We start from the raw sequence: 271,527 nt of genomic DNA, 5'->3' as shown, positions 1-271,527 counted from the left end.
AGCAGTCAGAGGGCCAGAGACAACCATAGGCCTTGCCCAAGTTTTACTAACTGTGAAGCTGGACACTGGTTACAGACAATAGCAATTAAGAATAGCAATATAGACAGAATGTCTTTTATCTACTTGATGTTAGCATCAAGCAATGTTGCAAAATAGATCTGAAAGTTTTGCTAGATGTATGTGCTCATTCTCTTTTAAAGATGAGCAAAAAGCGGGGTGCCAGTGGCTCCTGCTTGTAATCCTAGATACTCAGGAAGCTGAGCTCTGAGCATCAAAGCAAGCCTGGGCAAGAAAGTCCATGAGTCTCTTTTCTCCAATTAACCATCAAAAGGCTGGAAGTAGAGGTGTGGCTCAAGTGATAGAGTAGCAGCCTTAAGTAGAAAAAGCTAAGGGACAGTGTCCAGGCCCTAAGTTCAAGCACCAGTACCAGCACAAGAGAGACATGACAGACAGACAGAGAAGACCAATCTCTTCCAGTATTACTGGGTCCTCTTAATAAAGAGTAACTGGACTTAATAAAGAATAATCCTACTGTATGTGAGAGGTAGACTGGGCACAAGGGAGGCTATAGATATGAATACCCTGCTCCTTGGTCCTTAGGGAAGCCAGAGGTGTAGACAAATCGAGGAGAAATGAATGCAGTAACAAAAGCACAAGGTGTTTCTAAGACTTCTGGCCCTAAAGAGCAACAGAACACAAGGAAAAAAATGTCTGACCTTAAGCTGGTTTTCCTCTCTGGATCTTGCCTTCCCTTTTGCAAGACACCGTGGATGTCAGAAGGGAGAAGCAAAGGCCACACTTTGACAACCCTCCTGGGCCCTAGCTGGGATTGCTTTGACGAATAGGACGGTAGCCCTGGTTCTTAGCCTTTTACACCCACCCCACATTCCTGCTCCCAAGTCTTGGCTTGCTCTGAGAATTCAGATGGCATAAACCCTGAAAGAAATCCTTCACAGAAGGTTTTTCCACAAAGCTTCCTTTTAAAAAAGAAAAGTCAATGATTAAAGAGTTCATGATGAATTTTTTTTTCTCTGAGGTCATTCTTCTACTTTGCAGGTGAGAAAATAAGACCTGAAAATAGGTGGAACTTTCCCCACATTCCTACAAGTAAGGAAAAACAGATCGGATTTCTCAGAAAGACCTTTCCTTCCTTCTTGATTGTTGTCTCTCAGGCTGGGTCCTCAGGATACTGTAAGGGAGGAGCACCGGGCTGAATCCCTCCTCAACCAGATGTTGACCTGTTGATTTAGAGTGCATGTCATTCTCCTGCACTAGCCAACTGCCAGGATAATGCATAGGTAAGTGTAATAGGAGAGTGGTTTTTCTGAGACTCAGCAAAAGGCCCAGACGGGTATATTCACTCTGAAGATAATCTTTGTTTTCAGAGACCATGAAAGAATGGATTGATCCATGACAAAACCTGTCCTAGAGCAAGACTTGTGGGTGGCCAGAGAAGGCAAAGAGAACAGTTGATAGGCTAGGATCAAAGTATCCTAGAGCTAGGCCGGGCGCTGGTGGCTCACACCTGTAATCCTAGCTACTCAGGACGCTGAGATCTGAGGATTGTGACTCAAAGCCAGGCAGGAAAGTCCGTGAGACTCTTATCTCCAATAAACCACTCAATAAGCTGCAAGTGGCATTGTAGCTCAAGTAGTAAAGTGCTAGCCTTGATCTGAAGATCTGAGGGACAGTGCCCAGACCCCAGAGTTCAAGCCCCACTGCCGACCAAAAAAAAAAGTATCCTAGAGCTTATGGGTATCTTAAAGCTTGTCCTTATCTTCCCCTGGACCATATCATTCACACATAATAGTTCTCCTATCAGAAGATGAAATCTCCCTTTGTCTTCAAAAAGCCAGTCCCATACATTATTGGGGGGAAAAAACCCAGGGACAGCTTGGGACCTATTCCAAGAACTTCAGAAATGTTTCTTTTGGGTTTTCTTTTTTTCCTTAAAGTCTGGAAATACCTTGAGATAGGGGAAAAAATCATCAGATATAGAGACTCCCTTCACCAAACAATCCAGGCTTCTTTTTATTTTTTTTCCTTTTTATAAAATTTAATTGATAAAATAGCATTAAAAATGTCAAACAACTACAACAACCAAAACTTTGACACCTAGTATATTTGTGTATAAATCTATGCAGAATACTAACTAGAAAGAAAAAACGGTATTATTTTTATACTGGTTTCTTTAGTTATTTGAGTAAATGTCCTTTAAAATTTTGCCCATATCCGAATTTCAGAAAGTGGATACTTAAATAAAGTAGGTCTTATGTTTTAAATCAATCTTATTCTTTCTAATTTGAGACAAAGAGTCAAACACAAACATAAAGGTGGTTACAATAAGCAACCTATGAATAATGCATTAGATAATTTAAATTTCCCTTTTTAGAAAATTATTAAATGAACACATCAAAGTAACCACCTAACTATAGATCCTGGTCATATTGTTTTAATGACACATTCAAAATGTATTTTGAACATGATTAGTTTCACACCAAGTGACTGAGTAATACCACAGCCCACCTGCAGAAAGTTCTGGCCACATAAAACTCTCAGCCAGAACTTCCTTCCCATTCACTTTTAGAAGCAATTTAAGCATTGGTTTTACTGTTTAAAAGCAGCTTGAGTTCCAGAAACACAAATCCAGGCTTTTTTTTTTTAATCTAGAAAGCTAGTTTTAACTTCACAACACCCAGGGAAGGCCAAGTCAAAGATAAACAAGAAATATTTCCTGATAGCAGTGAAATCCTTAACTATTGTTATCTAAAAGTTAACAAAGAAATTATGAATAGTGACTTACAGAGTCACTAACTCATGGAAAACAAGCCTACCTAAGCTAAGCCAGGAGAAAACAACGCCGATGTCAGACTTGCAGTTTCCCATTCATGACTTTCCCTCACTTCATGCCTTTATATCTCTAATTTCATGTATTCTATCATTTCATGGGCTCACATATTTTACTGGGACAAAAAGGGAGGAAGGGAACTCATGAACAGGCACATTAAAAAAATTGCCAGTTATATAAAAACAGTAAAAAAAAAAAACCCAGAAGGAAATGCACAGAAAGAAACAGGACATTTTTTAAATCATTAACTCTAAGGAAAAAAAATACATATGCTGCAATTTTGTTTTTGTAAGATCTTTTGGTGTTTTGTTGTGTGGTTGATGTCAGTTAGGTTAAGGTCTCTTCCTTAGGGAAGATACTGAATTTGGGTCACAGAACCTAGTACCATTTGGTGTCCTAATTTAATTGGTTGTTGATAGCCTGTGATCATCTGCTTAATTAAATTTCCCGGTTTAGGAATCAGATATGGTGAGAAGAGGTCAAGATGTCGCAACAGGAAAGCTGTTCTCTGAATGTGTTTACTAAACACAAGCTATGGGCATGACAGAAATGGGGCACATAGCTGGGAATGATAATGAAGAGAAGGGAACATTTGGCTTTGTTAGGTTTCAGCAGTAATAGCCCACTCTGGACTAATGACAAACAGGTAGTATGCCAAGATGGCTGCGATTGACTTACTGCAATCCATTTGCTTTTCCATTCACATTGTCCTGCTCTAGGAGGCCTCCATCAAAGGAAGACTTTGTCTGTCTCATAGGCAGCTCTAGGTGGGGCCCTACTTACAACCTAACAGATTATAGGTGTCCCATAAATACACATGGGGCAAAGTCAATGAGAACTCGCCCCTTTTCAGAGCCTTACCTTCCCCTATTGGACTCTTGGTTTCCTTCCTTCGCAACCCACCCACATAGAATGGAAATATGACACTTGGATGAAAATATGAGTCTAGCTGACTCACTGATCATTCTCTTAATGTCCAAAATTAAGAGCCTAGAGAACAGGCTAGTGCTCTGGGCTGGAATAAGGGATGAGGTAGTCCCTCTACTATCTGGAACCTTAAGGGTCAGCATACTAAACATCTTAGAATTGATTCTATCTTTTATCCTGGTCACCTGACAACTAAGGACATCAGAGGCACCAGAGCAGGAGCTCAAGGTGAGAAGTGCCACAGAGGTAACTAGGTAAGAGCCCAGCTTGGTCTAAACAAGTGCAAGTGGAAAAACACACAGCAGGAAGTGAACACCCCAGCACTACCAGTTACTGGCTGCTTGACCTTGACCAAATTACTTAACTCTTTCAGACTTCGTGTGCTCAGCTGAGAAAAATGTTTTCTCACCGCTTCTCAGCACTGTGATAACTCAACAGAGCAATGCACATAATGTCAGAACAGTGTCTGACATTAAGTTAAAGGAAGTCACTATTCTTCTCATTATTACTTTCCCCACAACCACAGGTGACGGTCCTCCAGATGTTTAGGTTCGGGTGGAAGGCAGAGGACCTAGGCCAGTGTAATGTGTCCCTCCTCGAGCGTTTCCATGTGTGGGATCTGAGAAGGTCTAATTAGGTGGATGATTTTCCAATTATGTGGTGCTGTGGGGACCAAGGTCAAAATGGAAAAGGTGAAAAAGCCCTGATTCACAGAGCCTCTTTGCTTCTATTTAGCTTCTAGATCTTGGCTCCATATGCAAATGTATTTGAAGACAAGGCTTTACAACAAATACAAAGTTGGTCAACCCTTAGTTATTCTATAATCTCTAAGATCATCTTCTGCTGTAAGATAAACGTATAGTGAATTTTGAATTACTATAGATTCAAGTATTCATTTATTTATCCCTTCCTCCAAAACAACTAATGAGGGCCCTAAATTAAGAAAAATAAAATAAGCTGGGAGCTGGTGGCTCATGCCTATAATCTTAGCTACTCAGGAGGCTGAGATCTGAGGATCGTGGTTCAAAACCAGCCCAGGCAGGAAATTCCATGAGACTCATCTCCATAAACCACCAGAAAAACCGGAAGTGGCACTGTAATAGAGAGCTCACCTTGAGCTAAAGAGCTGAGGGACAGCGCCCAGGTCCAGAGTTCAAGCCCCATGACTGACAGAAAGAAAGAGAAAACAAAACTGAACACAAGATTCCTGACTTGTAGGCCAGGGCTCATTTCTATATATTTCAACAGGTTTCAGATAGAAGTGGAAAGAAGGGAGGAGATACAGTTCCTTTCATTCAGCACTAAGCTGTCAGTGTGTATGTGTGTGTGTGTGTGAGAGAGAGAGAGACAGAGACAGAGACAGAGAGACAGGGAGACAGAGACAGAGAGAAACAGAGAGAAAGAAACGAGAAAGAGGCAGAGAGATGGGCTGGAACTCAGGGTCTCACTCTTACTTGGCTTTTTCACTCAAGGCTAGCACTCTACCACTCGAACCACAGCAGGTCCACTTCAGCTTTTTGCTGGTTAAGAGTCTCACAGACTTTCCTGCAGGGAATGACTTCAAACTGTTATCCTTAGATCTCAACCCCCTGAATAGCTAGGATTATAGGCATGAGCTACTGGCACTAGACTGTCAGCATCTTATAAGTTTTCACCGTGTTCCTATTTGACATCTTGAAATGGATTATAAATCCCACTCTAGGAAATATGTAGGTCGGGAGGTGACTGGACTTTAATAGACAATTCTGAGGGGACTCACTCATGTTTTGCCTTTCACAATACAGAATGGAATGGCCATCAAATATTTAATGATCCAGAATTCTTCCTTCCATTTGGTCCCTCACTTGTTTTCAACCCACAAGCTCTGAAGGCTGTGAGGCCCGGCATGTCCTTTCAATGACATGAGTCTGACAGCTGGAGGACCAGGACAAAACTGGAGAATGAGCACTTGAACTTGGTGGTTCTGAGACCAAACTGAACTGAAATATAGATTAAAAAAAGAGAGAAGACAGAAGCTCAGACATCACCTACTTCTCTGTGTTATTTACTTTCTTGCTCCTCATTTATGGTCCCATGTTCAGACCACCAGCTCTGATGCCTTAGCCAAATGGACTAGTTCTCTTTTTAATTTTCATTTAAGAAAAAAAAATCTAAGCTGGGTACTGATGACTCATGCTTTTAACCCTAGCTACTCAGAAGGCTAGATTCTAGTCCTGAGCCAGCCTGGACAGAAAAGTTCCTGAGACTCTTCTCTCCAATTAATCAGCAAAAAGCTGGAAGTGGAAGTGTGACTCAAGTAGTAGAGCACCAACCTTGAGTGAAAAACCCAAGCAAAAGTATAAGGCTCGGGCTGGGAAGGTGGCTCAGTGGTAGAGTGCTTGCCTTGCATGCCTGAGGCTCTGGGTTCGATTCCCCAGCACCACATAAGCAAAAAGAAAAAAAAGCTGGAAGTGGCGCTATGGCTCAAGTGGTAGAGCGCTAGCCTTGAGCTGAAGAGCTGAGGGGCAGCGCCCAGGCCCAGAGTGCAGGTCCCATGACCGGACCCAAAAAAAAAAAAGTATAAGGCTCCAAGTTCAAGACCCCACTAACAGTGTATGCATGTGCGTGCGCGCGCGCACACACACACACACACACACACACACACACACACACAAATTCTACTGGGTAGAGAAATGAGTGGTAATGAAGAGGTTTTATTTCCTTTCTGAATCAAGTTTGACTTTCAGTTTCTATAGCTTTGCTGGTACTGGTCATTCACAAGCCCACTGGTGATGCCCCCCCCTTGTATTTAAAGAGCCCCTCAAATTAAAATGAGTGAGTACAGATAAGTTTTTGGTACTTTCCAAAATCAAACTGTCTCCCTTGGTGATTTTCCAGTGAATGAGCTCACTAATCTGAAAACAGGATGTGGCACACAAAGGACATGAGATCAGACTGTCTGCTCTTCTCACTGAAGCTGGCATGGGACACGCAGGAAGGGGGTGGAACCACGCGGGACCAGAAGACAACACGTGAGGGATTAGAGTATGATTCAATGAATTTTAAAATCAGAGGTCCAAGTCGTGAATGGAGATAGACCTCTGTGAACCCAGTACTTGACAGACTGAGGCTGGAAGATTCTGAGTTCAAGTCCAACCTGACCTACTTAACAGGCCCCTGTCTCAAAACAAATAAAAACTAACTGAAAAGCCCCACCGAGGCCACCTCTGGACCCCATGCACAGGTTATGTGAATTTTCTCTTGGTCTTCAAGCAGGCATCCGTTCCCTGTGAGGCTCCAAAATCCTCCTTGTACCAGCCAGAGGCTTTCCTACAACACTGACCACTCCAGAAGCAAGATGGCAACTCAGCCTGCCCTGGGAGAGAGACTTACTAGCATCCCCAAATGAAAAACAGAAGCAGCAGCCCGGGTAGGGCCACCACCTGCCACCCAGCTGCCAGAAGCATAAATAGAAAGACTGTGGTCCAGGGCCACTTGGGGGGGGGGGGGGCGGGGGAGAAAGTCAAGTGCCCAGCTAAAAAAAAAATAACCTTAGCCATAAGAGCTTGGCTCCAGTGGCAGAAGGCTTGCCTAGCAAGCACATGGCTCTGGGTTCAAATCTCAGAACCACCACCAAATCTAGAAAAGTCAAGACACAAGCATACCTAATAGCTAAGGTGAGCTTCAAGAGTGCCTCTGAGAAGTTCAAATAGAACCAGCAAGATGGGGAAGCCTGCTTTCTGGAGGTCGGATCCACATGTCCCTGCCCGACATTCCCCTGCAGACGCACAGGGGATAAGAGGCCCAGAGAGGGTTGGGGTGCACGCAGGCACGGGGTGTGTTTAGACTAAAAAGCAGAAACGGGTCCTTAAAGCACCCGGTTTTGCAAAGCGCCCCTGGCCTGCAGAACAGCTGAGCACCTGCCCCCCCCCCCCCGACTGTGCCAACCCATCAGGCCTGGGAGCCAGGAGGGACGTCGGATCCCAGGAGGGGGGTCAGGCTCTAGCGCCCACTGTGGGCGGGCAGCAGGGGAGACCTCCAAGGCCAGGTGTGCATTGCTTTATTCCTTTACTGAGCACCTAAATAGGTGCAGGCGCGGGGCGCCGAGCACGGCGTGCAGAGGAAGCCACAAGCGGGTTAGCTACCCGGCCTCAGTTTCCCCAGCTGGGGAGCGCTCGCCCCGCCCCAGGGACCGCCCTCCCCCCACCTCCCCACCCCAGCCCGGCCTCCCGTGGCTTCCGCAGCCCGGGCGAGTCCTCCCAGGCCTGCCGGAAGCTCCCGGCAGGGCTGCGAGGACGCGGCGGCGGCCCTGGCGCCCAGGTTGGTTGTCCTGCACCCCTTCCCGCCCCCCCCCGGGGGACGGGGCGGGGGAGGGACAGCGCCCATCCCGCCCCTACTGCACTGCCCCACCGTGTCTGGAGGGGGGGTAGAGCCGGGGATCCCCCGCTGCAGAGCGAGCCCCTGACTGTGCACCCCCATTCCTGCGGAGTCTGGGCACTCCGGGTCCCCTTCATCCCTGAATATGGAGAGGTGCGGGGCTCAGGGGGCTCAGCAGCAGCCGGGGTGGGGGGCCTTGGGGTCAGCCAGGCGCAACTCACTGAGACTTCCAGACAAGGTGCCCAGATGCACCCGAAAAAGCTGCCTAGGAGGCTGGGGGGGTCCCAGGAGCAGATGGAGCCACGGAGATGGGACTGTTGGAGGTTCCAGGTGGAAAGGAAGGGGCTCAAAGATCAGCTGGAGGAGGCTCAAAGAGAGACCCCCACCCCCGCTCCCAGGGGGTGCAGGAAGCCAGAGAAAAACCCGATTCCCACCCCCAAGGGCTAGGAGAAGACAGGGGCTGGCCAGAGGGCTAATAGGGCAGAAATTAGGACGGAGCTGGCCAGGCTTGGGGTGGCACGCTTGTAATACCAGGGCCGCGGAGGCTGAGGAGAGAGGACTGTGAGTTCCAGGCTAGCTGGGACTGTATGTGGGACCTGATCTTTAAATGGGGTTGGAGGAGAAAGAATGAAAGAGAGCTGGGACGGGGCCCAGAGGCATTTGACAATCTGACATCCATTACTTGCTGAGAAGAGGGTTCTGTGGAGATTCAGGCAGGTGAGCACACAGTCCTTTCTAGGATGTTCACCACTGGGTGAGGAGAGACTAGACGGATGTAGGAGAGGAATCTGGTTTGAGGGTGGAGGGCCTTTTAAAGCCTCTGTGGTTAGCGCACAGGCTCTGCGATCAGGCCTCCTTGATTCGCCTGCTCTGGCACCTTGAGGGTGTTTCTTATTCCTTTAACCTGTCTCTATGCCTCAGTTCCTTCAACTATAAGATGGGGGTGGGGGACACCTCAGGAGGGCCAGGAGAAACTCCCATGAGATGGTGTCTATAGAAGTACTTAACACATCAGTAAAAAGAAGTAACTATTGGAGCTGGAAAGGTGGCTTAGTGGTAAAGTGCTTGCCTTGCATGCTTCAGGCCCTGGGTTTGATTCCTCAGCACCACATAAGCAGAAAAGGCTAGAAGTGGCACTGTGGCTCAAGTGGTAGAGTGCTAGCCTTGAGCTGAAGAGCTCAGGGACAGCACCCAGGCCTAGAGCTTAGGCCCCATGACTGACAAAAAAAAAAAAAAAGAAGAAGAAGTAGTAACTATTATTTTTTGTGTGTATTAGAGCAGCCTGGGGGGCGGGGGTGTATTTTGATTGCTGCTGGGAAGGAGCAGGTAAGGGGGAAAATAAAGCTTGGGTGTCTATTCTGTCCCAAACTGGGGAATGGAAGGAGGAGCAAGGGAGGGAGGGAGGGAAGGAGGGAGGGGCTAAGGGAGGAAGGGGGGGGACAAGAGTTTGCAGGTTGGGACATGAAGTGGAAGGCATGTCTTCCTCACAGTCCTAGGGCTCATCAAGCCAGTTTGCAGAGAAGGCCCAGGTGAAGGTGGAAGTCCTGATTTACTCTGTAGCCATAGGATATGGTGAGCTCTTTGCCCTTGGTGCCTGGGCAGCCATCATACCATTCCAGGGAAAGCAGGCAGTTGAAATTCTCTAGGGTCAGATGACAACGTGCAACCTCTCCTGCCTACCTGGGAGACTTGGGCTAAGTTGGTAGGTATGGAACACTATATAAATGTAACTTGTCATTTAAATCCTCTCCTCTGGTTTTGGGGGAGCAACCTGGCTGTGTTGCCAATCAGCTGGGTAAAGTATCGAAGCTTTTCAGGCCTGTCACTTGCTACACATTCTCCCACTATCTTGTTTTATCTTCACAGCAATTGGGTGAAGTAGGTATTATCATCCCCATTTTACAGATGCAGAAACTGAGGTTCAGAGAAATTAAAGCTCTTGTTCCAGAACCCACAGCTAGTCAGTGGTAGACCCAGAATCTCAACTCCGATCTGTCTGAACTCAAAGGGCCAGGATTTGCAAAGCCCTCATTGCAGCCCTGGAGGGTGTTCAGGGATCTTTGCCTTTGCTTGATGAGATGAGCTGGATGCTCTGACCTTCATCCTGGTCTCCAAGGCTTCACCAAGCTGCCTGGCTCTCATCCCCTGTGTAGTGGAAACACATTGAATCTGGAAATCCACAACCCTGCTTTGAATCTCCCACCACCACCAGAGACTGTGTGATGTCCAAACACACATCTTGCATCTCTGGGCTGTTCATGAGTACAGAAGAATTCCCAACAGAATGTTGCAAGGATTGGAAGGGGGAAAAAACCCCACTGGCCAGAACACAGCAGTCTGGTTAGCATGCTTATTCCCCCCATATATGTGAAGCTACAGCCCACTTAATTCTGGCCTCGTTTAATGCTTTGTTTTTGGGGGTGGGGGGCAGGGAAGTGGTGACCTCCAAAGCTGAGCAGGGAGCTGCCTATGACTTCCTGAGTAGGGTTGTAGCTAGAAGGCTCTGCAGAGTCTGAGGTCCCAGAGCTTTGGACTTCAAAGGAGGGGAGGACCTTGTTTGTCACTGTCATGCTGATGCAGAATGCCACAAGGCCTGGTTAAATCATTGAGCCCTATCTTCATGCCTCTGGCTACTTCCGGTCCTGAGTTCCTAAGGTCATATAGCCCAGACACCATTGACTTGTTTCTTTGCAGATGAGGTAACCGAGACCCACCATGAGAAAGTGACTCCCCCCCCCCCCCCCCAGGTCAACCAGACACTCTGAAGAGGATAGAACTGAAAGGTCTAGAACTTGGGTTTTTTTGGACCTGCCTCCAGAGCGCTGGGGATTTCTGCCTAGGTGAGTGCCCCCACTGAGAGCCCTCCAGGGGCTCAGACAGCAAGCCAGCCCCACGAGGTGGAGGAAGCCAGCAGCCATCTGCCCTGTGGTTCTTAGACAGGGAAACTCAGCATCTATGACATGCTTCTCTTTCTCCTTTTTCACTCTGAAAAATAACTGGACACTCCCAAAGCCTTCAGTCACCGTCCAGGGGATTTTTTTTTTTCTTTTTTTTTTTCTGCACCACAAAGGGTAATTCCTACCCCATCCTTGTTGTGACTCAGCTTGTGACGTGGAACTACACAAGCCAGAGAGGGGAAGATAAAGTCACCAGAGACCTCCTGCTCACCAGAGAGGGTGGCCCAGCCAAAGGCCCACCTCTGCTTTCCTCCACGGATTTCACAGGGTTGGCCCTCCATCCCTGGCCAGCCTGAGGTTTGGAGATGGCCTCCAGCTCAGCCAGCAGCCCTCACCCAGCCCCTGGGGAGAATGAGTTTCCCTTTGGCTGTCCCCTCACCGTGTGCCAGGATCCATCAGAACCCAGGGTGCTCTGCTGTGCAACCTGTCTCTCTGAGAATCTGAGGTGAGAGGCCCATGAATGATGGGTGGGTGGGAAGATGGTACAAGGGAGGGATTCCTGACAGGTGACTGGGATCGAAAGAGCCACTGACTTTGGACAAGTGACTTCACTTTTCTGAGCCGCAGTTTCCCTACCTTTCTCTCCTGACACTGCCCCTCTGGCTGTGGGTAAGAAGTAGTCACGGAAAGACGGTCTGAAGCAGAGCCTTGAGGCCCACTCAGTTACTGACTTCCTGTGTGGGCCATTGCAAAATGTTGATGGCTCTTAGTTTCAGCTTTCTGACCTAGAGCTATTTTCTCCCTCACCAAGTTGTTACAAGGCCCAGTCAATAATATTCAAAATGTTAGCTGGGTGCCTATAGCTCATGCCTGTTATCCTAGCTAATCAGGAGTCTGAGAGCCAAGGATCATGGTTTGAAGCCAGCCTAGGCAGCAAAGTCCATGAGACTCTTATCTCTAATTAACTACCAAAAAGCCAGAAGTAGAGCTGTGGCTCAAGTGGTAAAGAGCTAGCCTTGGGTGAAAAAGCTAAATGACAGTGCCTAGGCTCTGTCATTTAGATGATGATAATAATAATAATATTCAAAAAATATAATGAATGAAAACCTCCTTGGTAAATAACAAATGTACAAATATATTTAATCTTGTTTCCAAAGAAGTCTATAAAAGGCACAGATATAGACATAAAGTATATGTTTATGCATACATTTATGGTTAAAGTAAAAGTCACTCAGAAATGTGTGTGACTTTGAGAGTAACATTAGCATTGCACCTTAAGCAACTATTATGCACCTGCTATATACAAAAATGCTCTTGCATCCTCAGGAAGGCTTGGAGAGGTGGGTGTTATTATTCTACTTTATAGATGAAGACAGTGAAGCCTCATAGAGAGATTAAGTCAGTGGTTCCTCTTCCCCCCCCCCCCCCCCCCCCCCCCCCGTCAGTTCCTGGCAGAGATTCCCTTAAAAGGCCATGCATCACCAGCATGACCTTTTGTTGGGGGGTTTTTGCAGCTTAGGACTATGGAGAACTGAATCAGGCAAGTGAGAAGTTCAAATAGGGGGAACCAAGGGGGCAGCTGCAGGAAATAAGTGCGATGTCAGGTGGTGGAAAGGCCAGGTTGGGGGAGGGGGTGGAAAGATACAGCCTGACCTCTTCCCATCAAGCTGATTTCTGTTCAATCTGTGCTTCCCTCTCCATTCTCTGAAAGCCTGGCAGAGGAAAGGAAGGAGCTGGCCAGAGAATGAAGGGCCCCAGCCTGAGGCTTGAGGAGCCTGACAGCCAGCTCTCACTGTCCTTTGGCCCATCCACTGGCCTCCAGGCCCTCATTTTCCTCATTTAGAAAATGGCCTAGGCCAGCAGTCCTCACTGTAGGTCAGAATTACTTGGGGGCTTTGTAAAACACAGGTATCTACACAATACCTAATCAGAATCCCACAGCCATCTCCCAGCTAGATGGTCCTTTCTGGTTCTGATAGGCCATGATCACTTATAATTAACAAAAACCAAACAACAGTAACAACAACAGCAACAAAACCGTATTAAATATAGGCCACTGAAAGGAGAAAATAGAATTATATGTCCAGAGTCCCCCAGGGTTGGACATGTTTTGGAATTCAGAATTTTTTCAGGTTTAAAGAAAGCAAATTAGAGCATGGCATACTCCTTTCATGAGAACTGGGTTAGTACCCAGTAACCAAGCACTTCTACCGAAGTGTCAATGTTCCCATGAGGTACTTACTGCCAAAGAAGCTCTGCAAACGGCAGAAAGCAGTGATGTCCAGGGCTTTCAGATTTTATGAATGAAGGCTCCGTGTGATCCATGGTACCCACCAGGCTGGGACTCACTCAGGGGATTTGCTCATTTCCCTAGGAACATCCAAGATGCAATCTGTCCCAAGTGCGGAGGGAACAACCTACAACCTGGAACCTCAGACAGTCTGACTCAGGAGAAGGTACGTGGGCACAGCCAGAGCTTTCATATACTTTTCCTGATTTGTCCAGATGGAGTCCAAGAAGGCACTGTCTAGATGAACACCCCCCATCCCCATCCTAGTCCCTACTTTGTCTTGAGCCTGGACTAAGTTCACTTCATAAGCATGGAGGACCCTGATGTTCACAATGGGGAAGCATTTTGCCCAGAGCCACCTGGCAGCTCCATGATAGATTTAAGATAAAAACTACTATTTTAAATCAAGGGACCACAAACTGACTTATGGGCTAAATCTAGCCTACCACCTACTTCTGTATAACCCACAAGCTAAGAATGCCTTTTATTTTTTTAAATGCTTGGAAAAAATAATCAAAAGAATCCAGGCACCAGTGGCTCATGCCTGTAATCAAAGCCAGCTCAGGCAGGAAAATCTGTGAGACTCTTATCTCCAATAAGCTACTCAGAAAAAAAGCTAGAAGTGGCTCTATGGCTCAAGTGGTAAAGTGCTTGCCTTGAGCAAAAGCAGCTCACGGATAGCGCCTAGGCCCAAGAGTTCAAGCCCCAGAACTGGCACAAAAAAAAAAAAAAAAAGAATAGTATTTTGGAACACATGAAAATTTTATTTGAAGTACAGACATCTATGTCTGTAAGTAAAGTTTTTTTGTTATATAAACTACTCGACTCAATTATGTATTTTTTTTCTTTTTTTTTTTTTTTTTTTGGTCCGGTCGTGGGGCCTGAACTCTGGGCCTGAGTGCTTTCCCTCAGCTCTTCAGCTCAATGCTAGCACTCTACCACTTGAGCCACAGCGCCACTTCCGGCTTTTTTCTTTTTGCTTATGTGGTGCTGAGGAATCAAACCCAGGGCCTCATGCATGAAAGACAAGGGCTCTACCACTGAGCCACCTTCCCAGCTCCCCTCAATTATGTATTATCTGCCTCACAGGGACAAAAATGAATATTTACAACAAATTTCAAAGCCAAAAATATCTACTCTCTGCCTTTTTACAAATAAACAACAACAGCAACAAAACAGTCAGCCAGCCTCTGATGCAAGGAGAAGCCATTATCAGTTCAGCCATGAGTTCTACCACAAATGAGCTTCTAGGAGTAAGATATGCCTTAGGGGCTGGGATGTAGCGTAGTGGCAAAGCACTTGCTTTGCAAGTACAGTGCCCTGGGTTCGATTCCCAGTACCAAAAAAGAAAAGACAAAAAAATACAGTTCAAACAAACAAGATAGACCTTGGAAGTATGAGGGGTTAAAGAAAATAGAGTTTGCATCTCTGGCCCATTCAAGCTGGAAGGGAGGTATCTGTCCAACGCAGAGTTCATCTATGAACTGTCAGTTCATGACAAAAATGATTTTTAAAGATATAGAAACTGTATCAAATTTCTATAAAGCTCTATTATATCTATATTATCTCATTTTGGAGAATCAACCTCTGAGATTATGTGCTTCTTCCACGTATCTTTGTAGACATGACATGATGCAATAGTAGATGATAGTTTTGGATAAAGCCTTTACGAGGTACAATAAAACGATGGCAATTTTATGTTAATCTTCGAGTTAAAAACAAAAACAAAAGTTTATGAGTCCATGAGTCCAAACACGTTGGAATCACTGTGCAAACCTGAACCTCCTAATTTACATATGGAGCCTCCTTATTTACGTTGGGGGATCTCAATACTGCAATGTCCAAGTGGCTTGAGTCTTTCAGCACAACCTTCCATGTTACCACCACAGTGGTAACACAGTGGACCACATATACAGAGCCTGGTGTCCTGAGGTGGTTTTTGTATGATCCTCTGCATGGCTCGAGGCAAATCCAGGCCTTGCTTCTCCCTCTGTAATGAAGGTTAAGTTGGTTCTCCAAGTTCTTCTCTGGATCTGTGATGTCCAGGTTATAGGTCACTAACTGCCAGGCCCCATCTCCTTCCCATCTGGCGAATCCGAAGAAAGAAAGTTTGTAGGTCTCCTCCCCTTTCTCTTGTCATTCAGAAGGTTTAGGATAATTCCTGCCCCTCTCAGAGCTGGCTAGAAGGGTTTTCCCTTCCTTCTCATCAGGCCTTCAGAAAAGAATAATAAGGATCAAGTGTATTTTTTTCTGGAACTTTATACTCTCTGGGGAAGAGAGTTATTAATGTCCTGACAAGCACTGGTGACTCATGCTTATAATCCTAGCTACTCAGGGTGCTGAGATCTGAGGATCACAGTTCAAAGCCAGTCAGAAAAATCAAGAGACTCTTATCCCCAATTAACCACCCAGAAATCCAGAAATAGGACTGTGGCTCAAGTGGCAGAAAAAAAAAGAAAGAAAGAAAAAGAAAGCTCAAGAACAGCACCCAGGTCCTGAGTTCAAGCTCCAGGACCCTGAGTTCAAACCCCAGGAGTGGCACAAAGATGATCCACTGATCTTTGGAACAATTTTCTCTGCTCCCTGCTTGTCTCCATGGACTACCTATGACTCAGAAGCAGACCACTAACTGTAAACTACCATATCTCATAAGCAGAGAGAAGAGTATGGGCTGTGTGCTTTCTGAGAGGCTGCTGCTTGCATACTCAAGGGCTACTGCTTTATAATATTGTTCTTAATTCTTGGCAAAAATAATACTTAATCATAAATGTCAGACAATATAGGTTAGATAGGTTTTAGTATCACTTAATCCAATGGCTTTAATTTTTGTATGCTTGTCAAGTAAAATCCTATATAATAGAAGAAATAGAAGCACTTTCATGGAGGGGGAGTTTGGCTCCCCGTTTGTGTTACCCTGTTTCTTTCTCCTATTCCAGCCCCACCTCCCGCTGTGAGGCCTCTAGTGACTTTGGGCTCTGCAGAGCACAGTTTGAAGTTTGCTGTCTTAATCCAAATGAAGTAGTTTCCGTGGTGGAACTGTAAACATTTATAAGGCTGAGGAGTAGTAGGAAGTGGCACTGCCTGCACTTGGGAACAAAATCACACACACACACACACACACACACACGCACACACGCACACACGTGCATGCATGCACACACCAGCCCTGGAGCTTGAACTCAGAGCCTGGGTGCTGTCCCTTAGCTTTTTCTGCTCTTCCTCTATCACATGAGCCGCAAGCCCACTTCCTGCTTTTTGGTGGTCAATCTGAGAGCTAAGAGTCTCATGGACTTTCTTATCTGGGCTTCATTCAAACTGGGATCCTCAGATCTCAGCCTCCTGATTGCTTGGATTAAAGGAGTGAGCCATCAGTGCCCAGTGCAAAGGCCCCTTTGAGGCAAGACAGTCCACAGAGAGGTGCCAGCCCTCCCCCTCCCTGCTGACTTCCCCATTCAATGCAGTCACCAGGGGGAAGAGGCTGGAGCAACTCAATGGCCTGAACACCTGCAGAAAGCCACATAGTAGAAACATCAAGAACTTCTCTGGCCCCTGGCCCTATGAGAACTTTGGAAGCCTTTTGACCAAAGGAAAGTAACTGGTCATACGTCGATACATGGCAATTGCTAAAACAATCATCTGAGGGAAGCTGAGACATGGAGGCAGGGAAGCAGGGAAATGATGTAATCAGTAGATGGCAGAGTTTATGGTAAAGCCTTTACTGCCTGGATAGCAGCTGAACTAAGCCCAAAGATGCCCATCTTGCCAACACTTTCCATGCCATCTGCTTATCAGTTTGCCCTCATCCTCTGACTTTATTAAATTAATAGCTCCCAGAGAAGGGCCCAAACCCACTAGCCAGTTATATAATGTAAGAAGCAGCTGTTAAAGGATTAATGTCGACCTAATTAGAGATCTGATTCTTGTCTGGATGATGATGAAGTAATAGTGAAGTAGGGGACAAACAAGTGGCTGGAAAATAACATTTAATTCTGTTTTTTTTTTTGAGACCTTCATGAGAGAGACTGTTTCCCTCACTCTTCCCTCTGGAAACACCAAGAATATGAGTAGTCAGGTGCAGATGGCTCATGACTGAAATCCTCATGACTCAGGAGTCTGAGATCTGAGGATCCCAGTTCCAAGCCAACCCAGGCAGACAAATCCAAGAGACCAGAAAATCCAGTTAACCAGAAAAATGCTGAAAGTAGAGATATGTTTCAAGTGGTAGAGCCACTAGCCTTGAATGAAAAAGCCAACTGAGAGCATGAAGCTGTGAGTTCAAACCCCAGTAGTCACACACACACACACACACACACACACACACACACACACACACACACACACACACACACACACACAAAACAAAAGGTCAAAAGCAAGTTGGAGTTCTGAGCGAAGTAGTCCAATTTTCATCCCATATGAGTTCCTGTCACACAGTTTTATGCCCTTCCAAAGCCAGGGAGCTCATTAATTCCCTGGAATGCCAGTGACCTCATTGGTCATACAGCTATTTCTTATTCATCTGCACCAAGCTAAAGTCTGGTTCCTTTGAGGGCCACAAAAGGCCGAGTGATTCTGACCCCAGGGGTCACTCTGATCCGTGCATCCCTACTCTGTGCCTGTGGCACACCTCTCTCCCAATTGCTTTATGCATGATTAAACAACAGTCTGCCAGAAGTGCTAGATCCCAGCAAGTGCTATGGGAAAACAGGAATGGGCAAGGCTACTTTCAATGAGAAGACTCTTACCAGGTCTTCCTAGAGGAGGTGGGAGAGGTCAGCAGACCGGAACAGTACAGAAGAGGGAGGTAACTGGTGGATAGTACCTCCTGGGACTACAGAGTGCCTTCCCTTGGCACCAGCTGAGGCTCTTATAGAAACCAGCCTTCCCTCTGCCTCCAGAACCTCAGTGGACCTCTGCCCCACATATTGGTGATTGTGGTATTCAGAACCTCTTGATTTCATTGCAGGATTGTACAGGGGCAGGCCTCCTGCTGCCTCCCATTGGGACCGGCTGTCACTGAGGTCCTAGGGGGACCACAAAGAGCCCTGGTGGCTGATGTGGCCAGAATACTACATACCAGAGGCTCTGCAGACCCGGCCCTGGAACAAGCACTCCTTCAGGCCTGGGATTCTGTTTGCCTTTTTTGGTTTTCTCCTCGGAGGAAATTCCACTTTCAGCTATGTTTAGCCTTTGTAAGCAGAGAAATCATTCGCATAGGGGCCACTTACCACACAGGGCAGAGGTCCCCATTCTTTTTCTGTTTTCTTTTCTTCTTCTTTTTTTTTTTTTTTAATTCCTTTTCCTTGCCTAAAACTTTGTATCTCTGGTCTGGGAATGTGGCTTAGTGGTAAAGTGTTTGCCCAGCATGCATCAAGCCCTGGGTTCAATTCCTCAGTACCACATACCAGAAAAAGCCAGAAGTGGCGCTGTGGCTCAAGTGGTAGTTAAGCAAAAAGAAGCTCAGGGAGAGTGCCCAGACCCTGAGTTCAAGTCCCAGGACTGGCCAAAAAAAAAAAAAAAAAAAAACGTTGTATCTCACACTTTTGCTCGTTGGCACTTGGGCCACACCTCCAACCCCAAAGGGTTGGTTATTTCTTTTCTTAACATCCCTGTTCTCTGCACCCTGAGTCTGATCTCTTTCTGCCTCTGCAGTTCCTGGCCTTCAAGAAGGGCCACTCTTTGATCAAGGTGAGGACTGTGGTGGGTAGAAACCACACTGGACTCCAGGCTTCTTGGCTTTCCTTTGCCTCTGTTGCCTCCTACAAGTCTCCAGCCATCTCAACTCTGACTTCTCTTCTATGAGAGAGCAGGACCTCAGAGCCCTGCCCCTCCTCATGGTGATGTGCAGATCTGATGGGCTAGCACCTGCCCAATGCAGTGGAAGCAACAGGCCCTGCCAAGGCTAGACCCCAGGGACAAGAAGACCCAGACTCAGCTCACAAGGATGATATGACCTTGAGTAGGCCATAGTGTCATCTCTATTAAGAAGCTAATCACATCCCGTCTACTGCAAAGATTTTTGCTGGGATCCTAGGAGAGAGCATATAAAGATGTTGGGACTTCTAGAATTAGAAAATATTATTGGAACTTACACAGTTAAGAGGATGTCCCCTTCCCAAAGGAAATCCAAAGGGAAAGTAGAGTTTTGTAGAATTGGTTATTAAGAGTTTGACGTGTGAAGACTAAATGAGATATATGTACATGCCAGCAGCTGCTGGAGTAGAGCCAAAGGTAGTGTTTAATCCATGGGTATGCTGCTAATAATTGGTAATGCTGCTACTAACACAGATTGAACTCTATTAGGTAGAAAAATGTCCCTCCACAGTGTCCACATCCTAATCCCCAGAACCCGTGAACACGTGACCTCAATGGCTACGTACATTTACTGGAACCGCCATAACTAAGTACCCTAGATGGTTATTTATTCAGTTCTAGAAGCTGTAAGTCCAAGACAAGGAGTCAGCAGGTTGGTTTCTTTCAAGACCTCTCGTTTTGCAGATGGCTATTTTTTTCCTCTCTGTTTTCACATGGTCTCCGATGTCCACGTTTCTTCTTGTAAGTTCTATTAGATTAGGAATCATCCCCATGTTAACTTAATGAGCTTCTTTAGAGGCTTTGTCTCTAGATTCTTAGAAATTAGGGGCTCAAACTTGAACATAAGAATGAGAGATTGGGGATTGGGGGCGTGACTGTTGGTAGAGCGCTAGCCAATGGGAGAAAAGCGGCAAACACCAAGTTGGAGTCCCAATCTCAGACCTAAAAAAAAGTTAAAGAATGAGAGAGTATATTCAGCCCCTAATGACGGCATGAAAGACTCTGCAGGTGTAATTAAAGGAAGGCTTTGGAGATGGGGAGGTTTCCCTGGACACCTGAGTAAGTAGTCACAAGCAGCCTCCAAAAAGAGAGACAGGAGAGTCAGCAAGAGGCTGAAAGATGCTGTGCTTCTGGCTTTCAACTTAGAGGAAGAGACCCTGAGCCAAGGAATGTAGGCAGCTCATAGAAGCTGAGAAAAGCAAGGAAACAGATTCTCTCCCCTGCAGCCTTCAGAGGGAACATGGTGTACCAACACCTTGATGTGAGAACTTGTGGCCTCTAGAACTGTGTGATACTAAATTTGTGTTGTGTTATACCAGCAAGTTCATGGTGTTTTATTACAGCTATGATAGGTAACTAATACTAACAACTTGTATGCATTGCCTCACTTAATCATTACAATAACTCCAAAGGGGGTACTATTATCCCCATTTCCGTAGAGGAGATAATGACCTTCCCGAGGCTACTTGGCTACTATGTATCATGACAGAAACTGGCTCTGAACTTGGCAGGCTGACTCCACAGAGACAGGGTGGCCTAGATGGTCATCGGGACTTGAGAAAACATTTGAGGCTTGCCTCAGCCCACCTGGCCATGCACTGTAATAAAGAGGAGCCAGACACCCAGGTGATATTCCCCCCTGTAGACTGTCACTGCAGTTCCTGCCTTACAGGTGACACCTGGGATTCCCGTGTGAGCTTGCTGCTTTGTCCTCCTTCTTCTGAAGACCCACTGCAAGCTCCATGCCTTGGACTATGCAAAGGATTACAACCATGGACGAGGAGGAGTTGGAGGACCTGAGATGGTTTCAGGTCCATCCACCCAGGCCTCGGATCCACACGTGACATCAGACTCTCTTGTTCTCATAAATCATCACGAGCGATAACCAGAGGCTTCACCACTCCAGACTTCCCAAAGCCAGTGTATCTTCTGCCAAGACCGCCATCAGTCCACTCCCATGGCACATCTGTTTTCTATTCTATGTTGAGAACAGCATGTTCCTGAGGCTTAGGGCACTGGGGCGAGGCGGGGTTGGCCTTTGTTGGGCTGGGCTCTGTGTCCCAACCAACTCTATTCATTAGCCCTGCAGCCTTCTGCTTATTTTACTTTTAGACAGGAATCACTTGTGTGGCTTTTCTGTTTGCTCCGCTCCAGACACCTCTCTTCCCATACTCCCTGCCTTTCATCCAAGTCTCATTTTTAGTTCATTCCGCCACATTATTCTTTCAAATTGTTGGTTTTTTTAAAAAAAACAAAAAAAAGCTCTTATGAAATCAAGTGTTTATTCACATGAGAGCAAATTCTCTCATTAAGTATCCACTTTGAGGAATCCCGGTTAATGTACACACTACAGTCAAGATGGCAGATGTTTCTGCCTTTAAAAAAAGAAAAGAGAGAAAGAAAAAGCTGTTTGGAGTTAGAGGCATGGTTCCAGTGGTCAAACTCCAGCCAATGAGCAAAAGTGTCCGATACCAAGTTCAAGTCCTAGTCTCAGACAAAAAAAAAGCCTCTGTGTCCCTGTAAAGCAAGCCTCTCCCTTCCCATTCAGGAACTTCTCACCGGCCTTCTGTCTCCATGGGGGTCACTGGTTTTGCTTCTTCTCAAACCTCTTCAGCATGGCATCATGGAGTATGTAGCCTTTGGTGTTTGGCTTCTTGCTTTTAGTATAACGTTTTTGAGGTTCATCCATGCCATAACTAAATACATTAGTATTTAGTTACATTTATTGCCAAGTAGGACTGTGGTACGGGACATTGACAGTGAGTCTATTCATTCACCCTTCGATTATGCCCAGATGCCTTCCATTGGGGTGATCTTGTATAAAGCTGCTGTGAACTATCATATCCACATCTTGGTGGAGACAGGTTTTAATTTCTCTTGGACATTCCACCAAGTGATGGAATGGTGTGGGTTGTAGGATGGTTTATGAGTGAGTTGTTTAGAAGTACGGTTTGGCTTTATGAGACGCTTGTGTAGATGGTCCCACAGTGTCTGTACCATTTTCATCCCCACCCCCTCCAGCGACACAGGAGTTCTCACTGCTTCACGTCGTTGCCATGGCCTGCTGTCATCATTGCTTTTATTATCATCGTCTATGTTAGCACATGGGGAATGATCGTTCATTGTAGTTGTAATTTACATTTCTCTGGTAACTCCTGATGTGACTTACCTTCTCAGAGGCTTAATTGCCGTTCTTAAGTCTCCTTCGGAGAAATACCTGTTCAGTGTTTTGCCTGCAAACCAGTAGAAGCAACTGAAGAGTGAATGCTGGCTATGTTCACTGCTGTATGAAGGGTGTCCAGACAGGACAAAGAGTAGCATTGCTGTGATGACACCAGTTGTGCTAGTCCTGTTCAGGAGGATGGTCACACAGGATTAAACTCCTAGGGATGGTGTGGGTGGGTTGTAGGATAGGAATCAGGCAGAAAGGAATCAGCTAGACAGAGGGAACAGTGTGTGTGAAGTCATAAGCCAGCCCAGCTCCTGCCTAGGTGGATCCTGGTGCTTTGCAGAGATCCTGAGGGGAAGCCATCACAATCAGCCACATGTTTGTTATTTCCAGGTGGCCCCAGAGGTATCTGAGGATGGCGTCGTATGTCCCTTTGCAAGTGTGGGCTGCTCCTTCAAGGTAAGCATGTGAGAAAGGAAATCTGTCCACAACGTTCCTGACATCTGGATCTTCCTTCTAGCCCCTTCAGCATTTTCCTATGACATCAACTTCACAGTCCACTCTAAAGTCCTTGTAGTATTTAGGAAAGGTCTCCTTAATGTCTACCTAAGCCTTGGTGTAGCTGCCTCACAAGAATGAGCCTCCATGTCCCTCTCCATGGTCCTGAATCATCACTGTGTTCAAGAGCAGGACTGGACTATTGCACTCACTTGAGCCTGGGCCACATGCACGTGCTCTCCATGGGCACAGCCAATGCCAAGTTTGCCTGAACCCCTCCACTGTGCACAGAGCCAGTTCTCCTGTACTGGGGGAATGTACTTGACTTCTTCTGGCACTCGATGCCAGGGCTTCCTATGGCTCCCCTGTCCTTTCTCTATTCCATTTTCTACTGATGATCCTCTTCTCTTGGTAGGGGAGCACCCAGTCCACACAGGATCATACAGCCACCTCCCAGGCCTCCCATCTCAACCTGCTGCTGGGTTTCATGATACAGTGGAAAGCCCAGCACAGCTCCAGCCCAGGCTCCGGACCCACAGCCCTGGAGCAGAACCTGTCACACCTGCAGCTGCAGACGGCTGTGGAGGTGACGGGGGATGTAGAGGTGGACTGCTACCAGGCCCCCAGCTCTGAGAGCCAGGAGGAGCTGGTCCTGCAGCGCTTCCTGAAGGAGAAGCTGCTGGCTGAGCTGGAGGAGAAGCTGCGTGTGTTTGAGAACATCGTCGCAGTCCTCAACAAGGAGGTAGAGGCCTCTCACCTGGCCCTGGCTGCCTCCACCCACCAGAGCCAGCTAGATCGGGAGCACATCGAGAGCTTGGAACACAGGGTGAGTGGGAGAGGTGTGCATGTCCCCCCAGCCTGCCTTGTCTCATCCTATCCCCAAAGTAGCAACCGGCCTTCACACTAGCCATCCATCCTGTACCACTTCCTGTGTCTCAGGACAACCGAGGATGAGTGTTGAGCCATTCCATACTCCAGTTCCTCTGCTTGAACTTCTAGAATAGGATACTGCTGGGCTGTGTGTGTGTGTGTGTGTGTGTGTGTGTGTACTTATACCCACATATGTTCTGGTCCTGTGGCTTAAAACTCAGGCTTGAGCACTGTCCCTTAGCTTTTTTAATCAAGGCTAGCACTCTCCCACTTGAGCCACAGCTCCACTTTCAGTTTTTTTGGTGGCTAATTGGAAATAAAGAGTCTCACAGACTTTCCTGCTCGGGCTGGCTTTGAACCATGATCCTCAGATCTCAGCCTCCTGAGTAGCTAGGATTGTAGATATGAACCACCAGCATTCAGATTAAATTCCTTAAAAGATATTCGTTTCTAGTCCTGAATCACTTTATCTGATCACACACCCAGTATTAAATGTTTTAAATGTTGTTGAGGAACCTTCTAGAAGGGCACCAAGTTCAATTGGCCAAGTAATGCCTGTCTTTGTGTAACTTGCCCTTGAAAGGCAGGCACCATCAGGGCAGCAACGGTGTCTTCATTCACCAGTGAACTCCCTGGCTCTCTTCTTACAGCCTAGCACTGTGCAAGGCCCAGATGGAAATCAAATGAACAGGGGCACAGCTCACAAGGGGAGACCACCTAGAAGGAGAGACAGAAAATATACCGTATCAACCCATTGTGAGAACTCAGGTTAGAGTGACCAGCTGAGCTAGGATTGAAACTGAAGGTTTACACAGGCAGGGCCACAGGACTCCGGATGGATCATAAGGAATTGACTAGTGGAAAGGGAGGGGAGAGAAATGCCCTACAGAGCAGCCATGTGAATGTACATGGGACAAAAAGTTGTATCTAGGGCAGACTTATCCCCATACCTCACCATTCCCCTCTGACCCTGAAACGGCTCTGATCTCCTTAGCTGACTTAGTTTCCCCACAGGTGGTGGAATTGCAGCAGACACTGGCCCAGAAAGACCAGGCCTTGGGCAAGCTAGAGCAGAGCCTGCGCCTCATGGAGGAGGCCTGCTTTGATGGTACCTTCCTGTGGAAGATCACCAACGTCACCAGACGCTGCCATGAGTCAGCTTGTGGCAGGACCATGAGCCTCTTCTCCCCAGGTAACACCCCAAGGGCACAGAGACCCACTAGATGAACAGACTCCTCCCCCCCCCCTTTCCCCCAGCATCCAGGAAATAGGAAGTAAGAACAGCCAACATAGGAGCAGTGCTCCAGTTAAGTCCGTCTCCATCCAGGAACTGTGGGGGTAGTGTGTGGATGATGCTACAACCTGCAGATATTGGAGCTTGGGCGGGCATTTCTCTTCCCTGAATCCTATTTACAGAATGCAAATAGGAATAAAAATCCTTATCTACTTTCTGCATATGGCTATCAGATTATAAAAGAAAGGAGCCCATACGAGCTTGTGCAAGTTAGAGGGGCTCAGATAGGATGTCCACAGGTGATACTGTAGGATGCCACCTCCAGGCAGCAAGCCATCTACAGTAAGAAATACAGAATGGAGTCAGACTTACCTACATTTGCATATGACTGTGGACTCCTTGTGAATGTCCATTGTGGTCACTGGTCACTGGTTCTTAGTCATTTCTGCGTGGCTGGGCTTGGCATGGTGACTTGCATGAAACAGTTACTTCATCAGTGTGGGGTTTTTTTGCATATAATTGGGCATGAAATATTCTTATATATTTATATATGTGTATGTATATATGGATATACATATATGGATATATGGATTGTATATGTATATGTTTATAACTCACATCATACTCTAGTATTGGACACAGGATCTCAAACCCTCACCAAGTACCTGTTGTCTCAACATCATTTACAGATAAGTAAACTAAGGCTTAGGAGGGCAGACTCTCTACCTAGATCTGCACAGAAGCCAGGTGCAGAGCCAGGACTCAGGCCCACCCTAGCATCACTCCCTTGTGTCTGAGTGTATGGGGTGGGGGTAAAGAAGGAGCTGGCAAATCTGTTGAGCTTTTGCACTTTTCGTGCTCACTGGCTCTTCCAGGGCATTAAGATCAACAGAGATGGGATGATGGTGAGAGGCAGAATTTGCACTCATCCCAGAGCAGGCCTGGGTTTCTGTGCCTCAAGTGGCCTTGAGTTCTACCAGCAGACTTTTGTCCTTAGTCTTTTCTAAAGAGAGGAAATGCAAGCACTTACTCCCGTTTCTACAAACCATGCTCTGGTTTCCTGTTCTGCCAACATGTAGTGGGCAGAGATGAGTCAGACTGTTGGCCTCCCCCTCCTCTGCCCCCTTTCTGCCCCTCCCCCATGCCCTCATACACCCTGTCTCTACCTAGGGACTTGTCACCGGAGGTTACAGCTGCAGGAACTTCTGTTCTGATTGGACGGACTTTTTGGCTTGTCAGAGAGAAAACCCCAGGGATTTCTGCACTTAATCTTCAGGGCTGACTCACCCCCTCAGGGGCCTCTGCCTAGGGTGATTGTAAGACCCATGAGCTCCCCTCACCCCAGCTTCCTGGGTGTTCCAACCATGGACCCAGAGCAACTGAGAGAACTGGTATTGGAGCCCCTAATCCTGGCTCTGCCCTCAGCACACTGTAATGGTGGCTAGCCACTTCCTCTTACTGGCTTCTTTCCATACCGTAGGCCATAGCTCAAATGTGCTTCCCAGGTCAGGGGTACTGGTGTCCCTGAAAGCTTGAAGTTACTTAGTATTCATCTAGCACTGCTGAGCCAGAATCTCAGCCTGGGGCCCCCTGTCTGTGATCAAGCCAATTACAACCACCAAGCAAGATGACCCCAAGAAAGCATCTCTCCTTGGCATTCTCACTGAGAAGGCTGGCTGCCAAACCCAGCTTTCCTTATGCTGAGCCTCTGTCCTTGCCACATCTGACCACTTCATCCAGGTATCCTCAACTGCAAAGCCCAGTGCTGCTTAGCTCTCCCTCTTGGGCTAACTCTGGCTCCACCTTTCAGCTTTCTACACGGCCAAGTACGGCTACAAGTTGTGCCTGCGGCTGTACCTGAACGGGGATGGCACGGGCAAGAGGACCCACTTGTCCCTCTTCATCGTGATCATGAGAGGGGAGTATGATGCCCTGCTGCCATGGCCTTTCAGGAACAAGGTGAGAGCCCTGGGGAAATGATAAGATGGTTTTTATATGTCCGGGTTTTGTCACACACTGGACCTGTGAGCTAGCAAGGCCTCTGCCCGCCTGTGTCAACAGTTTCCTTTTACATTACAAAACAGGAAGTCAACCTCAGATCCAAGCCCAAGAGGAGAGGGCTCCCCAAGGGCATACAAAAATGTAGTTCAGAATGTGGAGGGGGCAAGGAGAGCTTGCATGGAGGAAGGTCTGTGTGTGAGGCTGGCCACCAACACCACATCCTCCCAGCCTGTGGGGTAGGAGCACCTCTCACGGACAGCCAGGGCCGTACAATATCATAAGCCACACTTCTCACGGACAGCCATAGCCTCTTTGGAAGATAAATTAGTTAGTTTTGTTTTTGTTTTTGTTTTTTTATAAAACTAAACGAACGTATTTTTACTTTTCTACTCAGCCATCAACTGCCCCCTGATATTTACCTAAAGGACTTTAAAACTCATGTCTACACACAAGCCAGGTGCTGACAGCTTGTGAATATAATCCTAGCTACTCAGGAGGCTGAGATCTGGAGGATCAATTTTCAAAGACAACCCAGACTGAAAACTCCATGAGATCCCATCTCCAGTTAACTAGCAAAATGGCACACTGGAGGCATGGCTCAAGTGGTTGAGTGCCAGCCATTCATGTGAGTTAGCCAAGTAAAAGTACAAGACTGACCCTGAGTTCAAACGCTGGTACCAATACAAAAATCAAAAAGCCAAAATTTATAAATACCAGGATGACCTTTAATAACTGAGTGGATAAACTGTGGTATATGTAAGCAATGACAAATTATTCAGTGCTAAAAAGAAATGCATTATCAAAGCCTTAAAAGAAAATTGGAAAGCCGGCGCTGGCGGCTCATGCCTGTAATCTTAGCTACTCAAGAGACTGAGATCTGAGGATCACGGTTCAAAGCCAGCCCTGGCAGGAAACTCCGTGAGACTCTTATCTCCAATAAACCACCAGAAAACTGGAAGTGGCGCTGTGGCTCAAGTGGTAGGGCGCTTGCCTTGAGCTGAAGAACTGAGGGACAGCACTCAGGCCCAGAGTTCAAGCCCCACTACAGACCAAAAAAAAAAAAAAAAATCCATGTAAATAGGCTGGCACAGTAGTGTACACCTGTAATCCAAGCTACTTCAGAGGCAATAATAGGAGGATCACAATCTGAAGCCAGATTAGGTAAAAGTGCAAGACACTATCTTAAAAACAGACTAAAAGTAGAAAGATTAATGATATGGCTTCAGTGATAGAACATTTGCCTAGCAAGTAAAACACCCTCAGATCAATCCCCAGTACCACCAAAGAGAAAAAACAGAGAGAGAGCTAGAAAAAAGAAAGAATGAAAAAGAAAGGAAAAAAAAAAGAAAGAAGGAAAGAAAAGAAAAACAAAAACAAAAGGGTTGTAGTTCCTGGAGAAGTTTCTGGGTTCAGTTTCCAGTACAGAAAATAAAAAGGCTTTTTAAAATATAATTTTATTGTTATTATTAAAGTATAGAGAGGTTACCATTGCTGGGATTACAGGTATGTGCAACAAAAGTCTTTTTATAAACAGACCTCCACAGCTGTCAATCAACCCCTTGGCCTCACGCTAAGTAAGAGCTATGCTGCCATGCTACTTTCCCAGGCCTATTCGGTTGTTCTCAAAGAGGGCTGATGGAGGCTGGGCACTGGAGGCTCACACCTGTCATCCTAGCTTCTCAGGAGGCAGAGATCTGAGGATGGCGGTTCAAAGCCAGCCCCCGGCAGGAAAAGTCCGTGAGACTCTTATTCCCAATTAAACACCTAAAAACCAGGCATGGACCTATGGCTCAAAGTGGTAGAGTGCTAACCTTGAGCAAAAATGCTCAGGGACAGTACCCAGGCCTCAGTGAGTTCAAGCTCCAAGACTGACAAAAAGAATAAAAATTTTACAAAATAAAAAGAAGGCTAATGGGAGGACTCTAGACAATTCTTACTGGTGCCCGCAGCATTGAGGAGAGAGAGCATCAAGACCCAGACCTTGCCAGGTGCTGGTGGCTCACACCTGGAATCCTAGCTACTCAGGAGGCTGAGATCTGAGGATCATGGTTCAAAATCAGCCCAGGCAGGAAAGTCCATGAGACTCTTATCTCCAGAAAACCAGAAGTGGCACTGTGGCTAAAGTGGTAGAGTGCTCAACTTGAGCTGAAGAGCTCAGGGATAGTGCCCAGGCCTAGTCCAAGCCCCACGACTAACCAAAAAAAGAAGAAGAAGACCACAGACCTTGGTTGGCTTGGAAACTAGGTGGGTGAGCCAGGTGGCTCTGTCTATGAGTCATTAGGCAATAGTTGCTAAAGATGCTAGGGACATTTAAAAAATACCAGCAGTGGAGGCTCAACCCTAGTCCATGGTGCAGCCTGAGCCTCCCCTGGGGATTCTAACGTGGGGACAAGTGGCTTCCTGACAGGTGAGGGAAGAAGGCTGGTGTCGGGCTCAGATGAGCAGCGTCTTAGGAGCACCTCCATGTGCTCTTGTGTGTACCATGCATGCACCAGCTGTCTCCAGGCCTGGTTGATGGCCCCTCAGTGAAAGGCCTTTTCTTGCCCCTCTTCTGGAGCCCAGGACTGCCAGCTTGTAGTTGATGAATCCAGACTTTCCAAGTCTAGATTTTCTGGGTCTAGTTTCCCTGTCAGTACCCCATCAGACTTGACCAGGGCATCAGAATCCCCACACTTCCTGCTAGATGGGTCAGCTGATCCTAATCAGAGAATACCCCAGGCTTCCTTTTTCCGGGTCCTGATGTAACTCTGCTCCAGTCCTACTGTTGCTCCTCTGATTCCTGAGCATTCTGAACTAAGCGTCAGCGGGTTCCACAGGCAGCAGGCCCAGGGCTCTCGGAGCCAGTACATCCCACCCTCCAAGTCTCAGTGTTGTCACCCTGAGCCTCATCATCTCCATCTGCCCCTGCCCCACAGGTCACCTTCATGCTACTCGACCAGAACAACCGCGAGCATGCCATCGATGCCTTCAGGCCCGACCTCAGCTCAGCCTCCTTCCAGAGGCCTCAGACCGAAACCAATGTGGCCAGCGGCTGCCCATTGTTCTTCCCCCTGAACAAGCTGCAGTCACCCAAGCATGCCTACGTGAAGGACGACACGATGTTCCTCAAGTGCATTGTGGACACCAGTTCTTAAAGCCACTGGGGTTCCTGAGAAAAGACTCCGACTCAGGGCTTAGCAAAGTGATTGGCAGATAGCCCTTCATGCCTGCAGTTCTGGGACATAGCCTGGACAGACAAGTTGACTATGGCTGCTATCAAGATGCAGGGACTTTGGGCTGTGCCCACAAAGACAGAGGGCTCTGAAGCAGACAGCACAATTGCTCCCCTCCTCACAGACCACTCATCGCGGAGAGGCAGCCCTGAATGTTGAGGCCATTTTCCATCAAGATTGGGAAAAGCTAGACCCAGCCTGAGGCATCACAGTGAGCCAGAGCAATGGGGCCTGGGCAGGGACGTTCTCAGGATAGGAGGGTCTCATAGGGCCCATGGAGAAATAGAAACTTGCTCATTCTCCCTGCTCAGACTCAGACCCGGCCCAGGGGGTGGAAAGGGATGGGACTACTGTGAATTCAAACTGAACTGAGTTCTCCATCATTAGAGGTGAACAGGTAAAGCCAAAGAGCTAAGCTTGGGGAAGGGCACCGAGCTAGAGGTTGGATTTGACCATCTTTAATGTTTCTTACAACCAAGAGATTCATAATTTTGGCCTCCTGGCCCAGGCAAGGCCTAGACCCATTGGGGCTCCTGGGAACACTGGAGCCTCGTGCCTTCTGGCTCCTCACCTACCCACAGCATCTCCAGGTGGACTAGGTGGCCCACATGCACCTGTTCCCTGGGCCTAGCAGCCCAGCTTCCCAGCACGCAGGAGCACACACAGACTCTGGCATCTGTGCCTCCAGTGAGCTCCCAGGAATAGCCAGAAGGAATATGCAGGTGTGGTGGCACTGGGGAAGTCATCAACTTTCCACTTTTCTGCCTCAAGCCCCCTGTCTTGGTGCTTTCTAGAATCCCAATCACCTCAGTGTTCACTTCCCTCCATTGACTGACCAGGGCATCTGAGCTGCTTGGCGAAGGTTGTCCTTTTAAGTATGTATGAAACCAAAGAAACAACTCTTTAAAAAATCTCTTTTGAAGTTTTCTGTGTGTGTATGTGTGTGTGTGCGTGTGCATGTGTGCATGCATGAGTGTGTGTGTGTATGTGTGTGTGTATGCCAGTCCTGGGGCTTGAATTCACAGCTTGAGTGTTGTCCCTGAGCTTTTTTTGTGCTCAAGGCTAGTGCTCTACCACTTGAGTCACAGCTCCACTTCTGGCTTTTGGTGGTTAATTGGAGATAAGATCTCATGGACTTTCCTGCCCAGGCCAACTTTGAACTTGTGATCCTCAGATCTCAGCTTCCTGGGTAGCTGGGATTACAGGCATGAGCCACTGGTACCTAGCTCTTTTTAAGTTTTCATGATGTGTGGTGGTGTGAGTTGGTTGTCTTGAGCCATGACTGAGAATGAAAGCCATTGTTGGGTTCAAGGCAGTGCCACAGTTTTGCAAGGGACATGAGAGGTCACCCTACTGGCAAGAGCATCCCCTCTGATCGCAAGATCAAAACATTTCTTCTTCGTCTCTGTTTCCTCTTCTCTATAATGGGGCAATCCACATCTGCCTCCCACATTGGGTTCTATGACCACACAAGACACAGGAGAGTCACGGGGAGGGGGGGGGGGGGGGGGGAGGGAGGGTGAGGGAGGGAGAGAGAAAGGGAGCACAGCACTGCCGCCTACCTGCCATGGCAGGATTTGTCTCTCATCCAAGAATCAGGCACTAGTGGCTCATGTCAGCAGTCATTCTAGCTACTCCAGAGGCTAAGATTCGGAGTTTTGCAGGTCCATGCCAGTCTAGGCAAAAAGTTCAAGAGACTCTTTTTCAGCCAATAGCTGAGCATGGTGGTACATACCTGTCATCTGTGCCACAGCAGGAAATGGAACTAAGATTGTAGCCTGGGCTAGCCTAGACAAAAGACACTATTTCAAAAAGAACCAGAGGCAAAGGGACTAGAAATGTGGCTCAAATGGTACAACACCTGCCCAAGAAGCACAAAGACCTGAGTTCAAGCTCAGTACCTCCAAGGAAAAAAACAATCACTTATCCAAGCTTACATATGGGCCAAGAGACAGGAATTAAGTAAGATCAGCCTAGGCTAGGTTCCAACCAAGTCAAGGTCTGGTGAGTGATGAGCCAGCACATGCGAGGAAAGTACAAGAGGCATAGCCATGATGTATAAGATCCACTTTGAGGGCTGGGAAGGTGGCTCAGTGGTAGAGCACTTGCCTTGCATGCATGAGGCCCTGGGTTTGATTCCTCAGCACCACATAAGCAGAAAAGGCCGGAAGTGCCACTGTGGCTCAAGTGGTAGAGTGCTAGCCTTGAGCTGAAGAGCTGAGGGACAGCGCCCAGGCCCAGAGTTTCAGGCCCCATGACCAGACCCCCCCCCCAAAAAAAAAGATCTACTTTGAGTTCTGCACAGACAAAAATTAATTTTTAAAAAGCCATCACAAAATGATAACAGCTCTCACTTATTGGTGTCATTTATTAGCATCATTTAACATACTTCTCTTAAGTATCACACTGAGTATCTGTTTTCCTTATTTGATAGATGAAGAAACCAATTCAGAGAGGTCAGGTAATTTTCCCCAGGTCACATAGCCAATAGGCAGGTTTCTGCTTCCATAACCAGAAGCTCTACAGTTGTACCCGAGAGAGACAGAGAGAGACAGAGGGAGACAGAGAGAGAGAGAGAGACAGAGACAGAGACAGAGGCAGAGAGAGGCAGAGAAAAAGAGACAGAGATCCATGAAAGTGACGTGACATGTGTCCTGGGCCAGCTGCCAGCCCTCCGTCTTCCCTCTCCAGGGGAGGCACCTTCCGTCTGCAGTGCTTTGCCCCCAGGAGCAACTTGGGTGGGAGTGATGACAACCCAGAAAAGGGGCAGGATGGATGAAGTCAGGGGAGCTGCTGCTGGGCCAGCAACGCTTTGCCAGGACCTGGATCTCATTTGCTACCTCAGCATCTGGGATGCATGTGTGTTGACACAAAGCACGTTCGTGTGGCACAGATGGGGCTTGGGGATGACTCCAGAGAAATAAATCTGAATGTCACAAATCACCAGAACCAATGGCAGACTCCTCTGTTGGGTCCTTTCCTTGACTCCCACTCATTTCAAGGCATTTTTCTCCTTGGAGAATCTAGGCTCTGCAATGGTACTATCATTAGAATTGTCCCAACTAACCACTGCACAGGCAGTGACCTGTCACCATCCAGAGCTGGGCAGACCCTGGGAAAGGTCACCAGGTAGGATCCATAGTTTGGCCTCTCAGATGAAGATGACATCAGCTGAGCCACTCTCTTTCCCTACCATCTGCTCTCAACTTCCCAGGGCAGTGAGATCAATTCCTCCAGCAACAGGAACTCTAATCTTTTGCACAGGTAAAAAAAAGAAGAAGAAGAAGAGCTCAGAGGAGATACAAGTTCTATACAGGGCCACTGGCTGCATAAAAGTCTGCGACTTTGGGGAAACAGCTTCTGTCAGTGGGGATGCTAAGGTCACCCCCAAGGTCATCGATTGCCAGAGATCCCATCCTCTTCTGTATGACATTAGCCAGTGGCTTGCTGTTTCTTGATCTCTACACAGTGAACAAGGTGTTGGTGCTAGTTACAGGCCTCAAGCACTGATCGTGTCAGATTCTGGATACAAAGAGCCTTGACTGGGGGTGGCTCTTCCAGTGGGAACTGTGGTAGTGTCTTTGCTCAAGCTGGGCCCCTGCTTCTTGGGAAGCAAAGAGTCTGGCCTGACAAACCCTCACAGTCCCACATGACAGCCTCCTTGATCACAATCCATGATCTGTGTTCCTCAGGTCAGGAGGCAGGTCATTTGAGATCATGACCTCAAGCCTTACCCTGGCATTTATCATGAATGTGTGTTAGAGACCAATAATCTAGTCCCAGCTCTTGTTCTGTCAGAATCAGAAGAGCCCAATGCAGAAAAGGCAAAGAAGCAACAGAAACAGAGTGAGGTAGCAATCAAAGCTGCATTTGAAGATGGAGGAAGAGTCCATGAGCCACAGACCGCAGGCTGGAAAGGACAAGGAACAAGCTCTCGGTTAGACCTTCCAGAAGGAACACAGGCTGGAAAACACCCAAATTTTACCCCGTCCATGTCATTTCAGCCTCCAGAATTGGAGGCTGTTTTGAGCCACTAAGCTTGTGGTCATGTGATAGAACAGCCGCATGAAGCTGACTCAACTCCTAAACTGTGCCTGGACCAAATTAAGATTGTGCTGTCAATCTAAAACATATTGCAGGTTTGGAAGAGGATAGATAGATAGATAGATAATATTGTATATGTACGTAATAAAGGATAATTTATTTCATGAAACAATAAAATTGTAGATAGATTCAATAATGCATATTGAATACATATTTAACGTGGCTTCCTAGAGAATTTCAACCTCATCTGTAACTCACATTATATTGCCACTGGACAGCACTAGAGGGCTTTTCCATGCACTTGGCTGGAGGAAGCAGGCCCTGCCTTCCCCACAGAGTCTGCAGCCAAAGTCTGTTGGAGTTTGGGGATGGGAGAATTCCCCTCCACCTGCAGGCACACATGTTAAAGGTGGGGAGTCCTGGTGGTGGATGAGGAACCCGCCTTTTCTTTCCCTACTCCCATCTGCCTCCGCTGCCTGTATCCCTGCAAGACACGGTGGTTATTTTTAGCACATGCTGCCTCAGCACAGCTGGCTCTGAGGCTTGCTGGGTGTGAGCCAGCCTCAACTGCCATCTCCCTGCAAATGAGGGTCTCAGGAGAGCCTGATTCCACAGCTCTGGTGCCTCTCAGGGCCTGTGAGCAAGCTTCTAACCAGTCTTTAACAAGTAAACGATCATAATCCGCATGTTTGGGGATGATGAGATCAACGTGCAAGCTAGAAGGAGGCTGAGCTGGGTCTGGAAAGCAAGACAGCTAGCCTGAGTCATCCTCCAAAGGCCTCACACCTCACAGCCTGGAGCTAGGAGTCCTGCCCTCCACTTTGGGTGGTTGCCAGGTCTCCTGTAGGCCTTCGCTGGGGGTGTTTATATTTGGAAAGTATTCTCTCTCTTTTTTTTTTCTTGCTGTGTCGAGGATTGAACCTAGGACCTCACACATGCTAGGCAAGGGTTCTACCCCTAAGCTATATCTCCAGTCCTAGGAAAGAATTCTAAACAAGATGAGAGCAAGCAAGCAATTTGGAAGGAGGTAGATAGAAGAAGGAGCAGTGTGTGTGCAGCCCCTGAATCTCCAAATCCCTTATAAACACACAGAAATGGAGGCACAAAGGGTGAACAAATGCAGCAGTAGCACTCACCAGACACTATGCTGAAAATGAACTATACAACTTGTGGGTAGAGACAGGAGGGAAAACTGTGAGAGAACAAGGGAAGGAATGATATTGTCCAAAAGGAAATGTACTCTTTCAAAAGAAACCAAAAAAATCACATAGTACGTTAAACAACAACAACAACGAAGAAAAACTTCTTGTGTCCATATCTTGTGGTTCATTTTGCTTAGCATCATCTTATATGGTCATACGTACATAGTTTTTGAGCTTTTCTGCTCATCTGATAAGAGTATCCTAAACGTATACTAGTTATTGCAAATAAAGGACACCATAGGACCTAATTTCTTTGGGTCTGGCTTACGTTCACTTAATATGATTTTTTCCAAGTCTTTCCATTTCCTAACAAATGGGGCGATGTTCTTCCTCCTATGGTATATCTCCCGTTGTGACTGTATTTGATTTTGGTACCCTGAATCTTGTATATACTTTTATCTAATTTGGGGAGGGGAAGGGGAATAACAAAATGTCCAAACAAGGACACAGGATGACCCACTGCAACAATGATACTCACAAGACACTATGTTGGAAATGATCTTTACAACTTTGGCGGGGGGCGGGGGGGGGGGGGGGAGGGGATAGGGAAGAGACAGTAGGAAAAAACCAAAGGAGAGCATAACAATGTTCATTCGACAAGAAATGTACTCATTACCTTACTTATATAACTGTAACTCCTCTGTACAGCATCCTTACAATAAAATAAAATTTAAAAAAGGAAACGAAGTACATGTTACCATAATTAAAACACACACACAAAAGAAATGTACTCTTTCATATATCAGCTTTCTAAGAACTATTTTAAAATTTTTAAAAAGAAGTCATAAACTGTTGCTATGAAAAATAAATGGATTTTTTTAAAAGATCCATATGAACATAAAGACAAAACTATTCTAATGGGGTTGGGAGGAAGAAATGTACTCATTAATTGACTTATGTAACTGTCACCTCTCTATACATCCCTTTATAACAATAAAAAATAAAAATTATAACAACAACAACAAAAAAGGAAACTACAGTTGTTGTTGCATATACATGCCAAAATAGTAGAATGGCTAAGTCCATTAACAATGCTAGCCTTCAAGTCCTGGTAGATCTTAGCACAATAATAGATAGATAATCCAAACAGAAAATATAATCTCAGAACTAAATGACACTATAGACCAAATGCCATTAACAGACATCTACTGAGCATTTCACCCAGCTGCTGCACAACACACATTCTTCTCAGCAGCTCATAGAACTTTCTCCAAAAAAGATCGTATTTTAGGACATAAAACAAGTCTTAGCAAATATAAGAAAATTTGAAGTAACTCCCTGTGTTCTATCAGTTCATAGTAGTATTAAACTAGCACTCAACAGCAAAAGATACTACAGAGAATATTCGGACACATGGAGACAAACCAATCCATTATTAAATGACTAGCTAGTCATTGAGGAAATAAGGGGAAGAGATTTAGAAGTCCCTAGGAGCGAATGAAAAGGAGAACACAACCTCAAGACCTTTGGGGATACAACAAAGTAATGATAGAAATTTTATAGCTATGAATGCTTAGATAAGAGAGATACCAAATAAATAGCTTTATGAACTCCTCAAGCTTTTAGAAAAAAAAACAAGCCAAACCCAAAATTAGAAGACTGAAATAAACAATAAAGACTTGTCATAAATCAACGAAATAGAGATTTTAAAACTATACAAAAAATATACAAAAAAATTGGTTTAAAAGTATAGCCTGGCGCTGGTAGCTCACACTTATAATCCTAGATACTCAGGAGGCTGAGATCTGAGAATTGCAGTTCAAAGCCAGCCAGAAAACTCCATGAGATTCTTTTCTCCAATAAACCAGAGAAAACTGGAAGTGGTACTGTGGCTCAAGTGGTAGAATGCTAGCCTTGAGCTGAAGAGCTGAGGGACAGCTCCCAGGCCCAGAGTTCAAGTCCCATCATAGAAAAAAACAAAAACAAACAAAAAAGTACAAGCTGGGTGCCAGTGGCTCATGCCTGTAATCCTAGCTACTCAGGAGGCTGAGATCTGAGGATCACGGCTCAAAGCCAGCCTGGGCAGGAAAGTCCGTGAGACTCTTACCTCCAATAAACCTCTAGAAAACCAGAAGTGGCACTGTGGCTCAAGTGGTAGAGTGCTCACCTTAGCTGAAGAGTGCAGGGACAGCACCCAGGCTAAGAGTTCAAGCCCCACAACCGACCAAAAAAAAAAAAAAAGTACATAAATCACAGGCAGCTAACTTAACCAAAAGAAGAGACTCGAATCAATAAAATTAGAGATGTAAAAGGGATTATCACAATAAATACTAATAAAATCCAAATGATCCTAAGAAAATACTTTGGAAACTCATATACAAATGAACTGGAAAATCTAGAAGAAACAGATTAACTTTTAGACACAGTTGACCTACTAAAATGGAACCAAGAGGTTATAATCACCTAAACAGATTTATACCAAGAAATGAGATTGAAGCAGTAATAAAGAGTCTCCAAAGAGGAGAGATGCTTGCTGAGTTCCAACAGATCTTTCTGAAGAACTAACACCAATATTCCTCAAACTCCTCTATGAACTAGAAAGAGATGGAATCCTGCCAAACTTAGGAAGTAAAACAGGCTCTATTTGAGAGGCAAAACCAGTGGAAGGACAATGGAGAAGATGAATGTAGATGAATATAATCAAAGAATATCACCAAAGAAGAGAGCTAAAGATGGACAGAGGAGGCTATAATGTTCAGGATGCTTTGTATGCCTGTATGGAAATACCATAGTGAAACTCTCCATTGTACTAGTAATGAGTTCAGTTCACCCAGAAAAAGTAATAATAAACTAAAAAATAAAAAAACACAAAAAACATATAATTCAAAATAAGGTAAAAATTAGCTTATTTGTATGGTACTTCAACAAAGCCACTCAAATAATTACATTAAGCTAAATTTTGGTGGCTCACACCTGTAATCCCAGTTTCTCAGGAGGTTGAGAACTGAGGATTATAGTTTGAAGCCAGCCTGTGCAGAAATATTTGTGAGATCCTTATCTCCAATTAATCAGCAGAAAGCCAGATATGGAGCTGTTACTCAAGTAGGTAGAGCACCAGCTTTGAGTGAAAAAGCTAAGCAATTATTTTTGTGTACTAGCACACACACACAAAAAAATCACTACATCAAAGTGCCATTGTAGTTATTATAGGAATACAACATGAAAATCAGGACGCCCCTTTACAGCGATCCATCACATTCCTTTAAAAATTAAAAATCCTCAGCAAGGGAAGCAGAGTATGACTTACTGGGAGTTTCCATGCTATCTTTCCTTGGGACAGTTCTTTGATATTTTCAGTAACTGTGGCATTCCCGGGAGGTAAATTCCCCAGGAGACCAGAGTAGATGTCCATTTTGGTTGCTCTCTGAGCTTGAATAGAAAGGACACAGTCCTTGAGTGCTTTATCCTGGATTCAAATTCTGACATGCTTCTTGCTCTGTGACCCTGGTGAGCCACACCGGCAACTCTGAGCTCACATTCACACACAAACTTGGAGAACGAAGTCTTTGACCAGTGAGTGGTGCAATGAGGGTTGGCTGAGGATTCACCATGGCAGGTTCTCAGTTAGTTGAAGCTGAGTCTGAGGGATGGAGGAACAGAGGAGAGGAGGGGTATTAGATGTATCTAAGTAGAGTCTCGAAAGCCTCTCACCATCAGTCATATATTTAATAGTAGTCATTCATCAAATGGTCTGGATGCCTCCTACGTGTTCAGTGCTACGCTTGTCTGGGTCACCAGCAGCAAACATCCCCGCCGTGCAGCCTGGTGAGAGAGACAACATTCAAATGAATACAAATAAATGTACCTTACCGTAGCCAAGGGCTAAGGGGCTGGGCTGGTGCCCAGATTCATTGGTCCCCTCCTGTCCAGCCCGGGCCTCCTCAGGCTGCTGCAGCCATATGGAAGGCATTGAACAGTGCTCTCATTCCAAATGTGTGGTTCTGCTCTCCAGACGCCTGTTCCTGGAAAGAGCGGGCCACTGCTGGCAGCCTGGGCCTCGGTGCAGATAAGGAGGTTTCCTTCCACCCAGTCAGGATGGGACAAGCTTCAGTAATGACCCTGTAAAGGGTGATTGCTGAGCCTGTAGCTCTACCACTGACCCACCAGGATCTGACAGGTGGCCTAGAGAAAAGGGACTAGGGAAGCCCCAAGCACCAGAAGTCCAAGGATACCATTTGCTTGTTGAAAAAAAATGTAAACATTTAAATCTACATCTTAAGGCAATATAAAGTTGGCATGGGGGAGAGTCTCAAGCTAATTTTCAGACCTGGAGTTCTTCTCTGTGCTGTGTCTCCTCCCTGCTGGGGCAGGGGGGGAGGAGGAGGGGGGGGGGTCTTTTCCTGAGGTCACTGACTATGCTAACAGTTGTTCTGAGGAATTATGGGAAGTGACTGCTCAGCACCTGCCATGAGCATTTAACTTCGTTTCCCTTGCACAGGGCCCACTGTACAAGCACAGACCCTGTTCACAGAGGAGGTAGCCAAGACAAAAATGAAATCCACAGGAGTGTCCAGCGGCCCCTAAATAGGCCATAGATTTGTTAAGAGCGCACAGTAGGTGGTCCTGCCCTAAATTCGCATCGGTCAACACTGATGCTCTCAATTTACTAGAAAACACCCTCCGCCACAAAGATCACTGGTGAACTTCCTTCACCTTTACCATGTCACAGGGTTGCTTTCCTATCTGCAATGCTCATACATGACGCCCTCAGGGGAATGAACCCTCGGATGAGGAGTGGAGGGAATCGAGGCTCCTGTATGGCTTCCTTGTCAAATCATAGCTGCTTGAGCAGAGGAACAGTGTCTTCATCCAGGGCATATACCACACTCATCAGGTTATTGAATTATGATATTCATATACCAGGGCCTAGTTATTATTTTAAAAAAAACAATCACAGCTGTCTCTTATTAGTTGCTTATTCCATACCAGGCACTTTTTTTTAGTCCAATCTATCACCACCTCTTACAAGGGGATGCTGAGATTATTCCCACTGCACAGATGAGAATGCTGAGACTGAGTGGTGAAGCACCATGGCTGAGGCCTAGGAAATGACAGGGTTTTTATCTCCTCATCACTACACTGTTTCCACTGCCCCTCATTTCCTGAACACCTGCTCTCTACAAAGTCCCACGAGGACCACAGAGTGAATCATTCAAGTAGTCATCTGTTTGATCACCGTTTTTTTGCATTTATAAATAAGCTTAAATAGAATACACCTATTTTAGCATTTATGAATAGGTGTTTATTTATAGTATGCCTCAATTTACAAAGCACTCAACTTCCTTAGTGCTATATGAGAAAATAAACTTTTACAGGAGTGACTGTGGAACAATTGAAGCATGGAGAACAGAAGCTGGAAAGATCAGAACCCAGGTGTGAGGCAGATAGGCAAAGGCTGTAAAGACAGGTCACTAACGTCTCTTTTAGTTTTCCAGCAGCCAAATTTGATCCTCCACAATTTACTATGTCCTTAAGACACTGACACGCCATTGTGGAGACAAAATAAAACTCTCAGAAGCCCTGAAATCAGAAGGCTTGATTTTTTTTTCCAGTAAGTTGGCAGGCAGAGAATACTATTGAACATAAGGAACAATGTCCTCAAATAGCCTTCAAATTGCACGTACAGCACAAGTCTCATGGACTGTTTCCTGAGCCCCTCCTTGGACCCCTCCAAGCTGGCCCACATCCCAAAGAGAAAGGCAGCTCTAATGAAAGAGCAGCTAGAGACACACCAGCCATGCGTGCCCATCTCAAGTTTAGTCCACAGGAAATGCTAACTGTAGTCTTCAGAAGAGCTTAGTACATAAACAGTTTAAATTAGTTGTTAACTTTAGTTAGGCATTCTCTCTCTCTCTCTCTCTCCCTCACTCACACACACACACACACACACACACACACACACACACACACACATATTTTGTCAGTTCTTTATAAAATAAAACTGACTGCCAGTGGCTCACTCCTGTAATTCTAGCTATTCAAGAGACTAAGATCTGAGGATTACATTACAGCCAGCCTAGGTAGAAAAGTCTGTGAGACCCTTATCCTCTACTAACCACCAACAAGCCAGATGTGGAGCTGTGGCTCAAGGGATAGAGAGCTAGTTTTGAGAGAAAAAGCTCAGGGACAGTGCCCAAGATCTGAGTTCAAGCCCCATGACTGACCAGAGAGAGAGGAGGGGGAGGGAGGGGGGAGGTAAAGAGGGAGAGGGAGGGGAAGGAGGAAGGAAGGAAGGAAGGAAGGAAGGAAGGAAGGAAGGAAGGAAGGAAGGAAGGAAGGAAGGAAGGAAGGAAGGAAAGACAGACTGATTTTTACAACAGGTGACTTATATTATAAAGGACAAAATTGGTTGGTGCATTCATCTTCTATTCCTCTGTGGGTTCCCCCGAATGCCCTTCTTGGCCTGCAAGTCATAAGAAGCCTTCAGCTCTGTTTTGAGTAGTGGTACATCAGTGCGTTGTTTGCAGGAAAAGGGCAAAAAGGAATTCTTACAGGTGACTGTGACAAAGGGTACAGAGGGCTAGGTAGGTGGGGCTTGCTAGAGGCTACACCTCCACTTAGTACTGTATATCCAGACAACACATAGTTTTCTTTCTTTTGGGCAATGAGGTTATGCTCAAGGTGATACCCTCTGACAAACGGGTGCCCAGAGTCCAGCCCTGTAAGTGCCCAGAACAGCACTGAGTCACATGTTGTTAGTGCCCTCCACCTAGGCTGCACAAGAATGATCTAGAAACCTTTCAGTGCACACTTTCAACCCTATACCTGGGCCGCACCTCCAATCAGTCAGAATCTCCGAGAATGTGAGGAGGTACTGTGTTGCTGTACCTTCTATCAGGGGATACCTGTGTACAGACAAGGGTGATGAGCAGGTCTTAAAAGTGAGCATCTTCTCAGAGCCAGGTCTGCTACTGTATATGCATGGGCAAGAACTCTCCAATGCTCCCAGGGGAGGGGAGAGGAGGACACAAGAGCCCAGAGACTCTTAGGATAAATGTCATGAGCAGAGGTGGAGGCAGCAGGTGTACCTGGCTGTTAGTAGCCTGGAGAACCCTAATTCCTCCTGGCACACATCCACAGCAGTCAAAGAGATGCTCGGGCTGGACTAGGGAATAAATGCAATCCGGCCACATCAAAAATGGGAGGCAAGTTCCAGCCAAAGCAGTTTGTAGTCTAAGGTTCTAAGACCCAAGTGAAGGAAGCAGAGGTAGCTAGAGTTGTTGGGCACAGCTGGGTCAAAGGGAGGGGGGAGTGTAGAAAGAGAACAAAGAGGCAGGAGGGGGTCCATATCACAAAGGACTTTGTATGATAGGCTGAGACTGAATTTGGCCATAAGCTGGGAGGATCCTCTGAAGAGCTTTAAGCCAAAGAGTCATACAAATAAGCAAATTTAGGTTGGGCTGGGGTTACCAGGGAGGGGGCTTCAGAAGGGGATCAGACTTGAGGCAAACGGTCAGGAAAATGAGGGTTCTAACCAGTTGCTTCAGTTAAAACTACTAGAAACTCTTCCTTCCCCATCCAACCCAACACTCTTTGAAACAGTCTGAATCACAGGCTGCCTGCATTTAAGATGTGTTGTCTGTTATTTGAAAGCTGTGGTTTCTCTTTAATAGATTCTGGGCCCCATCCTTTGATTAGGAACCAGGAAAGAATCTTCTTGTGGAGACAGCTAATGACTGAAATAAAGTGAGCTTTACCAGGAGCTTATGGCTGTGTACTCTCTCTCCCTCTCCCTCCTCCCTCCCTCCCTCCCTCTCCCTCCCTTCCTTCTTCCCTCTCTCTCCCTCTCCAGTCTCCCTCCCCTCCCTCTCCCTGACTTCTAACTAGTAAGTTTTCAGTACATTTTTTAATGGGCTGCCCTCAGAGCCAGCTGGAAAGTCTTTTTCCATAAACTTTCTCTGAGACAAGTAGCCTGGTTTCACATATTAAATTGAAAATTTCAAAAGAGTTGCTCAAAAGAAATAAAAGTTACAGGCTCATTTGGAAGGCCTCAGCTCACAAATGCTGGGTCAGGGACCAGTGGCATCTGCCCATTTTGTTGGTTTTGAGGGTTGTTTATTTGCAAAAGCTTGTGATCAGTGATAACAACTACTTGCTTATTGATTCACTCAGCAAACACATACCAAGCACTTCCTGGTTGCCAGGACTTAAGTGAGGCACTAAACTGAGAAGCCATGCTATGTTATAAACTGCATGTACTTTTGTTACTTCATTTCTCAGAAGAGGAAGTGGAGGCCCGACCTTAGAGATCAGATGACTTGCTCTGAGTCATGATTTTAAGAAATGAAGAAAACCTGACCTTAGCTCATCCAAGTCTACAAACTTGGGTTCCTTCTTTTGCTCCTGAATTTGAACTCAGGACCTTGTACTTGCTAAGCAGGTGGTCTTCTTGAGCCATGCCCCTAGCCTTTTATTTGCAGTGATTATTTTTCAGAGAGAATCTCAGATTTCTTGCCCAGGCTGGCCCAGACTTCTATCCTTCTATTCCCCAATCCAGCCCGAGCATCTCTTTGACTGCTGTGGGTATGTGCCAGGTTGTTAACAGTCAGGTACACCTGCTGCATAGCTGGAATTACAAGCAGGAGCTACTTCACCTAGTCCAAATAGTCCACGTTTTGAAAAAGGGAAAGCCACCAGCTCTCTCTCCAGTGGGCTGGGAAGGGTCTGACTATGCTCTTTATTTTCCCTGTCACTTGACAGTCTAAGCCACTTGCTGCAAAGCCTGTGCCTTATAGTATCCATCCCCTTGCTATTTTTTATCTCCCTGTCTTACTATCTCTCTTTTTTTTTCATTCAAATTATATCTGCCCTCTCCAACTCTGGCTTCAACTCCTTCCAAGACTTCCTCCTGCAGTCCTGCTGCTTTGGATTGCATGCCCTTTATCTTCTAATTGTTCTCCACTCCAATCAACACAGAGCCCTGGGTTTGTTAAAGTCTCACAGGTGTGATCCAGATGCCAGTGGTCTGAACCACATCTGGAGTGAAGGGCTCCCTGCTCATAGGCTCTTCCCACCAAGCATCCCACACACAGGGAACTCCCTGAATTGGAGGCCCATGGGACCTGAACTGTAACCTTAGAGGGAACAACTCTAAGACATTTATCTAAAGATTCTGGCTAACTGCTTGGAGCTACTGTACCTAACAGAGACCCAAGACTGGAAGCAGAACAGAGAAGACAGGTGAGCCCTGAGAGTTTCTTCTGAGAGCAGCAAGAATGAAGTTTTTAAAGAGCCTGGAGATTCTGGTGAGAGAATCACCACAGCCCCTCTAAGCAAAAAGCTCCTGCAAGTAACTTAAAGATTCTCCCTCACCCAGCAAGGGATTTCTTCATATTGGTGTTACCTGTCACAAAAAAAAAAAAAAAAAAAAAACCAACCATGAAGGCTTTCAAACAAATTGTGGCAGTAGAAACCTTCCAGAGGACTCTGCGCTCTGAGGAGTATCTGAGATCTCATGAATCAATATGACATTCATCTCTGGGGAAAGACACTTTGATCAAATTATGGTTCATATATTGGTTTACCTCTTGACATTGAACAAGACTCTCCTGCTGTCTAGACACGTGTTTCCCATCTGAAAACAATGAGCTGGGTGATGACTTGGAAGATCCGCTCCAGCTGACCCTGAGTCATATGTCTAACACTTCCTACTTGCTGGACCTCAGGCACACTAAACCTCGATGTCATCCATGTCATCAGCTATAGAATGAGGGAGTCCTATCCCTTGCCTTGCTCACCTTGCACAACTGCCCAGAGGGAGGGATGAGCAAAGTAAAGTGCCTAGAGCTGTTCCTATCTGAGGCTTTATTGCAGGATGAAAGTTGTGTGACAGCAAGGCTATCTTATGCTACGAACCCAATGATGGGCATAAGGATGTGGTGGCTAAAGGCTGTGGGACCAGACTTGACTTGGCTCACCCATTTACCATTATTATTATTATTGTCAGTCGTGGGGCTTGAACTCAGGCCCTGGGTACTGTCTCTGAGCTCTTTTACTCAAGGCTAGTGCTCTCCCACTTTGAGCCACAGCTCCACTTCTAGTTTTCTGGTGGTTAGTTGGAGATGAGAATTTCACAGACTTCCTTGCCTGGGCTGGCTTCTAACCTTGATCCTTAGATCTCAGCCTCCTGAGTAGCTAGGATGACAGAAATGAGCCATCAGTGCCTATTTCTTCGTAAGTAAAATGAGATGTGAGACTCAGGATAGAGCCTAGCATGTGGTGTGCTCTCTAGCCACACTGAGGACAACCACTGGCCTCCAATGAAGACACGCAAGGGCGAAGGATGGGCATTCCTAATCTGGATTCCAACCTGTGCCACCAGTACTAACTGAACCCTATGAAGAACCATGTCATATCCATTCTTGTTTGCTTTCCTCTAATTATTACTTGAGCAATCTCTTTTGCAAAATGCCCAGCCAGGAACCTGGGGGCCAGTTCTCATATATGTTCTTTTCCTTTATGTCCAGCTTGAGGCTGGGAGCTCAGCCACCTTCCTGATTGATTCATTTGATTGGCTTAATCCCAGAGAAAACGTCTTGTAAATATTGGAGCTCACCAAAGACATAGACCCTCTGTATATTAATGTAGGAATAGTTTGAAAGACATTTCAATCTGCCTTGGAAGTATATACTGTAAAATGAACAAAACAAACAAGTTACCCAGAATACTAGGCTAAAAATCTGCCTGTGTATCTGTATCCATCCATCCACCTATCTGTGCAAAATAAAAAGCGTGATAAACATCTAATAAACATAAAAATATTGAATAGGAACATTGATTTTAACTCAATATTTTTAATATAAAAAGTTAATAATAACTTAATGAACTATACAACTTGTAGGTAGGGACAGGAGGGAAAAATTAGGAGAGAGCTACATTGCCCCAAAAGAAATGTACTCATTACCTGACTTATGAAATGGTAACCCGTTGGTACATCACCATAATAATATCAATAAAAAAACTAATTAAGCCAGCCGCCAATGGCTCACACCTGTAATCCTAGCTACTCAAGAGGCTGAGATCTGAGGATCGTGGTTCAAAGCCAGCCTGGGCAGGAAAGTCCGTGAAACTCTTATCTCCAATAAAAACCCACCAGAAAACCGGAAGTGGCGCTGTAGCTCAAATGGTAGAGTGCTCGCCTTGTGCTGAAGAGCCGAGGGACTGCACTCAGGCCCAGAGTTCAAGCCCCACGACTGATGACAAAAAAAATAAAAATAAAAATAAACTAATTAATAAAAACAAAAATCTTTCAGGTGATTGTTTCTAACATATTTATAAGATTATTTCTTTGTTGATTTGTATGTCCCTCCCCCATGGTATAACCCCTGCTTTCACTGTATTTGAGGCTGGTATAATTTGTGGAGGGGAAGGAAAAAAACAAATCATTTAAATAGGGATACAGGTGGATCCATTGCAACAATGAGATGTACAAGTCGTTATGTGGAAAAACGAACTTTACAACTTTGGTGGGAGGGGGAGGAGGATTGGATGGGGGGGGCAGAGGGGGAGGATAGGAAGGGATGGGAAGGGGAAACAAAGGAGGAGGCTACAATGCTTGATAAGAAATGTACTCATTATCTTGCCCATGTAATTGTAACCCCTCTGTACAGTATTTTCACAATAAAAAATAAAAAAACAAAAAGATAAAATAAAACAAGCATACAAAAGACTTCAGTGTTTTGACAAGTCAAATCTTTGTAGAAAATTTTTTATGAAGAATGACATAGATTTGTTCTGCACCTTATAGTTTCACCAGCGATCTGATGAGAGACAGGATGACTTCATGGTTACCAGTGAGAGAAAAGCAAACTGAGTTCAAAGAAATAAATGTAATCATAAGAGAGACCTTAGAATTTACCAGTGTGTGCTCAGAGTTGACTGACCCCATCTCTTGGATATATCTGTCCCTAAACATCCTACCAGCTCATGGCCAGGGGCATCTTGAGGTTGGAGGCTGGGTCTTCCTCACCTTTACAGCATGCCCAATTCCCAGCAGAGTATCTGTCCACTATACTGTTCTCTACATGGTCACCATGCTGGAAGTGTGAATAAGGGACCAACTTATTGCTAAGGCTCAGAAAAGAAAAGAGACCTTCCCTGGTCCCACTGCCAGCTGGGGGTAGGGGAGCACAGGATGTCCTGGGACGTGATTAAAAATTCTATTCTGCATCCACTGGGCTCAGAGAGGCACATACTTGACTTTGATCCCCCACAAAAGCCACTGGTGAAGGTGTTCATGGCTTGGTGGCTAGTCAAGATCATGGGAAGTTCAGTAGGTCATGGTATGACCATGTCAATCCATAGTGCTTATGACTATGATTTCTACTGTAATTTGAAACTCAGCACCTCTATGTTAAGACTATTCTAAATCAACCCTGAAATTCAGGCAATGAAACCCAACCTGTCTAACTGATCACCTGCATAGTAATTATTTCCAAAAGCCTTAGAACAATAATAATTATTTGTACTGGTGAAAAATATGTTTGCTTCAAAAAACATTTGCATAGATGCTGAGTTGCTTAGACCTGGAACAAGTATTTACAAAACAAAATGCTGTTCTCTCAAAATAAGTCAGTGAGTGTACATTTCAAATAGGTGGCTTTCTTTATGTGAATTATACTTCAATAAAGCTTATTTTAAAAATGAGTCAGTGAACATCACAAGTCACTTACATTTGCTTACCTGTTCATTTCTATATTTTCCATCACTGAAAGAAAACAGGCAATTGTAGTAGCAGGGGAAAATGAGTGATCACAGATCTTCTGTCCAGATTTGTTTGGGTTATTTGTTCTGTTTTGTTTTGCTGATATTGGGACTTGACTCTGGACCTTATCCTTTTGCTTGGCTTTTTTGCTCAAGGATGATAACTCTACCAGGAGCCAATTCCTCCACTTCTGGCTTTTTACTGGTTAATTGAAGTCTCATGGACTTTTCTTGCTGGGTTGGCTTTGAACTTCAATCCTCAAATCTCAGCTTCATCAGAAGCTCAGATGACAGGCATGAGCCACCAGCACCTGGCTCTCTCTAGGTTCTTTAGCCTCTGAGTAGTCTCCTCTGACAGCCAGATGTTGGGATACAGTTGAGGAGAGGGGCTAAGTCCTGACTTTGTATATTTTAGGTGTGATGTTTATCCCATTTTCTCCTTAATACCTGCTGGGTCTTGCTCACCAAGCTGTGATCATTTGATGTCAGGTGAGGAATAATTAGTGATTTCTAAAGTTTTAGAGTTATATACTGTATGACATTAAATTTTAGGCATGACCATCTTCAGTTTTATTGGATGTTGCTAAACTGTTCTCCAAAGTCATACCACTTTGTACCTCCATTAGTGGATTTCAGGGCACAGTGGAACCATGTCCTCACCCACTTCCCCAAATTGACAAACACTTACTCCCTGCCAATCAAGTGTGAACACCCTTTCATATTTGTAGTCATTTGGTCATTTGTGAATGACTTATTGATATCTTTCACCTATTTCTTTGACCTTAGATATCTGTCAGCCCATTCCACCTGCTTCACCTGGAATCTCACCTGGAATCTCACATCTCTGTTTCTATAACCTTCCTAATGGCTACCTCCTCCATGAAACGTAACCTCTAAACAACCGCAAATAACACTTCACCTTTCTTGTGGGATTGTCATTTCCTGCCTTTATAATCTTGTAGCAACTTCTCATTTGTCACACCACTTTGTAGCTTCCCAAAGCACCTGCTCCTTCATTTATGCTTTATAAATGGTAACCCTTTACCTAAGCAGTGGTGCTCGTTTTGAATAGACACAAAACATGGCATATATGAGGAATTGCTCACTCAGTAGCTCACACTGGCCCAAAGGCAGAATTGGACTTGGATTCTCCAGTTCCAAATCCAGAACACCACACAAGACCCTCTGATTTATAGTCATGTGTTTACTAATACTTATCCCACCGCTGACTCCCCCACAAGACAGTGGACCCCTTGTCTCGTAGTCACCTGTATACCCAAACCCTCAGTTCTAGCCTCACACAGAGATACCTGACCACAGAATTCTTGACAAGCTACAATACTCACCTGCACATCCACATGAAGCCATCCTGAGAACCTCAGCAAGACAGCCCTTCTCCTCCAACTTGGCTGCTCTCAAAGGTGAACCCAGCTATGTTATGGCCTTATAGGTAATTACCACACATGTAGTTTGGCCCAGGCTGGGCAGGTGTTCTCTCTGCAAACTGTAAGGCCCTTTGGGTCTTGCAAATGTGTTCTTCCAAGTGTACACTCTGACTGATGGGGTTTCTCCCAGCTTTCTTTCCAGAGTAGGTAGAAGGGAGGTGGGTATTCAGAAGTGATCGTTTGGGCTGGGGTTCTAGGACCTAGAATGTAAGGAACAGTTAGGCAGACCCAGGAGAGGAGGAGCATGAGGAAGGGAGGGAGAAGACTCTTGGATCTGGGGTTGGGGAAGTGGGGTATAAGACAGACAGGGGCTGCAGAGTGGATTGACCACACCCCAAGGAGGCAGATGACCAAGGGCCTATACCCTAGGCCCTTTCTCCTGTGGAAGGAAGGTGCTGCTCACTCACCAAACCCATGAATGCACACAGTCCCCTGGCCTCCTGGTGGTGTCTGCAGAGCCTGGAAGCAGGTGAGAGGGGACTGAGAAGTGTTGGCCAAGGGTTCTCTCAGACCTTACCCCCAAGAGTCTGGGGCTGCCTTTTCTCAGAGGGCAGGAGGGGCCTTGTTTGATTGGAGCCCTGCATGGCCATACAATCTGCTGTTTCACGATTGTTCTTTCAATGCATGCTGGGTGGGTACATATATGTTGTGTGTTTGTGCATGTGATGTGTGCAATGGTAGCTTTGTTGTGTTTCTGTATTCTGGGTCTGTGTGCAGTTAGTGGTGCATTTTCCTTCTTTCTTTTCTTTCCTTTTTTCCCCCTTCCCCCCCCCCCCCCCCCCCCCCCCCCCGTCCCGTGCATGAGCACTGTTTCTTAGTTTTGTTTTTGTTTTTTCCATTCAAGTGGAGCCATACTATCACTTCTGGCTTTTGGGTGGTTAACTGGAGATTAGAGTCTCACAGACTTTCCTGCCCTGGGCTAGCTTCTAATTGCGGTCCTCAGATCTCAGCCTCTGGAGTAGTGGCTCAGGCGTGAGCCACCGGCGGCAGCCACGGGCTTCCGGGGTGTACTTCGTTGGAAGCGTAACTTTATTGCAGCCCTCTACCTACCTATGCGGAGGGCACCCCTGTCTCCTGGTGTGCCTCCGTGTCTCCCTCCGTGTGGCTAGCGATGGTTCAGGGACCCAGAATGTAAGAGAGACCAGGCAGAAGGGCGTGCAAAACCAGGAGAGGAAGAGCCATGCAGGAGGGAGAAGACTTGGATCTGGGGTTAAGAGGGGACTCCACTCCGCCGTGTCGCGCGCACGGCGCGGTGCGCGGGGACTCGTGGAGTCCGGCTGTTTTTCTCGCGCACGATCGAAGCTGTGCGGTCCGGGCGCTGGCCGTGCGGTTCGGTTTCTCGGTGCCTAGGCTGCGGGGGTGGCGCCCGGGCGTGCAGCCGCGAGCCCGCGCCGGGCGCACAGGCGATGTTTCCGCGTGTGCCCGGCGGGGTGTGCCCGGAGCGTGTGTCCGTGCTCGCCCGCGGCGAGCGGGGGAGGGGGGAACCCCGGGCGCACGGGGAGGGGGGCCCCCAGGGCTGGCGCGCGGGAGGCGCCGCGGGCCTCCCCTCCCCTCCCCACCGCGGTCGCCGCCGCCGGCTCCAAGGCTGAGGCCGGCGCGGCCCCTGTTAATTACATAAGCGGGGACGTCAATAATTCGCGGGAAAACGCGAAAAAGATGGCGCCCCGCGCCCGGGGGGCCCCTGCTTGAGCGCCCCGGCCCCTCCCTCCCCACGCCTCTCCTCCTCCTCCTCTTCCCGGTGGCGCCCCCCGCCCCGCCCCGCCCCCGCCGAGACCCCGACCCCGGCCCCACGGGCGGACACTCGGACGGGCTGCAGCCGCGCGCGCGCGCGGGCCGAGCGCACCGCCTCCGCCTCCGATGCGCTCGGTGGCCAGACTCCAAGGGGGACCGGCGGACACGCAGCCTCGCGGTAAGCCCCGCGCGGTGTGGCCAGGGTGCTCCCCGCCACGCGCGTTGCTCTCCCCGGCACACATCCAACTCTCTTCTTTTTTCCAACCCTCTCTGAACTTTAGCGGGTCGAACGCCTCTCCCCCCGCCCCCCCGCGCCTCCACCCGGGGCGGGGGAGGGGTGCGGGCCGTGCACTTGGAAATGAGGACGGGAGGGCGCGGGGTACCTGCAAGACACCCCAAGCAGGGCCCCAGGTCTTGAGGCGGGACGCGATCGACAGGTCGCTGTACCTGTCCCCCAAATCTTTCCCTTTCCTGCAGAGGGGATGGAGCCGGGGGCATTGGAGATTTTGTTCACGTCCGAAGTCAGGCTGCGGCGGGGTGGGGTGGGGGAGAGTTGGGGCGTCAGGGGTGACTGGAGAGGAGCCCCTAAGGGGGCACTGCTGCAAGCTTCTCTCCTCCTGAACAACCTGAATGGGGGTGCGGGGGGAGCCAACGGCCGCCCCGGGAGGGCCGGCGGCGCATGAATCACCCGCGCTTCCTGCCCCCGCCCGGCCCCGCGCGCCGCGCCGGGGGCCGCGGATTTGAACTGGACGCGGACGGGAACCCGCAAACAGTCCTGTCGGTGCGGATGGGTTTGAATCAGCCAATCACAGCCCTCCACCACCACCACCCCCGTTCTGGCAGGATGGGGGCGGGGTGGGTGGGGGCCCGCCGGGCCAGGGGGGCGCGGCGCGGCGGGGCTGGAGGTGTCAGCTTGTGAACCTGCCACGGCCAGCCGGGCGGGGTCCTCACCGCGCCCACGGAGCCAGGTGGCAGGAAGAGGGCAGGGGCTCCAGACTGCACCCCTGCCCAGTGCCTGGGCCTCTGCCCTGGAGAAAGCGAATTAGCCGGGGGTGGGGGGCGGGCAGAGCTCTGCCCACTCACTATCAGGGAAGCCAAGACCCTGTCAGTTCCATGCGCCCCGTGCCCACAGCGTGTCGCGCACGCGCACAGGCACACGCTTGGAATCTTAGGTTCCCTACTCAGTGCTGGGTAGACATGAGGATGTTACGGGGGCTACACCCACACGGAAACACAGCATTCTCCCTGATGATGCCAGGTGCCCAGGGCCATGGCAGAGGGAGAGGACCAGAGGAGGAGGCGCAGGGAACAGAGCAAGGCACTGTTTGGCCACAGTGGAGAGTGTATGGAAAGACACGGTGCCAGAGGAGCCCAGAGAGGGGGAGAGCGGGCGGGGAGCGCCAATAAAGGTTTGGGGGAGCCACAAGGTTTCTGAAAGAGTCCGGTGGACATTCAGGAAAGCAGGAGTGTGGCCCTGAATCCGGGGGGGGGGGGGGAGGCCTTCCTCACCTCAGGTGCCTAGTAGAGCTGAGCACCCGTTTCAGGATACAAGTATTGAAGTTGTGAATGAATGGATGGATGAATGAAATGGCACAAGCAAAAGATGAGGCCTGACCCTGGTCCAGGACAGGATGTTTTAAAAGAGGGCAGGGATGCTAGAAGTCAGTGTTTGAAGAGGCCGGCTCACTATTGGAGCAGTCTGAGATGTCGGGTGTTCTGGGGACCATGGTAGTGCCATTAGCAAGGAAAGAGAAGGTAAGTGGGGATCAGCACTGTCCATTAGGATGGGGAGAGGAGGCATGGAGAGACTGGCATGGGTCTAACTGCTCAGAGCAAAAGTGCCTCTGGTCAAAGCTTAAGCAGGTATAAATGTCCCAGGGTTGAGTTCCATTAAATCATCCCATAATTGAGAACAAGAAAGAGGATTGCAAAAGACACAACTGAGTACCAACTCATGAAGCCACCCTGGAGCTTTCGTTCCTAGGTGAGTTTTCTCTGGATGGGTGTCAGCACCGGATGAGAGAGAGAAAAATTGTCCATGTGCCCTGTTGGAGAAGACCTCTGCTCCACCTGAGAACATGGATACACAGGATAAAAACTCAGCCTGCTGAGGCAAGGAATGGGATTTAGCCCCCTCCTCCACCACCCTCCTGGGCAGAGCCTTAGCTCTGCATTGGTTGGGATTGCTACTCTTCGAAACACCTTGACGTGGTTGGGTGGGTAGAGTCAGAGTAAAATTAGAATCAAAGCTCTGCCTCTGGCCCATCAGCCACATCTCAGTTTCCCTATCCTCCCTTAGGGTCACTGTGAAGACTCAGCCAGATAATGAACTTGTCTGTCACACATATTGCTGGCGTCAGAAATGGCAGTTTTCTTCCTTCCCTTGATGGACTTTCAGAAATGGGGAAGCTGGAAGTAAAAATGATTTTCTTTCTCTCCCAGTGTCAGCAGAAGCGGATGGAGACTCGAGCTCTTGATTCAGGGACTCGGGATTCCTATGGTGTCACCAGCCACCTGCCCAACAATGGAGCCCTGGCCAAGCACAAGAACAACTTCAAAGACCTGATGTCCAAGCTGACAGAGGGCCAGTATGTGCTGTGCCGGTGGACAGATGGGCTGTATTACCTCGGGAAGATCAAGAGGGTAAAAGTCTCTCCACTCTGGTCCCCAGTCCTCAGTTCAGCCATCTCTGTGTGCATCCTCTGGCCTGGCATTCAGACCAGTGATGGGGAAGGAAGCTGAAATTATCTAAGGAGATGACAAATTAGGGTCATTCTTGCTGTCATTCTCCCTTCCGTGCCCATGATGGGTGTCAGTAATCTGTCACAATACCCATAAGGAGTTCCCTTCTTGTCATGAATCATGCCCAGAAGCTAGAAGTAGAAGCAGACACCATTCCTAAGACATACTCTAACCAGTTCTTTAGAAAAGTGCTCTGAGAGCCTTCTAGAGCAAAGAGACCCAGGCTGGAGAAGGGAACAGGTGACCATCTGGCTTCAATATTTCCGGCAAGCGACCCAAGCTCCAGGGCAAGTGAGGAGCTCAGTGCCTCCCTCCTCATCTAGCCTGACTGCTCTCTATAGCTTCCCCCGCCCCTGCCCCCCCCCCCCCAGCTGAAGACCCAACTCAGGGCTTTGCACTTGCCAGACAGGTGCTCTTCTGCTGAGCTAAATCCCCAGCCCCTTAACTTTGCTCTCTAAAGCACAAAACAACAACATGAGGAAGACCAGGGTCCAATTTGGCTCTTTTTTTCTCAGTCACTTTCTCATGTTGCTTCTCTGTGCCCCAGGTCAGCAGTTCTAAGCAAAGCTGCCTTGTGACTTTTGAAGACAACTCCAAATACTGGGTTCTCTGGAAGGACATACAGCATGGTGAGTGATCCTAACATTTCAGGGACCCTCTCCGCTCCCCTTTTCAGTCTCCTCTCTGCCTTCAGTTTTTCCTTCTCTCTGTCCATCTCTTATTCCTGGCACGTGCCCTGGTTTGCCAATCCTAAACCCACCAGGGATTCTCAGATGTCCAGTTGTGTGACATCTGTCCCCCTCCTCTCCTTGGGAACTCATACCTCAGGAGGGAGGCAGGAAAGGTAGGAGTGTCACATAGGCAAGTGCTGGGAGTTAGGGGTCTGGGTTTCAGGCCAGTGTTGGTCTTCTTGCTGTACTTCTACTGAAAAGGAGGCCTGGCAATCAGAATTGTCACCTATAGATTTGAACCATGTCCCCTGTTGGTATGGGGAAGTAGTTCTATTCCTGGGAGATAAGGAGGTGGGAATTAGAGAAAGACCATGAAAGCTGAGAGGGACCAGCCAAGCAGTGTGATAGGTCTGAATGGAGCTGGATCAGCTGTTAGGACAGAAAGGAAGCTGGGCCCAATACCATCCCTGTCCTCAGATAGCTAAAATTATCTAAGGAGATGACAAATTAGGGACATTCCTGCTGTCATTCTCCCTTCCCTGCCCATGATGGGTGTCTGTAGTCTGTCACAACACCCATAGATTTTTTTCTTCTTTTTTTTTTTTTTTTTTTGCTGGTCTTGGAATTTGAACTCAGAGCCTAGGCATTGTCCCTGAGCTTTTTTGCTTCAGGTTTGTGCTCTACCATTTGAACCACAGCTTCACTTGTGGCTTTTTGGTGGTTAATTGGAATTAAGAGGCACATGGACTTTCCTGCACGGCCTGGCTTTGAACCACAATCCTCAGATCTCAGCCTTCTGAGTTAGGTAGGATTAAAGGTGCAAGCCACCAATGCTTAACTAACACCCATATATTTTTGACATAGAGCCTTAAATAGCCCCTATCAGTCAGAGAGCTGGCATAAGAGAAGCAACCTCTTTGCCATTTATAAACAAGAAAAGATGTGGCCCTGTGGAGTGGGGCACGAGGCAAGTTCTAGGGTCAGATAGACCTTGGACCTAGCTCTGCCGGTTACTAGCTGCATAGTCTTTTGTAAGTAACATCCAATCTTTGAGTCTGTTTCTTCATCTGAAAGATGGAAATATTGAAAGTCTTGGCTCTGTAGGATGGCAGAGAGAAAATCCATGCAAAATGCTTAAACTAGTGCTGCAGTTAAAGGGAAGTAGTGTCTTCTTTTTTTTTTAAAAAGGATATTAGTGGTACAAGGGGACATTTCATTTCTACATGCAGTGTACCTAGATCAAACTCATTCTCCCTCCGTCTCTCGCCCTCATCCTCCCAACCTCCTTCTTAAAAGAATTCCAGTAAGTTGTATTGTTCTGGTTTTGTGCATGCATATGAAGTACTTCAACCGTATTCAGCTTTATTCACTGTCTTTGTTCACCCTCCCACTGGCACGTGCTCACCAATATAGCCTGTTTTACTTTTAAGGAAGCAGCTTCTAAATAACATGTTACCATAAAAAAAATAATTCCAAGAAGTCATGAGGCTGCAGAACCAAGCCAGTTTCTAGATCTTTCAAACAGCCCCTTTCTTCAAGAAGCTGTGTTGACAGAAACTAGTTCCTTCTCCAAGACCCTTTTACCCTAAATATACTATGTAAGGCTCCAAAGCCATGAACATGGCCTCTTCTGGTTACCCCTTCACTAAAAGGAGTCAGCTGGAGATAAAAGACAGTTCACTTTTGCAAGGCTTGTATAGAAGGCCCAGCTTGACCCGGTAGCAGGCTGCTTCTTCCTGGCAGAATGGAGGCCCTCTGACACTTCCTAACATGAAAACACAAGACTGGGCATGCTGTAGTTATGACCATCACTTAATTAAGCCATGAAGACGTACTGAAATCCACTGTGGACACTACCTTCCTGGGGTCTATTCAGGAATAAAAGGCAAGGTCCCTGCCTGGGCTCTGAACACCTGTTACCGGCCATATTCCATGAGAGGTCCTGGTGATGGAGAGATGAATGCCATTTGATGTATCCATATGAACAACATATTAAGTCCACATAAAATTCCATTTAAATACATATAAAAACATTTATTCTTCCACAAAAAATGCAAAATGAAAAGAAAGAAGAGGGAACCAGCAGATGAAAAGCAACTCTAAAAGTCCATCAGTTGGGCACTGTGTGGGGATTTTTTTGAATCTTCTTTCGGAAAAATAAATTTAAAATCATGATGATATTTCTATTTGAGAGACAGTTGGAATTGTGGACTAAATGTGTTCATATTAATAAAAGTCGGTTTTAGGTTAAATAAAATGCGTGGTGATGTTTTCTAAAAAGAAAATTTTAACTTTTCCAGAGATATAATGGATATAGTTATGGGGAAAATGATTGGGTATTTGGAACTTGATTCAAAATAATTCCAGGAGGGTGAAGTGGGTGAGAATATAATCAAAACATGATTGGCTCTGCATTCACAATCATTGACTAAATAATGGAGTTTTATTATAACAGACTATCATAATATCCCATTAGTGTTATTTAACAACAAAAAAAAAGGGAGAGGGAACATCGAACAAAGGTCTTGATGTCTATCAGCTATGAGCTTGAATCTACCTCTCCTGTTTTCTAGCTCAGCAAGTAATTTAGCCTCTGGCCTCAATTTCCTCATCTTTAGAATGTGTATGATGATTAGGTTGGGATAGAAGGGAGAGGAGGAAGTATGATTGTAGGGATGACACTGATCAAGATGCATTGTACACATATATTGACATGTTGGATTGAAACATCTTTGTACGTCTATTTTAAAATACTTTGTTTAAAAGGAATAACAATAAGAGGTACTTCAGAAGGGTTTGGGGGCAGATTCAGCCTGGTGCTAGGCCCGTTGCACAGTCAAGGCTCAGCTCCTGGACAGTGATTTTCTTAACTCTTCCTGTGAGCAGGATGTGACCTGAGAAGACCCTCTTTTTCAGCTGGTGTCCCAGGGGAGGAGCCCAAATGCAATATCTGCCTGGGGAAGACATCAGGGCCGCTAAATGAGATCCTCATCTGTGGGAAGTGTGGCCTAGGTGAGTGGGACAAGCAGGACACTGAGAAGGTCTGGATCTGTGCATCTCCCCTCTACCCTGGTCACTGCTCCTCACTGCTGGGCTTTCCTGTTTGTCTTTATGTTTCTGTGGTCAAGGGTCCAGGGAGATGACCTTGAGGAAACCTGAGGAAGTACAGTGGAACATGCAGCTTGGGGCTCTTACACAAAGAGGATGGGTGGGTCAGAATGGGGTCAGGTGCTGAAGGTATTCCTAGGTACCTCTTACACTAGTCAATGCCACCTTTTGGTCCCCAGCCTGGATACCAATTTGGTATCCTGCCTGGGTGGGCATCAGCAGCCAGTGCCCTGGCAGCTAGCAGGCAGAACTATCCTCACTGAAGCCCTCCCAGCCTTGCCATCTTTGGGCCCACTGGCCCTGAGCCACTGGCATTCACTACCCTCTCCTCTGCCATAGGTTACCACCAGCAGTGCCACATCCCCATAGCAGGTAGTACGGATGGGCCCCGGCTCACTCCTTGGTTCTGTCGACGCTGCATCTTCGCATTGGCTGTGCGGGTGAGCACTCTGACCTTCCTAGCTCCTGCCTTCTCACCTGGCACCACTTGGGCTGTGGGACTACCCCCCTCTCCCATCATAGATCTTGAGCTCCAAAGCAGAATGGGCCTTGGACTTTAGAGAGAGGTTCTACTTGCCAGCTATTTGACCATTGGCCAGATTCCTCAGTATCTGAGCTTCAGTTTCCTCAGCTGTAAAATGGAGTCAAGTTTGGTGTCAGGAGCAGAAAGGGTGCTTCACTATTAAAAGAGAAGATCCATGTAAATACCCACATCAGTACATATGGGGACTTGTTACCTGGATCATACTAGTTGAGTACCACAATAATTGGAGATCCTGGTTGGATAGAGTGGATGTTTTCGTAATTGGTGAGGTTACATGAATTATCTGTGGGTCTCCTCTAAGCCCCAACTAGCATTCCCACCTTGATAGCTCTCTGCAAGTGTGGCTGATTCTGAGCCCTCCTCTCCTCCCTAGAAAGGCGGGGCGCTGAAGAAGGGCGCCATCGCCAGGACGCTGCAGGCCGTGAAGATGGTGCTGTCCTACCAGCCCGAAGAGCTCGAGTGGGACTCGCCCCACCGCACCAACCAGCAGCAATGCTACTGCTACTGCGGAGGCCCGGGAGAGTAAGGCCGCGGGGGCGGGGCTCCGGGAGCTTCCGGATGCAGGGCTGGGCGGGACAGGCGGCCACCCTTGGAGTGACAGCCCCGGGGGCGGGACCTGGGGATGGGGGAGCGGGAACGCGCTCGGAATGACAACCGAGTTGGCAATGCCAAGCAGGGGCGGGTCTGGAGTGACAGCCTCGGGGGCGGGGCCAGGCGTAGGCGGGGCCCGGTAGGTCTGGAGTGACAGTTCTGGGGCGGGGCCTGACAGAGTGACAGCCTCAAGGGGCCAGGCGCAGGCGGGACCTGATTAGAGCGAGACCGCTCTAGAGGGGCAGGCCCAGAATGACAGCCTGGGGAGGGGGCGGGGCGGGACCCAGGGGAGGCCTCGCTCCGAACGGCAGCCTCAGTGGCAGTGACAGCTTTGGGGACAGGGCAGGCGCAGGAGGGGCGGGGTGACAATCGCGGGCCCGACCAGGGGGGAATGGAGTGACAGCCAAGGGGGCGTGGCCTGGAGGGGCGGGCCAGTGGGCCCGTAGGCTGGATCGCTAGTGTAGGACTCCCAGGGAGGCAGGACAGGTTGGGACACATCCGGCGAGCCGGGACGCCATGGACCCTCAAGGAGCCAGGCCCTGAAGGCAAGGCTTCAGGGAACGGCCCGTGGGGCAGGACCTGAAGATTGAGAACCTGAAGATTAAGGACCTGGGCTCCAGCCAACATCCAGGTGGCACTGGGAGTAGAGACAGATATTTTCTTGGATCCTCTGGAAAAAGAGGAAGTATTGAAGCATAGCTAAGTGTCTAGGCCTGTACTAGGCCACATCCTTGTAAGGATGCCCAGGTCCTCTCCTAGTTCTGGCTTTTGCTAGATGTACGACCCCTGAGTCTCGGTTTTAGTTCCCCTTGTGTGGTGGCTGTGCACAGAACTTACATTTGATGAGTCAAAGATTCACACAATGCTGGATCTTGGTAAACACCTTAAAAATGTGAGTTGCTGCTTGGGAGTGTGGGGGTGTTTATGGTTCTCCTTTCATTGTCAGTGCCAATGAAACAGATGGAATATGAAGATCCTAAGCCCAGAGAGGTACAACAGGGTTGAGGCTCTCTGCTGGACATGTTGTAGAAGGCATTCTTGCCCTGCTGTGGGACCAGACTCTGATTCTTCCTTGCTGGCCTGGGCCTTCCTGTAGCCAGGAGCAATCCAGTCTGTACCCTAGGGCTGATTGCACCAGGCATTCTGAGAGGACCCTGAAGGTAGACATAAGCAGGTAGTGTCTCTGATCTCAGCAGACTGGCTTCAGGACCCACTGGCTTACAGGCCACCTGGGTAACTCAGGCAAACAACTTGAACAACTTGATCCCTCAAATGGGCTTATTTACCTTCATTACCCATGAACTTCCCCAGAGGTTGGGAGTCTTAATGGGCAACAAATTGAGAAATGCTTACAGAAATGTTTACAGCATTGATAAGACAGTGCTTCTCAATGCTTAATGAGTGATTGTTATGAATGAGCCTTCCAAAGTCCTCACCAAAGATTAGCCAAGTCTGAAGTGGACCAAGGAATCTGCATATTAACCTGGACCACATCTCCGTTAACTGTTAAGGAAGTACCTTTGTGTTACTTTCATGGTCAAGGACTAGTTGTTGGAATGGCTGTGCTAGGATAGATACAGTCCTAAATGAAAAAAGCAGATGTAGGCCTATCCCCACGTAGCTTACAGGAGACCTTATTCTTCCATGAGATTTCTCAGGCAAACCATCCTTGCCATTGATGTTTGGGAGACAAAGGAGGAGGCTTCAATGTGGCATGGTAGGAAGAACATGGGCTTTGAAGTTGGGGTGATGGGGATCAGAATCATCCTCCTCCACCTGCTTTCTGATCTTGAGCAAGCCAAAAGTCCTCTGACTCATCTGTACTTTGGAGTTGGCGGTGCACCGTACATTAGATGGTAAGACCCATTGAGTTGGCATATGCTAACCCTCGAGGCCTTTCCCTTGTACAGCCCAGGCACTTGGTGACTGGGAGTCCTCTTTCCTTTCTTCCAATGGAGAGGAAGTCTGTGTTTGGAAAGGTTGTTGCGCCTCCTGCCTGTGATGTAGCTGACCTGGTTTCCCTGTCTCTCCAGATGGTACCTGCGGATGTTACAATGCTACCGGTGCAGACAGTGGTTCCATGAGGCCTGCACACAGTGCCTCAGTGAGCCCATGGTGTTTGGAGATCGGTAGGTGTGATTTGGTCTAGCTAGACCTTGAGGTGGGGGTAAAAGGATGAGGAGATGGCGTATAACGTAAGGAGTCTGTGATAGTCTAAACCTGTCTGCGAGAGGCAGCTGTAAGGAAAGAGGACCCCAACTGTAATTGGCCAGGAGGCAATAAAGGGTCATGCTGGGCTTCATCCCTATTTACCACTAATTCTGAGGGTACTGTAGGCAAATTCTTCTCTAACCCCCTCCCCCATTTCTTCAAGTGTCTTGGGAAGGAGAGATGGTATATCCCCTGTCCCAGTTTGGCTGCCTGGAGTTGTCCTAGGAGCCACTAGGGAATGGATACTTCTGACCAATGAGGTAAAGCTCAGGGAAGGCACTTTATTTGTCCATTATGTGGTTTGGTTTTGTTTTTTGGTGCATGTCTCAATCATTTGTGATTGTGTGCATGTCTCAGAAGGGATGAGGGTGACACTATAGGCCATCTTGGTTCAGCTCATCTCTATGAACTCAGCTGCTCTTTTTAGGGCTATGATATTTGAGGACAGGCTAGAGGTAGGGTTTATTCTTTGATCCCCAGCTGGCAGCCTAGGAGTGAATACTGACTATGAGAAGACAGCCGTCTTGTGGGAGTTATCAGAGCCCATCTCAGCACAAGCCCCCTCTCCGCTCATCCTCAGGTTCTACCTATTCCTCTGCTCCGTGTGTAACCAAGGCCCAGAGTACATCGAGAGGCTGCCCTTGCGATGGTGAGAGTGGAGGGTGGCTGACTTCAACTCATTCCTACCCATCCCTGCTCCTCCTCTTTCTCCTCTCTTGTGGTCACCCTACCCCTCACCTGGCCCTTGCCCTCTTGCCCAGGGTGGACGTGGTTCACCTGGCTCTCTACAACCTGGGGGTGCAGAGCAAGAAGAAGTACTTTGACTTTGAGGAGATTCTGGCCTTTGTCAACCACCACTGGGAGCTCCTGCAGCTTGGCAAGGTATGAAGAGCTGGGGTACCCGAGGGACAATAGTCAGATGTCTACATGGTTGCTAGGTGTCTGAGCTGTTATCCTTGGACTGTAACACCCTGACTCCAGACCTCCAAGCCGGTGCCCTGGAAGGGGTTTTAAGATCTCACATTTTGGCTGGTGGAGGAAGAGGCTCACTAACTCAGCACTAGGCAAGCTGGGGCTAGGGAAAGCTCTCTGCTAAGGCGTTTGGCCTATCCAAGATCTTGGGTAGGGTGGAGAGTGGAGGAGAACTCACCCCTGTGGATCCCATACCAGGTAGGAGGTAACAACAGGGACTTTGTGAGGATGTCAGAGGTGAAGAGCCAAAACTGAGCTAGAATAGGGCCTTTCCAAATACTCACACAGTGGATATGTGCCTAGGCCCCCAATGGCACCCTCAGAATTCTACAACATGCAGAGGGAGGCATCCTCCCTACTGACTGCCTCAAACCCTTGATTTAAAACAAAAACAAAAGGTAGCTCATATGCTTGCAAAAGTTGTTTTGTTTTGTTTATTTTTGTTGGTCATGGGCTTGAACTCTGGGCCTGGCTCTGTCCCTGATCTCTGTCACTTGAGCCACAGCACCACTTCCAGCTTTCTGGTGGTTAACTGGAGATAAGAGACTCATGTACTTTCCTACCCAGGCTAGCTTTGAACAGTGATCCTCAGATCTCAGCCTCCTGAGTAGCTAGGATTACAGTCGTGAACCACTGGCGCCCGGCCGGCAAAAGCTTTATATAACATCTTATTTACAGTGTTTGGTCATTTAAACATTTATAAAACATGTTTTATAGAGATATATTTGATACATATTTTATCAAATATACATTTACAAAATACATGTTTATACATTTATAAACACTATGTCTTATATATCTACATATGTATATATGCATACATATTTACCCACACACATGCATACATGTATACCATGGACAGTTGAGGCTTTGGTTTGATTTGATTTTTTTGTTGTTTTGTTTTGTTTTGGGTTCTAGAGATAAAACCTAGTGACTTAGATGTGCTAGGCAAGTGCTTTTATCACTGAGTTCAGCCCCAGCCATTGATATCTTTAAAATAACTTCTTTTTCCTGGTTTATAATGAAAGCATACGTGGTCCTTTTGGACAATTTTTTAATTGCTAAAAAGTATGCTTGCAAAAATCCATATTCCCACATCGTGCTACCCAGATTAACAAGAAATAATGCATAGATAAGTACATTTCCTTCTGATCTTGCTTCTGTGCAGCCTTTTCTGTTTACATAGTTTAGATGACAAAGTATATAAAATTTTAAATCATCTTTTTTAGGTTACATTATGTTGTAAATACTTTTCCATATTATTAGTGTTTTTTTTCCATAAACATCTTATTGTTTTGAGACAGACAAGATCTGCTGTGTTTCCCAGGCTGGGCCTCAAACTCATGGTCTCCTGCCTTAGGTCTCAAGGGCTAGACTTACAGGCATATGCTAACACACCCAGATTCCTAAACAGGAAATGGTTGTATTGATTTCTGCCATAGTTTGCTAGTGTCCTTCCTGTTTCTTTCCTATTTGTCCACCATTAGAAACAAAGTCACAGTGCACATTTTGTAAGTAAAGTTATATATATGTATATATGTATATATACAAAATGGCATATATTATATGATATATATGTATTATGTCCCTATCATTAAGCCTATTACTGAACCAAGGGTGTCGACATTTTTTTTGGAAGTGTTGGAGATTAAACCCAGGGCTTTGGACTTGCCAAGCAAGTTCTACCACTGAGCTACATCCCTGGTCCTATAGAGCTCTTGATATATTTAGGGCAGGAGTCTTCCTCACCCTTTGCAGAGGGAGAATGAACTCAGAGGTGAAAGACTTGTCTGAGACGATGATGTAATTCAGTGGTCATCACGTGGAGGATAAGGAGCATCAGGAGATGGAGGGGGAGGGGCGAGAAGGGGCCTTTGCAGACACTACTTGTGCCTAGGTCTGACTGTCCTGCTGGCCTGCTCCCTTAGCTCACCAGCACCCCTGTGACAGACCGAGGACCACATCTCCTCAACGCTCTGAACAGTTACAAAAGCCGGTGCGTACAGGGAGGGTGGTAGTGCTGTGAGATTTCAGCTTCTGCCTGCTTCATAGCCCTTGCTCAAGCTGTGCTCCCCACCTGGTCCTCCTCCCCCTCTCTTTCGCTGGGGAAATCCTTCCCATTCTTGGTAATCCAAAGCCAAAGGGATCCAGGGTCTGCTGCAAAGCCTCCCCAGGCCCCAGCAGCCTGACTTACTTGGATGCTGGGCCCAGTTCCATGGGCCAACACCCCTGCTCATTGGCCTTCTATTCCAGCCTGCTACGGGTCTTAGGGCTCTCAGTCGGGCCATAGTCTCACAACCCATGCCCTAGCGAGTGTCTTTCCATTTTGAGCTCTTAGCACACATAGCTGGTACATCCCTCATGACCATGGAAGAGAATGTCCAGACTCCCATGTCTATTACCCAAGGCTTTTATTTGTTATTGTTGTTGTTGTTGGTAGTGGGGCTTGAACTCTGGGCCTGAGTGCTGTCCCTCAGCTCTTCAGCTCAAGGCTAGCTCTCTGCCACTTGAGCCACAGTGCCACTTCCAGTTTTCTGAGTGGTTTATTGGAGATAAGAGTCTCATGGACTTTCCTGCCCAGACTGGCTTTGAGCCACTATCCTCAGATCTCAGCCCCCTGAGTAGCTAGGATGACAGGTCTGAGCCACTGGCTCCCCGCTGAATCCAGCTCTTGAGTCCAGATTCTCCCACTTGACCTTCCCCAGTGCTGGGATACAGGTTCAGTTCACCCAGTTCTTGCTCGTGTTTATCCCTTTACCCAGGATGCTCTTCCATCACTTGTGTTCATTTGTTCTATCAGCAAGTATTTTTTGAGTGCATCTGTATGCCAGGTACTGAGGCCACAGAGGCCCCTGCTCTATTAGAGTTTCTAGGCCCCTCTGTCAGAGTGACTTGCTTCTACTTCCTCATAGTTTATGGCCCAGATCTGTCCTATTGTTCAGTATGAGACTTCTTGCCTCTTGGTGGTCATGGCACTCCGTAAGCACTCTGTAGCCTTGGGGTCATTCCTGTAGGATAGTGGCTGGTTGAAGCCAGGAAGAAAGCAAGAACCACACACATGCCAGAGCGGGGAGGAGGGAACTGTCTGAGAGACCCCAGAGGTCACTGACGGAGCTCTGGGTGAAAGGAGGCACTTGCCAGTACTCCCACGACCGACTGACCAACTTTTCTGTCTACCCAGGTTCCTCTGCGGCAAGGAGATCAAGAAGAAGAAGTGCATCTTCCGCCTGCGTATCCGCGTCCCACCCAACCCTCCTGGGAAGCTGCTGCCTGAAAAGGGGCTGGTGCCAAGTGAGAGCGGCACCTCCCTGGAGCTGCTGCGTAAGAGAGGAAGGAGCAAGGCCAGGTCAGTGCTGGGCATCTGGGGATGGGGCTGCAGCAGCTCAGGCTCTTGCCTGGAGCTCCTAAGCCCAGCACATAGCAGACTATGCAGTAGAACCAGGCAGTGTGGGGCATCCCTGTAAGTCAAGAGTCCCTACACCAACCGGGCTTACTGTAGGCATCCCCAAGAGGGCTAGGGAGTAGCACCCAGATCCTGGGACCCAGCCCTGCTGCATTAGGACTGGGAAAAGGGCACCCTCCTAGCAGGGCCAGGCCCCCATTTCTGGGGCTTAGGGGCAGGGTGTCTGGACATACAAGTGGCCCCTTTGGTTTTCTCCCTCTATAGCCCCCCCATACCACTGCTCCAGAGGAAGGGCCTGCTCCCCAGGATCCCTCTCCCTTGGCCAAGCCAATCTAGCCCCCTTATTGGCCCCAGTGCTCCCAAGGCTCCTTTGTTTGGCCCATTCTCTGGCCCTCAGCCTCTGACTGGGCCACCCTCTCCCTTTTCTGTCTCCACAGTTTGTCGCCTCACGAATTCCAGCAGCAGAAAAGGCGAGTTTATAGAAGAAAAAGATCAAAGTTTTTGCTGGAAGATGCTATTCCCAGTGTTAGTTCCTGATTTTCTTATTCTCCAGTTTCACGCACAGGGCCAACACCTCTTAGGGGTTTCTGTGCAGAAAACCGTGTCCCCTCAGGCCTAGGGGACTCTCCCCATGTCCCATTTCTTCTTACAGGAAAGCATGGAAAAGCCAGGCACCTCAAAACCATTCCTTATCTCCTCAAATTCTTCTGAGAACCTAGAGCCAGGGATAAGCAGTATCCTTGCCTCTACTGTTGAAGTGGAGAAACTGAGGCAGTGACTTTTACTGGGACCACACACATCAATGCAGCAGCAGTTTGCAGTCTAGAGCAGCACTGAAGAGCGCCTTTCCCTCTATGTGCCCCTGGAACTGAATCCTTCCCTGGGAGGCAGTAATATTAGCCAAGCCTCGTCTCCCCAAAACTTTTAGTGTTCAAGGTCCATGGACAACTATTATCGAATCTTCTTGTGCTTCCTGACATCTCTTAAGAGTGAAGCCAGGCAAGGGTTATTGACCCTCCCCCCCATTGTTCCACTGAGATAGCTCAGGCCCAAAGAGGTGAAGGTGATGTCCCTCTCTGCCCAAAAGAGGAATGCAGAGGAAGTGACAGGTGTTTCCCTGGGGAGGGCCCAGCCCTCAGCAGCTGAGGCTGGACAGCAGGAAGTCTGTGTAGCCTCCATGGGAGAGAGAAGTGCATGGGAAGGTAAATGTGATGTTTGCTGACTGACATGTACGGTCTCTGTCCACAGAGTGACTTTACCTCAGCCTGGAGCACCAACCACCACCTGGCCAGCATATTTGACTTCACGCTGGATGAAATGCAGAGTTTGAAAAGGTATTTAGTAAGGGACCCAGCAGAGAGAGGTCAGGTTGGGATGGAAGCCAAGTGTCCATTAGCCACCAGTGCAGGAAAGGGGCTAGACAAGGAAGCGCCAAGACAGTGGTACTATCTCATGTCCTACGTGCTTGTGACAACGTTTCATGAGCCACAAGATCTCTGTACATCAGAGCTTTCAGCACAGTATCCTTCACTCTGCAGGAGCCCAGGATGCTTTGCTTAAGAAAGACCCCTTCTTTCCAGCCCTTCCCCCTGCCTCTTCTTACCTCATCATAGCTGCCATGGACCAAAGCCCCAGTGGTTACCCCACCCTTTTACAGTTTAATGCCGCCTCATCTGTGCTCAGTTGCTCCCTTCTGCCCAGACTGCCCTTTGTCCTTCCCTCACGTCCAAAAACCCGGATGCTACTTCCTCCAGGAAGCCCTCACTGACCTGTCCTAGGCTGTGTCAGACAGAAGCCTTCCTGTATCTGCCTGGGGGGCATCCTGTGCTTGAGGTTACTGAAGATCATTCAGTGCCTCCTGGAGTCATTGAGGAAGAGGTAGAGGATTTAGAGTTTAACAAATCTGAGCTCCAGACCTACCTTCCCATTCTGGCTGTGTAGCTTTAGCTAAATTCCCTAATCTCTCTGAACCTCTTTCATGTCTATAATAGAAATAATAGAAACACTTCGGATCTGGGAGGTGTGGTGTGGCTTGTAAAACACCAGCCCCAGCACATCACCACCACCAGCGGAGTGATGAGGGAAGGCTTTGATTCCCAGACTTTGAAGGTTGGATGTATAGAAAACAGACAGGCGGACGTGGGGGTAATGGGAAGATGGGCCTCCACTGGGCTAAAGGATGGATCCTTTATCCCAGAGAGGGAGGAAGGGAAGGAGAAAGGCTGCAGAAGGTCCCAAGGGACCCCTAGGGTGACAGGACCTGACCAGTCCACACTCACCTGCTCCCTGTCTCAGTGCCAGCTCAGGCCAGACCTTCTTCTCTGATTTGGACTCCACCGATGCTGCCAGCACCTCAGGCTCTGCCTCCACCAGCCTCTCCTATAACTCCAGGTGAGCTGCCTGGAGTCCAAGCTTGCCCTCAAGCTTGGCCAGGTCATCAGTTCCTCAGCTCCTCTGCCTGCCCTGTGTGCAGGCTCATTCTGTGCATTTGAATCTTAGGCTTGGAACCTTGTGCAATTGAGTCTGTCTGGCTCTGGTCCAGGCTCCTGACTGTCCAAGCCAGATCTATCTCCCAGGGTCCCTAAGGGAAAGAACCAAGAGCAAGCAGGGGGCATATGGCATCTTAAAGAGTACATGGCCTGGGAGAGGAACAGAAATCCCTGGAGGCCTGGCTGGGGGTACAGTCTGTCAAAAGTGGGATGGGGTCAATAGCACAGGGGTAAGGGTGCTGTAGGGCACAGAATTTCTTCTGCATTTCAGTTCCTCTAACTATAGTTTAAGGTATGTATGACCCCTGTAGAAGTAGAAGTGTAAAGCTGGGCACCAGTGGCTCACACCTTAATCCTAGCTACTCAGGAACCTGAGATCTGAGGATCATGATTTGAACCCTGCCCAGGCAGAAAAGTCAGTGAGATTATCTCCAATTAACCACCAAAAAGTCAGAAATAGAGCTGTGACTGAAGTGATAGAACACTAGCCTTGAGTAAAAAAGGTCAGGGACAGTGGCCAAGCTCTGAATTCAAGCCTAGGATACACGCAAAAAAGTGTAATGCCCATAAAAGGGTCTTGAAACCTTTCCATCTCCATCTTTGTCTAGGTGTCTTTCTCTGCAGTTGCCTCTATTGTTGTTGTTGTTATTACTATTGTGCTGTGGTGCTGAGATTGAACAGAACCTCACCCATGCTAAGCAAGTGCTCCACTGCTGAGCCATGCCCCCTAGCTCTGTATTTTTTTATTTTGGGGGGAGGGTGGTCTGGTCGTGGGGCCTGAATTCTGGGCCTGAGCGCTGTCCCTCAGCTCTTCAACTCAAGGTTAGCACTCTACCACTTGAGCCACAGCGCCACTTCCGGCTTTTTTCTTTTTGCTTATGTGGTGCTGAGGAATCGAACCCCATGCCTCATGCATGCAAGGCAAGCGCTCTACCACTGAGCCAACTTCCTAGCCCTAGCTCTGTATTTTAATGTACTTCTTCCTATCTCGTTGTTCTCACCAGTATTTTGGGTCCTGGCTTCTGTTTCTACGCATCTGTGAATATGCATCTTGTCCTGTGTGTCCATTTTGCTAATACCTCTACCTGTGTGGAACAAGTTTTGTTGTTGTTTTTTTAGTCCTTATCCATGGAGGGTTCATCTAGCTCCAAGGCAACCTAAGCTGAGCACTGCACAACTGCAAGAGGTGCAGACAATGTCACCTCCCACTGTGCCATCCTAGGTCCCAGACACAAAGCATCAACTTCAGAGTTGGTGACTATTGGCCTTTCCTCTCCACAGGTGTTTCTTTCTCTAGATCCTCAGCTTTCCTCCTCACAGGGTTACTGTGGGGCTCTGCTAAAATAGCCCACTCTCAAGGTCTGGCACAGTGCCTGACCCCCAGGAGACTGCTCAGGGTGAGCAGTCTGTTTCCATTGTTCCATCTCATTCCTCACATCTCCCTCTTCCCCTCCTGATGCAGGCGGACAGTGGGCAGCCGCAAGAGGAAGCTGGCAGCCAAAGCGTACTTGCCCCTGCGGGCAAAGCGACGAGCAACAGAGCTGGGTGGGCGCTGCCCCTCTGACAGCAGTGCCGAAGGCGCTTCGGGCCCTGAGCGACCAGACGAAGCTATCGACAGCCATACATTTGAGAGCATCAGTGAAGATGACTCCTCCCTGTCCCACCTCAAGTCATCTATCACCAACTACTTTGGTGCAGCTGGGCGGTTGGCCTGTGGGGAGAAGTACCAGGTGTTGGCTCGGAGGGTCACGCCAGACGGCAAGGTTCAGTACCTGGTGGAATGGGAAGGGACTACCCCTTACTGACCACTCCTCGGGGGCCACCCAGAGCCCTGAAAACCCAAAGGAGTTACAGCAGAAGCCATATGCTCCCCTACTTTCTTCGGGCTTGGGCAGGGGAGGCAACCTGGACAGAGCTGCAGAAGGCCCTGCCTTGTGTGCCCACCAGGCCAAAGGCAAGGCCTGTGTTGCCTTGACTGTGCCAGTGCTCTTATGGAGCCTCCTTGGGCCTGTCTCCCTTGCTGTATCTCTGAGACCAGATCGGCTCTTTTTCAGTGTCTGCACACTCACACCCCTCCAGCTGTTTATTGGTTCCTCCAAATCTGTGTTCCCCTGGCTCGTGACCCTTTCAGGGTGTGTTTGTGTGTTTACACATTCTCCATGTGCACATCTGTTCCTCCACTGGGTAACCTTCATGTCTGGCCATGGGCGCTGTCCTCCTTGGGACTACATTATGAGGATAGGAGAAGAGGGGACTGAAGGACCTCTCTGCCCCTTCCTGCCATTCCCCTTGCCTCTGGAAATGCCCCTGTGGCAGAGATCGGGGAGCCAGAGCCTGAGGAGTGAAGAGCCAGGTTTCTGCCCAGAGAGCAGTGGGGCCCCTTAGTAAGGCTGGGAGGGAGGCCTGCTGGCTTCAGTTCTATAAGCTCCAGAAATTTGCCTGTCACCAGACCACAGCTCTTTGTAGACCACAGCCATGGAGCTGGGCCTGGTCTGGCTGGAATGGAGGAGTCCTCAGTCATCTAGGGGACTGGGAATCTCTGGGGGACCTGCTAAATCCAAGACCTACTACACACTGCCACACCATGCATGCCACATGTATACACACAGCCACACAAGACTTCATGCCACCATGCACATAGACACACATCACACACAATACACATGCCCTGGTGCCACCATGTACACAGACACTGCCACATAACACATGCCCTCATGCCACACGAATACACACACACCATGCATGCACAGCCACAATAACACACATGTCCTCATGGCACCATGTGTACACACAGCCACAACACAATGCCCTCATGCTACCACATGCACCCACCTACACTGCCACACATTCCCTCTGGGGCAGCCTGGCTCTTGCTCTTGGCTGTCCTTTGGCCTCCTGTAAGGCCATGTGCTTTAACTGAATGTGAAAGTCCTGTCTCCCTTCCTTTGGCCTTGAGCCAGCTTGGTTCCCCCACAGGGAAGTGTGGGGCCTCACTCTCCTATCCCTTCCCTGCCTGAAACTGACAGTCACTTTGGGGGTTTTTCAAGGGTCCAAGCCTGTTACTGGAGGTATAAATAGAATTCCTAGAACAGACATTCATTCAGCTCCGTTGGGAGGGAAAACAAAATTGGGAGGGAGTGAACACCCCTCTTTTTTTTTTTTGCTGCTTCCAGATACATTAGAAACTGACTCACTTGGTGGGAAAATGGAAAGAAGTGCCTTGACTAGAGAACAGGGGGGCAGGAGTACCAGACTGGGACCAGCCTTGCCAACCGCTACTGTGGTCTCTGGCTTGGCCGGGTTGTACAGGCTGCCAGCTGGTGGGCAGAGGTGGAGGAAACAGAACAGCATTCCTGAGGAGCAAGGTCTCCTGCCACTAGGCCTGGCCCCTCCCCCCCCTCACAAACACTCCCGATGACCCACGGATAGGCTAGATGGCCTTGCCTTAAACCTCAGCTACTACAGTGCCTTTCAAGGGAACATCACCTCCTCCCCTGCACACAGCCCGCCCACTTCCCTCTGCTTCCCATTTAGCCCAGATGGACACTGGGCCTAGTTCTCAGCCCCACAGCTGCTGCCACTGAGGCCCTCCTGACGGCCCAAGTGGAAGGGGAGCTGAGATGCCAGCTCCCAGCCAGCAAGGAGGTGGGACCAGGGATCCAATCTGTGGCTTCCTACTGATTTCAGCTAGCACAGCCATCTCCCAGTGCTTTCCAGGCTTCTGAGAAGCTGGCTAATCAAGGCCTGTAACAGTACATCTGTACCTTCCCCACTGGGCTCCACGGAAGCTCTAGGTCTGCAGAGGGAAGGGCAGGGGGTGCCTTGCCTTCTTGGGAAGACAGTAGGGGCCTAACTCTTACTCCAGCATTTCATTCTGACGGGGTAACAGCTGCATTACTGCCAACTGAACTTATAACCCTGTGCACCTTCTAAAAGATACGTTGTTTTGAATTGCTGCTTTTTAATAACGTTTGTTATATTAAAGTTATAATTAATGTGTTTGGTTTACAACATACAAGTTCCCTTTGAAAACTCATCTATCTTTCCCTTTTCAATTTCTCATCAACCATTTGTTGGATAACAGAAGGAACTGGCTCTGACTTCCGCTGCTGGAGATTAGGCTGAACATGACAGGATCCCTACTTCTGCCACTGCCTAGAACATTCTCTCAGCCATGCTCGTGCCCTTTTTGAAGAGTGTGTGCCCTTTTGAAGAGTGTGTGCAACATTTTTTTTATCTACTGGACCTGATCTGTTGGGACATAAACATTTAGCTAAAGGGCACAGAGATGGAAGGAAATGAACTTAGAAAATGACTCTATTAAAATACCAAAGTACAGGCACACATGGGCCTGCAATTCCAGAAACCTGAACTGAGTTGCATAATGTGACTGCATGTTATAACCGGTAGGTCAGGTTCCTCTGTTTTCCCATCTTCATACACCAACAATAGATGGTGCCTGATTAAAACAAATCTCTTGGTTTAGGCAGCTTACAGAAAAAAGATGTGAAGGGGTAGGAGGTTCTTACATGGAGCTGAAGGCCAGTTTTTTTTTGAACCAAATTAAGTGTAGCCTGGAAGGCTTAGTTGTGTTAATGTCTGCCCTTCAACATCTTCAGGCTTTCATGTCAACCTTTCAGCTACCCTTGTTAGAAAGCCACAATGGAAGGGGAGGGGAGCGGGGGGGGGGGGGGGGGGCGGAATTTTTATTATGTGGGTTAAAGTTGATGGGTTGAAATGGGAAGTGAATGTCACCAAGTGTCAAAACGCTTGGGTTTTTCATCCAAGCTCTAAAGCTAGCAGCTCTCTAAACCCTCCTGACTGAGCTCTGCAGGCCTCTTGGGCAGGAGAGTCTCTGTGGTCCCGGTTAGTGTTTCCTAAATTCACAACAAAATTTATCGTTGGGGGCTGTGAAGTTGGCTCAGTGGTAGAATGCTTGCCTTGCATGCATGAGGTACTGGGTTCAATTCCTCAGCACCACATAAGCAGGAAAAAAAAGCCAGAAGTGGCACTGTGGCTCAAGTGGTAGAGTGCTAGCCTTGAGCTGAAGAGCTGAGGGACAGCACCCAGGCCCAGAGTTCAGGCCCACGACTGGACCCAAAACAAAATTTACCGTTGGAAATTAAAAATAAGAAACTAGGATTCTTCCCAGGGGTTGGAAAATACATTGGCCAAATGGTAGAAAATCTCAGTTATACAAAATGAACAGTCTGAAGAGCTAACGGTCAACTTAGTGACTATAGTTAACAATACTGTACAGTACGTTTTGAAAGTTTCTAAGGGAGTAAATTTTTTAAGTATTTTAACCAAGAACAAGAAAAAGGTGACAGGTGGTTATATTAATTGCTTGTGGTGACTTAGTGTATATACCTATCAGAACATCAAGTTCTCCATACTTTAATACATATTTTTTTTATCAGTTATACCTCAATAGCTAAAGAAGGAACAACCAAAAAAATACAATTCTCAGAAATTTCTAAAAAAATTCATTCTTCATATGCTTTTATTTTTCTAGGTATCTGAAATAAAAAGCTAGGCACTAATAGCTCATGCCTATAATCCAAGCTACTCAGCAGGCTGAGTAGCTTGAACCTAGCCTGGGCAAGAAAGGATATTGGAGACTCATCTCCAATTAACTACCCAAGAAGCCAGAACTGAAGCTATGGCTCAAGTGGTAGAGCACAAAAGCTCAGTGACAGGCTCTAAGTTCAGGCCCCAGAACTGGTACAAATACACATTATTTAATAAGTAGGCTTATTAAGCTTAGTAGTATTTACAAAGGACCACAATCTATAAAGTTTAAAGACTTGAAAATACTAGGGAGCATCTACTGGATACCAGTCAAACAACATTAACATTTGAGTATCTTAGGTTAACAGCACATAAAAATCAGTCCTGTGTCCAAATTGCCAACTTAAAATTTATTATGCTTCCTAAGTTTTATTTCTTGGAACATTACTCAGGATTTATGTAAAGCATACAAATCCATGTGTATAAAATTTTATTTAGAAAAGAAATTCATGGAGAGCAGCAGATAGCTAACCACATACTTCTGACACAGCAACGATCAAAAGCAAGATGGACACCATTTCTCCCATTCTTAGCTCTCTCAAGTCAGCAGGTAGCTGAGAACTGAGGATTTTGGTTTAAAGTCAGCCTGAGAGGAAAGTGTGGGATGTTTATCTTCAATCATCTACCAAAAGGCTGGAAGTTGAACTATGGCTCAAGTACGAGTGGTAGCTTTGAACAAAAAAGGTAAGGGACAGTGCCCCACTCCACCCCCCAAAAAAAAGATCATTTAGAATGTCCCCTTCTGCTGTGATTCAAGTGTGTTTTGGAATTCCTGTATTGGAAATGTACTCCTGAGAGGCTCATGTTAATGGTAATTGGAGCTGGAGTCCTTGGGAAGTAATTAGTAGATTGGACCTTTGGGATCAGAGCTGCTGCAGAGTCCTCACTAGGATAACATCCAATAGAGCTCCAGCAACTGACTGCCACCAAGATCCAGAACTGCTGAGTTACCAGCATGCAACATCAAACTGGTGACTAATTCATAGACTCATAGACACTGTCTTAACCAAACAGACTTCTATATCATGCCAATTAAAATTTTTTTATTATTATAACGGTGATGTACAGAGGGGTTGCAGTTACATAAGTCAGCTAAAGAGTACATTTCCTTTTGCACAGTGTCACCCTTTTCCCCCCTCTCCCAGTTTTTCCTTCATATTCTACCCACAAGTTGTATAGTTCATTTTCAACAGTGCCAGTGAGTACCACTGCTGCATTTGTTCACTCTTTGACCTTCTATTTCTGTGCCTCCCCTTACACTCCCAATGACATATAAACAAGCATGCAGAACAAAATGAAAACAAAAACCACACACAAAAAAATCTCGTTTTCATACCAACTTTTAAATACAGATAAAGTAGTCAAATAGTTAAAGGAGTATGAAAAAATAAAAAAAAAAAGCAGACTCCAAGGCTCATTCAGTTTTGCTTCATGTAACACCTCAAGCAGGGAGCTGTAGTTTATCACTGGAAAAAGCTGTCAGAATCAAGGGAAAGGCCCCAAAGTAGCCCCTGGTAATTCCTGGAGCCTTTTGAGACTGTTCCTTAGTCCTGCACTGTACCTGGCAATATGTCTGGCAATTTGTTTGTCAGGACAGCTGACAAAGATGATGGAATAAGTACCAGGCATAGCTGCTGGTGATGGCTGAGTAGAACTGCAGGCTAAGGGTCCTGAGCAGAGGGTATATGTCAGAAAAGAAGCTGTCTGATCTGCATGGTGGAAAAGTGCAGGTCAGTAGTGCACAGGCCAAGCAGACTGGAATCAAAACTGGTGTTTTTTTTTGGGGGGGGTGGTCTTGTTTTTGTTTTGTTTTATATCCTTACTCTTACCCCCCCACACACAAAATACTTAGTGAAATCTGCATTGAGTTTTAGTACTTAGTGTTTGTTGTTGTTCCTCTGTATTTTATAGATAGGGGGAGATGGAATAGAGCTTCTGAAATTTTGAAAAATTGCTCAAAACCACAAAATTTTTTTTTCTTTTCGTCAGTCATGGAGCTTGAACTCAGGGCCAGGGCCCTGTCCCTGAACTCTTTCACTCAAGGCTAGCGCTCTACCATTTTGAGCCACAGCTCCATTTCTGGGATTTTTGTTTTTTGAGTGGTTAACTGAAGATAAGAGCCTTACGGGGACTTTGCTGCCCAGGAATCCTCAAATCTCAGCCTCCAAGTAGCTAGAATTACAGGCATGAGCCCCGGGTGCCCAGCTTAGAACCAAATACTTGTAATTGATTAAAAGTGAGAATCTGAACTCAAGTTTAGATGAGTTCAAATCCATTGTTACTGTACGATACTACTATAGTATTCTTACTTTCTCCTGAACAGCTACCACCTGATGATTTAAGGGGGTAATTTCACCTGCAGTCATTCGTGTATGTTTAAGGTGCTGTGCAGTTTAGTGCAAAAGATTGGAAACAGACCAGTTCTAAAACAATGCAACATGTGACCATGAACTGAGGCTCTCCTGGAGAGACTTGAAGAGAAGATGCCAGCTCAATAGGATCTGAAATAGGATTTGTAAGAGGAGAATGAGGCACCCTCTAAGCAGATGAGCCATACATAAACTCAAGAGGTAGGAAATACACAGCCTGCATGGGCCTTGATATATGGGCACCAGATCAGGAGGAAATAGGGCAGAGTAATGTCTGGGAAGCAGGTGTGAATCCTAGTGTCAGTACTGCGTACTGACTGGTCTGACAAGTTTTCTCTTAGTCCTTGTATAAGCCTCATCTGAAAAATGCAGGGTAAGGTACTTGTGTTGCTTAAGAGTTGCCAAAAGCTCTGATTGCAGGAAAAACAATCCCAGTTTCCAGGGCATTTAGCAGCCCTTCATCCTCTACCTGCCTAACCCCAAGTCAAAACCACAAGAGCAGTGAAGAGAAGTACACCTTCCCCCATCCTCTGGGCATGAGGTTTGAGACTGAGGACAGTGATGCAGACTAGGGCACTCACCAGGAGGCATATAAGGACAGAGGACAGAGAGTAGGCTAGCAGGGAACACTGAGGCCAGCCTGTCCGAGGAGCTGGTAATTCACCACAAGGTGGTAGCAGTAATTATAGCCTTAGGCAGAGTGCTGACCGGTGGACAGGCAACTAAGGGCCTTAACTGCTGGTCCTCTTCCCACACAGCTCTCATCTACATACATCCAGTCCCACCCCACCTCAGCAGCCAGGCCAAAAGACAGTGCAGATAGCTGCGAAAGAAAGAGAGGTAATTTTTTTTTTCTAGCAAAGGAAAAGAATTTATGGCTAAGTAACACTTTGTTGACTATATATGATATTGTATATATTATACATAGCACAATACATACAATTAGAATATTAATTATAAGTATATTAATATATCTAATATATTTATATTAACTTATATTATGATGTTTGATTTATCTTCTGATGATGGGCTCTGAGATTGAAGTTATGATTTGACTGTTGTGCACAGTGCTACAATAAATGTGAGCACAAGGGTAACTCTGTGGTAGGTTTTTATTCTCTTGAGTATGTAGCACTAGTGGTACGTATTATATGGAAATTTTCATTTTGTGAGAAACTTCCTTGCTGATTTCCATAGTGCTGGACAAGTACATTTCCTACCAGCATCCATTCTACATTTGTTCTCTCTTTTCTGGAGATAGAATGTCTGTACTTCAGGGGCTGGGAAGTTGGCTCAGTGGTAGAGTGCTTACCTTGCATGCCTGAGGCCCTGGGTTCGATTCCTCAAGCACCACATAAGCATGAAATAAAAGCCGAAAGTGGCGCTGTGGCTCAAGTGGTAGAGTGCTAGCCTTGAGCTCAGCTCTTCAGCTGAGCGACAGCACCCAGACCCAGAGTTCAGACCCCACGACCAGACCCAAAACAAACAAACAAAAATGTCTGTACTTCATACATCCATTCCTTATTTTTGTTACTGTAAAAACTGATGGGGTTTATTATGACATTCCTACACACACACACACACACACACACACACACACACACACACACACACACACACACATGTATCTTGGTCCTATTGCCCCTCATCACCTTCTCTTGACTCCATTTCCTCCTTATCTGGCTCTTCCTCCTCAAAATGGTCCCAAAGAGAGGTAATTTCTTTCACCAGGCATGCATGAAACTTATAACCTACGCACCATTCTTAGATCCACAACTCTTGCAAAATAAATCCTATTTTCTCTTTCCATTAAAACAAATAAAAAACAAAAAAATGAAATCTTCAGACGTATATATATACAAATACATAAAATTTCCTTAGACTACATTAACTTTCAGAAATTATGGCACACACAAACACTAAAATACATTAAAGCCTTTCCTTAGAGACCTAAGCCACAAACAGAAACAAACAAGTAAGGTACATATGGTTGTCTCTCTCCCTATCTCCTTTCCTCCCAGGACCTCCCAATTCTACTTAGCTTAGAACACTTAGAACTACTTCTCTCCTTAGTAAACCCATTCCTCTTTCAGGCCAGCTGCTCCGAAGAGCCTTTCCCTGAGGTAATCCCACAGTCCTCTTCTCCTTAAGTATATGGCACACACTTAGATTGAAACATAGAAAAAGAAGCTGCAGGGCTGGGAAGGTGGCTCAGTGGTAGAGCGCTTGCCTTGTATGCATGAGGCCCTGGGTTCGATTCCTCAGTATCACATAAGCAGAAAAAACCAGAAGTGGCGCTATGGCTCAAGTGGTAGAGTGCTCACCTTGAGCTGAAGAGCTGAGGTACAGCACCCAGGCCCAGAGTTCAGGCCCCACAACTGACAAAAAAAAAAAAAAGAGAAAAAGAAAAAGAAGCTGCAAAGTGGTGAGCCAATGGCTGATGTCCTTTGGAAATGCAGAGTACCCCACTGCCAAGCGTTCCGAAGTTTTAACCCAGCTTTGCAATGAAATATCCCAATTTAAAAGCAAAGCCAACACCAAATGTGTTAACTACCAACCATTTTTGTGAATGAAAACCATTAACTTTTTTGTACTTCTTTATAGGTATACAGCAATGTATTCAAATTTTTTTCTAAACTTCTGTCCAGGAAATGATCCTTATCAATTGTAAGACCAATAAATTTGGAAAATATATGGTTAGAGAAAGTAAGACTGAATGGTCCTAAGAAAATCTTTATATTTTAAGTCCACTAAGATAAATCAGAACCATTATCTTCTGTGCCTATTGCATAAATAAGAAAGGAAACTATTAATGACCATTTACCTCAGAACCTCAGATGACTTCCTGAGATGATGTCCCCAAGTTTAGTACAGGACCCTACAGTTTACCCTCCATGTTTGTTGAATGACTACATTTTGAGAAGGATGATTGTAGTGATGATGCAGGTGATGCTGAACTGAGAGGATGACAGGAGATAAACTGTTATCTGGAATAAGCAACCTCTGGACCCTCTTCTTCCTTCAACTCAGTTCTGTTTTCTTCACATTTAATTTCAAAGTTAGATTCCAGGAGTTCTATTTTGCCTTTATGGCATTGGCAGTTTTTCAGACATACAGTCTTAGAGCCATTGCCTGAGAGTCCAGGAGTTTTTTCTTCCTTTTCTCCTACCTTCTTTTCCTCATCGGATTCGGATAGCGCTGAGCACCCACTTCATTTGTTTCTTTCAACTCCTTTGCCTGATATTGAAGGGATTTTGTTTTGTTTTTGGCACTTCTTTATAGGTAAACAAAAATGTACTGAAAGTTTTTTCCAAACCTCAGCCCAGAAAATGATCCATATCAATTATAGGACCAATGAAATCTTTAGCCTGGCAGCATAACAGCTTTCAATTTCCTTAGATTTGTCTCTGGTTGTGGGAACTGGTCTTCAATTTCATTTGTGTATAGTAGACATTACTGGTTATTGCCAAAGACTGAAATTTGAGTAGCTCATTATTTTCATTGTTGGTATTAATGGTTCTATAATCAACCATTTTTTTCAGACTCTAAAACTTTGTCAACTTCATCAGCTCTAGGGAAACATGAAGAAACATTTACAGCATTGTCCCTACATTTCCACAAGCATTGTTAGGAATGGGTTATATTACCTATCACCTCTTTAGTCAATAAAGCATCAGCAATGTTTTAATTTACTATTTTTCTTTTAAAATAAAGTGAGGGCTTCTACGTGTGAAGTCACCAAAGTAGTCTTGGTGTAATTTTTTTTTTGGGGGGGGGGGGATCCAGTCGTGGGGCCTGAACTCTGGACCTGGGCGCTGTCCCTCAGCTCTTCAGCTCAAGGCTAGCGCTCTACTACTTGAGCCACAGCGCCATTTCCGGCTTTTTTGGTTTTGCTTATGTGGTGCTGAGGAATTGAACCCAGGGCCTCATGCACGCAAGGCAAGCGCTCTACCACTGAGCCACCTTCCCAGCTGCTTAGTGTAATACTTCTTGAATACTTCAATTATATATAGTATGATCCAAGGACTGGAGAAAGCTGGTGCCTTCCAAGGGAAGAAACACAATATTAGAATAAGCATAGACTCATAATTGAGGGTGGTCTTTTGTCCAAAATTAGCAAGGTTTTTTTTCCCAAGATTCAAAAAATTTTTTCTCTGTTAACTTTAAGCCCCGAGGGACAAAACAATTCTAAAACCAATCCAAAGGAGGGTAGGGGATTACAGATACTTCGGGGTGTGATCAGCAGAACACAGAAATGTAATTTTATTCTTTTTCAAAAAGTCAAGTGGGATTAGGGTCTTTGTAAAGCCATAACGATTATCATTTTGTCCCGAGACATTGGCGTGTGCACACGTGGACGGATGGGGAGACACACACACACTCGACCGAAATGTTTAGTTTCTTCTAAGCTTTCAGGATTTTTGTCTATTTCTTTCAAAGTATGTGAGAAGGCAGTCATTCATTCATTTCCAAAACAGGCTCAACTCCTTGGCCTTGTGTACCTGTAAAGACTCCTAACTTTCCACTTGCTTGCGATGCTTGGGTGTCAACTTGGCATTTAAAGGTTCTTCATTCCCTACCGACCTCGTCATTTGGCAGACAGCCTCGATTTCTAAACTTCTCAACCCCTATCTGGCTCGCGCAGACCACACTGGTTCCCTTCGGACGCCTATGGGTCGATGAGTTTTGCACAGTGGCGAAGCGACAGGCCTTTGGAGCGGCAGGCTCCGTCCGCTCCAGGACCGCAGGGCTTCCTCCGTGAGGGCGAAGCTCTCTCCCCGCCGGCCCAAAGGGGACTCTGGCTTTTCTTCACCAAGCGTATCGCTGGCTCGGCGACACCCACGGGGCATCCCCGCAGCCTGTTCCTCACGCCCTTCATCCAGCTTCTGTCTTCCAGGGGCAGAAGCCGGTGCCTGCTCTGAACAGGCGTCCGGTTGGGGATTCGATCTCGCGGCCGCGGGATCCCAGGCCCCAGGGCTCCGCTCCCCGCGGCCTCGACGGAGGCCGCTTCCTCCCCAGCTGAGATCCTCGGCAAGGGCAGCCGTTTCACTCCCGATAAGCCCTCGCACCCTCCGCCTGCAGGCCCCCCGGAGAGGGCTCGCCCGCCACGCGCCCACCACGTGGACGCCAAAGCTGGTGGCGGAAGCTTCGGAGCACGGCCTCCCTGAGACCCGCCATCACGAAGGACCTTTGACTCCCCGCCGAAGGAACCCGGTATCGCGAGACTTGGCGGCGGTGGCGCCGTCCGCAGATCTCGCGAGTCCTGAGGGTTCCCCTCCCTTCGCTCCTCCCCTCCCCGCCCCGTCAGCCCGGGAACCCCAGTGTGTGGGCGTGCCAGCAGGCAAGATGGCCGCGCAGGCGCTCGCTCTGCTGCGGGAGGTGGCGCGGCTGGAGGCGCCGCTGGAGGAGCTGCGGGCTCTGCAGTCGGTGATTCAGGCCGTGCCGCTGGGCGAGCTGCGGGAGCATTCGGCAGACCTGCGCCTGGGGCCCCTCTTCTCCCTGCTAAACCAGAACCTTCGGTGAGAGAACCCTGGGGGGCCTGAGCAGGGGGGACTCCCCGCACCCCCCAAGTGTGGAGGTGTGCGGGGTGGGTCGGGGCGCCGGGAGGGACCCACGCCGGGCCGAGAGGCCGCAGCTGCGGTTCGAGCCCAGCCTCAGCAGTGCCTCCGGGCACGTTTTTCCCCTGTTTCCCGGCCCCGCCGCCTTATCCGTGAACTGGAGGAGGAATGCGAGGCTTGCCCACCTGCAAAACCTCCAGGGTCACGGGCGACAAGCTCTGGGCTTTTCTCCTCTTTGAAAGGGATTCTGGCCTAGTAGTGTGGCAGAATTCATCAACATGGTGGGGGTGGGGCGTGGGGGTGTGGATGTGTTCGTGCGTGTATCAGCGCCAACCCTGGGACTTGAACCCAGGGCCTGGGTTCTGTCCCCTTTTTTAGCTTACAACTGGCCCTCTACCACTTGAGCTAAAACTCCACTTCCAAGACCCATCAACATGACATTGACATACCTTTAGATTCCAACCAAGAACGTGGGTATACTCGTATAAAATGTGCTATGTGCAGAGGCATGTTCGTAACAGGTGGCATGTGACAGCAAGAAATTGGTAAGCTAAGTACCATTAAGAGGGGATTGCAAATGATTAAATAATACTATGCAGATATTTAAAATATTGGGATTGATTTCTATATGTCGACATGGAAATATTTCTAATAGATGTTCAGGAAGAAAGGAAAATTGCAAAGATGTTCCCATTATCTGTAAATTAAAAAAAAAACACACACACACCAGGCTTGCAGGTCTTGACACTCTTTACCTCTCAAGTTTTTTTTTTAACTTGCGTATCCCACCCTACAACCACAGCAGACTTCTTAGGCCACTTGTTCCAGATCTTTTCCTTTGCCTACATACAGTGTGAAATGTTGACTTCTTTATCCAGTAGGCCCTTTCCAGTATATTTCCATCCTACTTTTCCAGCCTCATCTTTTGCTTTACCCAGCTTAATTTCATCTGTTCCACCCACCATGACACACCATTAAAGTTGCCTAAGCATGACTTTGCACTTTCTTAACATTCTTCACACCAGTCCTTATAACAGAAACGCCCTCTCCACTCCATATTCTGTCTTTTAAAACCCAGCGCCCCCCCCCCCCCCATTCCTACTAATAGGCTATAACTCCATTTGCAAATGACTGGTCTTCAGAGTTCCTAAAGGACCTTGTCATTATCTGTTAATGAATGATACTTAACTCTATTGTCTTATAATAGTTCTCTGTTTATAATCTCTATCTTTCTAGTTTGTTAACTTCTTTGAAGGCAGGGGCATTGTTTTGTTCAGCTTTTCTAGGATACAGTATATAATACCATATGTGCCAGGTGTTAGATTAGGATCAGTGTGGAGAAAGTAGCTAGTCCAACTTCTTCATATTATAGATTAAGAGACTTTCAAAGGTCATGCTGAAAATTGGCAACAGAAATACAACAGGAAGTGAAGTGACAGGAAGTATGAGAAATATGGCAAAAATAAGATTGCTAAATGATAGAAGCAATTTTAATGGAAATTTTAAAATAGGACAATTTAAAGCAATTTATAGCATGCTGATTTCAATTTGTGGGAATTATTTTTTAGATAGTTTCAAAGTCTCCACATAGATTGCTACTATCCTAGCTAAACCATAAAGGTTACTATATTATAGACTCAAGTTCTGATCTTGTACATAAAAATCCCTCTGGTGTGGGACTTGAACTCTGTGCCTATGCTGTTTCACAGCTTGTTTGTTCATAGTTGGCACACTACCACTTGAGTCATGCCCATCCACAGCCTGATATTTTTGCTAGTAAATTAAAGATGGAGTCTCACAAACCTTTGCTGAGGCTGACTTTGAACCTCAATCCTCTGATGTCAGTCTCTTGAGTAATTAGGATTACAAGCATGAGCCACTTGTGCCCAGTAAAAATCTAGAGAGAAATTAAGCTCTAAAATTACTTACAAAAAAGAAACAAACAAGACTTCTTATTAATGCTTTGGCTTATTGGTAATAAAGTCCCACTTACTTATTGGTAATAAAGGACCACTTATGACCTGAAAGTTATACATTGTGTAGTTCAGCAAACTTTTACCACATTTTTCTTTTTTTTTCTTTTTATTTTTTTTTTTCAGTTGTGGGGCTTGAACTCTGGGTCTGGGTACTGTCCCTCAGCTCTTCAGCTCAAGGCAAGCCATCTACCTCTTGAGCCACAGCACTACTTACAGTTTTCTGGTGATTAATTGGAGATAAGAGTCTCATGGCTTTCCTGCCCAGGCTGGCTTTGAACTGCGCTCTTCAGATCTCAGCCTCCTGAGTAGCTAGGATTACAGGTGTGAACCACCAGCACCCAACACCACTTTTTTTTTTCTTAAAAAAAGCATTATATACAATGCAGTACGCATAATAAAATGTATAATCTGACAGGTTTTCATATTTGTGTTAAACCATCACCACAATCAAGATAGTGAACATACATTTCAGAAGTTTCTTCAGGTGCCTTCCCACTTTCCATCAATACAGATGAACATGTTGGGGTTTGCTGATGTGAGTGAAGGGGCATTATGTATATAGAGTCATGGAGTATGCTGTCTTGCTTGTTTTAATTTTATTTCACAAAAATAATTATTTTGAGATTTATTGATGCAGTGTAAAGGAATAGTTCATTCCTTTTCCGTGCTAAGTTGTAGTTCATTGTATGGATGTACCCAAATTTATTGATGTTCATCAGTGGGAAAAGTTTTCTGCTTAGGAGTTTTATAAATACACTACTGTGAACATTTATATATACCAGTCTTTTTTAAATATTTATTTATTTATATTGTGAAAATACCCTATAGAGGGGTTACAATTACATGGGCAAGATAATGAGTACATTTCTTATCAAGCATTGTTGCCTCCTCCTTTGTTTCCCCTTCCCATCCCTTCCCATCTCCCACTCCCCCACCCCCTACTTCCCCCCTAAATTTTTATTTATTGTTATTGTAAAGGTGATATACAGAGGGGTTACAGTTATATAAGTCAGTAAAGAGTACATTTCTTTTTGGACAATGTTACCCCTTCCCTCCCTCTCTCCCAGTTTTTCCCTTCTGTCCCCATCCACAAGTTGTATAGCTCATTTTCAACATAGTGTCCAGTGAGTATCACTGCTGCATTTATACAAGCCTTTGTATAGCAGTATTCTTTTCTTTGAGTAAATGTCTAAAGATAGAAGGGCTGAATAGTTGGATAGGTTTTTGTTTCCCATAGTTTGTATACCATTTTACATTCCCAATTCCCATGAGCAGTATATGAGATTGGATTTATGGACTTAATGTAACACCTAAAACTAAAACTTTTAGAAAAAAAAAGGAATTTTTTTAACCTTAGCTTTTACAGATTAAAAATTATAAATTGGAGTTCATTAAAATTAAACTTTCTAATCTTCAAAGGTCATAGTTAAGAGAAAGAAAAAACAAGTCACAATGGAGAAAAATCTTTTCAAAGGCTCTGTCTGATAAAGGACTTGTATTCAGAATATATAAAAAAACCCTCACTATTCATACAAGATGATATTACCCAATTAAAAATTGAGCAAGATGGGCAATGGTGGCTCGCACCTATAATCTTAGCTACTCAGCAGGCTGAGATCTGAGGATCACAGTTGGAAACCAACCTCAGGCAGGAAAGGCAGGGAGACACTTATCTCTAGTTACCCACTAGAAAGCCAGACGTGGTGCTATAGCCTACAGTAGAGAGTGCTAGCCTTAAGTGAAAAAGCTCAGGGACAGTGTCCAGGCCCTCAGTTCAAGCCCCATGACCCCCCCCCCCAAAAAAAAAAAAAATTGGTCAGTGTCGGACACCAGTGACTCTCACCTGTAAACCTAGGTACTTAGGAAGCTAAGATCTGAGAATCACAGTTTGAAGCCAGCTGGGCAGGAAAGTCTGTGGGTAGGACTCTTGTCTCTAGTTAACCACCAGAAAACCACAGCAATGGAGCTGTGGCTCAAAATGGTAGAGCACTAGCCTTGAGCAAAAGAGTTCAGGGACAGCACCCAGACCTTAAGTTCAAGCCCCATGACTGACCAAAAAAGGGTTGGCTTAAGTGGCACCAGCTTTGGGCCAAAGGAGAGCTCAAGGCCCTGAGTTAAGACCCAGTACCAGCAAGCAAACACACACACAAAATAGGACTGGGATGTAGCCTATTGGCAAAGTGTTTGCCTAGCAAATGCAATGTCCTGGGTTTGATCCCCGATACCAAAACAACAACAAAATAGTTTTAAAAAACCACACAAGCCCAGCACTAGTGGCTCACGCCTGTAAATCTAGCTACTCAGGAGGCTGAGATCTAAGGATCCCGATTCAAAACCAGCTTGGGCAAGGAAAGTCCAATAAACCACCAGAAAACCCGAAGTGACTCTGTGTCTCAAGTGGTAGAGGGCTTGCCTTCGGCTGAAGAGCTCAGGGACAGGGCCTAGGTCTGGAGTTCAAGCCCCACATCTGACAAACACACACAGCACACACACACAAAATAAATGGAAAATGAATGATCCCAATTTTTCTTTTTCTTTGAAACAGGATCTCACTTATGTTGTCTGGACTAGTCTTTAATCACTGGAATTGAGCAATTTTCCTGCCTCAATCTTCTAAGTAGCTAGGACTACAAGCAAGCATACGCCATTTCACCTGGCTTTAATAACATTTTTTTAAAGAAAAAAAACCCATATCAGAAACAGTGATTCCACATTTCCCTTTGTTCTTCTCACCAGCTCCTTCATCCAGGAGTTTATTATCTCTATGTTTTTGTCTATTCTGGACATTCCATATAAGTGGAAGCATTACAAAAAAACCTTTTGGCCAGTGCCAGGGGCTTACACCTCTGTACTAACCATAGCAACATAAATATTACATGTTATATTTATCTGTTCCTCAGTTGGTGGACATTTGGGTTATCTTGGGCATGAAAACATTCTTCATTACCCCTTAGGCTCAGTGATTCAAGGTACAATCCCTGGGTCAAGTTTCCTTTGTGGATCCATGCAGAGATGTCTCAAATACTCAAATGTTCCAGATGTCTAAAAAGGTAGATTGGGAGGATCATGATTTAAGGCTAGCCTTGACAAAAGTTAGCTCTACCCTCTTCTCAATTAGTAAGCCAGCGTAGTGGCACTCACCTGTGATCCCAGCTACCTGGGACTTGTAAGTAGGAACATCATGGTCTGAGATTGACGTTGAACAACAACAACAACAACAAAAAAAAAAAAACACTAGGCCCTCCTGAAAAAATAACAAAAAAGGAGTGTCTGCCTAGCAAGCTGATTTCTTTCTTTATTCCTTGCTATTCATCTCTCCCTTCTCCTCCCCTATACTAACCCCAGTCATACCAAGCTCCATGAGGTTTATTTAAAATATTAATGACATGTCTTATTCTCCAATACTATTTCATATGCTAGGATTAGTTTTTTCCTAGATTACTTGTACTTTTAAAAACTTAGAATCAGATGTTACTTCTGTAAGAAGCCTTCCCTATACCTTGTGTTCTTTTTTAAGCTCCTGTAGCTTGTAGCCCTAGCTTGTACCATTTTTGTACCTGGGTTGTATTTGCCTTCCATTTTTCTGTATCTTCCATTAGACTGAACTTGAGACATAGAAAATAGTATATCTTATGTCTTCATAGTCCCAACCCCTGCATAGTGGATAATAGGTATGTAGCAAATGTTTAATGAGTGAGCAGAGCTGCTGTCTTGAAGAGAAGTCTTTCTGGAAGAATCCTCTTGTGCTAAGTTGTAGCAGTTGCTTCCAGTGTAATGGGACATGAACTAATGCGATCTATGGTGACTCCTTTAGGGAACAGACGGATTTATGTGTATCCATTCTGGAGAGATTCCTCCAAGCTATGGAGCCAGTTCACGTGGCCAGGAACCTCAGGGTTGACCTACAAAGGGGACTGACTCATCCTGATGATTCTGTCAAAATCCTTACTCTGTCCCAGGTATGAAATTTTACTAGCACAAATAGGAACTGACTTGGGTCATCTGTTCTCTGCCAGGTTCTATGCTGGGTGTTAGTTTCACTGTCTCTAGGGTATATCAAGGCTATTCTATTATACATAACTATAATCTGGAAATATATGCTAAAATAAAAAGTTCCACTAAGTAAAATGTTAATCAGTGTTATATCAAATACTGGTTGAACTCCTTGGACATGCCAGGTATCATATTATCTATTATTGGAGTTACCAAGATAAATCTGGGTATTTTTTTTTCTTCAAGATGCTGCTAGTCTAGAGAAAAAGATTCTTACTCTGCTGTGTTAGGTCTAGTTATTGTAATCATCACTGAGGGAGGCTGGGCACTGGTTCATACCTGCAGTCCTAGCTGCTCAAGAGACAGAGATATGAGGACTGAAGTTCAAAGCCAGCCTAGGCAGAAAAGTACATGAGACTCATACATCTAACTAACCAGCAAAAAGACAGAAGTGGGGATGTGGCTCAAGTGGTAGAGCCCCAGACTTGAGAAAAAAGCCAAGTGAGAATACAAGGCTCTGAGCTCAAGCTCTAGTACCCGCACATACACACAAAAATTTGCGAGCAAACAATTAAGAATGTAGATCCTACACTGTTTTATATTTTCTTCTCTAAAGTGGTTATTCGGCACAAAGGGCAAAGATAAAAATTTTTTCGTTGATTCTGTGTGTACCACATACTATTGTAGATGCTTTGTGGCTATGTAATCTCACTTAATCTTTGTAACAACCCTAAATTAAGTACCACTTTTCCCACTTTACATATGACAATCTGGGCTCAAAGAAGTTAACTTGCCCAAAGTTAACACTGCTAAAAAGTTACATGACTTAGGATTTATATTTACTGCTTGATCTATATGCACTTTACTTTTTTTTTTCTTCCCCATTTAAAGGTGTGACAATATGTATGTGCTTCTGGCCTTAATGTCAATTGTGACTTTTTAACAAATTAGATAAGCGCCACTGGTGGCTCATACCTGTAATCCTAGCTACTCAGGAGGCTGAGACCTGAGGATCACAGTTCAGGGTTAGCCCAGGCAGGAGCTTCTGTGACACTCTATCTCCAATTAACCACCAGAAAACCAGAAGTGGCGCTGTGGCTCAAGTGGTGTAGCGTTTGCCTTTAGCGAATAGCTGAGGCACCGCACCCAGGCCCAGAGTTCAAGCCCCAGGACCGAAAAAAAAAAACTTGGGTGGTAGTTGTGATCACTAACTTCTAAAATAATTGCATACTATGGAAATGGGAACATCATATATGTAAATGTTGTTCTAACTTGGAAGAGTATTTCTCATTTTTTTTTTCTTTCAGGTTGGAAGAATTGTTGAACATTCAGATGCTGTCACTGAGATTCTGAATAATGCTGACCTATTAAAACAAATTGTTTATTGCATTGGTGGAGAGAATCTATCTGTAGCTAAAGCGGTGAGTTTGTTAGAGACATTGTGTCCTAAAGTCAAGAAAAGACCTTTTCATCTACTCAGAACATAATAGGCTAGGATACTGTAAAGACATTTACATATGTTGATTGCTGCACCTTTCACAGTAGCCAAGTTATGGCTATCATAATAGACGAGTGGATCAACAAATGTGGTACAAATACAGAATGGAACCTTACTCATCTATTAGAAAGGATAATATTATGTCATTTTCAAGGAAATGGATGGACCTAGAACAAATCATGTTAAGTGAGATAAGCTAAGCTCAGAGAGACAAATGGCATATGTTTTCTTTAATATATGAAAGCTAGATCTAAAAGAAAAGTGGCTATGATAACTTACAAGGGACTCTGTATTCACACACAAGCAGACTTGGGGAGGAACCCAAAAGCATAACTCCCTGAACATTTAAAATACTATCAAAATGAATTCCAGGAAATAGAGACATGGGGTTTGTTGTTGTTGATGATGATGATGGTGGTGTTGGTATTTGGTTTTGCTTTCGAGTTTCTTTTCTTTTTAGGAGGGCAAGAAGGGGACGCATAAAGGGAGGGAGGGTGAGCAAATGCAATCATGGTATTCAGTATGCGTTATGTGGAAAATGAACTATGCAATTTGTGGGCAGGGACGGGAGGAAGAAACTGAGGGAAAACAAAGAGGTGACAGTGTCCAAAAAAAGAAATGTACTCTTTACCTGACTTATGAAATAACTAACCCCTCTGTACAACTCCTTAATAATAATAAAATTATATTAAAAGAAAAATAAAAGCCCTTCTGAATTGAGAGGTAAAAACTTGGAATTAACTTTGTATCCTCATGTAGATGATAGCAAGTAATAAATGGATAAGTAAATAGTAGTTAACCCCTCTTTTCTAGGACACAGATAACGGTATTGTCATTTGGGCTTACATTGTGTTGCTAATCTTTTCTAGTTATAAATATCAGTAGCTAAAATAGAGTGAATGCTCATTGAATGAGTGCATTTTTTGCACTAATTTTCACATCAACCTTAGGAAGTCGATATATATTTTTGTTAACTTAAAATACTGTTTTTCTTATAAGGCTATCAAATCCCTGTCAAGGATATCATTAACCCAAGCTGGGCTGGAGGCCTTGTTTGAAAGCAACCTGCTGGATGATTTAAAAACTGTAATGAAGATAAGTGACATTGTTCGGTACAGGGTCTATGAGGTAAGACTAAGAGCCCACACTTTCTTGATGCTTACAGAGTAGAATCCAGTCAGTTACAATGGAAAGCAAGGGGGATCATTTAGTTTGCACGTAAACTGTGCCAGCCGTTATCTGAGGTACAGGGAGCATGCTGATGTGATCCCATGTTGCTGTATAGGACAGTCACAAAAAACAAAGTGTAATGTGAATCCTATATTAGAAGAGTGTAGGGTAAGTACTGTATTAGAGGAGTAGGATACCTTTGATAACAGACCAAACAAAATTATTATGGCAGTAGGAAGAAAAAGTGGCCTCACTATTGGAGGAGTAATTGACCCAAACTAAATATTTAGTAGGGCCATATATCTGAAATGGAACCTTGTACAATCTTAATTCCTTTCATGTTCATGGATAGGTAGAATCAATATTGTGAAAATGGCAATACTGCCAAAAATGACAGACAAATTCAATGCAATCCCCATCAAAATCCCAATGATGTTCTTTATTGAAATAGAGAAAACAATCCAAAAATCCATATAGAACAACAAAAGGCCTAGAATAGTCAAATCAATTCTAGGCAAAGGAGCTAAGGACGTACAGTGGAAAAAAAGCCTATTCAACAATTGGTGTTAGGAAAATTGGGCAGCCATATGCAGAAAAGTAAAAGTGGATCCTTGCCTGTCACCATGTACCAACATCAATCCAAAGTGGATCAAAGACCCCAACGTCAGAACTGAAACTCAAAAACTACTGCAAGAGAGAGTAGGGGAGACATTAGAACTTACAGGTACAGGCAGGAACTTCCTGAATAGAGTCCCAGATTGTCAGCCACAAGCAAAAAAGCCTAGTGAGATAGAGACCTGGAACTCAAGCCCCAGTACTAGCTCAGATTAAAAAATCTGTTTCTGAATCACATCTGCTTAAAACCCCTTCATTTTTTTTTTTTTTATTAAGCCTTCAGGACATGCTTGTCAAATGAACTGACTAAATGATTGACAGACTACATGAACAAGTTTGTTTTTTCAGTGCTGGTATTAATACATGCTAAGCAAGAACTCTACCACTGAGCTACATATTCTGCCTAAGAATGAATGGTTATATATCTGTTGTTGCTAATTAAAACTTTCATACACCATGACTGATATATTTTTGGGGGGTAAGCGTGGATTTATCCATATGTAAAGGAATATTTATGTACCAAAGCAATTTCTTGTGAGTTCAGTGAAGATGTCTTAGAGACAAATAAGAAGTAATAGATACTAAAGAATTTAATTATATAAAGTACCTAGTTAGATGTGTAACTTAAAATGAAATTTAAGAGGTTTAAGAATGTTTTGACCTTTTTCTAATTTTTCTTTCAGCTAATTGTGGAGATTTCTTCTGTGTCCCCTGAGTCTTTAAACTACTGTACCACAAGTGGATTAGTGACCCAGCTCCTGAGAGAGCTGACTGGCGAGGATGTACTGGTCAGGTATGTTGATTTAAGGAGAGTTTATAAAGTGAGATGTCCTTTTTGGAACATCAGAAAACAGCCTTGTTACTTAGCATGATTTTCCACTTTTGTCCATGCTGCCATCTTATGGCTTTCAGAAAATAGTTCAGGTCATGTTAGACAAGTTAGAGGTTTTGGAGTGACTGTGTCCTTTATCCCTAGGCAAGTGTGCTCTTACTGAAATCAGATGGCATCTGCCATTTCGGATGGTATAACATTTTATCAGGTGGTTCTTTGACATCATCTTTCTTTCCTTTCAGAGCCACTTGTATAGAGATGGTGACATCACTGGCATATACCCATCATGGACGACAATACCTTGCTCAAGAAGGAGTAATTGACCAGATTTCTAATATAATTGTTGGTGCAGATTCAGACCCTTTCTCTAGTTTCTATTTGCCAGGTAAGAAACATTGATTCTTGTGGAAATGATAGTACATTTTTTGTTGTTGTTTCTGAGTTACATAATTGGAGGAGGCCAAAGATTATTCTCCTTAAAGCTCTTTCACTTTAGAAAATACCCATAGCCACCAAATTCATAGCCTAGTGTCTTCAATCAGTTAAATCACAGTTGATTTACATGTACAAATAATAAATGTGGTATACCAGATTAACAGGCCAAAGATACATGATCTTCTCAATATATGCAAAAAGGTCATTTAATAAAATCCAGTATCTCATCATAAAAAAATCAATTAAAGGGGGCTGGGAAGATGGCTCAGTGGTAGAGTGCTTGCCTTGCATGCCTGAGGCCCTGGGTTCAATTCCTCAGCACCACATAAGCAAAAAGAAAAAAGCCAGAAGTGGTACTGTGGCTCAAGTGGTAGAGCGCTAGCCTTGAGCTGAAGAGCTGAGGGACAGCGCCCAGGCCCAGAGTTCAGGCCCCATGACCGGACCAAAAAAAAAAAAATCAATTAAGGAACCGGCACCAGTGGCATGCACCTGTATTCCTAGCTACTTATGAGCCTGAGATCTGAGGATTTTGATTTGAAACCAGCCTGGGCAAGAAAGTTTGTGAGACTTGTCTCCAATAACCAGCAGAAAGCCAGAAGTATAGCTGAGGCTTATGTGATAGAATGCAATTTTTGAGCACAGGAACATCACCCAGGATCTGAGTTCAGGCCCAAGGTCCAGCACAAAAAAAACAAAACACTTCAATTAGGTATGACTGGACTTCAACACAGCAAAGGCCTGTAGGACAGTTCCATGGCTAATATGTACTCAATGGTGAATAGTTGAAAGCTTTCCTCTTAAGATCAGAAACAAGATGAGGCTGCTCTCTCATTTACCACTTAGAAGTAAAAGTTAGGTAAGAGAGTCAGCAGTTAGGTAAGAGAAAAAAATAAATGAATAAAGGCATCCAAATATATATAATGTATAACATATAATAAGTTACTTGCAGATGACACAATCTCATGTATAGAATACCTTACAGCATCTACCAAAAATTGTTAGGCTTAAGAAATTAATTCAATAAATTTGTAAGATACAACAGCAACATAGAAAATTCAGTAGCATTTCTATACACTGACAACTATCAAAATAAGAAATGAAGGAAAGCATACCTAAGAAGGAAAAAGATCTCTATACTGAAAACTGTAGGATATTGATAAAGAAAATTAAAGATACAATTGGAAAGCTATCTCAGGTTTATAGTTTGGAAGGATTAATAGGGTTAATTGTCTATACTCAAAGCCATTTACAGATTGCATACAATCTGTAAAAGTTCTGTCAAAGTTCCAATGACATTTGCTACAAAAATAGAAAAAAAAGTCTTAAAATATATCTGAAAGTACAAAATAGCAAAAGCAATATTAAACAAAAGAATAAAGCTAGAGAACTTATGGTACTTAAGCTGTAATCCTAGCTACTCAGGAAACCGAGATCTGAGGATCACTTAGAGCCAGCCCTAGCAGGAATCTGAGACTCTTATTTCCAGTTAACTACCAAGAAGCTGGAAGTAGACCTGTTGCTCAAGTGGTAAGAGGGCCTTGAGTGGAAAAAGCTAAAGGACAGCTCCCAGTCCTGAAGTTCAAGTTCAAACACTGGAACAACATAAAAACAAAACAAAAACATTGCCATTTCTTTAAAAGCTTCATGAAAAGAAATGCACATAAAAATACTAATACTGACTGACACAATGTATGTCACAAGTTTATCAAATCTGATATGGAATCTTTAGTAACAGAAAATGTATTCCAGCTATTCTATTGCAGTATATTATTGATTAATGTTTCTTTTTCTTTTCTTTTTTTTCTTAGAGCTTGAACTCAGAGTTAGGGCACTGTCCCTGAGCAGTTTTTTGCCCAAGGCTGGCACTCTACCACTTGAGCTACAGCTCACTTCTGGCTTTTTAATGCTTAAAGATAAGAGTCTCACAGACTTTTCCTGCCGGGGCTGGCTTCAAGCCACAATCCTCAGATCTAAACCTCCTGAGTAGCTAGGATCACAGGCATGAGCCACCATCACCCAGCTTGGTTGATCTTTCTTAAATACTTCCAGGAGTTGGAGATTTATTCCTTCCTGAGGTGGCCTATCTTTATTTGTTGGTGACCATTTCTGTTTAAAAGTTTCTTTCCAATAATGACTAAACTTACTGCCCTATAATTCGTATCCACTGGTCTTTGTACTCTGTTCTCTCTCTTACATAGGACAGTACTTCAGCATCTAGACCTAGCTCCATTGATAACCTGGGGTTTCTGTTCTCTCAGGACTACCCATCACAAGTCCTTTGGTCTTTATGGTCTCTGGTTTCCAAACAATACACTATTCTAGCCTTTCTTTTCTTTCTAACCTGTAGGTTTATCTCTGTTCTGTAAAAACATTGAATCTACCATTTCTGCTGTCTATGGCTTTTAAAATGCATTTTTGTAAATACCTTTAGGATTCGTGAAGTTTTTTGGAAACCTGGCTGTCATGGATAGCCCTCAGCAGATTTGTGAACGTTATCCTGTCTTTGTGGAAAAAGTGTTTGAAATGACAGAGAGTCAGGATCCCACCATGATTGGTGTAGCTGTAGACACAATCGGAATCCTGGGGTCCAATGTTGAAGGGAAACAGGTTTTACAGAAAACAGGTTGGTATGACTAGTCTTGACTTTTATTAGGTGTATATTAATTTTTGATCAGGATTCAGTACTCATGTTCATTTGCTGGTGGACTAACTACATTGTAGAAACAACTTTTATGAGTAGCACTCTCTGTCTATGATGACTCATCTTTACATATTGCATAGTTACTGCTGAACACCTTTATATCTTTGTACTTCTCACTGTTTATGGTTTTACCAATCACTTATGACCAAATACCGTCTCCCCTCCACATCTTCCTTGACTGGTGTTTGTGTTCGAAGATCAAGTTGGGGCTCAGTTCTGACACTGAGGACATGGGTGTTAGTTAGCTTTTTGGACTTCATTTACTTCATGTCACTTTTCTAGGCCTCACTTTCCTCATTTGTAAAAAGGGAATAACAATTATCAGGGTTATTTTGAATATTCCACAAATTTTTTTGTATTTATAATGACAGGAAGGAAACAAAATTTGTTATAAGACTTAACAAAAATACTTTCATGGTGCATCCATGAGAATGTTCATAGCTTAACAGATTCTCCATAAAAGTAATATGCAAGCTGGGCGCCTGTGACTCAGACCTGTAATCCTAGCTACTCTGGAGGCTGAGATCTGAGGATCGTGGTTTAAAGCCAGCCCTGGCAGGAAAGTCCATGAAACTCTTTATTTCCAATAAACTATCAGAAAACCTGAAGTGGTGCTGTGGCTCAAGTGGTTGAGTGCTAGTCTTGAGTTGAATTACTGAGGGAGCGCACCCAGACCCAGAGTCCAAGCCCCACGACCAAAAATAAAAAAGTAATTTGCAGCAATAATTTGAAAACCCTTGCGCTGGGAAGCTCAGTGATACAGTGCTTGCCTTGCATGCATAAAGCCCTAGTTTTGATTCCTCAGCACCACATAAGCAGAAAAAGCTGGAAGTGGTGCTGTGGCTCAAGTGGTAGAGCACTAGCCTTGAGCTAAAGAGCTCAGGAACAGCACCCAGGTCCAGAGTTCAGACCCTATGACCGACAAAAAACAAAACAAAAAAAAAACACTTAGGAAGCATATGTTGAAAATTTATAAGCCATTGTATATTACAGCTAATACCCTGCTATGTGTACTTATCTAAGTGCTTTTACAAACTATGACATATCCTTTTTCAGTCCTGCAGAGAACATACTATTGTCATTCTCATTTTACAGATCAGGTAGCTGAAACTCAGAGAAGTTAAGAAAAGTTTCTAAGATCATTCAGACTGGGGCAGCTGCTACTCAATCCAGGTCCTTTGATTCCAATCCTATCCACTTTGCCTTATGTATGCTGCCGTGCATATCAATGTGTGGTTTAGGTGTGTCACTTGGTCTCTGACTACATGCTTATTTTTGTGTTGCTTTAGGTCTTTATGGGGTATAATACATGAAAGTATGATTTCTCTTATGTTTTTAAAAATATAAAGTGTTAAGATGTGGAGAAATTATAATCCTGTGTTTTGGAATGGAAATATGAAATGATACAAACACTATGAAAAACAATATGGAGGGGCCACAAAAAAGTAAATATAGAATTACTATATTGGCCCGGCAATTCCATTTCTAAGTATGTACTCAGAGATATTGAAAGCAAGGATCAAATAGCTGTTTGTACACTGGTGCTCATGGCCACATTATTATAGCTAAAACAATAATCAGTGACGGAAAATGGACCAACAAAATGTGACAAAAACATACAATGAATCTTGCTCTATAAGAGTATTGTGACAAGAATTACAACATAAAATTTGAGGATATTAAATCAAAAGAAGCTAGACATGGAAGACGTGCTCCATGATTCCATTTAGATGAGGCACATACAACAGCCAAATTCCTAGAAACAGAAAATAGATAGTGGTTACCTGGGAAACAGGGAGGGCTGGGAACCTTGTTTAAGGATTACAGAATTTCACTTGGGGATTGGTGAAAAAACTCTGGAGGTGTAGATAGTGGTGACAGTTGTACAACGGTGTGAATGTATTTAATGGTGCTGAACTGTGTACTTATAATGGCACTCTTATGCTATATGTATTTTACACATACCAAAAAAAGAATCATACTGTTCTCCTTCAAAGGAACTCGCTTTGAACGATTGCTCATGAGAATAGGATATCAAGCAAAGAATGCTTCTGCGGAGCTGAAAATACGATGTTTGGATGCAGTCTCCTCTCTTCTGTATTTAGCAGTGAGTAGATCATGAAGTTAATGCAAAGTAGTGGAATAAATAGATCAGAATAAATCTGACCTATGTAATGCAACATAATACTAGTTAGCTTAATGTAAACGTTGACCAAGTAAATGTCATCTTTCTTACTTTTTTTTTTTTTGGTCGGTCGTGGGGCTTGAATTCTGGGCCTGGGCGTTGTCCCTCAACTCTTCAGCTCAAGGCCAGTGCTCTACCACTTGAGCTACAGCGCCACTTCCATCTTTCTTACTTTTAATAAAAGAAGATAATCTTCATTATTAGATAGTGACCGTTTCAGTTAGAGTGAACTATAGGGTATTAGAATTGAGCCAGGTACCAATAGCTCACACCTGTAATCCTAGCTGCTTGGAAAATAGGGATGATGAGGATCACAATTTGAGGACAGCCTCAGCAAAGCCTTTTTGAGCAAAAGCATGTTGATGTACGCCTGTCATGCCAACTACAGTTGTAAATATAAGTAATAGGATCTTGGTGCACAATGGCCCAGGAAAAAAGGATGACCCTATTTCAAAAATACTTAAAGCCAAAAGGCCTGGGGACATGGCTCAAGTGGTAGAACACCTATCTAGCAAGCATAAAACCTTGAGTTCAAACTCCAGTACTTTAAAAATGAAACAAAAAGAACCATTAGATATTGCTAAACCTCCCACAAAAACTGGGGAAGTTCTGGGCTGGGCCTGAGTATGAGTGTTTTAGACTTAAGTAAGACCACATAACCCAAGTTTTCTGATTTAAATACATCCTTTTCTCCTTGTACATTAATTTTGTCCTGAGAGCTTTCCTTTTCTTTCCTGTAGCCTGAGCAGCAGACTGATGACCTCCTGAGAATGACAGAGTCATGGTTTTCCTCTTTGTCAAGGGACTCGCTGGACCTCTTCCGTGGGATCAGTAATCAGCCCTTCCCTGAACTACACTGTGCTGCCTTAAAAGTGTTCACAGTAGGTATTCTCCTCCATTGGCCTTGCTGGGGTTCAGCCAAGTCAACACAAGTGCTTACAGTGAGCCAGTGCCCATGCTGTGCTCTTGTAAGAACACCACATAGTTTCTGCCGCCTGCCCTCATCTTCCTGAGCCTTATTTCCTGCCACTCCCTTCTGGCACTTAATGCTCTTGCTTGTCTTGTCTCTGGACTTTGCTGTACCTTCTGCATCCAGTACTCTCTCCTAACTTTCTTTCTTTTTTTTTTTCTCTCTCCTAACTTTCTTCATTCTTCAGGTACTTTTTCAGTACATTTTTACCCCAATGGGTTAAATGATTTTGGCTTTCATATCACTTTTATTCATTCGTTCATGAAATGTTTCAAGTTTAAAGTCATATCTTGCTAACTTCCATTCCCTTTCCCTCCTCCCTGAGTATAATCATTACAAACTCAGGATTTACAGACCCATAGGTGATGTCATATTTCTCATATAAGTTGTGTGTATGTTTAAAGCACAGTATTTCATACGTTGTTGGTTTTTTTTGGTTGGTTTTTTTTTTGGTCCGGTCGTGGGTCCTAAACTCTGCACCTGGGCGCTGTCCCTCAGCTCTTCAGCTCAAGGCTAACGCTCTACCACTTGAGCCACAGCGCCACTTCCGGCTTTTTTCTTTTTGCTTATGGGGTGCTGAGGAATCGAACCCAGGGCCTACATGCATGTAAGGCAAGCACTCTACCACTGAGCCAGCTTCCCAGCACCGCTATTTCATACATTCTTAAATTGTGTAACTGGTTATCATCATACTGTTCATGTAATTCTCCTACTTGCTTTATCTCTCCAACATTGTTTTAAAAAGATGCCAGTATTAAAAGAGGTAGTTAAGAAATCAGTATTTCGTTGAATAGCTACAATGTGTGACATTCTGCAAATGAAGATTTAGATAGTGGCTGTAGATAGCTTGTGATCCTAACTATTCAGGAGGCTGAGGTCTGGGGAGCAGAGTTCCAAGCCAACCCCATCAGGAAAGTCCATGAGACTCTTACCTCCAATTAATCACCAAAAAGGCCAGAAGTGGAGCTGTGGCTCAGGTGGGCAGCACACTATCTCTGAGCAAACAAACAAACAAAAAGCTCATGGATGGTGCCTAAGCCCTGAATTCACGCCTCAGTACCTATACTGAAGAAAAAAAAAAAACACTCGCATAAGTATTAACTTATGTCATTATCTTTTTTTTTTTTTGGGGGGTCTGGTAGTGGGGCCTGAACTCTGGGCCTGGGCACTATCCCTCAGCTCTTCAGCTCAAGGCTAGCGCTCTACCACATGAGCCACAGCGCCACTTCCGGCTTTTTTCTTTTTGCTTATGTGGTGCTGAGGAATCGAACCCAGGGCCTCATGGGTGCAAGGCAAGCGCTCTACCACTGAGCCACCTTCCCAGTCCGTCATTATCTTTTTAATTTATGTCGTTTGCTGTTTATTTTTTATTTGTTGTAGTCACACCCTATATATAACTTGGATCTGCTTTTTTCATATAATAGATCTGTCCATGTTAATATGTGTTCTCCCTGTAAATTAGTCTTAATGTTATTTTTACTGTATGTGTGGTTATATTCCATAATTTACATAAATATTTCCTCATTATTTGACATTATGTTGTAACTTGTTTCTTGTTTCTCAGGACAGAATTTAATTAGGTAAAAGGGAATATTTTTAGGGTTTAATGCTACCACATTTCTGAGTATTACGCCATCTCATAACTGAAGCCCAGAGCAATTATGTTCTTTATGCTTTTTGTTTCAGGCCATTGCAAACCAACCCTGGGCTCAGAAACTTATGTTCAACAGTCCAGGTTTTGTGGAATATGTGATGGACCGGTCTGTGGAACATGACAAAGCTTCGAAGGATGCCAAATATGAACTGGTGAAAGCCCTTGCCAATTCCAAAACAATTGCAGAAATCTTTGGGAATCCAAATTATTTGAGGCTTAGAACATACCTAAGTGAAGGTCCATACTATGTGAAACCTGTTTCCACAACGGCAGTAGAAGGAGCTGATTGAGTTTTTCTAGAGTCTGATGTAGGGGACCATGTTTTTACCTGGACTTCTCCTAAGGCATTTGGCTCCATCATATTTTGGAAAACAGAGACTTCCCTCTTCCCCAAGCTATCATGGAGTGTCTGACGTAACTTTTATCACCAACGTTGTTTCTTTCCATGTTGTTGAGATACAACATAGAACCAAGAGCAAGCAGACATGATCAAAAGAGAACTAGTGTTTTTCAGATTCCTCTGACTGCCTTAATCTTTCCAGTAAGGTAAAAGTTTTGTTCTTAGGGAATTTCCATGGACGTATTCATGTTCTTATTTATAAATATGCTTCAAAATAAACCAAAGTATTTCAGAATTCCCTTTACCACCATGTGTGTGTGTGTGTGAGTGTGTATGTGTGTGTGTGTGAGTGTGTATGTGTGTGTGTGTGTGTATACTCTTTTTCTTTGGAGTCTACTTTCAAAGAAAGTCTTAGGTATATTTGAAAGATAAGTAGTTTGGCATCCTCAAGTTATGTTCCCTGTACAAGGAATGAATACCTTTAATAAAGATCTCTCATGTCTTGTTGTTATTCTTCCTTGGGAAAGTAGACATAAAATAAATCTCAACACTGGGCACTAGTGGCTCATACCTATAATCCTAATTACTGGGGAGGCTGAGATCTGAGGATCATGGTTCAAAGCCAGCAAGTGGCACTGTGGCCTAAAGTGGTAGCATGCTAGCCTTGAGTGCAAAAGCTCACAGACAGTGTCCAGGACCTGAGTTCAAGCCCCATGATGGACAAAAATAAATAAAAATATAAATCTCAAAAAAAGTTTGGTGTTTTCTTTCTGTGGTCTTGTTAAGCTGGTGCTCTACTATTTAAGCCATACTATGAGGTCCTTCCTATAATTTTTGCTGTGTATCAATGGATTTTTCCCTGTTATGGTTGGTCCCTGAACTGCCATTTTATGTATGGGTAGATCATCATTGTGAGGATTTTGCTATTTTTGAGACCTATATAGTATCTTGAGTTAATCAGAGAAGGAACTGAGTCCATCTTCTTATTTTACAAAGGGTAATCTTTCTTTACATTCACAAAAACTGTACACACTTCTTTTTCAGTGTCCTCTCTAAACAGGAAAGCAATCTGCTGAGATCACCTGTCCTAAGGTTTCTGCATAAGCATGTTAGAGTGGCAGCTTTCAGCTGAGGCCCTGTTGGTGGCTCAAGTTATAGAGCACTTGCCTAGCATGAACAAAGTACTGAGTACCCCAGTGCCACTTTGTCCTCCCCCTGTACCCCCAAAAGAAGAGGTTTCTTTTAGGCCATTTTAACTTGATAATCTCTGCTCTATAACAAAATGGTTCTCAAGTAACTGGATTCTGCTATCTTGAGTGATAACCCTCATTCTCTAGTGCCTCTTGGTCTCTTTTTACCATGTCTCTTCCATTCTTAAAATTGCTAATTAGGTTATAGCTAGGCAATACCTGGCTAGAAGCTCTTTTTTCTTCTTTTAAAAGAATATGAACACAGATCAGTTGTACAATGGTGAGTGAAAGTTCATTGTGACATGGCAGTAATATGTACATTATACTGTAATCAAACTCACCCCTCCTGGAATACTCTCTTAAAGTGACTGTTAGCTAGATGCTAGTGACTCATGCCTGTAATCCTGGCTACTTAAGAAGTTGAGATCTGAGGATCAGAATTCAGAGCTAACTCAGACAGGAAAAGTCCATGACACTTTAATCTCCAGTTAATCACCAGAAAGCTAGAAGTAGAGCTTTGTGACTCAATATAAAAAGTATATAACAGCAAAAAAGTTTATCATAGCCATTTTTATTAGCTTATACAGAAGGAGTTTTGGTGTTACATTTCCACTGATGTTTACAATATGTTCCGGGCATTCTTACTACCTATCTTAACCATTTTTAAATAGTGATACTAAGTACAAATTTTTGTACAACCATCACCACTGTCCATCTCTAGAATTCTTTTTGTTTTGTGAAACTAAAACTTCAACAACCATACTCCTTATTTTCCTTGTCACCATTTTGATGGTGATCTTACTCATTTAACATCAGGATTCATGGGGCTACCCTCTCTCTTATGTATAGTCTACACACTCATCTGAGTCATTCTGTTTTTATATCTAGCTTGTTTAAGTTCTCAAGTTGTTATTTTGTATTTAATAAGCAAACACAGACACACAAGATTTTTTTTGGGGGGGGGGGGAGTCCAGTCATGGGGCCTGAATTCTGGGCCTGGGTGCAGTCCCTCAGCTCTTCAGCTCAAGGCTAACGCTCTACCACTTGAGCCACAGCACCACTTCCGGCTTTTTTCTTTTTGCTTATGTGGTGCTGAGGAATCAAACCCAGGGCCTCATGCATGCAAGGCAAGCACTCTACCACTGAGCCACCTTCCCAGCCCTACACACGAGATTTTTATGAGCCAAATAGCCCAAGGGCAAAAACTGAGAGGCTAGTAGTGAAGATGGAAGGCATGTGCCATCAACGCACCAAATGGATACATTCAGAACCTTCTAACAAGCAAAATCTACATTTTTCTCAAGCACACAGCATATTCTCTAGAAGAGATCATGTTAACATAGAGATGATTCTGTTAAGCCACAGAACAGATCATAATAAATTTAAGGTTAAAATCTTAAATCATGTCAAATGTCAATAGTGACAATTTTGAAAATTTAACAAATATTTGGAAGTTAAGCATGCTCCTAAAAAACCAGTAGAACAAAGAGATTAAAAGAGAAACTTAATATCTGGAGACAAACAGCAATGCAGACTACATGCCAAAACTCTACAATAAAAACAGTTTCAAGGCAGTTTATAACAATACCTATATTGAAAAAAAATAAACACAAAACTAATTTTTTTAATCTACATTTAGATAGTGAGACAGGAGTCAAATAAAAGGAAAACTTTAGGGGGAAAGAATGTAAGGAAATATGGCCCGGTGCCAGTGTCTCACACCTGTAATCCTAGCTCCTCAGGAAGCTGAGATCTGAGGATTGTGGTTCAAAGCCAGCCCAGGTAGAAAAGTCTGAAACTATCTCCAATTAACTACTAGAAAACCAGAAGTGACACTGTGGCTTGCCTTAAGTGAAAAAGCTCAGGGCCTGGCCCAGACCCTCTGTTCAATCCTAATGACGGACAAAAAGAAAAAACGATTAAGAAAATTTGATACTGCAAGAATACAAAGGATCACAAGAACACTAAACACCCGCAAATTGAATGACCTAGAGGACAAGGGTGCATTAGGAGGCATTCCTAGATAGATAAAAGCTGCCAAAGCTATGTATGTTATCCCAGCCTCTTATAAGGTGGAAATAGGAGGACCATGGTTTGAAGAAAATAAGGTCTCTCAAAAAGAGAAAATGTGGCACACTGATGTAATTGAAGATACAAGGGAAACAATGATCGCAACTCAAAGACAGCCTGGGCAAAAAACTAAGATCCTTTCTGAAAAGTAACTGAAGAAAAAAAAAAAATGAGGAGGCATAGCTTAAAGGGTAGAATATTTGTCTACCAACTATGAGGCCCTGAGTTCAAACCCCAGTACTGCCACAAAAATAGGAAGAAAAGGAAAAGATCGGAATAGATATTTCTCGAGGGAAAACATGAAAAGGGCATGTTTACAGGAGTCACACTCCAGTAGTCGCAGGTACTTGGAGGCAAAAGTAGGAAAATCACTTGAGACAAAAAGTTCCAGACCTGGTTAACCTAGCATGACCCTGTCGGGAAAAGCAAAGAGCAAAAATCAACAAAATAAATTAAAAACAACAACACAAACAGCCAACAGTGATATGAAGGGGGGGGGGAAATCCCAATATTATTACCTATCAACCAGATACCAGTGGCTCATGCTCATAATCCTAGCTCCTGAGGAGTCTGAGTTAACAAAGTTCATGGTTCAAAACCAGCCCTTGTAGAAAACTTTATGAGACTCCATCTCCAAAATTAACAGCAAAAAGTAAAGCTGCAGATGTGATTTAAGGGGTAACATGCCAGTCATGAGCGAGCAAGTTCAAGCCTTTCCTGGTACCAGCACATGCACAAAATATTATCAGAGCCAGGCACTGGTGGATTACACCTGTAATCCTAGCCACTCAGGAGGCTGAGATCTGAGGAGCGCAGTTTAAAGACAAGCCAGGCAGAAAAGTCCATGAGACTCATGTGTCCAATTAATGACCAGAAAACCAAAGTGGAACTATGGCTCAAAGTGATAGAGTGCTAGCCTTGAGCAAAAAAGCTCAGGGATAGTGCCCAAGCCCTGAGTTCAAGCCCCACAGGAAAATATAAATTAGAACCACAATGAGGTATATTGCCTCATAGTTATTAGAATGACCAATATAATAAAGATGAAAGATACTAAGTGTTTAAGAGGATTAGGAGAAAAGGGAACGTTGCATATTATTGGTAGAAATGTAAATCAATACAACTATTGTGGAATATTGTATAGAGGCTCCTGAAAAATATTCAAATTAGAACTAGATTATCATCTGACTGGACAGATGAAGAAAACGTGGCTTATGTCCACAATAGAATACTTTTCAGTCTTATGAAAGTTTTGTCATGTGCAATAACATGGATGAACCTGGAATATACAGATTGAGTGATATAATCCAGACAGTATGACAAATGATTAATTTTGAAGTATAAAAATATCAGGAACAGACAGTAAAATGGTGGTTAATAAATGCCAGGATGTGATAGACCAGGGAGAGGTTGGTTAAGTGATGCCCCCCCCCCCAAATACAATAATTTAGTTTGACACAAGGAATAAGTTCAGAAGATCATCATACTTCATAGTAATGAGAGCTCATAGTAACATATCATAGATATAAAATAAAGATAGATTTTAAGAGTTCTCACCACCAAAAGGTTTGTAAGTATATACTTTGAATAAATGGATTTAGTCATACCAAAATATGTACATGTATCAAACATGTTGTACACCACAAATATATATATTTTATTTTTGCTCATTAAAAGACTTCATTATAATTAGATGTTCTCTATTCTAAATCATTTTGTTTTGTAAAGACTAATACCATACTCGCTTAAAATTTGTTAAAAATAAGATCCCAACAAGATCCAGTACGTCAACCTATTTAAGAACTTTTTTTTTCATTTAAGAACATTTTGTATTTTTGCTAAGAATAAGTAAAGACTCAGAGGAACTACACAAAACATGGGACAGAAGGTTGCTTTCTATAATGGATAGAAGGCAATTCAAAAATATCATACTTAAAAGCAAACAAATACTAATCACCAAAATACATAACATTGTTTTCTACGGTCCCAATGTGAAAACGTTTAAAGCTGTCAAGGTATGTCAGAAGTTTGCAGGAAATGAGCCCATAGTAAGTCTCAAACAGGGAACATTCTTTCCCATCATTGATTTCCTTCCATGCTAGGAGCATTTCTGTTTCTGCAGTTTGTGAAGATGTAAAGATGAACTTATAGCAACATCTATTATATCTGATGTGTCTTTTCCCAGAAAATCTTGAACTATGAATAGGTTTAAGGCCAAGGGACTTTGCACAAATACCTATAAACACATCGGCAGGCACCATAATAGGCATTTCTTTGAAAATGACATACATCATCCGGGCTACATCTTGAGAAATTATAAATGCCTCACCACTACAGTAATCTGGGTAGTATTTTTCTGGATACTCACTAAGAGGCACAAATTCTTGACTCTGAGGGTCTCTGTTGGGTGCATCCTGATGGTTAACCCTTCCTACATAGACATCTTCAAGGTGTTCTTTCAAATTCAGAAGATAGTCCACCAAGCTTGGTAGATTGACAAACATCTCTTCATCGACCTTGAGAATAAACATGGCATTAGGGCAGAAAGTCACAGCCCACTGGGTCATTATGATGATCTTCAGCGTTTGGTTCTCCAAACTGTCCAAGAAGATTCCTTCAACTATATCATTATTCTTATGTGACTCTTTGTCAATCTCTTTCTGTGTAGTGACCAAAACAGGCATTCCTAAAGCAAACAGTGTGAGCACGGAGTGTCCTTGGACACTGCTCACATTTCCCCAGGTTCTCCTGATGAGGTCTCGCCTTGTGCCATTTCCTGGGCTACTGAAGATCAGAGAAAGCAAAAAAATGCTCTTCCCTTTACACACTTCCGACTGGCTCAGGACATAATATTTGGAAGGATGATTTCTTAGAGGTTCCATGTTCAATTTTCTTGCCTTATCCTTAATTTCAAGGACTTTCATATTGACATGAGGCAAAGAATGCAGAAAGTATTCTTCCACAAAGTCACCCCCAAAAAGCAAAGCATGAAATAGGATGACATTAAACAGAATAAAACACCACTGGTGAGTTCGAAGTCTGCAGAATGTCACCTAAATAAGAAAAGAACAAATGTTCATTCAAGCTTAATCTATCTATCTCCTCCTCCTCCTCCTCCTCCTCCTCCTCCTCCTCCTCCTCCTCCTCCTCCTCCCTACAGAACACTATATGAACTTTAATAGTTCTTCTTTATTATTTGTCTCTTCAATAAACGTAGTCTTATAGACACAAGCATGATAATCTCTCTTTTTTCACATTGCCAAGTTTAGTGTGTTTGGACACTAGTTAGTCATTTTTTTCCTTGTTTGAATGAAAGACTATTTTACTATATATAATACACTGTGTTGGACCCTAGAAATACAAAGAACAATCAGACATAGACAGGAAGATAGGATACAAGTAGGCTCATTGTAATAAAACCTGTAGGAAAATATGTGTTCTTTCTCTAATGGAAGCACTTGGATCAGTTTCTTCTCTAATTACAAAGGTCAACAGCTATTTTTCCATGTTGTTTTTGGTGGCCATGTACTAGCTATTTATCATTTACTTCCTGCTAGTGCGACTTCTTCTTTTTCTTTTTTCCTTTTCTTTCTTTCTTTCTTTTTTTTTTTTTCTTTTGTCAGTCGTGGGTCCTGAACTCTGGGCCTGGGCACTGTTCCTCAGCTCTTCAGTTCAAGGCTAGCACTCTATCACTTGAGCCACAGCACCACTTCCGGCTTTTTCTGCTTATGTGGTGCTGAGAAATTGAACCCAGGGCTTCATGCATGCAAGGCAAGAACTCTACCACTAAACCACGTTTCCAGCCCTAGTACGACTTTCTAATTTTATCTAATACTGAATCTGAATCTGTTTTGACATCTCCTAATGATTCTGATGTGTCTGTCAATATGAGCAGATTCGTACTATACACAAAGCACCTCTCCAGATATCTAGAATAGACATGTGCCAAGCTTATTCCACCTTATCAAAAGAGATGGAAAAGTCCCATATGGAAGTAAATATGCAAAAATGTAATAAAATGATGGAATAGTAAAGGAATTAATTATTCATAGGAAGTTTGGTTTTAAAAAGGCCTCATATAATAGTAGTGACCTTTGCCTGGTGTCAGTGACTCATGCCTGTAATCCTAGCCACTCAGGAGGCTGAGATCTAAGGATCGTGGTTTAAGCCCAGCCTATAAAGATACATTTGAGGGACTCTTATTTCCAGTTAACCAGCAAAAAACTAGAAATTGGAGGGTGTGGTTCAAGGGGTAGAGTGTCAGCTTTGAGCAAAAATAGCTAAGCAAAATGACCCTGAGTTTAAACCCAAGTACTAGCACACACAACAAAGAAAAATATTAGTTATTTTTCATGGGTAATTGTTGTGTGCCAGACACAGTGCTAAGAACTTTAGGCCTTAATTCATTGAATTCTAGTAATATCCTTTTCAGATGGGTTATCTTCTAAATTAAACTGAGCACCTGAGTGGTTAAGGGATTGGAGGAGGGTCGTGGTTTGAACTCAAAACTGTCAGATTATAAAGCTTATTCTTAACCACTAGAAAATCCGGAATCCTGTCTTTCCTTGTATGCATTCATTTAGTAGGAAAACAAAACACAACAAAACCACTTCAGACAATTGTAATCTTTACTCTTTTCTATTTTCTCATTACAGGTGATTTACATATAAAAGAAACTTCAGCAGTCTCTATGCCTATTTTAATAAACAGCAAATGCTTCCAAGATTATCAGAATCTTACCTGCATGTTGTCTATGAGCAATTTCAGGTCTTTCAAAGTTGTTAAGTCCAGATGTCAAAATATATCTCAGGGTATCTCCAGTCTATCAGCAATTGCAGTAAAGTATGCTGTGCCACAAACTTTAAGGATAAGGTTTCTTTGCCAATTGACCTGAGCTTTTGTCCCAGAATACTTGCTGCCTGCATAGGAGAGTAAGTACTTATCATGTTACAGTGAGAGCAAATTCAGAGCAAAGAATAGAAAAAGTTCAGAGAATTGTTCACCTGTATCATCTCTCCACAGCATCACTGCCAAAGGAGGAAAACTTTATTTTTAAGTCCGTCTTAAAAAATGCTAAACAGTTGCAGCACTTTGATACAAGTACATTTTTAAACTGTTCTGAATATTGCCAGATACTTGCCATCCTTCATGGATGCATTTTCTATCTTCCAAAGGAAATACCATATAGTGATGTCTTATATATCTCATACATCAGATTCTGGATTCCTGGATAAGTTACGTAAGACCATTGCTATGTCAATTGTTAAGTCACACAAGCTACCTCCTCCAAGTAAGTTTATCCCCAATCGAAAAAAAATTCTTATATTCAAAGTTGACTGTATTTTTTTTAACATAACGTGCAATATTGGAAATCTTCATCAAGTGAGAGAATCTAACCTAAAAATTAAAAAAGTCAAATTTTATTAAGTTATGGACCTTGTAAATATCCAATTGTATTTTACAGTATATTTTTCTTTTCTTTTTGGGTCAATTGTGGGGCTTGAACTCAGGGCCTGGGTACTGTCCTTGAGAAATTTTGTTCAAGGCTGGCACTCTACCACTTTAAGCCATAGTTCTACTTCTGGTTTTCTGGTGGTTAATTGGAGATAGGGTCTCATGGACTTTTCTGTCTGGGCTATGATCCTCAGATGTAAGCCTCCGGACTAGCTAGGATTACAGGTGTGAGCCATCCATGCCTGGGTATTTTTTTTTTTTTTTTCTTTACTAAGGTTGGAACTTACGGCCTTTTACTTGTTCAGCTTGGTTTATTTAGCTGGTATTCTACAACTTGAACCATGCTTCAAAACAGGATTTTGCTGGCTATTTTTGAAGACTGACTTTTTTTTGGACTTTTCTGCCCAGGCTGGAATCAAATTTTGATTCTCTGGGCCTCAGCCTCTTGAATAGGTAGGATTACAGGTGTGAGCCACTGGTGGAGTTATTTTTCTCCTTTTTAAAAGTATTTTGTTTCCCTGTATCTTCTCTGGATTGACATTTAGTTTCTTTATCTAAGAGAGATTCAAAGAATATCTCTATGGGGGAAGATCTATCTGTAATTTTCAATTTGATTCATCAAGCTTCTGACCTCCTGCGGTTGAGACAACTTGTTGCAAAGAGATCTTGGACTTCTTTACTTTCTTCCTTGCCACAGATGTTATCCAATCTCTATGTCTATCTCTTCCTAAATGTGGTCACCAGTTAATCTGTGGTTTAGAAGTCTACAGTAACTTCCTGTTTCCTATCAAATCCAATCTTCTCTCTTTGGACCTGACTTTGGAGACTCTATAATAATTTGTTTTCAGCCCACATAATTTTTACTTCCCATGTTTCAAGTGCCTGAGGTAGGATAGATAAGATGAGGCAACAGGGAAATTGGAAATAATTTAAAATATTTAAAAATACCAATTCAGGAAAGATAAGAAAACCAGGAAAGAAAACTGAAAAATCACTGGGGAGCAGCAAGTATTTCTTCCCTCCTCCTCCTTTCTTTTAGATGAAGCAACAGAAACCCGAGGGGAAAAAAGACTCTGTTGAATATGTTCTTTGAACCAGAGGGGAATGTCCTAAATATTACACTCATTGTTTCCATGTTTTAAGCAATAATAAGACTCATCTGAGGCTCCATGTTTTGCCTAATAAACCCACCTTAAGTTCATTGTCTGTGGGCTTGCAAATTTAACAAAGTGATTATGCGTTATTAGGTGCTTTGGGTAGTTCTATTGGTAAAGGGTCAAGCTGTGTAGTGGGGAGGGGCAGTGAGACAACTCAGTCCGCAGTGAAAATGTAAAAGATTTTATTGAGGGAAAAGTGCTGGCGCACCAGGACAGCACCTGGAGGTGGGATCCCAGGAACAGCCCCCAGTGCCAGCCCACACGGGCTTTTAAGCATTTGGGGCTAGGGCGGGGAAAGGGGGAAGCTGGGTATTGGTTTTAGCCAATGATTGTTACAAGAAATGCAAGAAATACCTTAAGTTTAAATTTCCCTGCCAAGGTTTTGCCGTCAGGAAGCAGAAGAATAGAACAAAGGGTGGTGATGGTCCCCTGGGCTAGGGCTGCCATTGCTCAGAAAACAGCAGAAGCAGTTACAGAGTTACAGGGTTATGGAGTTACAGAGTTACAATTACAGTTACTAGCTAAAGTGATGAGTTACCAGGCAAGTCTTATCCACAGGACACTTACATTTATATCTTAAAAATCATTCATTATCCATTTTACACAATCCAAGTCAAATATCATATTCCATCTTTACATCCTCCACCAAATCAGCTGGAATCCCCCAACCAAATGATACGATTATTGGGACAAGAACCAGCATTTTGAGCCTCTGTTTCCATTTTCTGCATGTGAGGAAATGTTCCCATTTCCTCCATAGTGAGGAAATTTGGAGCCTTGATATGTTGTAGCACTAACTCCCATTGTCCTATTATGTTTGGATTATGATATCCAACACGGTAGTCATTCTCCAAGTGTGCCCATATAAACTTTAACTAAAGCTAACCAGAATTTTTATTTATTTTTTAATGCTGGTACTGAAGTTTGAACTCAAAAGTCCCCAGTGAAGTAAGAAAAAGAACTGTCGCTGCGTTGGGGCAAGAGAAAGTTAGGGGAGAGTCATAAGCATTCTGGGCAAATCTGGACCCAACGCTTGAGAGAAAGTTTGTGCCAAGGTCCACCCGTAATAAAGTTGGAACAGATCTTATTGCGCATGCGCTGACTGACAACCTCAGTAACTTTCCCACTTCCCCCGCTCTGGGCGGGGGCCGGAAGTGCAGCCGCTTCCGCCTGGCGCCGCGGACGGGAGGGGCGCGCGGAGATGACGTACAAATACCGGAAGCCGCTCCCCTGTGTGGCTGAGGATCGGGAGAGCAGCGGCCTCGGGTCCAGGTCTGTGTACGAGGCGGGGCGGGTCGGGGAGGGAGGGGGCTTCTGGGTGCTCGCGCCTCTGCTGACCCGCCGCGCCCGGGTCTGTTTGTCTTTCTCTCCCTGCAGGCGCCATGGCTGCGGAGCGGACCCGGCCGCTGCAAGGCTCTGGCGGCCCGAGCGCGCCTAATCGGTGTGAGCCCGGCGCAAGGTCCCGGGCCCCGGGGCGCTCGCTCAGGTCAGTGCCGCGCGGAACACGACTCCGGGAGATGGGGACCTGGGAGCGACGAACGCGTTCAGGGATCTGGGGTTTATGGTAGAGAGAGCACAGTAGGGGTTCCGAGTTCCCGCCTCCCGGTGCCTTGGTTTCCTCCGCTGCGAAACGAGTTTCACAGTGACGTCCCAGGGCCACCGGGAGTTTGAAAGATGAAGCGTGCAGACGGACAAGGCATTGTAGCGATATCAGGGACTGCGCCGTAATTGGAATGTTATGAAGACAGGTTTGTATGTTGGGTGCTGCTTGGAAAACGACCACAAAAAGCACAAGGAACCACGTTTGTCCTTAAGTAATTAACGGTAACTGACAGCTGTTGCAGGTTTACAGCGTGCCAGGTGCCATGCAAAACGTGTTAATCGTTAGAAAAGCCCTTGTAGGTAAAGCTGTTCATGGATCCATGATTTCGAGTGAGGAAATCTTGAGATAGACGTGTTCAAGGTCACCCAGCTGCAAGTGGAATTGCAAAAATATTTATAAATATTGTTTGTATTCTTATACAGCTCTTAAAACATTTTTCAAGCGAAAGACTTTAGGTCAGGTATGGTGGCGCACACCTGCAGTTCCATCACTGTCGAGGCTGAGGCAGGAGAATGGAAAGTTAAGGGTCAGACTGGGCTACATAGAAAGATCCTCTCAGAAAACAAACAAAAGACCTAAAAGCTTTTTAATAGATAGTATTTTCACATTTTTAAAATAAAAGTCAAGAGGGGCCTTTATTCTTTTTCTTCAGTTCTCTGGTGCTCTCTGGAAGCAACCAGTATTAATGGTTCTTGGATATTGAAAATATATTTTATGTCTGTATAAGTTCATAGGTATGTATACATTTTCAAAACCTCTGCAGGAAAACAGAGACAATGACACCTCAGTAAATTTCATTCTTTTTTTTTTTAAATTTCATTCTTTACTAGACCAAGTTGTTTAAAGTAAGGTGGGCGCACACAAATCCACGCTGTTTGATCTGGAATGTTCTGTTTAGGATTTTTTTCTTTTTTGAGGGGACTAGGGGGTAGGACTATGGACTGGGGAAGGATGTTAAGCTTCTGTTTCCCCTCACAACTCCATCTTGTGGTCCGTGTATTTCCTTAGTTGTTAGTTAATGGCAGTAATACTCCTGAACTTAGTAGTCCCATGAACTTGTAAAGGGCAAATGAGGTCATGTTTGTGAGCGTTACTTTAGTCTTATAGATCAGTATAAATAAATATGAGAATTGTCGAAGAGAACATAAGTGGTTAATAGCAGAACCAGAGCCTAATTTCATCATTGCTTGGCACTAGTGGCTATCATCTGTAATCTTAGCTACTTAAGAGGTTAAGATCTGAGGATCGTGGTTTGAAACCAGCCTGGGCTGTAAGTCCATGAGACACTTATCTCCGATTAAATCCCAGAAAGCAAGAAGTGGAACTGGGGCTCTAGGGGTGGAGTGTCAGCCTTGAGCACAAAAACTCAAGGACAGCATTGAGAGGCTGAGTTAAAGCCTCAGGACCAGCCCAGAAAATAAGATAAAAATAAATAAGTAAATAAAAAGAATATTTTCATTATGCCACATTTCCTCAAGAGCTTTGTGACCAGTAGTGTTAAAGGCAGGAAGGCAAGTATAATGTTTAGTCTTGGAGATTGGGGAAAAAAGGCTAGACAGCAAAGGATATGCGTATGGTAGGTAGAAGGAGGAACATGGTAATAGTGATAGCCTCATGTCAATAACTCCTCTTAATTATAAAGTTAATAAATATGAGACCTTGAGTTTTTGTTCTACATATTAAGAGAAACTGTAAGGTCATAAGATTGAAAAGGATGTTAGTGGGTCATGTCCAGTCCAATCTGGTGCCAAAAATGGGGTTTCTGGCAGATGTTCATAATGGAACTAATACAAAGTACTGGGTACTGTGCTATATGTCCCCCTGCTTTATTTCTGATTTCTTACTCTGCTGAAATTGGGTTATCTCTTCCATTTCTATAGATGATGGAACTGAAACTTAGAAGTAAATTGAACATTGCCATGATCACATAGGAAGTGGCTGAGTCAGTAAAATATTTGCTAGCGCCAGAGCATTTTCATTCATCCCATTCTGTCTTTGTATACAGCTATCCTGACTAGTCACAGAAATGGGAAACTCACCACTCTGGAGGTGGCTATATCATCCTTGGAATGTTGTGATGATTTAAAAGCTCTTTTTATTCTTTTTGGTGGAGGTGGGATAAGGGAGGCGAAAGATGGAGTTTCTGGACTTTTCTGCCCTAGCTGGCTTTGAACCAAGGTCAGCTGGATCTCAGCCTCCTGGATAATTAGGATTATAGTCATGAGCTACTGGCATTAGACTTTATGCTTTTTCTTTTTGTTTGTTGTAATTGGTTCACAGGTTGTTTTTTTTTTTTTGTTCTCTTTAAATCAGTTTAGTCCCTATTGTAAATAGTGAGTTGATACTTGTTGACATTAATGCAGGTTACTTTAAAATTCTTTTGCCCAGTTAGCCCTAGAACAGTTTGTCCTTCTCCCAAAGGGGAAAATGATATAATGAAATAGACTTAGTACACCCAGATCTTACTATCATGTGATGATTCATTTTTATTGTCCTTCACTTCAGAGACACACAGTGCACTTGGGTAGTGATTTTTGAGAGCACTAGCTTCCAGTCTGTTGTATTTTACTAGCCCTGTGACTCTAAGCAATTTCTTACCTGCTTTAACATCTTTTGCAAAGTAAAGATACCCATTTTTAGGTGTTTTTTAAGCATAGGGATTATGAATTTTTGTTTTATTTTTTAATGAGATCTCACTATGCTATAGTCCAAGCTGTCCTTAAACTTGAAATCCTCCTACCTCTGAGCAGCTAGGGTTACACTGCCACTGTTGCTGGCAGCATCAGGATTATTAATTTGCCTATTGCACAGATTTCTGCGCCCCTAATAGCTCCAAGTACATAATTAAGAGTTATCACAAGCTTATATGAAACTTCGAAAAACAGTCTATGTAGGGCCTTACTAATGCATGTTTTGAAGAAGGTACAAGAACCAGAAAAGGACTCGTAACTTAATATGTGTACCTATGTTTTGTGCTGAAAACATCTGTTGTAAAAAAAGAAACAAAAAAAACAAGTAGCTCTGTGATTGTGGTGATAGGTCAGGTTGTACCTTGTATAACTAATATCTTAGGTTACTGCTCTGGAGATTTGCCTTTTGGTTGTCACATCCTGGTGCTTATTTTTGTGATTTTTAACAACCATATTTAGCTTATTAAAGAGGAAGTAGTCTTACATTGGTTTTGCTGGGGTGGGGGCTTGTGTTAAAGAATACATTGACTGTGGATGAATACTTTGTAAATCTTTTATTGTGAAGCTGCATGTAGCATGTGATAGACTTCAAAAGGAACAAGACATGGATACTAGCCTATCTCCATGACACATTTTATAAGTCCTCATTTGTTAGAAGTATGTTTTGCAAAAGTATTTTTCTTTCTGTGCATGAAAAAAAAATTCAGATAATTAAAAAGTGTTAACTGTCAAGTTGTAGTAACTAAGCGTTAAGATGTGATACAGTTTTTTACACTAATTTTAATACTTCATTTATTAGCAGTCTTGCTTGAACGGTCTCTTTGAGCAGAACTAATACAATATTTTGATGTGCCACAGGTAAATATTTCCATAACCTTATGGAGAGAAAGGACTTTGAGACATGGCTTGATAACATTTCTGTTACATTTCTTTCTCTGACGGACTTGCAGAAAAATGAAACTCTGGATCACCTGATTAGTCTGAGTGGGGCAGTCCAGCTCAGGCATCTCTCCAATAACCTGGAGACCCTCCTCAAGCGGGACTTCCTCAAACTCCTTCCTCTGGAGCTCAGTTTTTATTTGTTAAAATGGCTCGATCCTCAGACTTTACTCACATGCTGCCTCGTCTCTAAACAGTGGAATAAGGTGATAAGTGCCTGTACAGAGGTGTGGCAGACTGCCTGTAACAATTTGGGCTGGCAGATAGATGATTCTGTTCAGGACGCTTTGCACTGGAAGAAGGTTTATTTGAAGGCTATTTTGAGAATGAAGCAACTGGAGGACCATGAAGCCTTTGAGACCTCATCATTAATTGGACACAGTGCCAGAGTGTATGCACTTTACTACAAAGATGGACTTCTCTGTACAGGTAAGGCACTGGGACTGGTTTCTTAGGGGTAGGATGTTCTTGTTTGTTTGTTTTTAAAATCATTTTCTGTGGTACAAACTTAACAACACACAAAGTACTCAGGCTTGGAGAATGGTGAGTGTAATTGTTATCTTCAGTGGCATTTCCTCCCATCCTTGAGTAAGTTTCCCTTCCCTTCATATTCTCTTTCGCTATAGAGAAAAACATTTTTTAAATTAAGATTTAAGAGAAAAAGATTCAGATTTTTATGAAGTATTATCTGAGTCAGAAACCTGTAGATTACTTTTTCTATACTTTCTTACATTTTAACATTTTTTTATTAATAAACTTTTAAGAAAAAATAGTAAAAAACAAAATAACAACAACAAAAAACAATGTTTAGTCCTTCATTTCGACAAATTACTTAACATGTCTGTGTTTGATTCCTTGTTTGTAAAATGTGGGAAGGAGATATTTCTTCCTTATTTTAAAATCTTGCAATTCTGAGCCTGGCAATGAAGATAGTTTTAAACTAGGCAGTTAAATGACTATATTATAACATATAAAATTATTAAATTTTAGAAGTCTGTTATTCCATTATGGCATTAACTGCGGTTTCTTCTTAGATGTCCTTTGTCATATTAAGAATATTTCCTTCATTTGTTTATTTTTGTGTCAGTCCTGGGCACTGTTCCCGAGTTATTTTGCTCAAGGATAGTGTTCTACCACTTGAACCATACCTTCAGTTCCAGCTTTTTTTGTGCTTAATTGGAGATAAGAGTCTCATAGACTTCCCTGCCTGGGCTGCCTTCAAACCTCGATTCTTAGATCTCAGGCTCTTGAGGAGCTAGGATTATAGGCGTGAGCTACCGGTACTGAGCTTGTACCTAGCTTATTTTTTAGTCACTAATTGGTATTGGATTTTTGTATCTAATACCAAAAGTTTTTTGTATCCATTCAGATCCATAACTTTTTTTTTTTTGTCCTGTTGATTGTGGGGCTTGAACTCAGGACCTGGGTGCTGTCCCTGAGCATTTCTGTTCAAGGCTAGCGCTCTTTGAGCAATTTGAGCCACAGCACCATTTCTGATTTTCTGGTTATTAATGGAGATAAAGAGTCTCAAGGATCTTCCTGCCTGGGCTGGCTTCGAACCATGATCCTTAGATCTCAGCCTCCTGAGTAGCTAGGATTATAGATGTCACCCATTGGTGACCAGCTTGAGAAAGTTTTTTGTATCTGTTAACAGAAATGAGCATGTGAGTGTTTTCTTTCATTCTACTAATATATTACATTGATGGACTTTTTAATGTTAACTGAATCTTGCATTCCTAGGATAAATGCTATTTGGTCATAGTATATTAAAAAGTTACTTTTGACTTATGAGTATGTGTTTTCACAAATGGTTATAATCTGTGCCTACATTTTGACAGGTAATTAAATAATGCTTAGCAGTAGTTAGAAAGGCTCTGGGCAGTTCCTATTGTGAGGGAGCAGTACTAGATTTGAACTGGGAGCCTTGTGCAAGACAGGTGCTCTACTTTACTACTTGAACCATGCTTCTAGCCCTGCTTTTTGCTCATTATTTTGGAAATTGAGTCTAGGAACATTTCTTTCCTAAGCTGGCCTTGAACCTTGATCCTATAAGTCTCAGCCTCCTGAGTAGTCATTGGTATCTGGTTGTTGTTTTCATTGATCCAATGCCTATTTACTTAACACCTTATATATAAGGATGCTTGGTGTTCTTTTTTTCATCTAAGATAATTTCTGATAACCTTTGTGTATGTATACCAGTTTACTTAAGAATAATTTAAGAATAACTTTTTTTTTTTGGTCCAGTCATGGGGCCTGAACTCTGGGCCTGCGTGCTGTCCCTCAGCTCTTCAGCTCAAGGCTAGCGCTCTACCACCTGAGCCACAGCGCCACTTCCGGCTTTTTTCTTTTTGCTTATGTGGTGCTGAGGAACCGAACCCAGGGCCTCAGGCATGGAAGGCAAGCGCCCTACCACTGAGCCACCTTCCCAGCCCCTTAAGAATAACTTGTATAAATATATTATTTTACTATTCCCATATTATTGCACATTCAGGTTCTTTTTAAAAAAATGAATGTGTGTGTGTGCTTGTGCATGCCCACACACTTGCGTGTTTGCCCATATTGGGATTGAACAGAGGGTGTCAGGCTGTTGAGTAGTTTTTTTTTCTGCAAATGGCTGGTGTTCTCCTACTTGAGGCAAATCTTCAGTCCTGCTTTTTTCTGGTTAATTGGAGATTGGAGTCTCAGTTTTGTTTGCCTAGCTGGCAATCCTCAGATTTCAGCCTTTTAAATAGCTAGAAGTACAGATGTGAGCCACTAGCATCCAGCTCAGTTTTAATATTTTTAATAAAGTGTATAATAATTTCTCAAGATTGTTTTAAATTTTCACTTCCTTATTAAGCACCTGTATTTTTCCATATGGTGATAAATTCTCTGAAATGCTAGATATTTTCCCAGTTTTATAAGTTAATTCATGCTTTGGTTTGTCATCCTGAATTTACTTAATGCTTACCTGATTGCTTTTTACATGCCTTTTTTGCCTTATGGTTTATGGCAAGGGTTTTGTGTGTGTGTGTGTGTGTGTGTGTGTGTGCACACACACACACATGTTCATATGCACATGCATAAGCTGGTATTGGGGTTTGAACTCAAAGCCCAGGCATTGTCCCTTAGCTTTTCCTGGTGCTCTACCACTTGAGCCACAGCTGTACTTTTGGCTTTTTGATGGTTAGTTGGAGATAAGAGTTAAGGACTTTTCTGCCTGGGCTGGTTTTGAACCTCAATCTTCAGATCACAGCTCTCGTACTTTTAAGTAGCTAGAATTACAGGGGTGAGCCCCTGGCACATGACAAGTATTTTTAAAGGTTAAGATTCGGTATTGCCTTGGAGCTCTTTTCCATTTAGGTAAATACTGGTTTATAATCACTTTTTTTTTTAGCTCCCCTTGTCATATTTTATTTTTGAAATAAAGTCTCACTAATTTGGAGTAGAAGTAAATTCAGAATAGTTAGTGAATTCTTTTTAGAAAGTTAGTATTGCAATAAATGGACCCATGCCTATGTTTTTTGCTTATATGTTTAGTTACAGTGCTGGGGATTGAGCCCAGGACCTTGAGCTTGCTAATGAATTACTTTACTATTGAGCTACATTCCCAGTCCCCTGTCCGTGTGTGTGTGTGTGTGTGTGTGTGTGTGTGTGTGTGTGTGTGTGTGTGTGTGTGTGTGTACATGTGTGTATGTTCATGTGTGTGTGTATGTACATGTGTGTGTATGTGTATGTATGTATGTATGTATGTATGTATGTATGTATGCTGGTCCTGGTCCTGGTGCTTGACCTCAGGGTGCTATCCCCTAGCTTTTGTGCTCAAAACGAATGCTCTCTTGCTCAAGCCATAGTTCCACTTTAGGCTTTTGAAGGTAAGAGTTGCATAGATTTTTCTGCCAGGGCTGGCTTCGAACTGCAATTCTCAGATATCAGCCTGTTGAGTAGCTATGATTGTAGGCATATGCCATAAGCACCTGGTCCTTGTCCCTGCATTTTGTGATTAGTATCTAAGTAGATCTATATTAAGTTATTTCTATCCTACTACCCAAATTTTGTTCTAAATTCACCAGGTTTGTATATTTTCGCTATTGATAATGATACAAATAATTAGTTCAAGTTTTCTAAAAGCAACATCATCTCTGGGGCTTCACTAGAGAAGAAATACACTAGAGAAATACCTGTTTAAAGCTGTATATCTTTGTGGCATCTTGTCCTAACTCTTTGATTTTTTTTCACTCTTTAAGTTATGAAATCTTGGATTTGGCAATAAACTTACAGTGACCCTGTAGACCCCAAGCCAGCAATAAAATAGTATTGCCAAAGAGATTCATGGCAAATGCTAAAATTGACATAGTGTAGATAGAAGTAATTAACTTTCTGTTTCGTAGTTCTGAAATGGTTAGAAAGGAGCCTAGTGTGCCTTTACTGGTAGATACTTATGTTTGAAATACCTACCACTTCAAAGGCAATAGAGAACATACGTGGGAGAAGTAGGGGAGTTTTTACCTCAGAGGACACATAGCTTGGAGTAGGTAGGTGACCTAACTTAGGTAAAAGTCTGCTTGTCAAATCAGAGCCCTTGTCTTCCTTCAGAGTAGCAGTGCCATTGCAATGTATTCAGGCTTGGAGCAGCTAGAACTGACTTTCCAAGAGAGGCTTCATATGTAGGCATTAGTAAAATAGTCTTGAATTTTTTTTTTTTTTTGTCAGTATTGTTTTTTTTTAATTTTTTTAATTTTTTTTATTTTGGTTGGTCATGGGGCTTGAACTCTGGGCCTGGGCACTGCTCTTCAGCTTTTCAGCTCAAGGCTAGCACTCTACCACTTGAGCCACAGCGACACTTCTGGTTTTATGAGTGGTTTCTTGGAGATAAGAGTCTCACGGACTTTCCTGCCCTAGCTGGCTTTGAACCGTGATCCTCAGATCTCAGCCTCATGAGTAGCTAGGATTACAGTTGTGAGCACCAGTGCCCAACATGAGAACATTTCTTTTTGGGCAGTGTCACCCCTTCTTTCATTCTCTCTCAGTGATAACTTGAATTCATAGAAATAAATAACTATACATACAAATATTAAAAATATAATGTCTACACAGTTCTTTTTATGTATTATCCCAAATATTGCAGGGTTTCTAGTATTCCTGGTTAATGCCAGTAATGGCTCTACTCTAAGACTGTATCAACTGAAGTTATCCTCACAATTTTTCCAATCAAGGCCTTTTTAGAGAGGTCGCAGAATTTCTGAGTTTTGAACTTCCAAATTATTCTCTTGTTTCGCTGTAGCTGGAATAAATAGGTCAAGAATTAGAATAAAGGTAAAAGGTGATTTAAAAATCAAAAGGGATGATTTGAATATAAAAACAGCTACTAAAGTACAGTTGACAGGATTTAATAATAACTTAAATATGGACAGGAGAAGAGAGATTTCAGGAATGGCCGAGGTGTCTAACTTTTAATGCTTGGGAAGATAGTAATACTGATAACAAGACTGGAAAATGATGGAATGAGGCAGAGACTCATGCCTGTAACAGCTACTAGTGAGTTAGAGATAGCAGGATTGACACCAGCATAAGTAGGAGGGTGGTAGGCCTGTTGACCTGCCAAAAATGTGAGACTGTCTGAAAAATAAGCAAAAGGGGAAAGGAGTGTAGCTCAAATGATAGGCCCTGGCTTCATCCTTGTTATCTCTGAAGGATTAAAAAAAGAAAGTGATAATAAATCTGAGAGAATAGATGAAGTTCAATTTGGGATGGACTGAATCTTGTTGCCCTATGTTTTCCATATATATAATATAAATGTGTAATATATAAAAATGATATGTAAAAACATATAAATCTTCATAAATAAATAAATATGGAGATACCCCAAGGTATTTGGAAATGCAGGTCAGAGGTTTCAAGAGTACTCATTTATAGAGAAAAAATTAGGAGTTGAGTAACAATGCAGCTATGGATGAAATAGTAAAACTTTAAAAGGAGATTTAGAGGAGGGAAAATGAAGGCTAGAGAGGATTTTAGACAAGTGTGCTTTGAGAAATGAAAGAAGTGGGTAGTAAAGAGTTTTATTGGAAAGTTTTACTCAGTTGGTGCAGAGTCAGATCCTCAGAGAGGTGCTGGAGAGCCAGGATCTGATTCTACCAGTTAAATATTTAAACTTGATAAGATAGTTTACTCTGTGTTACAGTTCATTTTTCTGCTATTGGTTACATGCCCAGTCTTGACATTTTTTACATCAAAGTATGTTTTCATAAGTGAGTGTGACTTCTTTACTTTCTTAAGTGAAAAAGTTCATATTTATTTAGTTCTCTTTCACTCACATGCTGCATGATTGAAAAAATGTCTTTTTGGGAAGGCCAACACAGAGCCAGAAAGAACATTGGCTCCTCCAGGCAAGCAGTTAGAATAGATGTGGAGCTCAACCAGATCTTGTTATTTTTAATATTTCTTTAGGGCATAAAAGTAAATGGCACAAAAGGAGGATATTCTTAGGAGAGGATCTCAAAGGCTCAATGCCTATGTGCATCTGATCATATAAACTATTCATTGAAATGAATTCTAGAAAATGGACACAAAGTTTTTTTCTTCATTGCTGTTTTTTTCTTTTTGTCTTGTTTGTTCATTTATTTGTATTTGAGGGTAAGGGGACACAGAAATGATGAGATAAAGGGTGAACATATGCAGCAGTGGTACTCACCAGACACTGGGTTGAAAATGAATTGTCTGTCTCTCTCCATCCATCCATCCACTCATCCATCCATTCATCCATCTATCCATTCATCCATCCATCCACCCACCCATCCAACCAGTGTTGGGGATGGAACCCAGGGCAACACTTGACAGGCTAAGCAAGCACTCTACCTGAGCCATACTTCTAAACCCCTTTTTAATCATTTTAAAATGTACAGTTCTGTGCCATTAAGCACGTCACTACCACCATTTCCAGAATTATTTCCATTTTCTCAAACTGAAACCATATCAGCTAAATGCTAATTATCTACTTCTCATTTCTTCCAGTCAGCTGTCTATGAATGTGATTATTTAGGTACCTCACACAAGTAAAATATTTCTTCTTTTCTGATTGACTTATTTCACTTAGCACAATGTCTTTGAGGTTTTTCCTAATAATACTCCATTGTAGCTCTAGACCACATTTTGTTTGTCCTCTTTCTTTAGCCTTCTAGCCTTTAGGATTTTTTTTTTTGTTCCTGCTACATCCAGTTTTCCCCAACTTCAGATAACATCATAGTTAAACATCTTCCTGGCTTTAATGGCAGCTTGCCTTGCTACCATTTTCTGGTCACACTGAGCTTTCCTTTTCCTTTTCCTTCCTTCCCTCCTTCCTGCCTGCCTGACTGCCTTCTTTCTCTTTCTCCCTCCCGCCCTCCCCCTTTCCTTCCTTCCCATCCTCCTTCCCCCCCCTTCCTCTCTCTTTCCCTCTCTTTCTCCATCCCTCCCTTCCCCCTCCCTTCCTCTCTCCCTCCCTCCCCCCCCCTCTCTCTTTCTTTCTTTCTTTCTTGGGTCCATGTTTAAGCAATGCATTTTAACAGGTAATGTACACTAAGAATGGCTCCCAATAGTCCAATAGTTGTTTATAAATTGGCTTGAGTGCCTATTCATATATGTGTATGTAATAGAGAGATGCTTAATACTACACCACTAGATGTGTATGCCTGGAGTTGGCAAACCACTGAATGTGGGCCATATCCTCCAGAAGACTGATTGTAACAGACTGGTTAACAAAACCTTAAATATTTTCTATATAATTTTCTATAGGAGAAGTTTTACTAATATAAAATAAATAGCATATACCATTTATTTTTTATTTCTTTGCCTGGTTAACTGATTATATGGATTTTAATGAGTTAGAATCAAAGGTTCTTTTGTGTGTGGTGGTGGTAGGGTAGCTGGGGTTCAAGCTCAAGGCATGCCCTCTATGACTTGAGCCATGCCTTCAGTCTAGTCTTTTGTTAGTTTGGAGATGGAGTCTTCTGGGCTTGTCTACCCAGGTCAGCTTTAATTGTGATTCTCTAGATCTCGGCTCCTGAGTAACTGAGATAAAAAAGATATGAGCACTGGTGCCCAACTTTCAAGGCTTTTTTTTTTTTTTTTTTTTTAAGCCATGAAGTCATTTGTTTAAACATGTTGAAGCTGAGCTTAAGCTAAAATAAAAGAGGAATATAGTTGAGGAGCCTGTCATACCATCATCTGAGGCATGTTTGTAGACCACTGACATGTGCAGCAGGAGCTCATCTGAGAAACTTTCTTTTTATCCTCTAGTATTGCCTTTAGTCTATCCACCAGTGACTGTACTGAATTATTACTATTAGCTTTTTTTTTTTTCCTGCTGGTAGTAGGGCTTGAACTCTGGGTCTGGGCGTTGTCGCTGGGCTCCTTTTGCTCGAGGCAAGTGCTCTAGCACTTGAGTCATAGTGCCGCTTCCAGCTTTTTCTGTGATTAATTAGAGATAAGAGTCTCATGGACCTTCTTGCCTGGGCTTGCTTTGAACTGTGATCCTCAGATCTCAGCTTCCTGAGTAGCTAGGATTACAGGTGTGAGCCACTAGTGCCCAGCTAGCTTTTCTTGTCTTTATTTTTTGCCATGAGAGCAGTAGCGCTGCTTGGCACAGAAGTTCTATACATGTATGTTGAATAAATGAATAAAACTCCAATTGAACACTGGCAGTAGGTTAGAACCAAGCTCTTATATGACCTACAGTGATTTATTTTCCTACAATAGCTCTTTAAGAATATAGTTAAGAAACATACAAGCAAAAGGTCTTTAAATCTGTGCTGTCCAGCACAGTAGCCACAAGCCCTGTTTTGAGTTCTTGAGCTATGGCTAGTTCAAATTGAGATGTGAAATTGAAATACCAGAATTAAAAAACTAAAAATTTTACAGAATATAAAATAATTCATTTATAATTTTCATCAGTAAGTTAATATGTTAAATAAAGCTTTAATATTTTGTCAAAAAAACTGAGTTAGCCAGGAGCTGGTGGCTTTTACCTGTAATCCTAGCTATTCAAGAGGCTGAGATCTGAAGATTATGCTTTGAAGCCAGCCCGAACAGGAAAGCCCATGATACTCCTTATCTCCAGTTAACTACCAAGAAAGCTGAAGTTGAGCTGTGGCTGATTTTGGACACAAAAGCTCAGGAATAGCACTCAGACCCTGAGTGTGAACCCCAGGACTGGTGTACACACACACGCACGCACGCACGCACGCACGCACAAGCACACATAAATACTGAGTTAAATTATTTTTAATGTGTTTTTTTTTTCTAAGTGACTTTTAGGACATTTTGGAATGGTATATGTATTTACATCTTCATTTTTGTTAGATAATACTGTTGTAGACCTTTGAATCCCCAAATATTGCTGATATGTTAGAATTACCTGACTAACTTTTAAGATTATTGCACTTTACCTCAAGAATTCTAAACTGGAATTTCTGGATAATGCCCCTGTTTATGTATGATGCTTGTTTGTTCACTTTTGCAGCATTAAGGATGGAACCAAGAGCTTCATGCATGATAGACAAGTGCTCTAACTACTGAGCTGTATCCCCAGCCATTGTTTGTGTATGTTCCTGAAGCTGCCTGGATAATTCTAATGTCTCACATGCCCGTTGAAAACCATCAACCAAGCCCTACCCCTCATTTTAGAGAAGGAAACAAACTTAAATAGTGGTTTGACAACAAATATAGCCATCATTTTTCTGTTCCCTCAGTGAGTCTGCCCATGTCAAAGTCATGCTCTCATTGTTCATAGTGATAGTTATTTTCCATTGTCAAAAAACAGTGGCTTTGCCAGGCACTGGTGGCTCATGCCTATAATCCTAGCTACTCAGGAGGCTGAGATCTAAGGATCACAGTTCAAAGCCAGCTTGGGCAGGAAAGTCTGTGAGACTCTTATCTCCAATAAACCACTCATAAAACCGCAAGTGGTGTTGTGGCTCAAGTGGTACAGTGCTCACCTTGAGCTGAAGAGCTGAGAGACAGCTCCTAGGCCCAGAGTTCAAGCCCCATGACCGACAGAAAAACAAGACAAAACAAAAACCAGTGGCTTTAAACCAGGTGCTGTGGCTCATGCTTATTTCCTAGCTACTCAGGAGGCTGAGATCTGAGGATTGCAGTTCAAAGCCAACCCAGGCAGGAAAGTTTGTGAGACTATTATCTCCAATTAACTACCAGAAAACTGGAAGTGATGCTGTGGCTTAAAGTAGTAAACTGCTAGCCTTGAGTTAAAAAGCTCAGACAGCACCCAGGCCCTGAGTTCAAACCCCATGACCCACCAAAAAAAGAAACAGTGGCTTTTGACTAATGGTGGAGTTGTGGTTGGTTTAATTTAGTCATTTCAGCCTTTTTAAAACTGGTTATTGGGTGGTTTCTTACAATACTATGTCCTGGTCATTATGACTATATTTAATGTCTTCTCAAAGTATCTTTTTGTTGAGTCTTTAAATTAAAAGTAAATTGTCGGAAAAGAGTTAACCATTAGGACTCTAAATTTAATTAGACCAGAGTCTCAAATTGTCACCATGATTAATATGACATTGCATTAGAGACAGGGAAAAAACTTTCTATTTTTTTCCTACAGAATTTTAAGGAGCTTTATAAAAAGTTTGTGAGGAGTTCATTTGAATGCTTGCTGTGATTTATCACTGGTTTTCTTTGAGGTTTCTTCACATTATTTCAAGACCACGCAAGAGAAGACCAGTTTGTTTTTTGTAGAATTTAGCTAGTGGTCTGAGCTAGTCATCTCCCGCGCCCCCCCCCCCCCCACTCCCCTCCCCTCTCCATCCCTCCTCCCCTTCCCTCTCTCCTTCTTTCACCAATCCTGGGGCTTGAACTCATGGCCTGGGCACTGCTTCTGAGTTTCTTCCTTTTTTTTGCTGGGCTAATGCTGTACCACTTGAGCTATAACTCCCAGTTCTAGCCTTTTTTTTTTTTTTTTTTTATGCTTAATTGGAAATAAGATTCTCAGGGACTTTACTGTCTGGACTGCAAAACTGTGTGATACCCAGATCTCAGCCTCCCGAGTAGCTGGGATTACAGGGATGAGCCACTTGTACCCAGTTCTGACTCTATCTTTGACTTGCCTTAGATTGTGTTCCAGCAAACAGCTTTACTAGCCAACTTTCCTTATGTATTTAGAACTGTTGGGTAGTAAACAAGCATACAGTCATAGGTAGCACCCAGCCATTTCAAACTCAGATCCAAAAACTCATACTACCCACAGATTCATGGAATTCTTCAATGAATGCACCAAGGGATGCTTTAATCTCTTTTTCATCACCTGGAGAATTAATGGGAAAATCTGAAACTTAAAAGCTTCGATTTTGTGATCCTATCCTAGTGCACTTGACAGAATTTTGGTGACTAAGCAACTTATATTATCTCCATGTATTGGTTTTCTCATCATTAAAATGGGAATACTAGAGAAGGTGACCCTGAGGGTCTTTTTTGAGAATACTGTGTTTTGGGGATTGATTTTCCTTATTCAGGGTGTGTTTCATTAATAACTCCCCTGCTTTTCTTTTAAAGGGTCAGATGACTTGTCTGCAAAGCTGTGGGATGTGAGCACAGGGCAGTGTGTTTATGGCATCCAGACCCACACATGTGCAGCAGTGAAGTTCGATGAGCAGAAGCTTGTGACAGGCTCCTTTGACAACACTGTGGCCTGCTGGGAATGGAGTTCCGGAGCCAGGACCCAGCACTTCCGAGGGCACACGGGGGCGGGTGGGTTACTCTTTACCAAGGGTTTTTACAATAGCTTTAGCCTATCGCTTTAAAACTAGAAACCAAGTATGTCAGCCCCCTTACCCCCTTAATTGATCTGCCATTCTCTCCTTCTCATTTGGAATGTTGTTCACAATTTTGCTTTTCCTTAGCCCATTGAAAAATATCTGTGTACCTTTAAGCTGAGAGTGGTGGTTTTTCCTCTCCTAGTTAGTTTATATCCTGGTAAGCAGTCAGTTCATCTGATTTTGTCAGATTCCATCCTTCCAAAATGACTTAAATCCTATACTTAGAAATTCAGCAAAATGGGGGGGGGGGGGGGAATAAAATAAACAAAAATTCAGCAAAATTTGTTTCGTAGATTTGGGGCTGAACATCTTTGAAGTGAATATGGTCTCCACTGTTTTATGTCTAGGTAGAGCTCAGTTTGGAGGTGATTAACAGACAACTACCTAGAGATAAAATGAAACTGATACCTAAGTGTCTCCTAATAAATGTATAGCAGCTTTGGGGACAGAAAACTATTCTTTTAAAGGTAGCCTTGAGCTTCTCCTGTTGCATTTCTTTTTGGGACTGTGTAGTGAGCTACTCTCAGCATCTTGTATGCCTGCCTTCTTTCCTTCCTCCATTTATGTACTGCTTTAGCCTCTAAGAGTCACAGTCTGTGCTCTTTGACATCATATTTATGAGTAGCCTTCCAAGACTTGCTCTCTGCTGTAGGTTCTCCCAAGTTTGTATTGCTGTTAAATGACAGATCACATGATAGCCTTACCTCACCACCAGATCACCTCCATAGGATAGAGTCTGTCTTGTTCACTCTTACACTGTGTCTGTGCTCAGCAATTCTTTCAGATACGCCTGTGTGGGGTTTGGGTTTTTTTTTTTTTTTGGAGTACTGAAAACAGTTTTCCCATTTTATTTATTTTGTACATTTTTTTTTTGGGGGGGGGGGTCCAGTCGTGGGGCCTGAACTCTGGGCCTAGGCGCTGTCCCTCAGCTCTTCAGCTCAAGGCTAGCACTCTACCACTTGAGCCACAGCGCCACTTCGGCTTTTTTCTTTTTGCTTATGTGGTGCTGAGGAATTGAACCCAGGGCCTTAGGCATGCAAGGCAAGCGCTCTACCACTGAGCCACCTTCCCAGCCCCTATTTTGTACATTTTTCTTCAGTCTTTATTATCTCCTTTACAACTCAATCTATGTTTTAGAAATCAATATTTGGTGATGTGTGATTCAGTATGGAACTTACATGTTAAACTGGTTGTTACATTTCCCAGGGTCAAGGTATACCATGACTTCCAGATGATTTTTTTTTTCCTGGTCAAGTTGGAGATCCTGTTCTAAAATAATGTTCCATTTGCTTTCCTGGACATTGTGGTGGCTTTTCTTAAATGCATGCTTTTCCTGTTCCTTCTTCCAACATAATTCTTTTTCTTTTCTTGATATAAAGTGCTTGTTCTTCAGGGCCTATTTCCAATACCACCTCTTCCCTGAAGTCCTCCCTGATAGGCCTGTGCAGACTTAGTCATTCTCCATGGTGTTTCCCTAGCAAGAGGTAAACTTTTTTTCTAGACTTCTCTTCCCAGACTTAAATTCCTTTAAAGGAAGTACTACTATCTTCATCTCCAGGTTCTCAGTGTCCTTTAGAACTTAAAGACAGAAAGAAATACTGAATGTTCTACTACTGTACCTGCACAGGTTTAAATGCTAGGTATTACTGTATTGAATGAATAACTTAGTTTGCCCTTTTTCTCTTTACATTGGTTTTTCTTAACAGAGTCCTGTTTTGAAGCTTAAAATTCTTCACATTTTTCTCTTACTATCATTACAAACCTGAATAAAGTCATGTATGTTCTGTTTTTCTACATAGGCTAAGTAAAAGGCTAAGGTTGTATTGTTCTTGGAACTTTCCACCTTTAAAGTAATAAGCTTTAATAATGATAACAATTTTGAAATAGGTTTTTAAAATTTAAATCATAATATTGCTGGTTGAGTAGCAAGCACCATTATAGTAACTCTTGTTAGGGAATTAAACCATTAGGCAGCTAGGAAGGATAAACAGTGCTGAACGTTTGTTAAACAAAGATCCACTGGCAGAAGGGTGTGTTTTAACTTTGTGTATGTTATATGCACTAGTGTTTAGCGTGGACTACAATGATGAACTGGATATCTTGGTGAGTGGCTCTGCAGACTTCACTGTGAAAGTTTGGGCTTTATCTGCTGGGACATGCCTCAATACACTCACCGGGCACACGGAATGGGTCACTAAGGTAGGAAGACTTAAGAAGCCTCCTGATGTCAGGCTTTTCATTTGTGGGAATGGATGATGGCAGATACTACCTTACAGTGGTAAGAGATGGTGGTGCAGCCGGTGGAATAGATACATGCACTCTATTCCATGATAGTGTGCAGCATTCTATATGGGGGATAAAGAATCATAGGGACAGGGAATGTGGTGTAGTGGTACAGTGCTTGAGTAGCATGCATAAAGCCCTGAGTTTGATTCCTTAGTATCGCATTAAAAAAATGAGTAAGATTAATAAAATCAAAAGAAAAAAACACTAAAAATGATTTAAAAAAAGTCACAGATAGCTGGTAGGTTTTAGATTGGGTAGATAGTTAGATCTTTCTTCTAAAATAGGTGAGGCTAAAGAGAGTCGTGAGTTTATCACCTGCTGGATTTTATGATCATTAAGTGACATGTTGGGCTAGCATCCAGCCAGTGCCTGATGCTTACTATCAGGTCTCAGTTGAATTTGCAACCCAGGCTTCTGAACAAGTAAATCTTGCCTTTCTTCTTACCTTATGCTGATTGATTGATTGATTGATTGATTTTAACTGACTAGGCCCAGCCAGGCACCTGTGGCTCCTGCCTACCTGTTTGAGAGAATTGTAGTGTGAGGCCAGCCTGGATATACATGGGAGATCCTTTCTTAGCTAGTAGCTGCATGCAGTGGCACACACCTGTCATCCCAGCTATGCTAGAGGCTAAAATCAAGGTGATCATAGTTCCAGGCCAGCAGAAAATTCCATAGAGTTTCATTTCAGTAGAAGGAGCTGAGCATAGTGGTGCATGCATGTTATCCCAGCTACTACAAGAAGCATAAAGTCAGTAGATCAAGGTCTAGGTATGGACCTGAACCATATCTCAAAAATAACAAGCACAAGCTGGGCACCGGGGGCAAACACCTGTAATCCTAGCTACTCAGGAGGCTGAGATCTGAGTATCACTGTTTAAAACCAGCCTGGGCAGGAAAGTCTGTGAGACTCTTACCTCTAATTAAACACCAGATAATCAGAAGTGGCTCTGTGGCTCAAGTAGTAAGAGCACTTACCTTGAGCTGAAGAGCTCAGGGATCTTGTCCAGGCCTAGAGTTCAAGCCCTACAACGGACCAAAACAAACAAACAACAACAACAAAGGCAAGCACAGAAAAGAGCTGGAGGAGTGCCATTGTTACAGTGCCTATGTAACAAGCATGAGGTCCTAAATTCAAATCCTCTCAAACAAACCCTAAAACCTAGTATGCATGGATTATTCCAAATGCAGTGGAATGTTAGCTTCTTTTACATTACTCTTACTGTTAATATTATTATTACTATTGCTTAGAATTTTTATTTCATCTTCACCATGGTTATGTAAGAGAAGATAACTGAAATATACAGGTAGAACTGAAGGTATATTTGTAGAGTTCTTGCTTAGTATGTGTTTTGAAACTCTCAGTTCCATTTTCAGCAACAAAGTGTGTGTGTGTGTGTGATGTAAATGATATGATGGTCTTGTCAAGGGTTGGAAAATTACCTATATAATTTATACATACATAACAGATATATATATATACACACACACATATATACATATACTGTATATTTTTTATAGTGCACATTTCTGAAAAGTGGTTATTTGCATTTACTAATTTGCCTATGGATTTTTTCTTTGTATTTTCTTCTGTTAAGTCACATTTCTAATTTTTAAAGTATAATGTCTGCTTCCAGGCTAAAGATAAGACTAATTACAGCCAACATTGGATACCTTTAGATACTTTATTTTTTTGTCAGTCTTGGGCTTGAACTCAGCCTGGGCACTGTCCCTGAGCTCTTCAGCTCAAGGCGAGTGCTCTACTGCTTGAGCCACAGTACCACTTCTGGTTTTCTGGTGGTTAATTGGAGATAAGAGTCTCATGAACTTTCCTGCCTGGGCTAGCTTTGAACCACAGTCCTCAAATCTCAGCCTCCTGAGTAGCTAGGCATGAGCCACTAGTGTCTGGTTAGATACTTGTTTTTTTGTCAGTCGTGGGGCCTGAACTCTGGGCATGGTCACTGTCCCTCAGCTCTTCAGCTCAAGGCTAGCGCTCTACCACTTGAGCCACAGTGCCACTTCCAGCTTTTTCTGCTTATGTGGTGCTGAAGAATTGAACCCAGGGCCTCATGCATGCAAGGCAAGCACTCTACCACTGAGCCACCTTCCCAGCCTACTTTATTTATACTTTGAGACAGGATCTTACAATAAGTAATTCAGGCTGTCCTTAATCTTCCTGTTTTGGGATTACAGGTGTGTGTCATCACACCTGGCAAGATACTACTTATAGTAGAAATAGTTGTAACAGAAATCTTGGTAGGAGGGGCTGGGAAGGTGGCTCAGTGGTAAAGCGCTTGCCTTGCATGCATGAGGCCCTGGGTTCGATTCCTCAGCACCACATAAGCAGAAAAAGCCAGAAGTGGCGCTGTAGCTTAAGTGGTAGGGCACTAGCCTTAAGCTGAAATGCTGAGGGACAGTGCCCAGGCCCTGAGTTCAGGCCCCAGACTGGCAAAAAAAAAAAAAAAAATCTTGGTAGGAGTTAATAGGATAATAAAGTTATAGCTTAGTCATTCTAGTATTTCATATTAGCTCAACTCTTCCTCACTTTTCCTCCCCTCCTCCCTCCCTTCCCCTCTCTTCCTTTCTCTTTTCCCTTTCCCTCCCCTCTTCTCCCTTCCCCTCCCCTCTTCCCTCTTCCTCCCTCTTCCCCCTCTTGCCCTTCTTCCCTCTTCTACCCTCCCCTCCCCTGTTTCAAGACTAAGTCTTAAACTTAGGACATTTTGGCATCTATCATTTGAACCACACTTCCAGCCCTGTTTTTTTCACTGGCTATTTTTAGGATAGAGTCTTAATTCCTACCTGTGTTTTCAGCAAAGCCACAATCCACCTACTTGAAAACAAAACAAAACATTTACCATTAATTGTACAAATGGGTAATCACAGGCACACACGCCTCCATGTCCAGCTTCCCTCAGTGGGCATGGCATGGTGTCTTGGACTTTTTTGTTCATGCTGGCCTGACACCTCAGTTCCTTCCCCTCTCAACTTTCCACATAGCTTGGATGACAAGTGTGCACTCTGTGTCCAGTTATGAGTATAAAATCTGTGTAGGAACAGCGTTGAAAAGCTTTTTGTATAACATAGATCTTCATATTTGCAGGTGGTTTTACAGAAGTGCAAAGTCAAGTCTCTCTTGCATAGCCCTGGAGACTATATCCTTTTAAGTGCAGACAAATATGAAATCAAGGTGAGTTTTTTCCTCTACTAATTGTCTCACTAAAGAAAAACAGGCAAGAGAAGGAAATTGAAGAGGGATAACAAAGGCAGAGGGTTTGCTGTTGGTGGTGGTATTGGTTTTTGCTTTTTTTTTTTTTTTTGTCTTTTTAAGGGGATAGAGGAGGGTCCAGAGGTGGAAGAAGCAAGGGTGAGAAAATGTAGTCATGGTACTCAGTATACACTATGTGGAAAATGAACTGTGCATTTTGTGAGTGGGGATGGGATGGGGAAACTGGAGGAAAGGGAAGGAAGGGATGACATTGTCCAAAAACAATCATACTTATTACCCGATTTAGGAAATGGTAACCCCTCTGTACAATACCTTAATAATAATAAAATTATATTAAAAAACATTCCAAGGCTAAGTGCTATGCAGTTTCTAACCCTGTTTTTCAAATGAAATCCACAAAAAAAGATTTCTCTCATTCTTTCTGTTTTGGAGACAGATTCTTTTTTCTTTCTTTCTTTTTTTTTTTTTTTGGTGGGTCATGGGGCTTGAACTCTGGACCTAGGGCGTTGTCCCTGAGCTCAAGGTGAATGCTTTGCCACTTGAGCCACAGTGCCACTTCTGGTTTTCTGGTGGTAAATTGGAGATAAAAGTCTCAGGGACTTTCCTGCCTGTGCTTGCTTTGAACTGCAGTCTTCAGATCTCAGCCTCCTCAGTAGCTAGGATTACAGGCATGAGCCACCAGTGCCTGGCTGGAGACAGATTCTTGCTGTGTAGTATAGGGTGGGCCGTAAAGTCATGATCCTCCTGCTTTAGTCTCCTAAGTATTTAGGTTATAGGGATGTGTCACCAAGCTTTACTGTATTTTGCTTTCTTTTCCTTATTTTTTCTTGATCTCTTCCTCTCTCTCTTTCTCTCCTTTTTTCCTTTTTCTGTTCTTGGTATGGTACTGGGGATTGAACCTAGGACATCTTATGCTTCCCAGGCAAATGCTTTGCCACTTAAGCTACATCCCTATCTCTTTTGATTTTTGAAAGCTAGTCTTGCCCACTTTTCCCAGCAGATTTTTTTTCTTTTTTTGTCAGACATGGGGCTTGAACTCTGGGCCTGAGCGCTGTCCCTCAGCTCTTTAGCTCAAGGCTAGCACTCTACCAGTTGAGCTACAGCACTACTTCCGGTTTTCTGGTGGTTTATTGGAGATAAGAGTTTCACGGACTTTCCTGCCCAGACTGGCTTTGAACCGAGATCCTCAGATCTCAGCCTCCTGAGTAGCTAGGATTATAGGTGTGAGTCACCATTGCCTGGCTTCCCAGCAGATCTTGAATTTCATTATCCTATGTCTGCCTCCCAAGTAGCTGGAATTATAAGCCCTTACTCTTTTCTTAAAGCACATGCCTCCTCCCTTCCTCAAGTCTTAGATCTAAACTATGAAAACATTCATTTGTTTTAACAATTTGCAAAGAATTAATACAATGAATTCATCCTTTTTTTTTTGTGTCAGTTGTGGGGCTTGAACTCTGGGCTTGGACGCTGTCCCTGTGTTCTTCAGCTCAAGGCGAGCACTCTATTGCTTGAGCCACAGTGCCACTTCTTTCTAGTGGTTTATTGGAGATAAGAGTCTCACGGACTCTCCTGCCCGGGCTGGCTTTGAACCGTGATCCTCAGATCTCAGCCTCCTAAGTAGCTAGAATTACAGACATGAGCCACCAACACCCGGCGAATTCGTACATTTTTATTTCATCTTTTAAACTGTGTGGTAGGCATTGGTCTTCATTACAAGAACAAGGATTCAGAAAGGCAAAGTATTTTCCTTAACATTATACAGGAGACTCCGAATTTAATTCCATAACTCTTAACTAGGTATTTGCTGCATATTTCACTTTTTGTCTTTAGCAAATTCAAGCATCATTACTATTATTGAAAAGCACGTTGTTTAAGGATTAGTCTTCTGGGGGGCTGGGAAGTTGGCTCAGTGGTAGAGTGCTTGCCTTGCATGCCTGAGGCCCTGGGTTCGATTCCTCAGCACCTCATAAGCAAAAAGAAAAAAAGCCGGAAGTTGCGCTGTGGCTCAAGTGGTAGAGCGCTAGCCTTGAGCTGAAGAGCTGAGGGACAGTGCTCAGGCCCAGAGTTCAGCCCCCACAACCGGACCAAAAAAAAAAAAAAGGATTAGTCTTCTGTGGTGACATGACCTTTCCCCCCCCCCTGTAGATTTGGCCAATTGGGAGAGAAATCAACTGCAAGTGCTTAAAGACATTGTCTGTCTCCGAGGATAGAAGTATCTGCCTGCAGCCAAGGCTTCATTTTGATGGCAAATACATTGTCTGTAGCTCAGCACTTGGTCTCTACCAGTGGGACTTTGCCAGTTATGATGTTCTCAGGTAATGTTTCCTTGTGCCATATGCTTTACCTTTGAAAGTCTACTGCATTTCAGACTAAATGTTTTAATGTACTAGTCAGAAACTTGCTTTTAGAAAATACTTACCAGTTATAAACATATTGAATCAGTTATACATATTGAATCGTTCATATACGTTCTAGAGAAATCCAGCAAATTGAGGAAAGGTTAAATACTGCTACGTAAAGATCTGGTTTTTCTAATCCTTCCCTTACTCTGAATCACAAACACTTTCCCTTGCAGGATTTAATATATGAGAGGTTTGGATGAGATCTCTCATACCTCCTTCCATTCTGATATTTTAAGTTTTACTTTAAATCAGTAGGAATTCTGCATTGTTACACAAGCCTGGTAAATCTTAACAGTGTCTACATGTTAAACAGCCTTTTTTTGACTAGTAGAAATAGAATTACTTAGAAAAAGTGTAATTTTCAGGGTTTCCCTCCAAAGAAGTAAATAAGAGATCCATGGACAAACAACTTTTTTATACCACAGACCCCCCCTGCTCCCCCCGCCCCTGCTGGAAGAGTGGCAGTATCTCAGCATATTTGAAGCTCATAGCAGCTGGTATCACAAATGTCATGTGATACACTGAGAGAATTTACTCTAGGGATAGACTTTGGTTTAGGTGCAAAGTCTTACGGCATTGGTAACTCTCTTTGCCAAAGACCAGTGATGGTCTGTGTGACCTGGAGCCTGCTGATATTTTTGGCCCACAACCTGGTTATTTAAGATAGATCTCTTCTATGAGATCTTTCTTTTCTGTCCCTATCTTTTTGTTCAATTTGAAGTAATTTTAACACAGGTTTTTGAATTTAGATAAAACTTCATCAAAATAAAATATGCTTAGTAGCACTATTTTAGTAAAAACCAAGAAGGAAACAATCTCAAATTATCTTTCCATACAATAATTTATAAAAAACACATTTGTTTCTAAAGTAATTTTTTTCCTGACATGAGGCATTTTGGTACAGTAAGAAATTTTTGAAAGATTTATTTTGGGAGAAAATAACATTTTCATATCTGTAACTTAGAGCAGTAAATCTTTTGATCATGGCAGTTTCATCAGCTCTGGTTACCGTGCAGCTCCACTGAGAAAGAAATGTAGGGAAGTCAGTTAAGACAAAAAATTGGGCTCTTCTATTAAAATAAACCTTTTGGCCACATCTCAAGACATCCAGGGTTCCTTATAGGATGCTAGGAGTTGACTAGTTGGGGTTCCATTAGTGGGATCCTCTTGGGTATTTTTAGTCTGCAGAGATTGCCATGTTGGAGGTGGATTCTACTTCCCACCTCCCCATCCCCTCTTCTCCGGAGATAGTTCTTTCTCCAGTGTTTCCATTTATGGCGGAGGCAGCATGTCTTTTGATAACATGGCCCCTTAGTGTATTCAGTTTTCCAATGTCCTGATTCTCCACATAACATTTTTCCTTTGGGTTACTATAATCAGCCTACTGTAGTTTTCTCAGTTTATTCCTCCAGGAATCTTTACTTTAGAGTGCGAACTTTAATCTATAGCCTATATTTAACCTTAATTGGGCTTACCTCTTTATCTGCAACTAATCTTTATTTTGTTCTATTAAATCCTGGTAATTGACAACCTCACAGGTTACGATGGGTAACTGGTACTGACTGGCTAGTAAAAGATACTCTCAGAGGTGTTTCTCTACTGGGTCTGGACTGGTAATAATTTTTTTCTGGGTCACTGTTAAGCATCCTAGAAATAGGTTAGGATGTTCATTCTTTCCCTGCGTGATATCCCTTAATCTTATGTAGTAGCTGTTTTATTGCTTCAGTTAAGCAATTAATCATATACCTTTTACATTATACATTGGCATTCCTAATTTGGTAGTTACAGTTTGGCTCCTCCTTAGGAATGGTAGCATTTCCCATTGATTTAGTTGTATCAGTGAAATGGACGTCATCAGCATCAGTCCGAGCTGCCATCCAAACATTTGCTTCTCTTCAGGAATGCACCAGACTGAAGGTAGAACTTATAAGTCCTTTTAAATTAGGTCAAAAGTAATGGTTACAATCACCTAACTACTTGGTAGTTTAAAGTTGTAGATAGTTTAGATTCATGGAGAAATTTCCCAGAATCCTTAGAAAATGCTAGTTTTTCTCTACAATGAGACATAATGGCCATCCGAAAAATCTGTACATAGAGAATTTCATTCATTTTCCCTCCCTTTTGCAAAATAAATGTAGTTAGAGACTAGTATGAAAATAAAAACTCCCATTTATAACAAAACTTATACAAAATTTTGTTAACTTATATTGAGGTCATATTGGCTGCAATAGTAACTTTATTAGTTAATCTAATATTTCTTATTCTTTAAAGTTCTTCTTAATGGAGAATCACAAGAAATTCTAACTGGTTCCTATCTTCATTTTCTTTTCTTGTTTTTTATTTTCAAATCTCTAATTGTTACTTTCTTCTACCACCCTCCCATCTTCATTTTCTTTTTGCCTTGTGAGATTTAACTCCTGGTTCTCAGGCTTGCCTATTCCTGTCACTGGAGAACGAAGGAGACGACCTTCAGCTTTCCAGTTCCTAGGGAAAAATCTCAGGTCCTTCAGATCTAATCTACACATGAAAAGAATTTCAGGCTGTTTCACAAAAAGGAGAGTCTCACTGGTGAAAGTTTTAGCAAGGATTTATTTTACTATAACAGGGTTAAAAGTAGGGAGAAATAGAAAGAGAAACATTTCCTGCTCCCTGTGCAGAAAATAGACTGTGATCTGTATGACTTTGTGTACATTTTTCATTTCCTCTGTGCCTCAATTTGTTTTTTTTAATTTACAAAGTGAGATTTAAATAAAATGCCTGTGGTAAAGACCTAGTACTGGAATTAGCAAATCTCTGTTACTAACTGTGAAACCCTACATTTGAGGCTGAATGTGGTGGTTTATACCTATAATCCCAGCTACAAGGGATCTGGCATTTGAGAAGATAGTCAGTTGAGGCTAGCTTAGGCAAAAAAATCAATGAGACCCTACCCACCTCAGACAATAAACCAGATTTAGCTTGCACAAATGGTCCTCGCTACTTGGGAGCCCATAGGTAGAAGGATCAACATCCAAGCCAGAGTAGTCAAAACCACATAAACCTACCTAAATATCAGGAGGGGCTGAAAATGTAGCACAAATGGCAGAGTACTTGGTAGGCCCTAAGTACTGCTTCCCCCCTTCCTCCCCCCCAAAAGCTAGAAACCTGTTTATATTTTACCTCTTGTACTTCATACTTGTGGTGAATTCCCCTGTTAACAATTCACAGTGTTAATGTTCCACAGCATGATTCAGGAAATGCTGACCTTGAGGAGTGGGGAACATTGAACATTCTTTTCATTGTTTTTATGCATGACAATCTATTTGAGGTCAGCTTGCGTGAAGTGCGATTATACTACCCAGAAGGACCTAGCTGGGCCATGTCTCTCTGGTCACAAAGTTACAACCTCATTTATTTCTTCCTGTTCCTCAGACCAACATTTCTGATATTTTCAGAGCTGTGAGAATTCTTCTAGAAGTGGTTATTGATTATGCTTTGAGTAAAAACTGGTTGAAACTCACTCCAAAATACTCTAAACTCTCCACTTGTAAATGGGGAAATAGTAATTCTGATAGTAATTTTGCACAGATTTCCAATGTCCTACACCAACATTCATCCATCCTTGGCAGACTTATCTAATACTTAATGATCCACAAAGCTAGGAGGCATCAAAAATTCTTTTGCTGGAACTTTTTTCCAAAGGGAAACATTCCATTAGTCACCTTAGGAAAGCTGTATCTTTTCCAAATGAATTTAGCTTTTATTTTGAATAAAAACTTTCAGGTAAGGTGGTATGGTGATATCAATGCTTAGTAGTTGATAAGGGTTCTATTTGATCTTGTGTTTTCCTGTCTCTTATATGTCCCCCTACTCAGAATGGCATCTGAAGAGTCCTAGAATGTTCTCTTGTTTTTTTTAGTGTTTGAATATACTATCTTAAAAAAAAAAAAAAAGAAGAACCTTCAGGACTATTACTGATAGGAAGGGTTAGGTTCAGAGTTTTCATTGATAAAGAGGCTATTTCATCTCAGCCTCCAAACACAAATAAACTAACCTCTTTTGAAGCCCTACAAATCCTGTGGCCTGAGTTGCTAGGACCTCACAGGGCCATTTAAGCTTTGAAGCTAATTGAAAAGAAGCAAAGCACAAAGAAATGACAGCATGTTACTCAAATCAGTCCAAGACATGATGCAGTCTCTAGAGCTAGGTTATCTCAGTGCAGTAGGCAAGGTTACTTAGGTTCAGGAACCAGACTGCCAGCAGGGAAGCCTGTTTACAGTTCTAAAGTGTTCAAAACAAACAGGCCTGAAAGCCTGTCAAGACCTGTGTTCTTGTGCAACATATTAATGTTTCAGTCTTTGGCATCATTATCTTTATTATTCTTAAGTACTGTCCCCAGGCTCACCCAGTTTCCAGCTTTATGATGATGATGTAAGGCTTACCAGATTTTCTAGCTGTTTTTTGTTTCCTTTAAATCTCTTTGTAGGCATTTACCTGTATTTATCTGTGTTTTTTGCACTACTTCTTTTCATTGAATATCTATGTATGTGTTGGGCATTTTGTTGTGTACTGGGAAGCCTAAGAGATACCGGACTCAAGGAAATAAGAATAGTAAGGGAAAAATGATATTCACTAGCTAATTACAGAGGCTAGGTAAATTGCAATCATAGTGTGCCTAGCTCACATGAGTTTTCAGAGCTGTCCAAATCATTTCTAGAAATGATTGTTGACTGTTACTCAGTTCTCAGCACCACAAAAAGATACATACATATAAAAGCTAATTACATACAAATTGTTTACTGATTGGACTAAAAGGAACATAAAATGGTGTTTGCTTTCAGGAAGAGATCTTGGAGCTGCTCTAAAGTATAGTTTATACTTTATGTATCAGAGGTAGGCATGTAGCAATAGATGTGGGAGATTGGTCTGTTTGAGAAATTCATCAGTGTTCTTGGAGATGGAAGGGCAGTTGGAAGCAATCAGATTAAGAATTGAAGCAAGATGACAACAGAATCAGATTTTAGTAGGTAATTGATTTAAAGGAGCTAAGAATAGATGAGGAGAAACCAATAGGAAGCTGTTGAAAGTAGTGCTGGCAAAGATGGTGTTTTGGACCGGAGATGTGCTAGTAGAGACAGAAGAGTTTAGAAGTAAGGTAGAGTCTGGTGATTAAATATGTGGTTTGAGTAAGGAGGATAGTTAGACTGTTGCCATGTTTACTAGCGTTTGGATGAATTAGCAAGTGAGGAAACAGAGAAGTTGGTTTGGCTAATAAATTCAGTTTGGGACAGATTTTATGTGAAGAAATTTGTCTTATTCACTACTTAATCCTGGTTCTAACAGTGTTCAGCACACTTTAGGTTGTCAGTGAATACTTGCTGAGTGAATGAGCAAGTCATCTTAGGTAGGAAATGATAAATGAGTTGCTGGTTATGTAACTACTTGAGCAAACTAATCAGAACCCCTGTTTTGCCTTGTATGTTAATCACAATTTACAGCTTTTCTTGGGATCAAGCCCCATCTTGTAGAACTATTTATGAAGGCTTGTATCATACAAAGTATTCAGCGATTTGAGTAAGTGCTGTTGAAATTTTCGAAATGGCTACCTCTTTGAGTAGAGTTCCTTCGATTTTTAATCCAGCGAAGTGAGTTTATGCTTTAGTCTCCTTTTCTAGCAGAGGACTAATGTTTTTAACTCTTTGCTTAGTTTTATTAGAAGTGTTGCCCTTATTGGCAGTATCACAGAATTTTTTTTATCAGATGATCAATTGTAAGAGAAACTTATGCCTGAAACAGAAACAAAAGTTGCCTCATGCCTTACGATTCCTAACTCTCATCCTTGTAGGGTCATCAAGACTCCTGAGGTAGCAAACCTGGCCTTGCTTGGCTTTGGAGACGTCTTTGCCCTGCTGTTTGACAACCGCTACCTGTACATCATGGACTTGCGGACTGAGAGCCTGATTAGCCGCTGGCCTCTGCCAGAGTACAGGAAGTCAAAGAGAGGCTCCAGCTTCCTGGCAGGCGAAGCATCCTGGCTGAATGGACTGGATGGGCACAATGACACAGGCTTGGTCTTTGCCACCAGCATGCCTGACCACAGTATTCACCTGGTGTTGTGGAAGGAGCATGGCTAATGCCACAAGCTGCCACCACTGACTGACTTTGGGTACCGGGACAGTGGGTTTTCAGTGCAACCTCTGTGGCGGCCGACTGCATGAACCAAAGTTCTCACCCAATGGTATCATCACGCAGTGCACAATCACTTATCTATGTTTGCCAGTGGCCAGGGCTTGGGGCGGGGGTGGGCTTGTTTTATTGACATACAACACAGCATGCTAATGGGGTACACCATTGACTTCATTTGTACTTAGTTATGTTGCTCAGTATAAGGATGATTTGGGACTCATCTTTCTTGAATGGAATACTGATTTTAAGAAAGTTAAAATGATTCATTAAGTTGCTAATTGGTTGCCTATAAAATCACATTGAGTCTGCTATTAAAGCTTTTTACCATAGCCTTTTTCTTTTCATTTAAAGTTGAAGTGAAGGTGCTATGATGTTGTTAGAGCAGCTTCTCTCATGGGGTTTAGCTTTTCTAAGAGCCAGCGTTACAAAGACCACTGAATCCTGTGACATTCATTACTACCAGACCTTTCCACCAAATGCCAGTCCTAGAGAAAATCTGTCTTCCAGCGCAAATCAAGTCCCATCAGCTGCTTGCAGATCATCCTAGACTAGTTCTTGGTAGAGTCAAGTTTGACATGGCGAATTTATGAGGGGACTCTCTACTTTTTGTTCTACGTGGGGAAGGCTGGGCCCCAAGCAAGAGTGACTGTGCAGAGGTGACAGGGAGTAGTAGAGTAGTAGAAAAGGCAGTGAGCTGGAAGATGGGTGACTGGGTGCTACCCTGGAACTCTACAACCTCAGGCCTGTCTCCTTACTTGTACAGCCTGATGTTCAGCTAAGATTGCTTCTCTGCATCCATAAAGAGCACAGACATTGTTATTTCAGTTTAGTTTGAACCCTGAGGCACTGTTTCTTCAGTTTGGAGTAGTATTGGTTTTTTTTTTTTTCTTCTACTGATTTTGGATTTGCCTTGTTACTGTTTTTCTAAGAGCTTGTGATGTATCATTAAGTTATTTATTTTAGGTATCCTTTTTTCTTTTTTAAATTTAGGCAGATGGAAATAATATCTAACTGCTATACGATTCTGCTTAGAAATTGTAAGCAACTGGTGGAGGAGAGGCAGAGAGAAGTCTGTGTTGTGTGCTGACTGGGAAGGAACAGTATCTGAATCAGAATTATCTTCCATTTATGCTCCTAACTTGATCCATGTCTTTGGGAAAATTGACTTTTCCTCCTTAGAATATAATTTTCCATATCTTTAAAATGAAGGAATCATCCTAGACTATACAAATTCAAGTGCCTGAGCGAGTCACAGATGATAGGTGAACAGAATGTGCTGGGTGGGATTGTGTAGAAACATGGAACATGCACGTAATGAAGCTGGACAGTTCCTCACATCTAGTGTTCTACCATTGCACAGACAGCCTAATGTTTATAGATAGGATTTTTTTTTCTGGAGGAGTTAGAAATTTAAAGTACCCTGGTTTAAAAAATGTTGACAACTGATTAAAGATAATCTGCTGGTGCTGGTGTTGGCTCATACCTGTAATCCTAGCTACTAAGAAGGCCGAGATCTGAGAATCATGGTTTGAAACTAACCCAGATAGACATATCCTTGAGATTCTTATGGTCAGTTAATCAGCAGAAAGCTGGAAGTGGTTATGTGGCTCAAAATGTAGAGAGCCAGCCTTGAGAAAAAGAGCTAAGGAAGAACTCCCTAGCCCTGAGCTCATGCCTCAGTGCCAGCACAAAATAAGTAAATAAGATGAACTAAACAAAATGTGTCTATATGTTGCCAGTTTGTGTGCTCACCCCTCATTCTAAAGACAGACATTTCAGTGGTTCAGCAGATAAAATGTTCCAACATAGTATCATAAACATTGGGGAGAAAGTAGAGGAAGCAGCAATAAAAACTTTCCTTTGTGGTATGGGAGTGATGGGTGCATATTTGCAGACCCAATAGGAAAGTAGTTTGGAGACTTGGAAGGAACCTCAGTGAAAGCCTCTGCCTGAGAGGAAAGTTACTCCTTGCTGCCTCATGTAGAAAGCTTATCATTTGACAGATGGGACAAAGTCTTGTTGGCAAAGCTGAGACTGCAGTCCCAGATCTCCCAGAATCTGAATTAGCATTTATTGTAGCAATAGACCTTGGGGTGCTATAAAGTTAATAAAGAATCACTGAATAGTTTCAAGGACAGGTTTGGTTAATAGCCATGTTGAAACTCCACAGGGATTAGAGAGAAGAATGTTTATCTTTCTCCATCCCTTAAATCTGAGTTGAATGCATCTCACATTGAATTTTGTTCATGAGCTCTGTCTTGTTTTTTTTTGCCCCCCTATAGAAATGGAACCATAGTTGCAGATGGAATCTTTTAGGGGCCCCTGGAGACTGGGCAAGGATGAGGATAAATGACTTTTTCATTTTCACTCAGCATGAATGAATAATTGGAACTACAGATCTCTATATCATGTCACCTTCAGATATGTCCAATAGCTTCAGAGGTCAAGTTGCTATAAACATTTGTGGGACAAATTTTATTAAAAAATGACTTAAAACCAGGTACCACTGATGGCTCACATCTATAATCTTAGCTACTCAAGATGCTGAGAACTGAGGATTGCAGTTCGAAGCCAGCTCAAACAGCAAAGTCCAGGAGATTTCTTATCTCCAATTAACTGCCAAAACCAAAAGTGGAGCTGTGGCTCAAATGGTAGTGATATCCTTGAGCTTTTTACAAAGCTCAGGGACAGTGCTCAAGCCCAGAGTTCAAGCAAGTCCCAGGACCAACACAAAACAAGCAAATTTGAAACAGGCATGTCCCAGTATTTAGTGTATTTGTGTGCAGAGGTTAGCACTAGGGTGGTATGGCTGGAGTTGTATAGCAACACTGAGGCAAATCACAGTTAGATTCCTAACCATGATGTGTCCCCATTGATGCCTTCATTTCACTTGAGCATTTACATAATTGGTTTATAGATACCAGATGTGCTCATAGAGCTGCCAGTTTTTATATAAATTGGGAAGCTAACTCATCTTACAAAATAAAGCAAAGTGATGAACTCAGGAGCAGGCAGGGGAAGCTAAAGCTGTGTCCTTTGGCTCCTTTCATTACGTTAGGGGCTGTCGTGTGTCATGTGTACACACTCGGTTTCCTCAGCTCACACACAAGGAAACTGACTTCGCTGCTTTGGTGAATATTGTTGCTGGATAATTCTCTGAAGTTATGAGCAGATAGACTCCACCTGTAGTTCTGAAGATTGAATTTCTTGGGTGACCTCACAACTCTGTGGCAAGAGAAAGGGCTTTTTTTCCTCTCTATGAAGGGTGCAGGAACAACTTCAGGTTCAAGGGCAGGACAGGACTGCAGGAGAGCAGAGTGAGTGGGAGCCTTTCAATAAACTTTGTTCACATTCCTCCAGCTCCATTATTTGGAGTAGTGAGCATTGTCAATTCTGGCTCTAACCCGATTCTTTAGATCTATCAGAGAAATAGAAAGAAAGACCTACTGGTGGAAGGACTTGGCTTTGAAAACATTCCACAGGAAGATTTTTGTATTTGGATAACTTCTCAAATTGTATCTCAATAATGGGGATTAAAGTAAACTATGAAATTCTAAGGTTTCATTTTATTTTTCGGTTTAAATACTGGTCCAAGCCAGGTACTAGTGCTCATGTCTGTAATCCTAGCTACTTAGTAGTCTGAATCTGAGCAGAGAAGTCCATGAGACTCTTACTGAGACTTGTGTTGCCAATAATCACAAAATGCCAGAAGCAGAAGTATAATTCAAGTGGTAGAGCACCAGCCTTGAGTGAAAAAGCCAAATAAGAACATGAGAAGCTTTGAGTTCAAGCCCCAGTACCAGCACTATTAAAAATAAATGTACTCACTACCTTGTAAAATTTGAAGGTCATATAATCATTCTAATATTTACTAACAGGAGAATGATTACTATTGTATATTAATAAGGGGGAAAAGAAAATACCACTGGAAACAGTGTGATTGTAGACATTGAGAGGTTTTAATGTCTATGTTAGGCATTCTAGAGTTAACCGAAGCAGCTAGGAATGATGGAGCACAACTTTTTTTCATTTTGTTTGCTGCTGGTCCTAGGGCTTAAACACAGGGCACTCTCCCTGAGCTCTTAGCTCAAGACTAGCACTCTGCCACTTGAGCCACAGCTCCACTTCTGGCTTTTTGAGTAACAAATTGGAGTCTCACGGACTTGTTCCCCAGGCTGGTGTTGAACCTTGCTTCTCAGATCTCAGCCCCTTCCCTTCCCTTCCCTTCCCTCCCCTCCCCTCCCCTTCCCTTCCCTCCCCTCCCCTCCCCTCCCCTCCCCTTCCATAGTCCCTGCAGCTTGAACTAAGGACTGAAGTGCTGTCCCTGAGCTGCTTTTGCTCAAGGCTAGAAACTCTATCTCTTAAGCTACAGCTCTACTTTTGTAGTTTATTAATGATGAAAGTCTCATGGACTTTCCTACTTGGACTGGCTTTGAACCGCTCTCCTCAGGTCTTAGCCTCCTGAGTGGCTAGGATTATAGGTGTGAGCCCTGGGCTTGGCTGTATTGTCGTTTGTACCATTCTCCTCAGCCTCATCAGGCTGAGATGTCACGCACAGTGCAAGGTGTCCCTGTGCATTCACTTCTGTGTGTTTCATCTCTTCCCTAGGGGAATTCAGTTGCTTCACTTGTTATTTCAGTCCTGACCAGGATAAACCCGATTAATTATTGTAGCTTTCAGAATCCAGTTGCTTCTACTCTTTAAGTGTGCCCAAATAGAAACGATTTTGCATATTGAAGCCTGACAAATCATTGATCCCAATGACAAAAGCTCATAATTTTTTTATGTCCATATATTCATGTAGTAAATGACAAATTTCACAAATTTCAACTTAGTACTCTTGTTGAGAATACTCAGGTTGAAAGGCTGGTTTCTTATCCATTCAACAGCTAAAGTAATACAGTAAAACTCATCAAGTTATATCTTAGCAATTTGGTGTAGGTTGTGATCTAGAAGGAATGAGGTGAAGTTTATATTTGAACTGTGTGGGATGGGGGAAAGAAAGGATTACTTAAGCACCTTGTAGAGTGTTTGTTATTGAACTCTACGAGATGAGAAAAGTTATTTTCATGCATCACCAAATCATCTTTTTACCTATGAGTGACTGTACTAGTTGTAAATCATTTGTGTCTAACCATGAAAGCCAGTTCCCTCAGGCCATACTTGGTTAGCCAAGTGCAAGTTATTGTTTGTACTTGAAGGTAATAAAGCTGCATTTCCTTAAAAATACATTCTGTACGTAAGGCTTATTGTTTTTTTTTTTATTTTTTGGTGCTGCTCCTGGGCTTGAACTGAGGGTCTGGGCACTGTCTCTGAGCTGCCCCTTGCACTCTTAACACATGAGTTCCACTTTTGGCATTTTGGTGGTTAATTGGAGATAAAAATTTCACAGATTATCCTCCCAGGCTGTCTTGGAACCTTGATCTCAACCACCTGTGTAGCTAAGATTACAGGCATGAGCCACCAATGCCCAGCATTAAGACTTTCTTGCTTCCTTTCCAACCTGTTCAGGGATATTTAAAAAGATGAGTTTGCAAAAGATATGAGTTTGCAAAAGAACGGCAAAAGAGAAAAAAGTAGGTGGGTTTAGAGTGTATTTTTAGACATAGAACTGCCCTTTCCTGTGTTCTGAAATGGCTTTGTTCCCCCTCCCCCCTTCATGTTCTAGAATGTAAGCTCAACAATAGAACAGTTTTTGAAGGCTATCCAACAAACTTAAAAGTAAGATAAACGGAAGGGATTCTAGCAGCCTTCACAAATAGCTGCAAATGGAGGAGAAAGTGCCAATTTGAAGGGTCTAGGCCTGGGGTGTCTTTCTCGTTTGCCCTCCTGTCTCCAGCACATTCCCAAGTGGGAATTGTTTTTAATTTGAATTTGTAGGGCTTCTTGTCACTTGCTTAACATGCTTTTGTGTCTTTGCGCTTCCAACAGCACCAGTACCCTAAAGATGGCCATTTGTCTTTTACAGGCAAAGAAGCTGAGGCCTAGGGAAGTGATCCATGCTTAGAGGAATAGTAAGTGGTGAGATTCAAGTCCTGATTTTCACCCTCTAGAGACCTGGGTTTTTCCTTCCCTTTCTGTTCTCTCCCTGGGTCAGGTCGCTTCAAACCTGGACTGCTGCCTTCCCTTCTTTACCGGTGTGCATTTTTCATACCACCTGTGTCTTCTGCTCTGCTTATAGGAGTCTCCCCTCCCTCCCAACCCCTTCCTATCCCAGCCAATCTTCTGAGCCATGTTACAAACAGGATTTCTTAACTAACATGGATCCCAGCTCATCTTTTCCAGAAAACATCTTGCTGTCTTTCTGTTCCTTGTGTTATAGGCCTTGTTCTCGCTTCTTTGTGGGAAGAAACATGAGTTATTCTCCTCTAGACCTAGGACTAGGCTTTAGGAGTCCATTGGCCTCCCAGTATCCTTAAAGCCTCTGTTGACTACCATCCCTCACTCAGCCTGACCAAGCATTCTTGTCAATTCATTTGGCAATAAATCATATAACTTACTGGGTGCTGGTGGCTCACACCTGAAATCCTACCTGCTTAGGAGGCTGAGATCTGAGGGTTGTGGTTTAAAGCCAACCCAGGCAGGAAAGTCTGAGACTCCAATTAACCACCTAAAAACCAGAAATTAAACTGTGGCTTATAGTGGTAGAGCACTAGCCTTGAGTAAAAAAGCTCAGGGACAGTGCCCAGGCCCAACAACAATAACAACTACTACTACTACAAAAAAAAATCCACATAATTCCATTCACAGCTGACAAGTTATTAGCTTTTACTCTTGGTCCATAAATAGAACTTAGCAAATATCATGTCTCTCCAGCAACATTATAAGCTTGAGAGTAGGAACTCCATGATGCTAAGTTCTTGAAAGTTTGTGCTGTTCCTGAGCTCTTTTTTTTTTGGTCCATCATGGGGCTTGAACTCTGGGCCTGAGCACTGTCCCTCAGCTCTTCAGCTCAAGGCTAGCACTCTACCAGTTGAGCTCCAGCGCCACTTCGGTTTTCTGGTGGTTTATTGGAGATAAGAGTTTCCTGCCCAGGCTAGCTTTGAACCATGATACTCAGATCCCAACCTCCTGAATAGCTAGGATTACAGGTGTCCAGCTTGTTCCTGAGCTCTTTTACTCAAGGATAGCACTCTACCACTTGAGCCAAAGCTCCACTACTAGTTTTTGAGTAGTTAATTGGAGATTAATTAATTAATTAATTGGGACTTCTGCCTGGACTGGCTTTGAACTGTGATCCTCAGATCTCAGTTCAGCCTCCTAAGTAGCTAGGATTACTGGCATGAGTCACCAATACCCAGGTAGTTGTTAAAAGTTTTATAAATTATGTGGTTTTAAGGCTGTGAAAATTAAACAACAACAAAACCAACAAAAAGAGGCTGGGAAGTGGGCTCAGTGGTAGAGCGCTTGCCTTGCATGCCTGAGGCCCTGGTTCGATTCCTCAGCACCACATAAGCAAAAAGAAAAAAGCCGGAAGTGGCGCTGTGGCTCAAGTGGTAGAGCGCTAACCTTGAGCTGAAGAGCTGAGGGACAGCGCCCAGGTCCAGAGTTCAGGCCCCATGACTGACCCAAAAAATAAACAAAAGCAACAAAAAAAAAAACTGAGGAAAAATTCAGAGCATTGAAAATTAGGAATAAAATGTCACAAGCAAAATGAAAAAGCAATTTTACACAGCTCTTTCAGACTTTTCTGATATTCCACTGTCTATAAGCCTAAAATGTACTCAGTACACTTGGGCAGAATATTAGATGATCACACTGTGATTAGACACTGGGAGTTCTTGCCAGTGCGATGTTCTTGTCCCTTGCATTTTAACCACATGTTTTGTTCTCTTTGTGGTCAGGATAATCTAATCAAAAACTCACAGGAAAATTTCCCAGTGCTCCTTCATCATTACAGTTTTTTATTCTAATCTTTATGTGCATATTACAGATAGATATAAATGCAAATGACTGTTTTGTAGTGTGATGTTAAAAATGTGTTTCAATTTTTTACAATTATCATAATACTCTGCAGTATTCCTTTCTTACTGTCATTTGCCAAACCATTTCTGTTTTGGGGGGTAGTTTTCAACTTTGCTTTTTATATAATGTGGCAGAGAACTGTTTTGTGTGTTTTTCCTTACAACAAGTTCCTAACAGAGTTACTGACCAGGGGAGTTTTCTGTTGTTGTTGTTGTTTTTTTTTTTTTTTTTAATGTTATAGATGTAGGAAAGTTCATAAAATAGTTTTATTTAACAGTTAAAAGTGGATACCTGTACTCAAGAGAGAACATTTTTTGTCAGACATGGAGGTGTGCACCTGCAATCCCACCACTCAGAAGGTTGAGGTAGGAAGATCTTGAATTTAAGGCCAGCTTTGAATTCTCTATGCAGCAAGAGCTTGTCTTTTGTTGTTGTTGTTGGTGGTGGTGGTGGTCGTGGGGCCTGAACTCGGGGCCTGGGCGCTGTTCCTCAGCTCTTCAGCTCAAGGCTAACACTCTACCACTTGAGCCACAGTGCCACTTCCAGCTTTTTCTGCTTATGTGGTGCTGAGGAATCGAATCCAGGGCCTCATGCCTGCAAGGCGAGCACTCTACCACTGAGCCACCTTCCCAGCCCAAGAGAGCTTGTCTTTAAAAAAACTAAAATTAAAATCTTTTTCTTTGAACTGCAGAAATAACATACTCTGTGTCTCTTTGAAACATCCTATATGCCCTTTTGCTTTTTATTTAGCATGTGGTTTTCCAGCGGGGGTCAATTTATATGATTAAATATGATTATAAGATCTGTTTTGAGTGGTTGTTTTAACCATGTCTGCCAGTTGTGAAGAGGTGTAAAGAAAGTGCTTCATGGTTGTTTTAGTTGACATTTACATGTGAGGCAGATATGTCACTGGTTTGTATTTCTTGTGAATCCTATCTGCATCTTTTACTTATTTTTTTGACATTTTTAAATACTTGTGGAAATGCTGAATTACATTTTCACATAATTGTGAGATGAATTATGGTCATAAATGAACTTTCACTAATCTAGATGGCACTCATTTAGAAATAATTCAAACTAAGGCATGAGTTTTATTTCATTGAATAAATAAATGTGTGTCAACTAAACCCTCACTTTCTACTTACATATCACCAATTTTGGTGATGTGTCCCAAAATTATATGATGTCTTTTAAAGAATGTGTTGTAAAGCTGGACACTGGTAGCTCACTCCTATAATCCTAGCTACTCAAGAGGCTGAGATCTGAGGATTGCGGTTCAAAGCCAGCCTGGGCAGCAAAGTCTGTGAGACTCTTATCTCCAATTAACTGTCAGAAAACTGGAAGTGGTGTTGTAGCTCAAAGTTGTAAAATGCTAGTTTTGAGCCAAAGAATTGAGGGACAGCCCTCAGGCCCTGAGTTCAAGCCTCATAACTGACAAAAAAAAAAAGAATGTTTAATAAGACTTGGTACTAAATAATAGAGCTAGACAACAATATTAGATAGGTGATACATTTTTAAACATTTTTTCTAATAAAGATGTATCATAGATGATTAATAAAATTGGAAGTAAGACATGGGCAATCATAAATCAAAGGACTCCTCTGTCCTCAATTGACCATCATATATATTGAAGTTCAAAATGAGGAATTAATCAAGGAAGCAGCCAAAGTACAAATTCCCAGAACATAATAATCTTGGTGTTTTATTTTTACTCACGAATGCAGAGTTGGGAGGGGTTTTCATGTGTGCTTTTCTAACTCAGGCCTCTCTAAGTTCAGAGATTTTCCATCTGAAAGCTTACACAGGATAGCAAGCATTCCTGAGTTTGTTAGCTCAGCAGATTTGGCCATGTAAGGCAACTCTTGAACTAGTTGATCATTGAAGCTTTAAGGGCACTGGCTTGAACGCTTATTTGAGAAGAGATCAGAAAAACAAAGTAGAATTAACATTTGGAAATCTATATGTTAGAGGATATGGAGAGGAAGAAGTAATAGATGAAGCCCCTCCTCCCTGTATCTGGAGAACAAGAGCTACATCTTAACTACTCTATATGCTTATATTGCCTGGGTCAGGTACAAAGTAAACTAGAGGAGGGGATGGGCTTTGAGTTAGTCTATGTTGGCCTTCTTTAATCCAACGTGCAGTTCCTTTCTAGAACATCATCAGTATCTGGAAGCTTATTATAAATGCACACTATTGCCAAGCTTAATGAATTCAACTTTGGAATTGGAGCCCTTACAGGTGACTGACCAACGCCCTCTAAGGTTGAGAACTACTGTTGTTATGTAGCCTCTTCTGCCACCTGGTGGAACTTTGGTAAGTAGCATCTAGTAATGAATTGAGCTGGATTCTGGGGCAGTTGAATATATGAATTTTACCAAGTTTTCTTGATTATAGTCCACTCTGAATGCATTCTATTATTGAACTACCTTCCACTTTATGTCAAGTGCCATAGAGCTTGCCATGTCAGCCAGCAGACTGAATGAATTCATTTTTTACTGTTTTACAGATACCTTCAATTTTGTGTGGGTATCGTATCAAACACTGGAATAGCACACATCTGTTAAATAATGCTACAGAAGAATAATTACACAAAGAAGTGCAAAAACATAAACGGAAAAGGGCAGGATTAAAGATGGCATACAACATAATTCAGAAGTGGGGCTGTGGCTCAAGCAGTAGCACACTCACCTTGAGCTGAAGAGCTGAGGGACAGCGCCCAAGCCCAGAGTTCAAGCCCCACACCACCACCACCACCACCACCAACAACAACAACAAAAAAGTGATTTTACAACATAACTTAGAAATGCTTTAAATATACAAACATAGGGGCTGGGAAGGTGGCTCAGTGGTAGAGTGCTTGCCTTGCATGCATGAGGCCCTGGGTTCAATTCTTTAGCACCACATATGCAGAAAAAGCCAGAAGTGGTGCTGTGGCTCAAGTGGTAGAACACTAGCCTTGAGCTGAAGAGCTGAGGGACAGCACCCAGGTCCAAAGTTCAGGCCCCATGACTGACACACACACAGAGACACACACACAGACAGACAGACAGACACACACACACGCACAAAGCAAAAACATAAAATGAAATAAAATGCACTGAAAGGGTAATAGAGGTTATTTCTTAAGGATGAGACAGGTATGTCTATGTACTTTTCTGTAACTTCCCCACAAGAAGCATAGATTATATTTAATAATTTACATAGTTTTCCTAGTTGTATATTAATAGCTGTAGGCATCATCTAGCTCAAATCCCTTCTTTAGAAAATATATGTATTAAGTCCCTAACCTGTGCGTCTACAGGCTGAGGATTCAGACATGAAATCGTGATCCTTCTGCAGAAAGCTTCTGATTCCCTGGGGTGGGTCATGCTCAGAAACTAAGAGGTGTAAGGAAGGGTTACAGAGCAGGGAGAAGCCCTGCTGGGGGTGCCCACCAAGGTTTCACACAGGAACGCATCCTCCCTAGGGCACCTAAGCTAATTGATGCCCATACCTGTAGTCCCAGCTAATCTGGAGGTTGAGATGGGAGGATCACTAGAACCCAGGAGTTCAGGACATGCCTGAGCAACGTAGTGAGAACCAGTTTCCAAACAAAAAGAGGAACAAGTCATGTAGCAGTGCCAAGTCCTTATAAACCATAGCAGAAGATCGATTCCTAGGAAAGAGATAGCAGTAGAAGCATATCATTTAGAAATAGAATTAAATAAATGGGGCTAGGGGTCAGATACTTTTAGGGGGGTGGGAATAGAGAAGTGTTGGATTAAAAAAAATTGTGCCAGTTCTGGGGCTTGATCTCAGGGCTTGGGATCTGCCTCTGATTTTTTTTTTCCTTTTCTTTTCTTTTTCTTTTTTTGGGGGGGAGGGGGGGGCTGGTCGTGGGGTCTGAACTCTGGGCCTGGGCGCTGTCCCTCAGCTCTCAAGCTCAAGGCTAGCGCTCTACCACTTGAGCCACAGCGCCACTTCTGGCTTTTTTTCTTTTTGCTTATGTGGTGCCGAGGAATCTAACCCAGGGCCTCATGCATGCAAGGCAAGCGCTCTACTACTGAGCCACCTTCTCAGCCCCTTTTTTTCCTTTTCTTAAGGCTGGCTCTCTACCATTTGAGCCACAGCTCCACTTGAGCCACAGCTCCAGTTCTGGCTTTTTAATGATTAATTGTAGATAGGAATCTCATGGGCTTTCCTATCTGGGTTGGCTTTGAATTGCAATCCTCATATCTCAGCATCCTGAGTAGCTAAGATTATAGGTATAAGCCACCAGTGCCCAATTTGTTTGGTTTTTATTTTAAATGTATTATTTCATTCTAAATGTACTTTTTCTGAGTGTAGAAAAACTTTTCCATTCCAGCTCTACATAATTTTATTGTGACAATATTTAAATACAGTTTTCTTCAGGTATAGGAAGGTAGATTTTGGTTTAACATGGGAGAGACTACTTAGAGCGATCCCACAAAGTATCAAGAAAAAGAAGCCCTGGTGTGCCAAAAGTATTCAGCATTGGTTCCTTGAATGTGGCCCAGCAGAATTCATATTGAACACCTAGTATGTGCCAGGTACTCTAAACTGGATGGACACTATGCATGTCCCCTTTGGATTTGCATGGGAGCACTTAATATGGTTAAATACTGTTAGGTCACTGTACAGTACCTGCACCAGTCCAGTCCCATCAGCAGTGAAGAAGAAAGGAATGGCTAAGAACAGGGTGTCAAACATCATTTGCTATCAGGGAAACACAAATAGGAGCCACAAGATGGCACCACACACCAGTACAATGGCTAAAATTAAAAAGACTAACCAACCCCAGTACTGGCTAAGATGTAGAGACACAGCTAGTGGTGAAGCAACATGGCTCAGCCACCTTGGAAAAAATATATGGAAGGTTCTTGAAAAGTTCTACAAGCATTCTCCACTTGACCCAGGCATTAATTCCTAGCTTTTATTTACCCCAAAGAATTGGAAATTTTTCCACACAAAGGTTTGTATGTAAATATAGCAGCTTTATTAGCAGCAGCCTCTTAACTGGAAACCCTCTAGATATTTATTAACAAATAACTGGATAAATAAATTGAGGTATATTCATATAAAGGAGTACTACTGAGCAAAAAAAAGGGGGATTATCAATACTATAATTGCATCAATGAAGTTTAAAAAATTACATTGAGTGAAATAAACCAGACCCTCCACCCCACACACACCAAAAAAACCCAAGTATGATTCTGTTTATGAGACATTTAAAATGACCCAACTCTCCCCAAGAATGTTTGGCTGAGAGCACTGTTAAATACTGTTGAAGCTGCTATTAATGTTATTGTAAGCACCTCTTTTAAATATTTATTTTTCCCTTAAATAAGGTTCTGGTGGCTGGGGCATTTTGATTCTCCATTTTATAGTTGGTGACCCTTCACTCAAGTCTTGAGTGGAGGACTATCAGCCAAGGAGACCCTCTTTAGCAGCCTCCATGGCTGCCCAGCTGCTTTGTAGACACACGCCACAGATGGCCTGAGGAAACCACACCAAAACCACAACTACATGTTGCTGAAGCACAACTCTAGAAGACACTTACTCTAGCCACGCCTGTTTCAACTAGCTTGTACCAGACTTTTTGTCATCACAGGCTTCAGTGAATTCTAGCAGTCATTTTTGCCTAGGCCAGAAGGGGAGTTTTCCCCCCAGGTAGCCCACCAGAAGGCCTATGATCGGTGCAAACATAATCCTTCATTTGTATGGTCTGTGCTTTGTTTGGTACAAACAGTCTTGGCATACCCTGCTTCTGACTAGGTAACTATGAAAGTGTGTTCAGTTCACGTTTTGAGTCAGTTGGGAGATAATCTCCTATGGTGCTCCCCTGGTATTTCAGTGTTAAGTTCATTAAAAGTCCAGTGCTCTTTTCTTACCTACTTTTCGTCTTTATCATTAGTACAGCAGACTAAGCTGGTTATATGAGGAGGGGATGGAGGAACTAGCGTGGAAGCAGCCATACAGTGGCAGTAGCAGTGAGAGAACAGCAAACGGGTTTCAGAGAAAAACGAGGGGATAGGAATAGAGGTGGTGAGGATGATGAAGACTGTGAAGAACTGAAGACACGAAACGAAAGGCCCAGCTTCTGGAAGAGCCTTAAGAGCCAATGTTCCTCACACTCTAGGCCCAAGAGCTATATCACTAGCTGCTGTAGAATTTGAGGATCCCAACACCTGAGACCCACCCAGGAGGGCAAGGACTGTAATAGCTGCCAAGTACTGGGACCACTGGTGGTTAAAACCCAGAGCAACAAACCTGAAACTGAGTGCCTAAAGTCGTAAGTCTATGTCTTCTAAAACTTGGAGCATTGGACCACCTCCTTTAGAGCTTTGAGCTGTAAGCTTCTGGGTCTGTCCAGCTCCTAAACCTTGGGTACTCAACAGTATAGCCAGTACCAAAGACTTTCTCCTGGTCTACTTACAATTGTTATCCATATAGAGCAAAAGGATTCCTGTCAGCTGATTAGTAACATGTACAACTAACCTCTAAGCTGGGTTTACGCTACATGTAATGCCAGCATTTTGAAGTCTAATGGAGATTGTGAGTTCAAGACCAGCCTGCACTATTAAAAAAAAAAAAAGATGAAAAGAGAAAGAGAAGGACTGGAAGAAAGAATGGGCTGAGGGTAGGGATGTAGCTTGGTGGAGTGCTTCCTTAGCATGTACAAGGCCCGAGTTTCAATTCCCAATACTACCACAACAAAAAGCCCCCCAGCTTAATCTCTAGTGATAGAAATTAGCACAGTGGTTATCTGGGATGGGAGTGGAGAGAAGTTGGGATGATGTGATCTGAATCCTTGCCCTGTAACAGAAGACAGCCAATCTCTGAAGCAACTGGCTATCGCTGGGCACCAGTGACACATCTGTCACCCTAGCTACTCAGGAGGCAGAGTGGGAGCATCAGAGTTTTAGGCCAATCCAGGCAAAGAAGTTTGAGAGGCCTCTGTGTCAACCAACAGCCGAGTGTGGTAATACAAGCTGTCATCTCAGCTATGGTGGAAGCTTAACTAGGAAGATCTCAGCCTAGACTAGCCTGGGGAAAGAGAAAGACCCTATCTCAAAAGTAACCAAAGCAAAAAGGGATGAAGACATGGCTCAAGTGGGGGAGTGCCTACCTAGCCCCGAGTTCCAATCTCAGTACCACCAAAAGAAATCACAACAAACATTTCATAGATGCGTACTTTATTGTATATTAATGATACTTTTAATAAGGTAAAAATAGTTTCTTATTCTTGCTTCATACTTTTGAGTTCCTTAATTTCTTTCTTTCTTTTTGTTGTTGTTGGTGGTGGTCATTGGGCTTGAACTCAGGGCCTAGGTGCTGTCCCCGAGCTTTTTCACTCAAGGCTAGTGCTCTACCCCTTTGAGCCACTGGTTTTCTGGTGGTTAATTGGAGATAAGAGTCTCACAGAATTTCCTGCCCATGCTGGCTTTGAACTGCGATTCTCAGGTCTTAAGCCTCTTGATTTGCTAGGATTACAGGCAGGAGCCACCAGTGCCTGACCTTTTTAATAACAGGTTTACAATATTGGTTCAGTTGGATGCATTTATTTACCGTGTCTATTCTTGGTTGGTCTATTCCAATAATTCTGCTCTGGATGCTTGTTGCCCTTTTTCTGGGCTGTCTTTCTCAAGAGGCTAATTAGTGTGGGCAGTGAGCTCACTTTCCCTGGAGTCTGTTTCTCTGTGTGGTAGTGTTCAGGGGGACACTGAGGATCCAAGCTGTGGTCTGTCCATCTCCCACAGGAGTTAAGAACATCAGAGGAAACATGCCCCAGGTCACAGAAACAGGATCCAGACAGCCTCTTTTGATCCTTTGAGTATAACATCTCCTTTCTAGGTGAGAATTGCCTTTCTGTCTGGATCAGCCCTTGAATATGGAGGTAGCAGCAGCAGAGGGAGGAAGGAGGCAGTCTCTCTGGGCCGGTTCTCTATCTCCAGTCTATTTTTCTTTGTGGTTGGGATGTGCTACCCTGCTGGATGATACATCTGGCCTGACCAGGCTAGTTTCTGAGGAGATAGGTAGGCAATGGTTATCAAGACAACACGTTGCTGAAGGAATAGCCAATCTTCCATCTTGTTCTCTCTCTGCTCCCATCCGCCAGCCCTTTTCCTGGGCCACACCGCTTCATCCCCACTCCTAGGTACACACATGGGTTGCAGATAGACTTCTGGCTCTCCAGAGGTCCCTTGCGGCTTATTTTATGAGTTCTTCAACTCTCCCTCTGTTTCTTTTAAATAACTTCTCCAGAATGGATTTGGGGAAGAGAGAAAAGGAAAGGAGATATCTTAGGGAAGTTTTCCCTTTGGAGCATCAGGGTGTCATGGCTGAGGGTATTTCTAGCTCTAACCTGGTAAAGCAATCTTGTAATGATCATTTTATGTTTTGTTTTTGTAAAAATTTTGAGACCTGCTTTAGAATAAATGAGGAAATAAATATCACCAGTAATATGGTCTATCCAGAAGAACCACTATTAACATTTTGGAGTATTTTTCAAATCTTCGATGCCTTTGCATAGTTTTACCAAAAGTTGAAATTAATATTTGTGTGCGTGTGTGTGTATATACGTATAAGGTAATATATATTATTTTGCAAAGTCTTTTTCTCTCTTAATATATTATTAGAATTTTCTTTAAGAGCATGATTCTACTGACTGCCTAATAGTTGATCAGCTGGATAGGTGGGTCATAATTCACTTACATGCTTCCTTGTTTTGGTACATTTAGAGGTGTGTGTGTGTGTGTGTGTGTGTGTGTGTGTGTGTGTGTGTGTGTGTTGTGTGCTGGTTGAAGCTTGAACACAGGGCTTCAATACTCTCATTCATCTTTTCCACTCAAACCTGGTGCATTACCACTTGAGCCACAGCTACACATCTGGCTTTTTATGGAAATAAGAGTCTCATGAACTTTTCTGCCCAGGCTGGCTTCAAACCATGACTCTCAGATTTCAACCCTCTGAGTGTCTAGAATTAGAGTCCCCAGCTTGAACATTTAAATTGATTCCAGTTTTTAGCGTATGAGTAAGGCTTTGGTGACTAGCCTTCTATACAAATATGTACCCACATCTCTGAGTTTTCCTCTTAAGTTAAGTTCATAAAACTTTTAAAGTATACTACCTATTGAACTTGCAGAGAAATTGCGTGTGTCCACTCATATTAACATCAAAGTATTGCTCTCTTTCCAGCATTGGCTACTGTGTTTTAGAAAATTTTGCCAGTGTCAAAGATGACAATAGTTTATATTGTTTCAGTCTAACATTATTTATAACATGCTGTTTTATTTCTGAGCATAATGTAGAATTACATATACAGTCTTTTTATACCTTTGTAAGTAGAATGCATATTCATTTGGAGTGGGAAGGACCACAGAGAAATGTTAGTAAGTTGTGGGATGAGATTGTGATATTATTGTGTTGTGCTGTGAATGTTTTAAAGTGGAAAGAAATCTCTGTAGCATATGGCCACTTGCTTTCCCAAATTCTTCCTCTCCCTCTTCCTAGACACACTTGCCCAGCTGGAGACTCCATTTCCTAGCTTCTTTTGCAGCTAGACATGGCCAGATGAGTGAAAATGAGCCACCAGCACCTGCTTAAATGGTGAATGAGACGAGCATGGGTGATTCACACTTGTAATCCTAGCTCCTCAAGAGGCCAAGATCTAAGACTCATAGTTCAAAGCTCGCCTAGGCAGGAAAATTTGTGAGATTCTTATTTCCAATTAACCAGCAAAAAGCCACAAGTGGAACTGTAACTTAAGTGGTAGAGCCTTGAGTGGGAAAAAGCTAAAGGACAACATCCAGGCACCAGTTCAAGCCCTAGTACCAACACACACACACACACACACACACACACACACACACACACACACACACATATGGAATGATGCAAAGGCACATTTTTTGTTGTTGTTGTTGGTTGTGGGACTTGAACTCAGGACATTGGCACTGTCCCTGAGCTCTTTTGCTCAAGGCTAGCACTCTATTACTTTGAGCCAGTTTACTGGTTGTTAAATGGCGATAAGAGTCTCAGGGATGTTCCTACCTGGGCTGGCTTTGAACTGCGATCCTCAGATCTCAGCCTCCTTAGTAGCTAGGATTACAGGCATGAGTCACTGGCGCCCAGCCAAAAGCACATTTTTTTTTTTTTTTTGGGTCTCCGAATGACAGCTCTTGCCTAGCTTTGATCAGCTAAATAATGATCCCTAAAGCTACATAATGATCTCTGGTCTGGTTGTTGGGTTTTGGAAGAGAGAAATCAATTTGATCATGTTTGGCCTACTGTAATTTGGGATCTCATTGTCACAGTAATGTAGCAGTGATCCTAATTCATCTGACCTCAAACTTTTCCCTAAGACAGCACATTCCAGTGGCCATTCCACAGTGTGTGGAGCTGACTGGAGTCTGGAAGCAGAGCAATTGAAAGCCGCTGTGTACTTTACAGAGTGCCATAAAAATATTGATGTTTTATGGTCCTTTATCCTTTAACAAAAATGTATATATTAGTATACTTTCTGCTTATAATGTTTGGCAAGAAATACAACTTGTTACAGCTGATTCAAAATACAAAATCAAAATACAAAAATCATAGCCATGAACATACCAAAAAATATTGCTAGGAGCTGGAGGCTCTAATTCTAGCTACTCAGGCAGAAATCTGAGGATTGGCACACACGATTATGATGGGGGGAAGCATACTTTGTGTAAGGGGAGGTGGCGGTAGCTACCCTGGGGCTTGAGATCAGACCCTGCTTGCTGGCCCTCAGCTTTGTTTTCCTCAAGGCTGGCATTCTACCACTTGAGCCACAGCTCAACTCCTGGCTTTTTGCTGGTTAATTGAAGATAAGAGTCTCATGGACCTTTCCTGACCAGGCTGGCTTTGAACTACGATCCTCAAATCTCAGCCTCCTGAGTAGCTAGGATTGTGAGTCTTCAGTGTCTGGCTAGGGAGCATACTTTTGAAAGAAGAAGTTCAGTTGTGTGTTCACAACTGCTGCTGTTGAATATCTTTGCAGTGCCTCTCTGGGACAGTTCAGCGTCCCTCTGAGAAGTCAGCTTTTGTCCTGAGTGTGGGCCAGGAGTTCCGCCATGGCGCATGGCAAGTTCAGGGGACACCCATCTCTACAGTCTTCATGACCAGTGGATCTGCACAGCCTTGGACCCACATGATTCGAATCATGTGTGTCCCTGATTCTTACCGCTGCCTGACTGTGACCATCCTACCCCCAGGACCTAAATAGGAGAGACCTATAAAAGCTAGGGGAGTGAGATGTGACTCCCCTTGGTGACTTGGGAGGTGAATCTTCCTTCCTATGAGCAGGTCTTCTCCTGGTCCCCTGGGAAGAAGCACCTTAGTGAGGGTGCCTGGCTTTTGTTCATTATGGTATTGTGGTAGAATCAGGACTGTCAAGGCCTTCTACTTCTTATTGTCCAAGAACAGGCACAGGCAAATGGTGGCCTTTTACTTTGCTCTGTGTGTGTGTGTGTGTGTGTGTGTGTGTGTGTGTGTGTGTGTGTGTGTGTGTGTGTGTGTGTGTGTGTGTGTGTGTGTGTGTGTGTGTGTGTGTGTGTGTGTGTGTGTGTGTGTGTGTGTGTGTGTGTGTGTATGTTTCCTTAGCTTAAAATCATCATTAGCAATACCCCTGCTGCTGGATTGTCTTCATTACTATTACTTTTATTAACTAGATATTATATCATTGAATATTCATCTAGATAGCTCCTTATGGGGATTCTTTAAATACTTCCCATTTTGGTGTTGTTTTTTTTTGTAAAATTTTGCTGCAACAACTCTCTTAGTTAATGTAACTTCTTGCCTGAATTGGATAATTTCCTCAGGAAATGGAGTAAGTGTTGACTGCCTCTTATGGAAGACTAGAGGGATGGGGTGGCAACGTGTTTCTCCATTATTACAAGATTAGAGACCCGAACTATCCTTCAGTAGTAAATACTTTTAAGTAAACTAAGTTATAGCCAATCAACGGGCTACTGTCCAACTGTTAAAACAATAAGATTAATCACAGTAGATGGAAACTATCTACAAAAGATGGAGACTATCTATCTACACTATCCATGAATTGATGAATAAATAAACAAAGCAGAGTTTAGTATACACAGAATGGAGTCCAATTATTTGTCCATAAAAAAGGAATAGAGTTCCTCTAATATTACAACATACATGAAACTTGAAAACTTGAAACCTTGGTCAGCGAAGGAAGTTAGGCACAGAAGGCCATATATGATTCAATTTATATGAAAAATCTAAAATAGGAAAATCCATAAATAGAAAATAAGAATTTACAGGAGTCTAGGAGGATGGGGAGGGAATAGGGAGTAATTATCAATGGATATAAGGGTTTTTATGGGGGGGAATGATAAAACTGTTCTGGGATTCACTAGTACTACTAGTTATAAAACCTTGTGAATATTTGAAAACACTGAATTATACAGTTTATTGTTATTATTTTATTTTATTTTTTGTTGATCATGGGGCCTGAACTCTGGGCCTGGACGCTGTTCCTCAGCTCTTCAGCTCAAGGCTAGCACTCTACTGCTTGAGCTACAGTGCCACTTCCACCTTTTTCTGCTTATGTGGTCCTGAGGAGTCCAATTGAGGGCCTCATGCATACAAAGCAAGCACTCTACCACTGAGCCCTATTTTATTTTTTTTTGTTGGTTATGGGGCCTGAACTCTGGGCCTGGGCGCTGTCCCTCAGCTCTTCAGCTCAAGGCTAGCGCTCTACCACTTGAGCCACAGCACCACTTCTGGCTTTTTTCTTTTTGCTTATGTGGTGCTGAGGAATTGAACCCAGGGCCTCAGGCATGCAAGGCAAGCTGAGCCACCTTCCCAGCCCTTGCACTCTATCTCTTGAGCCACAGCGCCACTTCTGGTTTTTTGGTGGTTTATTGGAGATAAGAGTCTCATGGGCTTTTCCTGCTGGGCTGGCTTTGAACTGTGACCCTCAGATCTCAGCCTCCTGAATAGCCAGGATTACAGGCATGAGTCACTAGCGCCCAGCTTGAATTATACATTTTAAAGGTATGAACCTCGAGCTAGAGATACAACTCAGTGCTCAAGGGCTTACTTGCCTGACATACGTGGAGTTCTGGGTTTGCTCCTCAGCACAATGAATGAAGGAATGCAGAATAGATAAGTAAAATAGAAAGATGGATTTTTGTGACATGTGATTTATATCTCATTTAAAAAAAAAGAATGCAAAGCTGTGCGCTGGTGGCTCATGCCTATAATCCTAGCTACTTAAGAGGCTGAGTTCTCAGAGCAGAAAAGTGCCTAAGACTCTGATCTCCAAGTAACCAGCAAAATAGCAGAAGTGGACGTATAGCCCAAGTGGTAGAGCACCAGCTTTGAGTGAAAAAGTCAAGTGAGAGTCTAAGGTTCTGAGTTCAAGCCCCAGTACCAGTACATGCACCAAGAAAGAGTGCAGCTCCAGATGTATTAACACGATTGTATGGATCATGATTTATTAACAAAATGAAGTACAGAGTAATATTTATGACAAACCATTTTTGGGAATGTCCTTTTTTTCTGCCTCTGGTGGAGATTAGGGGGCCCTTTGCTGGAGGAAGGGGCCAATGTGTGTTAAAAATTAGTGAGCACCAGCATGGGCCAGGTTCCACATTGCTTTACCCAGAATGCCTCAGTAGGCCCATTTTTAGACAGCAAAACTGAGATAAAAGAGAGTAATAACTTGTCCAGGTTATGAAGCAAACCCCAGCTAACTGCAGTTGATCAGGGACTTGAGCACTTGGGGCTTATTTTCCAGCTTTGTTTGCTCCCTGTAGAATGTCTCAACACATGACTGTGGAGGCTGCTTTGCTTCTAGAGCATTCTTTACAAGAATGTTGTTTATAAATTTACAGAGAAGTTATTGATGGTTATTTATTTATTGTGCTGGTCCTGGGGTCTTGAAATCAGGGTCTGTCCATAAGCTTTATTTGCTCAAGGCTAATGATTTACCACTTAAGTTACAGCAGCTCTACCACCAGATTTTTTTTTAGAAGTTAATTGGAGATAAGAGTTTTATGGACTTCCTGCCCAGGCTGGCTTTGAACTGCAGTCCTCAGATCTCAGCCAACTCAGTGGCTAGGATTTACAGGTATGAGACACCAGTACCTTGCTGGTCTTTTATTTGAAGATAGTATGAAGTGTATTTCAGAGGGTGATCTGGATCCCAGCTAGGTCCCTATAGCTTACTGGGAATATTCCAGTAAATTTTTGATCATCCATTCATGTAACCTGAACATTCTGTGTTCCTTCACAAAGCTCTGTGTGTGTGTGTGTGTGTGTGTGTGTGTGTGTGTGTGTGTGCGCGCGCGCGCGCGCGCATGCGCTCACGTACCAGTTCTGGAGTTTGAACTCAGGGCCTGGGCATTCTTCCCTTAGCTTTGGCACTCTTACCACTTGAGCTACAGTTCCACTTTCAGCTTTTTGTTGGTTAATTGGAAATAAGAGTCTCATAGACTTTCCTGCGTGGGCTGGTTTTGAACCTCAATCTTCAGATCTGAGCCTCCTGAGATTAGAGGATTAGGATTAGAGGCCCGAGTCATTGGTGCCTGGCCAAAGCTGTTCTTGCTGTTGTATCTGCCTAGAACCCCTTCCTGCTCATCAACAAACTCTTAATTAGTTGTCAAAACCCCATTCAGACACCTCCATTTATAGATTACCACCGTGTGCTCAGCACTTTAAGTATTGTTGTGTTTAATCCTTTTAATTTTCACAGTTATTATGCTATAAAAAGCACATGTATAATTATTTACATTTCTTCCAGATGAGGAAATAACCTAGAGAGGTTAGGAAACTTGCCCAAAATTGTGCAGCCAGGACATGAAGAAACAGGCCTTTCTGACTCCAACGCTCGTAATTTCCTCCTTTCCACATCCCCTTTCCCGCACCAGTCATCTTGGATTGCAAGTGCTGCTTGCCACTCTCTTCACGGGGGCCCTGCAGGCTCTAGAAGGCAGGTTTCAGGACTGCCACCTGTGTCCAGTCCTGTTCCAAGTGGCCAATCCTAAAAGTTTAGTCAGCGTGACTCATTCTATTGCAGTGACCCAGCCTGGAAAGTATAAATGTGTTTGTCCTGTCCCTGTAGATGGGGACCGACGTGCTGTCTCCCCGTCTTGAGCAGGAGTGGTGATAAGGGGCAGGTTGGGCCTCCTTGAGGACTGGCAGATGTTTCCTGAGGTTCTGAGAGCATTGCTGCCTTGGCTGCCAGCTCAGGGGAGCTGCTAGGAAAGGCTATGTTATGGCTCTGCCGATGAGGCCCATGTCAACAGCCTCATTCCAAAATATGAAGGTCGGTAGAGGCTCCGTGGCTGGCTGGCTGGATCCCAGAAGTGTCTTTGTTGGAGATAGTGTAGGAAGTTGAGATCTGGAGCTTGGTGATTAGCCATTGCTCTGAAAACCTCTCCTGCTTACAAATCTGTTGTCTTGGGACAAGTTTTTCAACCTCTGTTTGTCTCAATCATTTAATCTTTAACAAAGGGCAAATGTCTCTTTTTTTTAAAGTCATAGAAGGAGAGAGAGAATGCGCAGAAAACCTTTGCCAAGGGATCCTTTCACAGTGCCTTTATTACAATATCATACAACACCAAGTCATGGTAGCAATAATAATTGTTTTTATTAGTGATCCATACTAGATGTTCCTTGTTTGCAGATAAGGATCCTGATAATATTAATTGTTTTTTGTTGTGGTGGTGATGGTTTTGTTTTTTGTGCCAATCCTGGGACTTGAAATCAGGGTCTGGACACTGTCCCTGGGCTTTTTTTGCTCATGGCTAATGCTCTACCACTTGAGCCCCAGCTCCACTTCTGGCTTTTTTTTTTTTTTTTTTTTTGGGTCCTGTCGTGGGGCCTGAACTCTGGGCCTGGGCGCTGTCCCTCAGCTCTTCGGCTCAAGGCTAGCGCTCTACCACTTGAGCCACAGCGCCACTTCCGGCTTTTTTTGTTTTGCTTATGTGGTGCTGAGGAATCGAACCCAGGGCCTCAGGCATGCAAGGCAAGCACTTTAACCACTGAGCCACCTTCTCAGCCCCGACTTCTGGCTTTTTTTGTGGTTAATTGGAGATAAAACATTTCATAGACTTTTCTGTCTTCAAACCATGATCCTCAGATCTTGGCCTCCTAAGTAGCTAGGATTATAGTTGTAGGATTATAGTTGTGAGACACATGTGCTCAGCTGCAGTCACCTAGCTATGGCCAGGCCTTTCAGACCCGATGAGAAGTTTGCTTTGGTCCAGGTTGAGGCCCACCTGAGAGAGTGGTCTCCTTGCTTTAGTGTAAGCAGACGCTGTCTTGAATTCCAGTTTCTGGGCTCACCCTGGGAAGGAAGAGGTAGGTCTGTTTGAGGGCATTTCCCCACTGTCCTGAATCCTAGGCAGCAAGCACTTATTTCTTTATTCTAACTACCAACAGTGAGAAGCTATCACATTTATTATTATTTGAAAGGAAGCAGTCATTTTTTATTGAGTATTTAAAGTTAGAAAGCATGTTTATAAGGATGTTACTTACATTATTTTACCACACAATGCTCACCAAAATAAAAAAAGTCTCCATAGGCTTTATTTCAATTGCCTTTAAATATTTCTTGAACACTTCCAGTTTTCATCTGCAGGTCTCTAGGGAAGAAATAGACTTACTTGTCCAATTTAGGTGTCCACTATTTTCCCTGGACATTCTTGATGAACTTCTTATTTGTCACTTTTTAAAAGCGTGTCAGGGTATTTTTCAAGCGAATAGGCCACCATCTGCACTCCTCCCTGTCATCTGTCCCCTGAGCAGTCCTCTCTTTGTGCTATTACATATACTATTGATCTTTTAATCTTATTATTTATTTACTTATTTTGATCTGTACTGGTGCTCGGAATTGGAACTTAGAACCTCTCATTTTTTTTACTTGACTTTTTTGTTGTGCTCTACCACTTAAGCCACAGCTCCACTTCTGGCTTTTTGGTGATTAATTGGAAATGAGACGCAGGGACTTTTCTGTCCAGGCTGGCTTCGAACTTCAATCTTCAGATCTCAGTCCTGAGTAGTTAGGGTTACGGGAATGAACCATGGGGTCTGGCATCATTTTTTTTTTTTAAATCACGTTTTAAAACAATCTTTGGACCTATTTCTTTAGGACAAATCACCAGAAGTGGATTCAGGAGCCAAAAGATAGGAATAGGTTTTCTTGCTCTTTTAACTTAAGGGTAGGTCATTATGGGGAAGAAAAAAAAAAAGATAAAACTAACTCACAGAGATAGTCTATGTATTTACTTGTGGTCTGTAATAGGAAAGAAATACAGAAACCTTGCCAACCAGATGACAAGGCAGGCTTTGCTGAGCTGGGCAGAGAGCTGGAAGAGGCTGGGCTGTTCCCTGGGAACATTCTCAACTTGATATCTCAGTCTTCTAAACATCGGTTCATTCAGGGTTGCCCTCCTCCCCCACTCCCTAGCTTTGCCTTTGCAAGAAGAATTCCATAACAGAGCTGGGCAAGTTCTAGAATCTCACGAACTCCCAAGAATCAAATGCCTTGTGGCGGGTGGGAATAAATATTTTACCTGAACAAGGCAGCCTGGGCTGGTGGAGGGAGTTTTGCTCTACCCAGGCAGGGCCTGCATCAACCTGCTGACTCAACAGGTGCTCCACACCTAGCTGGATGGCAGGAATGGAAGGGATGCATACCTTTGGCTCTAGACTCGGACACTTTCAAAAGAAAAAATCTGGGACTCCTGGGAGAGGACACAACACCACTTATTTATATCCCAGGGTGAACTACTTACCAAAACGGACTCTGGGGACAGGTCTAGTTGGGATAGGAGGTGAAGAGACTCCAAGGTGCCTCTAAAAGCAAGAGAAGGAACCCTGTGGAGGAGGTGAAGCTACATCTTGCCTTGTATACATTCTCAGAAATTTCCTAAAACCTAAACTTCCTTCTCCAGTCTTGGAGAACCACGTGCACTGGAAGATGCTCGGACCTTAAACTTGGGATGGATGTGAGGAGTGAGCTGCAGATTCCTGTGGGCTTCGGCTCCAGGGACCCCACACAGTTACATCCATGTGCAAGCGAGCAGTTGGCCTGCACAATTTGCATCACAACCATGCTGGGATTTCTGCTTTCTTGTGGCTTTGGAAGGGGAAGTATTGCCATGATTTAATCTTAGCTCAGCTCCGTGCAAGTCTTGTTGTGGCTTGGACCAAAACCTCTCAGATTTCTTTTCCACTACCCTCCCTAGATTCTTCTCTCTAAGAGGCTCTACCCCTGTGGTTCCCTTTTCTTGATCTCACACCTGCCTCCTCATCTTGGGCATGAGTGAAGCCCAGGAATCAGCTTTTCCTGGACAAAGGGCTTCCTTGGCCATTCTAGATTTGATGACATGCTGCCGGGAGGTGTCTTCTATCCTATTGTCAGCCTGTGTTTTATTCTCAGCCCCATCATTTCCTGAAATGGTCTGCTTTATTTATGTGCCTATATATTGCCTCCTCCCTCGGGAGAGCAGAGCCTCCTCCAGGAGAATGGTGACGGAGGCTTTCTGTTCTCTGTGTGGAGCTGACAACAGCGCCAACATCTACAGGAGATCCATCCAAAACGCCCAGGCAGGGCTGATACCAGCCAGAACTGTCCTCCCTCTCCTCCTCTCTGAATTATCATTGGTGTCTTAAGGGGGATCATGTGTGTATGTGTATGTGTGCGCCTGTGTGCTTAGCAGGAGAGGAAGGCAGGCAAGGTAGGGCTGGTTTGCATGCAGAATAGGGTTCCTACCCAACTTAGAAACTTCACTTGTAGTGTGACTTGGGCCCCCTGCCCCAACTCTGCAGAAGGAGAAGACATCTGTGGGGGCTCCAGGGAGCTGAGCTGGACCGAAGGGGCAGACGTTCATAGAGAGATTTTAGTTTGATATAAAAAAAGAACAGGAGACAGAGTGGTCCCACAGCTGCTTACCTGGCCGGGCTCTCTACATTGTTCAACCGCCTTGCGGATCACACCCTCAGCTTGCTACCCACCTCCAAGTTCTTGGAGCTCACGCTTGTGCGGAGGGATTCGCCAGCACAGAAGCTGGCATCTCTGCGTGGTGGTGAAGGGAATGAGACCAGATGGTCTCTGTGGGCCATTTCAGCTCCTATTTTAGGGCTTTGGCTGAGAACAGTTCATTTCTAATCTATGTTCTGTGAACTGCAGGGCCTCTAGGGAGGAGAGGGTGACAGACTGCATCACACTGTTAATAGTGTGGCGGGGTGAAAGCTCAGTGACCCCACAGTCCAGTGCACTGGTCAGTGGCCACATCTGCCCACTTGCTGTTTGCTTAGCCCGGAAAGTTGATCATCTATCTCAGGAATTTGGCACCAAGGAGAAATCTGCCTTGCCAGGTTCTCATGTGAGCTTGAGTATACCCTTTTCTTTTCTTCTGGAAGACCAAAAGTATTTGGATTCTATTTGGATGCCCTCTCTTGGGACTCTGGTAGTCTAGGATTCTGCTACAGAATCTTGGACGTGAAAAGAAATTGGATCTGTAGCAAAGCCTTGTGCTCAGGCTCCAATTCTCCAGCAGCTCATCCTTCTTCGTTGACAGCCTGAAACGGAACCAAGACCTTTGACCTCTGTCAGCAGCAGCTCAAGGTCTCAGAGTGGCTCAGAGTGTTTGTTCACAGCTCTGACTGGCCACATGAAGCAAGAGTGTGATTTGTCAGTGGATGGAGCCTGAAATGTCTGTCATGAGAAATGGGAGCTAACTCTTCCAGAAGTGTCCTGGAAACTATCCTGCCAGTACCCCCTGACAGGTCTGCTGTTCTAGAGGGCAGGAGAGGCACTTAGTACGTCCGTCTTTGGTTACTAGGGACTCACTGGGCAGCCTTTATGCCAAGACCACTCTATATGGCAGCCTTGGGCAGGCTTCCACCTGGTCCTAAACCTAGAGTGGGAATGGGTTTGCCAAGGAGTCTTTTCATGATGCCCTGGGGTATGTCATGATGTTTTTGTCTATTATGATTCTCTGAAAATTCATCTCCATTCATCTTTAGGAGAGTCACACAGGCATAAGAAGGTCAGCAGGGAAGCTGACCACTGCTCCTGGGATCATTCACCATCCTGAGCTAGCCCCCCACCCCTTTTTTTTTCTCCTGTAGAAAGGAAAGTCTCAGGAGGGAGCTGGTAGCTCAACGGTAGAATACTTGCCTAGTATGCACAAGGCCCTAGGTTCAATTCCCTGTAGTGCCAGAAAGAGAAATTATAGCATACTTAGTTAAATTTGAATATCAGATGAATAATAAATGATGATTTAATGTTGGTATGACCTATGCAATATTTGGGACATACTTATACTAAAATTACTTCTTATCGATCTAAACTCCACATTTAACTGGGCATGTCATATTTTCTCAGGGAAACCATACCACTTTCAAAACCAAGTTCAGATATTAATGAGGACAGAGGAATAATGTGAAGATTAATAATGTATGAAAGTACTTTACAGATCACAGAGTTCTGTGTCAATGAGAAGGATTTGTTTGAGCTGTATGGCTTTGATATAGGGGTTCTTTTGTGGGCTTATGAGTCATGATGGAGAGTCCCATAACACAAAGAGGAAGTTCAATTATAAGACCATAGATTCAAAACCAGCAGTATCAGATGGAGCCTGAAGCACACAAGGTAGAAAACCCGTGGGTTTTGACTGATAGAAAATGCAACCCAGGACTTCCTAGGATATGAACTATACCTGGATCTTCTGGCTGCGTCTTTGGGATTAGTGTCTAGATTGCTGTCCTTCTCTCTGGGGGCTTAAGAAGGATGGGAATGGACTGGATGCAATGTGTTGATGTTCTGATGTCAGAATGTTCTACCCATATGCTACCCGTGTTCTAGCAGAGTCAGGCCCTGGGGATCTGGGGACACAAACCATAGGCTTCTCATCCATTATGGGTCTTTCTTCCTGGAAAGTGGCAGTTTTGCTTTGGGATATAGCCTTCCAAGCACTGTTCAGTCTAGAACAGTAGAACCCCACAACAGGCAGCACCCTCCCTTCCCCCTGCCAAGCCCTTAGGACTTCCACTCTTCCCTCCTTCCATATTGGAGACAGTGAAACTAAAGATTACATTGAGGAAGCCACACATCCAAGGTCATGGAAAGAGTTAGGGGCAGCATTAGGGACCCCAGTCTTCTTTATCATAACTCAGGGAAAAGTTTTACCAGTGCCATCCTACCTAGGGATTCCCTCTTTGTGGGCAGACCCTCCCACCCCCAGCAACCACTGTCCTCTAAAGCCAGTGATCCAGGATGCTGTGGAGAAAGGTCATTCCTCATACAGGTGAAAGGTGACTGTTTAATACTGGTGGTAATAACCTACTTGAAGACAGATGAGTTTGTGAAATACTGACCCATCATTTTATCTCGCCTTCTACATTGGATGCCAGCCCCTGGATATGTGGTGCTCTCTCACAGATGGACAGTGGTGGTTAGAGTATGGCCTCTGTGCAGGACTGCAGCCTGGCTCTGACATTACATGCTGCATAAGCTTCACAAGTTATGTAACAGAGGCAAACGGTGACTCCATGTTCTCATCCATCAAGTGAGCATAATGATAGTGTACTTCACTCATAGGATTCTAATGGGACTTAGTGATTATGTTTACGAAAGTACTTAGCACATGGTTGGCACTTAGACAATATCAGCTCCTATTATTGAATGGCTCTTATAGTTTCAGAGCTCTGTTCTATGATTCCCAAGCCCCTCTGATCTTTATTCCTCCTCTTCCTTCAAGACTCAATTCCGTTTCCTTGTGCCTAGGAAGACTTCTTTGATTCTTTTCCCTTGATGCAAGCACTATACTACTTGATCCCTTTTGGGTTGTTTTGTAATAAAGTCTCACTAACTTTTGTCTGGGCTGTCCTTGACCGTGAGATTCTCCTGCCTTTGCTTCCCGAGTAGCGGGGCTCACAGGTGTGTTTTATTGTGCCAAGTGTGTACTTATTTAAATGCATTCTATTTGGTTATTATCTGGCCTCTCTCCCTGACTGATCTTCAATTGCATCTTTATTCCCAATATCAAGCATAGGATCAGGCTGACATTTTGTGTTAAATTAATGAATGACAATGAGTGATCCAACTGAGTCCCAATTGTAGGAATCAGTTTTTATGTCTTTTCCTCACCCCATAGCTAATCCAATAGCAAGTCTTGACAATCCTACTTCTAAACCTGCTTGGTTGCTAGCTCATGCCATTATCTTCTCACATCTGAACAGCTCAGCCTTCTCACCAGTCAGTGTCTCCCTGCTGCCGTGTGATCCACTGTCATCCTCTTGCTTTAAACTTTTCCCTTGATTTCTTACTGCTCTGGGCATGAAATGCAACCTTCTTACAAGGTTCCAGAGCCCTGGAGGGCCTAGCTCATCCTCCTTTCCCCTTCACATAATACAATTTGCGCATTCATGTCTCCTGACTGCTCCTCCTCTTCCTCTACATGCACTCATTCCTTCTCATTTTTGCAGAGTTGGCTCCTTCTGATTCCGGGTGGAATGGCATATCTTCAGGGGGGCTTTCCCCATCACCCCAAGGGGACACCTCTCAGTTATTCTGTGTCTCGACACCTTTTTAATCTCCTTTGCAACATTTGTCAGGATCTGTGAATATCATGATTGTTGACCCACTTATTTGTTAATTGATGAGCTCACTGTATTGTAAACACTGGTCCCTTGTCTGTTGTCTTGTTCATTAGAGTGTCTCTCAGGAAGTATTGAATACATTTTTGCTGGGGGAATGAGTAAGTGAATGAGTGAATGAATGAATGAATAAGAATCCTCCTAGACTAAGTATTAGATGCACATTTTACCAAACTTAGCTGGAACTGAGAGAGGCTGATTCGTGCCCTAGATAACACACACACTGGAAGTGGTACAGCCAAGCTCACAAGATCATGGACTTTTCCCACGGGAACATTTCACCTTGAAGGGAGGTAGACTCTAGGCTTGCAGATCCAGCTTGGCTGATTCATAAGCTAATTCCCCAACATGGGACTGGATGGCAGAGATTCCGGTGTTCCTGCCTCTTAAAGAGGTGGTGCTGCCAGCCTGTGGCTAAGGATTACATCCAATTCCAAATTCCAGGCTGCATTTGAGGCATTACACATACCCGATAAACACCCGATGATCATAAGAACAGTGCAGTGATTGTTGAGAAAAGGAAATGAGACCCACGGGCCGGACAAGAGGCCTGATCTCCCAGGACCCTCTTCAGAGCTTGTTCTAATTTGGGCCTGATGGAATGACAAAGACGTTCCTAGGTCCCTTACATTCGTATGGCCTAATTTGGAAGATTTTGTCATTCCCAAGGCCGCCACGGCTTCCTGAGAGAGCCCTTGATTATTGTCATTAAATACCAGCTTCATCATTGATAATAAGCTGGCAGCAGGAGGCTGTTTCTTTGATTTGAAAAGGAACGTTCCTGGAGCGGGATTGTGGGGACATCGAGAGGACCCCGGGTGAGAAGTCAGAAGAGGGAGAAGGCACGTGGGTGTTAAGGCAGACGGCTTGAAGCCTCCTGCTGGCTCATTACTGCCTTCTCTGTAAGAAATGATTTGGGCCTGAGTGTAAGAGAGCTGGGATCCGACCCTGGTTCCATTGTTAATTTGCTGTGTAAGACCTAGTCAAGGTCCTTTCTTTCTCCGAGTTCTGGTTTATCATTGGTACCAGGACATATTTAGGGATGCAGCCTTTTCCCTTTTGCTTTGATAGTTGCTCTTTTTGTGGCTTCTTCAGGGAATCATTTGTTCCCCTAATATGGGGTTTCCCTGCTATCTGGTCCTCAGAAGCCAGTATGAAGACAACTTTGCTATCTTCAAACACTTCAGCAAAGGGCATCATAGTCCTAAGGGCCTTAGATCTTTCTGGAGAACCACAGGAAGAAAGGGGAGCCATGTATCTGCTCCTGCCAAGCACTCTTTCAGTATGTGCCTGCTGGCTGGCCACATACTCCAATGAAGGAGGTTCTTTAGAGGGCTAAGAGCATGAGAGGCAGGAAGCCTAACTTTTCTGAAAGTCTAGAATTTTGGGCATCTCCCCTAGCTACTGAGGAGGCTGAGATCTGAGGATCACAGTTCAAAGCTAACTCCAGGCAGAAAAGTCCATGAGACTCTCCAATTAACCACCAAAAAGCTGGAAGTGGAGCTGTGGGGCTCAAGTGGTAGAGCACTAGCTTTGAGGGGGAAAAAAGCCAAGTAAGAGCCAGAGGCTCAGAGTTCAAGCCTCAGTACTAGTACAGACAGAAGCAGCAACAAGAAAACAGAATTCTGGGAGTGGAACCTCAGAGACAGTGTATCCTCTTATCCTTGACCTACTATATAGAAAGACAGGTTTAAGAAAATCAGCCATGTCTGGGCTCTAGTTGCTCATGCCCTCAGTCTTAACTACTCAGGAGGTTGAGATCTGATGATTGCAGTTTGAAGTCAGTCCAGGCTGACTAGGAAGAATAGTCCTTGAGATTCTTTATCTCTAATTATCTGGCCCAAAGCCTGAGGTGGAACCCTGACTCAGGTTGTAGAGCACCAGCATTGAGTAAAAAAGCTAAGGGATAGTGCCCAGGCTCTGAATTCAAGCCTCAGGACCAGCACACACACAAAAAGAAAATCAGCCGTGTCCAGCCCAATGTCTTTTTGGTGTTTACTATGGGCAGGGTTGGGCTCCATGTTTTATGTACATTGCTCTGCTTGACCTTGAGCCAAACAGAGATAAACCTGATGTGGTCCATGTACAGCTAGGATGATCAGGACTGAGTACTGTTGGATAATCAGTAGTATTCTTTACTGCTAAGTTACTGTTTCATCCAACTATAATTAGCAACTTAAAATGACCAAAGTAGAGGAAGTCCAGTTAGCCATTGTGGAAATCACTCTGGACCTGAGGGCTAAAGGTCTTCCATTTATTAGCTTAGTAACCTAAGGCCAGTTATTTGGCTGCTTTGACAGACAATAATTGCTTGCTCCGTGGGGACCATCACTTCTTCCGCTTCATAGTATAAGATTAAAAGGTGCCATGTATGTGAAATGTTTCCAATGGATGCCTGACACCTACTAAGTGCCTGGGAACTTCAGTCACTGTGGTTACCGTTGGTTACTGTTACTATGACAACTGCCTTGACTTCCATCTTCCCTTCAGGGTGGTGGCAAAGCTCAAATGAGAAATGGCCAGGAAAGCTCTGTTTGCTGTACAGTTGTCAGTAGTCCCTTCCATTACAATTATAGCAACCCAAGGGAAAGAGTTATTTGTGAAGCTCTGACCCTGTTCCTCCCCCGAATGGTTCAAATTCTTTGCTTGGCAGCCAACACTGATGACGAACGAGTGAGTGAGTGAGAGAGCGAGGGTTTGACTTGGTGCCCACTGTGAGTGATGTCCTTCAATAGATCTCCAAGAACAGCAGCAAGAGCTTTCCTGGGCTTATTTTAACATCAGAGGGATTTTGAAGTTGAATTTCAACATTTAGCTTCACTGTGTGGAAATGGTGCTTCACAATTAGTGTTGGCCTTCACTGAAGCTCTTTCTTCCCTTTGTCATCTTAAGAAGAGATACCAGAATGTGACCCAGGGACATATCCCCAGATTCTAATGAGCTCTATTGTTGCTTATTATTGATTTTGAGAATAATGTGTACTTATTTAAAATAAGATGGAGAAGGTAAAAGCAGGGAGAGAAATTTAAAATTCCTACAAGGCATTCACTCAGAAATAAAGAAAGCTCATATCTTGGCATATTTAGCTTTGGTTTTTCATATTATCATTTTACATGTTAGGAATGATACCATAAATATTCTTGTAAGCTTTTTTTTGGTAATTTTGTATTGCTAGAATTTCCTTCATGAATCTGTTTTATGGAAGTTTAATAATCCAACACAGAAACATCACAGAGTACAAAAAGTACCCTTATTGTTAAATGGTTAGTTCTAATTTTCTTTCTTTTCTCAAGTTCTGTCTCTGTCTCCATGTCTCCACGTCTCCACGTCTCCATGTCTCTCTCTCTCTCTCTCTCTCTCTGTTTTTCTTCCTTTTTGGGACAGAATCTTGCCATGTATCCCAGGCTGGCTGGCTTCAAACTCCCTGTGCAGCTTTGGCTAGTCTCAAACTTCAGTTATTTCTGTTTCAGCCTCCCAAGTGCAGAGATTACAGGCATGTATCACCATGACTGCCTTTCATTTTCATTATTCTATGTACCATTCTAATAAACATTTTTGTATATGAATATTATTATTTATTTCACTTGGGCATATTTATAAAGTGGAAATTATGGGTCAAGGAAGAATACATATATATGTGTGTATGGAAAGGTTGTATCCTACTAACTTTTATGTTCCTGCCAATAGTGAGAATCACTCTCTAGCAGGAACAGGTACTCCTCGTTTCTATAAATTCTGATCCCATGTGAATCAGCAGGTAAGAAAAAAAAGACAACTATCTTGATTTGCAACTCATTGATTACTTTAGCTGCACAGACAGTATTTCATATTTCTTAGTCATTTGTATACTTTTCCTTGTTGTGAGTTGTCTATCAGCATTCTTCGACCAGCAGTCTTGGGTAATCATGGCTAACAACTCTAGAGTAGCTAGCAGAAGATGGCAAACTTTGTATTCAGCCACATCTGATAGGAGGCCAAGGCTCTGGCAGGAAAGAATTCATGCACTCTTCAATGGAGCCAAAAAGAGGAAAGTTCCTCTGTGTGTGTGTGTGTGTGTGTGTGTGTGTGTGTGTGTGTGTGTGCGCGCGCGCGCGCGCGCGCGCACGCACGCAAGCGTATGTGTGTTTTATATAGCACGTATGTGTTTTACAGCCTGGGAGAAGCAGGATGAGCTACATCTATAATGCTTTCTTTCTTCCAGTGCTTCTCTTTTCTTAAATGCTGACTTACTGAGTGGGTTAAATTTAGCTTGTGTCTGTCCTTTCTTCCAATGTGCTCATCAAGCTCTTACTATGTGCAATGCACAATGCACACATTAACGGACTGTGGAGTAAAGAGAAGAACCTGGCTTTTGGAGTCAGGCAGATCTTGGGCAAGTCCCTTTGCCTCTTTCAGAGACTCAATTTCCTCTTCTTTCAAGCGCAGACAGAGTCTTAACCTTTGAGGAATGAGTTTGTTAAGAATGCGAAACACTTGAGCAGTGCCTGACACATCACAAGACTCCTTGTAACTCAACAAGTCTGGAACCACTTGTATTGATTCTGAGCTAGTGCCCCGTTCAAAGAAGAATGGAAGTATGTCCTTTATAGCACCTGTGTCTCCTACAGGAGAATGGTCATGCTGCTGAGAGTTTCCAACAAGGTCTCTCTGACACCTGCTATTCTGTGGCTCCAGCTGCTATGAATGAACCCTGGACCTTAAATGTACTTCTGGGGCTAAAGGAAGAGAGCCAGCCAACATTCTGATACATATTATCACAGCTGTAAGGACAATCTTCTCTTCTTCCTAACATTATTTCATAACCATTTTTTCCTTTATTGTTAAGGGTACTGGCCCAAACCAGCTAGGTCAGTTTGATTTCTGGCTCTACTACTTACTAAGTGACCTTAGGCAAAACTGTGCCACAGTTTTCTTATCTGTAAGATGCAGGTAATAATATGTTATAGGATGAATGTGTCCCCCTAAAATTCATATGTTGAAATCCTAACTCCTGACCCCAGATAATGGTATTTTGAGACATTTGGGAGGTGTTAGTTCATGAAGGTATGACCCCTACGGATGGAATTAGTGGTTTTATAAAGGAGATCCCAGGAAGTTCCCATGCCTCCTCTACTGTGTGACTATAGTGAAAAGATGGCCATCAATGAACCGGATAGGCTCTTCACCAGACATTGAATCTGCTGGTATCTTGATCTTGGGATTCTTCCTTCCCTTCCCTTCCCTCCGCTCCCTCCCTCCCTCCATTAATTCCTTCCTTTGCCAGTACTGATGCTGAACCTCAAGACCTTGAACTCTTGCTCAACTCCCCACCTACCCCCTCTCAGAGCTGTTGTTATTCTAATACTTGAATCATGCTTCCAGTTCTGGCCCTTTGCAGGTTAACTGGAGATGAGTCTCTGTAATTTGTCTGCCCAGGTTGGCTTTGCACCAGGATTCTCAGATCGCAGCATTCTGAGTAGCTAGGATTACAGGCATGAGCCAAACCACCAAAATTGTAAAAAATAAAATTTTTGTTGTTTATAAGCCACACGATCTATGTTTCTTTGTTATAGAAGTATAAATAGATTAGCACATAATAGTACCTACTTCATAGAGTTCTAAGGATTAAATGAAATAACTCTTGGTACCATGGTTAGCACACTGTAAGATGTCAGTTATCATTAACATTGCAATGACATTATAGAATTAAATGGAATAGACATGGTACAACTTTTCTCTGATGTTGTATATTTAAGATGTTTCCAGTTTTAAAATGTAAATTAAATATTCTTAACAAATAGTGAAGTCATCTTGTACATCTTTTTTTTAAGGGAAGGAAATGAACTGAAGAATTAAATGTTGAATGAAGCAATATTAGTACACAAATTATCTTTCAGATTTGGATGTGATGGTGCATACCTGTAATCTCAGTACTTAGGAAGCTGATATATTTGAGGCCAACCTGGCCTAAATAGTAAGACTTTGTCTCAGAAAAGTTATCTTTAAAAAAGAAAAACCACTTCAACACTTTCTAAACATATTGTGGACTAACTGTCCCACATCAAAACTCCGGCTTGAATGTGATTCTTGCCTGAGGCAGAGCTGAGTTACTCTACAAGGTCTTCCAGTCCTTCGTTCCAAGATGCTCCTAGCAGAGAAGCCACATCAGCCTTTCTCCTCTGCTACCAGAGAACCTCTGATATAGCACGACTCAGGACTGCAGTGTATACACACACACACACACACACACACACACACACATTAAATATCTAGGAGGGTAACTGTCAAGCCATATCACCTTATGGGGAGGTTATAGGCCAGAGATTTCTGTTCTGGTCTTTTTACCAATGAAGTTTAATGATAGCAGTGATGTGACTGAAATTCACAGTTACCCAGACTGAGCATCATCTGTGTGTTAGGCTTTGTAAAAATATCTTCCATCCTCAAATGTAAAACCACGTGAGAGAGGATTTAATACCATGGTATAGAGGAGGAATCAGAGGCTCAGTAAGGGCAAAGGTTTCCTCCAAGGTCACACAGTTGGCAGAGCCCTGATCCAAGTCTGTGATGCTAAAGATACAAGCTTTTCCCAGGGGCACCACAGGATCTCTTTTCCATTTAATCAACATGGATTAGAGCTCACATTGTATTGCCCCTGCTAGGCACTGAGAACAGAAAGATGCCATCAATCACTAGTTCTAGTATTAAGGCTGATGCTTGTCCGGGAGAAGTAAGAAAGCTGTGTGGGCAGCTCAATTTATCCTGTTGTATGTATTTCTGAAAGCCATTCTTAATCCTTTTAGGAAGAGGCAGGGAGAGATAGATGGATAGATCAAGTTGGTAATCAACGAATAAAATAAAGCAGGTGGGGAAATAAGGGCAGATTAATTTCCATTTAGAAATCCAAAAGAGCCTCCTGGAGGATGTGGCATTTCAGCTGGGCTGAGGAGGAGAGAGAGAAGGTGCATGTTTTGTTCACTCCTTTCCTAAACAGAAGTAAAAATAGAAGCTCCTTAGTGCTTGCTAAATATTGGTCTTGAAACCAGATCATTCACACACCCCTCTCATTTTGTCCCCACTTCCTTACACAGACAGCTTTGTCAGGACACACCTAGAGAAAACCACAAATTCAAAAATACAACACACACATCAGCCAGATGCTGGTGGCACATGCCTGTAACCCTAGCTACTCAGGAGGCAGAGGTCTGAGGATCACTGTTCAAATCCAGCCTGGGCACACAAGTATGAGGGACACTTGCCTCCAATTAACTAGCAAAATGCCAGCAGTGGATTGGCTCAGGGATAGGGTGTCAACCTTAAGTGAAAAAGCCAATAAGTAAGTGTCCACCACCAACCAACCAACCAACCAACCAACCGAACAATCCCAACCACTAGGTAGGCACAGATTATTAAAAAAAAAAACATGCAAATAACATCTAGTTCCCATATTCAGATTCACACAGGTATAAAACTCACATAGATGAACTTATACATATGCTTTTCCACCCAAGCACATACATATCCTTTCCACACCCACTACTCAGGCAGGAAAATAAAGGCATGCTTTCTTTAACATACACACGTTTGCACACAAATCTCATCCTGCTGGTCTGGTTGGAGTCCAGTGACTAATGGGAAACCAAACACAAGTACCGCCCGTGTAGGGGAGGCGTCAAGAAGGCCAGGACTGGGTTAGCTGCATAGCTGGGATTAAGCCCAATCAGATGACAAACTTGCCCTGCCCGGCTGCCCCTACAAGCTGCGCTGCCATGGTCCTGGTTGCTGGTATGAGGTTGCGCATGCCTGATTTGCAGTTTCACCCAGGGTTTAAAGTCATCCAGGGTGAAGCACTGCTGTCAGCCCCACCCCCCATCTCTGTGACAACAGGCCAGAGTCTCTAGGGGAGCCCGGCAGGGCTGAGGCCCTCAGGCTGCTTTCCAACCCAAGGCTTGTCTGGACACACTTCGCTGAGAGTAGTTAGCATTAATGAGGGTTTACCATAGTGGGCAGCCCATTATGTACATCATTTAATTCTACCATCAGCTCTGTGAGGGGGATGGGGTGCCTCCCATCACCTCCATTTAGTGGTGAGAAAACCGAGTCAGACCCCTGAACCAGTTCGCTAGAAGCGGAGATGCAACTCCAGTCAGATTCTGGTCTTCCTGGGGTGAAGTGTGCGAGGTAAGTGAGTCTGTTTCCCCAGGCAAGAGTCCAGCACCTTGTGCCCCGGACGGGTCTGCAGACCGGCCCCGTCCAGCCTGGCTCCACTGATGATGAGCCAGGCTCACAAGCAGGTGCTTGGTGGGGGCGTGCCTCAGTTTCCCCATCCCTGAAGTGGAAATGGCAGCGCAGACCTCGCAGGGCCGAGGCCAGGCTCTCCTGGCAATAGAGGCAAGGCTGTCACAGGGTCGACCTGGTTCCTTGCGGGGGGCCGCAGGCCAGTCCCTGCCCGAACCGGGGTGCGGCGCCGGCGCCCCATTGTTCAGGAAGGCGGGGTCACTCGGAGAGAGGAATCCCCGCCCCGGGTCGCGCTGGCAGCCCGGTGAAGCAGAGGACTTGGCCCGGCGTCTGCCGCACGGGGCGCGTCCTTTGTCTGCTCCTCTGCGCCGGGTGCCGGAGGGCCCGCGCCCGGCTCTACGGGCAGACAAAGCGGGAGCCGCCGCTGGCCCGGCCGGCTCCAGCGGCGCTCGCACCACCCTCCTCCCGCCCTACGTCCCGCCCCTTTTCCCACGATGTCTTCTGATTGGTCTGCTGGGCTACAAAGAGGCCGGGAAGCGGGTGGGTCACGTGGGCGAGAGCGGCCTCTCATTGGCTAGGTACGGCTGCCAGTCGAGGAGGGCGGGCTGTCCGCGCTCGGCCGGGTCGTTCCCTCCGCGCTGAGGCCCGCCCGCGGGGCCGGCCGCCTGTCAGAGAGGGAGGCGGCGATGGTGCGCCCGGTGGCCGCGACGACGACGGCGGCGGCGGCGGCGGCGGCGGCTTCCTCGGTCGGATTGCCAGGAAGAGAAGATGACTGACCAACCGACTGGTTGAATGAATGAATGGCGGAGCCGAGCGCGCCATGAGGAGCCTGCCGAGCCTGGGCGGCCTCGCCCTGTTGTGCTGCGCCGCCGCCGCCGCCGCCTCGGTCGCCTCGGCCGGGAATGTCACCGGTGGCGGCGGGGCCGAGGGGCAGGTGGACGCGTCGCCGGGCCCGGGGCTGCGCGGCGAGCCCAGCCACCCCTTCTCTGAGGCGACGGCTCCCACGGCCCAGGCCCCGCCGACCGGCCCCCCGCGCGCCACGGTCCGCCGAGCCCCGGCCTCGATGCCCCCAGCCCGGCCCCCGGAGCCCACCCCTCCCCGGGCCACCGCGGGACCCGCGGCGACCTCCTCCCGCGCGCCGCCCGGCCGCTCGCCGACCGCTCCTCCCGAGGCGGAGCGCACTGCCACCACCCCGGTGGCGCCGACCGCCCTCTCCACGGCCACCGACCGGGCGCCGACCACCCCGGTAGCGACCACCGTTTTGGCGCCGACCACTCCCCGGACCCCGATCGCCGTCCTCCCCAGCAGCAGCAGCAGCAGCAGCAGCAGCCGCCGCGTCCCGCCCACCCCACCTGCCACCGAGCCCCCCTCCCCTCCTCCCCCAGGTGAGTCCCCGCGCTGGCTGTCGGGCGGCACCCTCCCCACCCGGACCCCAGCCTCGGGCATCTAGGGTTGGGCGCGAGGCTGGAATGGTTCGTTTCGCTCCTCTGGTCTCCACTCCCCAAGGGGAGATCCAAGCTCCAGCCGCCTAGGTTGACCCTCTGCACTACCCACCTCGCCCCAGGTCTGGGAAGTCTTTTTGTCCAGCCTCTCCCCCTCCCTCTTCCTCCCCCACTCCCCCCCACCCCCCCCATCCCCGGGGCCGTGCTCTTTCAGGTCGGGGGTAGCTGCTCTCGGCCAGGCATCGCATCTCTTTCCAAACCAGGTTTTTCTGGCCTTTGTCAGAAGCGATCCTGCAGGGACGCAAACTTTTGGGTTCGGCTCCACCTCGCCTGGTTTATCTGGGGGAAGTTTGAAAACCAGCAAACATCCCTGCTTCCATCCACCCCACAGGTCAAAGGCTAAGCGAAAGGGATCCCGGTTTCCTTGTTCATTTTTCTTCTTGTTGTTGTTAATATCAGATGTGCCTGTGGCAGGTGGAAGAGGTAGGGAGAGGATTTTGTTTAGAAACAACAGTACACTACCCGAGGTCACAAAATAAAACAGGTATTGTCATCCATGTTTTCTCTGCAAGTAAGTAGATTCAGTAGGTCATTTGGGGCACGTGTGTTATCTAGGTTGAGCACGTTTATAAATTAGGTTAAAACCCTTCCTTGCACTATGTATTTTCTCAATTACAAGGTCAGGTGTTCGGTTAAAGACAATTTAAGCAGGGATGCCCATTTTTGTCCCCTTAAAAACTAGGCTGATTTTGCTGATGCTGACAGAGGCCAATTTCATTTGGAGTTCATACAGAGAATAAAGCTCCTCTTCTTTCTGGTTAAAGTCTCAAGCAACGTTAGATCTGACTCCTTTCTTTCTCCTTTTATATCTAAAGTTGCCCTTAGCCAAGAAAATATAACTTGTCAAGACTTTAGACAAGAGTTTCTGAGTTCTTTTGCTTAGAGTTGGGGTGGAGGTATGTCCAAAGCCCTTGTCTGGCTGGATCAGCTGACCTAATTCTTAGGCGCAGTGGTTTACTGTGAGTCAGGTTATGGACTTTGGACTATAATTGTGTCTGTAGAGAAATTTCCCACATGGTTATATGCTTTGATACAGTGTTGGTTTGGAGTTTGATTATTCATTCTGAAAAAAAAAAAGCCAAATTTGGATTGATTCCAGCTTCAAGGGTATATTAACTAGCCCCCCCCCCTTTTTTTTAACCTGTGATGATTTGGGCCTTTAGATGAGACACTGACATATGATTAAAAGACAGGAATTATAGTGGTTGAAATTATGGGCTGTGTTGTCCATTCTTAGGTTAGAATTCCAGTGGGCTGTCCCTATGAAAGCTTGAGCAAGTTACTTAACCTTTCTGGCCTCCGTTTCTTCAACTGTGAAATGAAGATAATTATAGTACTTGTAAGATTACTGTGAGAATTAAACATCTTGAGCTGAATCTGGCGGTGCATGCCTGTAATCCCAGCATTCAGGAGGCTGAGACCGAGGATCATAAGTTTGAGCTGAGCTACATACAGAGATCCTCTCTCAAAACTGTCTTTAGTGCTTAGCACAATTCCTGGTATAAGCACCATGTGTATGTTAAATATGCTTTTGACCAAGCATTTTTTTAAATAGAGAAAAGCATTTGAGAAACCAAGTAGGGACTTACGGTGATTAAATTTTTTTTCCATCTAGCAAAATATAATAAAAAAAGAATTAGATTTTTTTTTAAAATTTCAAGCACACAGTAGCATTGTTTGCAATTTCTTACTATGGTTAGTATCCGATAAATAACTCAGGATAATTAGTTTTCCTTGTTTTAAAAAGACACTAAGATAACCCTTTCTGACAAAAACAAAGCAAAACAAAAAACCAAAAGTCTACCAAGTGAAAAGTGAAAGTTACTGTTTTCTGGTTTCAGTAAACCTCTAGATGTTAGTAGTGTTTGCAGCTGGTTGTTTTTTTTTCCCTTCAAACTTTTTTTTCTGGGCATGTATGATCATTACACAGAATATTTTAAAATAGTTTTTAGGTGGGCAGGAGGTATAGCTCAGTGGTACAATTTTGGTCTAGAGTGTGCAATCCCTGTACTGCAAAGAAAATTTAATTGAATAAAATAGTTTTTTAAAAATGGAATGATTCTATAATACTGTTTTACAACTTGCTGTATTAACTGTGTATCATTGATTATATATATATACATATATATTTATGTGAGTACCTTGTATCTAATTATTTTTAATAGTTGTACTTCCTATTGTCAGAATGTGTCATAATTTATCCAACCAATCTCTATACACACTTAGATTGCTTTAAAGAGTCAAGAGAAGACTGTTCTTAAGTTCACTCCATTTTTATTATATTTGTCTAATACTTTGATTTGAATCAATGCTCAGAATTCAAATAAATTTCAAGTGTAGTAACATTGGGCTAATTAGTATTTGCCATTTGAATTGTTCAAAGTTATTAGTATTTTCCATGGACTAACCTAAGTTTAGTTTTAGCATGTCCAACTCTGGTCACTTCCCTTTGTTTTAAATAATCTGGAGTTTTTACTACTCTGTGAAATCACTCTGGGTTGCCAGTATCTAGTTCTCAGGAGCTTCATTAGCTTTGTGACCTGATAGACAATTTTAGGATTTTTTTTTTTTTTTTGCCGGTCCTGGTACTTGAACTCTGGGCCTGGCCACTGTCCCTGAGCTTCTTTTGCTTAAGGTTAGCACTCTCCCACTTGAGCCTCAGTGCCACTTCTGGCTTTTTTGAGTAGTTTACTGGAGATAAGAGTCTCACAGATATTCCTGCCCCAGCTGGCTTTGAACTGTGATCCTCAGATCTCGGCCTCCTGAGTAGCTAGGATTACAATTGTGAGCCACTGGTGCCTGGCTTAATTTTAGCTTTTATGATAGCAAGTATAGACTATTTAACCAGAGCCAAGGGTTTAAATAGTAAACAGAGCTCTTTGACAGAAGAAAACTATTTGAATTTGAAAGAGCTGATTTGGCTTGTAAAGCTAGATTCCCTGGCATTAGGAAGAGAGGTTCTTCCTCATTTCAATATTCCTATAAGAACTAAGTATAATGTTTGATTTGATACATCTTATAGATGCTTTCTGAATTAAGAATTTCTCTCTTGGAGACTTAGCTGAGTGTTTTTGCCTACCCCTAAGTTAGGGCTCTCCGTTGTTTACACTCAAACACTTTCTGCAAACTGAAAGTAATTGCCCAGCAAGCAAGCACTTTCCTCCCACAAACCTGGCAGAGTACTCAACTGATCGGACAGGACATTTGGGGAAGGGTAAAGAGGGATGCTGGGTCACTAGCAAATCGTAATAAAACTCTGAAGTAATGACAAATGTTGGAGTTTTTGAATTATTGACTTCTAGGGTACAATAGGCTTTTCTATTCTGACATGGCTCTACATTTTAAGAATGTATAGGGGTAGCTGATAGGCATAGCTGTAGTTAATGATGATGGTCTGGCTGGGCCCACTGGAGGCCATGTAGAACAAGTCTGATTATCTGAGCCATGGCAATTCTGAAGGGTTTTAGAGACAGTGATTATGCTCCTTTGGAATCTGAGCTAAATGACTTCAACTCATTTAACTGGTCTTTATGTGATATGTTTTCATATTTCTTTAATAGAGTCTCCTCTTTACTATACTTTTTCAGTCTTTCTGTGACACTCTCAGGATGTGGAAAAAACCTGGACATAATATACTAGCTGTGCTCAATTAGCTCTAGAAGAGAGGACAGTTACCTTGTTCTTTCTAGTTGTGACCTTGAAGATGATGTAGTTAAGCCTTGCTCACAATCTCTTTAATGGACATATTGGCTCCATTAAGATACCAGAATTTTAGCCAGGTATCAGTGACCCCTTTAAGCCTCGCTACTCAGGAGGCTGACATCTGAGGATCTTGGTTCAAAGCCAGCTAGGGCAGGATAGTCTGAGAGACTTATCACCAATTAAACAGCAAAAAGCTAGAAATGGAGGTGTGAATTAAGTGGTAGAGTGGTAGAGTGCAGCTCAGGGATAGCCCCCTGGCTCTAAGGGCAAGCCCAGGACCCATACAGAAGAAGAAGAAAGAAGAAGGAGAAAGAAGACAAGGGAGGTAGAGGAAGAGGAAGAGGAGACAGAGAAGGAGGAGGAAGAAGAAGAAGGGGAAGGAGAAGGAAAAGGAGAAGAAGAAGGAGAAAAAAGATACTAGAATCTTTTACTTAAAAACGTAAGAGCCTGATGGGTGTTTTTTCTCTATGGGCTTGGAAATTCTGTCCTTTTCTAAAATAACAAATGGAGACATTTACCATACATAGAGGATTGATTTGATTGTTAAATTCAAGTCATCCGTTTAGATCCCAAGTTTGTTTGTGTACTCCACCCAGTTCATTCACATTACCTACAGGGTGTTCTTATAGACAGTCAAAGGGCAAGTCAAGGCGGGCTGGTTATTCTTCCTCACAGGGTAAGAGTAAATTTATGGATGATAAAACATTTTTACAGGGAAGGGATAACAGTTTAGGTGAGTTCTCAAGGGTCTGTTTGACCAGTAATGTAAAAAGGAACCTTATTTATTTGAGATCCAGGTAATGAGAGCAAAGCCCTAGTTTGTAAATTCTACTACAACATGTAAATAAAACATTTGCAATAGATTCTATTTGCTTTGTTTTCCTTTTCTTATTGTTAGTTTGGAGACAGGATCTTGCTCTGTAAACCAGGTTGGTATGGAACACACTCTGTAGCCTAGGCTTTTTTCCTTATTCTCCCTCCCAGTGCTAGGATTACAGATGTGGACCACCATATCCAACTGTGTAGATTCTTCATGAAATAATAGCATCCAGAGCCCTCCTACTCAGACTGGAAAATTCCTTTTTTTTTTTTTTTTTAAAAAAAAAAAGCTAGTACTGGGGCTTGAACTCAAGGCTTTGAGCTCTCCTTCACCTTTTTTGCTCAGTGCTGTTGCTATGTCACTTGAACCATGCCTCTGGTTCCATGGGGAAGATGCTTTCTTCATCTTAAAATTTCCTATTACTAGGCTCAGGATCTTATTACTTATGTTTTATTTAAGAAGATACCATTTATTTTAAGGAAACAAACTGTAGAGATCCAAAGATAATATAGGTTCTTAATATTTTATTCAATTCTGGGTGCTTGAATATATTTGAGATTTTTTTCAGATTTTAGGAAGTTAATAAATCCACCTTACTGAAGCTGGGACAGCATCTAGTAGCCAAATATTTGAGGATATTCATTACAAAATACACATTGATTGGGATAAAAAGAGACTATAAGTGGTCTTGCATTTGATCAGGCCAGGCTTTGTTGCCAACTATGTTCAGGGCAGGGCAGGTATTTGCCACCAAATGAGTTACAGAAAAATATTTAGTTTTGGAACTTCAAATATTTAATCGGGTCTGAAGGATGTGGACTACATAATTGCAAACAGACTATGTTCTTGGAACTATTTTAAGTGTCTTACATATGTTAAGTCATTTAATCCTAGAATAGTTAGATCTTGAATTAGTTACTATTACTACCCTGTTTCCTTTTTTTTTTTTTTCTCCTTTCCCTGGTGTTGGAGGCTAGAGATACAATTCAGGGCCTCAATTCCTATTCTTATTTTCTGATAAGAAAACAGGTCCAGAGAAGACATTGTATTCTATACATTTACCCTCTTCAATGTTTTATAATGTTTTATGGTTGTGATATTAAATTATAGCTATTACTCTACTCTTGTTTTGTCTTTAATTTTTGTCTGTGATAGATAAATTTATCTGAATTCTTTTTTAGGGCCAAGTCTGGGGACTTCTCAAACTTACTTCTTATTCTTGTCCAAAATGCCTCATTTTGTATAGAAATTCCTTTGTCTGAATAGTTTCTGGAACAACATAAACTCCAGAACATTAGTTTGAAATCTTTTGAATGATGTCTTCAGGAAGCCTTTTGACTAGTTGAAAATTTGCACATTGAAATAATCTTACTAGACCTTTTTATCTTGGTTTTACTAAGGACCTATGAAATTAGAGTATGCATTACTTCTCATCTTAGCATTCCTAAATATGTGAACATTAACTTCCAGACGTCCTGGCACCCTTATAAAAAGAAAGGAAGTAAAGCATTATAGTGCTGGTTTTACTGATGGGTAAATTATGGGCAGAGAGATTACTGCTCTAGGGCACTTCATAGATCAGAAGAGGATAGAAATATAAGATATTGTTTATCTGAAAATGTTAGATGATATTTTTAGTCATAAATAGCCTTAATCTATGCCTTTTAAATTGATCTTGAACTTTGTTGTTTGTTTTCTTTAGGTCTAACATGAAAGTCTATTTTATATCATAGACACCTGGTCTGTGATCACTTAAGTCTTCTTTTAAGGAAAGTTATCTGGTTTTCACTAGAAACTACCCTATATTTTTGTAATTTTAAAGGGAGATTTAAAAAAAAATAGTGATGAAAAAGATAGAGATTGTTGAGATCCCTATGTATTTGAGCAACAATAAAAGTTTACTCAGAATAATTATCCTTGATGGTGTGTAAGTACTTCTAAGAAATTCTGATTAGTATCTGAATAACCTCTCTAATAATGCCACCATTCCATAGGTTATTGTTCTACGTATTATTGTTAGAGAAATCTTTCCCAATTTTTCCTTCTTAAAAACAAAATCTTCATTCTACTCTGCTTGCTTGTTTATAAATGAAAATTCTTCTATATGTTCTTCTCATTCTTGTCTCATTCTTAGCCCATTCCATTCTTTCCAGGTTCTTTTTTTTTTTTTTTTCCGTTGTGGGGCTCGAACTCTGGGCCTGGACAATGTCTCTCAGCTCTTCAGCTAAAGGCTAGTGCTCTACGACTTGAGCCACAGCGCCACTTCCAGTTTTCTGAGTGGTTTATTGGAGATAAGAGTCTCATGGACTTTGCTGCCCGAGCTGGCTTTGAACCGCATGATCCTCAGATCTCAGCCTCCTGAGCAGCTAGGATTACAGGCACCACCGCCCGGCTTCTTTCCAGGTTCCTTAGGGACCCAAATTACCCTCTCTGTTGAACAACTTACTACTTTGACCTCCCTCAGTGCCTTCTCAAAGCCTAATTCTTCCACAAGTCCTTTCTAGATGAACAAAAAGTCCTTGAAGATGTCTCGGTATCAGAACGCATGGGGTTGAAGACTTTGCACTCAGAATAAAACATGTCTTACTCTGTTACTTCATTCCTTTTCCTATTGATTTAAATAAATTTAATTTAGGTTATTAAGTCCATTTGATTAGTAGCTGTCATCATTTGTATAAATATTTAGGACATGGTGCTAATTACCTCTTTTTGAAAAAAAATAGAGAAAAGATTTTCCTTTTATCTGAGGATCTTCTTTATTGCTTAGATAAACCTCTTACCCTTCTCCACCACTAAGAACAAAGTAATCTTCCTCTAAAATTTTTTGTATTTTAAGTGACATTTTTTTCTGTATATGAGTAATTTGAGCTATTTTTGTTGGTAAGTTGACTTGGGATGTATACACAGTTATACAAGGTTTAATTTGATTGAGAAATGTTTAATCTTTTGAATAACAGAATTTTCCCTATAGAAACATAATTAAATTTAATAGTGTGAACAGAGTACTTATAATAATTAACAAGTTTGAAGTGCATTGTGCTTTACAGAATGCCTTTAAAATTCTTAGGACTTTGCCATCCATACTTTATCCTTATTGATGTATTATTTATGTGTGTCAATATATACACAAAGGGCCTGGGCACTCTTCCTTAACTTTTTTTTGTTTTTGGGTCCGGTCGTGGGGCCTGAACTCTGGGCCTGGGCGCTGTCCCTCAGCTCTTCAGCTCAAGGCTAGTGCTCTACCACTTGAGCCACAGCGCCACTTCTGGCTTTTTTTCTTTTTGCTTATGTGGTGTTGGGGAAGCGAACCCAGGGCCTCATGTATGCAAGGCAAGTCCTCTACCACTGAGCCACCTTCCCAGCCCCTTCCTTTTTTACTCAAGGCTAGTGCTCTACCATTTGAGCCACACCTCCACATCTCACTTTTTGCTGGTTAATTGATGATATTAGATATTTCTGTCCAGGCTGGCTTTGAACTGTGATCCTCAGATCTCAGTGTCCTGAGTGTAGCTAGGATGACAGGCACGAGCTACCAATGCTTAGCCCTATCAGTCTTTTTAAATTAAATATACATCATATAATTTAGTTTTTATGTAATACAATTGTAAATATTATTATCTTTATTTTATGAATGGCTAATACTTGGATTTACGAAGTTTAAGTAGTTTGCCCAAACCTATCATGTTTCACAAATTCTATTGAGGACAGGGATTTCTGTCTTGTTCACATTTATATCATCATTGTCCAGCCCCAAATTAGATTCTCAATATTTAATGACTTACTAGCCAAAGAAAGAACACTTAGTAGCTACAGTAGACATAGAGTATATGCTTGAGGAAAATAATGTAATAATAGCTTATCTCTTTGTTTAGAAATGCACTTTTATCTAACTTACCCCATTGGCTTATAATAATAGTATAAGAACCTATTACTTTGGCAGATGGAGTTTTTTTGAAATCTAATATATTACATTAATTATTAACTTGTTGTTACATAACCTTGTCCCTTCTATTTTTCTTAAAGGAAGAACAACAATAGACAGTGAACATCTGATGATGTTTGTAGAAAGAATAGCTAAAGTTGGAAAGCTGAACCCTTGTCTTTGAGCCATGGAACTCAGGGTTTGTTTACTAATCCTTTGATCTTGAGCAAATGAAATGATAGAGGTAGAATTTGTTTATACTTTCTAAACTGCATTATTTGGGTAATTGAGCTTCCTTAGATGTGTTTAGGAGCTGTCCAGGTGGGTTCACATGTAAACCACGTAACCCCTACCTCTCTCTTCCACATCACTACCTACACTTTAATCCATTCTATATTATTATTAGGATTTAGTCTTTCACTAAAAATTTTTTTTTTTGTCAGTTGTGGGGCTTGAACTCAGGGCCTGGGTGCTGTCTGTGAGCACTTTTGCTCAAGGCTGGTGTTCTACCACATTGAGCCATGGTGCCACTTCTGGTTTTGAATGTTTTAATTGGAGATAAGAGTCTCACAGGGACTTTCTGCCTGGGCTGGCTTCAAACCGTGATCCTCAGATCTCAGCCTCCTGAGTAGCTAGAATTATAAGTGTGAGCCACCAGTGCTCAGCTCACTAAAGATTTTGGAAATATAAATTCTCCTACTCTGACATCCTGAGATAAAGAAATTATAGTTGTTTCTGAACTATTATACAGTTATTACAATACTTGAATTTGGTAGCAAGATGCATAAAGAGAAGAGAATTACGCAAAGTATTAATTGATTAAAGCTAAGTAATGGGTTTGTGGATAACTCCAATTGTTTCTTAGTGCTTTTCTGAAATTGCCAAGTTTTTTCCATGAGTTTACTTAGTTTTAATTTTATAGTGAGTTAAGATGAATAAAGGATAAGCTTGGCAAGTCTCACATGAGATCAAGTTGGATGATGTCACACAGAGCCATTTACCTCTACTTTCTATGTTTGACTCAGCAAATTTAGTCTAAATCAGAAATATTTGCCAAGTCTCAGTGACTTGATTCTGAAGAAAAGAGACTGGTGAGATTGTGTCCAAAGGCCTGACAAAGCTTAAACTCAGGATAGGGATAACATTTGTAAGATTTGGTACAGTTAGGGAAGGTTAACTGAAATCTTTGGTAAGAGCTAGAAATGGAGAACTGATTTTTTTTTTTCATTTTGTTTAGTAAATGGAGTTTAAAACGTGTATGTTAATATTAATTGAAGCAACTTATTCAAATAGATACAGTTTAAAACATGCAAAATTTGAATTCTTGGCCTTGTTCACAGTCTCTACCAATAGAAGATCTTTGTTCCTTCTCTTAAAAACACAGACACTCCCACCCCCAAATTTGGTTTCAGTCTGTCCCATATGTTTTACAATTAGATCAGATGGGATTGCTTTTATACTGGTAATATAACAGCTGTTCTATATGATGCCTTGCCAGGGAGACTGCTAAGCTTCAAGGGAAGGGGAAATTTATTCATTGGAAAGAAGGAATGTGTTCTGCCTAGTCAGAAAGAAAATGATAAGGAGTAGAAATGTTTTAGCCGGGATGTGGAGTGCTAAATAGCTTTTATTTAGTAAATGTTACACTCTTTAGATAACTGACAAAAATGTATTGCATTGTATGCTTCATAGAAACTAGCATGTTAACAGGGATTACTTCTTTTTTTTTTAAACCTAGCGCTTTTACTTGACACACATATGAACAAAAAGAAGTTAGAGGTAGTATTGTTAATTCTGAGGACAACATAATAACATAATATTGCCTCCTTTTTAACTTTGGTAATTATATTTAGTGTGTGTGTGTGTGTGTGTGTGTGTGTGTGTGTGTGTGTTGGTACAAGTGCTTGAACTCAGGATCAAAGTGTTCTCCCTTAGGTTTTTTTTTTTTTTCCCCCTCAAAGCTGGTGTCTGCCACTGCCATCTTTTCGCTGGCTAATTGGAGATAACAGTCTCTGGAACTTTTCTGTCCAGGCTGGCTTTGCACCAGGATCCCCAGGTCTTAACCCTTGAGTAGCTAAGGGTTACAGATGTAAGCCACTGTTGCCCAGCAGTAACAAGTCCTTAAAGAATAAACTAAAAAAATACTCTAGGAAGTGTTTAGATGGTGGTCACTTTAAAAGAAACAGCATGAACCAAATAACTTTTTAGGTTCTCTTTAGTCTTATCAATCATTCATAAGAATACATAAGAGTATGGGAAGGGTTACTGGAAATTATGGGAAAGAGGAGGGGATGCTTGGCATTCCAATATATGTATTCTACTTTATTTGTGCATTGAGGCTTGGTTAAGGTAAGACATTGGGTTTTTCCTGCTGTAGATTTCATGTTTGATTTTTATGTTCCTTATGATCCTACAGTTCTATGAGCATAGCATTAGCAGTAAAACTCTAACATCCACTGATGTGTGTGGGTTAATGAATAGTTATACAGTATACCAAACACACAAAACATTTCAGTTGTTGGGTATTATTATACCGAATTGTTGGTATATTGCCTGCAAACCTAGCCTGTTCAACTGGTTTTAAATTTTAAGTTAGTTTGTTGCATCAACTTGTCCACAAAGTCCGGGCTCAATGGTCTAGATAATAGTGGAATGGCAGCTAGAAGAACTGAATTCCAGTTTTTCTTTTCATCCATTTTGTGCATTATTAAACACTGTTTTCATGGTCCTGTGATTTAGTTTAACTATAAAGTGAAACCTATTACTTCTAGTGTCCCAAGATTTTTGAGAACATATAAATTACTTGCTTTTTTTCCTCTCAGATACAAAGTCTTTGTAGAACTCAAGCTGTTTTCCGATATTTTTCCATAGTACATGGCTTATATTGGTTTATAATATAATGTAAATAAAATAGCTCTGATTAAAGATAAATATACACACATGCATTTACATATTGATACATATACAATATAGTTTATAGGTAATTCAGTTTTATAATCAATTATGCTATGGTCTTGGAACCTTTATGTTATGTTGTTGTTGATTTTTTGTTGGTTGTGGGGCTTGAACTCTGGGCCTGGGCGCTGCCCCTCAGTTCTTCAGCTCAAGGCGAGCACTCTACCAGTTGAGCCACAGTGCCGCTTCCAGTTTTCTGGAGGTTAATTGGAGATGAAAGTCTCACGGACTTTCCTGCCCAGGCTGGCTTTGAACCATGATCCTCAGATCTCAGTTTCCTGAGTAGCTAGGATTACAGGTGTGAGCCACTGGGACCTAGCTTATGTTAGTTTTAATGTTTTATCTTTTGAGGTTGAAAGTAGTACTATTGCTGCTATTAGTATAATTTAACCTATTAAACTTGTTTTTCTCTTGTTTCTATTTCTTGGAGTTCATTTTGTAAAATGAACACATAGCTATTGAGCCTTTGGGATCTGCTCTATGAATATCCTCCTTTTAGCCTATTAAACTTTGAGTGCTTACTGTGTTCAAATCACCATATTAGTGCCTTTTAATAGTTTCAGAAAAACTACTCGATAAAGATTTTATCACAGAGTTTAATATTTATTACTGCATATATTACTCTATTTTTCATTGCAATAAGTGAGCTACTGTAATTTATTTATTATAAAAGTAAGGGTGTACATTGGACCTAGCACTCTGAAGTCAAATGTTTGACAGATAACATGAAAACAATTCACCTCATTTAAATTATCTGTCCTGTCATCAAAAAGAGCACCACTCTATTTTGGATAGTGATTGAGGACTCCACAGCATGCTTTACTCGAAAGTTTGGCAGAACCAGGGACCAGTGACTTGTTTTCCTGTGTCAACTCCAACACAAACATAATCGTTTTGGGTTCAGGTTGGCCTATGCAAGCATAAAGTCACCTGGAACCAAGCCAGGCATTTGATATGTTTAATCCTGAGGTGAGAGTAGTCAAAGTGCCCATCTGCCTGGCTTTTACACTAACAAAACGCTGGGTGATATGCTAAAGAATATGTCAAAGAATGGCCCTGGCCTTCCAGAAACTCTCATCTACCTTACACAATGATATATGTTCTCTGAATTTGTAACTTTGAAATCAAAGCAACAGTGAACCATAGTGTTATTGAGTAGGTATTAATTAATAAGTCTATGTTGATTTACTAATGCTTAATGATCTGTACATACTTAGTAACTAGCACATAGTAAACACTTAGCTGTCATTATTATTATTATTGCTTTTTATTACCTATTGACAATGTTTGGAAATCAGCAGAGAAAACTTTGGTAATTCTATCATAATAAATTTACTCTTTTTTTTTTTCTTTTGTTGCTTGTGGGTCTTGGACTCTGGGCTTGGGCGCTGTACCTGAGCTCTTCAGCTCAAGGCTAGCACTCTACCACTTGAGCCACAGCGCCACTTCCAGTTTTCTGGTGAAGAGTCTCATGGACTTTCCTGTCTGGGCTGGCTTTGAACAGAGATCCTCAGATCTCAGCCTCCTGAGTAGCTAAGATGACAGGTGTGATGAGCTACAGGTGTTGGGCTATTACCTACTTTTTTGACATAGTGTATACACTGTAACACACTGTTAATCAGGAAGACTAGCACATTGTTACTGTTCTCTAACAGCTAGTTCTAAGGTATAGGGTAGGGAAACTATGCTTGAAGCAAAGGCTACCTCCTATCTTTTCAGAGTTGCCTCGGTCAAAGTGAGAATTCCCTCATACTATCTTGACGATACAACAGTTATAGTACTATTCACAATTGGACTACATGTAAGCTATTTGTGTGTGTGTGCACGCGGGTGTACATGTGTGCTAGTACCAAGGGCTTGAACTAGGGCCTCATGCTCTCAGCTTTTTTGCTCACAGCAGGCATTCTGCCACTTGAGCCATACTTACTTCTAGTCTAGCTCTTCTGCTGGTTAAGTGGAAATAGAGTCTTGTATATTTTTCTGCTTAGGTTGGTTTCAAACCACCATCTTCTAAGTCTCAGTTTCCTGAGTAGTTAGAATTATACACATGAGCCACTGGTGCCTGGCTACTATTTTGAGGATGTAAAGATAGGTCTTTAGGGAATCTTTGAAATAGTTATTATTCAGCTCTGGCAGATGTATTTTCCTCTGGGATCTTTTTGTAGGTATTAGATACCAACCACAAATAACCTAGTAGAATGAAAATATGATTGATCCTACAGATATAAATGGCTACAGGTGCTGATGGTTCACATCTGTAATCTAGCCTTAGTTAGATCCTTGAAGTCTGGAGGATCATAGTTCAAAGCCAGCTCATGCAGAAAAATCCATGAGACTTTAATGTCAATTAACCAGCAAAAGCCAGGCTGGGGGCATGATTCAAGTGGAAGGAAGAATGCCAGCCATGAGCAAACAAGCCAAGCCCAAAATGCACAAGGCTCTGAGTTCAACTCCTAGTACTGGAACCAAAAAATAAAGAAAAGAAAGGTACATTTATTCAATTTTATATTGTTAGCACGTTGATTTTTTTTAAAGCATGCCAATACAATCTACACATGTACATGCAAGTCACATAGTCTTCCTAGGCTTCAAAACTGTTCTCAGTAACATGAGTATAATTGCATCTGGAAGTGTAGGGCTTAGAATTCAAACTCAGCTCTGTGGGACTCAGATGTCTGTGCACATTTTTTTCCTTTGACTAAACTGATGTTAGCCAAAGCAGATGGGAGTAGCAGAAAATAAAATAAATTGGTTACAGAACATATTTGGGGTTCTGCTTTTCTCACCTTTTCTAGCCTTCTTCAGCAAACTCATACTTTTTCTCACAGCATCGGTTCCAAGTTGTACATAGTGATCCATGTTTGCTTTCAGTAGCTACTATAAAAATTAAAATTAAATCAACGTGATATTTCTCAAAGGCTGATATATGTGTGGAGTAGCAAGTTATGTGAAAAGATAATGGTGGAAATTAGATGAAGATAAACAGGTAGAAGAGCGTGGTAAATGTAAATCAGACATAAACAGTGTCTATGAGATTGTCTATTCATCACCAGAGGGTCAGTGCAAATACAGACAACGTAATGTTTATTAGCATTTTGCAAGTAAGAGCATGCTCCACGAAATGGAAGTATTGGTTGTTCTTGTCTTGATACTAAAACCTCCTATCTTTCACTTAATACACACTAAGATACTGATGCTTAACAATATGTTATAAAGATGGCAGGTGATACTTGATCGTATAAAACTTATAGGAGAATATCAGATTTACAAATGTGATTCATACTTCTGATAGTCACCTTAGAGTGCATTCATCCTTCTCCTTTCATAAACTTTTCTCCTAGTCAGCCAGTGGTCAAGGTGAACTATAGATGTGGAAAATGCATATATAGTGCAAAATTGAATTATATCAGTCTTCTGGCTAACAATTTATGATAAAGTATGTACATTTAATACAATAAGCACCATTAAGTGATTCTAACCCATAAAGCTCAAGTTCCTCAATATAATTTAAAATTTCTGCATGATCTGTCTCTGCCATCATTTCTTGTATTCCCCCTTCATGTTTTAAAATCTAGCAGAGCTGGAGACCGGTGGCTCATGGCTGTAATCGTAGCCACTCAAGAGGCTAAGATCTGAGGATCACGTTTCAAAGCCAGCTCAGGCAGGAAAGTCCATGAGACTTTCATCTCCAATTAACTACCAGAAAATCAGAAGTGGTGCTGTGGTCAAGTGGTAGGGCACTTGCCTTGAGCTGAAGAGCTGAGGGACAGCACCCAGGCCCAGAGTTCAAGACCTATGACAAAAAAAAAAAAATTAGCAGAATTAAATTGTTCATATTTTCCTCCATATATAATACTTAACATCATCATGATTAGTAGTAGTGAAGTGCTTATCACTGAAGGTCTTATTCTTTGTAAGATACTAAGAGATGTAGACAAGTCACCATGACTTCATTTAATTCTCAAGAAAGCCTAATAAATGCATGTTGAGCTGGGAAGTTGGCTTAGTGGTAGAGTGCTTGCCTTGCATACATGAGGCCCTGGATTTGATTCCTTAGCACCACATAAGCAGAAAAAGCTGGAAGCAGCGCTGTGGCTCAAGGTATGGCGCTAGCCTTGAGCTGAAGAGCTGAGGGACAGTGTCCAGGCCCAGAGTTCAGGCCCCACAACTGACAAAAAAGAAAAAAAGAAAGAAAGAAAGAAATGCGTGTTGACATCCCTGTTGTACTAGGCAGGGATTGAGCTTTTATATAGAGTTTAAGGTTTTGTGACTGAGCAAGGTTTCATAGCTAGTAAAATGTAGAACCTTGGTTCAAATTCAGATCTGTCCAGCCTCAGAAATTTCCTTAATCACTAAGCTAGACTTTGTTTATGTTATTCCCCCTGCCTGGAATGTCTTTGTTTTCAGTTTAAGTCGGGGGTGTGTCTTAATTGTAAATAAAGAAATAAATGCTTATTGATTTAATCTGAAATGGAGTTTACTAAGAGAATATGGAGGAATTCACAAAATTTTTAGGGGCGCCAAATTTAGACCATGGCACTGGAAGTTATACCCAATCTCATCATCTGAATTACAGGCAGTACCACTAACCATGAAAGGCTGTAGTTTCCACCAGCACTGCTGTACTTGAGAGGCAATATCAGGTGCTACTGTGGATGGTTATACTGCCTCCATCTCCCTCCCTCAGCCACTGAGAGAGGCCCTCTTCATGCTCCTTCCTTGAATCACTATTTTCTTTTTTTTTTTTATTTTATTTTATTGTGAAAATACTGTACAGAGGGGTTACAATTACATGGGCAAGATAGTGAGTACATTTCTTATCAAGCATTGTAGCCTCCTCCTTTGTTTACCCTTCCCAGCCTCCCCCCGACCCCCCACCTAATCCTCCCCCCCACCAAAGTTGTAAAGTTCGTTTTCGACATGACAGCTTGTACTTCTCATTGTTGCAACGGGTCCACCTGTATCCTTATTTAAACGACTGGTTTTTCCCCTTCTCCTCCACAAATTTGAATCACTATTTTCTTATACAGAATATTCAATAAAATTTTATTTTGCCTTGCTCTGCAGAGAAATGCAATTGTTTTGTTTTAACTAGTGTGTCTCAATTATTCAAAGTACTAGGTTTCATTATGACATTTTCATATGTGTATAATGTACTTTGGTTGTATTCACTTTCTACCCCTTTTCTTAAAATGATGGTGCTAGAGATCGAATATAGGGCCTTGCATATGCTAGGCAAGTGCCCTACCATTGAGCTATATCCCAGTTCTTGATTATCCTTCTTTTTCCCTTCCTTCCTCCACTTTTCCCTTTCTACCACCCTAATAATCCCACCTGTACTTCTGTGTCTTGTTTCCTCCCTGAACCCCACAGATGAATCATTAGTTTCTCATTGCAAACCAAGTGAGTTTAGTCCTCAGTAACTTGGAAGTGCTTTGCCTTCAGAGGCAGGGAGTGAAGGGGGGGGGGGAGGGGGAGAGAGGACAACAAGAATGTGATGTTATGGACCTTGTGTTAGGGAATCAAGGCTGAAAATAAGGAGATTTCCTCCAAATAGTAAGGGATTCTAAAATTGCGGGAAACAATAGTGATACAAATCTGCCCAAAGGATGATAGATGTCTACCACATTCATTGACTAATGGATAGACCTACTGGTGCATCCATGTAGCCTCCATACCACCGTTTTAACTTATGCATCCTGATTTTTTTAATTAGTTGCTTTTTGTTGTTGTTGTTGTTGTTGGTTGTGGTCTCATGCTTGCTAAACAGGTATTCTACCACTTGAGACATATCCCTAGCCATTTTGTGCTGATTATTTTTTGTGATAGGGTCCATAGTACCCAAACCTACATTTTAATGTACATTTCCTGCCATAGCTGGGATGACAGCTGTAGCCATGGCACCCTGCTTTTTCTATTGAGATGGGGGTCTTGCCAACTTTGTTTCTGGAATAGCTTTGAACCATGATCCTACAGATCTCTGCCTTCTGAGTAGCTAAGATTACAGGCATAAGCTGTCATGTTCAGCAGTTACTTACTTTTGGACTCTTGTTTTAAGTATTACCTGTTTATGTAAGTGACTGCCTCTGTATCTTATTTCCAAATAGTTTATAGGCTATTCCTTATTGATACTAGGTCTGGTCTCTCTGACATCCATCTAGAATAGAGTTCAGCACATATTAAATATTCCATATATTGTTGAATTGCATTGAAACATGAATCCTCCTTACCCAATGAATGTAAGTTCCACAAAGGCAAAGATGTTTATCTTTGTGTCTGTCTGGCTCTCTTTAATAATTATATGTCTGGCACTTAGGTTAATTCCTAGTATGTGGAAGATTCTCGGGAACTAGTTATTAAATAAGAGTATGCCTAAAAAGTAAATTATTTTATTTGTGGATGATACTGTCAGAAAGATCTTTGTATGAGAATGGCTAATTCTGATACTGTCAGAAAGATCTTTGTATGAGAATGGCTAATTCAAGGTAACACATAAAAATTTCCAACTAGTCCACAGACAATCTTTTCCTCCTATCCAGAAGCATATCCCTTAGACCTACCTCTATATTCAATGGCCTCTAAAATGGCCTAAAGTCCCATACCTTCTCAACAGGAAACGTTTTTTGTCCCCCACCCCCTTTGATAACCAAACCAGCTATATTCTGAAATAGTATCTATTTTGAGAAGAAAACATTCCTGGACAAACTATCTTAAATGCATATTTAAGAGCAGTAGCATCTCACATTGAAGAAATGGGGGTCTATAATTATGAAATAATTTTCACAAGGAAGTGCAATCAAAATATACTGTAGACCGGCTTTTTCTGGCTTTTAGAAGTTAGTGTTTTGACACAAACAAAAGCACAATTAAGCCAGAAGGGAGCTTCCAAAAAGAATTATTGTTAACAATAACTATCATCTCTGAAGCAAGACTAGCTGGGAATTATTACTGTCAATGATAATGATCATACTTGGAGCATGACTGTTTGGGTTTGAATTCTTTTCTTTACGACATACTGTGTGACCTTGGATGGGTTTTGTGTCCTTATCTGTAACATGGCCACAGTAAAGGTTATTTAGCAATAACGTATCAAGCACTTAGGATTTCTGGCATATTGGCTTTCATAAGGTTAGCTGTTTTTTTAATCATTGTATTTTGAATATCTGTTTACTTTTACTACTTCCAATTTTTGTAATTCTTCACTACTTCTAATCCTCTTAATTCTGATAATGTTACTCCATTTGATAAATGGGTAATTTGAGTCTAAAATGGAGGTTATATTGTCTGTTTATTAATCATGTAGCTGTGAAGTACTAGTTCGGTAGGATTCAAGCTTACATCTGGCATATTTTCAAAGCTCTTCCTATAATGGCAAAGTAACTTGTTAGAAATTGTTCGAACATAGTGCTCTCTATTGTACCCTTCCAAGTATGTTAGTGTTAAGTGCATCTTTTCCCCTTGCTACCTTCACTTCTGTGAAGGTCTGTTTTTGTTTTGTTGTTGTTTGTATTTGTAGCAGAAAGTATGTATTTGAAGCACATTTGTGTGTGTGTGTTGGTTATGGGGCCTGAACTCTGGGCCTGGACGCTGTCCCTCAGCTCTTCAGCTCAAGGCTGGCACTCTTAACACTTGAGCCACAGCACCACTTCCGGCTTTCTCTACCTGTGTGGTGGTGAGGAATCGAACCCAGGGCCTCATGAATGCAAAGCAAGCACTCTACCATTGAGCTATCTTCCCAGCCCCATGAAGCATATTCTTACATAATGCTCTAACTGATCATTTCACTTTTCTTGTTTGTTAGCCTAACTGGTCTTAGATTGGCTTCTAAAGAGAAGGCTAAGATATCTGTTAGGAGTCAGATGAGTAAATGTATACATTACCCAAGTTATTATGATTATTATCCAAATACTTAAGGTGCTTTTAATCAGTTTTGGAAGGCCAGTTGGTCAGAAATAATGACAATAGCAAATAGTGATATTGAATTGCTACAAATGTTTCTCAACCTAGTAATTAATATTGTAAGTATTAATCTTTCTTGAGATAGAGCTTCAGTATGTAATCTACACTGGGCTCAAACTCACTATGTGGCCTAGGGTGTCCTTCAAATCATGATCTTCCTGCCTTAGCCCTCTGAGTGAATGATGGGATTTTGGGTGTTTGCCACTATACCCCACTTAATAATCATTAATCACAGTTTAAAACTTGTATATGAAACATTTGAAAACTTCCAAGCCACATGTGGTGGCTCACTCCTGTAATCCCAGGTACTTGTAAGGCAGAGATCAGGAGGACTAAGCTTCAGGTCCCAGGCCAAAAACTTACAAGACTGCATCTCAACCAATAGGAAAAGCTGGATGTAATGGTTCATGTCTGGCATTCTAGTCACAGAGAAAGTATAAGTAGGAGGATCATGGTCCAGATTGGCTTGAGATCTTATATTAAAAGCAAAGAAAGCAAAAAGGGATAAAGATATGGCCAATGCAGTAGAGCACCTGTCTAACAAGTACTAGACCTTGAATTCAAACATAGCATCACCAGTTTTTCTTTTTTAAATCTCAAGATTTTAGACATTGTAGAAAAAAGTTTGTTAAACTTGCTGTTTTACAGACTTATTTTTGTTAACGACAGGACTACTTTTAGCAGTTTATCAGAAAATAAGAATTCTCTGTATGTAGTTTAGTTGATGAACTTGTGTAACACTACTCATTTAGGAATATGTGCAATTAAAATTAATGATTAAGTGATCTTCAAGGTCCAAAGCCACAATTTTCAGGACACTATTGCTTTCTGTTTCCTTATTGCTTTCTATTCCAGTTGTCAATGGTTTCTTCCCCTTTCTCTTCTTTCCCCTCTTCCTTTTCCTTCTTCTTTTGTTAACCAGACAAAATTTCAGATCCTCTTTTAAATAAATAAATAAATATAAAATTTGCCATGTTCAAATTGGTTTTCAACTATACTCATGAAGATGTTTCAACTTTGCATTTTTATTTACTTACTTGTTTTTATTTTTTATTTATTTTTAAATTATTGTTGTTGTTGTTGTTGTTTTGGTCCAGTCATGGGGCCTGAACTCTGGGCCTGGGCACTGTCCCTTAGCTCTTCAGCTCAGGGCTAGCGCTCTTGAGCTACAGCACCACTTCTGGCATTTTTTTTTTTTCTGCTTATGTGGTGCTGAGGAATCGAACGCAGGGCCTCATGCATGCTAGGCAAGCACTCTACCACTAAGTCACCTTCCCAGCCCTTTACTTACTTATTAATTGTGGTGCTGAGGATTGAACCCAGGCCCTTGAACATGGTAGCTAAGTACTTTAACACTGAGCCCTCTAGCCCTGCATTCATTGATGTATACGTAATAGGGGAAATGTGTCCTTTCAATAAGTTTACACGTGACTTTCCTAGGGTTATTATGTGAAAAATATTAAATTCTTTTATTCCTTCATCAGTTCTTTGTTTATCTCCCATTAGACACTTAAAGAGATGCTAGAGGAACAAATTAGGTAGGATTTCTTTCCTTGAGAACAAAGCATATAGTATCATCAGCATGGAATGTATGCACTGGGTATTACTGCAGGAGCAAAGAGAGGACTTTTCACCCAGAGTTCCCTTTGCTTTTAGGAAGTGAAGGAGAAGGATTTCCGGAAGAATTTTGCTTTGAGCTGAGTCTTGAGAGAACAAATAGGAATTACACAGGTAGGGGAGGAGGTGACTATAATAGAGTAGCATGTACAGTGGTAACAGAACACTATGGGTGAGCTGAAGTCCTGGGTGAGTACATAGAGGAGGAGAGAAATTGTGAAGGCAGACAGTGAATGCAAGCTTTGTGGGTGGAATGATTGACAGTATCAAATCCCATGTTATGCTCAGAAATTTGTTCTTAAAAGCCATGAAGGGGCAATAGTATAAGCCAGCAAGTGAGTGCTTTACAAAGACGGATCTGGAAACTATAGTGTATTTCTAAAAATATAAATGATCCCCAGCAAAGATAATCAGAGGTCACAGGCTGTCTTTTAAAATCTTTTCTAGCACTAATTTTGGATTAAAGGGTTTACATGCTATGATAGCGTAATAATAGAGAGACCATGAATTAGTTTTCTATCCTCTCTTATTAAGCAAAATTTTGAAACCTGTTTTGCTTACTGGTATAATACCCTGATTTGAATGACTAAAATTACAGCTGACAAGGCTAGTCATTGATGCTGGACTTTTAATGGATCTGTTATTATGCTGATGAAACACTAGTCCTTCATCATTGCCAGGTGCTGTGCTAGGTAGGGGCTGATGACAGAAAGGAGGATGACAAACTGGTTAAGGAAGACAGGTTTATACACAAATTCAAATGTCTTGGGACCCTTACATATTAGATTCCTTTACATACCTTTTCATTTCAGCCTTACCTCAAGACCATAAAGTGTGGAAGTAGAAACAGCACAAGCGGTAGTTGACTTATTCAAAGTCATGCAGTATTCAAAATCAGTTCAATATTTGATCAGTATAACTTTATTCCCTTCCCTTTCCCTTCCATATTATGCTGCTTTCCTGACAAAGTCACCTTAAAATACTTTTGAGTTTATGTGTAGTTTTCTTCCTCTTTTCATTTTTATTTTCTGGTGCTAAGGCTTGGGACTCAGGGCTTAAGTGCTATCCCTAAGATTTTTGCTCAAAACGAATACTCTGTTTTAGCTGCAGCTCAGCTTCCAGCTTTTTGGTGATTAATTAGAGGTAAGAGACTCATGGGCTTTTCTGCCTTGGCTGGCTTTGAACAGTGATGCTCAGATCTCAGCCTCCTAAGTAGCTAGAATTATAGGCATGAGCCACCTGTGCCTGACTTCCTTCTGGTAATTCATTCTAACAGTGCAGAAACCAGTATTGTTGACTCTTGAAGAATCTAGTCCTTGAGGGTTAAAAGTAAAGGCTCTAGAGCTGGGCATAATGACTCATGCCTGTAATCTCAGCTCAGGAGGTAGACATCAGAATTTCATGCCAAAAGTTAGTGAGGCCTATCTGAAAAGCAACTAAAGTTTAAAAGTGTTGTGGGTATGTTTTAAGTAGTAGAATGCTTACTTACAAGCTTGAGTCTCTGAGTTCAAACAACAACAACAAAAGATGCAATCTCTAAAATGAGATTGGATTCCATTTTCCACTTTAATCACTTAAATTCTGTCAGTTTACTTTCTTATTTTTTTTGTCAGTTATGGGGCTTGGACTGTGGGCTTGGGCATTGTCCCTCAGCTCTTCAGCTCAAGGCTAGTACCCTACCACTTGAGCCACAGTGCCCCTTCTGGCTTTTTCTGCTTATGTGGTGCTGAGGAATTGAACCCAGGGCCTAGGCAAGCACTTACCACTGAGCCACATTCCCAGTCCCTGTCAGTTTACTTTCTAAGTTGTGACTACTGTTGGTAAAACTCTTAAAACAGTGAGGGCACAGGGAAGTAATAAACACTAGTTGTTAAAAGTCATCATTGGAGTAGCAACTCATTTACTTTCCAAACTTTCAAGAAATTTCAATAAAATGAATTTTAACTCTTCTACTTTCTAAATTCTTTAAAATGAATTTAAACTCTTACTATTTACATTTCTTTTGGCTAGCAGGCATGTTTGAGTGCTATATTTGAAATGTGAAGCCTGCTTGGGTAGAAAAATCTGTGAGACTGTTATCTCCAATTAACTAGCAAAAAGCTGGAAATGGAGGTATGCCTCAAGTGTAGCTCTAACCTTGAGAGAAAAAGCCAAGTGAGAACCCAAGACCCTGAGTTCAAGCAAGCCTCAGTATTAGCACTATGCATGAGTGCGCATATGTATACACACCAGAGTACATAATGAACTCTTTATACTTATCACCCAAGTGAACAACCATCACCCCATATCCAGTCTGCCTCATCTACACCCCCATTCAGTTACCCTAAATCTGGGTCTCAACTGATCATTTTGGGGGGAGAAGTAATGAAAAGTACTGTCATTTGTCATTATTTTTCTTCAGAACTGTTGAATACTAGCCCAAATGAAGATGAAACTAGCAAAGAGTCTTCAAATTATTTGAGTAGAGCACAGTTTAGATGTTTGCCCAGCTTTTTACACATGAGGATGGCAATATAAGCTACAAACTACTTGTATGAAAATTGTCATTTCAATCATGATCACTCAAATGTTTATTGAGTGAAACTTAATATTCACATTTGTTCTTAAATATCTATGGCTTAAATTATTTTATAATTAGGGTGTCCTTTGACCACATAATTTATTCTATCTATTGTTATATTCCAATTTGAAGTTCATTCTTGCTCCTTGGTCCTACCCTAATTTCTAGTTAGTGGAGTGACTTTAGGGCTACTGACAAGGACATTTTGGTCTCCAACAGAGGGTCAGTTGCAACTATGAAAACAACTCAGGGAAATGGTCTATTGAGGGGAGAATTTTCTGTTTTAAAACGTTCTTTTCAGATTCCAGGATTATTGGTTGCTTGGTCACTGAAGAGTCTGTACTGCCATTCACCAGCACCCTGGGTGTCTGAGCAAACCTGGCTAGGAATGTACTGTTCATTTTGAATGAAAAAAAAAAAAAGATAGAGAAGCTGCCTGAAACACTGTGTCATCCAAGCCAAACATTCTGATTTTTGTTTGATACAGAGCATTTGTCTTTCAGAGTCTATCCTAGCATACAGATAGGTTTCATTCTGAGTGGCTTCATTTTTACTATAGCCATATAACTTTTAATATGACATACACATTGACTCTGGAGGCCACTAATGAAAGCTTATTTCTTTTTTGGTTTCTGTGGGTGAGCAAAATTGTTCTAATGTGCCAGATATGATGTTGTCAACAAAATACCCCAGTGTGCCCATCTTCTTTATTCCCATTTAAAAAATTTTTCCAAGCCCTTGGACCTCATAATTTACCCCCCAAATTTTGCATAGCATCTACTCAAGGATTCACAGAAATGATAGTGCTCATGAAGTATGACCTCAGTATTAGCTCACTTATATATCTGGAATGTTTATTCCCCGGAGCTTTCCAACTGAGGGAGCCCAGCACGAACTCCTACTTTGGAAAATATCTGAGTGGGCAGACCCATTTGCCACATTACCCTCATTGTCTGTCTTTGTTTATTCAGCTGAAAAGCAGTACTTGCCTCTTCCACAGCCAAGCATGAATCTCCAGGTCTCAGAAGCTGTTATGATGGGTAGAAAAATTGTTTTGGGAAAGGAAAGGATGAGACCTGTTATCAGACACTGACATAACATGCAAGTTGTTCTCTCAGGGAACAGCATAATGACCTTAGGTGATTCTATAATGCACAACTCTAGCAACAATGAGCCTGTTTTTATTGGGGTCATTGACTTTATGCAAGTTTTTTACCTTCTGAGTAGGAGAAACTGATAGTTCCTTGGCACATTTGATCTGTATTTACTACAGTAGAGAGGGAAAAACTTGTAGGTCATGAACATGCCATCTAGTGCAGGTAATAATGAATTTCCTGTGGCCATAATAACATGTACATGTTCTTGGCATTTATTTCTCTCACTGTCTTCATCTCTTGACTAGATTATTTTAGCAGGCTCCTAAAAGTCTTTTTGCCTTCATTCTTTCACAGTCTGTTTTCACACTGCCCCCAGAGTTATGTTTCTAAAATGAAGACTTGATCATATCATACTCTCTTATGTAAAATTCTTCCATAGCTGCTCAGTTGCTATTGGAAAACCCTTATGTTCCACTGCTTGTGCCCCAGCCACATGCTTTGTCTTGTCTCATGTCATTACACATGTTGTCCCCTGGTGTTTGGGATAGTCTTCTCCTGTACCCTCAGCTTAGTTACAATTCCTCATTCTTTGGGTCTCAGATGAGATGTTTCTAGACTTACTGTGGAAAGTCTAATAGGTCTTTCTCCACTTGTTAACACATGTACCATGTCTTTCTTTATCATAGTGTGCATATTTCCATTCAGTACTTTTCATGCCTATCTTGTTTCTTTATTTTTCTTTCTATCACAAGACTAAATTGTTGAGGGTAGGTACCATGTCAGTCTTTCTTTGTGGTAACTCTACCATCTACAAGTTAAAGCCTCTATTTCTGGCATGATACATATTTGCTGAATGGTTTAATTAATTAACCTGTGCTTTGCTAAGAATATTTTTCTCTAGCAATCTCAAAGCACTATTTTATTCTGTTTCCATGTTCCTGATCTTTACACCTTTTAAGCCTCCATACCTTACCCTAAAGGATGTGTGAAGAACTTCAAAAACGAAAACCACAATATATACTTGTATATGCTTCCTTTGTTCATCTGATGTAAAATTCCATTTCTACAATGTACATAAAATTCCTCCTTCTCTCTTACCTCCATCCTATGCCTCCCTCTTCTGCATAGCTTTCCTGCCTTAGCATTTGACTACCTTCTAACATACTAGAATAACATCCCATCTGAGTGGAAAGGGAAGGGAACTGTGTGCCAGGCTCAGCATGGCATTGTTTTCTGTAACCTCTATGTTTTGCACAGATGAGAAAACTGACGCTCAAAGTTAAGTGTTACCACCATTGTATGGATTCTAGTCTACCTGCTTCAAAGTTTATTTGGGATATTAGTATACTACTTTAGCTTCAGTTATTTGTGAGATGAAAGTAGTGATAAAGTGGATAATCTAATTCTTAAGTACCAGTACTTAAGATTCCCCAGCTTCTTTGGCAAGTTAAAAAATGCCTACAAACATATTGCAAAGTGTTCCTATCCCTTAAAATTCCAACTAAAAAACCCACAAGTTACCATTTTAATGAGTTTTAAATGTATAAGTGCATAGCATCATGTATATTCATATTATTGTAAAACAAATCCTCAGAACTTTTCATCTCGTAAATTTGAAACTCTGAATTGCTTAAATAACTCCCTTTTAAATCATATAGCAGTTGTCTTTTTGTAGTTGGCTTATTTTACCTTGTGGTTCATCCATATTACAGCATATGGCAGGATTTCCTTCCTTCTTAAGATGGCATAATACTCTGTGTACGTGTGTGTGCATGTGTGCATAAAAACATGTATATTGCCACATTTAAAATTATCCACTATTCATCAGTGGATGTTTGGTGTTCTTCCACTCTTTGGTTATTATGAATAGTGCTATACCAGTACATATATATATATATATATATATATATACATATATATATATATATATATATATACACACACACACACACACACACACATATACAGTACATATATATGTATACATATGTACATATATATGTATATATACATACATATTTATGTATATATATGTATATATATATATATATTTGTTTGAAATGGGGCTTGAACTCAGGGCCTGGGCGCTGTCTCTAAGCTTTTCTGTTCAAGGCTAGTGGTCTACTACTTTGAACTACATCTCCACTTCTGGTTTTCTGGTGGATAATTGGAGATAAGAGTCTCAATGGATTTTCCTGCCAGGGCCACCTTTGAACTGTGATCCTTAGATTTCAGCCTCCTGAGTTGCTAGGATTACAGGTGTAAGCCAATGGTACCTGACTCCAAGAGACCTTGCTTCACTTCTTTTAGATATATACTCAGAAGTGGGATTATTGGATCATAAGGTAGTTCTATTTTTAATTTCTTGACCTGCTGTATTATTTTCTGTATTCATACCCTTTTATGATCTCGGCAAGACTCTGGGTTATAGAGAAAGGAGCAAATGGGATATACGAACTCATAAGTCAAATAGGAAGAAAAGACAAAGTTTGCTAGTATAGAGGTAAATTTCACTTAGTTGGTCCTTCCCCTTTAGATATTTTAGCTGTCCTTGCTACTTTAGAAGTCAAGAGTTTATTTATCTATCTGTTTATTTATTTATTGATCACTGGTCTCTAGGAATTTCTGAGATTGTTACCCTCAATAGTGCTTTAGTGAAGATTAGGAGGAGTCTGAGGGTTGTGTACTGTATTTTTCTCCAAAGAGTCCAGTTAGTATGATGCTGCTCTGAAGTGGGCTAGAACTGTGTCAGGACCATAGAATGCAATTCTACTTATGTATTTGCAGGCATGACCAGGTTCCTTAGCATCTTTGTGCTTCTGAGTTCTCGTTAAAAAAAGTGAAGCCTCCCAATCTACTTTAGTATAGTGACTTCTAATCATCTGTGTGTCTGTGTCTGTGTGTCTGTGTCTGTGTGTCTGTGTCTGTGTGTGGTAGTAGGGAGATAATTGTGTTACAGTAATGATGTGTGCAAGAGCAGGAGCCAGAAGTAGAGTTACAAGAGAGGTTTCTTCTTTTCCAATATGAAGTGTTACCCAGATGCTTAGTCATGATGATAAAGCAAAGGACTTCACAGCTTGCAGCATACAACAGTGTTTATACCGAGTGTGTGAGAATTCTGAAGGATAGCAGCAGAGTGGGAAGAGTTTGTCAACAAATTTGGAGGATTAAGAGCATTAGATAGGGAACATAAAGTGAGAGATAGTCCCTTTCTAATTCCAAAAGCAAAATGGTTTTATTTAAATGTCCTTTGGAATGACTCAGGCTCGGCTATTTTCCTTCCCTTCAAATCTATTAATGTTCAACCCATTAGACAACTATAGTATTTTCTACCTTGCAGTATTTATTTATTCAGAAAGCCAGCAAACTTAATTTTAGAGTATAGCACACAGAAATCCTATTCACTGTGCCAAACTGTCTGTATGCTTGAAGAAACAGTCCTTACTACTTACTTTATCCAAACTGTTATTATCCTGTTAAGTCAGCAATAATTTACTACTAAATCTATTGCCTCTAGTTTCCCTTCAAGATAATCAAATCCCAGCTGGACTTTTATGACCAAATGACCTTAGGAAAATTAATTTCTTTATGCCTAAATTTTGCTGTTTTATCCTCTTTATAATAAAGTCTATTTATCCTCTATAATAAAGTCTATAATGGACTATTTTCTAGGGTTCTTGTAATTTTTTAGTAAATGAGTGCATGTAAAGTACATAAAACCAATGTGTGGACTACAGTAAGTAAATGAGGAAAGCAAGAAAGAAAGAAGGAGAGAAGAAAGTAGTTACTATTGTCACTACTCTTGCTTATGACAAACCTTTTGGGTAAGTCAGACTCAGTTTGCAAGTTTGTAGCAATGCATCTTTCTGAGTACCCCCACCAGAGTCTAGGATGGAATCTTGGTAGTTAGGGTTTTACTGATTTTCCAAGTGATTTTGAGGCTGGTTGTGCTGGGTTCTTGTTTTGAGAATCATTGCATGTAAGATTAAAAACATAGACTCCTAAGATTAGAATTCAGGGGCCAGGATATCTTTGTAACATGCATTTTTTTTCTTTCCTCTCTAATAGTCTGTTTTAAGTGAAGTAAATAGGTTTTCTTTATATTTATTCTTCTCCTCTACACCCCAGTTTGTTTTGGATAGAATGGCTTCCTAGCAATGGATTCCTAGCAATCCAAAAACTACATAAACATATTTAATATATTTAATAATTGGTTGAGTATTACTATTTAACTGAGTGGGATCAACTTCCTTGTTTTGAAATTAGGAAACAGTTCTTAGGATACATTCCCTGGTACCATAGGATAGCAGCTTTTAATTAACCTTTCTTTTCACTTTCTTTGTACTTCTCTTCTCTGGATGAAAATTGTGAGCAAATAGTTCCAGGCTTTAAGTTGCTCAGCTGTCTTTTGTAAACAGAGACACTAAGGCACATTTAATCCTAAACTTAGAAGCAGTAGGCAGTTCTTGAAATTCTTTTTATTTTTGTGTTTTCTGTTATTTTGGTTATAAGATTAAGAATAAATGAAATTAGATCTCTTTTAGTGCTCAATTTCTTTCTTTCTCTTTCTTTGTTTCTTTGTTTGCTTCCTTCTCTCTCTCTCTCTCTTTCTTTCTCCTCTCTTTTTCTCTGTTTCTCTCCTTCCTTCCCTCCCTCCCTCCCTTCCTCCCTCCCTTCTTCCTCCTTCCCTCCTTCCTTCCTTCCTTCCTTCCTCCCTTCCTTCCTTCCTTCCTTCCTTCCTCCTTTCCTTCTTTTTGCTTGTGTATGTTTGTATGTGCACACGCCTGTGCATACCAGTACTAGTGCTTGAACTCATGGCTAGAGCACTTTCCCTTAGCTTTTCATTCAAGGCTGGTGTTCTACCACTTTAGATACATCTAACTTCTAGCTCTTTGCTGGTTAATAGGAAATAAGTGTCTCATGGTTTTTGTTTGTTTGTAGTACTGGAGTTTGGACTGGGCCTTATACTTGCTAAGCAAATGTTCTACCACTTGAGCAATGGCCTTTTCCTTCTAATTCTTGAAACACTTTTAAGTTAGGTATCATTATTTCAGTTTGCAAAGAGGGCATGAAATTTAAGCTACGAACAGTGGTTTCAAGTTTGAACCTAAGTCACTTGTCCTCACAGACTGATCTCTTTTTATGGCTTGGAACCAGATTTCAAGTTATTTAAATTCACTGTATTTGTTCTTTCTCTCCTCTCCTTTCCTTAAACTTGGGGATGCTATGGACATGCTGTCCATGGAAAAGCTTATATACATTCAAGAATAGTTGCTAAGATGGGAAGATGAATTTTCAAGCTTCTTGGAAGTAGTAGATTAATTCTTTTAGTGCATTCTAAATTTAATAGTGGCCTGACAAAACAAAATATTAAAACAATTCTTAGTAAATAGTAAAATTGGTTTTGTTATATCCTTTGAAAACATATACACATGGAAAGTGGAGGCACCAAAGATGTGTTTTACTTAGGTTCAATTAACAATCGGCAGTTTAGCATTGTCCATATCTAGCACTCCTAATTTAGCACACTTGTTTTACAGAGATACTTGAAATGCTAACTAGTGGTATTGTTTTAACTTTGAGAATGCATTTGAATGAAATAAACAGATGACAAATACTAAGTCATATGTGTGTCTTTGGCTCAAACAATATTCATCATCCAAAACAATATTCATCATCCAAAAGCAAATTCAAGGTGTTCTATGTTAGTAATTGAGAATTAATTTTGCAGCTTATGCAGCTGTTTTCTCTCACTATACCATTTGGTAACGATTTGATTACAGCACTTGCTTACAAAGAAAACAAATTGAAAAAAAATCTTTAACATAGGTAGATTTTTTTTTTTCTCTCCTCTTTCGTCCCCTTCTTAAAAGAAGAAGGAAGGCTTTGTGGTAAACTGAGATGAGGAAGGACTTTTAGAGTTAGAAAAACATGATTGTCATTTTGCCTGCAAACACTTACTATATAGCCCTGTGGTCTTGGGCAAGTATTTTGCTTCTCTAAGCTTTTTTTTAAATTTATTAATAAATTTGGACTTGTAATCTCTATCTTTGCAAAGTTGTATAAAGTTAAATGCTTATGCAAATAAAAATTTTAACAATGGTTGGGGCATTGTAGATAATAGTAAATGATGGTTATGTATTTGTCATAATTAACAATAGGGCTGACTTTTTGATCTAATCATCTCTAGACAGTTGGATCCACCATCTTTGGGGATATATCATATCCAAGCTATAACACTGATTTAGAGATTAAGATAAATAGTTGTATGAAATAGTTTAGTCTGTTTTATCAACAAGCTGCTTTGGTTGAGAAACCTAGAATCTATTGTTTGCCAGATACAAGTTTTTCAGTTACATCACAACATGTAACTTACAAATAGAAGTCTGGAGGAAATCAAAGGAAAACAATTAGGAATAATAAGCGTTTGTTGACATAATTGTGTGGACATGCAAAGTAGAAGTTAACAATTATTTACTAATGCTAATTAAAAATAAATGGGAGGGGCTAGAAAGTTGGCTCAGTGGTAGAGCACTTGCCTTGCATGCCTGAGGCCCTGGGTTCGACTCCTCAGCACCACATAAGCAAAAAGAAAAAAACCGGAAGTGGCACTGTGGCTCAAGTGGTAGGGCACTAGCCTTAAGCTGAAGAGCTGAGGGACAGTGCTCAGGCCCCACAACCGGACCAAAAAAAAAAATAAAATAAAATAAATGGGAAAAAATACAGGTCCTACTACTACGGATACTATTATTGATAGTGATAAAGTTTAGAAAATAATATCAGCAAGATATGTATGAAACTGATACACATAATTCTTAAATTAGAAATGTTTATTAGTGATATAAAAGAAGTCTAAAAGTATTATTTTAACTATAAACTCACACTCGACAATATAAAAGACATTTAAATGTTTATAAGTGGGAAAGTTGAATATTCTACAAAGTATTCTGCACATTAGTTTTTAGGATAAACGGAAAGTTACTATAGTTTTATTGGAGGAAATGTTGTAGCAGAGTACAAATAGAATAAAATAAATAACTATGAATAAAGAAAATGTAAAGAAGAATAAATACATTGAGACTTATCATAAAGCCATAGTTATTAAAACCTTTAAAAATTTTACCAGTATGAGAACAGACAGATCAACTTAAAAATCAAAAATAGATTCTGATGTTAAAAACACATTGACATTTGATATACAAAGACCTTAGTTTGTTTAATTCACTTGCTGCTTAAAGGATATTTGTATCGTTTTCAACTTGGTGATCATGAATGAAACTATTATAAATATTTAGTTACAAGCAGGTGAAAGAGCACATTTTCTTTTCTTTTGAGTAGACATCTAGGAGTAGAATTATTGGGTCAGATAACAGGCATATATTTAACTTTATCAGAAATTATCACATTACCCTAAGCGTTTCCATTGCAACATGTTAGAATTCTAGCTGATGCATCTTTATCAGCACTTAATATTACTATTAGTTTTTTTTGGCTGGTCCTGGGCCTTGAACTCTGGGCCTGGGTGCTGTCCCTGAGCTCCTTTTGCTCAAGGCTAGCACTCTACCCCTTGAGCCATAGCTCTGCCTCCAGCTTTTTCTGTGATTAATTGGAGATAAGTGTCTCATGGACTTTCCTTCCTGAGCTGACTTTGAATTTTGATCCTCAGATCTTAGCCTACCGAGTAGCTAGGATCACAGTCATGAGCCACCAGTGCCTGGCACTATTACATTTTTTTTTTAAAGCCATACAATTAGGTATATTGTAGTTTGTCAATATAAATTTTAGCTTACATTTTCCTAAAGAAGATACTGAATATCTTACCAGTGTCTAATTCCTTTCTCTACTTAAAAAAATTGTACTGTTTGTTTTCTCCATTATTAGGTTTTCAGAATTTCTTACATACTTTCTTATTTGTGTGTGTGTGTGTGTGTGTGTGTGTGTGTGTGTGTGTGTGTATGTGTGTGTGTGTGTGTGTGTGTGTGTACTAGTACCAAGGCTTGAACTCAGGGTCTGGTGCTCTTGCTTGGCTTTCATGATGACTGGTATTCTACCACTTGAGCTTGGCTTTTTTTCCCAGTTAATTGGAGATAGAGTCTCACAGACTTTTCTGCCTAGGTTGGCTTTGAACTGCAGTTCTTAAGTCTCAACTTCCTGAGTAGCTAAGGTTACAAGTGTGAATCCTGTTCCAGTTTTTTTTTATATATTCTTGATGAAAGTCTTTTGAAAGAAATGTGATTTGTAAATATTTTCTTCAAGTTTGTGACTTTTGTTTTCATTTTCTCAATAGTCGTTTGAAGAATAAAGTTTAAAAAAAAATTAAATCTAACCTGTGTTTTATTTCTTTTTTTAAAATTGTTATTATAAAGGTGATATACATAGGGGTTACAGTTACATAAATCAGATAAAGAGTACATTTCTTTTTGATCAATGTCACTTCTTCCTTTGCTCTCTGTTTTTTCTCTGTTCCCATCCGCAAATTGTATAGTTCATTTTCCATATAATGTCTAATGAGAACCACTGCTGCATTTGTCCACAGTTTGTCTCTCCATTTCTGTGTCTCCCTTACGCTCTTAAAGAACAATAAATGAACAAACAAGGCAAAAAGGAAAGCAAACAGAAACAACAACAAAGAAAATGATTTTTTTAATGGACTTTATTTTTGGTGCTATATCTAAATGCTCTTCACCCAACCTAAGGATTTATTTTTTTAAATCAAAGTGTTGAAGTTTCACATTTTATATTTAGGGTGATGGTCCTTTATGATTTTTTTTCCAAGATTGAGGTTAAGTTGAACTTCATTCTTTTATGTATGGACATCCAACTCTTCTATCACCATTTATTGGAAAAGTAAAAAACAAAACTATATTTACATTGAATTAATTTTTCACTTTGTCAAAAATGACTTGATGTTTGTTTGGACCTTTTTCTGGGCTATTTTCTCCTTGGGGCTTCTTTTATGTTTTTTCATCAATAACACATTGCCTTGATTTCTGCATCTGTACAGAAAATCTTAACAATATACTCAGTTGTGAGTATACTAACTTTTTAAAAAATCTTTTTAAATTCGTTTTTTCCTATTTATTTTAGAATCAGCTTGTGAATATCTATGAAAACTCTTGAGACTGATTAGGACTCCTAGAATCTGTAGATCTACTTATTTATTATATAGATTTCTAACAAGAGGATTACTAGCTGTACCAATTGTTCAGTAATAAGCCAACAGCAGTACAGGTGGCCACATGAATTCTGACCTTTTATTATTTTTATTAATGATAGATGAAAAAAGTTATCCACATTTTATTTTTTTATTTTTTTGGGTCTGGTTGTGGAGCCTGAACTCTGGGCCTGGGCGCTGTCCCACAGCTCTTCAGCTCAAGGCTAGCGCTCTACCACTTGAGACACAGTGCCACTTCTGGCTTTTTTCTTTTTGCTTACGTGGTGCTGAGGAATCGAACCCAGGGCCTCATGCATGCAAGGCAAGCGCTCTACCACCGAGCCACCTTCCCAGCCCATTATCCATATTTTATAGATTGACACTCTACAACTCAGACTATTTACATTTGCTGAAGGTTGTAGAATGAGCTAATTAGCAGCAAAGTTTGTTTTTAAGATGTTCTGAATCTGCTGTTTTTTTACTCTGCTTTTTCTAATTACTGAAAATATTTCTTATTCATCATACATTTTCTCTGCATTTTTAGTGCATTTATATTATTATTGCAAATGTGATGTACAGAGAAGTTACAGTTACATAAGTCAGGTAACGAGTACATTTCTTTTTCTACACTATTATCCCTTCCCTTGCTTTCTCCCATGTTTTCCCTCCCATTTTCACTCATATGTAGTATTGTTTTCAACCAATTTTAATAGACTCGTTTTTATACTTCTTTTTTTTTTTTTTAATCAGTCATGGGACTTGAACTCTGGGCTTGGGCGCTGTTCCAGAACTCTTCAGCTCAAGGCGAACACTCTACTGCTTAAGCCACTGTGCCACTTCCTGTTTTCTGGTGGTTTATTGGAGATAAGAGTCTCATGGACTTTCCTGCTTGGGCTGGCTTTGAACCATAATACTTAGATCTCAGCCTCCTGAGTAGGTAGGATTACAGGTGTGAGCCACCAGCCCCTGGCTGTTTTTATACTTCTTATAGTAAAAAGAGAGAGACCTTGGGGTTAATCAGTTTGGATGCTGGACTCTTCTCCAGTCCTGACTGATTGTATGATATGTTTTGTTTCTTTGAGACTCAGATTTCTTACTCCATGATACCTATATCTCAAGACAGTGGTCGATACAGTGGGCCATATGTGTATAGTTTCTAGTGCATTGTCTGGTAATATGAAACATACTTAATAACTGGTAATACTACCTTTGTTATTTTGTTTTGTTTTTTTGGGTCCGGTCATGGGGCCTGAACTCTGGGCCTGGGTGCTGTCCCTCAGCTTTTCAGCTCAAGGCTAGGCTCTTCCACTTGAGCCACAGCACCACTTCCGGCTTTTTTCTTTTTGATTATGTGGTGCTGAGGAATCGAACCCAGGGCCTCAGGCATGCAAGGCAAGCGCTCTACCACTGAGCCACCTCCCCAGCCCCCTACCTTTGTTATTAATAGTAAAAGGTAGCTGTTACCTTCCCAGAACTTGTCATTTAATCTCATTAATTAGATTAATTGTCTTTGAATTGTGGAAAACTACAATGAACCATGGAGCAAGCAGCACTAACAACATGGCCTTCATTGTGGGACAGAAAAATGTCTATAAAATCTGAATTAATATTACTCTGTTATTTTCATATGTTTACCATAAAGCAGAATAAATGCTTTGCTACAGTAAACTGGGGCTTTATAAAACTAATGCTTAAAGCTTTTCTACATTTCTATAGTTTGGTTTAACTCAGGAAGCTCATCAGCTTTAATATTAAACTTTTCAAAGATTTGTGAGCCTACTCTGACATAATATAAAAATGTGAAATGTAATTTGAGTATCAATGTTATGCTAGTGTCAGACCCTTTATAAAAAATAAAAACTGGTTGATAGTTCCTTTTCCCTAGAATGAAGCCTTTCCAAAATTCGTTTTCTCCAAACCTACAAAGATGAAATGTGACCTTAATAAAAAGTACATTTTTTCTAGTACTAGAGATTGAACCCAGGACCTTACTCATGCTAGGTAAGTATTTCAACATTGAAATATATTCCCAATCCAATAAAAAGTAGATATGAAAATACTGTGTTCATTTAGCAGGCCTATAGTCAAGATAATATAATTTGTTGATTCTTAAAGAATCATTGTACAGTGAGAAGTTTCAGTGAAATATTCCCTGATTTTTGACAGACATTTCTCTTTATTTTTTAATTTGAAAGTCAGGGGAAATTTTTTTTTGTAGATCTTCTCATAAGAAAGGGTAGAATTTTATATTGAATGGATCAAATGGTAGTTATATTCACATTCATTTTCCTGATGAGAGTAAGGCTTTACAGGATGCATCTCAAGGTAAATAAATAACTATTTGAAAAAGTGACAAGAATTTTATTTATCTTTATCTTTCATTTTTCCTCTTTTCTGTCTTATTCTGTGTAGTACTAGTTACAACCCAAAACTGAAGTTGGAGCCAAAGGGAAAGGTGATTTTGTTCCTTTGAATTAAACAGCATTTTAAATCTTAGACTATTTTAGAGTTTCTTATTTAATAATGGGATGAAACATTAATGACTTCCATTTATCTTAATTATTGCATTTACTTTGAAAAGGATTGAATCACTAGTTGTGTCCTTTAGTTAATGTGTATCTTAATCTACCTGAAGTTTGTGGCACATGAAGGCATCCCTCCAATAGAGTTTAAGAGTTGAATCTTGTAAAACCTCATGGCTGTTTTTTTTTTTTAAGTTTTATTTAAAAATTTACAACCAAGGAAGGGGTTACAGTGCCCAAAAAGAAATATACTCATTACCTGACTTATCAGCATATCACCTTACTAATAACAATAAAAACTAAAAACAAATTTATGATCAATCCAGTTTACTCATTTGATGCCCAGTTCCATTAGCTGTGATAAATATACAAGATATAAATATACCAAGATACAAAAGTTTTGTCACCCTCAAAATTTGCTTTGTAGTTAGCCCATCTCTTCTAACTGTAGTTCCTGTCTCTGCTCCAATAGTTTTGCCTTTTCTAGAATGTCTTGTAAATGAAATCATTTAATGTAGCCTTTTGAGTATGGCTTCTTTTATTTAGCACAATATACTTCAAACATGTCTATTTATTTGCATGTGAATGGTTTATCCTTTTTTTTATATATTGCTTTTGTGTGGTTGTACCTTAGTCTGTGCATTCACTAGTTGAAGAACGTTTGCTTTTCAAGTTGTGGTATTATAAATTTATTTGCTATAGCTATGTCTGTGTACAAGTGTTTGGTGCTGGGTATATGAAAGACCCAGGAAATGTTGTTCGTATGTCCAGGTGTATAATTTTATCAGGACAGGTGTTTTTGTACAAAACGAAACTTAAGGGACTTTAAGTAAAATTACTCTTTTACTATTATTTTTAAGTAGTTGTACAAAGAGGTTACAATTCCATAAGTCAGGTTATGCATAGGTTTCTTGGTCAATGTCACCTCTTCCTTTGTTCTCCCGTGTCTTTTCCCTCCTGTCCCTACAGTAAACATTTTCTTTTCTGTTTTTTCAGTACTAAAAAAAGTTCATGTGCTTTAATTTGATTTAGAATTAGGTTTGATGATTGCTTTGAATACTTGCATCAAAACCATTCCATAAGTTCAAGTTCTCAGAGGAAGTATTGTATTTCTCTAGGCCTTAAATTTGTTTTTTTAAATGCTCAAAGCAAGTTAGCACCATATCGTTTCTTGTTTTTCTTCATGGTTCAAATCAGTTCATTGTTCTTTAGAAACACAGAGAAAAAGAACATAAAAAAATTGCCTAAGATGTGTTTTCTTTTTTCTTTTTTTCCCAGTCATGGTGCCTGAACTCTGGGCCTGGGCACTGTCCCTCAGCTCTTCAGCTCAAGGCTAGAGCTCTACCACTTGAGCCATAGCACCACTTCCAGCTTTTTCTGCTTATGTGGTGCTGAGGAATTGAACCCAGGGCCTCATGCATGCAAGGCAAGCACTCTACCACTGAGCCACCTTCCCAGCCCCAAGACGTGTTTTCTTTATGACCATTTGTATTACTCTCATCTAATTTTTCTACTCTATGAATTTTTCTAAAAATGATAGGGCTTTGGAAGATAATCTGCTACTCATTGAAAAAGTTTATTCCATATTTACTCTTATGCAATCGAATAAGCTTTTTGACATTTCATACATACTATCTACAGTTAACTTTTGTATCTTCTTCATGTTATTTCATCCCCATTAATCTCTTCCCTGTTGACTTAGCATTGATCATGTCACAGACTCCTTTATGTTGCTCTGTGTGTCTTTAGTCTACCTCATTAAAAGTCTGCCCTTCTTCTGTTGTCTTTGGCTATAGATCTTCCCCATTGCTTCTATCAATTGAGATTTCCTTTCTTTTTCTTTTTTTCATATTGTCAATTATTAAGAAAATTGTAGTATTTCTACATTAACACTTGTCCAGTTCTAAACCAATGTCTAGAACTGTAAAGGGTCTGAAATTATACTCTACTTAAAAGGTAACAACTTGTCTTGACGTCTTTAATGAGTGCTCATAATGTCACACATTTATTTATTTATTTTGGGTCCGATTGTGGGGCCTGAATTCTGGGCCTGGGCGCTGTCCCTCAGCTCTTCAGCTCAAGGCTAGCGCTCTACCACTTGAGCCACGGCGTCACTTCCGGCTTTTTTCTTTTTTCTTATGTGGTGCTGAGGAATTGAACCCAGGGCCTCAGGCATGCAAGGCAAGCGCTCTACCACTGAGCCATCTTCCCAGCCCCATGTTACACATTTATTACAGTTGCTCATACTTCATTTAACTTGAGTTATTTCATTAGAGGTTGATCACTGGGATAGCTCTTTGGATTCTGAGCTACAAACAAAAGATTGTACATGCTTCTTGACCCTTGATGTGCTTTGTTCTCATTTCCTTTACTTTCATAATTTTGAGGAGAAGAATTAGCATCTTTGTCTTGATATGTCTGTTGCCTTCCTACCACTAGGCTTGTTGTCACTATTGTTGAAATACTTTGCCATTCATCCTGCTACTATTAGAATGACTTGTATTGTGGATATATAATCAACACATTCATTTTTTTATCCTCTCTGTGTTCATCACTATTCTCTTTTCTAGATATTCTGGTTTATCACAAATTGTGTTTTCTAGACATTGTCCAAAAAAGCTATGGCAACCCATTCCTAGGCTTTTGCAACTCATCCATAGGATACAGCAAATCTGTGGGTTATGAATCTAATATCTGCATTATGTTTATGTTATTTTATCTGTCATTTCTTCCCACCTTCTATTAATTGTTGTATTGCCTTGTGTAGTACTTCCAAACCTCACTTTTGGAGCTGTATTATAGGTACTACTATTAAGCTATGTTTACAGAAGAGACAAAGAAAGCATAAGGAGGTTAGGTAATTTGCCCAAGAATATTAAGGTAGTAAGAATTTTTAACCTTAGTTGACTAGTTTTATACGTTGTTTTGCTTTAGTTATTTTCATACGAGAGTTAAAGGTAGTAAGGGTTATGTTACACAGTAAGGGAATTTCATAGAGTACACTTCAGCCTATACTTGGAATAAGAGATATGTCTGAATATGGGAAAGAGAGATAACATTCCAGAACATTGCACAGAATGACAACCAGTTCAGAAATAGGACTAATCAAATCATAGTATGTTCAGGGGGATTTTGAAGATGCTGGGTTTACCTTATAGAAATAACAAGTAACCAGCTGGGTGCAAGTAACTCACGCATGTAATCCTACCAAAAGCCAGCCAGGGCAGGAAAGTCCGTGAGATTCCTTATCTCCAATAAACCACTAGAAAACTGGAAGTGGTACTGTGGCTCGATTGGTAGAGTGCTTGCCTTGAGCTGAAGAGCGCAGGGATAAGCACCCAAGCCCAGAGTTCAAGCCCCACGACTGACCAAAAAAAAAAAAAAAGAAATAACAAGTAACGACCGACAAAACAAAAAAAGAAATAAAAAGTAACCACTAAACTTGGTTACAACTGAAAGTTTATCCCTTAGATTTGTATTGAAAAATAGAGAATGATTTTTGTCTCTGAATTCTTACATTAATTACATTCCATAAAACACTGCTAACTATATCTTATTTATTGAAAACAATGATTCAGTTTTCAGATGGAAATATTTTATTAGTAAGAAAATCATAGAATTAAAGTCAATCTTTATTACAGACTTTTTTTTGTCCTTATTTTTATTGAAAGAGTTCTGTCCACTGTTGGATAATTTTAGTTAGTTTAATTTGTGATGAAATTGATCCAGCAGAAAAAGTTGGATGTATGTTGAATTTCTGCCAAATATCCCAAGATAAATGTTATTATAAGCGTTCTGGTCATTCTTGGTGGAAGCGAGTTCTTGCCATGAAATTGTCATTGGCAGGCTTACAAACCATACAACATGGCTTTGTTATATACAGAACCCACTAACCACACATGCCAAGAAGGTAGATATCATATGAAAACATGTAAGTGTCAAAGAAGTGTCATGTTTACATTGTTTAGTAAAAGTAAAAGTCTTTGTTTTCTTTTCTTTTTTTTTTTTTTTGCAGTACTGCATATTGATTCCAGGGCCTTACACTTACTAGGCAAACACTCTGCCACTGCTACATTGCCAGCCCCAAAATAAGGCACTTGATTGTGATGGGAAGCAGATTCACTCCCTAAACTTGGAGCTGAAAATTGTGACTTAGTACCAATGTTTGAAATATGCAAAAAAAGGAAAAAAACCCAAACCACCAAAACCCACATACACAAATCATCTATCAACATATGCACTCACTATATATGCATATATATTAGCTTTATATAATATATATAATACATATAATATATTAGCCCTATATTTAGTTACAGTTTTGTAAGTCAGGTAAAGAGTACATTTCTTTTTCAGTGATGTCACTCCTTCCCTCACTCTCTCATTCTCTATATTTACAAATTAAAAGAAGTGTGAAGAGCTGGATACTCATGCCTATAATCCTAGCTATCCAGGAGACTGAGATCTGAGGACTGTGCTTCAAAACCAGCCTGGGCAGAAAAGTCCATGAGACTCTTATCTCCAATTAATCACCCCAAAAAACCAGAAGTGGAGCTGTGGCTCAGGTGTTAGCCTAGAGTATAAAAGCTTAGGGACAGTACCCAGACCCTGAGTTCAAGCCCAAAACAGGAATTAAAAGAAAAAAAAATGTGAAGAGTAGGGAAATAAACTGACACCAAAGCTGAGGAGCTGAAGAAAATGCAGTGGAGAATTGGCCAAGAAGGAATTTCTTTGTGGATTCCTTTGTTTTAACTTGTGTGGGTATGCTGCTTGCGATTACATAAGGTATTTTGGAGCTTAATTCCTTTTTCTAGAATAGAGAAGTAAACTGCTTTATGAAACTTTCTACTTGAGATAATAGACTTGCAGTTATTCAGTAATGTTTTTGAAGTAATAAAAATAACATTAAAGGTTACTTTTTTTAAGATAAAATTTTATCAGTATACCATTTTATTTGGTACCTTACCTAGTCGCCATCAGTTAATTTGTACCATACATTTGGTTGGGCTCTTCTACCTAAATTCATTGCTATTTTGGAATGAAGCCTGTTCATAGAATATAGAAGGTTTTATTTTTCTGCAGTCAATGTTAACTACATCTCTTTCTGTATGCTCTGTTAAACTGTGTTCAAAATCCTTTCCTTTTGTTGAGTAGAAATACTAGCAAAAACTAAATTAGGCTTCTAAGTTATTTTCATCCAAAGAGCTGTTTGAAATATATCTAAAGAAAAAATATTTATTTTCTATATATTTTACAGATATAAGCAAGATACTCAAATTGTGGTTGGTTTTTAGTCTGATCAGGATGAACGAATAAACTTCTCTGGATTTGTTTACCATTTCCTAACATTTAAATTTTGTAATATTTCTTTATTAATTCCTTCCTGGATGGGACATTTAGTTTAAGATTCTAGCTGTGGAACAATCCTGCATGATCATGTATAGGTTGACATCTGAGCCTTAGGCCTTTGCTATTATATAATGGGTTATTTATTATTTAACATGTTGTTATTTTTAGCATGTTTTCTCAGTTCTAGGTAGGTAATCCTGCCTGTGGAGGTTTCCAATTCAGAAAAAAACTAATAAATATAACTACATACACTTACATATATACTGGATTTGTAGGGTAAGAAGGGTGGCAATGAAAGTGGAAAGGAAACTGAGTGGGGTAGCTATATAATTAAAAACTGTAGCTAGGTGCATACTGGTCGCTCACACATGTACTCTTGCTACTCAGGACGCTGAGATCTGAGGATCGTGGTTCAAAGCCAGACAGAACAGGAAAGTCTAGGAGACTTTTATCTCCAGTTAACCACCAGAAGTATTAGCTGGAAGTAGAGCTGTGACTCAAAATGGTAGAGTGCTAGTATTGATTAGAAAAACTCAGGGACAGCTCCCTGAGTTCAAGCCCCATGACCAACAAAAACAAACATTCAAACAAAAAAAAAAACCCAGACTGTATATAATTTAATATATTGTGGGGCTGGGAAGGTGGCTCAGTGGTAGAGTGCTTGCCTCGCTTGCATGAGGCCCTGGGTTCGATTTCTCAGCACCACATAAGCAGAAAAAGCCAGAAGTGACGCTATGACTTAAGTGGTAGAGCGCTCACCTTGATCTGAAGAGCTGAGGGACAGCGCCCAGGCCCAGACTTCAAGCCCCACAATCGACAGAAAAAAGGAAAAAAAAGATAAAAAAAAGTATATTGCATCATGTACATTTTCCAATTTAAATAAACTAAACAGTAGAGAAAATAACTTGGAACTGGAGCCAGTTTCATCTAGCCCTACAAGTTTGTCACAAATATTTATTAAGGAAAATAAACAGTGTTCAGTTTCTTAAAAAGTCATTTCATTTGGTTAAGAATATCTCTTTCCCTTCTTCCTTTTCAGAGTATATGTGTAACTGCTCAAGGGTTGGAAGCCTCGATGTGAAACGCTGCAATCAGACCACAGGGCAGTGTGAGTGTAAATCAGGTTATGAGGGTCTTCACTGTGAAGCCTGTGAGAAGGGCTTTTACCTGAATCACACTTCTGGCCTCTGCCTGCCATGTCACTGTAGTCCCCATGGAGCCCTCAGCATCCTTTGCAACAGGTAAGCAGCAAAAGGTGGAGGTGAAGTTCATTGTCCTTTAGTAAAGAGAGAAATAAATAAATAGGCTACTGGTCTTAAAAGCCTAGACTGGCTTAACTATAGGGAGAGTCAAAACATCTGCAAAATGTTTTGTATATTTTTATTCCCTCACTTTATATATTTAATATTGGGGTTAAAAATTCTGATAATTTACTTAGTTCTTAAAGAGCGGGCCACTGATTTTTCTTTGTGATGGTTTTCAAAATTTCATGGGAAAAAATGATTGAGGAAGGAATCTACTTTCTGGAAAGGCTCACTTTTAGGCATTTGCAATGGAAATGTCTTTTTATATTAACTTTTTAAACTAGTGGCAAATGGACTGAATTTACTCTGTTTACCAGTATATTTTCTATGCCAAAACCATAATAAATTACCTTTTAAATAGTGTGTTATTTGGAGGTGACTTAATCTAGTATAACTATGTCATATAATCTAAAGTTTTCTTTCTACTACCCGAGAGTTATGAGTCTTTGGCCTTATATGAGGCTCTTAGCTTTTTGGGGGGGCCATGTCACAAAGCTGAAGAGATAATGTTATGGAAAGAACATAAGCTTTAGAACCGGTGTTACCTGGATATGGATCCAAGACTGCTTGCTTTATGTGTTGCTATGTGCCTTAGGCTAGTCATTTATTTTCACTGACTTGGTTTCTTCTCAGTGTATATAAAATGACTAGTGTATATCATTCAATCAATTCCTGTTTGCTTTAATTTTAAGAGAATATTGTTGACTTAAATGCAGAAGCTTTTTAAAATAACTTTTAGTTCCTTGGCAGAAAAAATGTTTTATATTCAATATCTGTTTTAGGTGCTTTATAAATCATATCATATTACTGTATAATATTGTATTTTATACTTCTTAAAGTACAGAAATGAACTTGACTGGAAAGTCTAATTTCAAATACAACAATAAATCAACATTTATGAAGCTTCATATTTTAAAATAGTAATTTGGGGCTGAGAAGTTGGCTCAATGGTAGAGTGCTTGCCTTGCATGCATGAGGCCCTGGGTTCGATTCCTCAGCACCACATAAGTAGAAAAAAAAAGCCAGAAGTGGTGCTATGGCTCAAGTGTTAGAGGCTAGCCTTGAGCTGAAGAGCTGAGGGACAGCGCCCAGGCCCAGAGTTCAGGCCCCACGACCGGACCTCCCAAAAAAACAAAAAACCAAAAACCAAGTTCCTGGAAGTCAAATCTTTTTAAAGTGAAGAATAGAAGCAGTAGTTCACAAAGAAGTGTCTCATACTTAAGTCACCTACTTGAGTATGAATAGGAATTGTGGTATTTGTTTTGTATTGGTAGGCTACAGAATAAATTGTTTATTATAAAAATTGCTTATTTTCTTCCATTTTCATAAAAACCTATATAATTTAAAATTCAGCACTATATATTTTAGAATAATAACTAAAATCGTCTTTGAATATGTCTATATTAATTTTTATAATAAACATTTAAAATTAATAGAATACATGCTAGGCAATATCCTAAGCCCTTTGTAGTTATTCACTTAATCCTCATAGCAGCCATAAGGGATAGGCACTACTATTGTATTCTTATTTTACAGGTAAATAATGCAAGGTGGATAATTTGTCTACTTTACTAGGCGGTAACCAGTAAGTAAAAGAGTTGAGACTGAAACATTTTCAGTTTAGATCTAGAATGTATACTCCTATCTACTATACTGATACAGCCATTCTCAAAATTTCAAATATTGAATAAATAGGCTATTATAAGAAACTCTGATGTTGACTAACTACCTGTTATTTTAGTATCTGATTCTTGATTATCTTGCTGTTCAGACCACCTCTCTCTAGGAATTTTGTTTAGTTAGCTTTTGGTAATCAAACCTTTACCCTGGCAGTGATGTAGTTCATACTGTGTAAATAACTCTGCTTGGTAGGGGCTGGTCCCAGTTTTAGTTTAGTAGATGTTTTAGAATATGAGGCTATTAGCCCTTTGATAAATAGATATCCATTTGTGATAGGTTTATATGGCTTTCTGCTTGAGTAAAAACAATTTTGCTTTTGCTCTTGTCACAAAACATAATTTATATAAGATTATATATACAAACTAGAAAAACACAACAAAAATAGTTTTTAAATATATAGATAATGCATAACTAGTGTAGTTAGAAGTAGGAAAAGAACAGAGATAAACTGAAATAATAAGGGAAAGCTTCCCCAAAGGGAAGGAAATGATGTGTGCCTTGTAAGTTACGATTCAAGGAAATAGCTGAGAAGAACTAGCCAGGAGAAAAAAACAAAAACAAAAACCCGAAGAATTCTAGTACAGATCCTAAAATTATGCAATGAGATAGAAATTCTATCTCCTAGTCCTACTAAAGTTTTCTTGTCTTGACTTTCCTGTTTTCTTTTTAAAAATAAGTGAAAGTAGGAAAGTAGACTAATTCTATCCTTATTCTCTCACACATATGAAACAAACAACTAGCTTTTTAAAAATTCATCCCTTTATTCTTTATGCTCATATATTTCAGTGGGTGAGCCAGATGTGGGTTGAGCAATGTCTTTGTATGCAAACACAAAGACCTTTATATGCTGACAGATGGCCACCCCCTCACATCTCTATTGGTGTTCCAACCTGTTTAATTGGAAAGAGTTGGTTTACAACATCTGAACTTTTCATGTTTGCTTTTGGAACACATTTCTAATGTTTTCCTGACTCACAATTACACATATGCTCAATAAGTATGAATGGATTGTATCTTGTCTCAAAAAGCAGTATGCTAGTGAAAGCCCTGAATGTCTTCATATAGTTCTTAAAATATTCTCAGATTTGATTTTATATATAAATACTTTATATGGGGTTTAGATCTTTGAAAATATCCACGGTAATATACAAGACACATCATTTTATTCTATTTTATGATAACAAGTTCTATAAAGATTGAGTATCTTTTTCTATAAAAATATGTGTTTGCTGTTATAGAGTGTATTTTGAAGTATTTACTACTTTGCATTTTCAATTATGGGAAAATGCCCCAGGACAGAAGGTAAAATTTTATTCATGAAGTAAACCAATGCCAACACAAATTTTAGAGAGATGACAAAATACTCCAAGGCTCACATATAAGGCTCTGAAAAATCACCTTGTGCAATATTTGCTTGTGAATACTCCTACTTTTTACTTTGTCTATAATTGCACATTGTCTAATGTTGAGAAGAACAATAATAAAGAAAGCTGTCATTTTGTTTACTTGTTTCATTTAATGAAGAGTTTACACTTGACTACTTTGTCAAAAGACATTTTCCTTGTTCTCAAGAAATAGGTTAGGGGAAGGATAGCTATATAAACAAAGTATTTGTGAAGGATGCAAGGAGGTCTTAAGAGGAGTTTGAGTTTAAATTGAGATTTTTTTTTTAAATGAGTAGAAATTATTATGAAAGAAAAGGATACTCTGTTTCAAATAGTTTACTAGTTTTTAAAGATAAAGCTTGCTAGTGGTGGGAGGAAGTGTTGAAATAAAGCGGTGACAAGAGGTGAAATAATTGTCTATGTTTCCTGTTGTATCTACTTGAAACAACAGATATTCATTAAATATATGGTGAGTGAGCAGAATAAAAAAGAATGAACGGACCATAAAGGGGTCGGTATACCATATAAGTACATTTCTCTGTTGAAGAATGTTGACTAGGAGGTGGTAACAGATTTGGTTTTTAGAAAAAAATTACTCTGTCAGTTTCATGAATAGAGAGAGTGAGGTCAGGCTAGGAGACCAGTAAGAAGGATATTGGAGCAATTTCAAAAGGAGTCTTCTTCTATTGTCATTGAAAGAAGAGGGGTGATTTAAGAAACTGTTTAAAAAATAAAATTTGTAGTTTGCTTACATGTATGGAGTAAAGGAGAGGACTATTTTTTTTCTGGCGTAGGCATGTGAATGAAAAGAAATTACACTAACTAGATATAGATATAGAACACAGGAAAGCCAGGCACCAGTGGCTCATGCCTGTAATCCTAGCTACTCAGGAGGCTGAAATCTGAGGATCACAGTTCAAAGTCAGCCCGGGCAGGAAAGTCTGTGAAACTCTTATCTCCAATTAATCACAGAAAAAGCCAGAAATGGTACTGTGGCTCCAGTGGTAGAATGCTAGTCTTGAGCAAAAGTAGTTCAAAGATAGTGCCCAGGCCCCTGAGTTCAAGCCCAGAACTGGTACAACCCCCCCTCCCCCCCCCCCCCCACACACAAACCTAGAAGGAAAAAGAATGAGGGAGGATAATACCAGAATACATTGCAGTTATGTATGAAGACAACATAAAAAAAAACACACTGAAAGATGTTAAAAAAAATAGTAGGTAGATATGTGAAGGAGTTATTCCAATTCAAGTAGAATATACATATGTACCAAATACCATAGTTAAACCCCTCAGTACATTAATATGCACTAACAAATGAATGGCAAGAAAATAAAACAGGCTATGTTGGCAGGTTGGGGTCGTAATAAGTGGGAATGAAGAAGGTGAGTGGAGAGGACAGGATGAATGAGAGTGAATGTGGTCTAAACACCTTGTATGCTTATATGGAAATACAGCAATGAAACTTGTTGAAATTGGTTTGTGTATATGAGGTGGGAGGTAGGGAATCCTGGGGCTTGAATCCTGGGCCTAAGCACTGTCCCTGAGTTTCTTTTGCTTAAGGCTAGCGCTCTACCACTTGAGCCACAGCACCATCTCCATCACAGACCAGTTCCAGATTTTTTTGAGTAGTTTATTAGAGATAAGTCTCATGGACCATAGCTCCATTTGTAGCTTTTTTTTTTTTTAAATTTGCCAGTCCTGAGGCTTGAACTCTGGGCCTGGGTCCTGTCTCTAAACTTTTGCCCAAGGGTAGTGCTATACCACTTGAGCCACAGTGCCGCTACAGGCTTTTTCTGACTAGTTTACTGGAGATAAGAGTCTCAAAGATTTTCTTGACCAAACTGGGAGCCTCAGATCTCACCCTCCTGAATAGCTAGGATTACAGGTGTGAGCCACCATAGTTTGGCTATTTTAAGAAATGGGGAGAGGCCTTGAGGTTAATGCTTATATGGGAATATCAAAATGTTAGTTTACATTATAATGTATCCCAGTAAAAATCTTAATTAAAAACAAGATAACAATAAGAGTACAGGTTTAAGATAAGTTGGAAGGAAGGAAGTTTCAAAGATGATTTTGAAGTTTCTGTGAGACATTTGTGTAAAGATGTCTGACACTTGGATATACTTGTCTGCCAAATGCAAGATATCTTCTAAGGTGTTACATTCTTTTGCTATTTTATAGGAAAATAGAACAAAGCTTCAAAGCTTTAATTTTATTTTAAAATTACTTTATTCTGTACACCAATCATTACTTCTGCAATTATTCCAACCTTACGTTTAAGTTATTTCTGTTTGTTTACATGCACATGTGCACTGGTTATTGGGGCTCTACCACTTGAGCCACACATCCAGTTTTGGCTTTTTGCTAGTTAATCTGAGCTAACAGTCTCTCGGATTTGTCTGCTTGGGCTGGCTTTGAAATGATCCTCAGATCTCACCCTCCTGAGTAGTTGGAATTATAGGCACTTAAAATTAAAAAAAAATTATCATTATTATATACCCTTCAAAATATTTTTCCTTGGAATTTTTGGAGGTAGTCAAAAACAGCTCATTTTTGCTTTTATCCTATGATAGTTCAATAAACATTTGTACAGTGTTAAATGGGTGATGTCTTATATTACACTGAGTGTTATATTAAACTTATAAAAAAAAGAAGTTAAAATAAAGCTCAATGTTACTAAATGACCAGAGAAGGGTTTCTCCAGAAAAAAAGTAGACTACATTGCATTTTACGTTTAAATAATGTATATGTAATGCAATCTGGAAAGTTCTATGTGTGTTTCAGTTCATTTCTATCTTAAGGCTTCCTTTGAATATAGGGCATAATTTCCTTCTTGATCTTCTAATTATTAACTAGATAGCAACTGTAAGCAATGAATGGAGAAAATAACTCCCCTTTTTTCCTAGCTGTTGGTGACATTTGTGACAAGATATCACAGTGAGTTGATATTGCTGTTGACAAAACATTGTACCGTCTCCAAACCTAGAGTCTCTTGTTTATTCTCATTAAGCAACTTTAAAAATTTTTAAATATATATTTTAAATTAAAAAATTTAAATATATATATATATATATATATACACACTTGGCTGGGAGCCAGTGGCTCTCTCCTATAATCTTAGCTACTCAGGAGACTAAGATCTGAAGATTGCAGTTTGAAGCCAGCAATTATTGGGCAGAAAAGTCCCTTGAGACTCTTATGTCTAATTAACCTTATTAAAAAGTTCAAAGTGGAGCTGTGGCTCAAGTAGTAGAGTGCTAGTTTGATCAAAAAAGCTCAGTGATAGGGCCCAGGCTTTGAGTTCAAGTCCAGGACTGGTACATACAAAAAAATTCTGGGGAGTTGTATTGGGGGTTGGCTTTGGGCTTTGTACTTGTCAAACAGATACTCTACCACTTGAGGCACTCTGCCAGGCTCCAACTTTTTTTTTTACTCTAAAACAATTTATTGGGCAATTGAAACATGGATGCTAGAAAACAAATATTTGTAATCACTGTTTTAAAAGGGAAGATGTTATATTGTTATATGAAGTGTTCAATATTTCATTAGTGGTCTTAGACACAATTCAAATAGCAGCTTATCAATATTAGATTATTTTATATTTACAAAGGAAATCACTACCTTATAGAAACTATGCTGAAATAATTCTGTCATATGGCACAAAACCTTTCTTATCTCATCAATAACTCCTTTCCAGAAATGTAGCTAAGTAGTACGTGTTAGAGCTTGATTTAGATGAGAATGCCTAAAGCATACAATTTATAGTGTCTCCTTTAAGGGAATGAATCAAATGAACAAAATAAGACTCCAACTTCTTGAACTCTGGGCTTGGTCTCTGTCCCTGTGCTCTTCAGCTCAAGGTGAGCACTCTACCACTTGAGCCACAGTGCCACTTCAGTTTTCTAGTAGTTTATTAGAGATAAACTACTTGCTGGTGCCCGGCAAGTTTTTTGTTTTTTGTTTTGGGTTTTTTTTTTTTTTTTTTTTTTTTTATGAGTAGGATTGAACTCAGGGCCTGGGTGCTGTCTTTGAGCTTTTGTTTTTTCTTTTCCTATCTTTTCGTTTTGTTTCCTTTCGTTTCTCTTTTTGCTTGAAGACAGCACTCTACCACTGGAGCCAAGGCTCTACTTCCAGTTTTGTCTTTTAGTTAGTTTAATTTTGTAGTTAGTTGGAGGTAAGAGTCTTAGGACCCTCTTCCCCTGGCTGGCTTTCAGTTGTAATCATCAGATCTCAACCTTCTGAGTAGCTATGGTTGCAGACATGAACCACTGGCACCCAACAAACTTTTGTGTTTGTGTTTTGGAGGATGGTAGTGGAGTTTGAACTTAGGGCCTTGTGTTCACTGGACAAGCAAACGTTCTACCACTTAAGTGATGCCTCCAGCCTCTAGTTTCGAAGTTTTAAAGGTTATTTTAATTTGTTATTACTGATAGTATAAAAGATAATTTATTTTGCTTTTGAGAGGCTTTTCACATCTGTAGTTGTGATTATGCTAATGGTATAATCAAGTTCATATAAATATGGTATTTTGTTTCCAGGTTGAATATTTAATTTTTTATTCCAAATATTGCACTTAATGTGCACATACTCTAATAAACATTGTGAGAGAGAAAATCTTGAGGACAATTAGTTTTATACCAGAGAAGCATCTGATCCAGGAAGAAAACTAAGAAATATAAAGAAACTAAAGAAATATAGGATATGAAGTAAAAATTGATGTATATCACAGAATATAAATTGTTAATAAGATTAGGAAGTTAGACAGATTATTTACAGTTGAAAAAAACTTGATTTCATCCAGACATTTGACCCATTTTGAAGAGAGGAAAAGGTTTAGAAGTGCAGAAATGGGAAAGCAAGAAAAGGGCTTTAACAAGAAAGATAAGGTTAACGTCTCAGAGATGTGCTTACCCTGAAGATCAAGTTGATGAGGAGCAGGGCCAAGTCTTGCTGGGGTCAGGGCACAGAAAAAAAATGATTTGGGCTTTATTTGCTGAACTCTTTATAAGGAAGAGAAAAATTAGCACTGTCTTGTAGCAATAGTAGAACCTGATTAAATATAACTCAGAGTTATTAATAGTAGAGTAACAATTAGTGAAGACCAAAACTCAGGTAATATTGTGAGAAGGGGAGGGACTGTTTATAGAATGAAGAATGGTGTGTGGTGTCCGGGGGCTGGGAAGGTGGCTCAGTGGTAGAGCGCTTGCCTTGCATGCATGAGGCCCTGGGTTCGATTCCTCAGCACCACATAAGCAAAAAGAAAAAAAGCCAGAAGTGGTGCTGTGGCTCAAGTGGTAGAGCGCTAGCCTTGAGCTGAAGAGCTGAGGGACAGCGCCCAGTCCCAGAGTTCAGGCCCAGGACCAGACTCCCCCCCCCCCCCCCCACACACACACACAAAAAAAAGAATGGTATGAATGATCAAGTGTCATGATAGCAGAATTTCGGTGCATAATTTTCTAGGAATTTTACTTCTACGCATAATCTAAAAGTAGTTTTTATTTCTAAATTGAGTTTATGAAAATGCTTAGTTCTAGTTTCCTTCTCAGGTTCACACCTTCTCCCTTTGCTTACCATTCTTCCTCTGTTGTAGGCCAAGGAAATTGAATTGCTACCACCCATTGTATCCTATGGGATTTTAATCTCTTACAAAACTTGCTGTTAAGAGTCAGAATCTCCATAATAGTATACTTTCTGTGTTGCTGAAAATAAACCCAAGGGATTTGGTCTTTCAAAAATGTTTAAAGACTGATGATTTTTATATAGAAGGCTTTCAGAGTAGCAAACATAATAGGTATCAGGAAATTGAAGCTTATATAATAGACAAACTTGTCTATAAAGAACATTCAGGTATAGTTATATTTCCAGTTTCTTTTTTTGCCTGTTAGTTGCTCTCATGCTCATATGCTTCAGTAGCATAAAGCCTAGGACTTCTCTTTGGTGGCCTTCTATTCTCCAGCAGTTAATTGTTGATTGCCTAAGAATTCTTGGAGTCAACCCTCCTGTGGTGCCAAGTATGAGATTCTGATGGGTTCACTAATATTGTTGTTCCTTACTGTTAAGTGTAATTGTTGGGCAGAAGTTTGATTCCTAAGCATCACAGATGATGCTATTACTGGTCCAGATCTATGCAGTCATAGAGAAAGAATGAATCTACTCTTTTAAGCCACATTCTTTCTAAGGATCAGGGATCCTACATTACAGATCTTAACAGTCAGTTCTTTCAGTGTATACATGCCTCTATCTCCCCATGTGTAAGCCAGCCCCAAGAGAACTGATTTAGGACATGTTTTAGAATCTGCACTAAACAAACCTCCTTCCCCAAGGATGAAGTACTTTCCTTTAACCCTTGAAAACACAAGGTTCTTGTTTAACTCTTTTCAGGGCAGTGAGACTGGTTTACCCTGTACTTATATAACTGAGGGAAACCTGACTTAAATGACATTCACACAATCAGGAAGATCAGCTTCAAAGTTATTTTCTACTTTGTCCACATGGTAAAGAAAGTCTAAGCTTTTCTTGCTAAAGAAGAAAGACACCACAAAATTTAATCTCCAGTCAAACATCTTTCTAATAGAGCATTTCACTACACATAAAAAGTTTTAAAGTATTATAAAAACATAGTACAAAAATACCAATTTTTTTGTCTGTGGTCTTATTTCCTTCTGAGACAAAAATACCACACAACTTGGCAAAAGATAATAACACTTATTATTACAAGCTGTGTAGCTTTTATTCAAAAAGTTTGGGACTACAAATATTACAGAGATTTTTACATTCTGGATTCTTTACAGAGACTTTATTACTTGAGCATCCCTGATCCAAAAATCCAAAATCTGAAATACTCTAAGATACAAAACTTTTTAATGTCATGTTTGTGTTAGAAATGTGGCTCACAGCTGGACGCTGGTGGCTCACACCTGTAATCCTAGCTACTCAGGAGCCTGAGATCTGAGGATCGCGGTTCAAAGCCAGCCCGGGCAGGAGAGACAGTGAGACTCCTATCTCCAATAAACCACCAGAAAACTGGAAGTGGCGCTGTAGTTCAAGTGGTAGAGGGCTCGCCTTGAACTGAAGAGCTGAGGGACAGTGCCCAGGCCCAGAGTTCAAGCCCCACGGCCGACCAAAAAAAAAAAAAAAAAAGAAATGTGGCTCACACCTGTAATCCTGGCTACTCAGGAGACTGAGATCTGAGCATCACAGTTTGAAGCCAGTTGGGGAGGAAAGTCTGTGATTCTTTTTTTTTTTTTTCCTTCAGATTTTGATTAGCACACATTAGATTGTCTTTATGTTTTCTGGGTTTTTTTTTTGTTTTATTTTTTATTTTTGGTGCCAGTTCTGGGGCTTCAACTCAGGACCTAGATGCAGTCCCTTGAGCTTTTTTTGCTGAAGGAGAGTGCTCTGCAACTTGAGCCACAGCTCCACTTCCAGCTTTTTGATGGTTAGTTGGAGATAAATCTTAGTCTGTCTTTGAACTACAATCCCTATACCTCAGCCTCTTGAGTAGCCAGAATTAGAAGCATGAGGCTCCAACACCCAATTTTGTTTGATTCTTATCTCCAGTTAACCACTGCCTAAGCACTACCACCAAAAAATATATATATATATTGTTTTGACTTTTCAGATTAGAGATGCTCAACTCGTACCACCCTCAATTCCAGAATGAACGTCATTTGTCAAATGTTTAACTTCTTACAGGCTAAATGCTTTATATACACTTAATTGTTAGGCTAAAATAACAAACAATTAAAGTGGTATCCTTCCCATTTTAGAGATGAAGAAATTGAAGCTTACTTTGCTGAAAACCAAATAATTACCAAATTAACATCTGTCTGACTCTCTTTCCTTCAGTAGATCCCTTCTGCTTTTTTTTTTTGTGTTTTTTTTTGTTGTTGTTGTTGCTTTGTTCTGAGTGTTGGAGGTGAAATTGAAAGCCTTGGTCATGCTAGGCAAGAATTCTTCCACTGAGCTATATATTAAGATTATATGATACAAACTCTCACTATCTAGCCCAAGCTAGTCAACTCATGACGTTCATGTCTCTACTTCTCTAGCACTGGGATTACAGGGATGTAGCTCCATGCCTAACTCCTCTGCTTATTTTTTTTTTTTAAATAAACTAACCATCCTTTCAGTTTAACTATCATACAGAAAGGCTCCTAGCACTGAAAATTACTTGAATTGTAACATTAAATTATATAAAATAATATCAGTTGAAAAGTAATGTGCATATATACTCCCTAACATTAGATGAGAAAGGTAGACGTCCTCAAAATTCACAATCTCAGTCTGATTGTGACAAGACATCAGATAAGCCCCATGTGAGAGACATTTTACAGAATATCTAATTGGAGCTATTTTAAAGCTTTAAGATCATAATTGATCACAAGAGACCCAGAAGCTCTGAAATTGGAAGAGGTTAAAGAGACATCATGAGTAAATGCAAGGCGATATCCTGGATTGGAACCTAGAACAGAAAGAGACATTTGTAGAAAAACTAGGAAAATTTGAGTGACATCTATAAGGTTAATTAGTATTTTATGTGAATTTCTGTTTTAATAAATATTCCATGGTTATAGAAATAGTTTAACATTAGAGGAAGTTGGATAAAAACCTTTGAGGCCTATCTTCCCTTTTAAATTTCTTGTTTAAATCTAATATTTTTTAAAATAAAAATCAATAGAACTTTTATTTGGAGAAGTTAATCAAGGGAATATGGATAGTGTTACTAACTTACTATAGAACAAGTGGTCCTTGTGATAATTCTTAGCCTTAAGTTCAGAAGAGGAACTGGAATAAGGAAAAAAATATTTCATTGGCATGAGGACTTGCAATTTTAGAGATGATACTGACATGATGGTTACACCATATAACTTTATTGCCTGATTTAATATCCTTTCCCTCCAAGATAGAGCTTCTAGAACTTACATTAGTAGACTTAGGCTGAAATAAAGGACTTTTGTTCCCACAGAGAAGGCTTTGTCTTCCTCTGTGTCCCTTGTAAGAAAATTAAATCAGCATGACTTTTTCCATCTCAGAGGGTTTTTTCCCCCCATAGGAAGAAATATGTTTTCTAGAGGGTAGAAAGAAAACAAGACTGTTCAGCTTTTTTTTTTCCTTCCTGGATAAAAGTTTCACTCAAAATGTCTGAATTTGCCAATCCTACAGAGATCTTAATTTGAACTTTTACCTTAAAAGTACTTCAACCATAATTACAGTTACCTTTAAAGTACATAGGACTAGTTGAAAATTTATTATGGTTCTACATAGACTAACTGAGTGAATGATACATTCTATGTATCTCAACAATTTATTTATAAATAAAATTTTACTGATATATAAAAATTGTGTACAGCTAGTCACTGGTGACTCATGCCTGTAATCCTAGCTACTCAGGAGGCTGAGATCCAAAGGTCTTGGTTTGAAGCCAGCCAGGGCAGAAAAGTCCCCATGAGAGTCTTTTTTTTTTTTTGTCGGTTGTGGGGCTTCAGCGCTGTCCCTGCACTCTTTAGCTCAAGGTGAGCGTTCTACTGCTTGATCCACAGCGCCACTTCTGGTTTTCTAGTGGTTTATTGGAGATCAGAGTCTCACGGATTTTTCTGCCAGGGCTGGCTTTGAACCATGATCCTCAGATCTCAGCCTCCTGAGTAGCTAGGATTACAGGCGTGAGCCACTGGTACCCAGCTCTGTGAGATTCTTATCTCCAGTTAAGTACCAGAAAACCAGAAGTGCTCTGTAGCTAAAATGGTAGAACACTAGTCTCGATTGTACAAGCTCAGGGACAGTGCCCAGGCTTTGAGTTCAAGCCCCATGACCAACAAAAAAACAAAAACAAAAACAAAAAAAACACCACTGTACATATTAATGGAGCATTATGTGATGTCTCAATACATACATATATCGTGTCATATTTAAATCTATCATGTTAAATATAAACGTATCTGTCTCTTCAAACATTTATCATTTCTTTATGGGAAAAGCATCCAAAATCTTTTTTTCTACCTTTTTGACATATTTAATACATAGTTATTATCTGTAGCCATTCTACTCTACAATGGCATACTAGAACTTCCCTGCCTATGTTGGCCAGGTCTTCCTCTTTCCTTCTTCCCTTGAATCTTCCTAGCTTGGGTAATCATCATTTCTACTCTCAATGTCTATGAAATCAATTTTTTTTAGATTTCTCATGTGCGTGAGATCATGCAGCACTTGTCTTCCTGTGCCTAGCTTATTTCATTTAACACAATGGTTTCCAGTTGCATCATAGTGTCACAAGTGGCACAATTTAATTCTTTATATAGCAGAAAACAATATTCTATTGTATATATTTCTTTACCATTCATCAGAGGAGGGAAAGTTAGGCTGTTCATATAGCTTAGCTATTGTGAATAGTGTTGCAATAAACATGGCATTGCAGATATCACTTTAACATACTAACTTCTTTGGATATGTGGTTTCTTGTGGGATTGTTGAATAACATGATAGTGCTTAATTTTTAGAGCAGTGTCTGTACTGTTTTTCCCAATACTTATAGTAATTTACACTACCATATTTGTAGAAGACTTTATTCCATTAGAGTTTTAGGATGCTTTTTCTATTTGTAAACTCAGTAAGTTTTTAGGGAATGTCAATTACTAATATCTTCAAAGTCATGTACACTTATTAGAATACTTTTCTTGTAATTTGATTCTAACAACAACTCTTAGAGGTAGGTAAGTATACTTATCTATTAAATTGTAGATAAGAATAGTTTAAAAAGATGGGTGCCAGTTGCTCACGCCTGTAATCCTAGCTATATTGGAAGCCAAGATCTGGAAGACTGAAGTACAAACCCAGCCTGAGCAGAAAAAAAAGGTCTATGAGACTCCATTTCCAATTAATCAGCAAAATAGTAGACAGGATGTATGGTTTAAGTGGTAGATTGTATAAGACCCTCGTTCAAGCGCACACACACATGAGCCAAAAAGCAAAAAATTAAAAAGTTATATGGTAAGCCTCAACTTAAAATCTTCTGATATCATAGTTCATGTTCTTTCACTATATTGAATTCCCATGGAAATCTGAGCGTGATGACACACATCTGTAATCCTAGCACTGAGGAGGCTGAGGCAAGAGAATTGCACATCCAAGGCCAGCCTGGTTCACATAGTGAGATTCACTCGCAAAAACAAGAGCCACCTCACCACCAAAGAACCACCCAGGAACCCCCAGGGCATGTCTTCCTATTAACCTAGTTGAGGGACATATATGAAATGTGATAAAAAAAAAAAAAAAGTACATTTTTTCGGCAGAGAGGTGCTATTACATTGGCTAGATTCTTAAAGATACTGCCAAGTTTGTCTTTTTCTAAATGCTTATACAGGGAGCTTTAGATAATGTTTTCCATATCACCCAAAATCACAGCTTAGAGGCAAATTCTAATACTAATGAATTATTCAAGAACTTTGGTGATGTATAAGGAAAATATGAGGTAAGACCTCATATTTAAGTAATATACAAAAATAAATTTCAAGCTGGGCACTAGTGGCTCACGTCTGTAATCCTAGCTACTCAGGAGGCTGAATTCTGAGGATCGTGGTTCACTGCCAGTCCAGGCAGGAAAGTCTGTGAGACTCTTATCTCCAATTAACCAATAGAAGACTGGAAGTGGTACTGTGGCTTTAAGTGGTAGAGTGCTAGCCTTGAAAAGTTCAGGGAAGTGCTCAGGCCCAGAGTTCATGCCCGACATGACAAAAAAAAAAAAAAAAATTCAGCCAGGCACCGGTGGCTCACACCTGTAATCCTAACTACTCAGGAGGCTGAGATCTGAGGATCATGATCCATGAGACTCTTATTTCCAGTGAACCACTAGAAAACCGGAAGTGGTGCTGTGGCTCAAGTGGAGAGCACTCGCCTTGAGCTGAAGAGCACAGGGACAGCGCCCAAGCCCAGAGTTCAAGACCCATGACCAACCCCCACCCTCCCAAAAAAAAATTCAAGTGAATTAAATGATTTAAATGTAAAAGGCAAGTCAGAAGGCATCTAATGACTTTGAGGTAGGGAGGGACTTTAGCAGTAGTATAAATACAGTAACTTATAGTTTTCAGTGTCAGGCATTGTTCTACATATATGCTTAACACATATTAGCTCAAGTAGTCTTTATAACAAAGCTGTGAGATAGGTTTTCTGTTTTACAAATGAGAAAAGTGAGGAATAAAGAGATGAGGAATCTACTTAAGGTTACTTCCTTACTTTTGTCTTTTCTTTCTGTTTTCTTTGAATTTTAAATTATTTAATTTCAAATAAATCTGTAAACTAGGTTACCAGTGGTCTGGAGTGAAATGAGAGAATTGTTTGCTGAAGGTCACAGGAAATTTTATTTTTAAATTATCTTTAAATGGTTATGCAAAGGAGTTACCAGTTAATATCTTGATCAATGTCACATTCTCACCCATTCCACCCAACTCATCCCTTTTCTTAACCTTGTAGGATACACATTGCATTCTTGCTGCATTCTCCCCCCTTCTCCAATTCATTTGTTTACCCTTTCCCTTTCATATCACCCACCACTCAAGTACCAGTTTCTTGGTGTTTATTTGATTGACTTTGACTTTGCCTTTCTATGGAATTACACTATTAGAGTTCTCCCTTTATATACACTCAACATACCACCCAACATATTTACTTATACGTTTATAAACTCATTCTAGCTTCCACATATGAGTAAAAACATGCAACCTTTGATAATCTTAGTAGATAGAGATAAAGCTTTTGGCAAGATCCAACATCCTTTTATGATACAAGCTCTGGAGAAGCTAGGAATACATGGAACATTCCTCAACATAATAAAGGCTGTTCATGACAAACCTACAGCCAACATTATATTTAACGGTGAAAAGCTAAAACCATTTCCTCTAAAATCAGGAACAAGCAAAGATATTCAGTTGCTCTACTCCTCTTAACATAGTACTGGAATTCCTGGCAAAAACAATGAGGGAAGAGAAATACATATAGGAGATCCAAATAGGGAAGGAAGAAGTTAAAACTATCCTTATTTGCAGTTGATATGATACTATATTTAAAGGACTCTATAGATTTCTCCCTCAAGTAAGGTAGCAGAATATAAAATCAATCCACAAAAACAAGTAACTTTTAAGCCGGGTACTGGTGACTCCCTTTAATCCTAGCTACTCAGGAGGCTGAGATCTGAGGATCATGGTTCATAGCCAGCCCGGGCAGGAAAGTCCGTGAGACTTAACCACCAGAAAACTGGAAGTGGCGCTGTGGCTCAAGTGGTAGAGTGCTCACCTTGAGCTGAAGAGCTCAGGGACAACACCTAGGCCCTACCATTGAAAAAAAAAAAAAAAGCTTTTCTGTATGCCAACAAGGAGAAGATTGAGATTGAAATCAGGAAAGCAATTCCATTAGAGGTAATATTACAAAATCCAATCAAACCAACCTAAGAATTAACTAAGTATGTGAAAGACTTCTAAAATGAACACTGTAAAAATTTGAAGAAGGAAGAAAATAGAAGACATAAGGAAGAAGAAAGACCTTCCATGCTCCTGGATTGGCAGAATTGATATCAGGAAAATGGTAACACTGCTCAAAGCAGTCTACAAATTCAGTGTAATACCCATCAAAATCCCAATATCAATCTTCAATGAGATAGGGAAAACAATCCAAAAATTCATATGGAACCACAAAATGCTCTGAATTGCAAAAGCATTCCTGAGCAGAAAAGGTAGTGATGGAGATATAATAATGCCAAACTTCAAATGCTTTCTTTCTCTTGCTCTTTAACTTTAAAATTTTTTATTAGCATAATTGTACAAAGGGACTTAATTGTGGCATTTATGACATGGATATAATATACTTGGATCAAATTTACTCCATCTAAATTATTCTTTTTTAATTCCCTCCCCTCTGCTTTTTAACAGTTTTGGAGGACTTCCTTATGCTATTTCTATATATATGAAAACGTACTCAGGTGGTAGAGCGCTAGCCTTGAGCTGAAGAGCTGAGGGACAGCGCCCAGGCCCAGAGTTCAGGCCCCACAACCGGACCCCCTAAAAAAATGTTGGGGAAGGGGAAAAACAAATCGTTTAAATAGGGATACAGGTGGATCCATTGCAACAATAAGATGTACAAGTCATTATGTCGAAAACAAACTTTACAACTTTGGTGCGGGGGCGGGGGTGGGGGGGGGGAGGATTGGGGGTGTGGAGGGGGAGGATGGGAAGGGATGGGAAGGGGAAACAAAGGAGGAGGCTACAATGCTTGATAAGAAATGCACTCATTATCTTGCACATGTAATTGTAACCCCTCTGTACAGTATTTTCACAATTAAAAAAAAGAAAATGTACACTATAATATTCACTTCCATCACTCTACCCTGTGTCCCTGGGGCAAACTCTTCATAGAAGAGGACCCTCATAATTTATAAATATGAAAATATACTTTATTGCTTGGGTAATGAGAAGTACACAATTTGAAATCATGATATGATACTCTTCAGCCACCAGATAGGCAAAAATTTTAAAGCTTATGATACCAGATGTTGATGGAAGGTAGGGAATGAGACCATTATTTCATTGCTTATAGGAGTGTAAATTGCTACAACTACTTTAAAAACTAGGTAGGCATTGCTGAATAGTAATTGTATTCTGTTATATACTAAAAAGACAAAATTGTACTTCTGAGAGCTAGAAGGCATACATAGAATTCTCATAGAAATGTTATTCATAATGGCTAAAAACCAAAAACAACTCAAATATGTAGGTGTTAAATTAATGTAATAAAATGTAATTGTAAAGCCAAGTGCGGGTGGCTCATGCCTATAATCCTAGGTAGAGGGGAGGCTGAGATCTGAGGATTACAGTTGAAAGCTAGATTGGGCAGGAAAGTCCATGAGACTCTTAACTCCAGTTAGTCACCGGAAAACTGAAAGTGGTGCTGTGGCTCAAAGTGGTAGAATGCTAGCCTTGAATGAAAAAGTTCAGGGACAGCACCCAGGCCCTGAGTTCAAGCCCCATGACCACCACCACCACCACCAACAACAAAAATGTAATAGTAGTACAAACATGAATGACTATACACTTGCCTAGGATGGATTTGACTCCCAGCTCCATAGGAAAAAAAAACCCCACAAAACAACAAAATAGACTAATGCTATATAAATTTACCCCAGAGTAATCTCAAAATCATAATACTATATTAAGAAAAAAAGATAAAGAATGCATCATAATTTTTTGTTCATATGGATTGAGCCTTCCTAATCTGAAAATCCATAATCTTAAATGCTCCAGAATTTAAAATTTATAACATTCAAAAAGTTTTGAATTTCAGGGTATTTTATATTTCAATTTTTCAATTAGGGATACTCAAATGGAAATATGTGCAAATACTCCCAATACTGAAAACTGAAATCTTAAATAGTTATAGCTCCAAACTACAAAAAGTTAATTGGAGATAAGAGTCTCTCAGATTTGTCTGTGTGGGCTGGATTTGAACCTCAGTCCGCAAATCTTGGTTTCTTAAGTAGTGAGGATTACAGACATGAGCCACCAGCCCCTGGTGAAAAGAATAAAATTCTTAAGGAGTTAAGCAATAACTGACATGACTTCTGGGAAAGTGAAGGAGATGCCACACCAGTAGCTTCAAATGTCTTGGAAGTGAGAGTCCGCATGTTGGCTTTACTATTATTTTTAAAAATTGTCTTGCACTTAATTAGTCTACTCTAGGAATGATCTATTTTTCAATTAAAAAATAAAGATTATCATTAAGACCAATGCAGAAGAGACAAGATTTGTAAAGATCTGTCTAGAATGCATTTCCAAATAGTGTTAGATACAACTAGGAACCTGAGTGTCCAGTCTTCCTATTGTACTGAGACAGATAATGTTTCCTTTCTTTGGAAATCATATTTTGTAAACTCGAATTTATCAGAGGAAACATTTAAATGACTGATAATTGAGCCAGAAGAAAATTAACAAGCTTCTTCTGGGAAGAAAATCTGCTGAATTAATTAAATCCTTCTAGCTTGCTTTTATGAAATACACAAAAATAATCTATAATATAAGGAGAAAGGAAACAGAAGAGTATACCACTAGCTAGTGTACCACTAGCTTTGTGACCTTAGAACTTGAGTCTGCTGTCTCTAAAGTTACCAAATGAGGATGTTCATAGTGCTAGTATCAATATGGTGCTCCTATTAATTTGAATGCAGTTAAATATGGAACTATAGTCAATCTTCACAATCTCTTGAAGCAGAAACTTATTATCATTTTTTAGATAACTTGTTTAATACTCAGGATGGCGAGAAAGAGAGAAAACCAAGATTTCTGAATGTTGAATGATAATTTTAGGTAATTAATGAATCTTATACTCTATATTTTATAACCCCTAATGGGAACCCAATAAATGTTAATATTGCCTCCTGACTACCCTACCCTCTGGGGAGTTAGAACTTAATCTTTAGTATTGTTCATATCTCAACACTAGGTTAAACAAGTTTGTGTTTACTAATCTGAAACTAAGTGTCTGCTTGTGCTGTCTCTGTGAGAATATGAATTCTGGATTGTAGGCTTTTACAAGAAAATTTTTGGAACACACGTAGCAATATACACAAAACATGTATTTCTATTTTATTTATACTGATTATAAAGGAATTCAGAAGTTTAAATGTTTGGGACACAACTTATCTAAATGCTATTTAGTCTCTTATATTGTCTCTTACATTTCCTCTTTTTGAAGTTGCTTTCCAAAAATGCATAAATCTCTGTCCAAATAATGGAGCAATTCAGTGGGGTTGAGAATTCTTATGGTCATATTTCTTCTAGTTAAAAAAAGTGAATGAAGTGAGAAATAACTTTCCTACTTGAATTAAATTAGCCTTCCTGAGTCATAGCTTTAGAAATATGATACTGATTTTTTCTTTTTTTTTGCCTTTGAGTTTTACTTTTTGACTTTTCAAATAAATTTTTAAATTTGATTTTGGTAAGATCAGTAATCAGAAAATATTTTGTGCTTAAGCAATAACCTTTTTGAGTATTAAAAATTTCTGTCTGAATGTGGATTTCCTCTAATCATATTTTGGATTATTTGCCTTCAGAATTACAAGGAATCTCCTTAGCATAATAGCCCAATGTTTTCAACAATAATGCTCTCCTTTTTTTCCTCTAGCAAAGGAACTTTGCTCATTGCATAACAGTCTTTTCCATGACTGTACAAAGATACAGAAATAATCTTTTACCAGAATATTCAGTTATTATCATAGTAAAAAAACAAAAAAATCTTTAAAATCTTTAAAAACCTTTAAAAATACATAGTCCAAATGTGAAATGAAGGATTGTTAATAACTTTTCATTTTTTTTCTATTTTCTCATGTAAAAATTTCCTCATGGTCTTATCTCTTAAAACTTGTTTTTATAATCAGTAAATTTCTGTTGATTTCAGAGTCTATTTTAATTAATGGCTCCAATCTCCCCTCAAATTGTTTTTAGTTATTAAAAAGAAGGTAGAAGGAGAAATAAATATTCTTAGCTATTTTTTCCTATATATTGTTCTTGCCATTTCCAAGTACCTACACATAAACTATCTGAGGAAGATGAAAAGCAAGACTCCTGAAGGACATAAATTTATTATTTCCCCTGAATAGAACTATACTTTTTAGTTTTTCCATGGCTGCTTAAAATTGATATTATTATATATAAAGTACACATACACATACATAGTTTATAACTTGTAAGCTTTAGGAAAAAGTTAGTGCTTTTATAACAATAATATGCCAAGACATTTGACAGATAAGAAAGAAATTATATCACTAGCTAATTGATATAAAGCATACTGGCTCCAACTGGTTTTGATCCCCCTACTGTAGGACTTTGCAGATCCTTTTTCTTCTCAATTTAAAAGTTTTCTGTCCCCAAACTATTTCTGTCATGTGTTCATAATGAACTCTTTTATTAATTCACATTTTGTTGTTGTTGTTGTTATTGGTTGTGGGACTTGAACTCAGGGCCTGAGCACTGTTCCTGAGCTTTTTTGCTCAAGGCTAGTGCTCTCACTTTGAGCCACAGTGCCATTTCTGGTTTTTAGGAGTTTAGAGTCTCAGGGACTTTCATTCCTGGGCTGGCTTTGAACCTCGATCTTCAAATCTCAGCCTCTTGAGTAGTTAGGATTATAGGCATGAGCCACTGCTACCCGGCAATATTAGTCACATTTTTGTTCCACACTAGTCTTTTTTTCAGTTTTTTTTTTAAATTTTAAGAAGTACTCATATTTTCCTTTTTCCAGTGATTTTTTTTCAGAGTTTAAGACAGAATAATCTAGGATATTTACTTTTACTTGCCTACTAGGAAGTCTAACCTCAACATCTAAGAATTTTGTTATTATCTTCACAATTGCTTTCATGGTTTGAATATGTGTTGGACAGTACTTACCTTCTGATCTTCTCATAATAACCCTATAAAGGTTGATGTAATTGTCTTCATTTTTGTCTTCATTTTATAAAGAAGAATACTCAAACTAAAAGAGAGTAACTGCTTTGTGTTAAATAGTCACTAAAAGATCTGGAATATGAGCCAATCTCTATTTTTTTCAGGCTACATTTTTCCCCCTTATGAATCCTGTTATCTTCTTTTCTACATTCTATCACCCATATCACCTAATCAATATAATTATAAAATAATGGAAATTCTCAATATTTTCACTGACAGATTATTTGAAAAGACTATTTGACAAAATTTTTTGTGACATAAACATCTGCTGTATTTTGAAATGATATCTTTGAATTTCCTTTTGAAAAATGAAAGCTATTTATGTTAGACAATAAATTACTTGTTTACATATGTTTGGAGAAATCATAGTTTTTATTTGTGTGTGTGTGTGTGTGTTTAGTTTTTGTTGCTGAGGATTGAACCTAGGGCCTTATATAAGTTAGTATACTATAAAACTGTTTCCTCAGCCCCAATAAATAAAGGTTTTAGGTGTTAAATCGTACAATATTTATTAATCTTATACACCCATAAGTGTGTAAGTTCTATATGAATTGATATTATAGGGCTGGGAAGGTGGCTCAGTGGTAGAGTGCTTGCTTGCATGCATGAGGCCCTGGGTTCAATTCCTCAGCACCATAGAAGCAGAAAAAGCCGGAAGTGGTGCTATGGCTCAAGTGGTAGAGCACTAGCCTTGAGCAGAAGAGCTGAGGGACAGTGCCCAGGTGGAGTTCAGGCCCCACTACAGACAAAAAAAAAAAAAGAAAAAAAAAGAAAGACAGAAAGAAAGAATTGATATTATAAAAAAATTTCAACCTCTTTGTTGAATGGCAAGTCCTTTGTATAACTACTTAAAGATAATTTAAAAAATCATCTGAGATAATTTAAGAAATATTTAGTATATACTTGTTAATATCACTTAAGTTTATACTTTTTATGAATACTTCTTTTTCTTTGTGATGTAATTCTCTGCAGTATATACTTTACTAAAAACTCAAATTCTTGAAGTGACACAGCTCAACAAATTATATCTTAAAATTTTTGTTAGCTTTTATTAGAAGTAGAGATTTCTGATTGTATTAAAATTTTAGTTCTGCTCCTAGATGCCACTAAGAAAACATCCTGGAACTGTCCAAAAAATGTTAGGAATCCAGAGTTTGATAGGTGATTCTTGGAATACATGAGCCTGGCTTTCTTTATTTTCTATAGTAGGTTTTATTTGAGTAAAGCCCTAAGAATTTTCATGGAAAGCTGTTTCTTTTTAAAATTCATTTTTAAAATTTCTTAAAAGTGCTGTTTTAATTCTCAAAAACAAAATCTAGTTCTGTGCCCTTATTCTCCAAATATGAATCTGTGACTGCTTGATTCTTTCATTTCAAATTTATGGATAAGCATGTGTTCTGTTAATAGTCTTTTTTTTTTTTTTCATTTATATCATTGACCTTTGCTTCAGAAAGCATTCAAAGGTTTTTAATGGAGGGAGCCATGAAAGGGGATGTTGTAAAGGCTTTATTCTATAAAAGAAGTCACACAGGCATGCTTTATGTTTGCAGAGTGATTTAATTCTTATGCATGCCGACATTGGCCATGGGCCATGAGTAACATGATAGAAAAGCACTTCTGGTGCAACCTCACAACCAAACTTTCCTACTTTGTGCTCTTTCTCACTCTCTGTGTTTTTTTTGTTTGTTTGTTTGTTTTGGTTTTTGTTTTTAAGAGAGAAAAGTACTTCTTATTCTATTTTTTTAAATTCCTTCTAGGAAAAGTGAAGCATGCTATCTAACCTTAGTTAACAGCTTTATCAAGATTCATAATTTACTCTTAGATTTTTAAAAAAAATAAGTAACTAAGGAACAGATTCTCCAGGGAGAAAGACTGCTGATTGCATCAGTCTTTTGAGTGCCCAGAAAAGAATTCTGAAGGTCAAGCCTCCTCATAGGGCTAGCAACTACTTTGGGGCCATTGGCTATGTTATTGCTTATTACTGTGTTCAATACCTTTATTATCTCAGTAGTACATCAAGGATTATGACCTTTACCTAGTAAGTTTATCTTGAAAATCAGAGATGAGGTATATGTAGTGACATAGGCCTTCAATAGATGGGGCCCTTTGTTTCTTTCTTACTACTAATCATTATTATATCATTCTTGCTTTTAGATAGCTCACTTTACATTCTCTGTAAAATTATTTGTTTCCTAAGAAATTGCATAACTTGACACACTAGGCAGTTTTTAATAGGAATCCAGAGTTTGATAGGTGATTCTTGGAATACAAGGGTTTGAGACCATGGCTTACATGAGCCTGGCTTTTTTGAGTAAAGCCCTAAGAATTTTCATGTAAAGCTGTTTTTTAAAAATTCATTTTTAAAATTTCTTGAGATTACAGAGAAGTAGGACAGTGGAGGAGAGAAGTACAGTTCAAGTTTAACTACTTGAAGTAGAGTTTTTTAAATGTAGAAGTTAAAACTCATTATTTAACTCAAGGAATAGTAAATAGACACATCTTAAATTGTCAAAATTTTAAAAATATATTTAAAAACAGTCCTCAGGTTTGGATGCTACTAGTAGAATACACATGTAGACTATATGTTGTACTTCCATTTTTTTTTCAAAATTCTACCTAGAGTTCCAATTAAATTATAACCTCCATTTTAAATATAGAAATAGGAATATAGGAGGCAGTAGGGATGGTTTTAACTGTTATGCATTAAAGCTATGTAAGTATTAGCAATTTTAGTTTGGTTCATGAACTAAGACTAACAAATCCATGGGGGCTTATTATTAGAAGCTGAATCTCTAAGGAAATTATGCTATAAAGAGTTTTATGTTCAGTTGTCTCTTACCAATATGATTTTATCTATCCAGATAAAATCTAAATCTTGAGGTACATAATTAGCATGTAAAGAAACCTTTTACTCGGGCTGGGTATCCTTGGCCTCATGTAGAGAATTATATCAACTTGTGAGCATCAAAATGGACACAAGATGACACATTCATTAAGATCTTACTGTTTATATTACTCAACTAAAAGTTGGGTGATGACTAGTTGGTGTTTCTTCTTTTTTCCAGAGTGGAGTGAATGCCAATAGAACTGTGGGATAATTAAGCAATGAAAGATAGCAGTGGTACAAGTTTTATGCCCCCAGTGCATTGTAAACAAAGATTTTACATTGAGCATTTCTATTCTTTGTGTATCCTCGTATATATTAACTATACAAATATAGAAGATCAAAAAGTGATCACCAATGATTAGTATTAAAGTATTAATACCATGTTATTATGAATATGATATACCATGTCTGGCATAAGATTGAAAAATACAAGCTGGATTATATAGTCATGAATATCTCATTAAAGTTCCAATTTAAATTAAACTAGAATCTAGAATCTAGTTGGAATTCTTCACTGTACATTAAGATCATCTATGTGAGATGTTAGGCAATGAAACTTTCAAAATGATTTACTTTTGTTCATTGGCTTTGCCTTTATTTACAGTTCTGGAAATTGCCAGTGCAGAGTGGGTATCACCGGCTCTACGTGTAACAGATGCCAAGATGGATATTATGGGTTTAGTAAGAATGGCTGCTTGCCCTGCCATTGCAATAATCGGTCTGCCAGCTGTGATGCTCTTACAGGTACATACTTTCCTTAATTTGCCATATTATTATTGTGTTGTTATTTTCATTGAGGGCTTTCACTATACATTGATTCTTCTCAAATAGTCTAAAAGGAGCTTTCTCTTCTAAATTAAATGTCATAGGACACAATAAGCCACATTCCTTTTATAACAACATGAAGACAATACATAAATTTCAAGTCATAATGGTTGGAGAGCCTTGGAAGAAAGAACTCTCTGAACTAAAATTTCAGAGAAATTTTAGAGAACTCTTCCTAAGTAAGCTTATTATCACCAGATGTTCTGGAAATCCAGGGTAAAAGAACTGATTGTAAGATGTCATGAGGCCAAAGAAAGAGTCAGACAGATCCAGCCTCGAACAGAGTACAATTTATTGGAGGTTTACTGGAAGTATAGTGAAAGGCAGCAACAAGATCAGTGAATTTTCTCATTGTGGGTCAGAGGAGGGAGGCTAACATGGTGACAAAAATAGCTTTTATTAAAGCCAGAATGTACATTCCTGATACTGAGGGTGCCAGGTTCTAGTTGTAAAGCTCCATTTACCAGTCCCGTGAAGTTATGTGTTAAGCTGGCCACAGTCAAATCAAGGTAGACTACACCAGGCAGCCTCTCTAGAGGATTTCTGTTGACTCTAGGCATAGACTTGGCCTACACAAAGGAATGCTTCTTGAGGAAAGAGGTACAAGAAGAGCTTTTGGAAATCTTGGAGTTTTCACAATGGTTGGAAACTAGAGAGACCTTAAACACAAGACCCGTACTCTGGCCATTAGCTGACTATGCAGGAGATGAAGACAAGTCAGAAATGTAGAGAGAAATCAGTTTTTGCTGAGAAGACAGGATCCTGTTAAAAAGGACTACAACATACAGCCATCTCTCTTAAGACAATGCCAGGCTCTGAGGCTACATGAAGTGGAATCCAAACAAAAGCCTCAGTGGCCAGTGCTAATCACTCACAGATTTTTTTTAGGATTGAGGAGGCAAAAGGGCTATAACCAAAAAAAAGGGATGAACCATAGGTGAACTGACAAATACTAAAATTGCAATCCGTTTTCAGTTTACCTCAATTTCTGATTGGACTGAGGTAATTCTTCATTATATCTACCTTGCAGAGGAAAAGAGAGACCTTTCTTATACCATGTCTGTCATAAGATTAAAAAATTCAAAGGGAATGCATAGATGGGAAAACATAATCAGTAAAAAGAGAAAATGTAAACATTGGAAGCAGAATCACAGGTAATGTACATGTTAGAGCCAGAATACAAAGATTTACTAAGAGAACTCCATGAAAGTGAACAATATAACTCATGGATGGAGACGGGAGAGAGGGACTAAGAGAGAGAAAGCGAATGAAGGAACAGAAGACACTGTACAAAAGGAAATGTACTCATTACCTGGCTTGTGTAACTAATCCCTTTGTATATCACCTTGTTAATAACACTCAATAAATTTTTTAAAGACTTATTAAGATTTATTAAATCAATATATTAAGAAAACGGAGGCCATCTAGATATAGTGTCTCGTTCAGGAGGCTGAGGTTAGGAGAATCATGTTTTGAGGCCAGCCAGGGCAAAGAGTTCAAGAGATCCTTTTTCAACCAAGAGCTGAGCATGATTGCACACATCTGTTACCCCAGCTAAAGTTCATTATGGTGGCACATGCCTGTTGTCCAAGCTTTGTTGGGAAGAGTAAAACAAGAGGATTGTGGGCACATGCCTGGCGGGAAAAAGTGAGAGTCTATCTCCAAATGACCAGTGCCAAACAAAGAGCTGGAGAAATTGTTCAGCCTGCCAAGCATGAAGCCCTGAGTTCAAACTCTTACTGCCAAAAAGAACAAGAGAATAGAGGCAAGTCAGACCAATTGGACAAAAAGAGGTAACATTTCAATAGAGGATTGTGCTCTATTAAAAAAGAATCCAATGGACAATCTAGACTGAAAAATATAATACTAGAAATTAATAACCCATTTGGATAGGCTTAAAAACAGATTGAACACAGTGAAACAAGTTAGTAGAACCAAATACAACGCAGTTAGGATAGCCAGACTAAAGCATTTAGAAAAAATAAAATGGAAAGAACAAAGCAGGAAAGACATGTGGGACACTGCCAAAAAAAAAAAACCTAACAAAAATGTAATAAGAGACTCAGACAAGGAGGAAAGAGATAATGACTAGGAGTTTTCCAAACCAATGAAAATCATCAACTCGCAGGTTCATAAAGCTGAAAAAACTGAAAGCAGTATTTTTTAAAAAAGAAAAAAAATCACATTTTGGAAAAATTAAACTATCAAAAACTAAAGACAGTCTTCTGATCTTCAGTTTTCCTTAAAAAGCCACTTAAATACTGTTTTTTAAAAAAATTATGGCACATTACTCTGACAAGTAAAAATCTCCTAAGTAATTTTATGGGAAAAGAGTAGCAGAATATTTAGAATTGAAAGTTCCCTGGAAAAATCAACCAATGTGGATTGGGACTTAGGCTCAAGCCTCTTCTTTATATAGTGAAGCAAATACAGAGAAGCTGATTTTGCAGAAATTGCATTACATTTTTCTTTTATGTAATTTGGTCCCTGCCTACTTGTCAGGTATATTGTATACTATTCTTTTTCTTTACTATCTGTGAAGCCAGGCACACTGGCTTCTGTTTCTAAAACAAGCTATGTTCCCTCGCCTCAGGGTTCTAATACATGATCTTTCCTCTGACTATAATGGTCTTTTTATTTTACCTCTACCCCATGGGGCCCCTTTGCCTTATTAACTCATGTTCTTCTTTCAGGCCTTTAATTAAAGGTTACCTCATTAGAAAGTATTTCCTGATGTTCCACACTCAATGAAAACACCTCTGTTTTATGTTCTTCCATGCACCTATATTTTCATAGTATCTATCAAAATTTATAATTATGTATTTTTTTTGGTTATGAATTACACATGGCTCACTCCATGCTAAGTACCAAGAGGACATAAAAAGTCTCAGTTTTCAATATAGTCTTTAGCAATGATCTTGGCCTAGGGTAATTACTCATCCACTGTCAAATAAATGAACAAATGAGTGGGAAAACATGCAAAACAAAGGTTAGGTTACATGTTGAGTACCCAGGGAAATGTTTTATTATCCTGAATCTATTCCAATTGCTTCCCACAACTTTTACAGCACCAAAAAGTCATGTACATTGAAGGTTCTTTTTATTTTTCCTTGCAGCAATGAGGTAGTTCTTTTTTACTGTTAAGTAAATGGCAAGCAGTGCTTTCTCTGGCGATAATGTGAATCAAAAGAAATCCTTTATATGGTTATGATTTCTGAAATCAGCTAATAATGAGAGAAATAAATAGTTTCTTTGTTTGGAAATATATGGAACTATAATCCAATAGGAAAGAGCACAAATGCTTCGTTTTTAAAATCACAAGTTTTATATACAATCTTTCCCTTTTCTTCAAATGAAATTAGATTTTCTTTTCTGAAAGTGCTGTGGTATGATTGCCCCCTGGTGGCCACTCACGAGGTTTCCACAGTCTATTCTTGCCCACTTCTGGTCTTTTTCTGTAACTTTTTAGATTGAATTAGATTTTTAAACTACCCTTTTTGTGGTAAATTTATTGGTAAAAATATTGAAAACAATTTAATAATATCAGACATCTTAAAAATACTTCTTTAATCCAGTAATTTTCTTTTCAGGGGCCTATTCTGAAGACATAATTCTAAATTCATAAAAAAAACTTTATGTTAGGGGCTGGGAAGGTGGCTCAGTGGTAGAGCGCTTGCCTTGCATGCATGAGGCTGTGGGTTCGATTCCTCAGCACCACATTAAGCAAAAAATAACAAAAAACAAAAAATGCTCACCAAAAAAAATGTTAAAAAATGCTCACCAAAGTAATAATTAGCAATAATTCTAAACAATTATATATCCAATTTTATAAAAATATGGAATTAAGTTAATCACATCTAAGTATTATTATGTGGCTAGTAACATAGAAATCAGATCTTTTTTATTTTCTTTCTTTTTTTCCAGTCACAGGCCTTGAACTCAGGGCCTAGGCACTGTCCCTGAGCTCTTTTGTTCACAGCAAAAGCTATAGTACCACCTCCAGTTTTCTGGTGGTTAAATGGAGATAAGAGTCTCACAGACGTTCCTGCCCCAGCTGTTTTGGAATCTTAATCTCAGATCTCAATCTCCTGAATACCTAGGATTACAGGTGTGAGCCACCAGGGCCCAGCTAGAAATCAACTCTTTATCTTGGGAAAGTTACTTAATCTGTTTCTTTATATATAAATTTTGGTTAATAACAGTAACTGTCTAATAGGTTGTTGAAAAGATTAAATACAATACTTTTTACGTATAATACAGTAAGTCCCCTGCTTATCTTAAGCAATCAATAAATAGTAACTATTAATATATTATCATTAAAATATTTTCAAGAATTACTTATATAAGTACATGAGAATGTGAAAGAAGCAGGATACAAGCTAAAATATTGAAAAGATGTCTTTATTAATAAGTTCATGAAGTTTGGGAGATTTTGCTTCTTCCTTTTCACTTTCTTTGTTGTTTTTTATTTTTATTTTGAAATTTTAAATAGAAAGACCTATAAAGAATATTATAGCAAATACTCATGGACTTACATCTAAAATTAATAAGTATTAACACCTTGGAATTTTGCTCTGTGTTTATATATATGTATATGTGCTTACATATTTGAAATAGAAAGTTTCAAATAAAGTTTGAGACCTTTTTGTATTCCTCCCTAGCCCAATTAAGAATTGAAATTTAACATATAAATAATATGTTCATTATTTTGGTTTTTCAAATCTTTCTTCATTTGTTAGACTATTTTATATCACCATCTCACTGTCCCTTCCCCTTTTTTGGTAACATTTCACTAATAAGGGAAAGAAACAAATAAGAGGGTTTAAGCTATTCTTAGCTCATTTTATAAAATTTCAGTATCTTCCTAGTTTCTTTAGAGTTTACTTGCTTGCCTATGTAATAGTAGTTCTAAGTGTCCTTGAATCTCTGGGGCCTCCAATACAAAGAATGTGAGCTGTACTACCCCTTTGCAGTCCCCTCTTCATGTGTTCTGTTCCTTTGGAGTCTGTTGAGTACCCTGAGTGACAGAGGATTGAGACAGAATATTATTATTAAGCAGAAATTTGCTTCTTCCTTTTCACTTTCTTTGTTGTTTTTTATTTTTATTTTTAATTTTAAATAGAAAGACCTATAAAGAATATTATAGCAAATACTCATGGACTTACATCTAAAATTAACAAATATTAACACCTTGGAATTTTGCTCTGTGTTTATAGATATGTGTATGTGCTTACATATTTGAAATAGAAAGTTTCAAATAAGGTTGGAGACCTTTTTGTATTCCTCTCCAGTCCGATTTTTTTCTCCCTTCCTCTACAGAGAAAAGCAGGCCATAGAATTCTCCTATAGCCTTTCAGTCCCTGTTTAATTGTATTCTGTATTTATTTGCCTAGTATTACTTACTTCTTTTTTTTTTTTTTGCCAGTCCTGGGTCCTAAACTCAGGGCCTGGGCACTGTCCCACTTCTGTTGCTCTAACACTCTACAACTTGAGACACAGAACCCCTTCTGGCTTTTTCTGAGATTAGTTGGAGATGAGTCTCATAGATTTTCCTGTCCAGGCGGCTTCAAACCACAATCCTCAGATCTCAGCCTCCTGAGTAGCTAGGATTACAGGCATTGAGCCACTGGTACCTGGCTAGTATTTTTTTAATTTAAAAACAAGCATTTTTCCATGTTACTTCTGCATTATGTGTTTCAGCCATTGCTGGTTTAATATTTTTAGTTTATTTGTTTAAATACAGAAGCAAAGCTATGAAAATATCACAGTATATGCTTCTATTAATTGATATGGAGGTTATTTTATTTCTAGTTTTACATAATTTGCCTGTTTTATACTATAGTCACCAAGTAACAAGGGCATAGTATGATTCTAACCATGTTCTTCACCTTCCCCTAAGGGGACATCGAATTTACAGATGTGGAAAGCATAAAATTGTGGTGCAGTAGAAACTAAATACCATCCCATCCTTACTACTTTTCCTTATTCTGGTAATTCTTATGTTCTTTTTGTTTCAGCCATGAATTTCAAAAGTTACCATGCTTTCAGGGCAAATTTTAACCTTAAAAAATAATATTCTTCTTTTAGGTGCTTGTTTAAACTGCCAGGAAAATAGCAAAGGGGATCACTGTGAAGAATGCAAAGAAGGATTTTACCAGAGTCCTGATGTCACTAAAGGATGTCTTCGCTGCCCTTGTTCAGCAGTGACATCTACAGGCAATTGCACAATAAGTAAGGCCTTTCTCTAAATCTTCATTTCAGAGCAGGGAAAGTCTGTGAAACCTTCATTGGTAGTTATGAATTTAATTGACAAATTGAGTTCTGGATGTTATATGTGAAAGTAACTTATAAAATCAGAAAACATTTTCCTTTCTAGAAATTTACCATCTAGCCCAAATATATATGCAAAGTAAGACTTAAAATTTCTTTTCTTTTCTTTCCTTTTTTTTGGGGGGGGCGGGGAGAAAGGGAGGTCAATCGTGGTTCTTAAACTCTGGGTCTGACTCTGTCCCTGAGCTCTTCAGCTCAAGGCTAGCCTTCTACCACCTGAGCCACAGCGCCACTTCCAGTTTTTTGGTGTTAATCGGAGATAGTCTCATGGACGTGCCTGCCTGGGCTAGCTTTGAACCACAATCCTCAGATCTCAGCCTCCTGAGTAGCTAGGATTACAGGCATGAGCCACCTGCACCCAGCTGAGATTTAAAATTTCTATAGCCAACACTATAAGTTAAACACAGGAACTTCAAAACTGAACAATTTTTGCTTACCAGTTTCATGGTAACATTCACTAGCTACTTTTTCAAAGGTACCTAATAATATTTACTGGTTGTGTCTATTTAATAATCTCACAAATACAGGTAACTCCTGTTTAATTGATAACAATTAGTTATCTATTGCTGCATGCCCAATTATCTTAAAATGTAACAGCTTAAAACAATAAAGTATTATATCTTTCTTTTTCTGTTAGGAATTTAAGAGCAACCTAAATGGATAGTCCCAATTTGAGATCTTTCTTCTCTTTTCTGACTCCTTTTAAAATATGCATAAAATTCAGCTAAATGAATAATTCAGTGTTTTTGGTATATGATCACAATATTGTACAACAGTTCTTGCAATGATTTTTGAAACATTTACTTGCATTACCTCTCCCCATCAAACAACAACAATAACCAAACACAAAACACAACTCTGAAACCATTTGCAGTCACTCCCATCCCAAGTCAGCTTTAAGTAACCTCTATATGGATTTGCCTCCATATGGATTTGCCTATCCTGAACATTTTATATAAATAGAGTCATATATAGTCCATGTATCCAGCTTCTTTCATATGGTGTAGAATTTTCAAAGTTCAACTCTGTTGTAATGTATATCAATACTTCATCTCTTAATTGTCAAATAATATTCCACTCTCTGAATCTCAATTTTTTTCTATTCATTTGTCAGTTGATGGACATTAGAGTTGTTTTCACTTACTAGCTATTATAAATAATGTTTCTCTAAGCATTGGTGCTCACAGTTCTACACATATAGAGGTATTAATTTCTCTTGAGTGTACCCTAGCAGTGGAATAGCTGGGTTATATATACCCACTGTCTGCTTAACTCTGCAAGGAACTGTCAAACTACTTTCCAAAATGAGTACACCATTTTATATTCTTATTTTTACTTATTTGTCTGAGGATTCTAAATTGTCTGAAGGTTCAAAGCCATCATGGGCAGGAAAATCTGTGAGACTCTTATCTGCAATTAACCACCAGAAAACTGGAAGTGGCACTGTGGCTCAAGTGGTAGAGCACTTGCCTTGAGCTGAAGAGCTCAAGGACAGCACCCAAGCTCAGAGTTCAAGCTCCACAACCAACACCAACAAAAAAAAATTAAAAACTTTAGAAAACTTATAAAAATATGATTTGTAAATATCTGCTTCGGTTGTATGGCTTGACTTTTTAGTTACTTAAGTCCTTTGCAGGTGAAAAGTTTTACATTTTAATGATTTAATATGTTTTATTGTTCATATTGGATGGGATTTCTCATGCAGTTGTAATCAGCCAAAACAATAGCCAGAGCTGTACTCAGTAGTCTGAAGGCTTAATTGGGACTGTAGAAATCTGCCTTTTTTTGGGTTGGTCGTGGGGGTTGAACTCTGGGCCTGAGCACTGTCCTTCAGCTCTTCACCTCAAGGTGAGTGCTCTACCACTTGAACTACAGCACCACTTCCGGTTTTCTGGTGGTTTATTGGAGATAAGAGTTTCACGGACTTTTCCTGCCCAGGCTGGCTTTGAACCGCGATCCTCAGATCTCAGCCTCCTGAGTAGCTAGGATTACAGACGTGAGCCACTGGAGCCTGGCTTAGAAATCTGCTTTTAAGATGGTTTACTTACACAGCTTGATGGAGCCAAAAGGCTCCTATTACTTGCTATGTGGACCTCTTCTTCCAGGTACATACATGTCTTTCCAACATAGTAGCTCGCTTCTTCTGCAAATGAATAATCCGAGAGAGAATGAGAGAGAAACTGCAATGTATTTTGTAATCGTCTCTGAAATCATAGAGGTTTCATAATACCCCATAGTCGCACATGCCTATCCTATTGAGTGTGGGAGTGGACTCCATGAGATACGAATAACAGGAGGCAGGGAGCATTTGAGACCATCTTGGCTGCCATCCCTGATGAGGAGAACTAGTATGTCCCTCTTTCCAAAATGAATGAAATTTTGGGCTGGGAATGTGGCCTAATGGTAGAGTGCTTGCCTGCATGAAGCCCTGGGTTCAATTCCTCAGTACCACATAAACAGAAAAAGCCAGAAGTGGCACTGTGGCTCAAGTGGTAGAGTGCTAGCCTTGAGCAAATGAAGCTCAGGGACAATGCCCAGGCCCTGAGTTTCAGCCCTAGGACTGGCAAAAAAAAAAAAAAAAAGTTAAAAAATTAATGAAATTTTTATTTATTTCACAAATAATAATTGAGCATTGTGCTACCAAAGGAAATAAAAGTAAAAAACAAAGGAATCTGCAGTGTATCATAGAGGAAAATACATAAATAAAGCATTGAATATAGCAAATGTATTTATGGGGCAAAATAAGACACAAACTAGTAGAAAAGAAAACACAAAAAGCACATATTAAGAGTAGCAAATGGGGTCTGGGAAGGTGGCTCAGTGGTAGAGTGCTTGCCTTGTATGCAATGAAGCCCTGGGTTCAATTCCTCAGCACCATATAAGTAGAGAATGCTGGCGCTGTAGCTCAAGTGATAGAGTGCTAGCCTTGAGCTGAAGAGCTGAGGGACAGCGCCAAGGCTCAGAGTTCAGGCCCTACAACGGACAAAAAAAAAAAAGTAAAAGTAGCAAATATACTTATATGGCATAATAGAATACAAAAGAAGAATGTTCTCTTGTACCTGGGATTGTGTGTTATGAAATTTTTTGTAAAAGAAGTGATACTTTAGATAACATATTACTTATCACTATATATGTAGCTGTTTGCTAATTACTTAGGATATTAGAAGGACTATGTGAAAATATTCATATTTTGAATAATAATATGGAAAATTAATATTTCAATCTATATCCAAAGTATCAAAATTCTAGTTTTGGAACACATTGATTGTATTAAGCAGTTTAAGATTTTAGAATTTCATAGGAATTTATTTTATTTGTTTTTTGTTTTTTGGTTTTTTTTTTGGGTCCGGTCGTGGGGCCTGAACTCTGGGCCTGGGCGCTGTCCCTCAGCTCTTCAGCTCAAGGCTAGCGCTCTACCACTTGAGCCACATTGCTACTTCCGGCTTTTTTTCTTTTTGCTTATGTGGTGCTGGCGAATCGAACCCAGGGTCTCAGGCATGCAAGGCAAGCACTCTACCACTGAGCCACCTTCCCAGCCCTTCATAGGAATTTAAATAAGAACTTTGGAGTCCTTGACTCATCTAGAGTATTGTTTGTTTTGATCATAGGACCTGATTTAAGATATTTGACTTATAAAGGATTTCTGAATAAACTTGATAAACTTTCTTGAAGAAGATGCCTATAAAATGAATATGGCTGGGCGCTGGTGGCTCACACCCGTATTCCTAGCTACTCAGGAGGCTGAGGATCGCAGTTCAAAGCCAGCCTGGGCTGGAAAGTCCGTAGACTCTTATCTCTAATAAACCACTAGAAAACTGGAAGTGGCACTGTGGTTCAAGAGGTAGAGTGCTAACCTTGAGCTGAAGAGCTGACGGACCGCTTAGGCTCAGAGTGCAAGACCCATGACCAACTGGAAAAAAGAAAATATATGCTTGAAATCCTTGTTCTCATCTGCCCTTTCCAATGACTACAGATTCCACAAGGGTAGAGACCATGTCTGTATATTTAATGATTTTATTCCTATTCCCATATGTTGAATGAGTAGAAAGGGAGATAACAATACTCAGGGTAGAACATGGTTAGAACTGGAGCTGTGAGAGCTTGAGGGAAGAAGGATAATTTCCTACTGGGAAGTATAGAAAAGTAGTCATAAAGCAAGTAACATACAAACTGGGCCTTGAAGATTGAGGACTTGAACATCTAGCAGTGTGTCTATGTAGCGGTGAGTGGGAGATCAAAGCCAAAGGCTGAATAGGGATCTGACAAGTACAGTTTGGTCAGTATGTAAGTGGTCTAAAATACATTGCGCTTACACTGCAGGGTAGGGGTAAGAGGTACCCCACTGAATCAGAGATTTGACCCTTTCAGAATTAACCATTTCTGATGCAGAAAAATACAGATTAGTGCACCACAGTGTGATGGGTCTATGCATGGTGGATGCTCCATGAGAGAACACTCTTCCAGCCTGGGGGATTATCGAGAGGAGGTAATAGTCCTGTGATGAGAGTCAGAATTTAGTGGGGGACAAAAGGAAGAATATTTTTTTAGGTAAAAAATCAATAAGAGCAAAGAAACAGAAATGTTAAAATAGACAGTCTGATTTTTAAAGTCTTATTAAAAACACAAAGTCACCAAGTGGCAGTGGCTCACACCTATAATTCTAGCTACTTGGGAGGCTAAGATCTGGGGATTGTGGTTCGAAGACAACCCAGGCAGGAAAGTCTATGAGACTCTCATCTCTGATTAATCACCAAATAGCAAGAAATGGAGCTGTGACTTAGATGGTAAAATGCTAGTCTTGAGCAAACTAGTTCAGGGACAGCGCCTAGGCACTGAGTTCAAGCAAAAAACAGGAAAACAGGGGCTGGGAAGGTGGCCCAGTGGTAGAGTGCTTGCCTTGCATGCCTGAGGCCCTAGGTTTGATTCCTCAGCACCACATAAGCAAAAAGAAAAAAGCCAGAAGTGGCGCTGTGGCCCAAGTGGTAGAGTGCTAGCCTTAAGCTGAAGAGCTGAGGGACAGCGCCCAGGCCCAGAGTTCAGGGCCCACAACTGGACCCCCCCAAAAAAACAAAAAAAAAAACAGGAAAACAAAGTTATTTCTAATAAGGGAGAAAGAATGAAACAGGGATTTTGAATGCCATATCACAAACACCAATGAGTCTGAATTTGATAGCCATAAAAGCCTTTGACAAATCTTGATTTCAGATCTTCAATCTATTTCATCAGGATTTTTCCAAATAATTATTATTACTGTAGTAGTTGAACTCCAGAATTCTATAATTCTATACCATTATAATGTGTAAGTTCCTTGAGAACAGAAATATAAGCCTCTTGTTAAGTATTTTCTGTGTGTCAGCATTTGCATGGGTTATGAACGTATTCAGTTGTCATCAGTTGCTAGAGACAACTTAAGTATTTCTGGCTTAAACCCTTTATTTGGAATATGGAAAATTGAGGTTCAGAGTTCAGTAAGTTACTTGAGATCACACTATCAACTACAATCAAAAATGGTAAGTTGAAGTTCTTTATCAGATATAAATTCTATGAGTATATTAAAAAAACCGTTGACACATATTTCAGTGTATATGAGGTGAATTATATTTCAAAGCTGTTAAAATAATAGTAAAATAGACAACAAGGATTCATTATTTTATAAAGACCATCAAAGATGTGTTGAATTGCTACAAGTTTCATGACCCATGTAAATTATCTCTTTTGTAATAATTATGTGTTCAGATAACAAGATTGTTCAGATTTTGTAATTGGAGATTATAAGAAAGGAACTAGTAAACTTGGCAAATAAAATTATGGTTTTTGCCATTAAAAACACTTATAAAATCTCATTGAGAATCTCAAAATCATATGAAAATTTTTTAAAGGAGCAAATAACTATGGGTTGGTTCCCACTATATATGATGAAATTATTCACTTAGCAGGCATTTATTGAGCATATACTTTTTATCTGGCACTATACTAATCATTAGCGATAAAGATGGAGACAATAAATAGGTCATAGTATAGTAGGAAAGATAGACAAGTACTCAGGTAATTACAATTAGAATTATGTGTTACAGGTAAGCATCGAGTAACCCTAACCCAAATGGGGAATAAAGCACAAACTTTTGTGCTTCTGAGAAGCAAATGGTATCTAAATTAATTCCTATTGTCTGATTTATCAAGTTCAACTGGGGATAGGGAGGCAGGAGAATATTCCTAGAAGAGGAAGAAGTATGAACAAAAACTCAGAGAGAAGAATGCAGGCAATCTTTGGGAGGACACTAAAGCCATTTATGTGCTTGCACCGTAGAGGGTGGTGGAATGTGAGGTGAAGGGAGAAGAGTTGGAAGAGGTCAGTAAGGGTTCAATTATGAAGGCTACTGAAAATTCTGTTTAATTTTCACTTAATTCTGAAGACATTAAGATTTGAAGAGCTGTCTCTAGAAAAGCACTATGCTCAGATTTACTGTGAAGATCATAGGGGTGCAATGCAGACCTATTAGGAAGAGACCTATGAGACAGTGTTGTCAGTGTTCTAGATGAGAAACGATGAAAGCCAAAACTAAGATCACTATGGTAAGATGGAGGGAGATCTGTAGTGGAAAGATCTTAATGAAGTATGATTGATATGAATTACTAAGTTCTTAGAAGTGGAGGGAGGGAAAGGAGGGCTGGAGGTGTGGCTTAGTGGTAGAGCAATTACCTAGCAAGCCTAACAAATGCAAGGCTCTGAGTTCAAACCCTAGTACTGCAAAAGGGGGGAAAAAGAAGTGGAGGTGGGAAAAAGAGTATTGAGAGATGACTCTTAAGTTTTTGGCTAGATGTTAGAACCATTCACTGAAACATAGGGAACACCGGAGGGGAGGACAGGACTGAGGAAAGGACAGCTGTTTCTGTTGTTTAAAATTGGATTCACATAATATAGACAGTATATAATTTGAAATTTAATATAGTGAAATGGACTAGCAAGGCCCATTTTGGAATTGTTGATCATGTGGGCGGATAAGCTAATCTCTGGAGACTGAGCAGAGTGAAAATGAAGGAGACCAAGAGTATCAATATGTAAGTAGGAGAGGGGGAAAGGGAAATTTTGTTAAAGCATTGTTTTGTACAATTAGTCATGTCTGAAAATGAAGGAATAAAAAGGTTATGCAAGTATCAACCCATCATAATTATTCTGACTCCTGGTGTAAGCATATATATATATATATATATATATATATATATATATATATATATATATACATATATATATATATATATAGCCTTCTACCTAAATAGTTTCTCTGGCCAATCTTATCATTCCTATATGCCTGAAAATTAGACCATAAGCTATAAATTATTAGTTAAATTTCATGTCTTTTAATTTCATGTCTCTTAAGAGAGTTTATAAATGGGTTTAAGGACTAGGACGTGTTTTGCATTTTTAATTGTGGTCTGAGACTTTACTAAATTATTTTGGTGCTCTCTTTCTTTTAGAATTGGATGAATTGGAACCTACATGTGTCCAGTGTAAAGATGGTTACACAGGCAAGAACTGCAATACATGTGGAAATGGCTATTACAATTCCGACAGCATCTGTATGCCATGCCAGTGTCATGGCCATGTGGATTCAATTAAAACTCCAAAGATTTGTAAGCCTGAGAGCGGTGAGTGCATCAACTGCCTTCACAACACCACTGGGTTCTGGTGTGAGAACTGCCTGGAAGGTTATGTCCGAGATCTCCAGAGAAACTGCATTAAGAAAGGTAAACTTTACCCAAGATTGCAAATTTATTATCAAAGGGCTAGCACTGAAAATTTCAGGACAGCTGCATTTAGCTCTCTAACACCTTCCAATTCTACCAGAGGAGTTTCTGGAAATGTATTTTCATAGATAATTGCCTGAAGAGGTTTCCTTTTCTTTCTGCTTCTCTCCCAATACTGGAAAGTCAACTCCAGAAATTTGAGGACCAAGACAAAGTCATTGAGACAGTGAGACCAAGGGTTCTCACATTTTACCTTCATCAATTTTTATGTTAATGATTTAAAAGTACTATCATTTCTTTTTACCTTTTGCTTGCTTTATTCTCATCACCTTTAGTAATCATCAAAGGTCTTCTCAAGATGGGACCTACAGTCTTACTAGACATTCCAGTTGGTAAACTAGAGTTCATTCTAGCATCTGTTCTTACTTTGAATATGTTAGTATTAGTATTAACATTTCTTTTGATTTTTAAAAGAAAAGGTTATTTACATGAACAAATTCTTATAAGGAAGTTAAGAAATATTTAGAAATAATTGTGATTATAAATTCACGGTAGGGCTGGGTGCTGGTGGCTCACTCTTCTACATTTAACTACTCAGGAGGCTGAGGTCTGAGGACCTCAGTTCAAAGCTAACAAAGGGCATAAAAGTCTGAGACTCTTATCTCCAGTTAATCATCAGAAAGACAGAAATGAAGCTGTGACTCAAGTGGTAGTATGATAGCCTTGAGAGAAAAAGCTAAGGGACAGTACCTAGTCACTGATTTCAAGCCTCAGTATTGGCATTTCCCCCAAAAAAAGTTTTTTTAAAAATCCAAATTAATAATATTCAGTGTATTTGTTCACAGAAGAATGAGTCCTTGCTCTCCCACAAATCACATGTTGACCACCAGTCAGCATGTGATCCTTATCCTTAATGGTTGAGTCCTATCTCAAGCTAGAGATGCTGGCACTCAATTTCTTTACCATTTTGGTTACTTTGTCCATACCAAGGTCTGCCTTGTCAGCAGACAGGGCTGTGATTATTTTTGTTAGTTCTTTAATATACATTTTACCTCTTTTCTGATAAATTGAGTTGGCTGGCTATGATGTTGAATTATAACAACAATATTTTATTGAGTACTTAATATACACCAAGCATTAAATCTGATCCTTCTCTAAGAACTCTTCAAGATAGACTTTATTATTCACATTAATGAATGAGGAACCTGAGATTTAGAAAGATTCATTTATTTATAGCAACACAGAGTCCAAAATCTTTGGTGTACCCCCCTCCAACTATTCTGTCACTGGAAGTATAAAGTTAGTACCTTAATTACAAAGTAGCTGTAATCTATCAAAGGAAGATTCGTATTTATGGAATTAAAGGAAAGCTGTTATCTCTCTTGGCTAACATCAACCTTGAATGCTTAAATTAAAATACAATTTTTTCTGTACTTTCTTTGAGGAAAATTTTACCTTACTAAGATGTTATTAGACATGTTGGACTTATTTTAGTTCCATCTATCCCTGTCACTTTTAACCATGTGATTTAAAACTCAGTAATGATATACTTATCATCCTTACAAGAATTTGTATGATTTCATGAGTAATGAAGAATGGAAAACTCCAACACTGGAATTATCTGAGGATTTCAGTGTAAATATTATTCATATTGGACAGCTATAAGTATAATAAGCTAGCTTTCCATACCACAATTCTTACCACTGTAGTTCTTTTAAAATTATTTTAAACTTGCCTTAACACAGGATGCCATGTCAACATCCTACATCAACTTCCACTCTCATGTGTATTTCTTTCGTTGTTTCTGAAAACTAGATAATTTTGACTTTTACATTTCATTCTCTGTTTTTATTTTCAGAAGTTATTGTTCCAACACCTGAAGGTTCTACCATTTTGGTTTCCAATGCCTCTTTGACCACATCAGTGCCCACCCCTGTTATAAATATTACCTTTACCCCCACATCCCTGCAGACTACCTTTTCAGTAAGCTCCTCTGAAAACAGCACTTCAGCCTTAGCTGATGTATCATGGACCCAATTTAACATCATCATTTTGACAGTCATCATCATTGTGGTGGTGCTGCTGATGGGATTTGTGGGGGCGGTATACATGTACCGTGAGTACCAGAACAGGAAGCTCAATGCCCCCTTTTGGACCATCGAGCTGAAAGAAGACAATATCAGTTTCAGCAGCTACCATGACAGCATTCCCAATGCAGATGTGTCGGGATTGTTGGAAGATGATGGCAATGAAGTGGCTCCCAATGGGCAACTGACCCTGACGACACCCATACATAACTACAAAGCCTAAGGAGGTAGAGCTGTTCTCCTGGGTTGTTTAAACCACAGTGCTTATTAAAGCAGCATCACCCTCTGAGCCAGACAAAGCCTGGGCAGAGTTTGCTGAGAAAGGCAAATAGTGTACCTGAACTCGTCAGGTACAAATGCAATGTGCTTAACCTATCTGTTGCTCTTAGTTTCCCATGAAGATCTGAAGGATTCATGTCATTAAGGACTTAAAGTAAAGTATATTTTTGTATCAAACCACATGGGAGTATGGAAAGGCTGAATCTCGTAGTGCAGCCCAAATCCACTTGGATCTCCAAATAGACCATTGGAGGTACTCATCTCACAGCAGGGTGGAGGGCAAATGGACTGCTGCAAGACTTCATCTCCATTCCTGGAACATGTTATGTTTAAAGGAGGAGCAGGGACTATATTCATTGTACCATGCAAAAAGACACAATGGAAGAAAAGCTGGTGTCTAGGCTGGATTATAATAAACAATCTTGATTGTATCTAGACTAGGGTCAGAAAGGTCCCTAGGTGATCTTTAGGGCTTGATTTCTTTTTTTTCCTCCTAGGATTCTCACTGGGTAGTGAGATTAAAGCACAGGACAAGCTTCTAATGGTGAAGGCAGCATTGAGGGAGCAGAAAGCTGATGGTCCTCCTCAGGGGCTCAGTGTAAATGATAAGTTATCTAAAAATAAGGAATATTCCTGCCTCTCTAAAAATAAGGACTATTCCGGTCTCTAGAAAAATAAGGTGTACATAGTTAATGTAGCATATCTGGTCAACATTGTATTTGTATCTATTTGTAAAAAAATCATGTCATATTTTATCATCTAGAATTTATTTGTACAGCAGCTAAATGGTGTTGTAAAAAGGAAATATGGGGGTTGGCTAAAATACTGTAAAATAGGTGGCAATATTGCTAGAGCTGGGACTCTGGTGAGCATCAGTCATTTTTAGTCCCTCTTTGGACCTTGTTGAAATTTATAAGAGGTTGAATGTTTCTAATTTTTCTTTCCTCTCTCAACCTAAAAGTAGAGCTGTGTGCTCTTTACCTTACTGTAGATTCAAGCAATAGATTTTGAAGTTAGTAATTGTTAAGCTAGGACAAAGACTTCATTCTCCAAAACTGTTACCTAACTATACACTAGTCATTCTAAATGTTTCACATAGATTGCTGTAAAACATTCCTCATTAAAATATTTTTCCTGAATGTAAAAGATAGTCTTCCAAAAGATAGAAATATTTGAGTTCCAAAAGAAAAGCCATCATATCACACGTTTTCATGCCTGTAAAACATTTTTATCCTTCCATACCCCAAAATAACTCATGTCCTACATTTGAACATACCCTATCACTGATTTGTCATGAGAGATGTCCCATTTTCTTCAATGCTTCAGTTTTTCCAGCTTCTTGGCTGGTTAGCGGGTAGCTCTGTAGTTGGGTGTGTATAGCTAGTCCTTTCTTTCAGATGCAGGTTTTCATTTCCCAGATACCAATTGCTATTGCTCTCATCTTTTACGATATTGACATGTAGATTAAGCACACCAAGAAAGGTAGCCAGAAGTTGAATATAGATATTCAATATATTTAAGAGGAAGAACGACAAACTGTGAAGTGGTCAGGAAAAAGAGCAAAGACTGCTTACTAGATTGGATAGACTGGACCCAAGGAATCCAAATTGGCCTGCTTACCTAACTTCCTCAGGGAAACAAACAAACAAACAAATAGAATTTGGTCCCTTTCTTATAGAACACCCCCAAGTTGGTCCCAGAGTTTGGAGATGATGTCCTTGAGGATGTGTTGGCAGATAATCTGCTTCAAGTTAACTTGAAGGCATTCTGCATATTTGACTATTGCCCACAAGAGTAGACATTGTGTTACATTATATTAAAAAAAATTCTTAAGGGCTAGAGATACAGCTCTGTGCTACAGAACTCTTGCATGTGTGAGGCCTTAGGCTCAATCCCAGCATCACACACACAAAAATCAATATGTGTATTGCCCTTTCTAGTTTACAAAACACTTTTCTATGTACATCCTTAGTTTATTCTATCTCTCCTCTGAGGAAGTAATTTTTACTCATTTTATAGATGTGAAGACTGAGGCACAGAAGGGCTAAATGTGTTGCTCTGTGACACACAATGTGTGTCAATATTAGGCTTCAAATTTGGACTCCCAGTTTTGCAGCGTATAGTCTTTTTGACTGTGCTAATGCAGAAATTGCCCAGCCATAAACACAAGAAGACTGGGAGGAAGAGGCCCCAGTGTGGATGTAACTATGAGGTGCAATTCAGGGTCACAGAGCCATGAAAGATTATGAGGAGAAAACACACACACACACACACACAGGAGAATTCTTATCTAAAGCCACTATTAGTGATACAAAACAAAAAACAAAGTCCAGTTATGCTTTGCTAACGTGAGTTAATCCCTCCAAGCAGGGGGAAACTTGCTTTCTCAACAGTTGCTGCTTAGGTGGTATATACTGTTCTAAAGGATTATGCAAAGTAGCATAGCCTTTCTCCCTAATACCTCACCCTCTGGGGAAAAAAAAAAGGTCAGGATTGAGGATGATGGGAAATAAACATTTGTTAAAAACAAGTTAACTCAATAAAGACAGAGGAGTGTTTATTGGGATCCAAAAGCCAAAGCCAAAATAGAGTTCTGACTATGCAGAGGTTCCTTGAAACAAACCTGAAAAGATAATGCTAAAGTTACATCACACAGAACGTTTATATTTAAATACTTGCTAACTTTAACTTCACCTCTTAGGTCATATTCGTAATTTTTCACCATGGTGGGAAAACTAAGACCTTTGTACTTGTTTAAAATAATATTTCTTAATGACCTCAGCTTTTTGCTTGTGGAATAATTTTGTTCTAAGTATAAATCATGCGTTGCTCTACCCTTGAAGTCAGATGAGAAAACTGGTATGAAATCCCCTGCACAATTTTCATTCCTCTGAAGCTATCCCTTGAAAGATGGCATCCAGCGGCCGAACCCCATCAGTCCTCTAGAAAGCCTAATATTGGAAGAGTTGTAAGGGTTAGAAATACATTTGTTAAAGAAATACCCATGTGAATCTTATCAAGAAATGACAGTTAATGCTATTAAATGATACTTTTGTCTTCACTAATTCATTTTAGTAAACCCTTACGCATTTTTAATTAACCCATTTTAGTAAACCCTTATGTATTTCTGATAGATGTTTTAGGTAGCATTAAATAGGTCTTTGTACTCCCTCACCTCGCTCTTCCCCTCTCCATTTTCTACTTTCCAGGGTTCTTTTTATTAATGGAATTTCTCCAGCTATACAGAAAAAAAATAAGTAAAAACTCTCATATGTACCAGAGTCCTATGGACTTAATGAATTACTTTTTCCATGGATACCTGGGTTTTAGGAGAGAACAGAGCAGACATGGAATGAGAGGATAGAGATTGGGTGGGGGTAAGAGGAGCAGAATTTGTATAAGCTTCAAATTATAGGGCTGTTCTCTAGTCCCAGTATTTCCAGGATAAGTGACTACTAAGCAATACTCAGTGATCTACTAGTTCATTTGGGTCAACTGCGTACCTTCAAGATATTTAGCCCTTGACTGAAGAAATGGCTCAAGTGGTAGAGCACCTTCCTACTAAGTACAAGACCCTGAATTCAGACTCCAGTTTTTAGCCCTTACGCTGTTCTGGAATCAGAGAGCTGAAGCAGCCATACTTCCTCTTGTTAGATTTTGATCGAACACAGGTTGTTAGATCATTTGCCTTGGTTCTATACCTATTGTAGGATAATATTCATACATGTGATAATATTTATACATGTGAACTTGTCATGACTTACAATAAATATTCCCTGATTTTTATATTTTGAGGTAAGTTAGGTAGGAGTTGAATTTCACATCACAAGGGAAGTTCTCTGACAAAATATTAAAAGGAGTAAGAAGCAAACCAGTGTGACCTGTTAGAGCTAAGAAAGTCTTTCTGACCTTCTCCACAAAAGACCTTTTGGTCTGTTAAGATCTTGCTAGTGAAGAGTTTAAGAGCTAAGATAGGTTTGGTTTGTGCTGGAGTGTAATAGGAAGTGAATGCATTTTTCTCTTGAACCCTGAGCCAGTGACTATGCCAAGGGGAAAAGCAGGAAGAACATACTGATTCATCTAAAGAAATCAAATAATATCAAATGTTGAAGGTTATGATCACTGAAATGTCAGTGGTTTCGAATGTTGCTTTTTCAAAGGCAGCTGGGAATCTTTTTGTGTTGTTGTTGCTAATGTACATGCACTAACTGTAGCAGCAGTCCTAGGGTGGGAGCCCAGGGCTTCAGATTCAAGTTAGTCTAAAAGCTAAATGATTTAAAGTCAAGTTTTAATGCTAGGCACAAGCACTCTGTAAGAAGTTAAAACTTAGCCCAAGCAATTATGGAATGTTTCTGAAACAATAAACTTATATTTATGTCACTAAAATTCTAACACAAATTAAAAAAAACATGTCTCATACATGCTCTTCTAGGCTTCATGATGCATTTCTAAATTTGTGTATGATTTGAATATATGAAAGAATTTATACAAGAGTGTTATTTAAAATTATTAATAAATGTATATAATTTGTACCTATTGTAGATTTGTTTCATTTATTTTTGTGGTGGAGTAATTAGACATACATATGCTCATATGTATATATAAACAGGGGCTAAAGATCATTTTTTATCAACTCATTTCATGGAAATCTTTAAATATTTCATGCATTAACCATCTATTTTGTTTCAGATCATTTCTTGTCACAAAGCAACATCTGAGAAGAAAACATGTTGACGTACATCCTTGGGCTGGGATGTAGATCAGTGGTAGAGCATTTGCCTAGTATGCACTAAGACCCTGCACTGCAAATAAAAATAAATGAGCAATAACATAGTCTTGTTTATGCTTTTGCCTATCCTGTATGAAAATCTGTTGAAATTTCATGAAAACTTTATGGAAAAAACTTACTCCCTTTGGGATTCTTTGTCTCACAATGTAAGAATTTCCTTTCTTTGGTGGAAATCTGGAAGTAAACCACATTCTTTCTGCTTATTGGAAACCCATAGATATAGTGCATCTGTTATTATTTTAAGGTACTTTTGACAAAGCTAAATGATGTTTAATATGATGCCATCTAGAGAGCTAAGGGATGCTCTGAAAAAGGTGACTAGGCCAAACATTTTTTTTGTTGAATGTTTATAAACTTCAATTCATTTATTCTCCTTCAGTTGGTTAATGTTTAAATTTTGAAACTAGGGTTTATAATCATGCCTTATCTATTTAACATATACTTCAGTGATGTACCTAAATTGGGTTATATCACCCTAAGGAACAACATGAATAATAGTGTCAGAAATCCAAACAAATTGATTTTCAAAGAAAAGTGTGTATGTGTGTGTGTGTGTGTGTGTGTATATATCACACCAAGCAGAAATAATTATAAACGTAACGTTATTAGAATATAACTTACATTATTCATACTTTTGATAAACCTATCTGGTAAAGACTTTTACAGTAAGTTTGCTTTATTTATATATTTATTACACGTTATTTTGGCCAAACATTAACAAATTCAAAAGAAATTTCAAAAATAAGTTTTAAGTTTCCACGTTCAGTATGCAGTTCAGTTGATGCATCATCATCAGTTGTGTTTAAATTGTATGATCTGCTGAATAGTTTCCTGTCCTTAATTTTGAAAACTCTTCTTCCCTCCAAAAAAAAAAAATCAAATGGAGCCTTAAGATGAAAGTAAAAGTATAACAATCCTCTTCCCATGTAA

The 271,527-nt window shown here is 41.3% G+C and overlaps 6 protein-coding genes and 1 long non-coding RNA gene across 12 annotated transcripts; 5 read left to right on the top strand and 2 right to left on the bottom strand.

The window, feature by feature from the left end:
* The first annotated feature begins 10,903 nt into the window (after positions 1-10,903).
* Positions 10,904-31,029, top strand: Traf1 (TNF receptor associated factor 1). 2 transcript variants are annotated; one of them, XM_042678691.1, is made up of 8 exons: positions 10,904-10,971; positions 11,235-11,533; positions 13,403-13,484; positions 22,695-22,760; positions 23,215-23,625; positions 24,684-24,861; positions 26,714-26,862; positions 29,820-31,029. In XM_042678691.1, the coding sequence occupies exons 2-8, from the start codon at positions 11,394-11,396 to the stop codon at positions 30,036-30,038; spliced, it is 1,245 nt and encodes a 414-aa protein (XP_042534625.1). In that variant the 5' UTR covers positions 10,904-10,971; positions 11,235-11,393; the 3' UTR covers positions 30,039-31,029. The 2 variants fall into 2 exon arrangements, with proteins under 2 accessions (XP_042534625.1, XP_042534624.1); XM_042678690.1 differs by having other exon boundaries at positions 10,917-11,533.
* A 7,306-nt stretch (positions 31,030-38,335) lies between these two features.
* Positions 38,336-50,832, bottom strand: LOC122107121. Its single transcript, XR_006147291.1, has 4 exons — positions 50,560-50,832; positions 49,917-49,968; positions 49,411-49,709; positions 38,336-39,124 (listed from the first exon to the last, which is right to left on the bottom strand). It is a non-coding gene; the product is annotated as an uncharacterized LOC122107121 (long non-coding RNA).
* Positions 49,704-71,968, top strand: Phf19 (PHD finger protein 19). Of its 5 annotated transcripts, none has more exons than XM_042678725.1 (15): positions 49,704-49,978; positions 53,683-53,883; positions 54,530-54,611; positions 57,570-57,665; positions 58,101-58,201; positions 58,679-58,827; positions 60,930-61,025; positions 61,688-61,756; positions 61,869-61,989; positions 64,008-64,075; positions 65,261-65,425; positions 65,920-66,007; positions 66,731-66,816; positions 67,778-67,873; positions 69,434-71,968. In XM_042678725.1, exons 1-15 carry the CDS (start codon positions 49,928-49,930, stop codon positions 69,774-69,776), a joined length of 1,812 nt encoding a protein of 603 aa, XP_042534659.1. In that variant the 5' UTR covers positions 49,704-49,927; the 3' UTR covers positions 69,777-71,968. The 5 variants fall into 5 exon arrangements, with proteins under 5 accessions (XP_042534659.1, XP_042534661.1, XP_042534660.1 ...); XM_042678727.1 differs by lacking the exon at positions 49,704-49,978 and adding an exon at positions 51,283-51,418; XM_042678726.1 differs by lacking the exon at positions 49,704-49,978 and adding an exon at positions 51,360-51,418 and having other exon boundaries at positions 53,692-53,883.
* A 9,259-nt stretch (positions 71,969-81,227) lies between these two features.
* Positions 81,228-100,133, top strand: Psmd5 (proteasome 26S subunit, non-ATPase 5). The gene is made up of 10 exons (XM_042678696.1): positions 81,228-81,430; positions 87,260-87,404; positions 88,746-88,859; positions 89,936-90,064; positions 91,405-91,514; positions 91,796-91,938; positions 94,420-94,611; positions 96,687-96,796; positions 97,615-97,755; positions 99,531-100,133. Exons 1-10 carry the CDS (start codon positions 81,258-81,260, stop codon positions 99,786-99,788), a joined length of 1,515 nt encoding a protein of 504 aa, XP_042534630.1. The 5' UTR covers positions 81,228-81,257; the 3' UTR covers positions 99,789-100,133.
* A 4,911-nt stretch (positions 100,134-105,044) lies between these two features.
* Positions 105,045-113,943, bottom strand: B3galt9 (beta-1,3-galactosyltransferase 9). Its single transcript, XM_042678650.1, has 3 exons — positions 113,908-113,943; positions 110,923-111,423; positions 105,045-106,148 (listed from the first exon to the last, which is right to left on the bottom strand). The coding sequence occupies exons 1-3, from the start codon at positions 113,941-113,943 to the stop codon at positions 105,045-105,047; spliced, it is 1,641 nt and encodes a 546-aa protein (XP_042534584.1).
* Positions 110,887-141,132, top strand: Fbxw2 (F-box and WD repeat domain containing 2). Its single transcript, XM_042678647.1, has 8 exons — positions 110,887-110,978; positions 111,084-111,192; positions 114,858-115,367; positions 126,462-126,656; positions 128,790-128,923; positions 132,111-132,197; positions 134,382-134,551; positions 140,463-141,132. The coding sequence occupies exons 3-8, from the start codon at positions 114,878-114,880 to the stop codon at positions 140,749-140,751; spliced, it is 1,365 nt and encodes a 454-aa protein (XP_042534581.1). The 5' UTR covers positions 110,887-110,978; positions 111,084-111,192; positions 114,858-114,877; the 3' UTR covers positions 140,752-141,132.
* Positions 141,133-180,315: 39,183 nt separating this feature from the next.
* On the top strand, positions 180,316-270,340 carry Megf9 (multiple EGF like domains 9). The gene is made up of 6 exons (XM_042678619.1): positions 180,316-181,035; positions 223,849-224,050; positions 249,146-249,285; positions 255,454-255,597; positions 263,173-263,442; positions 265,301-270,340. The coding sequence occupies exons 1-6, from the start codon at positions 180,447-180,449 to the stop codon at positions 265,750-265,752; spliced, it is 1,797 nt and encodes a 598-aa protein (XP_042534553.1). The 5' UTR covers positions 180,316-180,446; the 3' UTR covers positions 265,753-270,340.
* Positions 270,341-271,527: the final 1,187 nt, after the last annotated feature.

Source organism: Dipodomys spectabilis, unplaced genomic scaffold, assembly GCF_019054845.1.
Source record: "Dipodomys spectabilis isolate Male_0828 unplaced genomic scaffold, ASM1905484v1 ptg000046l, whole genome shotgun sequence".
NCBI classification, from domain to species: domain Eukaryota; kingdom Metazoa; phylum Chordata; class Mammalia; order Rodentia; family Heteromyidae; genus Dipodomys; species Dipodomys spectabilis.
Note: the sequence above shows the minus strand (reverse complement) of the source record. Positions and strands in the feature narration are given on the sequence as shown.

Bases quoted from the DNA above. Each gene is read 5' to 3' on its own strand.
- Traf1 (XM_042678691.1), top strand. From the start codon at position 11,394: ATGGCCTCCAGCTCAGCCAGCAGCCCTCACCCAGCCCCTGGGGAGAAT. The intron at 11,534-13,402 runs GTGAGAGGCCCA...TCATTTCCCTAG, and splicing joins TGTCTCTCTGAGAATCTGAG to GAACATCCAAGATGCAATCT. The intron at 22,761-23,214 runs GTAAGCATGTGA...TTCTCTTGGTAG, and splicing joins GTGTGGGCTGCTCCTTCAAG to GGGAGCACCCAGTCCACACA.
- Phf19 (XM_042678725.1), top strand. From the start codon at position 49,928: ATGCACACAGTCCCCTGGCCTCCTGGTGGTGTCTGCAGAGCCTGGAAG. The intron at 61,757-61,868 runs GTGAGAGTGGAG...CCTCTTGCCCAG, and splicing joins GAGAGGCTGCCCTTGCGATG to GGTGGACGTGGTTCACCTGG. The intron at 67,874-69,433 runs GTGAGCTGCCTG...CTCCTGATGCAG, and splicing joins AGCCTCTCCTATAACTCCAG to GCGGACAGTGGGCAGCCGCA.
- Psmd5 (XM_042678696.1), top strand. From the start codon at position 81,258: ATGGCCGCGCAGGCGCTCGCTCTGCTGCGGGAGGTGGCGCGGCTGGAG. The intron at 87,405-88,745 runs GTATGAAATTTT...TTTTTCTTTCAG, and splicing joins AAATCCTTACTCTGTCCCAG to GTTGGAAGAATTGTTGAACA. The intron at 94,612-96,686 runs GTTGGTATGACT...TCTCCTTCAAAG, and splicing joins ACAGGTTTTACAGAAAACAG to GAACTCGCTTTGAACGATTG.
- B3galt9 (XM_042678650.1), bottom strand. From the start codon at position 113,943: ATGGGTATCTTTACTTTGCAAAAGATGTTAAAGCAG. The intron at 111,424-113,907 runs GTAAGAAATTGC...ATTACGGCGCAG, and splicing joins TGCAAAAGATGTTAAAGCAG to TCCCTGATATCGCTACAATG. The intron at 106,149-110,922 runs GTATTTGTACGT...TTTCTTATTTAG, and splicing joins ACACAGGGGAGCGGCTTCCG to GTGACATTCTGCAGACTTCG.
- Fbxw2 (XM_042678647.1), top strand. From the start codon at position 114,878: ATGGAGAGAAAGGACTTTGAGACATGGCTTGATAACATTTCTGTTACA. The intron at 126,657-128,789 runs GTGGGTTACTCT...TATATGCACTAG, and splicing joins CCGAGGGCACACGGGGGCGG to TGTTTAGCGTGGACTACAAT. The intron at 134,552-140,462 runs GTAATGTTTCCT...TCATCCTTGTAG, and splicing joins GCCAGTTATGATGTTCTCAG to GGTCATCAAGACTCCTGAGG.
- Megf9 (XM_042678619.1), top strand. From the start codon at position 180,447: ATGAATGGCGGAGCCGAGCGCGCCATGAGGAGCCTGCCGAGCCTGGGC. The intron at 181,036-223,848 runs GTGAGTCCCCGC...CTTCCTTTTCAG, and splicing joins CCCCTCCCCTCCTCCCCCAG to AGTATATGTGTAACTGCTCA. The intron at 224,051-249,145 runs GTAAGCAGCAAA...CTTTATTTACAG, and splicing joins CTCAGCATCCTTTGCAACAG to TTCTGGAAATTGCCAGTGCA.